The sequence below is a fragment of the Protopterus annectens genome, chromosome 13.part0 (genome assembly GCF_019279795.1).
Source record: "Protopterus annectens isolate FY-2018-M chromosome 13.part0, PAN1.0, whole genome shotgun sequence".
Lineage (NCBI taxonomy): Eukaryota > Metazoa > Chordata > Ceratodontiformes > Protopteridae > Protopterus > Protopterus annectens.
The window spans coordinates 1,102,774,700-1,103,062,199 of record NC_056747.1 but is presented as its reverse complement, the minus strand read 5'-3'; the positions used below and the strand labels follow the sequence as shown (position 1 = coordinate 1,103,062,199).

At 40.5% G+C, this 287,500-nt stretch overlaps 1 protein-coding gene across 1 annotated transcript; it reads left to right on the top strand.

Moving 5' to 3' along the window:
- Positions 1-78,153: 78,153 nt before the first annotated feature.
- On the top strand, positions 78,154-220,813 carry LOC122788132 (glycoprotein-N-acetylgalactosamine 3-beta-galactosyltransferase 1-like). Its single transcript, XM_044055074.1, has 5 exons — positions 78,154-79,086; positions 131,135-131,309; positions 143,424-144,091; positions 219,013-219,175; positions 219,920-220,813. The coding sequence occupies exons 2-4, from the start codon at positions 131,141-131,143 to the stop codon at positions 219,166-219,168; spliced, it is 993 nt and encodes a 330-aa protein (XP_043911009.1). The 5' UTR covers positions 78,154-79,086; positions 131,135-131,140; the 3' UTR covers positions 219,169-219,175; positions 219,920-220,813.
- Positions 220,814-287,500: the final 66,687 nt, after the last annotated feature.

The window sequence follows — 287,500 nt, the reverse complement described above, 5'->3', positions numbered from 1 at the left end:
TGCTGGGGGTGGAGGTGGGATATGTATATCCAGGGTGATTAGTTTGTGGTCAGATCTCACTAGTGAGGGGTATACTTCTGGTGTGGAGCATTTTGTCCCCATGTTTGTGATGATCAGGTCTAGTATATTATCTCCCCTAGTGGGAGAGGTGACTAGTTGTTCCAGTGCATTTGAATTTATGAATTCCAGGAACCTTTGGGCTAGGGTATTAGGGCTAGAATAATGTACCCAATCTATGTTTGGGTAGTTGAAGTCTCCCAGTATGATGGTATTTTGTGATACATTCATATCCTCCAATGTCTTCAGGAAGGCTGAGTGGGGTTCTTGAGATTGGGAGGGTGGTCTGTAACATGCTACCAGTTTTGCCTATGGTTAGTTGCACCTGTATGGTCTCTGATGCTTCATGTGTTGCTACTAACCTGGAGGTGTGGGTGTCCTTTATGAATATGGACACACCCCCTCCCTTTGTGGTTCGGCCCGGGTTTTGGGGACGAAAAGCATGATACGAGGTATAGCCTGGTAGTGCTGGGGTGCTCTCATGAGCCTTGAACCAGGTTTCAGTTACTGCACAGATGTCGATGTTCTCCATGCTGAGGAGAGCATCAAGTGCCTGCATCTTGAGATTTAGACTTCTGGCGTTGAGCAGCATTACCCTTAGTTTTTTTCCATTTTTGTTTTCTAAGGAGGTGGGTTTGTCTTTTGAGCCTTGCCTAAAAAAGGCACTATGGGGGTGGCAAGAGCCTTAGCCAATATCTGGAAGCCCAGTGGTGACAGGTGTAAGCCATCCCTTGCAAAGCAGCATGGCTTGTCCAACATATCATCCCAGGCAGACAGACATTGGATCCCCTTAGAATGACACCAGTACTTGAGCCAATTGTTAAAGCTGATCATCTTGTCTTTGTATTGTGGTATCATTCTTGGTGAGGGCAAGATGCTGCTCAGGGTCAGGGTCATACCAGCCTGGGCTACATAATCGGAGAGCTCCTCTATGTCTCTTTTCATGTAGTCCAGGGAGGTACGTCTCAGGTCATTCACACCAGCATGGACAATGATGGAGTCATATTTGTACTTGCTTTGGAGTGACCTGAGTGCGTGTGTTATGTGGTGGATCCTAGCTCCTGATAGACAGCTCACAGTCACCTTCTCCTTGTTCAGCCTGGTCAGTGGGACATCAGTGTGTCTGACTATGGAGTCACCTATTACTAGTGTATCAGGCAAGGTGTTTGGCCTTAAGGGCTGCGATTGGTCGACACACTGATTTATTGAAGTATGTGTTGCATGTGTTTTGTTTTGAGGTGGTGGATTTTTGGATGTCTGCTTTGGGAGCCTCTGTTGTTTTGGTAAGTTTTTTATTAGAGCCTCCGAGTATGTCTTTGTGTTTTTATGTGTTTGGTTTGCAGTTGTGGTAGGTCTATGTGGGACTGGGATTGTTGTGTGTGTGGTTGCCTTCTCCTCCTGTCTGGTCATGCCAGCCCTGAGTTGAGAGAGTTCAGCCTCCAGTTTGGCTATATAGTTGCATCTCTCACATGTATTTGTGTTTGTTGGGAGGAGGAGAGGGTTGTCTGTGTACATGAGACAATTGTAGCATTGTCTCAAGATACCCAGATTGACCAGCTGAACTGGAGACGACGCCAGTAATCTACCATTCGACATGCTAGAACAGTATAAGGGAGTGGTATACCTTTAAGGGAAGAGGATATTCACAGGGGTGGTAAGTAGATGTAGTGCTTTACTTAGTACGAGAGTGCTTACTTAGTAGAGAAGTATTGAGAACAAGTGCTAGGCTTATAATACAGTGAGTAGTCTGGTTATACTAAGAGTAGAGCTTCCTTAAGGGAAAATTTGAAGAGCAGACTTGGCGGAGCCAGAAAAAGTTTAACCTTGTTTAACCGGGCGCTTATGCACAACCCATATAAAGCTGTGCAAACGCGGATTTTAAACAGTGAACTACAAAAGAGCTAGAAATGGTCCCAAACAACCAATTACTACAGCTTCTTGTGCTGAGGTCACTTCCCCAAGGACAGGTAGGCTGCTCAAGGCTCCCCACTCCCACTGGTGAGCAAAGAAACTTCCTTCTATCCAAGTAAGGTAATGGACAACACAGGAACTACACCACAGCCCAGAATACAGCAATGCCTGTAAAGTGGTCTAAACTAGTCGAGGAAGGCAGGAAAACAAGGATTATTTTTTTTGTTTTTTTGGTAGAAACACACAGAAAATGCAGAAACAGTGATAAATTAGTTACACAGGCTAGCACACTTTAGTGGGCAGCCTCCACAGTTAAATTAAACAAACAAACAAACAAACTTTCGATCAAATTCGACTAAAATGTAACTGTAAGTGCAGATTTTAAAATAATGCAGCAATCAGTTAAAAAAACAGTTCAGGCTAGTTCAAGGTAAGCTGCAGAAGCTATTTCAAGTGAAAAAAAAGCAAAGATACTTAAATCCAGAAGGTAGTCACTTTTCTGAGTTCCCTGCTGCTAGGACCACTCTGTAAACCCACGTGGAGCTTGTCTGAGCAGTATAGCCCCAAAAAAACGCCCAGAGGTGGATTTTAAACAGTGAACTACAAAAGAGCTAGAAATGGTCCCAAACAACCAATTACTACAGCTTCTTGTGCTGAGGTCACTTGTGTGGTTTACCTCTGGGTGCTCCAGTTTTCTCCCACATTATAAAGGCATGCATCTGGAGTGTTTTTCCCTGGGCCTCTACTGAAAATTGGCTTTGTTCTAAGTCAGACTTTTCCAGTAAACAAATGTAAAAGAAAATAAACAGGTATGTATGTTAGTTTCAGCATTACTGTCTGCCTCTCCTATCAGAGACATGGGGGCCACACGTGGGATGAATATCCAGATTCCCATCCATTGGTAAAGGTTAAACTTAAATAGGTTTAGGGATAGACTCTGCTTCACATGGGTGGGGAGTCTGTTTTAGAGCATGGGGATTCTCTGAGACACATATCTGTCTTGCCAACATTTTTTATTTATGTCACAAGCAAATTTTAAATATTGGATCTAGTGGATCTGATGCTGTTCATTTTGTGGATGTGCAGAAGGTCCACCTTAGCTGGATCTGAGGATATCTTGTATGCCAGGCACAGATCACCTCTTAGTAATCTGTAGGAGACAGAGTATAAAGATGAGACTTTAAGGCAATCCATATAGGATAATGTGTTTATACCCTGGATTCTCTTGGTAAGGAAACTTTGTGGGCATTCCAACTGTTGTATATGTCTGGACAGGTACATGACGAAGGGTGCATTATATTCAATGATAGGTCTGGTATGGGCCAAATATAGTGGCTCTAAGACTTCCTTGGACCTGGAAACCATGCCCTTTCTTAAAAGTTGGGCAACATAGAATGGTTTTCTTACTACCTGTGACACATGTTGGTCAAAGACCAGATTACTTTCTGCATATTTTCCCAGATCCCTGACTACTGTGAAAACTCTAAGGGGTGACTTTTCAATGGAGTAATTAACCTGGGTGGCAATTTTCCCAAAAGGTGCTATAATGCGTTTCTTGGCACTGTGTTTTCGCCTGTGACATTGGCACCAGTCATTTGTGTTATACCCTCTTGTAAGATGTTTGTGTAATGAGGGGGAATCTGTGATGGCTCCTAGCCTGCAGTCATCTGTGAACTAGGTCACCCAAAGCTCTTGACATTAGTCTTTACCTCCTAGAAGTAGATGCCAAATAGGAGTGGCCCAGCATGGAGCCCTGAGGTACCCTGCTGGTGACTGTTCTCTTAGTGGAGGTGGTAACACTGATCCTGACTTCATGGGTGTTGTCTGTGAGGAAATCCAGCAAGTTATGTATGGGTTTATGCCCTGTTTGGTGAGTTCATCAACTATATCTGAGTGGGGTTTGGTATTGAATACCTTAGGCATGTCCAGGTGGGCAGTATGCACTATTTTCCTCTCATTCATTACCCTGTTGACCTTCTCAAAGAAGTCTCACAGGTTTAGTATTTGTGATCATCCCTTGACAAAGCCAAGTAGTGGTGGGTCCAGTGAAAGAAAGGTTGCCTATGAATTGGTGATCATTTCCATGGTAATCTGTTCCACCGCTTTGCATATTAGGCTAGTCAGACTAATAGGTCTGCAGTTTCTGGGGTCAGTTAATGGTCCACCCTTATGAAATGGGATAACTGTTGCAGCCCTCCATTTTTGTGATACAAAGCCTGATTTGAAGCTATCATTGGAAAGTGGCTCAAGTGGTTCTGATAGATTATGTTTCTACCTATTTATAAGGCATCCCAGGTTATTGTTGAGGCCCAGAAGGCTGTGTTTTTGGCCCTAGCAACTGCCTCCAGGACCCGCTCCATGTTAGCAGCTTGTGGGGGGTGTTATGCTAGTAGGTATTTCATAGAGGGAGGGAGAGGGAATGGAGGAAGTTTGACCTGAATTTGTCAGCCAGCAAATTCACTATGTCACTCTACTCAGTGAAGGTGGCACCACTCACCACCAATTCAGCAAAACTGATATCTGCTGCCTTTGATGATTCAGACATAACTGTAGAAGGCCTTGTGGTTGTCTATAACCTATGAAGCTATACTGACCTTATAATTGGTCTTGTTGGACTTGATTAGTCTTCTTAGTTTCCTGTCTAGTTTAATTATGGAGCTGCTATCCGTGTGGGAGTTGCTCTTCCTGATTTTAGCCCTGACTTTTGTCTTTTTGTTATATACCCTATTAAGGTTAGGATTCCACCAGTGTTTATGTTTTTAGTTTGATTTGGGCTTACTTCTAGTAGGCACAGCTGTTGTTATACAGCCATTTACATGGTTGTGCTGGGTCTCTGTCAACAATTCCACATAGGCTGCTGTGAACTTGGGGTTGGGAGGGGCATGGAATTTTGATAAACTATCACGTAACAGGGTGTAGTTTGCTATGAAATAATTCCCAACTGTTACAGGGTTTTCTGAGGTTACCGACTTCATTTTTATTTTGAAGGAGACAGTTTTGCGGTCTGACCTCACCAGTGAGGATGTGACACTTTCCCATATTAATGAGTACCAGGACCAGTATGTTTGAACCTCTGGTGAGTGCACACACTATCTGGTCAAGGGTATTTGTCTTAATAATGTCCAGGAATTGTTTGGCCTGTGAGTATGAGGCAATGTATGTTTTTCAGTCTATAAAGGGTATAGTTAAATTCTCCCATGATGAGGGTATTTGGTTTAAAGATGAGTGTGTCCAGTAAGTCTAGGTACAAGTTATGGGATTCTAGGTGCATAGAGGGTGACCTCTAGCTTGCTAGGATATGATATGGGACTTTGTCCATTGTGATTTGCATATAGATAAATTGCAGAGTCTCATCCTGTTGAACTAATGTGGAGTCATGTTTGTTGTCAATATAGATTGAGATTTCTCCATCTTTTGCCCATGTCTATGCAGATGATGGTCTAAATGTTTGGAAGCCTCTGAAACCTTACACTGTTAGAGTACTTTCTGTGGATTTATACCATGTCTCAGGAAAAGCACAGATGTCTATATTCTTCTGTTTGAGGAGTGCTTGTAGACTGTGGATTTTGTTGCTTAGGCTTCTAGCATGGAGCAGTAACACCTTTAGGTTTCTTTGGGTTTTGTTTGTTATGTCGGTAGGTTTGCCAATTTGGCATTGCCTAAAAAAGGCTCCAAAGGGGTGGATAAAGTTTTAGCCAACATTTGGAAGCCTAGAGGAGACAGGTGCAGACCATCCTTTGCAGTGCAACATGGTCTGTTAATCATGTCCTCCCATGCTGACAGATATTGAATCCCCACAGAAAGACACCAGAAATTAAGTCACTTATTGAATTCAATCATCTTTTTTTCATACAGTTGCATCATCCTTGGTGAAGGTAGAATGCCACTCAGTGCAAGGCCTATACCTGCCTGAGACATATTTCATAGAGATCAACAATGTCTGTTTTCATGTAGTCCAAGGAAGTATGCCTCAGGTTGTTAACACCCACATGGACTGTGAAAGAATCATACTGGTACTTGTGGTGTAGTGACGTGTGTGCATATGTAACGTGGAGGATCCTGGCTCCAGATAAACAACTAACCATTATCTTCTCCTTGTTCATTCTAATGAGTAGGACAACTATGTGTTGTACAGTGGAGTCTAATGTGAAGCAACCCCCACAAGTACGGCAGCTGCAAGGTCTCAATCCAAATGTAACAAATTCAAAAAAGCACAAGACCAGCAAACAGTGGCAGTATTATCAGATGTTTTTATTTAGTGCAAAAGCACATAAGGAGTAAAAATCAGACCAGTTTCGGCTGTACTGTTACTTAGCCTTCATCAGTGTGAATGCATTAAACATATTGTTCCTTATATATATAATTAGAAATCAAACATGTGACCAATTAAAGGTGCTCATTTAGTCCAGGTTTAAATAAGCCCCCTAACTTAATGATCCATTTTTTCTCCTTGGTATTTAGTATTTGATGCCAGCCAGATTTATGGGATCTGGACCCCCCTATTCTATCAATCACTGTAAAGCTGAATACAGCATTTTTATGCAGTATGGTGTGTTTGTATAATGCACTAGTTTGTTTATGATGTTTAATGTCACTGAAGTGTTCAGACATTCTAAATTTCAAAGGCCCCGATGTTTGCCCTATGTAAAAAGCTGAACAACTGCAGCTAGCAAGGTATATTACCCAGTTGGTATGATAGTTTGCAAAAAATGTGATGTCAAAGACCTGAGCAGTATTTTGGCTACTAAAACTTTTGGTTTTAAGAATCCTAGGACAATGGACACAATGTCCACATGGGAAACAACCGATTAAGGGGTCCCCTGAAAGTGTAACTTGGGCATACTATTTATCCTTCTTATGCTGATGTTTATAATGATTAAAGTGTGCTGCCACATTTTTTTCTTTTCCTAAATGAAAATTGACATTTGTTTCCCAAAATCTCATGTAATATATTGTCAGCCAACAGGATATTCCAGTGGTGTTGGACACTATTCATCAATACCCCTGTGTTATGACCATAAGTAGTCACAAACCTTAAGGGGAATCCCTCACCTTTGTGTTTTTTCTTTATATTGAAGGAGATCCTCCCTTTCCATATTTTCCACCCAGTTTCTAACTCATAGAACCTGTCCCATTTTGTACTCCCTGTTCCTGAATCTGGCTACCAGGTCATCTCTGAAGTGCCCATGTGTGCTCTCATCAGAACAAATGCGTTTCATCCTCATAAATTGGGATTTGGGTATGTTCTTGTAGATATGGGGGGATGAAAGCTGGTGGCATGGAGAAGGGAGTTATGTTCGGGGAATTTATGATGCAGTGGAGTCTCCCATGACAAGAATCATAGGTAATATGCTTGCTTGCCTTACAAGCTTTGATCTTGGGGTTCCAGTGGGTGTAGGAGTATGTGTAGTGTTTGGTGTTACTGTTGGTGAGTGCTTTAGTGATTGCTGAGGATGGTCAGTATTGTTTTATAGGCTTACAAGGTATTTGAGGTTTGGGAAGATTGCTTTTTAGTGCCTCAGCGTAGGTTGGTCTATGTGTGGTGGATGCACTGTGTGTGTGTTCTTGACAACTTTGTATGCAAGATTTTTGCCACTGGAATTGTATACAGTATGTGCATCACTTGCATACTGTGTTTGTTTTTTTTAAGGATTAAATGGTTGTCTGTGAACATGAAACAATCTCAGGCTGTCTCAGGATGCCTATATCTACCATGCTGGCTACATAGACTTTTGGAAATTGTATAGCCATGTTTTCCAGACCTGCATTTGGGTGGGCTATTGTAGATCATGGAATGGGTTATACAGAGGTCTCCTTGGGTGGTCTCTGGGGTTTGGGACTGCATTCGGTTAGTTTGTGCTAAGATTTGATTGTAGTGCTGTTTAATGTGCAAACAAGCAGCTCTAAGCTTGCCTCTGTGCAATAGCTTTGTCTTAGCCACACCAAATTACAGGTTTCAGTTTTAAGGAACTTTTATAGATAAAATTTACTTTCTGGGTGTTTGTGTCTGTACGCACTGTTAACCTCTTGATATAATAGCACAGAGAAAGATTGCTTGCAAGCTTAATGCTATAACAAAACTTGACAAGGCTGTTTCAGGTATTGTGGACCTTTAAAACGATTTAAAGGCAAAATTTGCAAAGCAAAGAAAAAAGCAGCAACACTTTAAACAGTTAACTGAAGTGCAAACGATAAAATAATTATCTTAAATGGCAAGGATGGAGTAGGATTAATGCAGAACCCCTTCAGAGTGTGGCTAGAGTGCCAAACAGATGGCAGTTGTGGGAAAATGAGTAGGACACAACTCAAGTGCAACCCTGGTTTGCTGTGTGGGCATTTAGTATTATGGATATATGGAAAACAATTGGTGGGAAAGTACTTAAATAGGTTACGCAGCAGACAATATCAATGTAAGAGGGGAGGGACTTTGGAAGTACAGTTACCATCAGAGGTAGAAGCCAGAAACACAGCCTCTTAAAACCACACCAATAAAAGGGTGGGAGGACCAGGGAAAAAATTCAAACCAAAGCTTAAGAATTTGAGAAACTTTTAGCTTAATGCCTCAGTGGGCAGGTGGGACAGACTCAAAGAACAGGGGAAAAACAGTAGCAAAGTCAACAGAATGGCACTGTAATGCAACTTTAAGCAGGTATATACAGCTATAAAAAGTACTGAAGTAGAACTCCTGGACCAGAATCCACAATAGTTCCACTACTGCAATCCCATAACAGATTAAGGCACCAGATTACTGGAATACAAATTTAATCATGTGTTAATTGACTCATGCCGAAGCCAAGCTTATTTGCATGGCTGACAGCAAAGTCTTCGTATAGGCATAATTATTTTCTGGGTTTTTGCCAGATTCCCTACCCATGCTTAAGAAGAAATTGCTCCAGCTTCAGAAGGCCGCGGGGAAAAAAAAAAGATGACTGGCATAATGCTGAATGCTTTTTACCATAGGAAATCATTGCCAGTGCAATTTCTAATTGTGGCCTGCAATGATTCACCTGTTTACAGAGATTTCTCCTGTCATCGAATTAATGTGACAATGGAATTGGTGTGTGTGTATGTCATATATATATATATATATATATATATATATATATATATATATATATATATATATATATATATATAATTTCAGGGGAGTGGGGGGTGCAGGGAGCTTAACCTCCCTGCAAAAAACAAGAAAAAGGAAGTTTTTTTGCCCTTTTGTATTTCTGGCATTTTTTTCATTCTTTTAGAATATCAACTTTCAGGAAGTCAGTGTTTCATAGAACAGTTTTTGCTATAAGACGTGTCAGTTCTGTAGAGCCATTCCTGATCAGTGACAGTTTTCAATGCCAACCGTCGCACAAAGAATTAGAAACAATTCAGTTGTTGACTATATGAATGATAAGCTGCTGTTTTAAATGACAGAATTATGTACTTATGGGATAGAAAATACTGAGAAAAGGGGCATACAAAGTATACCGGAGGTGATATTCTCCACAGCATATACTAATACAATGTACATTTGGGATCATTATGCCTCTGAAAGCAGTGCTCAAACATGTTTTGAAAGCTGTGGTACTGTGCTCTTCATATTTCACTCATTGCTGTCTTGTTACTTTTATTCCCTTGAGAATTCCACATGTACTTTCTATTTCACAGGATGCATACAGAAGTGTATTATTACTATAATCAGTGATGTGAACAATACAATTGACAAAGGTCACATTATTGTGTTTAGCAGACATACTACATAATTCAATAATGGCTCTCAGTTTGTAGTCACTTAGTTTTTATCTATGATTCCAGAGAGACTGATTCAAAAGTCAATCAGGTTCAGGAGACAAGATCGGCCCTATGTCATCTGGTCCCATGGATGCTGTATTCTGCTCATACAGTGCTTAGTGTAGGATTCAGCATATTTTCCAGTATATTTAGAAAGGTGTAGTGAGAAATTATATTGCAGTATTAATATTATACTTTGAATGTATAGTTTAGCTTAAAGTAAAGAATAAGATCACATGTCCACATAAGAATTAACTATCCCTTACGTGGATTCAAACCCTGCACTGCTTGTACTATTAGTCAGGATATACTTCATTAACATATTGCGCCACTTAAGAAGTTACATAAACAATCTAAATTTCTGCATTCAGTAATATCCAACATGCTGAGTAAGATGCACCTCTTCAAATCTCATTTGCATGACTGACGACTAAAACGTTTCACATGCAAAATTAAATTTTTAGTTTTTGCCATCGAAAATGAGCTATCACTCCCTACAGGGCATCGCTGATGGCAGTGACATGAGATGTGAACCATCTTGCAAAAGATAAAGCCAGAGAAACAAATAGTAGGCAATACATACGTCTTTGTAATAAGTTCTCAACTATGTGGGTTTATAAAAGTAAAAGGTGTACAGTCTGTATACCTACACTCATGTAAACAGCACCTTCACAAGATTTGAACACTGCATTTCTAGCATTGCAGTGACAGATTGAGCTGAAAATGTTGCGCCACTTGAATGCTTTAATGCCAAAAGAGAATGTGAAACACTTGTTCTTAGCATTGTACTTCTGAAATTTACAGTCTAGTCTTCACTATACCTGTGCTATCATGCTATTTTTTTTTTTCTGTTGCAGCACAATTGTGTGACTGTGATCATTACAGAAGTAAGGATAGTAAAGGATGGGAAGTTACAAACAACTGTATGCAAGGCAAGATTCTCTGATTGCAGTTGTTCTGGATTACTTCATTGTATTACCATCGTACAAGGAATTTATTACAGTTTACCAAAAGTATGAACATTTCTTTTTAAGTTCTATATGTCCAGTATGTTGCAACCACTTTGTTAGCGATCTTCATTCCGTGTCTACACAAGCAGACACAGCATCTTCTTACAAAAAAGTGTGTATCGAGGTTCACTCCTAACTCTGACTCACCCTCTGTTAGTTTACCTCTTATTAGAAGGAATGCTGAATGAGTAATTGAATGACCAGAACCACTAATGAAGCATACTTGCAAGGCATTACCTAGCCAAACCTCTTAATACCTGCTGTGTGTGCACATCATCATGTAGGAACTAACACCATGTTTACCTGCCCAGTACATCAAGCAGATTTAATGATTCAGAAATGATAATGAGCCAAAACCTAATTAACATAGTCAATATGCCCTGGGAGTTAAGCTGTACCATATAGGTTCATAGGTATGTACTAGGCTAATGGTCCTGGAGCATTTACAAGCCTAGCCCATAGAAGTGCACTGGCATTGTGTCACCCGATGTTAGTCCCCAGTGCCTGTATCAAGTTGAGGCACTGGAGTGATCCCGGGGGTGAATTTTCTATTTCCCATCCAATCATCAAGATTTCTCTTGAAGAGGGCCAGTAAGGTGCTCTCCTTGACATGTATGGGAAGTCTATTCCAGATCTTGGGCAGTCTCTGGGTTATGAACCTGTCCCTCCAGCATGTTTTGTTGATTGTGGTAATGAGGTTGGAGTCTCTGAAAAGTGTGGTGTGGAGGGATTGGGATTTCTTTAGATGTAGCATTTCTAACAGAGCTGGGTCAGACATGGCTTTGTAAGTCAAGCAGAGATCGTCTCTTAGTAGATGATATGAGACAGAGAATAGCTGGAGTTTTTTAGTCTGTCCATGTAGAACATGTGTTTTAGGCCTAGGATCCTCTTTGCGAGGTACTTTTGTGGCCTTTCCAGCTGTTGAAGGTGTCTAATGAGGTACATGCCAAATGGGGCATTATACTTGATGACTGGCCCAATGAGGGAAGAGTAGAGAGAGATGATGAGGGGATGCACAATCCTTGGTAATGAGATGTGCTACATAGAAGGACTTTCTGACCACAGTGGCAATGTGGTGGTCGAAGAAGAGGGTGCTGTTAACCTGTGTCCCCAGATCTCTTATAACACCTTCAGTGTTCAGTGGGCTCTCATCAATGTGGTAATTAGTGGGAACTGAGTTTTTCCCAAAGGGGATGACAATGCATTTTTTGGCATTAAGCTTAGGGCCATGGTTTCGACACCAGTCATTGATCTCAGTGAGGCCTTTCTGTAGGATATCTACATCACTTGGGGAGTTAATAATAGCTCCCAGCTTACAGTTGTCTGTGAACTTGGTCAACCAGAGTCCCTCCGTGTTGGCCTGGATTTATGAGAAGTATATGCCAAACAGGAAAGGACCCAGGACCGATCCCTATGGGACTCCACTCATGACTAGTCAGCAGTCTGACTTGGAATGCACTACTTTCTCACTGTGGATTCTATCTTTGAGCCAATTTGCAATCCACTTAGTGATATAGGGGAGGATGCCTAGTTTGGTGAGTTTATCAATAATTCCTGAGTGGGGAATGGTATCAAAGGCCTTGGCCAGATTGAGGTAGGCTGTATGAACTGCCTTGCCCTCATCCACAGCTCTGGTGACTGATTCAAAATAGTCAATCAGGTTAAGCAGGCATGATCTGCCTTTCACAAAACCAAATTGCATAGGATCTAGAGTTTGGAGATTCCCTATATCCTTATTAATTAGGTCCATGATGATGCGCTCCATAGCCTTACATATCAGACTCATCAGGCTAATGGGGCAATAATTCCCAGGGTCTGTAGTCTCTCCCCCTTTATGGAGAGGGATGACTGTAGCAGTGCACCATTCGGTAGGGACAAAACCTGAGGTGAGGTTGTGATTGAACAGGGCACACAGACGTGGTGCCAGTTCACTTTGTAGTTCATGTAGAACACATCCAGGAATATTGTCGGGTCCCATGGAAGCTGTATTCTTGGCCTTGGACAATGAAGCTTTAATCTGTGCTGCAGTAATGCTGGGTGCCTGACATTCCTCCGGTATTGTGATTGTTTTTTTAGGGGGGGAGGGTAAAGTTGCCACTGAATCTGTCGGCCAGTATGTTGGCAATATCTGTTGGCTCAGTATAGGAGGCTAGGTATTGCCATGGAGATTCTTGATATAACTATAGAAGGCTTTGTGGTTGTTTTTAGTGTCTGCCGCAATTCTGCCTTCATAGCTGGCTTTAGAGGTTTTGATGAGGGATCTTAACTTTTTGTTGAGGCTAATAAGGGAGTTTTTCCAGTCTTGGGACTTCACTTTTTTCTGCAACAGTTTCTTCCTTCTGTTATAGAGTTTATTAATGGCAGGGGAACCACCAGACTGACTTCCTTTTTTTGGAGGAGAGTGTCTTGGTTCTGTTGGATATGGCTAGTTCCATGCATTTATGTATGTGTTCGTACAGCGCATTGGTGTATGATTTGGCAGTCATGCATCTATTTTCCATTGACATGGGTGCCATGAAGTTTACCACCTCTGTTTTAGGAGCCCAAAGTCAGCTTTGGAGAAATTTTTCATGGTGGTTACCTTTGTGGGGTGTGAGTGAGATGTGGATTTCCATGGTGATTAGTTTGTGGTCAGATCTTGACTATTGGTGCAGAGCAACAGTTGCCCATGTTAGTAATAACCAGGTCAAGGATGTTGCTTCCTCTAGTGGGAGTAAGAATTAGCTGATCCAGGGCATTAGAACTGATGAATTCCAGGAAGCATTGGGCTAGTGTATTGGTGCATGAGTAGTTTTCCCAGTTGATAGAAGGGTAGTTGAAGTCACCTAGTATGAGAGTGGTGGGTTGGACCCTAATAGTTTCCAGGGTGCTTAGGAACATGGAGTGAAAGTCTTGGGACATGGTTGGGGACCTATAACAGGCTATGACCTAAATCCCCATCTTACCCAATGTTAGTTGTACCTGAAGTATCTCAGGTGCATTATGCTGGGCTACTAGTCTGGATGTGTGCATATCATTTATGAATATGGAGACACCACCGCCTTTGGAGCTTCGGTCCATGTTCTGGGGCCAAAAGGTGTGGAATGAGTTATAGCCTGGTAGTGCAGGGGGTGCTTTCTGCTGCTTTAAACCAGGTCTCCATTACAGCACCAATGTCGATGTTCTCCATTTTGAGGAATACTTCGGGCAAGTGCATCTTGAGATTTAGACTTCTAGTATTGAGCAGGATGACCCTCAGACTGCATTTATTTATAGCTGTTATGGTGGTAATTTGGTCTTTGGAACATCATCTAAAAAAGGCACTATAGGGGTGGCAAGAGCCTTAGCCAGTATCTGGACATCCAGGGGTGACAGATGCTGGCCATCTTTGGCAAAGCATCAAGGTCAATCATGTCCTCCCAAGCAGACAGATACTGGATCCCCTTAGAATGACACCAGCAACTGAGCCAGTTGTTAAAGTCAATCATTTTCTGCTTGTACTGCAGTATCATTCTAGGCGAAGATAGGATGCTTCTCAGGACTAGGGTCGTACCTGCCTGGGTCACATAATCCGAGAGCTCCTCCGTGTCTCTTTTCATATATTCCAGGGAGGTGCATCTCAGGTCATTCACGCCCACATGGACAGTGACAGAGTACATTTGTACTTGTTGTGGAGTGACCTGAGTGCGTGTGTTATGTGTCGGATTCTGGCACCTGATAGACAGCTGCCTGTTACCTTCTCCTTATTCAGCCTAGTGAGTGGGACATCAGTGTGCCTCACTATCGAGTCACCTATGATTAGTGTATTGGGCAAGCTGTTTTGCCTTATGGGCTTAGGTTGAGGGGCACACTGTGTAGGTGAGCTATGTGTCTTGTGGTTTGTGCTGTGTTGTGGTGGTCGAGTGCATTTCTGCCTTGGAAGTCTCTGCTGTTTGGGTAGATTTCTAGTGAGAGCATCTGCGAAGGTGGGTGTGTGGTTTGTGTTTTTATGTGAGAGCTGTGATGGTGGGTGTTCTGGAGAGCTGTGTGTTGCATGTGGTGTGGTGCAGATGTTGACCTTTCCCTCTTGACCAGCTATTCTGGTCTTGGCTTGAGACTGTATGGCTTGCAATCTGGATATATAAGTGCATCTCTCACGAGTCTGAGTGTTGGGAGGTAAGAGGAGAGGGTTGTCTGTGTACATGAGGCAGTTGCTGCACTGCCTCAGAATGCCCAAGTTCACCAGGTTAATAGGAGAAAGCACAGGAAACTGACCTGTAGTCATAGTAAAAAAACAAAATGTGAGTCAACCACCATGGTACAAGCCAAAAAAAGAAACAGTGAAATAAAATAAAACTTTTATTAAAAGAAAAGGTTAGCTCTTTCACAGGGTTGTGAAGAAAAGGAAGCACACCTTGTTAGGAATATAGCAGAAAGCAAAAACTACAAGAAAATCCTAGCCAAGCTAGAGTTTTCAGAGTGTAATACCTTAAAACTCCTGTACTAGAGGCCCATGGGATATATGCAAATGACCCCTTAAGGACATCAAGTGTTTCACTTATGGCTTTTGAATGTCCATGACTTTTTATTTTTTTTTTTAAGTCTTTATGGATACATTCAATCCAATAAAGCCAAACCCACTAGCATTGAAGTCTTTTAACTTTCAATAAATTGTTCTCCAAAATATTAAATTCACTCATAAAATCAGAGCTTCTATTTGCTTGGCTCAACCAAGGGGCTCGCCTCTCTACAACAAATGGATTGGCTGGATTAGATAAGCAGTCATTAAGTAATTTATCCATTTGTACATTACCCTTCAGTGCTTTGTTGTCAATTCCAATATTGGTTTTCTTAGGAACCACTCCTAAGCCAGACACAGTCATGGAACATGCCTCTTTTGGTGATTTATCAAGTCCGATTTTCTCTACAAAACCTCTTCCATTATCCAGCAGTGAATTATTCAGAGTATCATGTAACGTAAAACCAGAAGGTATAACCAGAAAACTGGAATTCTGTTGTGACAATATGTTAGTCTGAGACAACGAACTGCCATTAGAAAAAGCCATAAACTCCAATATAAAACTCCAAACTTATAAAAAAAACGTACATATTTTAGTGTATGCAGGTGTTGTTAGGCTCATATATTCCAGCTTACCATTTTTTGAAAGGAAATATCCTAAATACTTAATTTCCATAAACAGTACACTGTCTAATCTAGGCCTTAAAATGTCAATATCTCCAATACCTAGCACCTTCAGCTGCATTCCACATTGACAGCTCCACCGTGAAATTACAATGCGCTGTTCGTTTGTTAGGGTGGTCAGTTTTCAGTTCCCTTTAGCTGGAGCTTCCTAACAGACCCATATTAAAAGAACTCAGGGCACTGAAAGGTCTGTATGAGACCACAAGTTGTTTCAGGTAAGAGGGACCCAGATCACGTGGAGTTAAATGGACTTTTAAGATAACAGTATTGACTCAGTGTCCAGTGTAGATTTTGCAGAAATGACATGCTATATTGGTAACAATAGGTACTAGTTAGGAATCAGGATTAGAATTTTAAAAGAGCTGCAGATGGCTGAGTTCTGAATTAGGAAGTCCAGCAAAATGGAACCACAGTATACCAACCACAAGCAGAAACCAGTGCATGTACTACCACACTGAGGTCCTCGTACAGAAGAAGGAGCTTGACTCAGACTGCATTTCTAAGCGTAATACAGAAGAAGGAGTTTGACTCAGACTGCATTCCTAAGCGTAAAACAGGAATTCCTGCCCATAGCTGACATCTGGACCTGTAGTGTCAGTATATTACCATGATCTGGACCTGTAGTGTCAGTATAGCACCATGGATGATCTCACACTCATGCACCTTATCCCCTCTATAGTGCTACAGGGATTCAAGATTAGACAGGAAGAGTTCCTTAAAGCGGCATGAACTGCCATGACTACTGTCTTAGATGTCTTAACCATCAGCCAGTTAACACATAACCAGAATGGATGGCCTTTATATTGTTTGCAGGAGTGTTACTAAGGGAATGAGACATTTAAATTGAAGTCTAATATAAGCTTTTCCTTTGAATAAGATCAGCTAGAAGAAGTGGACATGTGAAGAACAACAATGGCCCCAATATGGAACCTTGTGGAGTTCGAGAAACTAGACGGACAGGAGGGGAAGTCTGTGCTGAGAGGCAAGAGAAAAACTGATAAATTATAGTACCAGAAAATATAAAGTATGTCAGAAGGCACTGCAGTGAGCTATCATGGCCAGCTGTGCCAAATGCTGAGGAGGGATCAAGTAGGTTTTACAAAGAATAGTGTTGTTAATCTCTCACCAAACGTAAGAGCATTTACTATGCAAAATGGGTCATGAATCCATACTGCCTTATAAGAGAATCAAGTTAGGCATATACACTGTCTTCTAGCGCCTTACTAGTAAATGGAAGGTTAGTGACAGGACAGTATTTATCAAAATCATCAGGAGCAAAATAAGGTTTCTTCAAGACTAGGGTCATACATGCCACCTTTAAATTGGCTGCATGACAGCTTACTTAATATCTAGATGGAAACAAAACGGTTGTGAGGCATGAAAAAATAAATAACTTTTTAAATACATTACTGGAATGCTAGTCAAAATCAAGTATAAGAAAAACAAGCAGCACTCAACTCAAACCACTTCTCCTTGTACTCCAGTTCTAATTATAATTTATATTCAGCTTTATTAAAGTACCAGGTAACATGCTGAAAGTAGCAATCTCTGTGATACCCCCACTTGTAAAAATGTTTCTTATCTAAAAAAGACCTGCTGCCTGACAACAACTATCTACTTGTTTCATGGAGAACACATGATCAAAGTAAAAAATGAAAAGCAAACAGAAAACAAGCTCAACATACATTGCTTAAAGGATTACTGCACAGGATATGGACCACACCATAGATTGGCATTCTGTTTAGTTTGCAGGTAAAGCCTGTAATGAGCTCTTAAAATAATGTAATCCTGTCCTTTATTACAAATACTGTCATATGCATTTCAATACCCAAGGCTTATATATTATCTAGTTATGTAAGTATTCTCTGCATGGCAACAACAGAAAGGCTTTCAATGTTGGTAATTCTTAACAGTATGCTTATTAAAACTTACTTGCATCTTACAATCTCAGACAAGCTTACCAGATGGTCATTAAAGCACTGCTACTTAAACACAGAGCAACAGGCACTTTTTAAATAATAATAAGCATAAATCAACAGTATAAAAATATGACAGAAACCAGAACATTCTGCAAAATCAAGGACAGATGAAAAGCCATTATAGTACTTCTGTCTACCTTGGATGGGGGGATATTCTGCACATTTACACTGCATAACTGCTCCTTGCCTTGCTTGGACACATCCAGAGTCACTACATGGGGGAGTGGGGTGCAACAGGTTTGTCACAATTTGAAATGTCTCTGGCTGACTGTGATGGCCCTGACACATTTGTCATACCTCTCAACTTCAGAAGAAGAAATCTGGACAAAGCCATACATGGAAGTGGGACAAAGGCCCAAAAATAAGGACATTTTTTAAATATTGCTCTTATAAACTTAAAAATATAATAGAATAGTAGGTCTTGCATTAGTATGAATTTTCTGAAGGGTACGGAATCTGAAACTGAAATGTCTGTCATTATTTGCTAACTTCAGTCTTTAATGATTTGCCACTAATTTGCCAAAAAAACACAATTTTATGAAAAATGAACCAAAATGCGATTCAAAAATATAAAATAGTCACACAATACAGCTGGGAACCTGTCAAAGAAGGGACACTTTTTAATATTAGTACTTCTAACTTGAGCAGCTGACAAAATAAAAGAATATACATGCATTTCTGAAATAAAAGTAATCTATAACTGATTATTGCAGTTATTTATTAATTGTAAACCCTCCATGTTTTCTTCCAAAATTGCCATTTTGCAGAGGGATTATTAGGGGAAGAGCAACATTTTGAGCCAAAATTGAGAGGTTTGGATATGCCTAATTCTATAAAGCAATTTATTTGCATGTACTTCTCAACCTGTTAATGCAGGAAATATGGACAAGGCCAAATATATGGGGGGAACATATAAACAGTACTAAAAATTGCTCTTGTATAAACTGAGACAGTTGATCGAATAACAGGTCTTGCTTTAGCATGCATTTTCCTGAAGATTGTGAAGTCTGAAACTCAGTGTCTGTCATTATTTAGTGACTTCGTTCCTAAATGATTTGACAGAAAACCACAAATTTTATGAGGAACAAATGAAAAATAAGAAGCAAAAATCTATTCATTCTGCAAAAATCTGGACAGTTGAGAGATATAGTTCAGCCGGGGCTGTCTCTGAGTTTGCTGACCTCCCCCCCCCCCTCACAAAATCATGGTCAAATGGAGCTTCCCCCCTACAGCTATTCCAATGAACCATTACTTGGCTATTTCACCCCATTTACCATAAACACTAATGTGCATACTGCTTTACTTCTGCGATGATTTGGACTTCATTTAAAAGTTTTATTTTGCATTTTACAGCGCACACACTAATATATATCATATCTGCTAAACAAAGCAATGCAGTCTCACAATAAGAAGCGACTTAGCATTAAAACTTCTCTGCCCTTGAAAACTCATAATCACTGAAACAGCATTGAAACCCACATTCAAAGAAAATATATTTTGCCAGTGGCAGATTAACTTTAGGTCTGGGCTGTTTTCAAATCACAGGCCCCTTGCACAAGAAACATACACATGCTCTTTCATACACCTTCCTGATTGTATTAAATTATATTCCTTGTACAATACAGTACAGTTTTAGAGGGTGTTTTAAATTTATTGTTTTGAATTTTTTCCAGTAAACAATGAAACAAAATGCATGCACCAGTAATGACAAAACTGCCCAATTCAGAACATTTCGATCATAAAAGTCTACTCAAACTTCTACAGTCCACCAGTATCAGTACAATCTCTGAAGAAGTAAAAGTCATCTAAATAATTCCACATTAAAGAGATCTGTAACTAATGAAGAGGTTGCTGCTAGCAAACAACTTTGTATTTCATTGTTTCATCTACAAATAAAGTGCCTGTTACCCTTGAGGAATAAATTGCCTATCTTACACTAAAAATGATAAGCTAGTAATATTGCAATAGGGAATGGATGGCAAACTGATAACAGGTTCATAGTTACTAGGTATCTTCACCAAAAAGGAGTGCAGCATCCACCCCTTTTGCAACACAGTACAGTATCAGCAACGCATCTATCTACTGTGGGAATAGAACCCACAGCCTTCTGCATCAAAAGCAAGTATATTACCTGTTGTGCTATTAACAATGCAAGCAGACTCAGCATAAGCAGCACTAAACTTTTGCTCCCCTGCAGCTCTCAGCTCCTTGTAAAATCTACTCACTCAGTTGTATCTCTGAACTTTGCAGCACAAAGCAATCTGGAAAAAGCCAAAGTTTATTGCGGGGGGACAAAATCCCAAAAACCAGGGACACATTTTAAACATTGCTTGTATAATGTTGGAAAGTTGCTAGAATAAAATGCTGTGTTACCACCATACATTTCACTGCCAAGCCTTAAACCCAGGACTCTGTGCAAAACAGTCAGAGCAACATACAACAATGCCAAATCAGCTGTTTTATGAAAGAGGAAGACAGAAACTTAAATGGCTACCATTTAGTGAATTCAGTTCACACCATAGCACAGCTGTCAACCTCTTAGCACAAATCACCTGAACAAAGCCAATAATAGGTGAACACAGCCCCCAAACATTCACTGAATTCAGTTCTCACCATAGCTCTCAACCTCTTAGCAGAAAACACCCGGACAAAGCCAGTAATGGGGGAATATAGCCCCCAAACATATTCAGTGAATTCAGTTCTTACCATAGCTCTCAACTTTAGCACAAAACCTGGATGAAGCCAATAATGGGGGAATACAGTTGCAAAAATAGGGACAAATTTCAAATATCCATCTTATACACTTAGAAAATTGCTAGAATAAAAGCTTTTGTGTTACCATGCACTTTCTGAAGAATATGAAGTCTGATATTCAAATGCGTGTCATTTTTAACATTTGTTAACCAGGAAAGTCTGACTTGGAAGAAAAGCTAATTTTTAGCAGAGGCCCAGGGAGAAACACTCCAGACAGACACATGTCTTTGTAAGATGGGGGGACACTAGAGGAAACAAAAACAGGGAGGGCATACAGAAGGTAAGGCACCCAAGCCAAGAATCAAACCAGAGAAGATGTAGCTGTCAGGCAACAATGCTACCACTGCACCAATGCACTACTGGCTTTGCAAGGACACAAAAATACAGAAACCACAGATTTTATGAGGAACAGAACAAGTATGAGGGAAACATCTGCAACATTTTTACAAATGGTGGTGGGTAGGGAATTCAGGCTCTTGCCACCGGGGCCCAAGGTACAAGGTTCAAGACTTATTCTCTACCCACCACCATGTAGCAGCTGGGGCATTTTACACACACACACAAACACACACACACCCTCCCTGGGGACAGGTCCATTCATTGCAGCACTAAATCCTTCCACAGCTTCGTTCATTGGAGCACTACAAGCCCGCAAGATGTCCTTCCCTGATGAGACTCCCAGCCTGCCGACGTTGCAGTCCGATCCCTTTCCAGTGACAGTCTATGCAGTTACAACTGCATAGACTTCTGGGATCTCTGCACTTTAATGCTTATTAATCTGGACTGCTGCTGAGACAGTCTGTGCATGCTCCAGACTGTCTCAGCAGCAGTCTGGATATCGGAAATGCTGCTAGTGCGCATGCGCGAAGGTCCGATACTTACTATCATCTTTTTATTTTCTTTCTTTGTATTTTATTTTATTTTATTTTACTTTCTTTCTTTTTTTACAGCTGGGGGGGCTGCAGTCTGGCAGTCCAATAGCACGGGCCGCCCCTGATGTCTTGGAATTAATATCATTTCCTTACATGAAATCCATAATATGCTGTAAATTGATATGAAGGCATTGATTACACGTGAGATTTTTTAACGTGGTTAATATAGTAATAGCTGATGAAAATGCATTCTAAAATCACTGTACAACCTCATTGCACAGATCTTTTAACCACCCCAAACTGTATTCTAGGTAGTCATGGAGGCTTACAGAGGAAGCTTAAAGGAAAACTCCTCCTTGGAATTTAAAAAAAAATGTGCTTAATTCTTTGTATGTTTGTTTCATGAGCTATTGTAATGCATTAAAATAACTAAGTGCTTCTCATAAAATTGTAATGTTTTTCCACAAAGTGGCTGAGAATGTGGTCTCACATATTAATGCGATCTTGTTTTAGTGCCTTCTTCACTTCTCCTCAGAATACAACTCAAGTCCCCTTTATATTAGTCATGCTAGACATATGGAAGTGATGATGTTTTCCTAGCCTGTTAAGATACAATGGCAATAGTGTGTCACAGGCATCTTATACACCTTCTGTAGCAGGAGCACTGACATTTTATTCCTGAATGACCATCATATGCATTTCGCTCAGAGCCTATTACAAGCACTTAGAGCAATTTTACTACTGTAACCAAAGAAAGCAACTAAATTCCAGGCTTTTGTAAGGAGTGGCATTATATAGTTCTGTTTTATGAGCACTAAAAGACCATTCCCCACAATCTTCCTGAAGTGTTATAGCTAGCACTCTAATCCAAGAATTGTTAAAACTTCAAAGAAGTCCTAGTTCAAAAGAATTATTTTCTTAGTTAAAACCATTTGCTCCACCAACAATTTTTACAAAGTATTCTGTAGTGAGTTTTTAAAATAATGCAATTACATATACAATACTCAAGACATAGTCTAGGCAATGGCAATGTTATGGGAAAGATTAGAGAATCTGTCTACCTTACTACAGCACAGAGCTAAGCCGTAAAGCCTGTATGCATTAAAATGAGATTATTATGTCAAAAATGGTATGTTTACCTAATGTTCACATAAACATAAACTAAACTGGTGATTATAATTAGGTTCTCAGTGCGACAGTACTCTGAAATGCAATATTTGCATTTATGACACCACTGTTAAAGGCCTGGTCAAAGACGGAGAGGAGGAGGCCTACAGGAACAAGATTGATCAACTACTGGTCTGGTGTGACAGCAACAATCTAGGACTGAATGTCAGCAAGACAAAGGAGTTGATTTCAGAAGATCTCAAGTACCACACAAACCTCTAGTGATGAAAGGGATGACAATGGAAAGGGTCAAGAGTACAAAGTCCTTGGGTCTTCATCTCACAGAGGACTTATCCTGGTTAGTCCATGTATCCATCACAGTCAAAAAAGCTCAGCAACGCTTGCACTTTGTAAGGAAACTTAGGAAGGCAAAATTACCAAGCTCCACACTTCAGACCTTTTATAGGGGGATCATTGAAAGTGTCCTGACCAACAGCATTGCAGTCTGGTATGGGAGCTATAATAATCAGGATCGTAAAGCTCTCAAGAGAGTTGTAAGGTCAGCAGAAAGAATCATTGGCACCTTCCTTACTCCTCTGGAAGATCTACACAAATGACGGTGCATAGACAGGGCCAAAAAGATTTCTAGTGATCCAGCACATCCTGCCAATGGTCTGTACACTCACCTAACCTCTGGCAGGAGATACAGAAGCCTGCATTGTAAGACCACCAGACTAAAAAACAGTTTCTTTCCACTCTCCATTAGACTGTTGAACTCTTTGGAAAAATGAACCATGACGTCTGTTACATAACTAGCCTATCAAAGGGCTTATTTTATGGATGTGCAATAACTAAGTGCAATACTAAGGTGGCTCACCTACACACTGAAGGACTGTAAAGTGCAATATACAAACTGTGCAATAATTCAGTCTAATCTTAGTTATGTTGCTATTGTTTCAGTTTTACTTTGACAATATTACCTTCATATTGTTCCTTGTCTTCCTTCTCTCCTGTTCTGGGATGGGTGTGGGTCACCGCTGTCCTACTTTACTTACAAATTGCTACTTATTAAATTTCTACTGTGATATTTTATTCATTTTTCTCTATCTATATGTGCAATTGTTTCCTGCATTGAGAATGAAGCATTGTAATTTCGTTCAGCTACACTGCTGTGTAGTTCTGAATGACAATAAAGTTTTCTTTTACTTTGACTTTATGGGGCCCTTTCCATGATAGCCAGTAAACCCCCAGTCATCTTTATTTTATCAATTTATATTTACTGGAAATCCCCATGACATACAATAATGCTGTAATACAGGCACTCCATGCCTTGGTAAGGTAAGATGGCTCTCCTGTAGGATCTTCTATCCATTTTAAAATACTGTTGTTAATGCTTGCACTGCTCATTTATAATGGTAGTATCTGTTGTTTACTATATGCTTTTAGGAGAAAGTTATGATAATGGAAATTTGATCTGCAGTCAGGGATCATCTATGTATTTATTTTAAGATTTAATTTTAAAATCACAAGACAGAACTACTTCATTTCATGGGTGTCCAGGGTCCACCATCTGGTTAAGTGTTTTACTCAGTCACACTGAAGGCAAATGAAAATTGATGGAGTCAAACCCAGGACTACAGGATGAATTTCATTAGCAGTTTGTAGCCTTAATCTTCAGTGCTAGACTGCCATACATGTAGTGTACTTAGGGTTAGTACAATAACTTCTAATTTTTGATGAACACATCCTAATATTGTTCTGCCTCTTCAGAACCTGGATAGCAGGTGATTATGCAGGCTACCTGGGAGGTCTTAGGAATTGTCAAAGTGCTCATGCACCTCCTATGAGCAGCAATGATAGTGCCAACAAGGCTGGCTTGAGGGAGCGAGAGGTTAGGGCACACTCCTCAGCAACTGTATGATACCAAAGCAGTGCCCTCAATCTCCTCACTGGCCTGGAGGGGGCTGTAGTTAGGGGACACTCCCCAGTAGCAGCACTAGTGTGATGTTGAGTAAGTGCTGTCAATCTCCTCAGTGGGCCTTGGCTTGGTTCAAGTTGTTTATTTATTTATTTGCAGTTTGATTGCCAGGATAGTCCACTGGGCCACAAGGAGCCCATTTTCAATGGAATCCTGGGGAGAAAAACTCCGGAAGAAGTACAAATATTACAATTTGCAAAATTACAGAAATTACAAGTATGTTAGAATTAGAAAAATACAAAGTAACAAAGTTACAGAAAAATTGGCATTTGCAGGAGCAAATTAATACAATGCATTTATGAAAAAATGAATTGCAGACAAATTAATTTCCAGAAAATATCTTCTTCTCTTTTGGCTGTTACTGTTAGGGGTCGCCACAGCAGATCATCTGTTTCCATTTCTTCCTGTCTTCTGCATCTTGCTCTGTCACACCAACCACCTACATGTCCTCTCTCACCACATCCATAAACCTTATCTTAGGCTTTTCTCTTTTCCTCTTACCTGGCAGCTCCATCCTTAGCATCCTTTTCCCAATATACCCAGCATCCCTCCTCAGCACATGTCCAAAACAATGCAATCCCGCCTCTCTGAATTTGTCTCAAAACCGTCCAACCTGAGCTGACCCTCTAATATACTGATTCCTAATCCTGTCCATCCTTCTCACACCCAGTGCAAATCTTAACATCTTTAACTCTGCCACTTCCAGCTCTGACTCCTGCCTTTTTGAAAATGCCACTGTCTCCAACCCATATAACATAGCTGGTCTCACTACCCTGTTGTAGACATTCCTTTTCACTCTTACTGGTACCCGTCTGTCACAAATCACTCCTGACACTCTTCTCCACCCATTCCACCCTCTCTTCTTCACCTCTCTTCCACACTCACCATTATTCTGAACTGTTGGTCCCAAGTACTTAAACTCATCCAGCTTCGCCAACTATACTCCCTGCATCCTCACCATTCCCCTATCCTCCCTCTCATTCACACACATATATTCTGTCTTAGTCCTGCTGACCTTCATTCCTCTCCTCTCTAGAGCATATCTCCACCTCTCCAGGGTCTCATCAACCTGGTCCCTAATCTCACTACAGATCACAATTAAACATATGCGGACAACAATACAGAAGTTCCAGAGAATATGCTAATGCATATAATTTGTTGCTAGACATTATAAGACTATAGGTGGTTGTTCATGGATAAGTTAGCTTATAGAGAGTGACTATAGTCAGGGAAGTTATGTAGGATGGGAGCAAGAACATTCCCATTGTATAGTTAGGTGCGAGTGAAGCAAGGTTTTAAAGGCAGAGACTATTGGTGGTCCAGATGAGAGGCGGGAGAGCATTCCAGTGGCATGCTAGCGAGAAGGATAGAAGATGTTTTCCTGCTGGCTGGGCAGGTTTATGTACTTCTATTAAATTTTGGAAGTTTGATCTTAGAGGCCTGACAGGAAGATGCATTTGGAAGGAAGTGGCAAGGGATGGGTAGAGAATGGGGCTGAAAATAAGTTTGTGTGCTTGGATAAGTTGAATATAGGTAAGGTAATTAGGGAGCTCAAGCCAGTTTAGTTGATGTAAGGAAATGCAGTGATGGGTAGAGGATCTGTGGCCTGTTGCAAATTTTAAAATTTTATAGTAACAAGAGGAGAGTTTTGATTTCAGGGAAAATTGCAGATTAGTAAGGATGCAGGTGCCATATAGGAGGGAGGGGATAAGGTAAGTGGTAGCGAGAACAAGCCTGGTGGAAGAAGAGATGTAATGGTTGTGGCAGTAAAGCATGCCAAGTTTCTTATGGGTTTTTGCAATATTTACTAAGAGATGACTATCGAATTTTAGCTGATCATCAATGAGGACTCCTAATAGTTTTGCAGAGGAGACTATTTCAAGAGGTGTATTATTTTGGTTGGTGATGGAGAAAGAGTTTAAGTCTAGAATGGTGGTTTTAGAAGGGGTAAATAACGTGAGTTTGGTCTTGGTTGCATTGAATGCTAGATGGTTATCTAGCATCCATTGTTCAGTAAAAGAGAAGGCATCCTGGGTTGACATGGAGGTGGCAGAGCAGATTATCGCTGAATCATCGGCGTATTGGATGAGGTTGGCATTAGGAATGGCATGATGGAAATTGTTCATGAAAATATTGAATAGAATGGGACATAGAATTGAACCCTGGGGCACACCAGTGGGAGTATTCAGGAAAGGTGAGGTAGCTTTTTTCCACTTAACTGCTTGTTGCCTATTTGATAGGTAACTGGTGAACCAGTTGATAGAGGAGTGGGATAGATTTAGTTTAGAGAGTTTAGTGAGGAGAAGGTTACAAGAGATGGTGTTGAAGGCCTTGAAGAGGTCTAAGAGGAGGGTAGACACAATATGACCAGAATCACGGGCCTTGTTAATGGTTTCTAAGAAGGAGAGGAGAGTGGTGGTGGTGCTATGGCCAGGGCGGAATACATGCTGGGTGGAAGTAAGAAGGTTATTATTTATGAGATACGGTAGAAGTTGTAAGTGGATACATTTTTTGAGACGTTTAGAAATAAGAGATAAGATAGCAATTGGGTGGAAGTTAAGGATATCATTGTTGTTGCCCCCTTTGTGTAGTGGAATAATGAAGGCTTTTTTCCAGAGCTGGGGAACGTGGCTTTCTGAAATTGATTGGTTTATTAGTATACACACAGTGAAGGCAACAGCTTCTGTGGCTATTTTGAGGAAGTAAGAGGGTATGTCATCGGGTGCACTGGAGCATGGTTTCAGGCTTAGAAGAAGTTTTTTATGGTAGATATAGGGATAGGTCTCATGGAGAAGGGAAGAGTTTGGGGGCTGGAGGTACTAGAGGAGAAATGGGGTATGTGGAGGTGAATCAGTGAGAGCTGAATTCTTGGTGAAGGAAGAGGTGAGCTTGGTTATGGAATCAGTGAAGAAAGAGTTGAATTGAATAGCTAAATCCAGATCAGAGGCATTTGGATTGGAGCAGGGGTTTTCTTTTTTACCAGGGTTAAGGAGAGAGGAGATTCCATCCCAGAATTTTTTAGGATTAGTATTATGGTTGGTTTAGAGAGTAGAGAAATAAGCTTTGCGGTGTGTGATATGTTTGTTTACCTTGTTGCAAAGTGTTTTGTATGCATTAAGGGTGGTGGAGGACTTACTTTTTTTGGTAGCACTTCCAAGCTTTATCTCAGAGTCGCATGATGGCTAAGGTATTCTTAGTTAACCATGGGATGGGGTTACTTTTTATCTATTTTGTTTTACAGGGGTTAAAGGAATCTAGCAAGTTTAAGAAAGGTATGTTGAAGTATGTAACAGCATTTTTTAGAGATAAAGTTTTTAGTGGGTTTCAGTTTATTCTTTTTAATACATTTATGAATGCATCTGGGCTGAAGTCTTTTAGGCACCCAGTAGCGGTATAGGTGTGGGACAGATGAAGGGAGGAGGGATGACAATGGCTGAAAGTTGGAAGGTGGTCACCTAGTGAGTCAGGAAGGGTACTGCTATCAGAGAAGTAGTGGGGATGGGAGACTAGAATCCAGTCTAGGATGCTTCCAGAGAGGAAGTCTTTGAAAGGTCTGGTTGTAGAGTTAATAAATTGAGTGAAATTGTAAAGATTTATATTTAGGGGGTTGATTGGAGATTGAATTGTGGCCCAATTAATGTTAACATCACCCAGGATTATAGTGTCATTGGTGATATTGGCAGAAAACCAGGAGAGAATATCTTCAAGGATTGGGACATTGTCTCCAGAAGGGATGTAGAGGGTGATGATGCAAATAAATTTATGTTTATTTACCTGAAGAAGGGCTGGAGTTAATTCTGCATTACCAAAAGTAGAGGAGAGCAACACCTCCCCCTTTTTTATGTGTTCTATCATTTCTAATAATACAGCAGTTGGGTGATATCGATTCTATAGTTTTTATATGGGGTTTAAGCCAAGTTTCGGAGATGGACAGAATATCAGGTTGATTGTGGAGGAGCCAGGCATGGAGGTTAGCAATTTTATCTCAAATGCTTTGAGCACTTAGAGTTGTGAAATGGAGGGATCTACCAGGTGAGTGGGGTTGATGAGATAGGGAGGTTGAATTTTGTGTGTGAGAGGGGCCTGGGTTTGAGTGTATGTCCCCAGAGAGAAGGATAGAGATAAAGTGATGAATGTGGGAGAGGAGGTATTTAAATAGCTTAATATCTAGTTTTTGGGTAGTAAGCTTTATTGCGTTGGGGCTAGTATAAATGGGAATAGTGTTTTTGGGGTTAGTTATATGTTTATAGGGGAAGCTCATAGTGTTGTTGAGGAGGTAAAGGCTGGGGGATATACAGATTGAGGAGTATGCATGCTGTATACAGGATGAGAGTGTTATGTGAAATGGGGGAGAGTGATTAGCATAGAGGGGTGTGGTGAGGTACTGTATATAGAATAATGTGATAAGAATAAATATTTGAGTTATGAGTATGGCAGGTTTGGTATGCATGGTCTTTAGTTTGGGTACTAGTTGGGTTTTGGATAGGATGAAAAGATATTGGGATAGGATATATCAAATGAGTATGAATTTAGTGGTCAAAAAGGAGTGGAGATGTCATAGGGGTTAGGCTGGAAGTGGTAGATTAGTTATGGGAGTCATTGATTAGATGCTAGGGTGTGGGAGGAGGTGGGTGTGGTTAATTAACTATAAGTGTAGATGTGTTGAGATGGGTGGTTTTTGGGGGAAGGGTAGGGGAGCGGAGTGAGCCCGCAGGACGAACGGAGCAGGTAGAGCCAAGGAGAAGGAAGAAGGCAAATCAGCAAGGAACAATCAGAGAAGTGGCTAGCAAGCACAGAGGTAAGAAAAGCAGTGGTGTGAGGCACTAGATTACTAGGGAAGAGAAGGAGGAAAGCAGAGAGGTTCACAGAGGTTTTGTGTGGACAGTGGAACAGTAATAACCTAGACAAAATGTTAGCAAAGCAATTTAGATTAGGAAGATTTTGTTAGCATTAAGTAAATGCTGCCACAAAACCAGTAACTACAGATAAGGAGCACAATACCTTTGGGCAAGGGGATGGACTGAAGAGAGCAGGATGAGTGAGGTCTACAGCAGGCTGCTAGCATTCACATGTAGGGAAATTCAATACACCTACAGAGAAGTATAAATTACTTCAAGGGTACATACACTTTTCCTTTAGGTAGAGCTTGGGGAAGCCAGTAGAGACTCAGAGAGTTCTGTAAATTCCCTTTAGGAGGCTCAGTTCACAGATGGGAAGCCAGGGTACCTCACAGAGTGGTAGAAGACACCTAGGAAGGTTTACACGTGGCAGGGCAAACTGAAAGAAAAAGGGATATATAACAGTTATAATCAAAATAGCTTATCAACAACTAAGTAAAAAAGAGGAATTAGAGTTTGATGTTTGAGTATGCTGTGAGAGTATATGCAAGAGATGGGGAGGGGGCAATTAAGTAATCATATAACTAAAGTATGACTAAAGTACAATACTAGAACATTGGCAATAGTCACAGAAACATAGGCAGTAAGTTTAGTTCATTAAAACATCATTCAGAGAACAAAATGTTATACAGTGAAAAACACATTCATTTGTTTAAGTACAAAATTGCAATTTCACATAGAGCAGCAGTAGGCTAACACCAACTCGCAATACAGCAGTAGGCTAAACCAACTCTTTTCGTTAAGTGGCCGAGTAAGATTCAGATAAAACACAATTAAGTATGCAAGCGCATTACATTGCACAGTCTCACATATGGCAGTAAGCTAGTCCAGCTCTTTCCCTAGGGGAAGTTAAGCAAGAACTGAGCAGAGGTTAAAGTCTTCATTAAAATGCTGCACTGAGAAGGGAACGTTTTAAGCTATACTGCAGTATTTCATCTTACAACAGTGCCCGTTTGCAAAATTAAAGAGAGGTAGTGGTAATAGAGGCTATAATGTACCCACGTGAGCAAACAGCAGCTACAGCACTAGAAAGAAATAATGCAACGCTAAGAAGCTAGCGTTTTACATGTGCATAAAAACATGTTGATCCTTGGAATGCTAAGGCAGGTCCAATAGATTTAGGAATGAGAAAAGGAGCTGGTGGCAGCTGATGATTAGTTGCAAGGAGTAAACAAAAAATAGTTTTACAACTAAAAGGGTGGCACAGTGATGCAGCAGTTAATGTTGTCAGCTCACAGCGAGAGGTTCTCCAGTTCAATTCTCGGCTATGGTGCCTTCTGTGCAGAGTCTGCATGTCCTTCCTGTGTTCACATGGGTTTCCTCCAGGTACTCTGGTTTCTTCCCACATTTCAAAGACATGCGTCTGGAACAATTCTCCTTGGGCCTCCGCTGAAAATAGGCTTTGTTCTAGTTGGACTTTCCTGGTCAACAAATGTTAAATAAAAAATAAATAAATAAAATCAAAAGCTTTATGTCTGTTTTGTTTTTATTGTATCTAAAAAATCTGCACCTTTATGAAGATATCTTAGGATTTAGAAATACCATGATGCAGAAGCCTTAACTTGACTCAGAAGGTTTCTACTTTATGGCAGGCCTTTCTGGTTCATTCTCCTGCTATGGTTTTCCCTTGGTGGGGGCCATAGTATGGACAGCAGTCTCACTGGGGAAGCTGCCTGCTAATGCATCAGTCCAGGTGATTGGCTAATGCTAATTAGCCATGTACTGTTCTCCAGAAATAGCCTTTGTTTTAGACTAACTCAATAGAGTGATTCAAAGAATTTCTCTGTCAATTTACTTTTTCCCATTGGAGGAAAAAGTGAATATGTTTCTTGATGGCATTCACCCATTTACTTCTATGTAAGTAGTTGCTGTGCAGTTAAATATAGCATAACTTTAGTGTGCTTGCATGTGTGTGTGCACGCACATGCAAGTGTCTCTCTGGGCAATTGCACTAGAGGAGGTAGGTAGAGGATGCTGACTCAGAATGTGTGTGTGTGTGTGTGTGTGTGTGTGTGTGTGTGTGTGTGTGTGTGTGTGTGTGTGTGTGTGTGTGTGTGTGTGTGTGTGTGTGTGTGTGTGTGTGTGTGTGTGTGTTTGTGTGTGTGTGTGTACTGGAATGTGTCTTCTGATGTGTGGATGAGTGTTTCCATGAGAGTGAGTGACAGTATGGAGTTTTGAGTGCATGTGCACGTGCACATTTGTGTGTGTGTGTGTGTGTGTGTGTGTGTGTGTGTGTGTGTGTGTGTGTGTGTGTGTGTGTGTGTGTGTGTGTGTGTGTGTGTGTGTGTGTCTTTGTCTGTGTCTATGGGTGCGTGCATACATGAAAAGAGATACCTATGCTACCGAAATGCATGGGCTGGTATGGAGAACACTATCAAAGTCAGGTCTAACAGTGCAGAGTTATTCAATTAGCCCGGGAGGAGAGAATCTGTCTGAATTCTGGCCATAGTGCCAAATAGCTATGTAGCTTGCTCTCGTGCTGTAAAAGTGTTTGTGCAGTTAATACTTTAACATCTTTAAAAGTAATTATGTAGATGATAATAAGATATAATGTAAGCAATGACAGTTTTACACGAGACATTAAAGAATTTGACTCTCCCTTACCACATTCCAGAGCAAAGCAGCAACATTCATCTAGTACTTATTATTTTGACAAAGGTTGTGTTCACCTAAATGTCCCATTAAAAGTAAACTAGAGATTAAAAAGTGCTTCAGCAAGAAAGTTGTCTTTCCCACCTGCACCATAGCTATTTTAGTAAACTGGTGATAAAAAGTATGTGTAATTCCTATTAGCCAGTAACGTATGGTTTAAGTATTAGCTTGTAAGGCACAGAGTTCACAAATTAATGGAAGCATTGATAAGGAGTCAAAATAGCCTTTTAAGTGAGTTGACATTTTTGGAAGCACCATCACTTAATATGGTGGATGGGAAGACAGAAGCTACTGGTGCAATGAAGAGGTGTATGCCACAGCCTTCATTGCAGCTGCAGTTTTGCTGAAGAGTATATTAGCTGAACTGCGAAAGTTAAATGGCAACTTTTGGAAATAGATTATCATGATAGATATGAATAGGTTCATAGGTTCATAGGTTTATACTAGGCTATCTGCCCTAAGGCATTTATAAGCCTAGCCCAAATTATTGTGGCTTACGCCACCCCTTATATGAAAAAATACTGTGCCCATTAGTTTGTTGTGCCTCTGTCCAGCAGTGACCCAGAGATGATTCCCGGGGTAAACCTACGATCTCCCATCCACAGGTCTAGATTTCTCTTGAACAGAGTCAGCGAGGTGCTCTGCCTCACATGGACCGGTATTTTATTCCACAGCATAGGGAGTCTCTGAGTGATAAATCTATCCCTCCAGCACGTCCTATTTATATCCGTGCTAAGGTTTAAGTCACTTGCTCTAGTGGTTTTGGTGGATTTGGATTGTTTGAGGTGGAGCATGTCCATTAATTCCGGGTTGGACATGGAGTTGTATGTCAGGCACATGTCACCTCTGAGCAGGCGGTATGCGACTGAATAGAGCTGGAGTTTCTTCAATCTGGCAGCATATGACAGATTTTGGAGTCCCTTTATCCTTTTGGTGAGGAACTTTTGGGGTCTCTCCAATTGCTGCAGATGTCGGGTGAGATACATCCCGAATGGGGCATTGTACTCGATCATTGGTCTGATAAGTGAAGAGTACAGGGGAACAATGACCTCACTAGATCTGGATGTGAATCCCTTCATGATCAGGTGGGCAATGTAGAAGGTCTTTCTAACCACTTTAGCAATGTGAGTGTCAAAAGAAAGGCCACTGTCAACCTGGGTCCCCAGGTCCCTGATAACCTCTTCTGTGCTTAGTGGATTGCCACCTATATGGTAGCTTGGGGTTACCTTGTTTTTCCCGAAGGGTATGACTATACATTTTTGGCGTTTAACTTCAGGCCATGGCTCTGGCACCAGCTATCTGTTTCCGTGAGTCCCTTCTGAAGGATATCCGTGTCCGATGCACTTTCCACTATGGCCCCCAGTTTGCAGTCATCTGCAAACTTTGTCAGCCAAAGTCCTCCCATGTTGGCCTGTACTTCTGAGAAGTAGATGCCAAACAATAGGGGCCAAGGACCGAGCCCTGTGGGACACCACTTGTGACCGGCTTGGAGTCTGACACAGCGCCAGCAACTCTAACCCTGTGGGTTCTGTCCTTAAGCCAGTTTGCAACCCATCTTGTGACATATGGGTTTACATTTAAGCTGGTAAGTTTTTCTACAATACCGAGTGGGGTATTGTGTCGAAAGCCTTTGCAAGGTCAAGGTAGGCTGTATGGACTGCCTTTCCCTCATCAATGGCCTTGGTGACTATTTTGAAGAAGTCGACCAAGTTCAAAAGGCATGATCTTCCCTTGACAAAGCCAAACTGGGTCGGGTCCAATGTCTGCAAGTCCCCTATATCTTTGTTTATGAGCTCCATTATGATCCTCTCCATAGCTTTGCAGACTAGACTTGTTAAGCTTATGGGGCGGTAATTACCAGGGTCCGTGAGGCGCCACCTTTGTGGAGTGGGACCACAGTTGCCGTCACGCCACTCCTTGGGCATGTATCCTGTGGTAAGGCTGAGATTAAACAGCTGCCTTATGTGCGGGTTTAATTCCTCATTTAGCTCGTGTAGCACACAGCCGGGGACACCATCCGGTCCCATTGATGCTGTGTTTTTAGCTTTAGAGAGCAGCTTTCACCTGCGCATTTGAGATGTCCGGGAGGCTACACTCGGCTGGGATAGTTATCTCTCCTTTAGGGGAGTGAAGTTTGCACTGAACCTGTCTGCCAGTATGTTGGCAATGTCTGTGGGTTCAGTGATTTTTGTATCATTTTGGACTAATTCTGAGCATATCTGTGAGTTTCCACCCAGGTTCCTAACATAGCTGAAAAAGGCCTTATGATTGTCCTTTGAATCCATGGCAATTTTTCTCTCAAAATTGGCCTTAGTTGATTTTATGAGTGCTCGTATTTTTTTACTAATAATGATCAGGGGTGACTTCCCTTTTATGGATTTTGTTCTATCATGTAATAGCTTTCTCCTCTTATTGTAAAGTTTGTTAATGGCTGGGGTCCACCAGATTGGATGTTTGCCCTTTGTGGAAAGAGTCTTGGTTTTATTTGGGATTGCCTGATCCATGCAGTCCTGGAGGTGTTCATAGAAGGCATTTGTAAGGGCTTTTCACCCTTGCAGTGTATGAGCAATTGGATGCCACATTGTCACTGTAGCAGGAGAACTAGGTGATAAAAGAACAATTTAATAATCTACAGTTAAAATTAACAGTGTTTGCTTTTAGAATGCTTGAACAAGAGGACAAAACAAGAAGGAATAATATGTGCGATTGTTGTACTTGAGAGAGCTGAAGGTTTGTATTGTGTGACTTGTATGAGGGACACTTTGGTGGACTGGTCTAGTTCCCTTCCCCATTTATTGAGCTTACATCAGGGAGGTTTTGTAATGCATTGGTGCAGTTAAAGTTGTGGTATGCAAATGAGCAGATATTGACTCAGCTCTTGCAGTTAGGCAAAGTCTGCAGTCTAGGAGAAAATAGAATTTTCTTTGAGCATGACTTCAGTGCAAATGTCTGGATAGGAGTTTGATTCTTGCAGACAATGCATGACTGTTGCCAAACGAATTTGAAGTTTAAGCTGATGTATCCACCTACATTAAAGATTTTCTTTCCCACTGCCTTGATGAACAAGTGGCAGTGGACAGAGTATCTCAATCTGTGGCTTTAATGTTACTGGTGGATGTGGAACAGGAGATTGGAGAAGAGGTAATTGAACAAAAGCCACAAAATAGCAGGAGTGCTGTGGCCAATGATTAGTGGGCAGAACAACATCAGCACTTGTTGGATGATCCATGGAATATGATCTAATTTAAGTGTAACTGTAGTAGAACTGAAGGGGTTTTATGCATTTTCTGGCAATTGTTAATCATCATCATTATCAATCTCCTTTTACCCATTTTCTACATGGGGTTGGAGTGTCGTGTCCACTGCTGCCATCTCTCTCTATTCAATGCCATTCTCCTACCTTCTTCGACACTCATGCCTGACTGTCACAGGTCTTCTGTCACACAGTCCATCTGCCTTTTTGCTGGACACCCTCATTTCCCCTTGCCTTCTTCCTGTCTGTCCCAAATTTTCTTCACCGGTTTGTCTTCTGCTTTTCTGTACATATTCTAAAACCAGTGCAATCTGTTCTCTTTGATCATTTCTGCAATTGTGGCTACTTTGGCTTTTGCTTTTATGTCCTAATTTCTTCATCTGTCCCAAAGTGTGCATCCCACCACCCATCTCAGGCACGTCATCATCATCACCTCTACCTTCCTCATCTGCTCTGCCTTTACTGCCCAGGTTTCTCTACCATACAGTAGTACTGGTCATGTCACTGTTTTGTACACCTTACTTTTCAGCTTCTTTGGCATTTTTCTGTCATACACTACCCCTGACACTATCTGCCATTTGGTTGCAGCCCCTCTAATTCTAGCTTTGATCTCCTCATTCAGACTTTCCTTCTCCTCCACCACCTCTCCTAGATACTTGAACCTCTTAACCTTTTCCACTATTTTTGCTTCTATCTCATTTCTCAGCTTCTTCTGATTTCCCCCATTTGGTGCCATTACTACTGTCTTATAAGTACTCAGTTTCATCCCATGTGCTTCAGTTTTGCATTCCATTCCCCTGTCCTTTGCTGAAGATTTAGCTCAGATTCTGTCTGTAATTTCTGCCTGTAATGCTACATTGTCTGCATACTTCTCCAACCTGTTTGCTGTTGTAGTCCATCACCATTATGATCAGCAGTGGGCTCAGAGCTGAATCCTGGTGTACACCCACTCCCACTGAGAATCTCTCTGTGAGACCGAATACAATTCGTACTTGAGTCATTGGGTCCTTGTACATAGCTTTCACTAATTCTACCAATGGGACTTCGAACCACTGCAGAACTGCTCAGCTCAGCTTCCTTGAATGGCCATCATATGCTTTCTCCAAGTCTAGGAATGCCCAGTTGGACTCTTTCGTCATCTCTAGCTTCTTCACAACTAGCTATCTAACTGCAAACATCGGGTCAGTTGTGCTGCATCCTGATCTAAATCTGAACTGCTCATCTCCCAGCTTACTTTCTACTACTCTGCGTATTCATTTATCAGTCACCGTCTCCATAACTTTCATTCAGTATGACAGAAGTTGATACCTCTGTTCATAAGTTCATAGGTTGGTACTAGGCTATCAGCCCTAGGGCCTATACAAGCCTAGCCATAACAATTCCCTGGCTATTTCTTCCCACATTATTTACTTTCCTGTACTGCCCACAGCTCTGAATGTCCCCTTTGCTAAAGAACTCTGGCACTAGTATACTTATTCTCCAGTTATGTGGGATATACCTTTCTCTCCATACTGCTATGGGTACCCTCAGGAGCCATTTCTCCACTGTCTCACCCAACATCTTGATCTTATCTGCTGTGACCTCATCTACGCCTGCTGCTTTCCCTGACTTCATTCTCCTTAGTGCTGGCCTTTTCTATGGTGGGCTCCTCCTCTTCTCCCATCATAGGCTGTGTCTGGGGAAGTATGTCTGTGGGGTTTTCTTCATTCAGAAGCTGCTAGAAGAACTCTTTCCATCTACCATTGATGTCCTGTGGACTGGTGAGTAGATTGTTTTTGGCGTCCATTATGAATGGCGTCTGACTATCTTTATCTTTCTGTCTTTGCCTTGCAACCTGATATAGTTTCTTTGTGCCATCTACTAAGTCACTTTTCAAAAGCTGGTAGAGTGTCTCTGATATCTTGTTCTTTTCTATTGCAACTCCTTGGCCTGTTTGCTAGCCAACTAGTATTCCTTCCTAGCCTGGTCTGTCTTTTCTATCTCCCACTTCTTCCTGCATTCCTTCATTCTTTTGATGACTTCCTGGACTTCTGCATTTCCACCACCGGCTTAATGTATGTATCTTATTTCTATATCTAACTCAGCCATATATGTATATCTTTTCTGTAGTCCTCACACATGCTGTTTTGAGGCGCTGCCATTTTACTTTCTGTCTAGTCAACTTCCAGGTCTTTTGGCTGAACTCTGTTGACCTTAGTGCCTTCTCTGACCACTGCTTGCATCTGATTGTGGTAATGAGTGGATTATGCTGTGGGCTAACTGTTTCACTGGGAATGATTTTGCAATCACTGATTCTACCCCAGTGCCCTTTCCTTACTAGGAGGAAATCTACTTGTGTTGCATGTTGGCCACTGCTGTATGTGATCTTGTGACTGTCTCTATTCTGAACCATGTGTTGGCTACCATCAAGCCATTTTCCAGGCAGGAGTCTGGAATGACCTCTCCTTTATTCCTGCCCCCTCACCCATGTAGACCCAGGCAGTCCTCATATCCTGTTCTTTATGTCCTAGTATGTGCATTCAGGTCACCTATTATCAACACCATTCATGTTGCCCTGTAAGTCTGTTAGCTGCTGTCTAAATGCATTCTTTTCCTCACTATCACAACCTTGCTGTGGGACATAAGCTGAGATTATAAATAATGCCCTATCATTAGGTTGGAGTCTGATAGCCATGAGTCTGTCACTAATTCTGAAGTTATCTGCCTTCTGAAGTTTCTTCCTCACTGCAGTTCCCACACAATCTAGCCTGTCCTCCTCCTCTTCCTGAGTAGTGGACTCTGTTTCCCAAGACAAGTGGCTTGCACTGCACTGCCCTTCCACCTTGTCTCTTGCATACATAGAATGTCCAGCCTCCTCCTTACCATGTCATCCACTTCCAAGCAGCATCTGCAGCAGTGAATCTACACTGAATGTAGCAAGTTTTAGTTCATGTTTGGCAGATTGATTGGTTTTACATTCTACTTTCACTCAACAGAGCTATCCCAGGTATCACAAGCTGGGCAACTGAACACTATTCAGCCAGTAGCTAATTGACCAGCGCTTCATGGAGGATACACCCTGGCCAATAGGGCACATACACATTAACATGGGTCCCTGGCATAGGCCAGGTGCTTTTGGCGACATTTGTCAACACAACTGGATTAGCTAGAGCCATATTTTTACACTGCTGAGTGTCTGACCCTGCCACGGCATGCAGTCTGTGATCTAATTTCTTCTGTCTTGAGGATACTGCACACCACAGTAGATGCCCAAAATGGTTAGTCTATACAACTCTTCCCCATATAGGGCACAATGTAGAGTCAGTGCTTCTGCTCACAGCTCCATTCTTGAGTGAGTTTGAGATGGAAATAGAGTGTTTTTCGGAGGTGGAAAGAACCCCACAGAGAGACAGGGAGAACATGCAAACTTCAAGCAGACATTGGCTGGAAGGCAGGATCAAACCTTATATCTTGGAAGCAAAGATCTTAACCATTATGGCAACTGGTCTCATCTCATGTCATTGATATAAATTTTTTTTTGTGTGTCATTATAAATGTTTGTCAGTGTTTAGCTAAAGTTTTTCTTTCTGTTAAACTGCCATGATTCCTGAAGACACACTAAGTGATAGTAACCAGAATTTGATTATGGAACTGGCATGTTCGTGTCTTGCTTCCTTGCATGATATCCTTCTCTTAGATATCCTAATGTCACAGACAAGTCAGTAACCAGTCAACAAGTGTGGGGTGGGGGTTAATCCAGTGTAAGGAAACTGTCATGATGCACACTCTGGTTACTCAGTCATGTTAAATGGCAGTTGTCAGGTTACACCAGCATTTCACTAAAAATAATAAGCTGTATTCTGTACTAAGTGGTGACGCAGTCAGAACAATGTTAACAGCTTCACTCTTCATGAATACCCAGGCAAGTGGCACTAGACTCAGTGCATTATACAGTATAGTACTTCTTAAAATGTGAATACCAGACAATATATAGAGATACTCATAGTAGCTCTATACACTTATCACATCTCCCCCCTCTAACGAGAGAGAGAGGTGTCTCTGAAATTACAAGGAACACATTCCTGCACGACCAGTGCACATATTCAACACTCCTGAATGGTCCTGTCAGTGCAATAGAAAAAGTCCGGCTCAGGACCACAGCAATAGCAGTAACAAGCTTATTAAATGTGGTAAAAACCAGAGAAAAATCCTGGCTCTGGAAAATAACAGTATCAGGTTTCTTAAATGATTTTGTCAGTGCACATAGGTTCATATGTAATGGTAATTGCCCCTCATTTTACATTTAGCTAAGTTCCCTTCAAAAGATGGGAATCAAACCCTGTACCCTCTGTCTGTCAGATAAACACCTTAACCATTATACCAACCCCCAACATCATATTTAACAGTTTTAATTGCTTTAGATTATGTAGTGCAGTTACATATGCTGTTACAATTATTTGAGATATGGCAAGCTTGAGGGAGGCAGAACATTTTCAAAACAAGGAAGATTTTGAAATAACACAATGTATCCATATAACTCAGTTACAGTTTATAATTGATTGGTATCTTGATGTCTTTTCCACCATGAGTCACTTGAACAGGTTCCCTATTAGAAGACCGAAGAAGCATTCTTTCAAATGTGTCTTGGTCCAACTCAAAAGCCTGAAACAGCAAAATATTGAAGCAGCTTTTAAGCAAATTTTTCCCTGGGAAATAATTCGCTTGGCTGCTTCATTACTTTGCCATTGTAGTGCGGTCTCGGAGTTGGTATATTTAAGTAGGGGGGTGTGGGGGCGAAGCCCCCCACTTAATTTAATGTTTAAAGTGTTTTTTTTTTGTTGGAACAGCAATTTTTTTCCCTAGGAAAAATATTGCTGTTCTGACAGTTAGAAATTGTCAGCTTTCGCTTATATAGGGTCGATTAATCACCGTTCACTTTTTTAAGCGTTTGGTAATCTAATATAGACCCCCTTGAACACTACTGAAACCAGGACTGGAATTGGAACCTATGGAAGAAAAACAGACAATTATGACAAACACTATTATGCTTAGAGTTACTCGGCAAATAAGTCTCAAAATAATCAAGAACATTCACTTAGTCTGTCATCATACATTGTAGATTTCAAACTTCTACCCTTGATCAGATACTCAGTTGAAGTAACACATTCGGAGAAACAAAAACACAGTGACTAGATGCAGACCTAGTTATTCCCAGCTAAAAGACATTAGCTTTATTTTCAGGAGCACAGCATTCAGCCATGAGGTTCACAGGAACTACCTGAATGTGCTTCAGACTGCATCTAAATATGAGACCATCCTCATTTTGCATCACATATGACCTTGGTTCAACAGTTTTTCTCACTGCATCATCTGTTGTGTCTCACTTTCTCCCCTTCTAACTTTTAGGTGTACTGGTTGGCCTGGTTGAAGGATAGGTAGTAGTTGTACAGAAGTAAGAGTTTGTTGTTAAACTTTTGTATGAAGCTTCAGTTCTTTGATAATTTTATTTTATTGACTCAAATAGAATAGTTTTTTGCCGCAAGTCTGGACGCTAACATCAGCATGTTGGTCCTTATTTCTCTTCCAAGCATTAGTGAGGTGGAATTACACTTGTGGCTTTGTGTGGAGTATGGTGATATGGCAGGAGAGCTATGTAAGGATCAGTGTCTCAAGATCTATTTGACTACTTGGACTGCCATTTCTGTGACACATTCAATTAAGAATAGTAAGGACTTGACATGGCATGAATAAAACTATAGTTATTGGAAAACTGTTGGAATACAGTAAACATTATTTGTAACCATTTCAATGGGTATTCCATATTTTGTGAACATGGCCTTGAACCTTGCTATGATTTTCTGTATAGTCATAGTTGGTATATGTAATATTTCAGTGTCATGACGTTAATAGTCTGTTACTATGAGGTAGCTTTTGCCATCAGAGATCAGAATTAATAGCTCTTTTCTTAAGATGATTTATGGATGATACAGAATTGACACTTTGACACATATTTTGCAATGTGTAGATTAATATATTGCCACCACACTGACAATTTGCCTCTTTCATGAGACCTTGGTGTCCTTTGGATATTTGTTGTGGCACTTCAGCATTTAGCAATGTGGATATTACTGTTTTATCTTGCTATAGCTGTAACACATTATGTTCTGACAGTTATGCTCTGACTATACAATATTTACACATAAGATGTCATGTCTATGTCTGGTCTAATTCCATTAGTACATATAGTGTGACTAAACACTGTGACTCAGTTTTTCCAAAGCAGTGTTTGTCTCAGCTTAACTTTAAGCCTGAATTTTTAATGGCTTGGAACACTGCCTCCAACTTCAAATAAGGTGTCTCTTTACCTGAATCAAACACCAGTATGTAACTAAGATGGGGTGAAGGGGGCAGCCGTCCTAGGTGCAAGCTGTTAGGGGGCATGATCAGTACGTGTTGATGGGGTGGAACTGCAGTACCAACATTCATTCATGAAGTTTGTATGTTGTGTGTGCTCTTGAGTGTTCAGGTGCCCTTATTCTGCACTTATTACTGCTTGTTAGTAACCTGATTGATATTCTAAGAATCTTAATTTTGGTTGTGGCACTTGTGCTTCAGGCCATTTATTTTACATTTAGGGTTTTTGCAGACAAACCCTTATCAAACCCTGTTCTCCATAAGTCTGCCAAGTATTCAGAGCACTATGTATGGACAATTCCCATCAGTTTCTCTTGCCAGCCTGGTCGACATGGGCATACTGAGACAGTGTAGCAACTACCTCATGTTCACAGACAGTCCCCTTCTCCTAGCACATGATTCTTCTACTTGCAAGAGATGCATCTACATCAGAAAGCTGGAATCCATGCTCTCTCACACCACAGTCAGTACTCCTGACAAAGAGGAGATTGCCAGTACAAGCACCACACCACCCACATCACAAAGCCACACACCCACCTATGCAGGGATCTTCAACAAAAAAATTACCTAAACAACAGAGACCCCCAAAACACACTCACAAACATTCCACACACAACACCAAACACATTAAAGACAGCAGACAACACACCAGTGTCTCACAAACGCAGCTCATTAGGCATAACAATAAACCAAACATACTAGTCATTGGCGACTCAATAGTGAGACACACTGATGCCCCCCACACCAGGCTCAACAAGGAGAAGGTCACAGTCAGCTGTTTGTCAGGCGCTAGAATCTGCCACATCATGCATGCACTTAAGTCTCTCCACAACAGGTACAGGTATGACACTGTCATTGCCACATCATGCATGCACTTAAGTCTCTCCACAACAGGTACAGGTATGACACTGTCATTGCCACATCATGCACGCACTTAAGTCTCTCCACAACAGACACAAGTATGACTCTGTCATAGTCCATGTTTGTGTGAATGACTTGAGATGTACCTCACTGGCCTATATGAAGAGAGACATGATTGAGCTGTTAGAGTATGTCCCAGGCAGGTATGACCCTAGCCCTAAGCAGCATCCTACCTTCACCAAGAATGATACCACTATACCAACAAAAAATGTTTGACTTCAACAGTTGGCTTAGTTTCTGGTGTCCTTCTAAGGGGATCCAGTATCTGTCTGCCTGGGATGACATGGTTGACAGGCCTCAATGCTTTGCCTGAGATGGCCTCGACCTGCCACCCCTGGGGTTCCAGATCTTGGCCAAAAATGAGATTGGAAAGACTAAGGGTGGTGGAGTCTCTATCTTCATTAAGGACAGGCACACCTCCAGACTAGTTTACCAGAATGACGCACTGGAATTACTCCAGGTGCAACTGACAGTTGGCAAGACACCCATCCACATTATAGCCAGCTATAGACCCCCCTCCATGTCTCAGGACACCCACACCTCCTACCTCAATCTACTTGACTCCATCAAGGTACCCCCTAACACCCTGATCCTTGGTGACTTCAACTACCCCACCATAGACTGGGTGAACTATTCCTGCACTAATGCACTCACCCAATGATTCCTTCACTTCATCAGTACTAATGCACTTGATCAGCTGGTCTCATCCCCCACAAGTGGAGATAACATACTGGACTTGGTTCTCACCAACATGGGCGACCGCTGCACCACACCCATAGCATGTTCTTCCCTGGTGAGAACAGATCATCAGTCTGTCTCATTTGAACCCCTCCCCAGCCATAACCAGGCTAAAAAACTTCTCAAAGCTGACTACAACCTCCTAAGGGAGGGTATCGGCAGCCTCACACCACCACCCTCCTCAGATGATGCAGATAAATATGCTGAACAGTACACCAGTGCAGTATACAAGCACCTGTACAACTGCATGGACTCAGCCATACCCAACAGAACTAAAATCTGCTCCTCAAGGAAACACAAACCTGTCTGGTGTACATTCTCTATCAACAGGCTTTACAACAAAAGGAAGAAACTGTTGCCCAAAGGTAAAAAGGAACAAATTCTAAATTGGAACAACTCCCTCCTCCACATAAATAAACAAATTAGACCACTAGTGAAAACCTCCAAAGCCAATTATGAGCTGAAACTAGCCTCTAAAACAAAGGGAAACCACAAGTCCTTCTTCAGTTACATTAGGAACCTCCATGGCAAAGCCCCAGTTTGTTCTGAACTAGTACTTAATGGTATCACTTACACTGATCCTGCTGACTTAGCCAACCTACTACCTGATGGGTTCAGTGCAAACGTCACCCCTTATCACCCCCCAAAGACCCAGTCAACATCCCCGATACTTGTCCCACACCTCACATCTCTGTAGATCAAGTGTTAAAGGCCCTATCCAAGGCAAAGAACACAGCATCCATGGGACCTGATAGTATCCCAGGCTGTATTCTGCACCATCACCAGCAAGAACTAGCTTCACCATTGAGCACCCTATTCAACCACAGCCTAATTATAGGCTTCATTACAGCAGAGTGGAGAACTGCCATTGTCAACATACCCTTGCACAATGGTGGTGCCACTACTGACCTGGGAAACTATCTCCCCATCAGCTTGACAAGTCTGATCTGTAAAGTCTTGGAGCGTATTATTATGGATCTCATGAACAAGGACATAGGCAATCTCCAAGCACTCAACCCCACCCCAATTCGGATTTGTTAGGGGCAGATCATGCCTATTGAACCTAGTTGACTTCTTTGAGACTGTCACCAAGGCCCTGGATGAGGAAAACTCAGTACATACAGCTGACCTTGACCTGGCCAAGGCCTTTGACACAATCCCCAACTCGGGCATCATTGAAAAGCTAACACAACTTGGTATTAATCCCTATCTAGTCAGATGGGTTGCCAACTGGCTCACAGATAGGACCCACAGAGTCAAAATAGGTGCTGCCACCTCCGACAGCAGACCTGTCACTAGTGGTGTTCCCCGGGGATCTGTCTTGGGACCCCTACAATATGGCATATATGTCTCAGAGGTCCAGGCAAAGACAAAGGGCTTGTGGCTGACCAACTTTGTGGATGACTGTAAGTTGGGTGCTGTCACTGACTCCCCAGTTGATGTTAACATACTGCAAGAGGATCTCACGGCTACAAATAACTGGTGTCAAAGTCATGGCCTTAAGTTAAATACAAAAAAATGTATTATCATACCATTCAGCAAAAACATGGCCCCTACTGATTACCACATCAACGGCACCCCCCCCCAAGCATACAACCTGTGATGAGAGACCTGGGTACTCAGGTTTACAACAATCTCACATTAGACCATCATGTGGCGACGGTGGTCAGAAAAACCTTTTACTTGGTTCATCTCCTAAGTAAAGGGATTGCATCCATAAAAAAGGAGGTTATTACCTCTCTGTACTCCTCCCTTATTAGACCTATAATTGAGTATAACACCCCATTTGGTATGTACCTCTCCAAACACCTGCACCAACTGGAAAGGCCACAAAAATACCTCACAAAGAGAATTCATGGCCTCCAACACCTATCCTATGCAGACAGGTGAAATCACTATCACTCTATTCGGTATCATGCAGATTGCTTAGGGGTGATCTGTGTCTCTCCTACAAGGCAATATCAGACCTGCCCTACTAGAGATGCCCCATTTCCGTAAGTCTAACTCCCCGTGCATTACTCACTTGAAAGGCCTAAATCTAATATGCAACACCAACAAAACCTGCTGGAGAGACAGGTTTGTCTCCCAGAGGCTGCCACGTCTCTGAAATAGACTTCCCATACATGTCAAACAGAGTACCTCACTGACCCTCTTCAAGCACAACCTTGATGAGTGGATGATATACCACAAATTTGTCCCAGGGGTCCCACCTGTGTCCCTCATTGACAGGGGTGACAGGTGCTGACTGAGGTTTCTTTTATGGGATTAAACTCTTGGCTAAGCTTGTAAGGGCCCCAGGGCCATTAGCCTACTAACTTCCTATGATCCTATGAAGTGCATTTACATGAATTATTCATGACTGAAATCAGATACTGCATTTTCATTGTATGATGAAGCTCAGTGCATGCTAGTAACTGTAGCAAGGTGCTTGTAACAGTTATAGGAAGCAGCTTGCTACAGTTACAGGATGAGAGTATTTTGTTTTGTTTTGGTCCTCAGCTTTGGAAGACCTGTTTTTGGTCCTCAACGTTGGCTTGAAGGGGTGCCAGTTTGGGTACCTGGCTAGGCTGCTAAATGAGCTAGCTACTGTACCATGTATGTATGTATGTATGTCATCTATGGCAACAACACCACCTTTGTTCCCTTTTAGTAAGTTACTCATTTTGCATTGAAAGATTTCAGGTGCTGAGGTTATTCCAGATGGCAGCCTCTTGAAAAAGAACCTTCTCATTGAAGTAAAGAGGGTTGTTAGTTTTTGGCTGTCTTCCTCTTGGGAGATTTGCCAAAACCAACTGGAAGCATCTAATGAGAAAAGTCCTTTAACACTGACTAGCTTGGGAGCTATGTTTTCTAGTGCAAAAGGTATGAGCCCTACTGCCGTATTATGCCTTTTCAGATGAATACATATTCGTACACTGCCATTTTGCTTTATAACTAGGACCACTGCTGCACACTACTCAGTCAGTTCAGTTAAAATTTATGTTACACCAAGTCCTTGCATTCTTTTCAGTTCTGCCTTGATTTTGGCAGTCCTTGCATTCTTTTCAGTTCTGCCTTGATTTTGGCAGCATAGGGAATAGCAGTCTTCTGGATGTGCTGAAGACATATGGTACAATACTTGGCTTTAATTTAACCTTTACTGATTTACAGTTAAGCAGACCAGCTCAATAAAACCATACATACTGACATCTGTTTATTCTGGCAATCATCTCCATTTTGCTTGCCACAGCTATGCTGAGCAAATTAATTATGTAATGACCGTCCATCATATATACTCAGAACACAGACTTGTGCTTCTTCTCAGACATGGCTAGAAATGTATCAATACATTAAAGTTTGCCTGCAGGGCTATGTATTTCTGTATCTACTTTATACAACTGTGTACACTTTGGCTGTGTACACTTTGAGATAAATGTGAACCAGTACATTTTCATTCCTTATACATCCTTACTCTTCCCTTCTTCACTTACTTCCTTACTGCTATCTAATCCTCTTCCCTGACTTTCTCTCTAAATATACTATAAGCCTGTTTTTCCCTCACTTCATATTGCAGTTCCCAATTGTATTAGACTAACTTACCTTTAATTTTTCTACAAACTGCCTAAAATTTTCTCTAAATATTAAATGGTTGTCATATACCTTGTATCAATTCTTAACCAATGTTTTTATATTATGTCTAATTTGTTATGATTATTTAAACTGCAGATGTTTTATTTTATTTTTGAAGATTGTAAAATTATTGTTCTTAAAATGTTTAGTAATAATTTGGAGCGTTTCTCCTCGGGCCTCTGCTGAAAATGGGCTTCTACCCATTTGGACTTCCCTGGTAATCAAATGTCAATAAATAAATAAATATCACAGTAACATCAGCCCCTGTATTAATCTTGAAACCCACTTGAGTTCCTTGAATAGGAGGTTTCACTTGCCAGTCCTGGAGTCCTGTGCCTCATTCTGAAATATAAATTGGGCTCATAACACTGTAGGACTTAAAAGTTTTACACTAACTTTGAATGCCATTGTAAAATCTCTAAGCACTGGCATGTCCCATTTAAATGAATGGGCTTTTCTGGTGTAAGGTTGCAAGCCCTGCATGTCAGTATTGATACTGCGGGCAGTATCTGGTGGAAAGGCCAGTACCATGCAGTGCCAGTACCACCACACAGATGAAACTGTATTGCAAGTTGTGAGAAGATTTGAAGGGCAACTAAAGACCACATGTATGTGCAGTAGTGTAATGTTCTAGACATTCCTTTCACTCGCATGAGACAGCAGTAAAGTTCATGAGTTTGAACTGTGCTTTGCTAGAACAGCACCAAAACATGCCCCATCCCCCGCACATAATGACAAAGTAAGTTTTTACCTTTCCTGCATGCATAGCTCCCAACCAGTCAGGGACAAATCTCAATAGAATCAGAGTGTTCTTCTTATGACTGTTTGGGGGGGGGGGGGCTTGTGTGTTTTTCCTGTTATTATTGGCTTATTTATCATTCTGTGGGTCTTGTATTGAAAATCTTTGTTAAATTGAAATGTTATAATATTGTTCTTGTTATCCTTGCTTTCTATGTACTCTCTTGTGAGTTGATAGTCGGAATTTTACTTAGACTGCACTTGTGTAGTCCTAAATGATAATAAAGTTTACTTTGACTTTGACAAATCCAGAAATAATCAGGGACAGTCAGGGACACTGTTAAAATATTAGCACTGTTAACATCAGGCATTGACAGAATAAGAGAACATGAATTAAAATACACTTTCTGAATTAAAAGCAGTCTAAAATTCCTAATTATTGTCATTATTTATTAAGTGCAATGTGACGTCCTGCCAATACCCCACCGGACTGCCAACAATAAATGTGACATCCCTTACTATCCTGCATTACTAACTAAGGAGCTTCAATCCTCACTACTGACTCCAATGTGGGAGTGTCACGTAAACAGGAGTAATATTTCACAATTTTCCCTAAGAGCACAACAGGAACACACCCAATAATCTGGGACTGGACTGTATACTTCTGACCACCCCTAATGTAACTCCTTGTCACACTTCAGAGCAATGTGCCCCAGTTTAAGATCTCTTTTACATTCACACTCAAAGTAAATTTAAATCTCACACATCCAAACACTTCTGGAAAAGCCTGACACAAATTTACAGCAGTGTCCCTTCCCCAAAATAATACGGTAATGCTGCCACCAATGAGTGTCTTCATGCCCTTCTAAAGTGGTGTCCAATTATGAAAATTAAATATCAGCATAAATGATAGCCATGACCAGAAGCGACCAGGCCTTTGAGGTGGCCTGGGGAGTATCAAACAGATACAAGCACTCTCTAATCTCTAAACAACACACTGATTTCTAGCCACAATGTAAAGTCATGAAAAACAGTTAATAATAAGTAAAATTATTACAAGAATGTAAATCAATAACTTTCAATAAACACCAGATTTCAATCACCAGAAATATAAAATTAAACTGTTTGATAGAAGTCCATCATTCTAGAAAAACTCTATCTTAATAACTAAGCTTTACTAATCTAACTAGAGAATACTCTTCCTGATCTAATCTAACACATAACAGGAAGGCAAAGGCAGGCTTACAGTTTTTGGTGAGTTGTCTTTCATGAGTATCACTGCACAGCACTGTAACTGACTGCTGCTCTTCATGAACTGCTCAGTACTTGATTAACTGCACAGCTTAACAGTCCCAACTGTCTTATGTTAACAATAACAGTCAACTGTTTGAAAAAGCTATTTTTCTTGGCAATCAGCTGTTCAGATAATCACCTAACAACCAGGAACATTCTAATGACATCACCTACTGTTCAGCTGATTCTCCACAGTATTTTATAATCTCCCTCTCAAACATGTGCAATTATAAATTTATCAAAACACTGACATCTTCTTTAAACATTCTGTTTAAACAGGGAAATACTCAACATTTTAAAATGTATTTACATTTCACAATTAGATATGCTGGCATACAATGCAAGTTAATATGAAAATATACACAAATCTCCTGCCAGATATGCTAACACAGATGACAGTGTTTTCATTTTCATCACAGTAATAAACCACCTTTTCTGCAAAAAACATTAGTTTTAGGAGGGACTAAGAGGGACAGAGGTAAAATTTGAGTCAAAATCAGAGATGGCTCTGGGATTCAGGAACAGTTAAAAGGTATGTCTGGATGGTTTCACTTTGAAATCTCAAAATACTGAAATATTGAATTTCAATATCTCAAGACCAAAGTGTCGAATCTGCAGTTGTGTGAATGTTGAGAATGTCAAATACGGAAATGTTAAGCATGTCGTAGTGATGGTGCATTTTGTAAGTGTAATGTTTTTCAAGTGTTTTGGGGAGGTTTTTGTGTGTGTGAATGTGTTGGGGAGTTTTAGATGTAGGTTAGGGTAGGTAGGTAAGAGTACGTGTATGTAAGTGTTGAGAGTGGTTGTGTTTGTATGTATGTGATGTGTGTTTGTGTAAGGAGGGTGTAGAATGTGTGGTAGTGGGTTTGCTGTCTTCCAGTTTTTAGTGCAACCTTGTAGTTAGTGTATATAAGTAGGGGGTGGATGGAGGGCCGCAGCCCCCCACATGGGGATGCAGGGGGGCTTGCCCCCATTCTTTTAGCAAGGTTGTGTGTGTGTGTGTGTGTGTGTTAGTTTTGTTGTGTTCATGTGTGTTGGTTTGGTTTGTTGTAATGTCGGAAGATAGGTGTATTTGTGTTTGTGTTGTGCAGTGTTTTGTTTATGTTGCATTCATGGTTTTAACTTTCGCAGTTTTGAAGTTTCGATATTTCAGTATTTCGAGATTGTAAAGTGAATCCGTCTGCATGCATTGCCACGTATGACAGAGAGGGAGTGATGTGGTGTGATGTGGGATTGGCTAGCTTTGGGACTGTTAGCTCCACCAGTATTTCAGAACTGGTACTGCAGACAGAATAAATGACTGCACTGCAGAATGAGCTCTCAATTACAAGTGGAGCTGTGGAGATGGCCATGTTCATGTGAACATACATAGCAGGCTTGACACTTGTTGGATTATGCATGGAATAGGTAGCAAGGTTCATTAAAGAATGCTAGTGCATCAAATTACCTGCTCTTGATGTAGTAGGTATCCCTTCCATTTATAGAATTGCTATAGTGTTGGATAATATAGGGAGTACCCCCCCCCCCGCTATGATGTCATACCAGAGCAGAGTTGAATTTAGTACCAACTGCAGGACACAGGTTGCTCCCTGCAATATTAGCCTAATTCTTTCAGAAAACCAAGGAGTGAAAAGCCATGAATATGGAGACTTGTATGATTCACTGGTAGAAGATAGAACTGTGTGTTAAGTGTGGTATGAAAATGATCAAATCAGAAGTAAGCCATTAAGAGCGACAGACCTGACACTTGTTAAGGCCTTTAATGCTTGTAGAGTGAGTGAACATTGAAGTAGTTAAGATTGCTGCACTGCTCCCCCAAAAATTTAAAGGGGCCCCCCACCCGATCAGGGAGGCATCCGTTGTCAGAGTAGCAACCGGAGGAGGTGGAACAAATGGTCTCCCCAACAGGAGCTGGGGAAGACATCCACCACATGAGATGCTTTTGCACGCTTGCGTGATCATAATGGTGTGAGACATGGGAAGTTCCTGGTATGACCATTGAGAAAAAGCATCCACTGAAGGATCCGAGATGTGGTATCTGGCCAATGGGAGGAGAGGTATGGCTGCCATGATACCCAACACCTTTAGAACTAACCTGGCTTTGGCTCTGTTGTTGTTGAGAAGAAGAGACACCAATTTCTGAATGTCTGATATCCTTTGGTTCGTTAGTGTTGCAGACATGTTTACAGTATCTAAATTTGCGCCTATGTAGGTAATAGTACGACAAGGCGACAAAATAGACTTTTCGCAATTTATTGAGATACCCAGTTCTTGACAGACGCGAAAAGTGTAATCTCTGGCCATCAAAAGGAGATGCTTGGTGGGAGCTGTGAGGAGCCAGTCGTCCAAATATGGAAACACCTGGAATCCTTGTCGCCTCAGGTGAGAAGCTACCACTGCCATGCATTTGGTAAACACCGGGGCAGTGGTGCGACCAAAGGGCTGGGCCCTGAATTGAAAATGACTGGTTCCCAGCCTGAAGCGGAGGAATCTTCTGGAGCGCCTGTTCATTTTTATGTGATAGTACGCGTCCTGAAGGTCTATAGAGCACATCCAGTTTCCTCTTCCCAACAGAGGAAGAATGGATTGCAGCGTGACCATCCGAAATCTTGTTTTCTTGACCGATCTGTTCAAGATACTGAGATCCAAAATTGGTCTCCAGTCCTGTTTTCTTTGGAACTAAAAAGAACCTTGAGTAGATTCCGGATCCTAGTTGGTCTGCTGGCACTGGCTGAACAGCTCTTTTTGCAAGCAGTTTTGAAATTTCCAAAGCTGCTATATCCCTTTGAGCGGGTGGAACATCTGGAAGGGATTTTTTTGATTGACTTGGAAAACGAAGAAAGGGAATAGAATAACCTTCGGAAATGATGGACTGTACCCATTTGTCTTGTGTCAGGGATAGCCAGGCTTCTGGGTACAGTGACAATCTTCCCCCGACTGCCCCCGAAGATGGGCAGTCGGGCAACACCTCAGGGATGCTGAAAGGGCTTATCGGAAGACATTTCGATTGCCCTGGTACTGCGGACCCCCTCTGCCTCTAGGGCGACGTCTACCATTGTTGTTCCCCCCTCTGCCTCTGGCGGGGAACCGACTCTGTGCGTCAGGCGAAGTCCCTTGAGATTGTTTACGAACTACATCTTTCCCTTCTGGCCTTTGGGGTAAGGCCTAGAAGGAGTGGAAAACGGACTCTGACGGCAGAAAGGGTCTTGCCATCCGTCTCGCACCTAGTCAGGGTTTCTTTCACTTGTGGACCAAAAGGATGATCCATCAAAAGGGGAGTTTGTGAAAGACGTCTTGAAAGGTTCCATAAAATTGCATAGCCGCATCCAGGCGTGCCACGTAAGGCTACCCCTGTTCCTGCGGCTCTGCTCGCTCCATCGGCCGCATAAGAGGAGGCGCATGGAGGAGTTGGAAATAGAATTAAGGATAGCCAGCTGCGTGTTCATTTTTCTTGAAACCCGCAGCTGTAGGGTCCTTAGCATTTCACTCGCTTCTTTGATCAAGTCCCTTTGAAGACGAGTGAAATGGCACAGGTAATTCAGCTTAACGCATAGTAAATGTCGCTGAGGAGAACATCCGCTTCCGCACCTATCCATGGACCTAGATTCCTTGTTAGGTGGATGGACAGGCACTGAAGGATCAGCCAGTTCCTTCTTTGTATGCAGCTACCACCATAGCATCCACAGAGACTCCTTTTGATAAAATTCCTTGTCTGCTGGAGCTGTGATGAATTTGGAGGGTCTCCTGGAGTGGGGTCCACTGAATCAGGAGCCGTCCATGCCTTTTGCAACCACCTGCATGAGGGGGTCGAAGGGGGGGACACCCAGGAGGTGGAAGGACGAGAGCCAAACGCCTCAAGATACACAGATTCGTCCTCCGAAGGGTTGAGGGCTGGCCAATTTCCCCTCTGTTTAAGGATCTCTAGAATGTCTGCAAAAGAGACATCTTCAGAAGGGGAACGGGGGGAACCCTCAGAATCATCCAGATCTGTGTCGGACGTGATAGACTCAGGTGAGTCAATGTGCTTCCTCTTGCACTTCCTCTTCCGAGGGGGCTCTTCTGCCAAATCAGGAGAGGCCTCGGAAGAGGATGAAATCCGCACAGGGGGCTCCTGAGGAGTTGGCTCTCTGCGGTCCGGGATGAGGGAGTGAGTCGACTTACCCTGAGGCAGTATAGAGGGAGGGGCTGACGGAGCCGACTGTGGAGTAGAGCCAGGCTCTAACACACTCCGCATGACCTCGAAAGCACCCCTGTCAGGCAGAGCCAGAGGTGCCCGCTCCGAGGAGCTAAGACCCCCTCGGCACCGACAGTGATGGCTCCGAGGTCGATGTCGGAGCCGAACTCACCAGCGCCAAGCACCGAGAGGGAGAGGGGGTCGGACAAGGGTCCGATGCCACTCACCCCTCGAGCCGACGAGGAAGTCGGCGCCGAGATTCCTCCATGGAAGAAAACGGAGCCGACGACGGAGCCGAAGACAATTGTCTCGGCTCGAGGTGACTCCCAGTCTCGGTTCCGATGATGACCCGCTCCGAGCTCAAGAGAGTCGAAGGAGGAAGGAGTTGATGGACCGGGACAGGCACCGACTGATGAGTCGGGCTCTGAAGCATCTGGGCCAGTGCCTCAGACTTAAGTAGTCAACTCACCACCCTCTGAAGGTCATGATCGGACAACCTCGATGACCTAGAGGAATGAGACCTTTGGCCCGTTCAGACAGCAGGGGAGAACCTGGGCCGAATGAACGGAGCCAAGAGAAGGTGACCTAGACCTCTTTCTGGTTGTCGGCTCAAGATCTTGCCGGAGCCGACACCGGTACCTCGATAACCTCGGCCCGGCCGGAGCGAGGGAGCCACAGAAACTGTGGACTGAGTCTTATCGGCTCCAGCCGGAGCCGATAAAGGCAAAGGTTGAACAACCTGAGGTCTCGGCTCAGAAGCCGGAGCCGAAGACCTCGATGCCTTGGAGGGCTTCCCTGTTGAGACAGACAGGGAATCCTCAGGCTTCAACAAGCCTCTCAAAATGAGCTTGTTTTCCTTTCCTGCAGGACCCTGGGGCTGAAGCCATGGCAGACAGCACAGGAGTCCTGCAGGTACAAAGGCCCCAGACAATAGACACAAGAAGTGTGAGCGTCTGTCAGAGACATTTTCTGACAGCACGCATCACACTTCTTGAATCCGGAGACCTTTGCTTCCTTAGACATAGCCTAACTGGTGAACACAAACACACACTCAAACACACCAGTTATACCCTGTCAGAAAAAATTACTTTAGTAGAAATACTAAAAATAAGTACAATAAAGTACAATAAACAGTAGCTTAAACTACACAAACACTCCTAGGGAAGGGAAGGCCCAAGGCCCAAGGGAAGAACTAAAGTTCTTTTCAAAGAAAAGAAACGGAAAATATTAGTTAGGGATAAAGTACACTGAACTACACTAATAGGACAATAATTAAACTAAAAAGGGAAACAGAGTGACTTTTAATAGAAAAAAGCTTAAACTCACCAGGAACCGGTAGAACAACCAACCTCGAAGCTGTAGCGGCAAACGAGATCTGAGGTAACTCTCGCCTAGCATTGTGGGATATAAGGGGAGCCTCGAGCCGGTGGAACCAACTCTCGAGCTTTAGAGTGGCCGAGTCGGAGCCGAGGTCGGCTCCGAACCCATCCAGCAAGAATGAAGGCGAGATAGACAACTTAACATCCCACTTTAGTTCCTTGAATAGGAGGTTTCACTTGCCAGTCCTGGAGTCCTGTGCCTCATTCTGAAATATAAATTGGGCTCATAACACTGTAGGACTTAAAAGTTTTACACTAACTTTGAATGCCATTGTAAAATCTCTAAGCACTGGCATGTCCCATTTAAATGAATGGGCTTTTCTGGTGTAAGGTTGCAAGCCCTGCATGTCAGTATTGATACTGCAGGCAGTATCTGGTGGAAAGGCCAGTACCATGCAGTGCCAGTACCACCACACAGATGAAACTGTATTGCAAGTTGTGAGAAGATTTGAAGGGCAACTAAAGACCACATGTATGTGCAGTAGTGTAATGTTCTAGACATTCCTTTCACTCGCATGAGACAGCAGTAAAGTTCATGAGTTTGAACTGTGCTTTGCTAGAACAGCACCAAAACATGCCCCATCCCCCGCACATAATGACAAAGTAAGTTTTTACCTTTCCTGCATGCATAGCTCCCAACCAGTCAGGGACAAATCTCAATAGAATCAGAGTGTTCTTCTTATGACTGTTTGGGGGGGGGGGGGCTTGTGTGTTTTTCCTGTTATTATTGGCTTATTTATCATTCTGTGGGTCTTGTATTGAAAATCTTTGTTAAATTGAAATGTTATAATATTGTTCTTGTTATCCTTGCTTTCTATGTACTCTCTTGTGAGTTGATAGTCGGAATTTTACTTAGACTGCACTTGTGTAGTCCTAAATGATAATAAAGTTTACTTTGACTTTGACAAATCCAGAAATAATCAGGGACAGTCAGGGACACTGTTAAAATATTAGCACTGTTAACATCAGGCATTGACAGAATAAGAGAACATGAATTAAAATACACTTTCTGAATTAAAAGCAGTCTAAAATTCCTAATTATTGTCATTATTTATTAAGTGCAATGTGACGTCCTGCCAATACCCCACCGGACTGCCAACAATAAATGTGACATCCCTTACTATCCTGCATTACTAACTAAGGAGCTTCAATCCTCACTACTCACTCCAATGTGGGAGTGTCACGTAAACAGGAGTAATATTTCACAATTTTCCCCTAAGAGCACAACAGGAACACACCCAATAATCTGGGACTGGACTGTATACTTCTGACCACCCCTAATGTAACTCCTTGTCACACTTCAGAGCAATGTGCCCCAGTTTAAGATCTCTTTTACATTCACACTCAAAGTAAATTTAAATCTCACACATCCAAACACTTCTGGAAAAGCCTGACACAAATTTACAGCAGTGTCCCTTCCCCAAAATAATACGGTAATGCTGCCACCAATGAGTGTCTTCATGCCCTTCTAAAGTGGTGTCCAATTATGAAAATTAAATATCAGCATAAATGATAGCCATGACCAGAAGCGACCAGGCCTTTGAGGTGGCCTGGGGAGTATCAAACAGATACAAGCACTCTCTAATCTCTAAACAACACACTGATTTCTAGCCACAATGTAAAGTCATGAAAAACAGTTAATAATAAGTAAAATTATTACAAGAATGTAAATCAATAACTTTCAATAAACACCAGATTTCAATCACCAGAAATATAAAATTAAACTGTTTGATAGAAGTCCATCATTCTAGAAAAACTCTATCTTAATAACTAAGCTTTACTAATCTAACTAGAGAATACTCTTCCTGATCTAATCTAACACATAACAGGAAGGCAAAGGCAGGCTTACAGTTTTGGTGAGTTGTCTTTCATGAGTATCACTGCACAGCACTGTAACTGACTGCTGCTCTTCATGAACTGCTCAGTACTTGATTAACTGCACAGCTTAACAGTCCCAACTGTCTTATGTTAACAATAACAGTCAACTGTTTGAAAAAGCTATTTTTCTTGGCAATCAGCTGTTCAGATAATCACCTAACAACCAGGAACATTCTAATGACATCACCTACTGTTCAGCTGATTCTCCACAGTATTTTATAATCTCCCTCTCAAACATGTGCAATTATAAATTTATCAAAACACTGACATCTTCTTTAAACATTCTGTTTAAACAGGGAAATACTCAACATTTTAAAAATGTATTTACATTTCACAATTAGATATGCTGGCATACAATGCAAGTTAATATGAAAATATACACAAATCTCCTGCCAGATATGCTAACACAGATGACAGTGTTTTCATTTTCATCACAGTAATAAACCACCTTTTCTGCAAAAAACATTAGTTTTAGGAGGGACTAAGAGGGACAGAGGTAAAATTTGAGTCAAAATCAGAGATGGCTCTGGGATTCAGGAACAGTTAAAAGGTATGTCTGGATGGTTTCACTTTGAAATCTCAAAATACTGAAATATTGAATTTCAATATCTCAAGACCAAAGTGTCGAATCTGCAGTTGTGTGAATGTTGAGAATGTCAAATACGGAAATGTTAAGCATGTCGTAGTGATGGTGCATTTTGTAAGTGTAATGTTTTTCAAGTGTTTTGGGGAGGTTTTTGTGTGTGTGAATGTGTTGGGGAGTTTTAGATGTAGGTTAGGGTAGGTAGGTAAGAGTACGTGTATGTAAGTGTTGAGAGTGGTTGTGTTTGTATGTATGTGATGTGTGTTTGTGTAAGGAGGGTGTAGAATGTGTGGTAGTGGGTTTGCTGTCTTCCAGTTTTTAGTGCAACCTTGTAGTTAGTGTATATAAGTAGGGGTGGATGGAGGGCCGCAGCCCCCACATGGGGATGCAGGGGGCTTGCCCCATTCTTTAGCAAGGTTGTGTGTGTGTGTGTGTGTGTGTTAGTTTTGTTGTGTTCATGTGTGTTGGTTTGGTTTGTTGTAATGTCGGAAGATAGGTGTATTTGTGTTTGTGTTGTGCAGTGTTTTGTTTATGTTGCATTCATGGTTTTAACTTTCGCAGTTTTGAAGTTTCGATATTTCAGTATTTCGAGATTGTAAAGTGAATCCGTCTGCATGCATTGCCACGTATGACAGAGAGGGAGTGATGTGGTGTGATGTGGGATTGGCTAGCTTTGGGACTGTTAGCTCCACCAGTATTTCAGAACTGGTACTGCAGACAGAATAAATGACTGCACTGCAGAATGAGCTCTCAATTACAAGTGGAGCTGTGGAGATGGCCATGTTCATGTGAACATACATAGCAGGCTTGACACTTGTTGGATTATGCATGGAATAGGTAGCAAGGTTCATTAAAGAATGCTAGTGCATCAAATTACCTGCTCTTGATGTAGTAGGTATCCCTTCCATTTATAGAATTGCTATAGTGTTGGATAATATAGGGAGTACCCCCCCCCCCGCTATGATGTCATACCAGAGCAGAGTTGGAATTTAGTACCAACTGCAGGACACAGGTTGCTCCCTGCAATATTAGCCTAATTCTTTCAGAAAACCAAGGAGTGAAAAGCCATGAATATGGAGACTTGTATGATTCACTGGTAGAAGATAGAACTGTGTGTTAAGTGTGGTATGAAAAATGATCAAATCAGAAGTAAGCCATTAAGAGCGACAGACCTGACACTTGTTAAGGCCTTTAATGCTTGTAGAGTGAGTGAACATTGAAGTATTCAGCTTAAAAGAATAACTGAGGAACTGGAAGTGGGCAAATTAAAGGCTGTAAATGAAAATGAGGGCAAAGCAGAGCTCAAAACTGATAAAAGAAATAAAAATAATGATAAAGTACTCATACATTTTCAGATGGTACCTAGTAAGCACCTAGTCAGACACAGCACCTAAGATAAATGGGTTTCAAAAGATGAAATGGTTGCTGTTAACAATTAACTTATTGCAGCCTGTGTTGGTGACATTGATGGATAAAGACCTGACAGTGGCTCAGATGACCAGAGTTCAATTAGCAGTTCAGATACTTGATGGCACAGGTAGGATGGATGTGTAGGCCATTACTGGGGGGGGGGATAGATGCTGGTTATGGCTGGCAAGAGCTGCTGCTCTGCTGATGCAATCTCTGTTGGAGGGCAGGGGCATGTAAGAATACAAGAAGCTGGTGCTAGGAAGATGTTGATGCAACCATCCAAGCCAGTGATGGTAGACCATGTTGGCACATGTGGAGAAGCATTCTTTATTAGGAAAAACAGCATAGGTAGCCCCATTCAATCATGCAAGCACTCAGTTCACCACCACAGAAGAGGTTGGGCCATTCACAGATTACAGTGCTCTTACAGCCAGGCCACTCCCCCACAATGGAATTTTCTTGAGTTCATCTGGGGATTTCCAAGCACTGATGGTTGAATGGGTGTCCAGTGGTGGGGGACTTGACGGCTGGCTGCTAGAAAATATAAGGTGTACTAAAGAAATGTGAACTTAAAGAAAGACCCTATTTTAATAGATTTTTTCCACCTAAAAAACATTGGTACTTGTAATAACAGTTGATCCAAAGTTATCAACTTACATTGAAACACAAGTATCATTATTCAAAGGACTCACTGCCTGTGGCGTAATGCTTTTCTTGCATGTTAAATGGTGTAACATCTTAATCACCTTCAAGTTAAGTCTTGATAATTGCATTGGTTTACATAAATTTACCACAGGGATTAGTAGTATTTCCCTTATCAAGAAGGGAGGTAAACCTACCGATGATACTTCTTAGGTTGCATTGCTAGGCTACATATGGTTGTCCAAACTACCTCTGTAGTACTAACCTATTAACCTCAAAACCCGTTTTATAAAAAGGTAAGACAAAATATTTGTAAAATAGTCCATTGCATAATAGCAGTTCATCACTGCATTCCATGGGTAAGACAGTATTTACATATCCCATTGATATTTACCCACTTGGGCTTTAGTCTTATTGACAGTCCACGCCAATCACAATTTAGACCTTCGTTACACATCTGTCTATGGCCAATTGCTACTTTATAAAAGAAATCCAGCTGGCTATGTGAATCTACATTGCTATTCATTTATCATTCCATAATACTTAACAGTCAACATATGGCTCCCACTGCATTTTATTGACCATAACATTTGGTCGGCAAACACAAGGTGTGGCAGAGAATGTTGAACATTCATATATTCAAACTTTGGACATTTCAAAGGTATGCTTCATCAGCAGAGGTAAGTGGGTTTGGAGGGGGTTGAGAGTGTTTGTGCATGCATTTGGATGTTAGGATTAGGGTCAGGGATGAGGTTGGGGGTAGATGTTATGTGCTTGCATGTGAGTGTGTGTATTTTAGGGTTAGGGTTGGGGTTACATTAGGTTATAGATGTTACGTGTTTGCATGCGAGAGTGTGTGTATTTTAGGGTTAAGGGTGGAGTTATGTAAGGGGATAATATGTTATTTTGTTTTCATGCGAGTGTGTGTATTTTACGGATAGGGTTGTGGTTAGGTAAGGAGATAGATGTAGTTTTGGTAGTGTATGCTGGTACATACTTATGTGACTGAGTATGTCTTGTGTAGTGGTAGTGCTACCAGAAGGTTTATGTTAAGGTAGGGTGTAAGGTTAGTGTTGGGGGCACGGTTAGGGTTTGTACCTTATTAGTAATACAACTATTCAGACAAATTTAGGGCTAATGTTATGGGGGGTTTTAGTGTAATGATCAGGAAAAGAAATAGTTTTCCTTTCTCAGTCTTTTGCAAATTTGGTATTTAGGGTGTCCAATGTTATGTATGTTTGAACTTCTTAATGATTCTATTTTATGCTCGACATTAAATAAATGTGACCAAACATAATTGAATCATATATATATATATATATCTGTGTGTGTGTGCATATATATATATATATATATATATATATATATATATATATATATATATATATATATATATATATATATATATATATATATATATATATATTTATATATATATATATGGTTTCACTTTATAATCTTGAAATACTAAAATACCAAATTTTTGTATTTCGAGACTATAAAGTCAAAATTGCAGTTATGCGAAACTGCATAATATCGAATGCGGAAATATATGGGTCCCCTTTCAGAGTATCAAAATTGCAGAACATCAAACCTGTTATCATCGAGGACCTGAGGATCAAACTTCTGCAATAGCAAATGCAAAAAAAAAAAAAACTAAAACATGAAAACCTCTTATTTCACGTTTTTGCAGGTGGGCCAGCCCATCTGCACCCCCACATCCCCTATTACTAAAATATATCAACTCTGAGATCACACTACATTGAAGAGAATGGCACAGAATGGGAAATTTACATTTCTCTTCACTGTAGTGCAATCACGGAGTTGGTACATTTAAGTAGCAGTGGGTGTGAGGAGTGCAGGGAGGATTTCCCTCCTGCAAAAACTTACAAGCAGAGTTTTTATCTTTTTTGATTTAGTCTACTTTCATGTTTGATGTTGTAGAACATCAATCATCTTGTCCTCGATGATGTGTGGTTCGATGTTCTGCAACTTCGAGTATTTAAATTAGAGCTATATATATATATTTATGTATGTATGCATGTATACATGTTCCATTGAGCTGCTATAAAGAAGGCAGAAGTGATCAAATATTTAAAAACTGCAGAGTTGGGAGTTTGTAGGGGTGTAAAAAGGTGTTTTTAATGATTTTTTTATTTTTCTTTTCTTTTTTTAAGTTAAGTTGTATTCGATCATTGCTGTTTTGAGCAGATTTGTTTAAGTATTTGTACTCTTATGTTTTTTCTTTCAAGGATCTATAATAGTTTCATATATTTATATCTTATTTATTTATTTATTGACATTTGAGTACTGGGAAATTCCGACTAGGTAGAAGCCTATTTTTAGTGGAGGCCCAGGCAGAAAACCACAAAATTATTACAAAACATTTTAAGAGCAATAATTTTACAGTCTTCAAAAATAAAACAAACACATCTGCCGTTTAAATAATTATAACAAATTAGACATAATATAAAAACATGGGTTAAGAATCAATACATTGTATATGACAATCATTTAATATTTAGAAAAATTTTAGACAGCTTGTAGAGAAATTAAAGAAAGGACGGATATAGACCTGTGAGGAACAGACAACACCCAAAAGATTTACTAGGGTTGTAAACAGACAGTTTTTGGTCGCTGGATTGCAATAACCAACTGGGAACATAGTTGAGTAGAATGTTTTTTAGTGCTGGGCAGGCAGATGGATGCTGGATAATTTTATATGTGGTAAGAAGTTGTGTATACGTTACTTGATGTGGCAATTCTAACCAATTTAGGCTTTTCAGTGCAGTACTCTATCTATCGTGTGTGTGTGTGTGTGTGTGTGTGTGTGTGTGTGTGTGTGTGTGTGTGTGTGTGTGTGGTTCTAGTATATCCCTCTGTTTTTTATATATATATATATATATATATATATATATATATATATATATGTGTGTGTGTGTGTGTGTGTGTATATATATATATATATATATATATATATATATAAATATATATACATAAACATATGTGTGTGTGTGTGTGTGTGTGTGTGTGTGTATATATATATATATATATATATATATATATATATATATATATATATATATATATATATATATACACACATATATGTGTGTGTGTGTGTGTGTGTGTGTGTATGTGGGAACACTTTATAATCCCAAAATTCTGAAATACCGAATTTCAGAATCCCAAGATTATAAAACCGAAAGCTCAAAAGTTCGAAACCCCAGAAGTGCGAATTTTCAAAATCCAGAAGTACGGAAATTTTGAAGTAGCGCTTCTGGTGTTGGGCTGTGTGAAGGGATAGCTGGAAGTTCAGGTAAGTATTTATATTTAAGGGTTTTTGTTAGGGGATTTAGTGTGTGTCAGTATGTTTGGTTACTGTAATCTGTGTGTGCAAGGGGAATTTAGCTTGTATGGTGGTGTTTCTGTGTGTTTGTCTGTGTAGTGCGACCATGGAGTTAGTATATTTAAATAGGTGGGTGTAGGGGGTGCAGAGTGGCTTGCCCCCCTGCTTGTATGTAGTGTAGGTTTGAGTGTTTGTGTGTTTGGGGAAGCTGTGTGTATGTGTGTGTGTGTTGTATGGTTAGTGTAGTGTTCGCAATTTTAAAATTTGTGCTTATGGGGTTTTGGGATCGTCAGGTTTCGGCTTTATGATCTCGAAATTCTGAAATTCGATATTTCAGGATTTTGGGATTATAAAGTGAATCCGTGTATGTATATATATATATATATATATATATATATATATATATATATATATATATATATATATATATATAAATATATATATATATATATATATATATATATATATATATATATACACACACACACACACATATGGCTCTATGTTATTTCAGTGAGTCTTCATTTTATTGAAACTCAAATGGTCATACCAATTTAATTGAAAATTCATTTCACTAAAAACACATTTCACAGAAAACCTCCACAAAAAATACATATCCTAAAAGCATGTTTTTGATGGGGAGACAAGCCCCCCCCCCTGCAACCCGCATGCGGGGGGCTTTGCCCACTCAACTCCCTTACTTTTATATATATATATATATATATATATATATATATATATATTAATTCCATGGTTGCACAACTGCACACACACACACACACACACACACACAAAATAAATCAGAGCTGGACAGCAAACACAGACATCTACAGATCTGGGTGTACATCATGATGGACTGCACCTGTCTCCTCTAGCATTCTGAATATTGGCTAAGACTTTATCCACCTCCTTAGAGCCTTTCTTAGGCAATGCCAAATTGGCAAACATAGCAAATAAAACTGCTCAATGCTAGGAGCCAAAGTAAGAAACTCCACAGCCTACAATCTCTCATCAATCTACAAAATAATAGACATTTGTCCTTTACCAAGAAATACCTGGCAGTGCAAGGTTTCAGTACCTTCGACACATTTAGACCATTGGTTGCATCAGGCAGGGAAAAAAGGTGTGGGAGTCTCAGTTGGTGCCATGTCTACCATATCCCAGTATCACAGGAAATGTTACTATAGCATTCCATTAGGGCATTATGGGGGTGGACTGTGTTGAGGAATGCATACTGTCAACAGCCAACACATACCTGTGTATGATACAACACTACCATCTTGTGCTCCACATATTCACCCCTGCCATGTATCTATTAATGTGTGCCATTCCAACCTCATCTTGTCCACTGTTATCCATATCTGATCCACATGTGCAGACAGAGTTTATTGCAACATAGTCCTGTCTTTTGCTGGTTGCATACCAGAAGTCATAGTGAACCTCACACAGACCCACAGCCTTTTCTTTGATGGGGTACTGCTACCTGCACTTGAGCCTTATTCTCTGTCATTCATCCTTGCAACTCTCCCTGTACTCCCTACACACCTGTCAGCAGGTGGCTAAGAAGCACCTCCCCCGTGAAAAAAAAGCCTTACAGTTATCCAGTCAAGTCTCTCTCTCTCTGTCTTTTGTCTGTGTTGCTTTACAACATCGGATGTTAAACCCTCCTGTAATTTGTTGATCACTGTGGTTACATAATGCAGGGCTACATCACATACATCCCTGTGCTCCTCACATCAGCAGGTAGATGTGGAGCAACACTCTTCCAACAAGAACAAGAACAAACAAAATTACTGCTGTCATCCAGTCAGTCTTCCACTTGCCACTCTCTTGTGTACCCTTACCACAGCAGCTGTAGAGTGGTTCTTTCCTCTGTAGAATGAATAGTTCCACTTGCTATTCTAGATAAATTTCATTGCATGATGTTCAATTCAAAGTCTGCTGCTTTTGTTATACAGTTCTGAAGCTCATAATGTGGTAATAATGCTAATGAGGTAATGTAGGGTAAATGTAAGGTGACCAACTGTCCCAGTTTTTCCAGGACAGTCCCGGTTTGGAAGTCTCTGTCTTAGAATCCCAAACATTGTCTTTGGGACACAGAAATGTCCCAGTTTAGACTGTTCAGTCTGAATGGTGACCTGACTTCCTGGGGCAGCCAGTCCCCCTGCTTTCCCATACTGAGCAGCTCTGGAGACTTTGCAATTTTTTTTGGATGCCATTGGGTATAGGGTAAGGTCAGATGCCTTCGCCCTGGCAGGAGCCTTCTAGGCCCTACCGCTGTCCATCAGTCGCTCCCTCAAGGACTTCTGTCATGGGGGGGGGGCTCTGCTTGATCACACTCACGCAGACAGAAGCTCTCCAGGCCCTGCACCCATCTGCCCAGCACTCCCTTACTGACTTCTGTCAGGGCCAACCCCTATAGGCCTCTCCTTCGACCTGGTCAACAGACCTCCCTCGGCCACGTTCCCCCCCCCATGTTGAGGGACTCCACCACTTCCATGTCTCCTGCAGGCTGCCAAATCTTGCTGGATCGCTCATGCCTTTGGACCCTCTCAGGAGAGCTTCCCTGTGAGCCTGCCCCCCCTCCAGAACTCCCCTCAACTGCTGAGGGGCAGATCTGCTCTGACGAAGGCTTCAGAGTTCCCCTGCTTTCCCATCCAGAGCAGCTCTGGGGAGTTTGAGATTTTTCAAGGATGCCGTCAGTTATGGGGTGAAGTTGGATGCCTTCTCCCCAGCAGGAGCTCTCCAGGCCCCTCTGCCGTCCACCCTGGTGCTTCCTCAAGGACTTCCACCATGGGGAGTTCTGACTGAGCCCACTCACCAAGGCAGAGGCTCTCCAGGCCCTGCCACTGTCTGGCAGTCACTCCCTTAAGGACTTCCATCATGGGGGGGTCTGACCCCACCTACTCAGACAGGAGCTTTCCAGGCCCCGCCGCTGTCCACTCCAATATTCCCCTAAGGACTTCCATTGTGGGGGGGCTCTGTCTGACTCCCTCACCCAGGCAGGAGCTCACCCAGCCCTGTCACTATCAGCCTCTCTCCACCTTCCAGACATCCATCCCAAAGGGGGCATGGTCCGTACCCCCTCAAAGGGAGACTGTCCTGTCCCAGTCACTTTCCACCTCTCCCTTTCAGACTTCCATCGGGATAGACCCCCTCTGGGCTTCTACTTCTGCCCAGGAGAGAGAGCTCTTTTCCAGGGTTACATATATCCTGACTGCTGCCAAACCATGCATTGTTACGCGCGCCCTTGGAGCCTCTCAGGGGAACTTTCCAACCTCATGGAACTCTGCTGGGCCACAAAGCCTCAGACAGTCCCTCATCCAGACTTCTGTGACACCGGTTCTCCCCTTTGCCTTGCACCTAAAGTTTCAATCATGCAGGGGAGATGGCCCTAAGTCCACCCATCTCTGCACTTTTTGTGGCACACCTCAGTCTCTCTCCCCCACAGTGCCAGGCTCTGACAAATGTACATTACTTCAAGCCTCCTGGCATGTGGCCTCTTGCCTCCTGGGTGGTGCCGTTCACAGAGTGGCATCCCAACAATGCCAGGTGAAGGACAGGAGGTCAACCTAATGGCCTCGGTGCGAGATGACATGGCGGCCCTATCTCCACTCCCATGGGGGCCAGGAGAATGAGATTGCAGATCCATCTTCCTGGGGTGGCCCTCAAGTGGCCCAGTTTAGGTACTCTAACAAAATGGTCACCTTGGGAAAATGTCTCTGAATCACACATTTAATGCACTATGTACAAGTCCTAAACAGCACATTGAGGCTCATTTCTGCTTATGCACGGTCATGGAAGACTGCAAAGTACACTGCATATGTATGGGCAGTTCTGCAACCTCTACAGGCATGTGGGTTACTTAATCAGCCTCATGGCCTCTAGGGGGCTCTGTGCCATAAACATGGATACCTGTGTAGGTTATACAAGTCTCATACCTTCAGGCCACTGCATTCCCCCACTACTTTGGCACTATGTTTGGTAATGCTATAAGGTCTATGTCAGCATGATAGCAAGGGGCTCTGTCATACTGCCCTGCTGCTAATTGAATTAATGCACATCATGTGGTACCAGAAACATGCATTGACACAAATCTGCTACCATATTGCCCTAGATTCTACCCTATACACACTGAGCAGAGTGGAGGAGAGGTGTTGACTACAACTCTGAGCTGAGGTATATAAGTATCCTGTTTTTTTGGATTATTTATACTGATTATTGTTTCTAGCAATTTATATATAGCACTTTTTATTGCCTGCTGCTTAGTTTTTTAGTGTATTTTATTGCTATTAACTAATCTGCACGGGTGACTGATTTGTTTGCAGTTAAAAGCATTCTGTAGAGTCTCATTGCTCTTTTATCTGTTTAAAAACTTTCATTGTGTGGCTTTCTGTAATGCTTACTGTCTGTAGGCTAATAGCTTTAGTATTGTCCCCACCTTCCATCCCTGTTGGTGTCTTGCTGTTATACTTGGTGGCTTTGCAGTTGCCCGCCCCTACTGTAAATCTAATCTGGGACACTCCTCCCAGTCTAGTGTCATTAGCTCATTCTACCTAATACAGAGAGAACATTTGATAAGGCCTTCTGTTTCTCCTTTTTCCCTTTCAAAAAAAAAATTGCCTGAATCTCGTGTTCTGACTGTGCTTCTCAAACATTTTGGAAATATGGAATATATTTTAGAGTATTTATTCTAACTGTAATTGCCTTAATATTTCTACAACTCATGTGCTCTAGGTTGCACTGCATCTGAATTGTTTGTGTATTTTAGCTGCTTTTCTGTATATATAGACTTCTCTGTATATGTAGACTAGCTACTTATTCTGCTGTATTACTGCCTCTTAAATCATTTTTCGGTTGTGCACTTGCCTTGCTTCATTTAAAAAGTTTTAAATTGCTAATTTTGTAGAGTTTTAATTGTATTTACTGTTAGGACTACACACTCAAGTGTGTTAACCTTTTCTGTGTTTATTTAGTGTATTATTGTATTGTTTAGCCTGTTTCAACAACAAAAAAAAAATACTATCTTGTTTGCTCATTTCCCACCTTTCCTAGACAGTCCATATCCCAGGCTTTGCTTGTCTCAGGACTTTATTTTCTGTGCTCAGAGCTATCCATACCTTGCTGTGGTAGAGAGAAGTCCTACTGTTTACCAGTGGGACTGGTGAGCATTGTACTGCCTATCTAACGCTAGAGGAGTGGTTTCCAGCTCTGAAATTGTAATTTTATTAGCCTTTTGGGCTGATTTCTATCCCTTTCAACTTTCTGGCTTAAAAACGAGTGTGTTTGCACATTTTTCACATTGTGCAGCAAGGCGAGGCTACGGTTAAACGATTCCAGGTGCCAGAAAGTCTGCTGTTCAAATTTTCCCTTAGAACTAGCTGGATTCTCAGTAGTAGCACTACAATCTGAACCCCTGTCACTAGCACTTGCTCTAGAACCTGCTGGAAAGCACTAGGAAGCCTAAAACTGATACAAGCACTCAGCTCTCCTTGTCAATAAGGGGAAATTAATCATAGGCACTAAACAGCCTGTAACTGCAAAATACCTTGCATAGGTAAGAGAAAACAGCTCTTAAACTGTACAAAAAAGCACCTAAACAGGTATGTCCAAGGGTCAGCTTCTGGTGATTTTTCCTGTCCACCTGGTGAATCTGGGCATACTGGGGCAATGCGGCAACTGCCTCATGTACACAGACAATCCTCTCCTCCTACCACCCAACACTACAACCTGCAAGAGATGCACTTACATAGCCAAACTGGAAGCAAAGCTCTCTCCAGCCAAGATTGTGCTAGATAGTCAAGAGGAGAAGGTTAACACCTGCATTACACCTCAAGCAACTCATAGCCCTTCAACACCCACACCATCAACACCCACACATAGCAACACTAAATCCACATATGTTGAGGCCCTTAACATTAACCTGCCCAAGCAACAAGGACCTCCAAAGCTGAAACGCAAACAAACACCAGTCACAACCAAAGTGACACATAGCTCACAACACCAGTGTGCCACCCAACAACAGCCCCTAAGGCAAGACAATGTACCCAACACTTTAGTCATAGGTGACTCTATAGTCAGGCACACTGATGTCCCACTCACCAGGCTGAACAAGGAGAAAATTACAGTCAGCTGCCTGTCAGGTGCCAGGATCCACCACATAACGCATGCACTCAAGTCACTCCACAACAAGTACAAATATGACTCTGTCATTGTCCATGCTGGAGTGAATAACTTGAGACATACCTCCCTGGACTACATGAAAAGAGACATGGAAGAGCTCTTGGATCATGTGACCCAGGCAGGTATGACCCTGGCCCTGAGTAGCATCCTGCCTTCGCCCAGAATGATACCACAGTATAAGGACAAAATGATTGACTTCAACAATTGGCTAAGCTTCTGGTGTCATTCAAAGGGGATCCAGTATTTGTCTGCCTGGGAAGACACGATCGACAAACCACGATGCTTTGCCAGAGATGGTCTGCACCTGTCACCCCTGGGATTCAGGTTACTGGCTAAAGCTCTTGCCACCCCTATAGTGCCTTTTTTAGGAAAGGTTCAAATGATAAAACCACCACCATAACAGATACAAGCATGCAAAATCTGAAGGTAATGCTACTCAATGCTAGAAGTCTAAACCTTAAAATGCACTCTCTCAAGGTACTCCTAAAAATGGAGAACATCGATATCTGTGCAGTAACTGAGACCTGGTTCAAGGCTCCAGAGAGCACCCCTGCAATACCAGGATACAATTCTTACCACACTTTTCGCCAACAAAACCAAGACCGAAACACTAAAGGTGGAGGAGTGTCCAGATTCACCAAGGATATTCACACCTCCAGGCTAGTTGCCCAACACAATGCATCTGAAATTCTCCAGGTGCAACTAACACTAGGTAAGACTGCAATCCAAATTGTAGCTTGCTACAGATCCCCCACCATGCCCCAAGATTCTCACTACACCTTTCTAAACATACTGGAAAATATTAAGATACATCCAAACACCCTAATACTGGGTGATTTCAACTACTCTGCCATTAACTGGGAAAACTACTCGGGTACCAACTCCTTTTCCCAACGGTTCTTGGAATTCATTAATTCCAACACCCTGGATCAACTAATCCATTGTCCCACCAGGGGCTCTAATATCCTAGACCTGGTCATTACCAACATGGGAGATAGATGCTCCACACCAGTGGTCACCCCCTCATTGGTCAGGTCTGACCATAAGCAAATCACCCTTGACATCCACATCCCACCCCCACCACCCAGTAAGGAAACCTCCTTAAAAACTTCTCCAAAGCCAACTTCATGCTACTGAAGTCAGAAGTGACAAACTTCACAACATCCACGCAGACGGGATCTGGAAGTTCGATTGCAGAATCCTACACTAAGGCACTGTACGAGCACATCCACTCATGCATGAATCGTGCCATCCCAAATAGAACCAAGATGCTCTTCTCCAAAAAAAGGAAGCCAATCTGGTGGTCCTCTGCTATAAACAAACTATACAACAGAAGGAAGAAACTGTTGCAGAAAAGAAGAAAATCCCAGGATGCAAAAAACTCCCTCACCAGCCTCAGTAAGAAGCTGAGATCCCTCATAAAATCCTCAAAAGCTAGTTACGGAAATAAAATTGCCAAAAACTCCAAAGGCAACCACAAGGCATTCTATAGTTATGTCAAGAATCTAAATGGCAATGCTCAGATCTGCTCTGAGCTACAACAGAATGGCATTAAATATACTGATCCCAAGGATATTGCTAATATCCTGGCAGATCGATTTAGTGCCAACTTCACCCCTCTCTCACCCCCTAAAGGGCCAATCTCAGTACCAAAAGATTGCCAAATTCCGGTAATCACGGCCACACAGGTAGAAACCGCACTCTCCAAAGAAAAGAATATAGTATCCATGGGACCAGATGACATCCCAGGCTGTGTACTACATGAACTATAAAATGAACTGGCACCTCACCTAAGTGTCATGTTTAATCATAGCCTCACCTCAGGCTTCATGCCCACTGAGTGGCGCACAGCTACAGTTATCCCACTCCACAAGGCAGGATCCGCCTTGGATCCCGTGAACTACCATCCCATCAGTCTGACAAGCCTGATCTGCAAGGGCATGGAACGCATTATCATGGAACTTATAAACAAAGACATTGGCAACCTTCAAACACTGGACCCCACCCAGTTTGGGTTTGTGAAGAGCCGATCTTGTCTCCTGAATCTGATTGACTTCTTCAAATCAGTCTCCAGAGCTGTGGATGAGGGTAAGGTGGTCCAGACAGTCTATCTGGACCTTACCAAGGCCTTCGACACCATCCCCACTTTGGAATCATAGATAAACTGACTTCTTCTTCTTTCGGCTTTTCCCAGTTAGGGGTTGCCACAACAGATCACCTGTCCTCTCATGATTGGCAGTGGAGTTTTACAGTGTCGAGTTGCCAGCCTGGCGCCCAACCTTCCACAGAAGGCAAACACATGCACACACTCACAACTAGGGCCAATTTAGAGTGTCCAATCCACCTACAGCATGTCTTTGGGATGTGGGAGGAAACTGGAGCACCTGGAGGAAACCCACGCGACCACAGGGAGGACATGCAGACTCCGCACAGAAGGCACCCCAGCCGAGGATCAAACCAGAGAACCTCTTGCTGTGAGGTGGCAACGCTAACCGCTGCACCACTGCAGCCGCCCTAATAGATAAACTTACTAAGCTGGGCATAAATCCCTATGTCACTCGATGGGTTGCCAACTGGCTTACTGACAGAACCCGACTGTAAAAGTAGCAGACTCCAAATCCAGCTCCAGACAAGTGACAAGTGGAGTACCTCAGGGTTCAGTCCTGGGGCCACTCTTGTTTGGCATCTATTTCTCTGAAGTACAGGCCAACACTAAAGGACTCTGACTAACAAAGTTCGCAGATGACTGCAAACTGGGAGCCATTACTGAATCCCCAAATGATGTGGATATTCTACAAAAGGGCCTTACAGAAACAGATGCCTGGTGCCAGAGCCATGGGCTCAAGCTTAATGCCAAGAAATGTATAGTTATCCCCTTTGGAAAAAAGCATGTACCCATGAATTACCACATAGGTGGCAGGACACTAAACATCAAAAGTGTGATGAGAGACTTAGGGACACAGGTGGACAGTGGTCTCACTTTCGATAACCACATCGCCACAACAGTCGGGAAATCCTTCTATGTGGCACATCTCATCACTAAGGGCTTTTCATCCAGAAAAAAGGAGGTCATTGTCCCACTGTACTCATCCCTCATTAAACATATTATAGTGTATAATGCCCTGTTTGGTATGTACCTCACAAGACATCTGCAACAGCTGGAAAGGCCACAGAAATACCTCACTTAAAGTATCACAGGCCTAAAGCAGATGCCATACGCTGACCATCTAAAAAAACTCCAGCTATACTCTGTGGCATATCATCTACTCAGAGGCGATCTCTGCTTAACATACAAGGCTGTGTCAAACCCTGAGCTGTTGGACATGCTCCACTTAAAGAAATCCCAATCCCTCAGTGCCACATGCTCCAGGGATCTAAACTTTGTCATCACAATGAACAAAACATGCTGGAGGGATGGGTTCCTGACCCAGGGACTCCCCATACCCTGGAATAGACTGCCCATACATGTCAAGCAGAGCGCCTCATTTGCTCTCTTCAAAAGGAACCTTGATGATTGGATGGGAGATAGGAAATACACCCCGGGGATCATGTCAATCACCCTGCTAGACAGGGGTCCAGAGAAGTAAATATTGTGGGAAGAAATATCTAGGGAATTGTTATGGCTAGGCTTGCATAGGCCCTAGTACCAACCTATGAACCTAACAATATGGTCACCTTGGGTAAATGTCTCTGAATCACACATTTAATTCACTATGTACAAGTCCTAGACAGCACATTGAGGCTCATTTCTGCTTATTCACGATCATGAAAGACTGCAAAGTACACTGCATATGTATGGGCAGTTCTGCAACCTCTACAGGGATGTGGGTTACTTAATCAGCAAACCTAAAACAAAGCAGGAGCCCAACAGTAGCCAGCAGGAAAGGGTGTTAATCACGAAAAGACACTTTCTTGAACGTAAAGTCAATTTAATAAAATTTTTCACGTTTTCGTCACTTTAAGTAAAGTAACTTCTTCAGACACACAGACAAACAGCAGTTACATAGTTTCTGCACCATTTAAACCATGTAGCATAAAGTCATGTGACTAGTAATAGCAGTAAATTAAAGGTGCAAAACACAGTAATTCAAACCCTATTAAAGTAAATCTTAAAACTTGCATATTACCTCGAATAAAAGATATGTATGCAATCAGTATACAGTATACTAAAATTATGTTAATGTCATAAATGAAAAGCTAAAAGTACACTATCGTGTAAGGTTTCTTAATTTAAGCAAACATAAAATGTTACAATTCTCATTCAAACCAGGCAAGCAGAAAGCATTAAGCGCTAACTGCCATTCTAGTTCTCGTACCTCTAATAGTACTGAGTATGGGCCACCTCTAATGTCAGGCATGTAGGATGTGTAAATACATAAAAACAGGTAACTCTTTCGGAGTATTGAACACAAGTAAATTTTATATCAATCATAAGTTGAACTGTGAGTCTAAGAGTGTTGTTTACTTAGCTTCCTGTACCTTATGTTCGGCTTTCTATATAGGGAAAACGGACAGGAAGCTTTGTGAGAGAATTTATGAACACTCTTATGCGATTAGCAAAAATAAAACAGAAAATGCTTTAGCAAAGCATGTTTCATTAAATGGTGGACATAGTTTCACGTTCCAAGCTATTGACCAGGTACTTCCTGACATTAGAGGTGGCCCATACTCAGTACTATTAGAGGTACGAGAGCTAGAATGGCAGTTAGCACTTAATGCTTTCTGCTTGCCTGGTTTGAATGAGAATTTTAACATTGTATGTTTGCTTAAATTAAGAAACCTTACACGATAGTGTATTTTTAGCTTTTCATTTATGACATTAACATAATTTTAGTATACTGTATACTGATTGCATACATATCTTTTATTTGAGGTAGTATGCAAGTTTTAAGATTTACTTTAATAGGGTTTGAATTACTGTGTTTTGCACCTTTAATTTACTGCTGTTACTAGTCACATGACTTTATGCTACATGGTTTAAATGGTGCAGAAACTATGAAACTGCTGTTTGTCTGTGTGTCTGAAGAAGTTACTTTACTTAAAGTGACGAAAACGTGAACAATTTTATTAAATTGACTTTACGTTCAAGAAAGTGTCTTTTCGCAATTAACATCCTTTCCTGTTGGCTACTGTTGGGTTCCTGCTTTGTTTTAGGATTGTTAGCTTTTTCAGACCCAGTTCACTTGTTGGGTTACTTAATCAGCCTCATGGCCTCTAGGGGGCTCTGTGCCATAAACATGGATACCTGTGTAGGTTATACAAGTCTCATACCTTCAGGCCACTGCATTCCCCCACTACTTTGGCACTATGTTTGGTAATGCTATAAGGTCTATGTCAGCATGATAGCAAGGGGCTCTGTCATACTGTCCTGCTGACAATTGAATTAATGCACATCATGTGGTACCAGAAACATGAATTGACACAAATCTGCTACCATGTTGCCCTAGACTCTATCCTGTGAAGTGGCCATGGCATCTGAAGGTGCTGATTGTGAGAGCTGTCCCATATGATACAGAAAGGAAACTAAAATTTCTTTGTTCTTGCTGCATAGGGACCACTGGGAGTGCCTTCTGGGGAACTCCTATGAGGTTTCCCAGTACAAAGTGGATGTCTAGCACTACCTAGCCAGTGTAGTGAGTGATGCCACTGGCATCACCTGCTCTGGTGAGCAGTGCTAGTGCTGATACAGCAACCTAAAGAAACATCACCATGGCCTCCTTAGGCAATGGGAAGAGGAGGTTAGGGACAATGAACCTGAGTTCTACAATAAGTATTAGTGACAGGTGGTTACTTGTACTTAGAGAGGCTTAAGTCTTCAGCCATATGCAGGACTTGTGGGCTTGGGCATCTTTTTCTTTCTGTTTACCTGTTTTTCAGCACCTGATGAGAGAGCGAGAATAATAGGCTGATTTACCAGAGGCACCAAGTACGAATGCTCAGGCATTGGTGTACATATATTCCATTGATGCTATAACTTGATATTTGGTAAAGACTGGCTTCATTTTCTGTTTCTTGCAATGCTGCTAATTAGTTTAACCATATATACAGCTTTGATTTGAATTATGTCATATATCGTGCCACTGTAGGGATTTCTGCTTGACTGTCCATTCTATCTACAAGAATTCTCACCCATGATATGATGATGGTGACTGGCTTGACAGTGGGTTTTCCACTAACCTTCCAAGTGTCATCATATACTTTGGATATGATTGTTTGTCTTCCCACAGTGCCACTTCCATGGGCTTTCTCCTGCCATTCATATACAAAGCCCTGCTCAGTCTATGCAGCCACACTGTTCTATTGTCCATTCAAACTCCACTGCTAGTGCCATTTACCACCTGGTACACCATTGGCATGCACCTGACAGACTGTTGGTTGACTTTTAATGGTGGCTGTCCACTGCCATGGCACATTAATCCCCATGGGGGCCTAGGGCCTATGTGTACTACATTTGGACATCTGCATCTCCATGGCATGGTCACCACATAGCTGGTAGGCACCTGATGGTAAGCTCCTGTGAGATGGACACTTCAGGCTACTACATTTGTTTATCCCAGCTTCTTTAGCCTTTGGAGTCACTCTTTGCAACTCATGCACAATTTGTATGCCATACACAGGGGGACTGGTTAGATGGCATTTACTGCTGTCCCATGTGGCACACATAGTGCTGTATTACCATTTGTCTGGCCTGTATATTGTGTTTTGTTTGCCACTGCAGTGTTAACAGCATCTTATTCCTCTTGGGACTACATTGCCTACCAATGTAGCACACATTAGTGATAACTGCTTTTGCTTTTGTGTTTCACTCACTTTATCATTGCCCTGTTTTTATTTATTTATTTATTTATTTGCCTCTTGTTGTTTTGTTTCTCAACATCTGTATTCATATTTTATGTAGTGTTTAACCCAATGGTGAATGTATATTACAGGGGTGGCCACCATATCATGCACTTGCCTTACCATTGTTTGCTGGCTCCCCAGCTGGCTCCAAGACAGCCTCTAAGCATGATGACATAGATGGTGGTGACTTGGAGGGTTTCCTGGTGTTCTCTGGGACTGTCTTCAGTGGGAAGTGGGTCTAGGCTGTCCATCTGGCGGCAGCACTGGTGGAGCTTATTATGAAACCTAGATTGCAATGGAAGGCCTACTGACAGCATTGTTGTACCTGTGGATGGATGTTTGCATTGTCAGCCCAGAAAGTGTACTTGTGCAACTAGCACAGCCACACAGTTGCCTGTTCCTGACCGGTGGGGAGACAGTGGCTGGGTCCAGACATAAGGGTGGTTATAAAAGTCACTGACCTCAGGTTAGATACAACACTGTGCAGTGTAGCAATCAGCTTACACCTTATCCGACCTTGGTCATGATGTTCTGTGTCCCTCGTTGTTTTGTTCCTCCCACCTTAGTTGTATAATCCTTCCCATCATTAGTTGTTCTTTGTCTGTCTGTCTGTCTGTCATTATGTTTCTCCTTTGTGTTCCCCTCCCCATTTGTTGCAGTTCCTCCCCTGTTGTTTTTTGTCTGTTTTTTCTGTTTGGCAGAGCCTGCTGTCATCACTATACACTCTTCCCTGTCCACACCTTCCCATCAATACCTTTCTCCTCTACCCTTCTTGGAAATAAAAAAAAATGGGCATTTGTCTCCAAAAACAAAAATGCCCTTTACTTCTCTACCCCATGCCATTCTTCTTGCATCCTTGCCTTTCTGTGTTTTCTTCTGCTTGCTCACCTATTTCCTTCCCATTTACACTGAAACAATACTAGGGGCTTTGCTGTGTAGTCCTTATCAGGGATCTCAGTTGCGCTTCTAGCAGCATGCTGTTGCTTGTATGAACACACATCATTGTGAATATACTACCTGCACAGTACTAGGCTTAGAAAGTCATGTGACTATCATTACACAGTGCCAGTTGTTACATGATCTGCTGAGTTCTTCCCTTCAAATTTCTTAATTAGTCTGACCCAGTCATGCAACGTCACCATGCCTCTCAACCTCTTAGTGCAAGAAATCTGGACAAAATCTGATATAATAGGTGGGCAAATGTACACAACTAGGGACAGACTTTAAAAATTAAAAAATAGGATTTGTCTTAGCATGCATTTTTCTGAGGGATATGACGTCTGAAACTCAAATATATATAATTATTTAGTGACTTCAACTGCACATCATCCTAGTGATTTGCCAGAAAACTACAGATTTTATGATGCACAGACCAAAAATCTGAGGCAAAAATCTGGGCAGCTGAGAAATATGAATGTCACTCCTGCTTCATAGTTAGCAAGCTTTGGGCTGCATTTCTTTTCATTGTCTGTACTATTTTGCCTTTATGCAGCTGCATAAGTAATCTTTCTGAATGTAGCCTTCTTGGGATCCACTTTCTGAGCCTTGTTACTATCTTTGTAGCACGTAATATGTTGTCATCAAGCCTGATGGTGACCAATGAGCAGCAAAGTCTGGTTTTAGAACTGAATGCCTGAAAATAGCCTTAACCTTTCTCTTTAAAAGTCCTTGTTGGAAACACTGCACGTTTGCTGTTCCCCTGCTAAAGTATTCACCAGAATGACTAGTTGCAGTAGTTTCATGGAACTATCTGTATTTTTTATTACTTTTGTAAGAATTCTGGTAGCAGATATATGTACTTCACTATATGTAATCCGCACAGCAGGTTAAATGAACAAATCAACTGTTGTTTCATTTTTCTGTCATGAAAAAAAATAATCGCCTGAGTAAAGGCCAGCTGATAAGATGCTTTTTTAAGCTACCATTTGTTTATCTTGTTTTTAAACAGTGCTTAGTCAAATGAAGCACTGCCAAGGTCAACAAATTCATACTGTTTCAAAACTGTCGTTCACCATCTGGTGCTATTGGGACACATTTATGAAATGCTAGCAGATAGCCACATATTTTACTCTTGCTGTCAGCAGTGTGCTACAGTTGATTAGAGTATTATTGACCAATCATGTCAGAGAGTACAGTATTCTTCTGAAGTACAGAAAATGTTATGCTAGATTAGTTTCAAGTAGATTTTATTTAACCATGTGGTTTGTAGATATTAAAAATGTTCCGTATGGGTTGTTTACTGAAGTGCTCCAGAAACAAAGAAAAGGTAATGTTCATTGATACAGAAATAAATAAATAAAATTCCTTAAATTTGAAAAAAAAAAACTGATAAAAGTGTCAGATAATTGCAAATAGCTCTTAAAACAAATAATACAAAATCATACAGAATCAGACTGTCTGGTGTTATTATGCTTCACTCTAGGCATGGCATTTTTTAAAGAAATTCTACCACTCTTCTTGAAATTGCAATCCTTTGGTTTCGCTACTGTTTACATTAAAAGAAATTGCACACTGTAACAATTTCTGGTCTGGAACTATGTATGGTTGTCTGGATTCCAGTTCTTTACTCTGTCCTACATCACTGGACAGAGTGGATATACTTGGCTGTTAACAATATAGGTTAGCTAAACAAGTGAGAGCCTGTCTGTCAGCTCGGCAATGAGTTTGCATAACACAGCCTAAATAAGGTACGTTATCTCAATTTCAGTTCCCTTGTTTATATTCAGGCTTGCAGTGGAATATGAGTTGGTTTTGTTGATGGAACAGCTGATTTGCTCAAATCACACAACCTGTAGAACAGCTAGGCTGTAAAAATGAAGATCACCTTGTTCCCAAACCTGTATTTTGACAATGAGAAGCGCATAGTTAACGTAACGAACTTAGCCTAAATGTATACCTTTTGAAGTCCTCATAAATGAGAGGCCTGCTGTGCAGTTTCACGTCAGAATGGAGGTGTGGTTTTCTGGATTGCAGAAAAGTAGCTGTCTTGAGTGAAAGGCAATGCCGACTTCTTGCTGATAATGAAATAGTACTACTGAGTACTTCAGAACTTCTCTGAAAAAAAAACTTCTCCTTTCAGACTTTGTCCATTTAATATAATTTCTTCATTCCCTAGGAGTCAATGGCAACAATTCGGACCTTGTATCTCTCAAGCACCTGCTTTTTCAACCAAGAGATTGCAATTTACCTAAACAGACTGCATTTGCAGTTCCATTTCAGTTAGCTGAGGGAAGTAATGCCTGATTTTTGTCAAGAACTGCTAGAAGAAGAAGGTGCTACAAGAAGAATTCTTCTGTTTTTATATTTTTTATATTTGCACTCAGATGACCATCCGAATACCTAATGGTGATATTCCTTGACTTTGACAAGCAGAACTAAGGTGGTCCATCTTTGTTTTTGGTTGACACAACTTTGCCATGTGAGCTCCATGGCCAGTAGAAAGCTGGTATTTGGCCATTTGCCCATAACAGCTCAACTAAAAGGGTTTGACGTAAATAAGTAACCAGCTAAACCACAACAGCCAATATTATACCTGTTTCCTGTTTGTGGTAAGTGATATTATCTTTTGTAATTAGCTATGTTTGGTTCTGTTTTTTTATTTATTTTTTTATATATATACTGTCTTGATAGTTCTGTATGTAAAACAACAACCTTTCAAAAGAAATTCTGTATTTAAAAATGATAACGATATGGCATAACAGTTAAACATCAAATACTCAAACTGTTGCAGTTATTTGATTAGACATGATCAGTATTCATCAGTGTGATAGTAATAATAAATGCATATTTATGAGCGATCTATAAAGTAAACCTGTCACCTGTTGAAGCAAGTGTTGCAATGTAGCAGTAATGTTTACTAGTACTAATACTAGCCTGACAGCACAGAGAATGAAGGATATGAACTAATAGGATGCTTTCTATAGTCCAATGTTTGATTCCCTCCTCCTCATACCTGTCAACCTCTTAGCACAAGAAATCTGGACAAAGCTCGAAATAATGGGGAACAAAGGCCTAAAAATAGGGACAAAATTTAAATATTGCTCCTGTGAACATAGAACTTTGCTAGAATAACAGTTATTGTATTAGTATGCATTTTCTGAAGGATATGAAGTCTGAAACTTAAATGTCTTTCATTATTTAATGACTTCAATCCTCAATGATTTGCCAAAAAAACACAAATTTTATGAGGAATAGGCCAAAAATACGAGGCGAAAATCTGGACATTTAAGAGGTATGCCTCCTCCATGTGCCTACATTTTGATTCTGAGCAATTTGCTTAACTAAACACTGCTCCTGGACAGAGTATGAAGGTCCATGTGAATCAGTGCTCCAGTCTGGTTAACAAATAGAAGTTGATAAAACACTGCAGCTGCTACTGTAGTGTGCATTAAACTGTTTCTAGTATCAGTGCATTGTATATGTGGTAGGTACTTTAGTTTATAAACAATGCTATGACACTGATAAGTGTTATTTTTGTGGTCATGAGTACACCCTTTCTAATGCATTTTGTGTAATAATGCTGTTGTCTGTAAAATTACCTTTGGTGTTTACTATATCTCTAAAGCTGAACTGAACATTATGTGCAAGCTTTGAAAGCAGTGTGTACTAAAGAAAGCATCAGGAGTTTGCAACTCCATTGCTCTTGTTGAATGTGATTTACAGAAGGTTCCCAGTATAGCACACAAGTTTTGATGGTAAATAGAACATAACTGATTACAGGGCAAGGCCAGACAAACCCAACTACTTCTTTTCAGATATGACCAGGGAGATTTGTCAGTTAAGTGACTTTTTCAGTAAAGCAGTATGAAATGGGAGAGACGTGCTCGGCGTAAAATATTCACAGACTTATACTGTGTGGCTTGTATAAAATTGTCCCCATGCACAATGTTGTCACTTACTTTTAGGTTCTATAGAAAGATCCGAGACTTAAACTAAGAAACAGTTTCCTAATATGAGTTATTACATTTTGGAGCCCTGTTCATTCCCATCCCACTTCCACTGCTTACACATTCTAACAGGCCAACAATGCCACATGGAGGACTGCAGTGTATGTCATGTGGGGGAAGCAGTGTCTAGTAGTATCAATTAAATGTGCTAGGAAGCACCAGTTAAATGCTTCAGTCACACTGGGACTCTCATTACTCTGTTCCCTGTAACACCAGATAAATTACTCCAGTCATAACTCTCCACTGACCAGATTTTTGACTCATGTTTTTGGTTTGTTCCTCATAAAATCTGTGGTTTTCTGGCAAATCATTGAGGATTGATGTCACTGAATAATACTAAATAATGACGGATATTTGAGTTTCAGAGTACATATCTTTCAAAAAATGCATAATAAGTCAAAACATGTTATTCTACTAACTTTCTAAGCTTATAAGAACAATTTTTAAAGTCTGTCCCTATTTTTGGGTCTTTGTCCTTCCATTATTTCTGACTTTCTCCAGATTTCTTGCACTGAGAGGTTGAGAGCATGACTCCCGTTACACCACAAGTTCTAGTACTCTGTAATTAAATCAAAAGGTGCTTCAACAAAGTATTAGTTTAAGTGTGTGCACACACAACAAAGTATTAGTTTAAGGGTGTGCACACTTATGCAACCAGTGTATTGTACATTTTTTATTTTTTTATATTTGTTCCCCTAACAGATTTGGTTGTTTTCCAATTGAATTGTACAGGTTATAGGTCACATTAAAGGTGGGAAAAGTTTTGAAATGATTTATTGTGGTCTCATTTTTTTATATCACAAAAACCTGCAATTTTAACAGGGGTGTGTAAACTTTTTATATCCACTGTATGTATATATATATATATATATATATATATATATATATATATATATATATATATATATATAAACTTTTGTATCTGTAACTTTGTATCTGATAAGAAAAGGTCCATCACCAGGAACCTCTAAGAAATAGTTCATAATGCATTCTTTTGATTGGCCGCTGCCATGGGAACATACCACAGATGAAAAAACAAACAAAAAAAAAAAAAAAACAAAAGAAAACCTAGACCCGGATGTCCTTCTTTAAGTGCTTTGCAAAAGTGTTCAGGATTGACAAGACTGCAGTAACACAAATATTGTCAGTAGTGGCATTACATATAACAGGCAGTAGGAAGTAACTGTAGTAACAACAGTTGTAGCAGGGCCTTCCATGTTTAATACTGCAAAGTTCAATTCATGTCAGTAGCCATATGGAAAGAATAACCCTAAAAGCTTTCCAACTTTGCTTTCATTTAGCAAAGGCTATGAATAACTGGGCATCCATCTGGAAAGATTTAAACCTGTCCATATAAAATATTTATTGCTTGTGGAGTCATATAATGGTGTTGATAGTCATCTTGGTTAGAAAATACTGGGAAAAGCTAGTACATTAGCAGACTGATTCAGGATGGATTTATTAGTGACTTCTGGCATAGGTTCATAGGTTCATAGGTTTATACTAGGCTATCTGCCCTAAGGCATTTATAAGCCTAGCCCAAAGTTTTGTGGCTTACGCCACCCCTTATGTTAAAAAATATTGTGCCCATTAGTTTGTTTTGCCTCTGTCCAGCAGTGACACAGAGATGATTCCCGGGGTAAACCTATGATCTCCCATCCACCGGTCAAGATTTCTCTTGAACAGAGCCAGCGAGGTGCTCTGCCTCACATGGACCGGGATTTTATTCCACAGCATAGGGAGTCTCTGAGTGACAAATCTATCCCTCCAGCATGTCTTATTTATATCCGTGCTAAGGTTTAAGTCGCTTGCTCTAGTGGATCTGGTAGATTTGGATTTTTTGAGGTGGAGCATGTCCATTAATTCCGGGTTGGACATGGCCTTGTATGTCAGGCACAGGTCACCTCTGAGCAGGCGGTATGCGACTGAATAGAGCTGGAGTTTCTTCAGTCTGGCAGCATATGACAGATTTTGGAAACCCTTTATCCTTTTGGTTAGGAACTTTTGGGGTCTCTCCAATTGCTGCAGGTGTCGGGTGAGATACATCCCGAATGGGGCATTGTACTCAATCATTGGTCTGATAAGTGAAGAGTACAGGGGAACAATGACCTCACTTGATCTGGATGTGAATCCCTTCATGATCAGGTGGGCAATGTAGAAGGTCTTTCTAACAACTTTAGCAATGTGAGTGTCAAAAGAAAGGCCACTGTCAACCTGGGTCCCCAGGTCCCTGATAACCTCTTCTGTGCTTAGTGGATTGCCACCTATATGGTAGCTTGGGGTTACCTTGTTTTTCCCGAAGGGTATGACTATACATTTTTTGGCATTTAACTTCAGGCCATGGCTCTGGCACCAGCTATCAGTTTCCGTGACACCCCTCTGAAGGATATCTGTGTCCGATGTACTTTCCACTATGGCGCCCAGTTTGCAGTCATCTGCAAACTTTGTCAGCCATAGTCCTCCTATGTTTGCCTGTACTTCTGAGAAGTAGATGCGAACAACAGGGGCCAAGGACTGAGCCCTGTGGGACACCACTTGTGACCGGCTTGGAGTCTGACATGGTGCCAGCAACTCTGACCCTGTGGGTTCTGTCCTTTAGCCAGTTTGCAACCCATCTTGTGACATATGGGTTTACATTTAAGCTGGTAAGTTTCTCTATAATACCTGAGTGGGGTATTGTGTCGAAAGCTTTTGCAAGGTCAAGGTAGGCTGTATGGACTGCCTTTCCCTCATCAATGGCCTTGGTGACTGTTTGAAGAAGTCGACCAAGTTCAAAAGGCATGATCTGCCCTTGACAAAGCCAAACTGGGTCGGGTCCAATGTCTGCAAGTCCCCTATGTCTTTGTTTATGAGTTCCATTATGATCCTCTCCATAGCTTTGCAGACCAGGCTTGTTAAGCTTATGGGGCGTAATTACCAGGGTCCGTAGAGGCACCGCCTTTGTGGAGTGGGACCACAGTTGCCGTACGCCACTCCTTGGGCATGTATCCTGTGGTAAGGCTAAGATTAAACAGCTGCCTTATGTGCGGGTTTAGTTCCTCATTGAGTTCATGTAGCACACAGCCGGGGACACCATCCGGTCCCATTGATGCTGTGTTTTTAGCTTTAGAGAGAGCAGCTTTTACCTGCGCATTTGAGATGTCTGGGAGGCTACACTCCACTGGGATAGTTATCTCTCCTTTTGGGGGGGAGAGGGGGGTGAAGTTTGCACTGAACCTGTCCGCCAGTATGTTGGCAATGTCTGTGGGTTCAGTGATTTTTGTATCATTTTGGACTAATTCTGAGCATATCTGGGAGATTCCACCCAGGTTTCTAACATAGCTGAAGAAGGCCTTATGATTGTCTTTTGAATCTATGGCAATTTTTCTCTCAAAGTTGGCCTTGGATGATTTTATGAGTGCTCGTATTTTTTACTAATAATGATCAAGGGTGTCTTCTCTTTTATGGATTTTGCTCTATCATGTAACAGCTTTCTCCTCTTATTGTAAAGTTTGTTTATGGCTGGGGTCCACCAGACTGGACGTTTGCCCTTGGTGGAAAGAGTCTTGGTTTTATTAGGGATTGCCTGATCCATGCAGTCCTGGAGGTGTTCGTAGAAGGCATTTGTAAGGGCTTCCGCAGCTTGGGTTGTGGTTTCCACTGGCTCGGGGGCCTTGAAGGATACCACACCAGTCTTGAGTAGTGTGAAGTTTGCTTTAGAGAAGTTCTTCACTGTGGTCTTTTTTGTTTGGGGTGGGGGCGGGATGTGAATTTCCAGTGAGATTAGTTTATGATCTGATCTCACCAATGAGGGATATACTTCTGGTGTGGAGCATTTTATCCCCATGTTTGTGATGATGAGATCTAGTATATTTTCTCCTCTTGTGGGAACGGTGACTAGTTGTTCCATGGCATTTGAATTTATGAACTCCAGGAACCTTTGGGCTAAAAAGTTGGGGCTTGAGTAATGTTCCCTGTCTATATTTGGGTAGTTAAAGTCACCCAATATAATGGTGTTTGGAGATACATTTATACCCTCCAGTGTCTTCAGGAAGGCTGTGTGGAGTTCCTGAGTTTGAGAGGGTGGCCTGTAGCATGCTACAAATTGTAGAGCAGTTTTGCCTATGGTTAATTGCACCTGGATGGTTTCCGATGCTTCGTGCGTTGCCACCAACCTGGAGGTGTGGGTATCCTTGATGAATATGGATACACCCCCTCTTTTTTTGGTGTGGTCCGGGTTTTGGGGCTGGAACGCATGATATGAGGTAAAACCTGATAGTGCCGGGGTGCTCCAGGAGCCTTGAAACAGGTTTCAGTTACAGCACAGACATCGATGTTCTCCATACTGAGAAGGGCCTCGAGTGCGTGCATTTTGAGATTTAGACTTCTGGCATTGAGCAGCATTACCCTTAGTTTCTTCCCATTTTTGTTTTCTAGGGTGGTAGGTTTAGAATTTGAGCCTTGCCTAAAAAAGGCACTATGGGGGTGGCAAGAGCCTTAGCCAATATCCGGAATCCCAGGGGTGACAGGTGCAAGCCGTCTCTTGCGAAGCAGCGTGGCTTGTCAAGCATGTCATCCCAGGCAGACAGACACTGGATCCCCTTTGAATGACACCAGAAATTAAGCCAATTGTTAAAGCTGATCATCTTGTCTCTATGTTGTGGCATCATTCTTGGTGAAGGAAGGATACTGCTCAGGGTCAGGGTCATACCTGCCTGGGCTACATAATCAGAGAGCTCCTCTATGTCTCTTTTCATATAGTCCAGGGAGGTACGTCTCAGGTCGTTCACACCAGCATGGACAATGCCTGTGTCATATTTGTACTTGCTGTGGAGTGACCTGAGTGCTTGTGTTATGTGGCGGATTCTAGCGCCTGATAGGCAGCTTACTGTGACCCTCTCCTTATTCAGCCTGGTGAGTGGGACGTCAGTGTGTCTGACTATGGAGTCACCTATGACAAGTATGTTTGGTGTTGTATTTGGCCTTAAGGGCTGTGACTGCTTTGCACACTGATTTTGTGGTTTATGTGTTGCCTGTGGTGTGTCATGAGATGGCAGTTGCTTGGGTGTCTGCTTTGGAGGCCTCTGCTGTTTAGGTAAATTTTTGCTCAGAGCCTCCGAGTATGTCTTAGTGTGTTTATGTGTTTGATTCATTGTTGTGATAGCTTTATGTGAGACTGGTTTTGTGGTGTGTGTAGTTGCCTTCTCCTCCTGTCTGGTCTTGCCAGTCCTGAGTTGAGAGAGCTCAGCCTCCAGTTTGGCCAAATAGCTGCATCTCTTGCAAGTATTTGTGTTATGTGGGAGGAGGAGAGGGTTGTCTGTGTACATGAGGCAATTGTAACATTGCCTCAATATTCCCAGATTCACCAACTGGACAGGGGAGGACGCCAGCATCTGGCCCTTCGACATGTTAGAGAAATTAAGAAGTTAGGGGTGTAACTGAATAAGAGAGGACTTAGTAAGGAAGTGGGTACTCCTGGGGGGGGGGGGGTTTCGCTAGTGAGGGACTTTGTATAATACAGAAGTGCTAAACCAGAAAAGAAGATGCTTTTAAGACAAGTGCTGAGCTTTTTTTTTTTTTTTTTTTTTTGGAGTACAGTAAATGACCCCACACAAGAGTGCTAGGCCAAAGACAGAAAATATGCAAGTTTTGAGAAAAAAACGATTTTAAATATATCATAAAAGAAGAGTCATGAGTGCCACCATTTCCTTCTTGAAAATTACATACACGGGCTTGACAGAAAGAGCCCACAACTCTGATATTCTCTTAGATAAAATAATGGTCATTAGAAAATGATCTTCCAGGGTAGAAACATAAGATCTGCCGAAGCATTTGACTCAAGGACTGGAAAAGTAAACTTTTCTAAAATAAGTGGATCTCAGACATAAAGTCTGGGGTGATAAGCATCATGTAAAATGGTTTTGCATGCTTCAAACATGACATCTGAGGAAGAGTCCAAGTCTGAGTCAAAACTGGATAGTGACCAATTGAAGCTTATTGAAAGAATAGTTGACACCAAAGTCAAAGATTTCAGACAAGTAAGAAAGGATCAAAGAGAATGGAGCAGGTACAAGATCTATGTCTTAACTGGATGCTCAGAGAGAGAAATCAGTTCAATTGTCTCATTAAGTCTTTCAAGCTGAAAGTCAGTGACAAGCAGAAATGACAGAGAGCACCCTCTTGGAAAAGTCTAGGTTATAGGTTATTAATGGAAATGGAGAAGTTTTACTGCATCCTTTTTGTTGTTGTTATTTATTTAAAAAAATAATCTTTTTTTAATGACCAGTCTAAAGGACAATTATTTGGCTGCTCCAGCAGGTTCCCATCATTAAAATGAATTGGAAATGCAATCAAAAAGTTAGAGGTCATGCTATTTATTAGCTTGTGTTCTCAATTTTACCTTACAAACATAGTAACAGGACATAATTAACCAAGCAATGTCTGAGTACTATGCAGTGAAAACATCTGTGATCAACTGTCTTTAGCAACTACTTTCAGTGCTTTACTGGTGATATCTATTCATATAACTAAATGCTGCTAGGAGAAAGATACTTCTAGTCTTTAGTGTTCGCTTTCACATGCAAGTATGTGATTTGTTTCTCATCTTACTCGTACGAAACAAAAAAACACAAGAATAACTCCACTGGTATGCACCACAAAATAAAACTGATAATGTAGAAAACAGAAAAAATGTCGACTACTCACCACAAAAGTTCAAATCACTTTTATTCAAAACATTAATCATTGGACTTCATCAGAATGTAACTCTAGAGCATTGAAAATCATTTTAAAATACATAAATCCCACCCAAAAGAAACACGTAAAATTAGAAATACTATGATTTAAAGAGACGGCATTTGTAAAGCATGGAACATTATAAAATAAAAACGTCACTGTAAATCATACATAAATAGCATAAAAATAACTATAACATTATAGATTTCCTCTTTAAAACACTAATAATACCCAAAGTTTTATTGAAACATGGAAATTAAGCTGCCATACAAACTCTGTTTGTTCTATATTTTTCCAATCACCTCTCTTTACATCCTGGCTTGTCTTTTTCAAGAACGTGAAACAGAAATTTACCCTCATTCTTACAATATATTGTGTGCTTTGCATGGACATTGTTCAAATCACCCATGGTAATGTTGTAAACATGCTGATAGATTCTACCTTTCAAGCTATTTTGAGTCTTGCCAATAAAACAGGGCAACATTTAAAGCATGCAACATAAACCACCCCTTATGTGTTGCAATTAAACCTTGCAAATAAGAGCCCTATGGCACAATCCCTTAAAAATCTCCCTTGCATATTGTGGTCAATGTATTTTTACTGATTACATCTACCACACTTGTGTGTGCCGTTGTGATAAGTATTGTTGTTCACATAAGTGCCAATGAGTCTCTCTAATAATTGTTTAAAACTGTGTCTATTTTAGTAAACAAAGACTGGTTCCTTACCTAAATTTTCTATCAACACACCAAGATGGATAAAATTACCCCAATGTTTTCTTGTAGTGCCTTTTATTGTGTGTGAATCAATACCATACTCAAGTACAAAAGCTTTGTTAAAGTTTTTTGAACCATGTCTCCCCTGGGGGTCAGTCTCAGTATCACCTCTTTTGATAATAAATGAGGGGGGTCATTAAGTGGTGCTGCCTAACATCATCAGCACAATTGTCCACCAATTGTTCCAGGCAACCCTTCATCAAAAACATCTCTTTAAGTTTTGTAACTTCTTCTTGAAATCCTAGATTGTCTGAAGTAAGTTTAGATATCCCAACTACCTGTTTTTTTAACCAGGCTTCTTTTAATGTGAAAGGGGTGACAACTTGTGTTTTGAAGCAAAGGGTCCATATCGTTTTATGATTATAACATCCAAATAATTAACAGAATAAATGCCCAGTTGTATGTAACTTTAAAAATTTGGAAGATTTATCCATCCAATCCACCAAAGCAACTAAGGAGGAGATGTCACCATCCCACACCATAAAAATATTGTAAAGAGATCTAAAATGGGCTGTACATCTCTTAAACAATTCTGATTTAAATAGCAAATTAATCTCCCAATGCCATAGAACTAAGTTCACAAAAATTGGAGCACATGCACCCCCCCATTGCTACTCAAGTCTTACGACAACAAGGTGAATATTGCTAACAGGAACATAAGCATCACCTTAGATTAATTTTTATCGAATAAATATATTGATGGTAATACTTTTAATTTTTAAAGGTAATAAAAACTCTCATTCCTATAATATTTGCTATACCCAAACTGAACATTGGGGGGGGGGGGACTGTCACTCAGCCAGTTGCATTATCTATTGATCACATTGTAAAAAAAAAACTATTTGAAGATCTTTCCACATTTGTTAAAAGACTTCAGGCGCGTTTTAGGAAAACTTTCCCAAGATGTACATTCTATAATAAATAAATAAATAAAATATGCATATTCTAGTGATTGTCACATTAGATGTAAACAATTTATTTGCATCCATCCTATATGATATTGGATTGGAGTGGTTTTGGTTAATGCTCTCTGAATGTGATAACATTGGTAATAGAGATGTGAACATAGTATGTGATTTCACTGAGACTGTACTACACAACAATTTTATACATTTTGAGGGAGCCGTTCCACCATAAACAGTGTTGCTATGGAAGTAGCATGTAGACACTGCTACGTACACCTTGTATTAACATATTGTGAATGTAGGCACATTTTACTTGTAAGAATACTTCTTGCTGGAAACTATATTTGTGTTTTTTAGACTACATTTTTATATTATGGTACAAAACTGTAGGTAAATTTTATGAATTTACTGAATACATGAATTCAGCATCCACTTTTTTAAAATTTACATATAATATATCTGTTGAATCAATTAATTATTTAGATGTTTTAGTTAGGAAGGCTAGATAGATCATAATCATGTTTCATTTCTAACATTTACAGAAAATAACTTATTCCAGCCCGCGGTGGTGGTGCTGCGGTAGCGTTGTCGCCTCACAGTAAGACGCTGTCCGGTTTGATTCTCCAGTGGAGACGTGTGAATGGACGTACCTTCGTTGAAGGTTGTGTGTCAGGGCTGGTAACTCGGCACGTAAAAATCAACTACCAATCGTTAGCGGACTGGAGTTGTGCTGTGGTGACCCCTAACCAGGAAAAGCCGAAAGACACAACAACAGAAAATAACTTATTGCAATTCTTTTTTTTACATTCCAATAATTTCTACCCCAAACATCAAAAGAAGAATATTGTTAAGGGATAGTTTGTGCAACTGGCCAGAATGGTTTTAGAAATGAGGCAATGCGATGACAAAGCAAATAAATTGAATGTCATGTTTTTGAAAGGAGCTACCTAGAAGAATTTGTAGACAATATAGAAGTTTTTGTTAAGAAAACTAGGGGAATTTATATATCTTTATTGGGCAGTGAGTTTACATCAAGAAATAATTTGTGATACACATATAAATAATGGGTTCCCATTCAGAAGCCTGAAACATCATAAGCCTGAAAATCAAAATCCTGAAACCAAAAGCCTGAAAATTCAGAATCCTGAAAACTCTAAATCCTGAAAGCCCAAAATCCTGAAAGACCAAAATCCTGAAACTCAAAATCCTGAAAACACAAATAATGCTAATATGTCACTATAAAGACATTAACCCTGACCCTAACCCTAAGTCCCATCACTATCGCACACTCACCTGACCCGCCCCTAACCCTAACTCACTTAAACCGCCTCAACCCCAATATTTTCACTATTGCATACATGCCTAACCTGCGCCCTAACCCTAACTCACTTAAAACCCAACGCATGACCTAACACCACAGGGCTAAGCCACAATGACATCAGTATGTCTATTTTGTGTTTTCAGGATTTTGAGTTTCAGGATTTTGGTCTTTCAGGATTTTGGGCTTTCAGGATTTTGAGTTTTCAGGATTCTGAATTTTCAGGCTTTTGGTTTCAGGATTTTGATTTTCAGGCTTATGATGTTTCAGGCTTCTGAATGGGAACCAAATAATGACATCAAGGAAAGGAATTATAATGATCGTGGTAATGGAATATAATATTGTTAGTGATTATTTAAGGAACTTAGTTAACAGTTATTGAGAACTGTTTTCTTATTTTGAGAATAAGTATAAAGCACTGTGGGATAACCTTGGGTTTGTTTATAAAACGTCCCATAACTTGAAAAGTATTTTAGAATATAGGAATTGGTTGCAGAACATGTATGACATAAACATGGGGACAAACAAATGTAGCATGTGTTATCGGTGTAAATACATTTATATGGGTGGAACTATTTTTATAAGTGGTGTACACAAATTGAATTTAAAAGGTCCCTACAATTGTAGCACTGTAGGTGTCATTTACGTAATGGTTTGCAGTGCAGAAAAAAATAGAACACCCATTAAGAAGAAATATATATGAGCATTCCCACATTTTAAGAAGGCTAAATTTAGTGCCCTTAGTAAGCACTCCATTGAATGGAAACATGACAAGATGTTTAAGTTCAGGATATTGGCGCATGTTAAACAAAACTCTCAGGGTGATTTATGGGAAGAATGTTTGGAGTATAATTGATTATTATGGCAGATGTACTTATGTGCAAATAAAAACAGGAATCAGTGAAAAGATCTCAATTAATAGTGCTTTGGCACTTCATGCTGTTAAGTTATAATGTGTCAATATTTTAATATTTAAGACTTTCACAATGAGTTACATAAACATATACTTCAATTATGTAATTTGTTTTATTGAGAAGTTTTTTTTAAACTGGATTTATGATAAAATATACAAAGACAACTTTTTAATTATTTTGATCATATACGTGTAGTTACATGGCTGTAATACAGGATGTAATTGGTTTACTTAGATATTTAAGATGTGGAGAAGTTTACTGGCATATATTCTGATGAAGTCTAATTGTTAGATGAAAGTGCTTAATCTTGCCATTTGTTTAATAAAAGTACTCAAAAGTTAGTAGCATGGCGGTATCGCCAGTTTGTTGCTGCAATTTTGCATGGAATCATTGTGGATTATTGGCTTGTCCATGTGTGAGAGTGTTGGAGTTACCATACCATCCAGATTACCAGTAAACAACAGGATTACAGAACCTACAGCCATAGCCAACCTTCCGTCTTCAAAATGCAGAATACTACACTATCTTGCACACTGTGGTACAGATAGCTGAAACGTTACACATTTACTAATAACTAGGAAGGAGGCTCACTAAACTGTGGTCTTTATACTTATAAAACATTTTTTGATATCCCCACTCTCTTTTTGCTTTCCAGAATAATCACTTGGTTACAATGTAAATTTTTTTACACCATTTATAAGACAAAAACATTATACAATAGTTATAATATACTTTGCTTTACCACATACCCAGCTCTTCAATAATTAGAGACTTGACAGTAACTTGTAAAAGTCCAGGACTCTCTCTTTGCTGCAGACACACACACACACACACACACACACACACACACACACACACACACACACACACACACACACACACACACACACACACAAATTAAGCAAATTATTCTCATATACTTTTATAGCATCTCTAGTTAAAAACTTCTTTGTGAAAAACTTCTACCCATCTTAATTACCATTATTTCATTCTACCCACTACATTGCTAATAATTTGATCTTTAACCCACAAGCATGTATACACGCGCGCAGACACACACACACACACACACACACACACACACACACACACACACATGTATAACTGTACTATGACATTTGCTTGAGATCAAATAAATGAATAAATTCATGAAAAATAGCCAAGAAATGTATCTCAGTCGGTCTACTTCAGTAGACCGAAATACCAAAAAGCCGACATTCAGAACAACGAGACCACATGAATGAAAGTGCATTGCAATGAACATTCACAATAGTGAATATTCATATAATCGTCACTGGCCATTTAACAGTCCCAAATTGGCAAATTGAACTTGTTTGCTCAGCTGTAAAGTATATAGTTAACAATTCCCGGCAATACAGCACTGCCAATAGTCATAGCAGTATTTTACGGCATGCTTTCTAATCTGAATGTCAGCAAATACAATAAATATAGCCCTTTACCTGTTAGTAGTTGTGCTCTGCACCGAGAACACAATGGCAGAAGTCAGTGCAGTGGCTCTAGGATTGATCGGTAACATATACCACACTGTCTCATCCCAGAAAGGCAAGCATCTGCTGGTTATTGATGGTTACTTATACCATTTAGAGAGAACCAGAAGCTGTAAACATTATTGGGGATGTAAATATAAGGTTACTCAGGGTTGTAAAGGGAGAGCCATAACCACCATCGTGCCCAACAGAGACAGTTTAAACAAATCTGTTGCACATCACCATCCAGGGGATCCTGGAGACGTGGAGACATATATATTGTGTCATGATCTAAAGGTGAGAACCACATATAGTAGAGACACACCATGTTTACTAGTGGAAGATGCACTAGCATCCACCTCATTAGATACAATACACAGTATCCCTCACATGAAGGTTCTGTTGCAACAAATAGGACGTGTAAGGAGGAAAACAGGTGTGAGGGATAGTAATGAAGAGTTAACACCGCATAATATTGATTTCGGTGACTACCGACTAAAGAGTGGTACTTTTATAAGTAAACTAATGTCCAACTCAACAACAGATACTACAGTTCTTGTATTCACTACAGTAAACAATCTCTATGATTTGAGCCATGAATCTATCTGGCTCATGGTTGGTACATTCTTTAGCAAAAGCTTGACTATTATAGCAATAACCCAAGCCTGGGTGTGGGTAATGCTGGATTTACCCACAGTTGGCGTGGTTTGGTCACGAGGGTGAAGCTCGAGGGGCCAAACAAAGCCAACCGTAGGTAAATTCAGCATTACCCACACCCAGAAGTGGGTTATTGCTATTATACAATGACATTATTTAAGAAAAAAATAATTACTTTTCTTAAATAATGACATTGTATAATGCCTCCTTGCTGCCCTTCCGCAGCTGTCTGGTATTCTGCGTCAGTTCTGAAGTACTGCGTATCGCAGTACATCAGAGCTGTGGGCAAAAGCAATGGAGAAAGCAAGATCTCCATTGCTTTTTACTGTTTCACTATGTTAAATGGGTTTAACATAGCGAGACAGCTTTAAAAAAAGCAACGGAGAATCTCCATTGCTTATTTTAAAGCTGTCTCACTATGTTAAACCCATTTAACATAGCGAGACAGGTTTAAAAAAAAAAAGCAACAGAGAAAGCAAGATCTCTGTTGCTTTTTACACACTGCCTCGCTATGTTAAAGGAGTTTAACATAGCGAGACAGTGTTTTAGAAAAGACTTATACTAATGGAAAAAGTCCGGGCGACCGGACCTTTTTCCATTAGTATAAGTGGATTTACAACGTGCACGCTGACCAATCAGCGTGCACGTTTAGGAATATTATTGAGGGGTCATGGTATAATAGACAATTATACAGTGTTCATAGGTTCATAGGTTCATACTAGGCTATCTGCCCTAGAGCATTTATAAGCCTAGCCAGAGTGTGTTTGGCTTTCGCCACCCATTTTAAATTAATTTTGCTATGCCCTTTTTCGAGGTTAGTATACTGTGCCTCTGTCTAACAGTGACACAGAATTGATACTCGGGGTAAACCTATGATCTCCCATCCACTCATCAAGATTCCTCTTGAAGAGAGTCAATGAGGGACTCTGCCTAACCTGGACTGGGATTTTATTCCAGAGTGAAGGGAGCCTCTGGGTTATGAATCTGTCCCTCCAGCATCTCCTATTTATTTCAGTGCTGAGGTTCAAGTCTCTGGAGCACGTAGCTCGATGGGATTTGGATTTTCTGAGGTGCAGCATGTCCATTAATTCGGGTTGGACATGGCTTTATCGTCAGGCACAGATCGTCTCTGAGCAGGCGGTATGCCACTGAGTAGAGCTGGAGTTTCTTTAACCGGGCAGCATATGGCATCTGTTTGAGCCCTTTGATCCTCTTGGTGAAGTACTTTTGGGGTCTTTCCAGTTGCTGCAGGTGTCTGGTAAGGTACATCCCAAAAGGGGCATTGTACTCAATTATAGGCCTGATGAGGGATGAGTAAAGAGGCACGATAACCTCCCCTGATCTAGATGTGAATCCCTTCATGATTATGTGGGCTATATAAAATGTTTTTCTAACCACTTTGGCCATGTGGTTGTCAAATGAGAGATTGCTATCAGCTTGGGTCCCCAGGTCCCTAATTACTACTTCTGTACGTAATGGATTACCACCTATGTGGTAATTTGTGGGCACTTTGTTTTTGCCAAAGGGGATGACTATACACTTTTTGGCATTTAGCTTGAGGCCATGGCTCTGGCACCAATTGTCTGCTTCTATGAGGCCCTTTTGGAGGATGCTTGTGTCGGCTGGAGAGTCGATTATGGTGCCCAGTTTGCAGTTATCTGCAAACTTGGTCAGCCACAGTCCTTCCGTGTTGGCCTGTACCTCCGAGAAATATATACCGAACAAGAGAGGTCCCAGGACTGAGCCTTGTGGGACGCCACTTGTAACTGGTTTGGAGTCTGACATGGCTCCAGCAATTCTAACCATGTGGGTTCTGTCCTTGAGCCAGTTTGCAACCCATCTAGTGGCATAGGGGTTTATATTTAAGCTGGTGAGCTTATCTATAATGCCCGAGTGGGGTATTGTATCGAAGGCTTTTGCGAGGTCCAGATAGGCTGTGTGGACCACCTTCCCCTCATCAATGGCCTTGGTGACTGTTTCAAAGAAATCAACCAGGTTTAAGAGGCAGGATGTGCCCTTAACAAAGCTGAACTGTGTAGGATCCAGTGTCTGTAGGTCCCCAATATCTTTATTTATGAGGTCCATGATGATCCTTTCCATAGCTTTGCAGACCAAGCTAGTCAGGCTTATGGGACGATAGTTTCCAGGATCTGTTGAGGCACCACCTTTGTGGAGAGGGACCACTGTTGCTGTACGCCACTCTTTGGGTACATATCCTGTAGTAAGGCTGAGATTGAAAAGTAGTTTTATGTTTGGGTTTAGCTCTTCTTGGAGTTCATGTAGGACGCAGCCCGGGACACCATCTGGTCCCATTGATGCTGTGTTTTTGCTGGAGAGGGCAGCTCTTACCTGAGCATCTGAGATTTCAGGGGGGGGCAGCACTCTGCTGGGATAGATATTTGCCCTTTTGGTGGGGAGGGGGGGAGAAGTTTGCACTGAAGCTGTCAGCTAGGATGTTGGCAATGTATGTGGGTTCAGTGTATTTTTTGTCATTGTGGACTAATTCTGAGCATATCTGGGAATTCCCACCCAGGTTCCTAACATAACTAAAGAAAGCCTTGTGATTATCCTTAGTGTCCTGTGTAATTTTTCTCTCAAAGCCGGCCTTAGACGATTTTATGAGTGCCCGTAGTTTTTTGCTAATACTGATCAGGGATGCCTTCCCTTTTTGGGATTTTGATCTATCATGTAGTAGCTTCCTCCTTCTATTGTATAGTTTGTTTATGGCTGGGGTCCACCAGACAGGACGTCTGCCTTTGGAGGATTGGGTCTTGGTTTTATTTGGAATTGCATGATCCATGCATTCCTGAAGGTGTTCATAGAATGTGTTTATAAAGGATTCTGCGGTCTGGGCTGTATTTTCCACAGGCCCGGGGGCTTTGAAGGATTCCACCTCAGTTTCGAGGATTGTGAAATTTGCTTTAGAGAAGTTTTTCACTGTGGTTTTAGGGCTGGGGGTGGAGTCGCGATGTGAATATCTAGTGAGATTAGTTTATGGTCTGATCTTACCATTGAGGGATACACTTCTGTTCTGGAGCATAGAGTCCCCATATTGGTGATGATCAAGTCCAGTATGTTTTACTACTCGCTATGTTAAAGGAGTTTAACATAGCGAGACAGTGTTTTAGAAAAGACTTATACTAATGGAAAAAGTCCGGGCGACCGGACCTTTTTCCATTAGTATAAGTGGATTTACAACGTGCACGCTGACCAATCAGCGTGCACGTTTAGGAATATTATTGAGGGGTCATGGTATAATAGACAATTATACAGTGTTCATAGGTTCATAGGTTCATACTAGGCTATCTGCCCTAGAGAATTTATAAGCCTAGCCAGAGTGTGTTTGGCTTTCGCCACCCATTTTAAATTAATTTTGCTATGCCCTTTTTCGAGGTTAGTATACTGTGCCTCTGTCTAACAGTGACACAGAATTGATACTCGGGGTAAACCTATGATCTCCCATCCACTCATCAAGATTCCTCTTGAAGAGAGTCAATGAGGGACTCTGCCTAACCTGGACTGGGATTTTATTCCAGAGTGAAGGGAGCCTCTGGGTTATGAATCTGTCCCTCCAGCATCTCCTATTTATTTCAGTGCTGAGGTTCAAGTCTCTGGAGCACGTAGCTCAATGGGATTTGGATTTTCTGAGGTGCAGCATGTCCATTAATTCCGGGTTGGACATGGCTTTATACGTCAGGCACAGATCGTCTCTGAGCAGGCGGTATGCCACTGAGTAGAGCTGGAGTTTCTTTAACCGGGCAGCATATGGCATCTGTTTGAGCCCTTTGATCCTCTTGGTGAAGTACTTTTGGGGTCTTTCCAGTTGCTGCAGGTGTCTGGTAAGGTACATCCCAAAAGGGGCATTGTACTCAATTATAGGCCTGATGAGGGATGAGTAAAGAGGCACGATAACCTCCCCTGATCTAGATGTGAATCCCTTCATGATTATGTGGGCTATATAAAATGTTTTTCTAACCACTTTGGCCATGTGGTTGTCAAATGAGAGATTGCTATCAGCTTGGGTCCCCAGGTCCCTAATTACTACTTCTGTACGTAATGGATTACCACCTATGTGGTAATTTGTGGGCACTTTGTTTTTGCCAAAGGGGATGACTATACACTTTTGGCATTTAGCTTGAGGCCATGGCTCTGGCACCAATTGTCTGCTTCTATGAGGCCCTTTTGGAGGATGCTTGTGTCGGCTGGAGAGTCGATTATGGTGCCCAGTTTGCAGTTATCTGCAAACTTGGTCAGCCACAGTCCTTCCGTGTTGGCCTGTACCTCCGAGAAATATATACCGAACAAGAGAGGTCCCAGGACTGAGCCTTGTGGGACGCCACTTGTAACTGGTTTGGAGTCTGACATGGCTCCAGCAATTCTAACCATGTGGGTTCTGTCCTTGAGCCAGTTTGCAACCCATCTAGTGGCATAGGGGTTTATATTTAAGCTGGTGAGCTTATCTATAATGCCCGAGTGGGGTATTGTATCGAAGGCTTTTGCGAGGTCCAGATAGGCTGTGTGGACCACCTTCCCCTCGTCAATGGCCTTGGTGACTGTTTCAAAGAATTCAACCAGGTTTAAGAGGCAGGATGTGCCCTTAACAAAGCTGAACTGTGTAGGATCCAGTGTCTGTAGGTCCCCAATATCTTTATTTATGAGGTCCATGATGATCCTTTCCATAGCTTTGCAGACCAAGCTAGTCAGGCTTATGGGACGATAGTTTCCAGGATCTGTTGAGGCACCACCTTTGTGGAGAGGGACCACTGTTGCTGTACGCCACTCTTTGGGTACATATCCTGTAGTAAGGCTGAGATTGAAAAGTAGTTTTATGTTTGGGTTTAGCTCTTCTTGGAGTTCATGTAGGACGCAGCCCGGGACACCATCTGGTCCCATTGATGCTGTGTTTTTTTGCTTTGGAGAGGGCAGCTCTTACCTGAGCATCTGAGATTTCAGGGGGGGCAGCACTTTGCTGGGATAGATATTTGCCCTTTTGGTGGGGAGGGGGGGGGAGTTTGCACTGAAGCTGTCAGCTAGGATGTTGGCAATGTATGTGGGTTCAGTGTATTTTTTGTCATTGTGGACTAATTCTGAGCATATCTGGGAATTCCCACCCAGGTTCCTAACATAACTAAAGAAAGCATTGTGATTATCCTTAGTGTCCTGTGTAATTTTTCTCTCAAAGCCGGCCTTAGACGATTTTATGAGTGCCCGTAGTTTTTTGCTAATACTGATCAGGGATGCCTTCCCTTTTTGGGATTTTGATCTATCATGTAGTAGCTTCCTCCTTCTATTGTATAGTTTGTTTATGGCTGGGGTCCACCAGACAGGACGTCTGCCTTTGGAGGATTGGGTCTTGGTTTTATTTGGAATTGCATGATCCATGCATTCCTGAAGGTGTTCATAGAATGTGTTTATAAAGGATTCTGCGGTCTGGGCTGTATTTTCCACAGGCCCGGGGGCTTTGAAGGATTCCACCTCAGTTTCGAGGATTGTGAAATTTGCTTTAGAGAAGTTTTTCACTGTGGTTTTAGGGCTGGGGGTGGAGTCGCGATGTGAATATCTAGTGAGATTAGTTTATGGTCTGATCTTACCATTGAGGGATACACTTCTGTTCTGGAGCATAGAGTCCCCATATTGGTGATGATCAAGTCCAGTATGTTTTCCCCTCTTGTGGGAGTGGTAACACATTGTTCCATAGCATTTGAGTTTATAAATTCTAGGAACCTTTGGGCTAGGGCATTGGAGCTAGAGTAATGCTCCCAGTCTATGTTTGGTTAGTTGAAGTCGCCCAATATAATGGTGTTTGGAGAGACCTTCATATTTTTCAGTGTTCTCAGGAAGGCCGAGTGGGGTTTCTGGGTTTGGGAGGGTGGTCTATAGCAGGCTATAAACTGGAAGGCAGTTTTACCCACTGTTAGTTGCACATGGATAGTCTCTGATGCTTCGTGCTGTGCCACCAACCTGGAGGTGTGGGTATCTTTGACGAATATTGATACTCCCTCCTTTTGTGGTTCGGTCCAAGTTTTGGGGCCGAAAAGCATGGTATGAGGTATAACCTGGTAGTGCTGGGGTGCTCTCGGGAGCCTTAAACCAGGTTTCTGTTACTGCACAGATATCGATGTTCTCCATGCTAAGGAGAGTTTTGAGTGCATGCATCTTGAGGTTTAGACTTCTGGCGTTGAGTAGCATTACTCTTAGTTTCTTATCCCTTGTGATACCTATGGAGGTGGGTTTGTCTTTTGACCCTTGCCTAAAAAAGGCACTATGGGGGTAGCAAGAGCCTTTGCCAATATCCAAAAGCCCATGGGTGACAGGTGTAAGCCATCCCTAGTGAAGCATCGTGGCTTGTTGAGCATGTCATCCCAGGCTGACAGGCATTGGATCCCCTTTGAATGACACCAATACTTAAGCCAATTGTTGAAATTGATCATCTTGTCTTCATATTGTGGCATCATTCTTGTTGAGGGTAAGATGCTACTCAAGGTCAGGGTCATACCGGCCTGGGCTACATGCTCAGAGAGCTCCTCTATGTCTCTTTTCATGTAGTCCAGGGAGGTACGTCTCAGGACATTCACACCAGCATGGACAATGACTGAGTCATATTTGTACTTGCCTTGGAGTGACCTTAGTGCTTGTGTTATGTGATGGATCCTAGCACCCGACAGGCAGCTCACCGTGACCTTCTCCTTGTTCAGCCTGGTGAGCGGGACATCAGTGTGCCTGACGATAGAGTCACCTATTACAAGTGTATCAGGTGTGTTGTTTAGCCTTAAGGGCTGTGACTGTTCGGCACACTGGCTTTGTGAGCTAAGTGTTGCACGTGTTTTGTTTTGGGGTAGCGATTGCTTGGGTGTCTGCTTTGGAGGTCTCTGCTGCTTAGGCAGATTTTTATTTAGAGCCTCCGAGTATGTTTTTGTGTGTTTATGTGTTTGGTTTGCTGTCGTGGTAGGTCTATGTGAGACTGGAATTGTAGTGAGTGTGGTTTCCTTCTCCTCCTGACTGGTTTCACCAGTACTGAGTTGAGAGAGCTTAGCCTCCAGTATTTATTTATTTATTTATTTGCAGTTGGTTTACCAGGATAGTACATTGGGCCAAAGTGAACCCATTTTCAATGGAGTTCTGGGGAGAAAAGCAGTATGGCTATATGGCTGCATCTCTCACATGTGTTGGAATTTGTTGGGAGGAGGAGAGGGTTGTCTGTGTACATGAGGCAGTTGTAACATTGCCTCAAGATTCCCAGATTCACCAGCTGGACCGGAGAGGAGATTGACAACTGACCTTTGGACATGCTAGAATAGTATTGGGAATTCCTTTATAACTGAAAAAAAGGGCCAATGGGGAACAAGGTACTCAAGGGGAGTTTGTGAGGGTGTAGTGCTTTTAATATTTTAGTGCTGATTTATATAATTGCTTTAGTGAGCAAGTGCCAGGTAACTTAAATGCAATGTGTTACAGGTAACTTAAATGCAAAAACGACAAACAGTAACTTTCTTTCAAGTGAAACAAGGAAATAAGTACAGTAAACAATGCAGATATTACTAGGGATCCACAGAAGCACTGAAAAGCCGCATTTTAGGTGGAATTAGCGTTTCAGGGAAATAAGCAAACAAACAACAAGCATACAAATAAAGCTAGATTCAGCAGGCCTGGATCTAGTCTATGCTACAGCAAACAAGGTGTACCAATTTCAGTAAGAAACAGTTCAAATATGCAGGCACTATAAGCCTTTAACCAGAAATTCCCAGCTCAGAAGGGCAGAGTCCAGCCTCTCCTCCCACAAGAGTGCAGACCACGAACCTGCTTAATGTAAAATAACTGGCCTGAAGCCCAAGTGCTTAAACTAGAACTAATACACTTTTAGAATAACAGACACTGAGCCCTCAATCAGCAGTTCACATCTTAGAAGGATGTAAGCTACCTGTCCTGCCACCACAGTGCAGGCCACAAACCTTCCTAATGTAAAACAACTGGTCTGAAGCCCAAGTGCTTAATCCATAAGACTCAGAATGATAGCTACACTTTAATCAAGTTACTACCAAGCAGTAATAGATACAATTGAATACTTTAAAGAATGCCTGGATTAGTGCTCAAGTTATACAAACAAAGCTAGATTCAGCAGGCCTGGATCTAGTCTATGCTACAGCAAACAAGGTGTACCAATTTCAGTAAGAAGCGGTTCAAATATGCAGGCACTATAAGCCTTTAACCAGAAATTCCCAGCTCAGAAGGGCAGAGTCCAGCCTCTCCTCCCACAAGAGTGCAGACCACAAACCCTTTTAATGTAAAATAACTGGCCTGAAGCCCAAGTGCTTAAACCAGAATTAATACACTTTTAGAATAACAGACACTGAGCCCTCAATCAGCAGTTCCCAACTTAGAAGGATGTAAGCTACCTGTTCTGCCACTACAGTGCAGACCACAAACCTTCTCATTCCCAACAGTACAGCTCTTTTGATTGTGCACCTTTAACTCCTAGTGGGCGTGGCTTGAGCCTTTAAAAAATAAAGTTATCACCTTACAATTCTAACAAATACTCATTGACATAGGTCAAATATCAATACAATTGTGTTTGCCATCATGTATGCTTCAAGATAAAATATTCTGATACCTTGTACAGGGCATGGTTTTGGAATTATTAATGCAAATATGAACAAGCAATATTTGATGCCTAGAGGAGCAGTAGGAGGTAACTGCAGATGCACCTGGAGGCGTCACTCGGATGTAATGAGTAAAACAACTGGCCTGAAGCCCAAGTGCTTAAACCAGAATTAATACACTTTTAGAATAACAGACACTGAGCCCTCAATCAGCAGTTCCCAACTTAGAAGGATGTAAGCTACCTGTCCTGCCACCACAGTGCAGGCCACAAACCTTCCTAATGTAAAACAACTGGTCTGAAGCCCAAGTGCTTAATCCAAAAGACTTAGAATGATAGCTACACTTTAAAGTATGGTAGTCATAGTAAGACTGTCCCTTGTTGTTTTCCCTCAAGTCAAAGAAGTCACTGAAATTGTGCAATTTCCTATGGCACTATATATTTAATTTATTAACTGAACATGGTTTTGAGGTTGAAGTGCGTTACGTGTTGTGCTATTTTGAAGTTGCCGCTCTAAAAATTGTTAGGTTAAATGTACCTGGTGCCTGTTCAAAAGGTTGTTTGTTTTATTTCAGGTAGAACTTATGGAGGAAAGTGAAATCATTAGGTTTGTCATCAGTGTACAATACTAATCAGTCCTTCCAGTTGGCTATCAAAACCCTAGATGCCCTTGCATTTCTTAAGGAGTCTGAAGTGAATTCATATTTTCAGTTACTCAAAGAATGTTTCCTGTGGAAGGTGGAGATGTTTTGAAATACTTCTCAGACTGGTATGTCTATGACAAACAACATAAATTTAACACTCTGACTTCTTCCAGTGTACGTTTCCCCCACTATTTCCAATTTCATTTTGGAACTTTAGTGACCTGAATGACTTATTCTTGCCATGAACACAAAACTTCGTAGAAGCATGGCATATGAGACTTAAATGTCTCCTAGGTGCATGCGGTACAGACTTGTCTATGTTAATAGCTGCTTTGGTGAGAGAGCAGGACCGAGTTGATGAACTATGTGTCAGAATGGCTACAGGGTGTCCTCCTTCACCAAAGAAGAGAAAGCTCATTCTCCATGATCAACAATTTGAGACAGTACTGGCAAATAAAGAAGCTTAATCTCCTCTTGAATTTGTAAAAGCAATAGCTAAATTACTTAAAATGTGACTACTGTAACTTTAAACTGTGTTGGATCACATGGGCGCTGCAAGGGTTTATGAGATGCACTGTTTCCTTGGATAATTTATGTTGTAGTGATCTGTAGCGGCTATGATTACAGAGTTGTATAGTTTGTATTACTTATTTCTATTACAGAGCAGGAATGTATGGAGTTCATTCTGCGACTACACATACGTTTTTCATTTAAATGTGTGCTACTGATGTTAGTAATATGTGTATGCAGGTGCAAAATTCAACGATGGAGACAATGAGATATCTATGTTAAGACTTCTTTGTTTCACTATATGGATGTTTTGTTTAATGTATGGGTTTATTTGCTTAAGTGTGGAGCAATAATAGGGAAATGAGTATGGAGAGGATGTGAGAATTGCATATGTATTCACAACTTTAGAAGACTAAAGTATGCTTTAACACTTTGCTCGGTGTGGGATTCGCTGTGTTATTGTCGGTGTTCTGAAAGTCGCTGTTTTAGCAGATGTTGTGAATGTTCATTGTATTGCACTTTCGTTCATGTGGTCTCGTTGTTCTGAATGTTGTTTTTTTGGTATTTCCGTCTACTGAAGTAGACCCATCTCAGCTTGCTGATAACCAGACCATACAGTTCAACTCCCCTCTGGCCTCTCAACCTCTTAGCTCAATTGCCAAAAAGAAAAAGTAAATCCTCTGCAGTAAACTGCTCGGTACTAAAAATTCAATGGAAAAACAACAAAAACTGCAGGAGAACCACAGCTAGTGGATAAAGCAAGCCAAGACTTTAATAAAAAATGATGAGCGCTTTCGCAAAACCACTTTTGCTTCTTCAGATCATACTCAACAACTAAAACACCATGAACAAAATTTAGCTTTTGAGTATGATCTGAAGAAGCAAAAGTTCTTATTTCTTAGCTCAATTGCTTAAACATAGTAAGGCCTTGCTGAGTCTAATTATGATGGCTGCCAAAAAAGCAATTACTAGAAAATGGAAATCAAAGTTTAAATCAACTTTACTAGAAGTAGTGAATATAGTAACAGAAATAAACCAACTGGAATTGGGATCTTTAGAAAAGGATAGGATAGGAAAACATGGGAAGTATGGGATCAATACATGCAGAGGAGGAATGAGGGTTAAGAGAAGGCAGGATATGAATGAGCTATGTAATGTTTGACTGACAATGACTGGATTTATTATAAATGATGTATAATTTTTTTAAACAAAAAACATCTTTATTAAATTATCATGTATGACACTGGCAACCTTACATTTATATAAACGACAATAAGCCATACTGACGCAATCTCATTTGCAAACACTATACATTACAAACCATGCTGACACAACTCTAGCTGCAAACATTTTACATCATCACCAACCCCCCCTTTTTTACCTCATCCCCATGTAGAAAATGGGAAAAAAGGGGCCTGATGATGATGTATAATGTTTGCAGCTACAGTTGTGTTTTCATGGTTTGTAATGTATAATGTTTGTAAATGAGATTGTGTCAGTATGGTTTATTTTCATTTATATAAATGTAAGATTGCCTATGTCATACATGATAATTAAATTATTTTTTTTTTAAAAAAAGAATGTACAAAAAAAGAGTCAGACGCAATGAACACAATTATGAACATATTTTAAATATCTGCCTTATATACTTAGAAAGTTGATAGAAAAACAAACTTTGCATTGTAAAGCATTTTCTGAATGACACAAAATCTGAAATTCACATGCTTGTTATTATTTAGAATCTCCACTCTGCAACAATTTGCCAGGAGCCACAGACTGTACAAGAAGCAGAAAAACATACCTTTCATTTTCTCAAAAATTGTGGAGAAAGTCAAAAAGAATGGGGGACAAAAAGGGGCAACTTTAAAATATTATTTCATGTATTTAACAAGGTAAACAACAGGCAAACAGCTGCTTACCAGAGGAGACCCAAAGAGCACTGTCTGATTAAGTGACTTGCTCAAAGTCACAAGCTATGCAAATAGAGGTGAAGAAATTCAAGCCCTGTACGTTTGGCTACATGATTCAGTTTGTTAACATAAGTTCCAGACAACTCTAAATCACTTAAAATGCCAATTTGGGACTGTTAAACAAAACAATAAGTGGTGCATGGATGTGCATTTTCTGAACAATAAAAACTATGAAACTGCAAGGACTGTCATTATTGACTGACATCAATCCTCAATGATTTACCAGAAAAAAAGTTAATAAGGGACAGGGTATAATATAAGGCAAAATCAATGATACTCTGTAAAACTGGAAAAAGATAAGAGGAAAACTACTTAAATTCACTTAAAAAGTTAACAAAACTGTTTTTTAACACTTTTATTCACTTATCCCTTAAGACATAGGCAAGCACATTAATAGAAAAGAAAAGGAACCATATTAACATTTCTTTCAATTTACATACATTATGCATCACATATATTCTTTCTTTATAACTATTGTCAGTCCAGCATTACATAAATTGCTCAATGTGTGCCTTCCTTTATACCTCAGTCCTCCTCCTGAACATTATTCTGCATGTATTGTTCCCACAGTTTCCATTTATTTATATCCAATTTGCTCTTTCCCTTTTCTAAAGACATCTCTTCCAGTTCTTGACTGTCTATAAACCTCAGTAATTTTAATCCTCAGTGATTTACCAGAAAATGAAGACACAAGTGAAGGACATGGCAGTTACTACAGAGGATTACTATGAAACATGCCTCTCTATAAAACACACTGACTCAATTCAAGAACCCATAAGGCAAACCTCCACATAGTCCAGTACCTAGTCATAGGTGACTCCATAGTGATACACACAGATGCACCATTCAACAGGCTATGCAAGGAGACGGTCATGGTCAGTTGCCTATCAGGTGTCAGAATTTCATACGTTACATTTACACTCAAGTCTTTGTACCAGAAGTATACATATGACACAGTCATAGTGCACTGGGGTATAAATGGCTTGAGACATATCTTCCCTGGCTATATGAAGAGGAAACATGATGGAGCTCTCAGAATATGTTTCTGAGCCACCTAGCCTCTAGCAGCATTCTACTTCTGCCAAGCACAGTGCCACAATACAAACAAACAATTAGTGGCTTCAACAAATAGTTTAGATTCTGGTGCCATTATAAGGTGGTACAACTTATGGTAGCCTGAAAGGAGATGGTAAACAGTCCAAACTGCTTTAACAAGGATGGTCTGCACCTATTTCATCAAGGCTTTTATATATTGGCTAAATCCTCCCCTCCTCTCCCCCATAGTGCACTTTTTAGGCAATGGCAGACTTTTAAAGCTTCTAGCATAACAAAACAGAATTTGGATAGCATACAAATATTGCTTATCAATGCTAGGATCCTTAATAAAAAGTTCAACTCCCTACAAGCATTCCTTACCCTGGAATAAATCGATATATGCATCATCAAAGAGACTTAGTTCAAGACCAATGAAAGAGCTCCATCAGTGCAGGGGTTTAGTGTGTGTCACACATTTGGACCAACTCTATTAGATGAAGGCCAACCCCTCTTATCAGCTACTATAAGGCCCTTAAAAAGGGTGTCCAATTCTATTGTGTAATGTTACTATTAATCCAAGCACCAGGCTATTAGGAGTTGCCTGTACAGTCCCACCAAATAGATATGCAAGTACTCTAAGAGCTTAAATATGTCTCCCAAATATTAACCACAAAGATAGGTTTAAATATATTCAATAATAAATAATAAAAGAACTAGACAATACTCAGTACACAAACACAGTTACTTCAAAGTTCAAAATCACAGGAAATATTTTAAAACAACATTGCAGGATAGTCTCAAATAAGTGCAGGAAACATCTAAACTAATCTTTATATTCCTATCTATATCTAAAAGAGATACTATGCCCTAAATTTTACTTACAGACAAGTGCAGATGGTGATGATGAGTGGATGTTCTTTCTAGGTCCAAGACAAAATACAAAATGCACAGTCTCTCTCTGAGAGAGTTCCTAGATTAATATCAAACATTACTGCTGGGCAAACTTGGATGACATCACTCTTTGTCACCCAACGTCAGTTCCCAGGCTAAACAGAAACTTAACAGAATTTCACATCTCTGTGTGACAAATGCATATCTCTCAGATCTTTGCATCTGCTAGGAAGTCATAAAACAATAAAACACCTCCACATCTCAAACCTAGTAATTATTTTTTCAAGCCAATAGAAAAACTTCTAGCTCTACACATTGTGTCTGCTATTGAACTGAACTTGAGAGATAACATCTTTTGTTTATGGCCCAGCTATAAAGTAACTTAATCTCAACTATTCTTAAGTTTTGCAAGTTAATCTTCTATGTTCCAGCAGGGTATGCTGTGGTTACATTCTTGAAGCTCAGTGCATAAAATATAGTTCTGTATAAATCATATCAATATTCACAAATGACACAGAATTATTTACAAAATTCCAGATAGCTAGGCTGGCAGCATGACATTTCTTTCCTCCCGAAAACTCAAGCTAGTTTTTCAAGTGATCCTTCAGAAACTTTGCTTAAGAGGGTTGAGCCTATCTGGGAATACCTTACCCCATTCCCTGTCTTGAGAGCCCATCTGTGTCGGCATTGCTAACCCCACTGCAGTGCTGCACTGTCATATTATATGCATGCAACCCTGGGCTCCAACATAGTAACTTGGCATTTTGCTGGCTGGCTCAATTTAGCCATGTTAAGAGATTGTGGTCTGTAACTACAGTGAATTTTCTTCCATACAGATAAGGCTGAAGTTTCTGCAGTGCCCACACTATGGCTAGGCATTCCTTTTCTACAGCTGCATAGCATTCCTCCCTGGGTTGGAGCCTATAACTGAGATATACCACTGGGTGTTCTTCTCCCCTTGAAGAAACCTTGCTAAGTACAACCCCCACCCCATGGCTTGAATCATCCACCTGCACAACAAATTCTTTGCTGTAATCAGGACTGGCTAACACAAGGGGTCCTCCCAAAGCTCCTTTAAGCTTCTAGAATGCCTGCTCACATGCTGGGGTCCACACTACCTTATCTGGCTTGTTTTTCATTGTCATTTCTGTGAGGAGAGTGGCTATGGTACTATAATTGGGGACAAACTTTCTGTAGTACCCTGCTGTCCCTAAGAATGCTTTTTGGTAACAGGGGCAGGCCATGCCTGAATGACTTCCACATTGGCAGGTTCTGACCTGATCTTACCACTCCCCACTCTATGTCCCATATAGGAGAGCTCTGCCCTACCCACCTGACACTTACTGGGCTTAATGGTCAACCCTGCCCTCTGTAGTCTGCCCAGCACCTCCCTGACATGCTGAAGGTGCTCTTGTCAGGAATGGTGGCAGATAGCAATATCATCTAGGTAAGCAAGGGCAAAATCTTCTGCTCCTGACAGGATATGATCTACCAGTCTCTGGAAAGTCGCCTGGGCATTTTTCATTCCAAAAGGCATCTTCGTGAACTCATATAGGCCAAAAGGAGTCACAAAGGCTGACCTCTCTCTAGCATTGGGAGTTAAGGGCAACTGCCAGTAACCCTTGGTAAGATCAGTGGTGGTAAGATACTTAGCCTCACCTAGCTGCTCTAGGGCTTCATCTGTCCTAGGCATGTGGGAAGCATCTGACTTTGTGTGACTATTTAATTTCCTGTAGTCCACACAGAATCAGGTGCTGCCATCCTTCTTTGGTACCAGCATCACTGGAGAGGCCCAGGGAATGCTTGACTCTTAGATTATACCTAGTTTCAACATTTCCTGTATCTCCTCCTTCAGAAGCTGTTTGACTCTCTCAGGCACCCTGTAAGGGGCCTGCTTAATAGGCCTTTGGGGTCCTGTATCCACATGGTGCTGCTCCAGATGGGTGCACCCTGGTTTCCCATTGAACATGCCCCCAAACTCCTGTAATGCTGCTTGAATTTCTTGAACCTGGGTAGCGGATAGCTGCTGGGACATTGCTACCCCTTCCACCTTCCACTGAGGTGTTGGTCCGAGCCTCACTGAGGAGAGCACTCACTAGATCCCCCTTCAGACTCCTCCTGCCAGCCACTGCAAATACTCAGCACAAGGGTCTCCCTATCATGGTAAGGTTTCATCATGTTAACATGGTACAATTTGTGCCCCTGCCTCCTGCCTAGCAGTTCTACCATGTAGTTAAACATCACTGACCTTCCGTACCACCTTGAAGGTTCCCTCCCATGCTGCCTGCAGCTTGTTATGTCTGACAGGAATGAGAACCATTACCTGCTGCCCTACAGTATACTTTCTCCCTCGAGCATTCCTATCATACCACACCTTTTTCTGCTGTTGGGCTTCTGCCAGGTTCTCCTGGGCCAAGCCCATGAGTTCCCTGAGCCTTGTCCTGAGGTTTAGGACATATGCCACAACAAATTGCTTGTGGGATTCACACTCACCTCAAATCAAATCTAGAGGTTCCTCACCCTGTTCCCATACAAGCAACTCAAAGGGTGAAAAACCTGTGGATTCCTGGAGAACCTCTCTGTAAGCAAACAACAGATGGGGCAAATATTTGTCCCAGTCCCACTTAAATTGGTCTGCAAATGCCCATAGCATAGACTTGAGTGTAGAGTTTAACCTCTCAACAAGACCATTAGTCTGGGGGTGGTAGGGGGTGGTCTTTAGGTGCTTTAACCCACAGTACTTCCACAGACAAGCCAGCAAGTCTGACATGAAATCGGCACCTCTGTCAGTCAGTATTTCATTTGGAAAACCTACCCTGCTGAAAATTTCTAACAAAGCATTTCTGCCTCAATGGAGGACAGGGCCTATGCCTCAGGGTATCTCGTAGCATAATCTACTACCTCAAGGATATACTTTTTCCCTGTGGAACTTGGGGTACTCAAAGGCCCCACTATATCCATAGCTACCCTCTGAAATGGCTCATCAATCACAGGCAAAGGCTTTCACCTTGTCTCTTGCCTTGCCTACCTCTCGACACTGCTCACAGGTCCTGCAGTACCCTGTTATATCTCTGGAAATCCCAGGCCAATAAAAGTTCTGCATAATATATCTCTTTGCATGCTTTATGCCCACATGATCTGCAAAGGGAATATCATGGGGTATAGCTAGAAGTGCCAGATGGTAGGCTCTGGGCACTACCAACTGCTATATTCTCTCACCCTCTAGCCCTCCCTCAGGGGTCCACTCTCTATGCAGTAACCCTTTGTCCCAGATTCCCCCTTCCCTTGAAAATCAGATGCCTCACTAGCTACCTCCCTCAGACCTTGTAATATAGGGTCTGAGAGCTGAGCCTGTCTCAACTGCCTCTTGTTAACCCTTGCCAGCTCCCCTTCCACAGGATGTCTGGCATCCTCTGACAGTAGTGCCTCACTCTCAGTCTGGATGCAACTACTCACCTCTGCCCTTGCAATCACTCTGTCCAAGAGAACATCAGTACCCACAAGCAGCTGTGGCTCACCTTCAGTCTCTTTGCTGCAGGTTAGCTACCTCCCTGAAGTAACCACCTCACCAGTCTTGGCTGTAAGTGTGCAGTCTGTCTGGGTCTCCCCCAGGCTTCCAGACCCACATGCTTGTCTCCAAGTCTGACTGCATGTAACTGTTCAGTGCTCCTCTGTAAACATTGCAGGCTTTACAATGGTTAAATCAGAGGATGTGTCTGCAGTGGCCTCTTTCCCATCCACTAAGACAGAATATAACTTTTTGTGGTAGTTTGGTACCCTTGTTGTCTCAAGACAACTTACTGATGCATTTTGTCATTCCCACTTGCTGGCATTCCCACCTTTTATTCCCACCCTTGCCTCTGTGGACATCTATATGCTGCATAGCCCCACTGGTTGCATTTAAAATATTTAAACCTTGGTCCTGGATGTATACCTGAACTTGAGGCTTCCCCTGCTACTGGTGGACTCTGTTGGGGCAGTCTGGGCTGCCCACCATTGGTTCCTTTAGACCCTTGAGCAGCACTGTGTGTTTATTTCCTTTGCAGTGATGCCCTGCTTGCTAAGTATAGGTCTCCCGTCTTTCCCAACTCATCTGCAGTACTGCATTGTCTATCAGCTAGCCAGATTCTCATATCCTCAGGCAAAGTGCTAAGGGCCTGTTCCCTCACCAAAAAGTCTGCCAGCCCTTCAGATGTGGTGACCTGACATCCACTCACCCACCTAAGAAAATAAGTGCTTAGTTTAGCAACATATTCACGCACACTTTCATTTGCCTTGTGTCTATGCTCATGAAACTTTTTTTCAGGTGTTAACTTAAAGCATTTTAACAAACACATTTTGATTGTATTATTATTTAAACAATTGATATCAGACAGTTTAGAAATAGCAGTTACAGCTTTACCATGGAGTAAGGGGGTTAGGAACTGCACCCAGAGCCCTTGGTCAACATTAAACTGTTTACATACCCAAACATATGAATGAAACTATCAAAATTATCCCCCTCTGTAAATTGTGGAAAAAATGTACTGACCTTTGTTGCTTCTGGGGTTCAGTTACTCCCTTCTCCATTACCTCCATGACTCTGGTGAAGAGTCATCATCTCATTTTCATGTTGCCTCTGACTCTCTTTCACCTCAGTTTCCAGGCATCACAGTTTCTCATTTTCCTCAGCCTTCAGACATTGCAGTTTCTCATTTTCTTCAGTCTCTATATGTCTCAGTCTCTCTGCTGCTTCTATTTCCAAATGCTTGGCCTCCAGTTCAAATCTCTTTAACTCCAGATGGATTTTAAGTCTTCTGAGAATCATACATCTCCAAGGCCAGTCTGATTGTCATCCTGGTTGTTATCCTGTGATGCAGCTGTGATTAAAGCTGCAACCATTTCTGTTTTAGTCTGGTTGGCATGCAGCAGTCCTTTAGCCGGGCACATTTCAGCCAATTGGCTCCTTGTCAACTTGCCATACCCCTCTGCTGACATGCTTGCCTTCTCTCCCTGACTAACTAAGCTAACAAAAAATAAATAAAACAGTTGTGATATTAAACTCTGAATGTTCACTGAATTTTTGATTCAGAGTACAAACACCTTCAGTGACCACAGGAATTCAATATCCATACCCCTACAAGCCAATTAATATGTGATGTGGCTATCTCACCACTGTCAAGCAATTAATATGTGATGTGAATATCCCACCACTGCCAACTAATTAATATTTTATGCCCCTGCACTGGCCCAGTAATCAAGGAGCCTCAGTCCTCACCACTGGCAACAGCTAGGGGATGTAGACATTGGGAGGATGATAAGTATACACACAATAAAGTACAATTTCCCTTAAGAGCACACAGAGATCACAGTCAGTCTGGGGCTGGTTTCTCCCTCTTTCTTCAGATCCCCAGTAAGAATCCCCACTGGTACAGCTATAGGGTTAAGATCTCAGCTGAGGGGCCAAGCCAAGACCTGCAGAACCATCTCTGTCCAACAAGTGCTTTGTGTCCCTGCCCAAGTAGCTGACACACACACTTTGAGATTTGATTTATATGCAAACACACACACACATGGGGAAGCCTGGTACAGGTTTACTAGCTATGCCTCCTTCTGGCCAGACTATAAGGTAGTTTCCACAGCCACCAACCCCTCTTATCAGCTACTATAAGGCCCTTACAAAGGGTGTCCAGTCCTGCTCTGTAATGTTACTATTAATTCAAATGGGAGTTCTGACCAAGTGCCAAGCTATTAGGAGTGGCCTGTACAGTGTCACCAAATAGATATGCAAGTACTCTAAGAGCTTAAATATGTCTCCCAAATATCAGTCAACAAAGGTAGGTTTAAATATATTTAATAATAAACAATAAAAGAGCAAGATAATACTCAGTACACAAACGCAGTTACTTTAGAGTTCAAAATCACAGGAACTATTTTAAAACAACATTGCAGGACAGTCTCAGATAAATGCAGAAAACATCTAAACTAATCTTTACTACATTCCTATCTATATCTAAAAGAGATACTATGCCCTAAATCTTACTTACAGACAAGTGCAGATGGTGATGATGAGTGGATGTTCTTGCTAGGTCCAAGACAAAATACAAAATTCACAGTCTTTCTCTGAGAGAGTTCCCAAATTAATATCAAACATTACTGCTGTGCCAGCTTGGATGACATCACTCTTTGCCACTTGACTTCAGTTTCCAGGCTAAACAGCAACTTAACAGAATTTCACATCTATGTGTGAGAAATACATATCTCTCAGAGCTTTGCATCTGCTAGGAAGTCATAAAGCAGTAAAACACCTCCACATCTCAAACCTAGTAATTATACTTCTTTCTATGTTCCAGCAGGGTATGCTGTGGTTAAATTCCTGAAGCTCAGTACATAACATATTGTTCTGTATAAATCATATCAAATATTCACAAATGACATAAAATTATTTACAAAATTCCAGATAGCTAGGCTGGCAGCATGACAGACAGCAACAGTAATCTTGCAAAAAGGTAGGTCATCAACAGATCCAGGTAATTATAGATCCATAAGCTGATGAGCTTCATTTATAAGGCTATGGAAGGGATCATTGTGAAATTAATAAATAAGGGCATAGGTAACCAATACAATTTTGATCCAAGCCAGTTCAGATTCTTCAAGGACAGATTCTGCCTGCGTACCCTGGTTGACTTCTTTGAGAAGGTTATTGAAACACTGGATGAGGACCAGTCAGTGCACAGTGCATAACTAGACCTTGCAAAGGCATTTGACATCAACCCAAACTCAGGTGTCATAGCTAAACTCCATTAGCTAAATGTAAATCCCAGTGTAACTTGCTAGATATCAAACTCACTCAGAACACAATAAATTAGGGTGGGTGGTTCTACGTCCTTCAAAAGACTTGTCACTAGTGGTATACCCCAAGGTTCAGTCCTCTCCTCTTTGGCATTTACCTCTTGGATGTCAAAGCAAATGTTAAGAATTTATGACTGACCAAGTCTACAGGCAACTGTAAATTTGATGCCATCATAAACTCCTCAGAGGAAACCAAAATCATCCAAGAAGGCCTTTCCCAAACAAAGAAGTGGTTTCAAAATCATGGACTAAAGCCAAATGCCAGGAAATATATAGTTGTATCCTTTGGCAAGCATGATGTCCCTTATAAATATCACACTGACAAAAGGCCCCCTGAAAGCTTGTCCAGTGAACAGGGATATGGGAACCTAAGTTGACAATGCAGTGATTTTTGATCACCATTTATTCACTATTGTAAGGAAGTCATTCTTCATTGCACAACGTATATCTAGAGGTATGGTGTCCAGCTCCAGGATGTAATTATTCTACTGTCCTCGGTCTCATCAGGTCGATCATTAAATGTAATACCCATTCAATATGTACCTGCCAAACACTTTGTCATAGCTGGAGTGACCACAAAAAAAAGAAAAAAAACTAAATAAGTGCCCGAGTCACGTAAGCTCCTCAGAGCCTTATCCCTCTTCTCAGTATCATACAGACTACTAGGAGGTGACCTCCACCTCATAAATAGTACCTCAGCAGACACTATCCTATCAGACCTATTACACATTTTCAAATACAATGGTTGCATGAACGCCTGCTCAAGAGATCTCAGTCACATTTGCAAAATAACAAGAACATGTTGCAGGATAGGTATGTATCACAGAGAATACCAGTTCTATGGAACTGTCTTCCACTGCACATGAAGCAAAGTACTTCTCTTACTCTATTCAAATGTAATTTGGATGAATAGGTGAGAAGCCACAAAATAATTCCTGGTGTAGCACTGTTGTCCCTCAGGGATAGGGGCAGGAAGTAAATCTCTCAATGTATCCTTTTCTCTGCTCACCTCCGGGTTATTCATATGTGAAATATAAAAGCTAAAAACTACCATGGGAATGTAAGGCTAGTATCCTTAAAATCCTCACAGATCAATAGCCTAGTAAGTACCTATGAAACTATGAACCTAAGATTAAGGCTCTAAACTCAGTGAGCTGTTGTGTGTAGTCAAGGGTACATGGTTTGATCCCTTCTGCCTCCATTTTCCTACTATAAGACAAAGTAAGTCACTAAACAAGACAGTACTCCTGGGTGGCCCCTTTACCTGGTTTAAAGATAGAAAAACAAACAAGAAGGGCATAAGTATGAGGCCAAATACTCATGTGCAGTTTCTGAAACAATAAGAGCAGGCTTGTGGTTAATGGCAGTCCTAGGCAGAATAATGTACCAAACCCTCCAGCAATACCAATATCTCATTACTTTACTGTCTCTCCCAAGTTACATTGTTGAAACCTGTCAGTCTGCATACTATTTTCTTCTTTATTTTATGATGTTCAGAGATTTGGATTTAATTTAAAACATTTATTAAAAATTTTACAGTAATAGCCATTTGATGAACAAAAGAAAACACTCTCACACTGAAAATAGATAGCATGAGCAGCTGTAAACTTCTCTTTCTTTGAAACTTACATTTATTGAAAATGCATCTGGCCATCCATTAAACTACAACATATATGTAGGATTCATAGTCAGACAGAATATAGTGAAGTACTAATTATGGGATATCTGAAAGGTGCAGGATTTCAAAGGACAAATGTGTAATGAATTTGCTAACAAGTTGGGACAGTATACTGGACACATTGTCTCTTTTCAGGGGTAGCCCATGAATACTATCTGGTGAAATGACTTAGTCAGACTCACAAGGCAGAGGAAATCAAAAGCTGCACTTCAAGAAGAGACTGATAAAGAGGTAATAGCCTTAATTCATCTGCACTAAGTACCAAACTGTTGTAGCCCAACACAGAGCATTTCACACCTTTGTACCTTAAAAAAACAAACTAAGTTAAAAATGCATCTTTAGTTAATATTCTAACATCAAACTTGTCGACTGCATGCTATACAGTTTATTCCCAGACAAATAAGCACATTGTTAATAGTCAAGAAATCAAGGAAACCAAGGATTGCACCCAAAGAATATGGCCATATGATAAAGTCGCTTTTTGCTATAAATGATTCCTTTCTTTATGCCATAACTACTCTGGGATGCAGGATACACATATAAATGGATCTAGGACTATCTACCGAACGCCCACAAAACTGAAACCAAAACGGCCGAACACACTTTAGCGAAAGTGCTTTTCACCGAAAAAGCACCTTCATTAAAGTGTACAAAAACAAATAAATAAGTTAAAAAAAAACACACACACAGCCCCCCTGCACTTCCCATGTGGGGGGGCTGCACCCCCCACACCCTCCCACCTTAATATTCTCACTCCGAGATCGCACTACAGTGTTGCACGTTTTTCTCTTTTTTTTTAGCACACTTTCGGTAAAACAGTCATTCGGTACACAGTACGGATCCCATAAATATATATACTGATGTGACCATCAATTACATCCCCTTGTACAACTGCATGCATTCAGATATTTGTGATAAGATGAAGCAATTCATAAATAGACTAAGTACAATTCAGCTCATACTGTGAGAACCATACTGTGCATCCCATTTATTTATTTATATGTATTTGTTTACCACGGTCTGTCTGTGTCTTTCGGCTTTTCCCGGTTAGGGGTTGCCACAGCGGAACTCCGGTCCGCTAATGATTGGCAGTTGATTTTTACATACCGGCTTGCCAGGCCTGACACACAACCTTCAACAAAGGTATGCCCATTCGCGCATGTCTCCACGCAGAAGATGCTCTAGCTGAGAATCGAACCAGACAGTGTCTTACTGTGAGGCGACAACACTACCACAGCACCACCACCATGGAAGTACACTGATATTGACCAATTTCAGGCTCAGCTATTGTACCCCCATGCACTCCCAACCTCTTAGCTCAAGAATCAAAGACAAAGAGCCAACAATCAAGAACAGATTTTAAACATTCCTGTTATATACTTAGTTGCATTACCAAGCATTTTCTGAAGGACACAGTCTGAAATTCACATGCCTGACATTTTTTAGTGATTGTAATCCACAACAATTTGCCAGGAAGCCACACATTTTTACAAAGAACAGAACAAAATAATTACAGATTTCATTGTTCAAGAATTCCTGACAAGAAGTTGTGGATAGCAATTAATAAAGAGCTTTAGGGCTTTATCTGGGAGGGGAAGATGGCAAGAGTCAATTGGGATAAGCTGATTCTTCCAGCAGAACAGGGCATATTGAGTTTACCCAGTTTGAAGGGGTATTTCAGAGCTACACAGTTAAGACTCCTGTACATAACACAAACACAAAACTGTATTTCAAAATGGAAAACAATGGTGATGAAACAGGCTGGAAACTCAAGAAACAAGGAGAGACTGGAATTTTGGATACAGGCCTTTAATGAGAATAACAATAATCATACAGAATATTATATCCATAAAGTACCAGAAAGTATTCTAAGAACTAAACCAACATGGGATTGGAGAAAGGAGATTCTGCCAATAAGGATGACTGCAATTAGGGATATAGACAATAGGTAAGAGAGGGCTGGAATTTATTGGAGAAAACTGGCAAGGGAACCAAGGTATTGGGAGCAAATAAACAGAGAGGGAAAAAGGATAGAATGGGAAGACACCAAGAATTTATTTGGACTGTAGGTTAGAGTTTGCCTTCCCTATCAGGGATTGATAGAGTATAGGCAAAAGAAAGAAATAGGGCGGTCCTAAATGAAAGACCAGCACTGGTAGAGTTTTTAGTAGAATCTAGAACAGAGGCTGCCATTAAAAAAAGGAATAATTAGTACAGCATATAAAATATTACATGATAACTATAAGAATCAATCAGAGGGGGTTAGAAAGGATTAGAAGAGAGACTGGATAAGCAATTCACAAAGAAACAATGGGAGGATATATGTATGTCTCTCAAATATGCAAACAAATATAGAATATTTAGGATTTATGCCTGGAAATGTTTGCATAGATATTTCTGCACCCCAAGTAGACTCCAGAGAATTTTTCCTCAGGCAGACAGCAAATGTTAGAGATGTGATGGGGAAGAAAGGGGTAATTGGGAACACATTTTCTGGGAGTGTGCTGAATTGACAGACTTTAAGGATTGCCTGCAGGATGCACTATCAGAGATGCTGATTGGGCAGATTGGTCTGATGAGGGAGACGATTGTTTTCTGAGCTATGATACAGAGTTTGGGTTGCCTAGACATCATAAGGCCATGCTGTGTCTAATAATGGTGGCTGCCAAAAAAGCAGTTGCTAGAAAATGGAAATCAAAATCTAATCGAACTATACTAGAAGTAGTGTATATAGTAACTGAGATAAAACAACTGGAAATGAGATCTTTAGAAAAAGGTAGGAGCAAACTACATAGGAAAAATGGGAATTGTGGGAACAAGACATACAATGGAAGAATGAGGTTTAAAAGGTGGCAGGACTTAAAAATGAGCTATGTAATGTTTGAAAAAGATTGGGTAGATTATAAGTGATATTTAATGTTTGCAACTGGGAGTGTGTCAGTATGGTTTGTGATGTAAAATGCTTGCAACTAGGATTGTGTCAGTGTGGTTTGTTTTCATTTGTATAAATGTATGATTGCCTGTGTAGCAAGTGATGGTTTAATAAAGATGTTTCTTTTTAAAAAAACAGCATAAATTGAATATTTTATGCAATGTTGCTTAGGTTATATGATATATAACAATATGTCAAGTAAAATGTTTGTTATGTTAATTATATGAATGTAAATTTGCCTATGTCACAAGTGATAATTCAATAAAGGTGTTTAGAAAAAAAAGAATTCTGGACAAAGCTAAAAATAATTGGGGGGGGGGGGCAAAGGTCCCAAAAGTGATACATTTTAAATACTACTCTTCTATCTATTTGTTAAACTGTAAAAACACAGTGAACGGCCAGGGCTCAGGCAAAACTCTATGTTTATTATACAGGTGAAATGCTTTTCTTTTGTGCATTCGGAAACTTCATCAGACCAAACAGTGCCATACTAAAACAATGTCTTAAATAATTATTCCACAAAGGAAATGATGCAACAATTAAAATCACCTAACAACATTTAAAGTTACATAACATACATTAAAACAATACTACTGAAGCTGTTATTTTGCTTTCATTAAGAACTATTAAAAACATGTTATTACTGGAGCTTGTACATCAAAAATCAAAAAAATTAGAAAATTAAACTGCAGAATCATCGTAAAAATAAAGATACAAAAACAAACACAGAGCTGAGTTTAGTTTTTCTACCTGACCAAGGCTTTTAGTTTTAAAATGCTATTAATTGCACAATAGTCATTAAGCCCAGGCCAGACATAAGACTATAAGGATAGCTGCCACATTAACTCAGCCTTTTGTAAATGTAACATCCATGGACATCCTCTAAGTTCTTCCTTTACTTGTTGTATACTACAAAATTCAAAATTATGATTATTATACATTTGCACATGCTTTGCAAGAACATTAGTTAAGTTGGACTTCCTTTTAGCATATCAGTGCTCATATACCCTATCTTTTAAAGCTCTAGTAGTTTTTCCTATGTAATAAGCAGGGCACTGATTACACCTAGCCACATAAACCCCTGCTTTTGAATTACAGTTCAACCTGTAATTTATTTTGTACTTATTACCATTGATTTCCACATACTGCCCTTGGTAGATAAATTTACAACTGCACATCCCACATTTTTTCATTCCTTGTGCTTGAATTTTAGGCAGCCTACCACCTTCAATTAGTGCTTTTAAATGTTTCCCTCTTCTTACTACTGTTTTAACCCTTCCTATAAATTTATCCCTTATGGATACGTCATGTTGAATAATACTCCAATTTTTTGCAATAATTGCTTGTATCTGATAAAATTGTGTATTAAATGTAGTAATAAAAGTAGCTGCATAGTCAATTATTTCATTATTACCGCCTCCTAAACAAGGAATTAAGCACTTCTTGGTGTAAAATTGGTTTAAAATGACCATTGTATCTCTTATATTTAACCTCAGTAAAAAGCTCCTGTAATATTGATTTTGGGTAACCCCTACCCATAAGTATTTCCATTAGTTACTTAAACTCCTCAATAAACTCAACATCCCTGATTACCATCCTGGCGGCGCGGACAGATTGTCCTTTAACTACCGTCTTCTTGTTGGACATAGGGTGGGAGCTTGTAAAATGTAAAAAGGAGTTAGAGTAAGTGGGTTTTCTATGTATTCTAGCAACAAATCTTCCATTCTCTCTGTCCTTACTGAGGTTAACATCCAAATAGTTAATTTCTTGCTTCCCAGTCATGTGTGTGAATTGTAAATAATGTGCTGTGTTGTTAATATAAACCAGGAATTCTTCCGCTGTTTTTTGAGTGCCATTCCATAGGATGAATAAATCATCCAAGTAAAGAAAAGTCTGGGTAGTCAGAATAGAAAGGCAGTATACAAAGGAACATCGGGAGAATATTTGTATGGCTCCCAAATATGCAGAGATGTCTAGAAATTTTATGTTTGCATGCATATTTTTGGATTCACTTCACAACACTGAAAACTCAAAACACTGAAAATGAGAAAACTTCATAATATAGAAGACTAAAACCCTGAAACTTCAAAACACTGAAACCTCAAAACGTTGAAACTCAAAACACTGAAAACGCATATCATACATATACTGAGTTTAAACAACATAAATCATAGCACTTTCCACCAAGTGTAAGCAGGGGAGCAAGCCCCCCTGCACCCCCCCAAGTGGGGGGCTGCGCTCCCCACACCTCCTGCTACTTAAATATATCAACTCCAAGATTGCACTTAGTGTAGTGAAGTGCAATTGAGTTGATATATATATATATATATATATATATATATATATATATATATATATATATATATATATGTAGCAGGGGGTGTGGGGGTTGCAGCCCAAGACTAAAAAAAAAAAAAAAAAAAAAAAAAAAAAAGGTCTTCCACGTGTTTAATGCGGAACATCAGTTTTTATTTGATTGGCCCGGGCCAATCAAAAATAAATAAACACAGACCTACTTCTGTTTAATGCAAAACATTGCAGTTCCGCATTACACAGAAGTAGCTCTGTTTTGCGATGTTTTGATTGGCCCATATACCGGCATACGGGCCAATCAAAAATTGCTAAACACGGAGCTACTTCTGTTTAATGCGGAACATTCATTAAACACAAGAAGCTCCGTGTTTAGAGATTTTTGACTGGCCCGTATGCCGGTATATGGGCCAATCAAAAAAAAAAAAAACAAAGCGGAGGCTGCCCGGGATTTAAACCGGCAGGGTGGGACTCGGGATCAGGCTGCTGATCTCAGGACAGTCCCGCCCAAATAGGTCGTCTGGCAACCCTGTTGCAGCCCCTCACATGGGGGGTGCAGGGGGGCTTGCCCTCCTGCTTACACTTGGTGGAAAGTGCTATGATTTATGTTGTTTAAACTCAGTATATGTATGATATGTGTTTTCAGTGTTTTGAGTATTCAGGATTTTGAAGTTTCAATGTTTTGGTTTCAGTGTTTTGAGCTTTTAGTGTTATTAAGTGAGTCCCATATTTTTATATCCCAAGCAGACTTCAGATATTTTTTTCCTGGGGCAGATAATAAATGTTGGAGGTGTGATGGAAAGGAGATGGGTAATTGTAAACATTTTTAATTGGAATGTAATGAGTTGGCAGGTTTTAAAAATGTCCTTTTCCATTGTTGCTGCACATTTGCCTAGTACTGCTGTGTTTTAGTAGTTTGTCGGAAATGTTGGGGGAGCAAAGTAATGTAGCTAAGGAAATGACACTTGAGCTGCGATACAGGAATGGAATTGCCTAGACATAATAAGGCCTTACCAATTTTAATGTTATTGGCTGCCAAAAAAGCAATAACTAAAAATAGGTTTCTGCTTGTTCATACTGAGCTAGATGGAGGAGGGTCACAGCCACAACTCTATGCTGAGATATCAGACAACTAGAGGCTTCTGAGCTTCCTAAAAAGTTGCCTGTTTTCTTGCGTATTTTCACTATTTATTCTTGCCATTTATTACACTTTTTTGTCTGCTGCCAAAATTTGTACTATATTTTATTACTATAAATTAATCTACGCTGTTTTACTGCAATTGTCTGCCTCTCCGGGCCTGTTAATTCATTTTAGTTACTGTTTTCACTGTTTGTAAAGCTTTTTAGCCATTTTCATTGTTTGAAAGGTATTAACTGGAAATTTTCTCCATTTGTTAAGCATCTGTTTGTTTGTTCTGATTTTCCTGCCAAGGAGCATATCATACAACTGATTTGTTTGCAGTTAAAAGCATTCTCTAGAGTCTTCTTGCTCTGTTATTTTAAACTTTTATTTAGTGTTTCACTGCTCTTTTTCTGCTGTGGTAAACATTTCTGCTGTGTTTTCTGATTAAAATAGTGTAGCTAGTAACTGTAGCATAGTCCAGACTTGGGGTTGCTGTTTCTGGGCCTGGTTGTTTGTTTGTAGTGGCTGGTTGTTCTGAGCATATTTTCCAGGCCATCTTGGATTAGAAAGGACCTTTCTGCACTCTAGTGAGAGGATTGTGCTTATTGGTCCCTGGCTGGTAAATGTTGGCTGGTCTAGGGCTTGGAGTAAGCATATCATTGGTTCTTTTGTGCTTTTTTTTAAAGTAGTTTTAGGTTTTAACATTCTGGTCTTTAACCCCCACCCTTGAGTGGGTTTCTGCTTGTTCATACTGAGCTGATTGGAGGAGGGGCACAGCCACAACTCAGTGCTGAAATATCAGATGGCTAGAGGCTTTTGAGCTTCGTAGAAACCATAAGTTGCATGTTATCTTGCTTATTTTTATTATTTATTGCTTATTCTTACCATTTATTGCACTTTTTATTGTCTGCTGTCAACTTTGCTACTGTATTTTATTACTATAAATGAATCTGCACTGTTGTACTGTAATTGTATGCCTTACTGGGCCTGTTAAATTATTTTAGTTACTGTTTTCACTGTTTCTAAATCTTTTTAGCCATTTTCATTGTTTGAAAGATATTAACTGGAAATTTTCTCCATTTGTTAGGCATCTGTCTGTTTGTTTGTTTGTTTGTTTGTTTGTTTGTTTGTTCTGATGTTCCTGCCAAGGAGTGTATCACACAACTGATGTGTTTGCAGTTAAAAGTATTCTCTAGAGTATTCTTGATTTTTTTTGTTTAAAACTTTTATTTAGTGTCTAACTGCTGTTTTTCTGCTATGGTAAACATTTCTGCGGTGTTTTCTGCCTAAAATAGTATAGTTAGTAGCTGTATCATAGTCCAGATTCAGGGTTGCTGTTTCTGGGCCTGGTTGTTTGTAGTAGCTGTTTGTTCTGTGTATATTTTCCATGCCATCTTGGATTAGAAAGGGTCCTTCTATACTCTAGTGAGAGGATTGTGCTGATCGGTCCCTGGCTGGTAAAGGTTGTCTGGTCTAGGGTTTGGAGTAAGCACATCATTGGTTCTTTTGAGCTTTTTCAAAGTTATTTTAGGTTTTAACCTGCTGGTATTTATCCCCCAACCTTGAGTAGGTTTCTGCATGTTTGCTCATTGTGCAGCACCACAGACTGCCCCACAATTGTGCACCATAGCCGGACAGATCATTTCAACAATTTTTCCCTTAGATACAGCTGTATCCCAACAGTGTAGTTCCTCATCTTTAGCCCATTTCCAGGCAAAGAAGCAGTACTAGTGAAGCTGTGTAAGCACCCCATTGTAATAATAGCCTCAAGAGTATTTTGTCAATTCATCTGACACTGAGCGGGTTGTCAGCATGCACACCTCACCACTTACTCCACCCAAACCCACATCACACATGCCTACATACGTGAAAATCCTCACCAGAAACTTACCTAAACACCAGAGACCTCCCAAACACAAACACAAGCATGCTACACATAATACTTAATCTGCAGAACACAATACATACAATAGCTCATGCACCAGTGTCTCACCTCTCAAGTCCATAAGGATAAACACTAAACCTAACATATTACTTATAGGAGACTCCATCGTGAGACACACAGATGTCCCTCTCACCAGGCTGGATAAGGAGAAGGTCACGGTCACCTGTCTGTCAGGAGCCGGGATCCACCATATCACATGTGCACTCAAATCTCTCAACAACAGGGACCGTTATTACTCTGTCATAGTCCATGTTGGTGTGAATGACTTGAGACATACCTCTCTGAACTATATGAAGAGAGACATGACTGAGCTCTCAGACTATGTGTCTCAGGTGGTATGTCCTTAGCCTTAAGCAGCATTTTACCTTCACCTAGAATGATGCCGCAATACAAACAGAAAATGATTGACTTCAATAACTGGCTTGGTTTTTGGTGTCATTCTAAGGGGACCCAGTATCTGTCAGCCTGAGATGACATGATAAACAGACTTCAATGCTTTTACAAAGATGGTCTTCATCTGTCACCCCCTGGGATTTTGGTTACTGGATAAGCCTCTTACCACCTCTATAGTGCCTTTTTTTAGGCAGTGTCACAAGGACAAAACTCCCAACGTAAAAAATACCAACCAAAAGCAACCTCAAGGTTATGTTGTAAGAGCTAGGAGCTTTAACATGAAACTGCACTTTCTGGGAGCAGTCTTCACCCTGGAAGACACAGACATTTGTGCAGTCACAGAGACCTAGTTCAAGGCTGCGGAGAGCACCCCAGCCATACTGGGTTACACCTCCTATTGGAAGATGCCACTTCAAGTCATTGCCAGCTACAGAGCCTCCTCCATGAATCAGGACACCCACTCTGCCTATTTGGATCAACTTGACTCTATCAAGATTCATTCTAACACCATAGTTTTGGGCAACTTTAACTACCCTAGCATTGACTGGATTAATTACTCATGCTCAAACTCACCTGCCCAAAGGTTCCTTGACTTTGTCAACTCCAATGCCCTGGGTAGCACCAACATCCTTGACCTGGTGCGTACAAATATGGGAGACCCCTGTAGCTCCCTCAACGTGAGTTCATCCCTGGTAAGATCTGACCACAAATCTGTCTCATTTGAGGTAACTGTCACACCTGACCCTCCCCTAGCAGTAACTAGACTAAACAATGTCTCCAAAGCAGATTATAACCTCTTACAGGTTGGTATAAATAGCTTCATTTCACCTCTACCTTCAGACGGAACTGGTAACTATGCTGAGCTCTACACCAATGCCATATACAAGCACCCATATAACTGCATTGACATAGCAGTACCAATTAGGACCAAAACAAGTTCTTCAAGGAAAAGCAAACCTGTCTGGTGGACAACCATCATTAACATGCTTTACAATAAAAGGAAGAAACTGCTGTCCAAGAGTAAGAAAGAGTGGTCTCTAAACTGAAGACAATCCCTCCTCAGCATAAATAAGCAAGGAAGACTTCTTGTGAAGTCCTGCTATGAATCCAAGTTAACTTCCTCAACCAAAGACAACCATAAGGAGTTTTTTAGTTACATCAATAACCTAAAAGGTAAGGCTGAGATATGTGTCAAACTGGTAGTTAATGGTAAGACATACACTGAGGTGGTGGACATAGCTAACCTGCTAGCCAACAGGTTTGGTGAAAACTTCACTCCCCCCTCCCTATCACAAGTACTTCATGACAGCCCTGCCACCTGTCCCCTACCTTGTATCTCTAAAGAGCAGCTCATAAACACCATCTCTAAGGCCAAAAACACAGCATCAATGGGACCTGATAAGATCCGGGCTACGTCCTACATGGGCTCAAAGAAGGATTAGCATCATCATTGGCTACTCTCTTCAATCACAATCTAAGCACCGGCTTCATCCCAGCTGAATGGAAAACAGCCATTGTTATCCCCCTGCACAAAGGTGGTGCTTCTACTGACCCCAGAAACTACAGACATGTTAGCCTGACTAGCCCTATCTGCAAGGCCATGGAGAGAATCATCATGGACCTTATCAACAGAGATATAGGTAATCTCCAAACACTAGATCCTACCCAGTTTCGATTCATCAAGGGGAGATCATGGTTGTTAAACCTGGTGGACTTCTTTGAGACAGTCACAAGGGCCCTGGGCAAGGGCAAATCTGTGCAAACAGCTGACCTAGACTTCACAAAGGCATTTGACACTATCCCTCTCTTAAGCATCATTGACGAACTCTCCCAGCTGGACATCAACCCTTATATCGTAAGGTGGGTTGCGAATTGACTCTCAGATAGAACCCATACAGTCAAAAGAGGGGAATCCACCTCCATCAGTAGACCTGTTACCAGTGGTGTTCCATAGGGATCGGGTCTGAGACCTCTACTCTTTGGAATCTATTTCTCCGAAGTACAAGCTAAAACCAAAGGATTGTGGCTGACAAAGTTTGCTGGTGACTGCAAACTGAGTGTGGACATAGAATCTCCAGGCAATGTCAACATCCTTCATGAAGGTCTTATGCAAACAAATGATTGGTGCCAAAGTCATGGCCTCAAACTCAATGCAAAACATGTATTATCATCCCTTTTGGCAAGAGTGATATTCCTGCAAATTACCGCATCAATGGCAATACCCTAAATACACACTAAGTGGTGAGAGATCTGGGCACTCAGGTTGACAGCAATCTTGCCTTTGATCACAATGTCTCCAGAGTGGTAAGAATGGCATTCTATATGGCTCACCTCATAAGTAAGGACATTGCCTCGATAAAAAGTAAAGTTATCACCTCCCTGTAGTCTTCACTCATTAGGCCAATAATGGAGTACAATACCCCTTTTGGCATGTACCTTTCAAAGCAATTGGAGAGACCACAAAGGTTCCTTACAAAGAAAAATCAAGATCTTCAGCAGCTGTCCTATGCAGCTCAGCTGTAATCATTGTCACTTTATTCTGTTTTATACAGACTACTCAGAGGCGATCTCTGTCTTGCATATAAGGTGATCTCTGACTCCACTTTCCTGGAAATGCTGCACATCTGCAAGTCAAATGGCACATGTGTTCCTCGATCTAAAGATCTTAACCTGGTATGTGACATCAATAGAACCTGCTGGAGGGAAAGATTTGTATCCCAGAGGTTACCACACCTTTGGAATAGACTCCCACTTCACATCAGACAGAGCACCTCATTGACCCTCTACAAACACAATGTGGATGATTGGATGGGTAACCATAAAGTCACCCCAGGGGTTCCACCTGTGTTCCTCTTGGGCAAGGGCAATAGGTGCTGATCATGGTAACAAGGGTAAAATTTGGCTAGGCTTGTAAGGGCCCTCAGGCCAATAGCCTAGTGACTACCTATGATTGTATAAACCAACAGTAAATGAAGTAGTGAATATTTATTTTATTTATTTATTTTTATTTTTTATTTTTATTTTACATTTGATGACCGGGAAAGTCCGACTGGATGCAAGTCCATTTTCAGTGGAGGCCCTGGGAGAAAAGCTCCACTTTAACACAACAGTACAAATACATATCATAAAATATATAAGCATACCATTAAGACATACACATAGACATATAAGAATGCATTTTACATTTCTGCATAGACATAAAAATACATTTCAGCAAAAAAAAAGTTTTGTGAACTCAATAGGACAGGTTATATGCTAGGTAAGAATAAGTATTCAAGAGGTTAGAGAGGCTAACAGGTGATCTTTAGCAGAATCCTTGCAACACCGCAATGTAGAGGGTTAGTCTGGGGAATCACATGGGCATAGCCAGTTGTTGGAATAGTGGGTTTTGAGAAGTTTTTTAAATTGTGAAGCAGAGCTTGTAGAAGTTATGTGATTTGGGAGTGAGTTCCAGATTTTGGCTATCGTACAGGCAAAGAGAGTTTTGCCAGCTTCCTTTCTATGTTTGATGACATTTATGACATTTTGATTGGTGGATCTTAAGGTTCAGGTGGTGGTGTAGGGCTGTGTTAGATCTTGTAGTACTGGAGTTTTGTCAGGGAGGTAGTACAGTTTGTGAGCTATAGAGAGTTGATTAATAAGAAGTAGTTGGGGCACCTCATGCCAGTTAGCTCTTTAAGGAAAAGACAGTCATGGGATCTATTAGAGACACCTGTACAAACTTGGCAATCTTTTTACAAGATTTCATTTTTTTTTTGTTCGCTATGGCGAAGATTAGTCAAGATTGGAGAAGCGTAAAGGAGGGTGGATAATAGGTGAGTCCTTGAAATAGTGGCTTTGGTAAAATTGGTCATGAATATTGTAATGGAGTTAAAAGAATTGGAGGTGGAATCTTTGGAAAAAGGTAGGAGAAAACTACATATAAATAAAGGGAATTTGTTGGAATAATGCATGTAGTATAATGTTCAGGAAGAGTGAAATTTCAGAGAAGGTAGGAATTGAGCAATTTATATAATGCTAGAGTGACTGATTATTAAAAAGAAAACATATTGTATGTATAATGCACGGAAATGAAAAATGTGTGTAGTGGTTTGTTGTATTTTCTGTTAATGTTTCTATATCCTTTGGAGAAAACTGACAAAGGAACCAAGGTATTGAGAGCAAATAACTAGAGACAGAAAGGTAGGAGAATGGGATGAGGCCAAGAAGACGTTTGAATGGCAGGCTAGAGACTACCTTCAGTACCAGTCATTGTTTTCAGAGTGTAGGCAAAGAGAAAGGGATATGGAAACATAAGTGAAAAACCTGCCCTAGTAGAGGTTTTAGCTGAATATAGAACAGATGCTGCTGTTACAAAAGGGATAATTAGTAGGACATATAAAATATTGCACAATAACTAAACTTTATTCTTCTGACCATGCATTCTTCACTCTGGTACCTAAACTTTGGGACTCATTCCTGTCTCAATCTGAGATGCACAAAAATGCTTGAACTTCAGATGACAGCACAAGGAACACCTCTTCACCCAAACAAAGTGCAACTGCACTTACTCAGGTCATGTTACATGAACCCTGCGGTTCTCTCATACCCCTTTATCCATATTTCATCCTTCCAGATTTCATTTTCTCATCCCCTTACTTACTTTGCCTCATTCATCCTGCTTCCCTCTCCCCATCTGCTCACACTTCTCCTTTCTACTCCTCATCCCTCTGCATTCCTCTCTCACTTCTTGCAACTATTCTCAACTTGCCTCTTCTAATGTCTTCATACCTCTCTGTATGCTGTCATCTCAGTCATTGTGACTTCATTTTATCCATAAAGCTCTGCTAAATGTTATTACATTTTTCCATCCATGTTTTGACATTGTAAACTGCTTCTTGAACTAAATGTTGCAGCATATTCTTGCATCTGTAAATATATATATATATATATATATATATATATATGTGTGTGTGTGTGTGTGTGTGTGTGTGTGTGTGTGTGTGTGTGTGTGTGTGTGTGTGTTTTAGCATGTCCTTTTATCTGTAAATATGTTTTGTTCATTTCTTATGTGATCCTATTCACTCAGGCTGTGCCTGCAAATAGTCCACTGAGATCAGCGCATTACCCTGGTAAACAAATATAAATAAATAAAATAAATAAACTATGAGAATCAATCAGAGGCAGTTATAAAATACTGGGCATATAGAATGGAAAGGCACTTTACAAGGGAACAATGGGAGGACATATGTATGGTTCTCAATTATGCAACAAAGACTAGAAGGTTTAGGATTCTCACTTAGAAGTGTTTGTATATGTATTTTTATACCCCAAGCAGACTTCAAAGGATTATTCTCCAGGTAGATAGCAAATGTTGGAGATATAATGGAAAAGAAAGAGGTAACTGGGAACATATGTTTTGGGAGTGTAATGAGCTGACAAATTATAAAAATAACCTACAAAGTAACTCTTTCAAAATAATGAGTTTGCAAATGGCTGTAATTAAGGAAATTATTCTTTCTGAGCTGAAATTTGTTTCAACAGGTTTATAAAAAAGTTGTATAAAAACAATTGCCGTAGTTTATAGACAGGGCGGATTTTATCTGTGTGTACAGTTGTGACAGTGATGATACTGACCATGTAGATTCCTGATTCCTGCCTTACAATGTTTCATTAGTGACCATGCTCTGGGCAGGCAAGAGCTGTCCCTATCTGATGGTATGAATTTCTCACTTGTATTTCACAGGTAGATGGTAACAGTTTTGAGTTCCTTCCTGATAAGTAATAGGAAGAATTTCTATTTTATATCACCAACTATCTGAAAAACAAGTTTGCTTAAAACATTTAACACTGTTTTGGTCATTTAAAAGAAAATTCCTTTTGGGTTAGTTATTTTAAGTATTTCAGCCAAGAAGGTCCAGAAGCTGTTCATTGTCCCACAGTTGCTGTCTGCTGCCAGTGAATGCTTTAAGCAAAGTTCACTGAGTGTTTACATTAGAAATATCATGTGTGTATAGAGAAGCTGTGCTTTGTATGAATTTTATTGCTACTGGGTATTGGCGATAGGGTTGTAGTGAGCGACTGTGGGGAGGAGACTGACTACAAATGTCAGGGAATGATACTGAGCCAATGTATCAAGCACACGGCCAGGTTCCTGTACACATGCTGAAGGAGAGTGGTGCATATTGCTGGTCTCTGCATTTTCTTCAGCACACTCAGTGGCTACGTGAGAGCACAAGAAATAATTAATAGCCCGAAGTAGTGCTCTGTTCCGGGTAGGTTTGTGTATTAATTCTAAGGCCAGTCAGAGTTTCCAGGATTCTAACGCCACTCACGTTATATCTAGTAATGTCCTGTGATCTGTGTGCACAGTACTGTGCAAGATAATGAATTATTGTGTTAGCCATCCATGGTTTGGCATCTTTAATTCTTTATGTTTTATTTGTTAACAGGGTAAACCCACTAAGCACAAGTGGCACTTTGAAGATCTGATTGAACAAATTCAACCAGCAATTGCAATCTAAGAACAGCGTTTGGTTAAGTAATTTATTCAGTCATAAGAGGGAGATGGAAACCGAGGGATTCAAACCCAGGAACTCAGGCTAAATCTTTTTTGAAGGTCAAAGCCTTAGCTATCTCCATTATACAACCATGCTTTGTCTTGGCACAGGCATAAGTATGGCACTATAAACCTAGAAACAGTTATAGTTCAGGAATTACTGAGAATTCACGCTAGAATTCAAATATTTTTTTTTTTTTTGCTTTAGAGCATTTCCTGCATGTACATGCCTGTGGTTCCAGTTTCCATTGTCAGTTAGTAGTGTGTAGGTCTGAATATTTTTATTCTTGCTTGTATCATTATATGATGGACTCTTTTCCTAGTGTGACACTCCTAACTACCCACATTCCTTGTTTTTCACAGCCTTATCCCTTCCAGTGGTAGAGAACACGAGAATATTCAGATGTCTTAAAACAGTGTGATAGTTATGCCATTAATTTGTGACTTCCCGTTTTAATAACTTTGTGTTTTCCTTTAAAACAGATTACAATGATGTCCAAATCCATCACATCACTGCTCCTGTATTCTTGTGGGGCGTCACTGGGAGTACTTCTGTTTCACATCCTGTTTTTAGAACTGAGGACAGAATATGCTTCAGAAACACATGACGGCACGATGCATCACTTTCTGTACCACCAGCTACTTAACATCACTAAAGGTCTGTCTGTTTCTACTTTATAATTTTTTTCATTGTATTTCATTCTCAGCAAGAAAAACAAGCCAGATACTACCTCAAAAGGGACAAAAGTACCTTAGTTTCCTGGAAGAGATAGAGGCTTAATAACTTAGTCCTGCAAACTGCAAGTCACGGCCTCCACTCCCTGCTGCAATTTTTGTCTTATATTCTGCTCCCAACTCTACTTCCTAGGATTTTATGAATATAGTCCTTTTTTCCTGTCACCTTTTCTATGTCATCTGCTATACAGACTAAGCGTATTCTGATATATCAGTCTTACCACATACTGCTTATTTTCAAGCCTCCTTATCTTCCTCATCATTGAAACCCAAGAACCATCTTAATAACCTATTTCAGATACAGCCTCTAGAAGACTCTACCCTGCTATAGAATATTTCTTATTTATTTACATCTGTTAACCAAGAAAACCAACTGAACATAGCCTATCATGCAACAGAGGACTGGGAAGAAAAGCTGCAGACGATATATTTTATCAAATAATGGAGACGTGACAATAAACAGGGGCAGAATGTAAGAATAATAACAGAAAGGTATCATATGCAAGCTTCTTACAATGAAGAATGAACAGCAGTACAGCAATGTCCAAGGAATAATAAAAAAGAAAAAAATCACGCATGGATATTGACTACAACTACACATTACAGCATTGTATAGCAATAGATTCATAGATATTCCAAGACCACAGAGTCTCATGACTGTTCTAACCTTGTCAGAACCTTCCCTCAAGGCTGCACCTTCTTTCTCCAGGAGGACCATAGTGGTCAGTCCTGGAGTAAATCTGTGGATACCCATCTAGTTTTCTAGTTTATGTTTAAAGGAAGATAGTGAGACACATTATCTAACAAGCAGGGGAAGTTTATTCAAGAGGTTTTAGGAGGTGCTGCGTTATGAACCTGTCCCTTCGCCATGTTTTATTTATCTGTTGGTGAAAATTTAGAATCTTGGTTCTAGTATTGGTAGAGATATTTGGATTTGTGGAGAAACAGGAACAGTCCCCTTCAAAGTGTATAGCACACTGAATAAAGGGATAGAGATTCTAGCCTTTCTTGGTAGGTCAGGGATATTAGGCCTGAGTCATACCTCTCAACTGTACAGATTGTTGCAAAATGTCCAGATTTTTGCCTGATATTTTTGGTCTTTTTCTCATAAAATTGTGGTTTTCTAGAAAATCATTGGGAAATCATTGAGGATTCAAGTCAGAATATAAAGAGTGGCATTTGAGTTTTCATAGGTTCATAGATTAGTACTAGGCTGACTGCTCTTGCGAGCCATTTTAAGCCTAGCCAATTATCCCTTGTGAGACTCAAACCCTGCACCTTGTTTGTAAGGCAAACACCTTAACCATTAGGCCACCCTCCCAACCTGGAGTTTTAGGCTTTATACCCTTCAGAAAATCCATGCTAATTCAAATCCTGTTATTTTATCAACTTTCTAAGTTTGTAAGAGCAGTATTTAAAAATTGTCCTTATTTTTGGGCCTTTGTCCCCTCATTATTTATGGCTTTGTCCAGATTTCTTGCTCTAAGAAGTTGAGAGGTATGCCTGTGATCTTTTTGATTAGGAACTTTTGGGAGCTTTCATATTGCTTGATATGTCAAGTGAGATACATCCCAATAGAGGCGTTATGCTTGGAAATTGACCTGATTAACGATGAGAGTGATTACCTCTTTAGACCTTCATGATATTCCTTTGGCAATCTGAATGAGTAATGAATACAATAATATCTTCACAGCGTATAATGAGGTAACAAAATTTCAAGTAAAATGTATATATAAATACACACACACACACACACACACACACACACACACACACACACACACACACACACACACACACACACATATATATAGCTGTACTTCATTATATCATTACATCGAATGGAGTACAAGGTTGACAGTAGGTTGCTTGACACCATTTGCATTTAGTCAACAAGAGGAGTTGGTCGATGTGTGCAGGAGATCGAGGATCCCCAGGTAGGGGAATATTCCCTTATGCCCTTTCCCTGGGGATTGTGTGATCTCGGTGTTGGTATATATAATTAGCAGAGGTGTGGTGGGTGCAGGGTGGCTTTCCCACTTGCAGAAACACTTTTTTTCATTTAGCCTACTCTGGAGTAATCCTCGAAGCATTTTCAGTATGTGTCAACGTTCTGAATTTCAATGTTTTGATGCTGACCAACTTGCTGTCAACATTGCACTCTATTCGATATAAATATATATATATATATATATATATATATATATATATATATATATATATATATATATATGTATATATATATATATATCATACAGCTCCCTATCAGAATTTCAAGAAACAACAAACAAAAGTATGACTTTTCATCTAAGCGAACCTATAATGTGACCAAAGCAATTTGTGACTGCATTGAGAAAATGTCCATCTCATTCCCTCCAGTACAACTCTTTTGAGTGTGTACCTTTAACTCCTAGTGGTTGTGGCCTGAGCCTTTAAAAATTAAGTTATCACCTTACAATTCTAACAGATACTCATTGACAGAGGTCAGATATTAATTCAGTTGTGTTTGCCATAACGTATGCTTCGAGATAAAATATTCTGATACTTTGTATGTAGCATGATTTTGGAATTATTAATGCAAGTATGAACAAGTAACATTTGACACCTAGAGGAGCAATAGGAGGTAACTGCAGATGCACCTGGAGGCAACACTCGGATGTAATGAGATAAACAAGTAAGTTACTGTAAACAAAATTTTCTATAGGGGAGTTGCGCCACCCTGCACTTCCAGATATTAGAGTTGCTCCCTAACTCTCCATGCTAATTATATATATATATATATATATATATATATATATATATATATATATATATATATATATACACACACACACACATATATACTAATTCTGAGGCCCTACTTTATCAGAGTGATAACAATAGTTGGTGCCATGGTGCAGTTTTGCTTACAGTGTGCAAAGCGCAAATGACCTCCACCAGCAGGCTGGACTGGAAGCAACTGATAGCCCCTGCCCACAAACAGGAATTCCAGATTGCACTGTCAAACCAGTTCACAGCATTGGCCTGAAAGGAGGATATGGGTCAGGCAGAAAAGCAGATATCAAACTCCATCGTGGAATGCACTAAATCACCATGCCCACCCATCCACCATTGAACACAGCACTGGATATCTGATGAGTGCCTGTATCTCATAGCCCAGAAGAAGCAGGCAAATCTGGTCAACTATGAATGATACTGGCAGCTCAGCTGAGAAGTTTGCCAGATGCTGAAAGCAGGAAGAGAAGCGTATTAGAGCCATGTGGCAGCCAACTTGAGGAGGCGGCATCCAGACACAAGTATCACACCCTGTACAGCACTCTCAAATGATTGAGTGTGAAGACCAAATCCACCAGCAACAACATCAAAAAAGTGGACGGGACAGTCGTACATGCACCTTGTGAATGCCTGAAATGTTGGAGGGAATTTTTACAGCCATGAGTCACCTCATGGACCGATGGTCGATCTGCCATCCATCGATTTGCCTGAGCTCACAATGACTGATACAAAGCTAACATTCAAAGAGATGAAATCAGCTATCAGAACACTGAGAAATGGCAAGGCACCAGGAGTCGATCAGGTCACTGTGGAGGCAATCAAGGCTGGAGGCAATATCCTGCTCCACCGACTCCACGCACTGATTGGGCTTCTGTGGGTTACGTAACAAGTACCGTCCACATGGAAGAAGGCCATCATTGTACCCATCCACAAGAACAGGGACAACAAGGAATGCAAGAACTACTGCAGCATCAGCCTGCTCTCCATCATCGGCAAAGTCTTTATGAAAATCTTACAATCCAGGATGCAGAAACACTGTGGGCAAACCAGCAGGGAAGAACGGGCTGGATTCAGACCAAACAGAGGATGCTGCAATCAAACCTTCACCGTCCATCAACTAATGGAGGAAAGAATCTGGTGTGAACAATGTGCAGTTATCGTCTTTATGGATTTCAAGTCTGTATTTGACTCTATCCACTGGTCTGCCCTGTGGAAGACGTTGGAGACCAAGCACGTGCTGAAGAAAATCATCAGACTCCTTCAAACATTGTACAATGGTTCATCCAGCCAGGTGCACATTCGGAATGAACTGTCTGAAGAACTTATCATCCAGACTGGGATCCATCAAGGGGATGTGGTCTCTTCACTGCTGTTTAAATAGTGGTGGACGCCATCATGAGGAGATTATTTGAGGGCAGGAGCAGAGTCCAGTATGACAAAGTCCATTCTATGACTGACCTGGTGTTCACCAATGACAGCACCATTTTCACATACAGTGATGCTAAGACCACAGATATCCTCTATGAAATTGTCCAAATTGCCCAGTTGTATGGCTTATGGATAAATGCTGACAGGACCAACATGATAGCAATAGACAGATCACAAGCCACTATCCACCTTGGGGGGGGGGGGGGTTCAGATCGAACAAATGCAATAATTGAAGTATCTGGGTTCACTGGTCCAGGAGAAGAAGGTGGCATCAACAGCTGAAGTCCATAGCAGGACTGGACAAGCCACTGCAGCATTTGCCTCGCTCAAGTGGTGTCTGTGGAAGTGGATAAACATCTCTATCACCACCAAGATTTGCCTTTTCCAGGCATTGATTATGTCAGTTCTCCTTTATGGATTGGAAACACGAATCCTCCTCAAGCCAGACCTGAATAAGCTTGAGATTTTCTGAATGCGATGCCTGCAGCAAATCTTGGGAATCTCACTTTGTGACTGCATTAGAAGTGAGAGCATCTGAACCAGATGTAATCAGCAGCCACTGATCAATGAACAGATCCAGAACAAAAGGCTGCACTGGTTTGGACACGTGTAGGATGGACACCTACTTCTTGTTATAAAGATTAGTATGGAGAGAGCACCCCATGAACTGGAGAGTTCACAAATCTGTACCAAAGAGAAGTAGACTAAAAGGTTGAAGAGGACCTGAGAAGCCAGCAACTTGACCTACAGGAGGCCAGAAACATTGCCATGGACCAAAGAGCATGGACAGGTGTCATGAAGTAAGTCAGAATCCAGCGGCTCCCACAGCACCATATGGACTATGGAGTCAACCACCTCCGTCAGCTGCCAGCTAGGGACAAAAGAAGAAATTGGTTTAACACAAAATCATGTATTTCCTTTGCTATTGCTAGGTGTAACCTCAGAGTTACTGTATTTCCTGGCATACATTATGGACAGGAAGTGCCCATATCAATAATCTTATGCAGTAAATCCTCAATGCAGAAAGAATGCTGCTGTGCATTACTTCATATATTAAAATGAAAATTCACAGTGTACTTGTACCTTCATCTGCAAATACAGCAAAATTACACACATCAAGAATGTCATATGCATATGTTTAATCAAACTAACCACAGACTTAAAATACGAGCATTCTAAAAGGCAGAGAACTACAAATAGACAAAATAACGCAAAGAATTGTAAAAATGTTATCAAAAGTGTAATTGGATATCAAAAATAGATAAAATATTAACAAAATAACAAATATAACACAGGAGTGATGCACGCTCATTCACTCACTCTATCGCTGGTAAGTTATTTTCTTAATTCAGTGATATAACTTCATCAAACTCTTATTTTCAAACCATAAAAATCAACTTACACATTATAATACATTTCGTAATGCAATGTATCTTATATTTAAAATAACCATGATATAGTTTTGCTATTGCACTGGAAGCTTTCACATAACTTTCATAACAAAGACGACACTTATACTTAACTAATTCACTTTCAACTATTACATTTGAACTTTCCAACTTGATTATTTACCAAAAAATATATTTAAATGATTTGTTAAACACAATTCAAAAGTCTAGAATTCATAAACATGGGACTTATGTGACACATACCCTTATATTAAATACAGACGTAATAAAATTCCATCTAATATTTAATCTAAACATGCACATTTACATATATAGTTTCATAGGTTTATAGGATGATACTAGGCTATTGGCCCAGAGACCCTTATAAGCCTAGCCAAGAATTTCGCCCCTGTTCCCTCAAAGTCAGAGATAGATTTGTTTATGGTGCTGTCAGCTACCATCTGTGTGACTATGACAGACAGCCTTAAAAAGTGATCCCTGTGTGGTAAACAGGATTGAAAACTGGGTCAAGAACAGAATGCATGTTGAATGGCTCAGTGATACCTCCTCATTAAAAATCTGATCCATGGTGTTCCCCGGAGTTCAGTACTAGACCCTCCTTTTTGGCTTTTATTTCTATGACCTAAACATGTAAAACAAGGATCAATGTCCGACTAAGTTCAGTGATGATTGTAAGCTGGGTGTAGTTATTAAATCAACTGATGATACTAATACCCTTCAAACAGAACTAACGTGTTTATTCATTGTGCACCAAAAAAAGGACTCAAACTAAATGCTAAGAATTGCAATATCATCTCCTTCAGAAAACAGCAAAATCCTACTATATATTGCATTAATGACACCCCAGTCTCCAATGAGTCTCTGATCAGACACTTGGGCACCTGGGTCAGTGTTTCAGTCTCCTACAATTACCATATAGCAACTGTAGTCAGGACATCCTTCTGTAACTCACAATTAAAAAGGGCATCTCATAAAAAACTATGGATATTTTAGTTCCGTTGTACCCTGATGTGGTTAGACCCACTGTAGAGTGCAATGCACCCTTTGTCATGTACCTAAACAGACACACGAAAAAAATTGAAAAAACACAGAGGTTCCTAACAAAAAGGAATTTGGGCCTCAAAAAAATTTTATAATCAGGAAAGGTTGAAGTCTCTGTCCCTGTACTCCACGTCATATAGCATCTTGAGGAGAGATCTTGGCCTTGATTTCACTCTCCTTGGGGACCCTAGTGTCTAAGTTGTCCACTTTCTTGATATATCAAGGAATCTAGCCAACACTAGAACAAGCAATCTTAATTTACATCAAATATTGAGCAAACTAAATGAAGACGCAAGTTCAATACTCAGCACCTCCCCTTGCACTGGTCTAGACTCCCTTTACACATCAAGCAGTGCTATTTCCTTATCTACCTTCAGACATATCTTAGACAAACTAATGACTACCATAAAACACATTCTGGGACTTATGGGCCTTGCCCTCCTTAAAAAATTTTGCAGAACTTGAAGGTGGTTGGTTATTGGCAAGGCAGACAAAGCCTCTGGTTAATTAGCTTAATTAGCTTTGTATTTCCAACTCATACAGTAAAAATAGGGGAATCCACCTCCAACAGCAGATCTGTAACCAGTGGTGTTCCACAGGGATCGACTTCTCCAAAGTACAAGCAAAAACTAAAGGTCTGTGGCTGACAAAGTTTGCTGATGACTGCAAACTGGGAGCAGTTATAGAATCTCCAAATGATGTCAACATCCTACAAGAGGGTCTTACACAAACAAATGACTGGTGCCAAAGTCATGGCCTTAAACTCAATGCAAAATGTATTATCATTCCTTTTGGAAAAAGCAATGTTCCTGCTAACTACCACATTGATAGCAATACCTTAAGTATGCATTCAGTGGTGACAGACCTGGGTGCACAGGTTGACAGCAACCTTACCTTTGACCTCCATGTCTCCATAGTGGTAAGAAGGACATTCTATACTGCCCATCTCATAATAAGGGCAATGCCTCCAGAAAAAAAGAAGTTATAACCTCCTTCTTCCCTCATCAGGCCAATAACTGAGTACAATGCCCCGTTTAGTATGTACTTTTCCAAGCACTTGCAGCAATTCAAGAAACCACAAAGGTTCCTCACAAGGAAAATTCAAGGTCTTCAGCATCTGTCCTATGGGGATCATCTGAAATTATTGTCACTCTATTATTCTGTTTCATGCAGACTAGTGAGAGATGATCTCTGCCTTCAATACAAGGCAATCTCTGACCCTACTTTACTGGAAATGCTGCATATCTGTAAGTCAGATGGTACACAGGTTACTTGCTCTAAAAACCATAACCTGGTATATGACATTAATAATACATACTGGAGGAACAGATTTGTCTCCCAGAAGTTACCACGTCTTTGGAACAGACTTCCACTTCATGTCAGAGTACCTCTTTGGCCCTCTTCAAATGCAATCTGGATGGTTGGATGGGTGACCGTAAATTCACCCTGGGGTCTCCACATATGTCTCTCTTGAACAGCGGCAATAGGTGCTGATCATGGAAATAAGGTCAAGAACTTGGCTAGGCTTGTAAAGGCCCCAGGGCCATTAGCCTTGTAACTTCCTATGATCCTATGGTGAGTATAAAAAGCATGCACTATATCTGAAAATATCACCTGTCTCTTGTTTCAGTAACAATGAACTGTTCAAGGTTCTTATGCAAAAGATGAAGCCCCCAGATATGTGCTGAAAATAATTCAATTGTCAGTCATTGTCCATTCACCAGCACATACATATTTTATGTATACCTGTACCTACACACACACACACACACACACACACACACACACACACACACACACACACACACACACACACACACACACTAACTGAAAAAGCATAAATGTTGCTTGAAAATCATCTCTTTCTCTCTAAATGGCTTGGGCTACACTGCCATTGTTTAGCAACAATGGGTTCTTAGAGTAGTAGAAAATATTTGTGCTGGAAGGTAAGCAAAACAAATATAAGACAGAGTGGATTCCAAGAAAAAATGTTGATCCCAAGATTGGAATCAGAGCAAAAACAACACATCCTGATCCATGATCTGATCTCTCATGCCCCAGATGCATGCTCCCAACCTCAGAGCAGTGTACAGTAAAGAAGAAAAGAAGCTAGCAGCATTCGGAAATGCATGTGAGATGACAAGACGCTCAACAACAGGGTAAGAAAATTAAAACTCCTTGCATCACCATAAGACGTACTCAAGACTACAGTTATGTGCACAACAATGCATTAATAACAGCATAAATAAATGACAACAACGCATTTTTCAGTTTTCCGCTGCTTAGAATGTTTGTCTGACTCCAGGTTAAGTTGGTGTTTATATATATATATATATATATATATATATATATATATATATATATATATATATATATATATAAGCATTTGATAAATGTTGACCCCCCCCCCAAGTATAACTAGGTTGATCTAAGGAGGTCACAGAGATTCCAACAAATCCAGATCAACAACTTAAACTTAAACCATAATATTAGCACTTTCATTTTATTCAGAGTTTATGTGTTTTGATATTATGCAAAATGGTCAACGAATTAGCTGCAGCAAACCACTAGCAAACCACTAGGAACACTGTTACAATACTCAAAAAAAAGAAGTTCAGAGTAGTAGAAACGCTCGACCTATTAAACAAGGCAAAAGCCTTTGGGATACACCTCTCCTCAGCCACCAGCAATAGGCTCCAAAACACATCTCATCCCACACCTTTTAATGCACAATAGCACATGACACAGCCAGTTTAGAACACTCAAGATATACCACATGTGAGGTGTTAAGATGTTCAGTAGGAACATCATGTTGAAACTTGAGTTTGGGGGTCATAATAGTTCACTTTTATTCCCAATAATATAGGGACTGATTCCATCAAACATCATTTAATCAGACACAGTGAGTATGGGGAGAGACATATAGATCTGATTTGTTTGTTCCTGGAGGTTGTTCCTATTTGACCAGGTCATGTACTTACAGCATGATGGCATAACAACTATGGGCACATCATGTGCCAATAGCTACGCCAACATGTTCCTGGCCCTTTGGGAGGAGGATAAATTGTTCTCGATGGATGCCTTCAGGAGACATATCCCCTTTTATCATCATTTTGTGGACAATGTTTTTTTCATATGGACTGGGAACATGGATGAATTGAGTACTTTTGTCTTGGATATGAACAGTATGACTAATTATCTAAAGTTCACTATGGCATCCTCCCACAGTAGGATAGAATACCTGGATGTATATGCTGAAAGGGTGGAGAGTGGACTCATCAATACAGGCATCTATAGGAAAAAGTGTCACAGGAACACTCTCCTACACAGGGGTAGTATGCACCCCATTATACATTTAAGAATGTAGTTAAAGGGCAAGGGATGAGGGTTTCCCATCAGAATGCATCTGATATGGGGTTCTGTTCTGAGTTGAGTGTTCTAAAAGAAAGATTCATGAAGCAAGGATACTGTAAAGAGGAGATTCATGAAGGGCTACATGAACTTGATTCACTCAGACAAGGGAGAGCTAGCTCACATTTTTCCAATAGGATGGGACATGATGCAAGGGATGTTCCTGTGACGCATTCCTCTGAGGTTAGGATACCAATGTTCTTCACCACTGACACCAGGATGGTTCATGATATAATTAGCAAGTATTGGGGGGTGTTAACTACTAACCCTGATATTAAGGATATTGTGGGTGATACACCGAAGTTTAGGTTTAAAAATAAGCCCAACTTGAAGAGGATTCTCTGCTAACATTTTGATAGCTATGATTCTGGACATAAGCAGGGTATGGGTACACTTCCCTGTGGACAATGCAGTTTCTGTACACATTTAAACAAGTGGTAGGTTTGTGCACCCTGATACAGGACAGAGCTAAAGTTTTACTGCTTTGGCAGATTGCACCACCTCACATGTGGTATATCTTGTGGTATGTGATACCTGTCAGTCTTTCTATGTTGGGAAGACTGACAGGATGCTTAGAAACAGGATAAGGGAACATTTATATGGTATTTGGGTGAGGTCTTCCACCAATGCTCTAGCTAAGCATGTAATGGCAACAGGGGAAGATCATAATTTTAGATTTATGGTAATAGATATTGTTATACCCCTTGCTAGAGAAGGAGACATAAGAAATTGTACTGAGGGGAGGGAAATGAAATGGATTTTAAGGCTTAGAGCGGATCGAGGTAGAGGCCTCAATGAGAGAGCTTCTTTGAAACCCATCCTGAAGTCTAGGAGATTACATGTTAGCTGAGTTTTCTGCCTCATGCATTCTACTATAGTGATATGAAATTCCTGATGTTTAGGAAGAATGTATGTTAGATGAGTTTATTATTTCACTCATTAATTTGAAATGTTATGAAATGTCTTTTGAATATTTTGCACAAATACACACGTATATATATATATATATATATATATATATATATATATATATATATATATTATTTTTTATAGATTTATGAAGTTGAAAGCTGCTTATCAGTACTAATATATGCGTTTTATCTATTCATTTTATGGTCGCTTCTATATACATATGCATATTTGTTTGTATTTGTATAGCATAGCTGCATTTTTAATAGTGAATGTTGAGTGCTACATTAGAGTGTTGTTGCTTTAATTTTATTAATTGGGTAATTGTTTGAACACTCTGAATGGTTGCTTTTTAGTATATTGGAGAGTGGTGTTACAATATGTGGTTTTATTGATGATCTGAGGAAGCTACAAACGAAAGCGCTTGTTAGTGTACACATTTAAGACTTTTCTTATTTTACAACTGAATTCCTGGCGTTTTTTGATGCTGCATGGTTGTCTTTGCTGCTTGGATCTATTTAGACTTTTTATTAAACTTTATACCTGCAGTGAGGCATTTACTTTGTGGAGTGTTTTGTGTTTTGTCGTTTTATTTTTTTTAAACATTTTAACGTATCTAATCCCAAAAAGAAAGAAAGAATATGATTTCATGAATATTGGTTGTGTGAATCTTAATTAATCATGACTGACTGTACATTTTACTGATTAAACAAAGTCACAGTATTCCTTTCTCTGTTATGCAGCAGACTTAGAGATGATTATATTAAAGATGGAGGAACAGGAGTGAGTCATTGTGGATGGGATGTTGTGAGAGATGTACCCCAGCAGAAAGAAATTAAAATATGTGAGATTTTGCAAGCCTGCGTCACATTGCTCTCACCACAAACAATGTGACAGGCTTGCAAATACATAGTGGTGAAGTTTGTCAGATAGCTGTTCAAATAACTTCTTCTGAAAGGTTTGCATTTCACTGTTTCAATAATGTAGATTATGTACGGACATAAATAAAAATGAATGAAAGTGGTAGCAGTCTGCAACTCTAATCTCTTTCCTTTTTCTAACAGAAGCAAATCGCACTTTAGCTGAAGACTTGTCACACAGAGTTCGAATTTTATGCTGGGTGATGACTGCACCCCAAAATTTAGAGACAAAGGCTAAGTATGTAAAGCTGACTTGGGGAAAGCGCTGCAACATCCTGCTATTCATGAGTTCAGAAAACAACACAGAATTCCCAGCTATAGGTATGAATACTGGTGAAGGCAGAAAGCAGCTGTATAAGAAAACAATGCTGGCCTTTCAGTACGTCCATGCCCACTACTTGGACCAGGCAGACTGGTTCTTCAAAGCAGATGATGATACTTATGTCATTGTTGAGAATTTAAGGCTGTTACTTTCTAAGTATGATCCACAGCAGCCTGTGTACCTTGGTAAACGGTTTCGAATGTACATGAAGCATGGTTATATGAGTGGAGGTGCAGGTTATGTTTTGAGCAAAAAGGCACTACAGATGTATGTGGCAGCTATGAGGAACAATAGGTGCAATCATACAACTTCAACAGAAGATGTGGCACTAGGAAAGTGTATGGATAAACTGGGAATCATTCCAGGAGACTCCCGGGATATTTACAAGCAGGAGACATTCTTTCCTTTTTATCCAGATCACCATCTTATGCCTGGATTCCTGCAGAAGACCTCCTGGTTCTGGCGATTTAACTACTACAAAAATGTGAATGTAAGTCTTTTATACAACAAGAAACTTGTAAGTATGTAGTCAAACGTGATTTTTGAGTTTTTGTATAAAACATTCAAGTAATTCTTCATTAATAAATAACCATGTAGTTTTGTCCCATCTCCCTGTACTCACCTTATGTTCAATTGATCGACACCATATTCAGCATATCTGCTTCACCCCTGCTTCAGATCTTAAAAAGCTTCGAACATCTCAGACAAAAGCACAGAAAAAGCATAATTATGCATCATTCAAAATGCATTCCATATATAGTCTATATACTGTTTGCAGCTTAATATTTGGTAAAACTGAACAAGTATACTGATTTTTTTCATTAGAAGTCCTTTTAACTTTATGTACATTATTTGTTTGTTTATAAGATTTGTTAGATAAATTCAGTGTGCTTATCTTTTTTATTCTATATTTTAATCATGATGCATCAGTCACCATTTTAATTTATATACTGCCAACTGAATTAAAGTAACAACAGCAAATGCTATTAGGATTTCAGGATATGGTAGCTCTTCACATAGCTAATACTTTCTCAGCAATACCTCAGAGCTCCCAATGGGTGGGTATCAGGGGTTCAGGTCTTACTAGCGGGGCAAACCCTACTCTGGTTAAAATAGAAAAACTAATTTCCTCAGGATGGCTCTGACTACTGAAGAAAACAATTTTAAGTACTAAATGATGTAGTATATTTATTGTTTCACCTGAGCAGTCCAAGTAGTGTGTAAATGAGAACAGTAGTCAAACAAATTTCAAGGTTTGAAGACAGGTGACGTTCTGAATAAATGTGTTATTAGAGGCCTGTGTTTGCCAGTTCAGGGTAGTATTTAATCTAGGATTTGTACCAAGTAGCCTAACCTTTTTTTTATGATAAAGTAAATAGCTAGTGTTTGGACCGCAGTCATTGCCTGACAAAGGTTAAACATTGCAAAGTAGGTTACTAACAATTATTGTATCTTCACTACGTCTAAGCAGAAAAAGGAAATGTGCAAAAGTGAATGTTTCACTGAAAGATCTAGAATTACAAGGTTAAGGAAAAGAATAAAGTGAAGGGGACCTGTGACAGCTGTTATTTATATAATTGCAACATTATTACTATACATTTTTTCAACATTCCAAGTGTCACTATGTATAAATTTAGTAAATGAAAATGTGATAGTGGGCAGCAATAATCTACTCTTTAACACCAGGACTTCCTATGAAGAGTGGTCCACTGGCATTCAACTGATGAGATAATTGCTAGAAAAAGAAAGTTATGCACACTTACCATGATGATAGATTTTAAGAAGAAGGTTGTTTTCTGGTTTCTTCTAGGATTTATTCCACCAGTTTTAAGACTGCTCAGGAAAGAAAACTTCCCCAGACTGCCTTCTGTTCCTCTCCTTCCCATCATACAGCATGATGATATCACCTCCCTCCCGTCATATAGCATGATGATATCACCTCCTTCCCATCATACAGCATGATGATATCACCTCCTTCCCGTCATACATCATGAAGATATCACCTCCCTCCCGTCATACAGCATGATGATATCACCTCCTTCCCATCATACAGCATGATGATATCACCTCCCTCCAGTCATACACCATGATGATATCACCTCCTTCCCATCATACAGCATGATGATATCACCTCCTTCCTGTCATACAGCATGATGATATCACCTCCTTCCCATCATACAGCATGATGATAGCACCTCCTTCCCATCATACACCATGATGATAGCACCTTCTTCCCATCATACAGCATGATGATATCACCTCCTTCCCGTCATACAGCATGATGATATCACTTCCTTCCCATCATACAGCATGATGATATCACCTTCTTCCTGTCATACAGCATGATGATATAGGTATATATTAAAACGACGAAAGCTGAAATCCATGAATGTAATTACATCGACACATAAATGTTGATCTACTAAAGCAGTGAAATACGGAAACGTCGAAAATCAGAATGCTGAACGAATTTCCTGAAGCAACAGCGCCATACAGGTAAGTTAAACTTAACTAAACAAACCTAATGTAAAACACTTTTCCAAACGTTTTTGCAGGGGGGCAAGCCCCCCTGCACCCCCCACACCCCCCCTACTTATATATACCAACTCCGTGACTGCACTACAGTGGGAAAAGGATATATTTCCTCATCCCCACGACCACCCTGCTGGCCAAGGAAATTTGTTCGGTGTTCTGACTTTCGACGTTTCAGTAGTTTGCTGTTTTCGTAGATCACCATTTATGTGTCGAAGTAATTGCATTCACAGATTTCAGCTTTCGTGATTTTAATATAGACCCAATGATATCACCTCCTTTCCATCATACAGCATGATGATATCACCTCCTTCCCGTCATACAACATAATGATATCACCTCCTTCCTGTCATACAGCATGATATCACCTCCTTCCCGTCATACAGCATGATGATATCACCTCCTTCCCATCATGCAGCATGATGATATCACCTCCTTCCCATCATACAGCATGATGATATCACCTCCTTCCCGTCATACAGCATGATGATATCACCTCCTTCCCATCATATAGCATGATGATATCACCTCCTTCCCGTCATACAGCATGATGATATCACCTCCTTCCCGTCATACAGCATGATGATATCACCTCCTTTCCGTCATACAGCATGATGATATCACCTCCTTCCCATCATACAGCATGATGATAGCACCTCCTTCCCATCATACAGCATGATGATATCACCTCCTTCCCGTCATACAGCATAATGATATCACCTCCTTCCCATCATACAGCATGATGATATCACCTCCTTCCCATCATACAGCATGATGGTATCACCTCCTTCCCATCATACAGCATGATGATATCACCTCCTTCCCATCATACAGCATGATGATATCACCTCCTTCTGGTTCTCTGCCTAGTAGAAAACTGAGGCCAAATATCCATTTCTGCAGCATAGAGGGATAAAAGCCTGACTAAGACACTGTTGCCCTGCTTTTATATAACATACCAGGCACTGGGGGAGCTGGTGAGGGTGGGGGATGAAAGGCTCACCAATTGCAAGTAGAAGGAGGTGGACAGATCTGCTGCTGCAGTGGCCTCTAGCAAAGGCTGAGGCTAGCTGCAATAGTGTGAAAGTTCATGGTGCACATCAAGCAGTGTACAGTGCTGTAGCTGGAATTCAGTGCATGTGTGGCTGCACAGATGTATCACGGGGCAGTTCTTTTCATCTCCACAATAGCAGCACACATGCCAGACCCATGGAATTGGTTTAAGGCTAAGTAAAAGTAAAAATTCTTCCCTTTCCTCAATGTGACATGAGCATTAGGTAGCTCCCTATCCTCAAGACAATTAGGATTAAGCCTTATATGGAGGTGACCTGGTATGGAGGGCTGAACCTAGACCCCTGCACCACTGGACGAGATTGGTCCTGGTTGTGGGATAGTATGAAATGTGACCTAATTCCCTTCATGGCTGACCAACTGAGCACCTCTCTGTTTGTGACTAGTATGTGCTCAAGACCTATAGGAGAGGACTGATGATTAATATGTGAGGGTAGGAACATATCCAGAATTAAACTGAAACCAGACATCAGAGAAAGAGAAAAGGAAAGAAAAGTGGGGGATGAAGGAAGGGTATGTTACTGAAGAAGGACCTTCTTCTCACAAATCTATTCTTATGATACGTGCCCATAAATTTGATATATGATAAGAAGATGTCCATCTTAGGTGGCATTTAGTACAGAGATTCTGGTTAATTCTTGCAGTTTAATGTCTCCAAGTCTTTTGAGTTTCTAATAACATGATAGGACCCCATTCCTAAGTCAGGGTACAATTATAGTTTATAAAATCAGTATTATTTCAGTCTTTGATATTAGTCAAGAATACTCTTCTCAGCACCTACAATGTGCCCAGAATTACCTCCTTCTACAATTCATACAGGGTTAAGCATATCGGTAGCATATCTGGGTATGACTGTAAATTCTTTTTATTAGACATATTGTTCCTATTACTATTGGAACAATCTGAGTATCTTTCTTCTACAATGCTCTTGTTTCTGCCTGCATATCCTGAGAATTTATGATTTTGTGTCTCTCCATATGTAAGACACTGTAATCACTAAGTGTAGCATTTCCAATGATCAATGTTACTTTTGCCTTTTTTCATGGACTACTATGTCTGGTTTTCTTGTGTCCATTTTTTTGAAATGTTAGTAATACGTGATCTCAAGTGATATAAACATCATTATTTCCTATAATGCTTTTGCTTCATGTTTCCAATGCTTCTGAACTACTTCTATATTGTAATGTTTGCACAATTCCCAGTGCAACAGTCTTGCCACATTACCAACATGCATGGTAGTCCACTATCCTGGGCCACCATTATTAAATTTTTATCTATCTTTTGGTTTCAGTTTAGATCTTCTTAACAATTCCAGCATCAAATCATGGGCAACATGAGGTTTTTCCAGGATATCTCTGTACTTGTCACTATATTTATGACTTTTCCACATTTTCTTTCTTCTCAACTGTTGTCTCCTTATATTCTTTAATTTTTAGCACATTCAACTGCTGTGTGATTTTTGTCTACTTCTGATTTGACTGCCATTCGCACTTAACACCAAAAGTTTTCTGCTAAACTAAGCAAAGATGTCATAAGTTCATAGGTCTATAGGAAGTTACTAGGCTAATGGCCCTAGGGCCTTTACAAGCCTAGCTGTGTAAAAACCCAAGTGCCCTTATTGACCATATTTAAATGGTCATTGTTAGCAGAGTGGTTTTGTGATTAGCATCAACTGCCTCTGTCCATAAAGGACATAAGTGGCACCCCCAGATGAATTTATGGTCACCCATCCAGTTGTCAAGGTTGCACTTGAACAGGGTCATTGAGAAGCTCTGTTCACATGGAATGGGAGCTTATTCCAAAGGAGCGGTAATCTCTGGAAGAGATATCTGTCTCTCCAGCATGTTCTGTTAATGTCACAGGCTAGGTTGAGATCCCTGGATCACATTATGTCTCAGTTGATTTGTAGATGTGCAGCAATTCCATTAGGGCAGGGTCCGAGACTGCTCTGTAGGCCAGGAGTAGGTCGCCTCTCAGCAGCCTGTATGATACAGAGTACAGTGACAGAACTTTCAGTCTTTCCATGTAAGTCATGTTTTGGAAGCTGTGGATTCTCTTGGTAAGAAACCTCTGTGGTCTGTCCAGTTGCTGCAGGTGTCTTGTGAGGTACATAGAGAAGGGAACATTGTACTCAATTAGTGGTCTGATAGGTTTCCAGTACTGTGGAGCTATAACCTCACTGGTCTTGGATACAGTGCCCTTATTTATGAGATACACAATGTAGAATGCTTTTCTATACATGGACACATGGTGATCGAAGTTTAGATTGCTATCAACCTGTATTTCCAAGTCTTGCACCACTGGCTTAGATGAGTGCTTCCTATATCATAAGTAGCAGGGGCTACTTCCTTGCCAAAGGGAATAATGAGGCATTTTTTGCATTAAATTTTAGTTTGTGAGATTGGCACCAATCATTTGTCTGTGTCAGCTCTTTCTGTAATATGTTAACATCATTGGGGAACTCTATGATTGCACCCAGTTTACAGTCATCTCCAAACTTGGTAAGCCACAGGCCATCTACCTTCACCTCCACTTTAGAGAAATAGATTCCAGACAGTAGAGAGATCAGCAGAGATCCTTGCAGTACCCCACTGGTAACTGGTCTACTGGTGGAGGTGGACTCCCCAACTTTGACAGTGTGTGTTATGTCGGTGAACCAGTTGGCTACCCATCTATTAATGTATGGGTTAATCCCCATCTGGGAGAGTTTCTCTATCACATCTGAATGGGGGATTGTGTCAAAAGCCTTGGCTAAATCTAGATAGATGGTATATACTGTTTTGCTCTCATCCAGAGCTTTGGTGACATTTTCAGCTTTATTAAGCAAGCTCTACCCTTGACGAAGCCACACTGGGTCAGATCAAGAGTTTGGAGGTCATCTATGTCCTTGTGGATAAGCTCCATTATGATTCTTTCCATGGTCTTGCAGATAAGGCTGGTTATGCTTATGGGTCAATAGTTCCCAGGGTCAGTTGATGGACCCCTTTTATACAAGGGGATTACTGTGGCTGTTCTCCACTCTGCTGGGACAAAGCCAGTTCTCAGGCTTTGGTTAGAGTGCTGAGTGGTTCTGCTAGGTCTTGTTTTAGATTTTTTAGTAAGCCACCTGGGATGTTATCTGGTCCTATAGAGGCTATGTTTTTGGTCTTGTAGAGTGCTTGTGTGATCTGTATTTTGGAGATACTCAGTAGAGAACTGGTGTTGGAAATGCTTTGGGGGTATGTCAGGTGGGGACAGGAAGGTGAAGTTATTGCCAAATCTGTTGGTTAGCTGGTTGGCAGTTTCCACAGGTTCAGTGTGAGTGGCACCGGCCACTATAAGGTCTGCACACAGCAGGGCATTCCATCTTGGGTTTCGGATGTAGCTAAAGAATGCCTTATGAATGACTTTAGCTACAGATGTTAACTTGGACTTATAGCTAGCCTTAGAGGACTTAACAAGATATCTCATTTGTTTGTTCAAGCTATGGAGGGTATTCTTCCTCTGTTGAGTTAGTTCCCTACTGCTCTTAGATATCAGTTTATTTATTTTGTTGTATGACTTATTTATACTTACAGTCCATCAGAGTGGCTTGTTTTTTCAGGAGGACCTGGTTTTGTTCTTGTTAGGTATAGCTGAGTCAATGCATTTGTTTAAGTGGCTATATAGGACAGTTGTGTATTCCTCTGCATAGAAGACATTGTTGTCTATGTTGTCAGGGGCTTTAAAACTTTTTATACTATTGCTCAGTAGGCAATACTTTGCTTTGGAAAAATTTTTCATTTTTTTTTACTACTGTAGGTGTGTCAGTGTTGATCTTTACTTCATATGAGACAAATTTATGGTCTGACCTTACCAGGGAGGGCAACACACGGGGTAGTGCAGTGACCCCCCCACACACACATTGGTGAGTACTAGGTCCAGGACATTTGAGCCCCTTGTAGCGATGCAAACCAACTGTTCCAGGGCATTTAAATTAACAAAGTCCATGAGTTTTTGTAGTGCAGGGGTTCTAATTGGTTGTGTTACAATTGTGTGAGTTAGAGAGACTTGGTTGTAAAGAATAATGTTGGGAAGCTCAAGCCAGTCTAGTATCCTTAAAGCTGTACAATGATGTGTTCTATATGGGCAGTCAGATGCAAACTTAGCAATTTTATTATAACATGCTTCTAGCTTAGATAAGTCAGTTTTCCTTAGATTAGTTAAAATTGGAGAGGCATACAGTAGAGTGGGAGCAGATGGGTTTGTGCTAATGTAATTTTGGACATTGTGGTCAGGAACCTTTTGTGCCTATATAGACTTCCAAGTTTCTTATGGACTTTTTTATCTGTATTGTGGCATCATCCTCAGTGAAGGTAGAATGCTGCTTAGAGCTAGGGACATACCTGCCTGGGACATAATGAATTATTTTAAGTTTTTGTTGTAATTTATAGAAAAGTAAGGTTTTGTTTGGTTTGGTTTGTTAAGTCTTATGTATTATCAGTATCAAATATTGTTCTTGAGTGAACTCTAGTGACAAGTCTTTTTATGGGCTGATGTTAGTCCGGGTTTAAATGAAACCATTTCAGTAAAACGTTTGTTAAAATACACGTCTTTAAATATAGTTGATATTTGATACTGTCTATTTTTATTTGTATCATGTTGTCTATGAATGTATAATTAATTTTAAAATGATGAATGAATAATTTAGAGTCAATAGTTTCCCATTTACATGATTTTGATTGGTAGAGTGATTAATGACATCACATTTTAATTGGTATAAATTGATGTAAAGTATATGATGATTTATTCTGAGGAAGTTCTAAAAGTAAAAGAATGAAAGCGCTTAAGTATGTCTTTGTGAGGTTTCTGGTTTCCAACTGGTGGTTTTGGGCTGCATTTTTTGTGATTAATAATATCTTCAGTAATTAGCTGAGGGTTACAAGATCCAGCAATGGTAGTTTGGTATATTGCAGAACGGTAGCACTGGCAAAGCAAAAACAGACAATGAGTAACACTCGGCTCAGTACATCATGGCAAGAAATTACATAAGATATAGGCAAAGGCGCCACACCACCTAGACAGTATTTATATAGCAGTAATGACTGAGGTTACAGGCACCTGTGCCACAAAACCTAGTGTGGCATTTTGACAGCATTCTGGTAGTGCTACCTCTGAACTCTATGTTCAACAGAAACACTGTGGACAGCAGTCCAGCATTACATTACATCTCTGTCACAGCAAGCACAACTTTGATGAAAGGAAAAACTACAGTAAGCCTTTATTAAACTATACAAAGGTGCTTTGTGTAAAACAAACATTATGGCAAACGAATGTGTATGTCTTGTCATATGGTATTAATGCATCTAGAGGTTGAAGTGGTTCAAGACCAGAGCTGAAATTTTTGTATGCCTTTCGGACAAGCTGACTCTTTATTTTTGGCTTTAGCATTTATAGTATTTGTCAAGTCAGCCCATTGCTTCTGTATTCGATTGGTGCTTTGAAATAGGACTTTGTTTACTATTAATTCTGTCTGTGGGGAAAAATCAAATTCTAATATAGAGAAAGCCCTAGGTATTTCTGAGATGTTGTAATTGGCAGAGGTGAACCGCAAGGCTCAGTAATGATGATATTGGCTGTTTTACTAAGGTGTTCTACACACAGGCACCTGTGTACAACCACATTCAGTGTAGCCCTTAACTCAATAATGGTGCACATCTCTTATAAAGGAGAGCTAAGTCAGAACAAGATCCCAGTATTAAAACATATACAAACCACAAATGCTCTGCAGTCATGACTAATGAGGCAGATGTGTCTAAGAAACACCCCTGGCAATGACTGAGGAACAGTGTGGAAACCATTGTGTCACTAATTCCAGCATGTACAACATGAAGAAACTGATGTCATTGTATAGACAGCCAGTATTTAAAAGTAGTTACTCTCCTACTGGTATAGACTGAAGGTTGTTTTAATGCCAATGTGCTTGCACTGGATGATATATGATGTATACATGAGAAGGCTATTAACATGTTAGGATGTTTATATGATAATTTGGAACTTTACAATCAAAATCTGACAGGTCTTGAAATACTGCAACCACAAGATGTATTAATACCATATAACAAGATTTTTTCTTTTGAACAAGAAACATCTTTATTGAATTTTGACCTATGACATAGGCAATCATGCATTTACATAAACAAACCATATTGACCTATTTTCAGTTGCAAACATTATACATCACATATAATCTACTATAAAGTCATTGTCATTCGAACATTACATAGCTCATCCAATTCATGCCTTCCCTTAAACCTCATTCATCCTCCAAAATGTCATTCTGTATATGTTGTTTCTACAATTCCCATTTTTACTATTTAATTTGCTTCTACCCTTTTCTAAAGATCCCACTTCCAGTTGTTTTATCTCTGTTACTATATTCACTACTTCTAGTACAGCTGGTTTAGACTTTGATTTCCATTTTCTAGCAATTGCTTTTTCTGTCAGCCACTAGATTTAAACTCAGCAAGGCCTTAGTAGGTCTAGGCAATTCCGACTACATATCACAGCTCAAAAAAATAATTTCCTTAGTTACACCTATTTGCTCACCTAGTATTTCTGATAGAGTAGTCTGCAGAAAATTTTTAAAGTCTGCCAACTCATTGCACTCCCAAAAATATGTTCCCAGTTATCTCTTTATTTCCCATCATGCCTCCAACATTTGCAATCTACATGAGGAAAAACTCTTAGGAGTCTGCTTGGGGTATAAAACTACATATTTAAACACTTCCAAGCAAAAATCCTAAATCTTTTAGACTTTGTTGCATATTTGTGAGCCATACATATATCCTCCCATTCTGAGCATCTTGTCTCAGGCTGATACTTACTGGACCAGGGTCTATATTAGCATGTCAACAGGGCAGAACAATGAACACCCTTATGTCGACACATATTGAATGAAATGCCTAAATCTCGAATGGCCAGAGCAGCGATTTTTTTTTTCCCAGGGAAAAAAATCACTGGGCCAACAACAAAAAAAAAAAATAAACAAACCGATAGACAAAATAAAGTGGAGGGCTTCGTCCCCCACACCCCCTCTGCTTAAATATACAGACTCCAAGATCGCACTGCAGTGGAGGAAATGGCAAACTCCCGACAATGACCCAGCAATTTTTTTCCCTGAGGAAAAAAAAAATCACTGTTCTGGCTGTTCCAGATTTAGGCATTTAGTTTAATATGTGTCAACATAAGGGCATTCACTGTTCTGCCCTGTCGGCATGCTAATATAGACCCACTGGACCCCCTTGGAAGGACACTAACTATTTAGCCAGTCGTTAATGCCAGTTTGTCTTTTTTTTTTGTATCTAGGCATCATTCTTGGTAAAGGAAGAATTATGCTGAGGACCAGTGTCTTGCCTGCATTTGTGATATGCATGGAATAATATGACATGTCTCTCAGCGGGTTTTCTTCAGAAGCTCAAAATACTGAAATGTCGAATTTCAGTATTTTGAGCCCAAGAAGCCGAATGTACATAATAGCAAAAGTTTAGAAGTGCAAAATTCAAACCCTCGAATACCGGAGGCTTTGAATTTTGCGCTTCTAAAGTTCCGCTATGGTCATGTATTCAGGTAAGTGTGTATGTGTGTGTTAAGGGATTTGGGTAGGGGCTGTGGTGTGTGTCAGTGTGTTTTGTTGCTGTGTTGTGTGTGTGCGAAGAAAAAGCTTGAGTGGTGGTGTTTTGTGTGTGTTTGTATGTAGTGCGAACTCGGACTGAGAATATTTAAGTAGGGGGGTGTGGGGGGTGCCGGGGGGCTTGCCCCCCTGCTTTCATGTAGTACAGTGATTGTGTGTGTTTGTGTGGTGGATGGTGTGTGTGTGTGTTTGTGTGTTTGTGTGTGTGTGTGTGTGTGTGTGTGTGCGTGTGTGTGTGTGTGTGTGTGTGTGTGTGTGTGTGTGTGTGTGTGTGTGTTTGTGTGTGTGTGTGTGTGTGTGTGTGTGTGTGTGTGTGTGTGTGTGTGTGTGTGTGTGTGTGTGTGTGTGTGTGTGTGTGTGTATAGTAAAACCGTGAAATTCAAAACTTCCGGTATTTGAGGTTTTGAATTTCGCGGCTTTTACTTTTCATTGTTTTGTGGATTTGACTTCTTGGGCTCAAGATACTGAAATTCGAGATTTCAGTATTTCGAGCTTCTGAAGTGAATCCCTCTCAGCATATCCCTCAGGGTTTTGCATCCTACGTCATTCATCCCCATGTGGACTACTACTTTGTTGTAGTCATATATTTTGGGTTATAGGATCTTAAGGGCCCATGGGGTAGCAGAGATCTTGACACCAGAAAGACAGTTCACCATCACATTTTCTTTATCCAGCACAGCAAGTGAAGAATTGTTGTAACTTACTTTTTACATAGTAGTCTGGCGTAATGGAATTTAAAATTATTTGACAACTCCTTGTTGATGGTGTACCTGAAGCTGATGTAGTGCATGTAGCTACTTGTAGAGTTATATTTTCACTAAGACCTTGTCTTCATGGGTCTAGGAGGCTTTGGCAAGAATTTTTAAATCCTCAGTTTAAGATATTTTAGTGTAGCATGGTGTAGAATGTGGTAGGGTTGGTGGTGTTGCTCAAAGTCCATGTTTTTTGTGAGAGTGAGGCCTCCATATTGGTTAAATATTTATCTCCCTCAAAATTAAAATTCTTAGTGTTGAGTAAGAGGTCATTTCTGTGGACATAAGTCAGTAACTACACTGCCTGATATGAGGCTGGCCCTATAAGGGAACAAACAGGTTGACCTTCCATTTTAGTTCAAAGATTTGGAAAACACAATTAAAATTTTATAGGATGCTATTTGTAGGTAAAAAAGATATATTATCAAGGAATGTAATTATGCAGGTTTTCTTATGAAGAGGTGTTCTGCTTACAGAGAGTAAGTATATGTTATTAAATGGGGTACTTAAGGTTAGTTGGCAGGGGTGCACTCCCTAAAGCAGATCAACTATATGTAACAAATTAGGTAGTTAAGGTTAAGTATGCACTGTAATTAATGGGCAGTGTAGAGCAACTGCTGGGTAGTAACTGCAACTGTGAGCAATATAGAGCACCCATGGGCTGCTTAAAGCAATGTATAGCAGAAAAGGGCTGTTAGAGGCCACTAGGTGGACAGGTAATGCACAGCGCAGCACTGTTGGGGGTGTCAGAGCAACAGCCACGTACTGATGTGTTTTATGTTTGTTTTCCACATTTTCCCTCTTCCCTGCATCTTACACAGCACAACAGCTATGACTCTGCAGTTTCTAACATTCGGAAATGTCAGGCTACTGGGACCTACTGATCTTCTAGTAGCAGCATTCAGACACTCAAATAGTGAGTGACACACAGTGTTTTCCCAAACATTTCACTTATAATGGCCAAGTCTCTGAACAACTAAAAAGAACACTGTTTTCACAAAATTATCTCACTTTTTTCCTTGGATTGATTTATGCCAAACTATATCTTCGAAAATCTATCCAAGTTGTACACGTGCATTGTTGCTATGCTTTCCTTTTCCATTGTACATCCTCTGTTTTTAAGCACTATTTGCTTCAGGTCATGTTTATTGAAAAGAGTCCTTGGACCACTCTACCTATCTAGTCAACAAATGACTAAGCAAGTGAATAAATAAATGCAATATTACACAAAATGACAACACGTTGTCAGTTTGCATGCTGTGATCAGGTTTCTTTTTTTCAAACTACACATAGAAGCTTTCTTCAGAAATAAATCCTGTCTGTAACATGGACATATTGTCAGTGTGTATCAGAGGAGTACAATGAGGAAGGGAAACTCTACTGCTAAGGTTGTGGGCCAGACACGTTGGGAATTGGCTGGCAAATATCACTCATCCCTACAAGTCTGTGCTGGGGTGTCATGTAGCATAGTGCCCCCAAGTGACTTCTGTGGGATCTGTGGAGCTGCAGTTTGGGGACAGTCTTGGGGGAGGATCTTCTCCTGTCTGGATTGGAGAAGGAAATGCTACCTTCTTATAAAAAGAGAGGGCCAAAGAAAGGAAGCCACATATTTTGGCTTTTCTTGCAGATCAATGGAGAATCATGGATAGACACACAAAGCCTGTGGCCTGAAGAGAGAAACAGAGAGTAAGAGAGAGAGAAAGGTAGACTGAGCAGCACAGATATTTGCCTATCAGGAAAAGGGAGTTGTGTAACCAGAATCTGAAACTCTTACAGAATCTTGGCAAGAAAACTTGACTGGAAGAAAACGTACAGTATCTAGAACTTGCTTGAGGGTTACTAAACAGGGATAAAAGGAACTTGCCTGTGAAATAACACATAACACACATACAATCATGTAGCTGTACACAGGGAAACACAGAGCCTCATTGGTGGATGAAGCTGACCAGCTAGACTTAAGCTGGAGACTTAAACTAGAGAACAAAGACTGAGAACTGTAAGCTGTTGTTGTCTTTCTGAGAAACTTTTGACCAGACATAACCTAAAGCAGAACCATGTTTGCTTTTCTTTTCAAAGCTGACTTAATGTTGACAATCCAACTGTAAAGTGCTGTTTAATTAAAGAATATACTTCAGCTCCAGTGTTTGTTAAACATATATTAAACACTACATATATATATATATATATATATATATATATATATATATGTGTGTGTGTGTGTGTGTGTATGTGTGTGTGTGTGTGTGTGTGTGTGTGTGTGTGTGTGTGTGTGTGTGTGTGTGTGTGTGCGCACGCGATATATATGTAATATATAGGTATAGATACATAGTTACATAAACAGGGGATGTGTGTATATATATGTGTTCATGTATATATATATATATATATATATATATATATATATATATATATGTTGTTATTGATATATTGTGACATCTTGTCCATGGAAATATATTGGTATGCATAAATATACATGTATACACATTGTGACATCTTGATATTTTTTTCTTTTTTGACATATTGATATTCTGTATATGAAAAATGTGGAGTATATCTAGAAATGTGTGCAAATTATAACTTGTTTCTTTAAAATTCTCAGAAACAATTAGTGGTTAATTGAGTATATCAGCTAGAGTAATGGAAAACTAACTGCTTGCCAGTGCTGTTTAAAAGGCTATAGCCTGAACACAGGAAAATGTTAGTTCCGCAAGTGAGGCGATCATTGTGGGTTAGAGCAGGGACTCTGCCTGAAGGTTCTTGTTGCTTTGAAGTTGAATGATCCATATGAGGTCTGTGTTAGATGTGTCTGAAGCAAGATCTGTTGAAGAGTTTGTGTAGTGCTGGAATGAATGTCTAGCCAAAGCCTGCAGCTGTAAACTGCAGTTTATACACAGGTCAGGGTGGGGCAGTCTACAGATGGAATACAACTGGTAAAGTTATCTCTTGTTGTTTTTCTTTCTGCTTTTCCCGGTTAGTGGTCGCCACAGCAAAACTCTGGTCCGCTAATGATTGGCAGTAGATTTTTACGGTGCCGAGGTGCCAGCTCGACACCCAACCTTCAACGAAGGCACGCCCATTCACGCATGTCTTTCGAACGCTACTTGACCGCGGGGAGGACATGCAGACTCCACACAGAAGGCGCTCCAGCCGAGAATCGAACGGGAGAACCAGTTGGTAAAGTTATCTCTAAAGACTAAAAACTGGATTCAGAGTACTGTATAAATAATGCAAATATGTCCAGGAGTAAGACAGACTTGGCTATTTTCAATTATTCTGTAAAACTAAACCTGCATTTTTATGTACTTAATTCCAGTGTGTTAAAACAGATGTGGTGTGTGTGTCTGTGTGTATGTGTGTCTATATATAGATTCATTTCATATTAACGCTGACTCTGTACTGAGTATGTCATGAGCTTTTACATCAAAATAAAATCTTTTGCAAACATTTTAATACATTAAATCTCTCAGTCCTTAGAATAGATATATATCTAATATATATATATATATATGGGTCTACTTCATAACATTGAGACCAAAACATCTAAATCCCAAAACACTGAAAACCCAAAACATTGAAAACTCAAAACATTGAATGTGTGCTTCACATCATTGAAAACTACAATGCATATTTAAATAACATCATGTACAACACCTAACTAACAAACGCACTTTCTACTATGTTTCTGCAAGCCCCCTTGCACCCCCCATGTAGGGGGGCTCTGCCTCCCAGCCCCGTAAATTAAATATACCAACTCCAAGATTGCACTACAGTGGAAAAAAGTTAATTTCCTAAAGTACAGAGAAAGATTAGTAGTTTCATGTTCCACAGGATTTTACAGAATGGTATTGCTGATATCTAACATAAACATATCTAACATGAATTTGGGATGGCTTGTGTGGTAGGTGAAACCATAAGGGAGAGAATGCCAAAGTTTTGGGCCAAGAACAGAGAACTGATGATCTACACAATGCAGTTTTGTGGCAAAGATTTTGAGTGAATGCCCACCAGCAGACTGGCTTCTCATTCTGTCGGCTGGGCTAGCTGCAGTAAATTTCATTGGAAGAGGAGACTGGGTGTCTTGATGGAGTAGTTTGAAAAGTTGGGAACCATGTAGGAGGCTGGCTCTAGCTTGTATATAGAGCCATTTTACTTTGGTTAAACTGGAGAATAGTAGTTGAGCAAGAATAGAACTTTGAGTATGTTCAGGTAAAATCAGAAAGGGAGGTGCCTTTCTTTACATTGAAAAATATGCTGGCCAGGAAGTCCTTGAACCACAGAGTGGAGTCGGGACTAATACCAATGTCATTTAGGTGTGTGAGTAATATAGAATGATTAACCAAGTCAAAGTCTTAGGCAAGATCAAGCAACACACACCACTAAGGTTCCCTTAGTCCATGTTGCTGAGTATATTGTCAGTTTGGTCCATAGTGCAGTCAGAGTACTTGTAATTGCCCAAAAGCCATGTGGCTTGTTAAAGAGTAAATAGTATTTTTGCTGGTATGTAGTAAGTTGAATACAAAGTAGCTACTACAGTATTTTGTCCATTGTAGAGAGTATTGAGGTAGTTCTGAAGTTGCTGATAAAAGTAGGTTTAGGATCCTTGGGCATAGGTTTCACACAACTAGTCTTCCATATTGAGGGAAAAGTTTTAGTTGTGAGGCTGAGGCTACAGATACTATTCAACTTTCCATCTTCCCTATGAACCACATAGCTGTTTCAGCTTCAGTTCCCAGACTATCCAGTGGCCTTACTGTGGCTCCAATCTGTAAATCAGTTAGTCTGCATTTTAATGTAGCAGTATCTCTGCCTCTGTTGATTTATTTCCAGTATTTCCTTTATTTTGTGTCAAAGTAGCTTTTGCACTTATTGCCTTTGTCAGTTTGATGATTTTGAGTCTGGCAGTTAGTGCAGATGTTTAAGGCTCTCTACTGTTATGTTGTGCTTCATCTTCCGGTATTGCAGTTATTGTTTCTTTCAGGTTTCATTCGCATACTGTGTTACTCTTTGCAAGCCACTTAACCAGCCATATGGCTGAAATAGGTCTATGCAGAACCTTTTTACTATCCTGGTTAACAAATATATTTTTGCAAAGAACTTGTGATAATAATCTGGGTTTCGGTTGTAATTCTGAACCATGCAGTTGTGAACTGTCACAACTGTGAAACATGGACTATTTATAACTGTGCTTTCATCCTTACCATGAAGCTGAGTGAGCCTTTAAATAGCATAAGTACAATCAGGGCTGTAGAAACCTGAGGTGCAGTTACCTTGCAAAACATATAGGTAAAAGGTTTGACTTTTATTAATTTTTGAGTACTCACAATTTTGTTGTTCAAAATTTTGAATTTTGAAAGTTAGACTAAATAATCCACACAGGTGAGATGCATGACTTCTCTGAAAGGGAGTAAATCAGTGCCTCCTTGACTTAATGGATGATTTGTATTGGGTATGATAGCATGTCTTCTTCTGGATTGTTATTAAGGAGTGCACTGCAGATGGTTCAATTCTGTACTACTTGTTCTATTTAACTTGACATTAATGGCAAATACTTTATATATATATTTTTTTGCATTTTATTATTCCCAGATGTGATTTGGGTATCCTATCAAGCATCACTTCTTGGCCTTTTGGCTAAGATCAAGCGTAGTGCTTTGGTTGAGTTATATTCAAAAATCTACCTGTGTAGAAACCTCTGGACTAAACTTCCCCTGCATGTTAAACAATACAAGTCACCATCTTCCTTTAAATATAATCTAGATGACTGTTGAGGCATCCAAAAATTTACTGCAGGATTGATCTGTATGGCCCTCCTGGAGAAAAGTGGTGCTGACTGAAGAAGGGTACAGGCAAGGTGAGAATGGTCATAAGACTCATCTGCCTCAGAATATCTATGAATCTATGGATCTACCTGCCTTTCATTGACACATAGATCATAGGTTCATAGGTTGGTACGAGGCTATCAGCTCTAGGGCCTGTACAAGCCTAGCCATAACAATTCCATGGCTATTTCTTCCTACAATATTTACTTCCCTGGACCCCTGTCTAGCAGGGTGACTGATGTGACCCCCGGGGTAAATTGTCTATCTCCCATCCAGTCATCAAGGTTCCTTTTGAAGAGGGCAAAGGAGGCGCTCTGCTTGACATGTATGGGCAGTCTATTCCAGAGTATGGGGAGTCTCTGGGTCAGGAACTTATCCCTCCAGCATGTTTTGTTCATTGTGATGACAAGGTTTATGTCCCTGGAGCATGTGGCTCTGATGGATTGGGATTTCTTTAAGTGTAGCATGTCCAACAGCTCTGGGTTTGACATGGCCTTGTATGTTAAGCAGAGATCGCCTCTGAGTAGATGATATGTGACACAGTATAGCTGGAGTTTTTTTAGTCAGTCAGCATAAGGCATCTACTTTAGGCCTGTGATTCTTTTAGTGAGGTGTTTCTGCGGCCTTTCCAGTTGTTGCAGATGTCTTGTGAGGTACATACCAAATAGGGCGTTATACTCTATGATGGGTCTAATGAGGGATGAGTACAGTGGGACAATGACCTCCTTTTTTCTGGATGAAATGCCCTTAGTGATGAGGTGTGCCACATAGATGGATTTCCTGACTGTTGTGGCAATGTGGTTATCGAAGGTGAGACCACTGTCCACCTGTGTACCTAAGTCTTTTATCACACTTTCAGTGTTTAGTGTAATGCCACCTATGTGGTAATTCATGGGTACATGGTTTTTCCTAAAGGGGATAACTATACACTTCTTGGCATTGAGCTTGAGCCCGTGGCTCTGGCACCAGGCATTTGTTTCTGTAAGGCCCTTTTGTAGAATATCCACATCATTTGGGGATTCAATAATGGCTACCAGTTTGCAGTTATCTGTGAACTTTGTTAGCCAGAGTCCATTAGTGTTGGCCTGTACTTCAGAGAAGTAGATGCCAAACAAGAGCAGTCCCAGGACTGAACCCTGAGGTACTCCACTTGTCACTTGTCCGGAGCTGGATTTGGAGTCGGCTACTTTTATAGTGTTGCTTCTGTCAGTAAGCCAGTTGGCAACCCATCCAGTGATGTAGGGATTTATGCCAAGCTTAGTAAGTTTATCTATGATTCCAGAGTGGGGGATGGTGTCGAAGGACTTGGTGAGGTCCAGATAGGCTGTGTGGATGGCCTTACCCTCGTCCACAGCTCTGGAGACTGATTTAAAGAAGTCAGGTTCAGAAGACACAATCGGCCCTTCATGAACCCAAACTGGGTGGGGGTCCAGTGTTTGAAGGTAGCCAATGTCTTTGTTTATAAGTTCCATGATAATACGTTCCATAGCCTTGCAGATCAGGCTCGTCAGACTAATGGGACGGTAGTTCCCGGGATCCAAGGTGGATCCCCCTTGTGGAGTGGGATAACTGTAGCTGTGCGCCACTCAGTGAGCATGAAGCCTGAGGTGAGGCTATGATTAAACATGACACTTAGGTGAGGTGCCAGTTCATTTTGTAGTTCATGTAGTACACAGCCTGGGATGTCATCTGGTCCCATGGATGCTGTATTCTTAGCTTTGGAGAGTGCATTTTTTACTTGTGTGGCTGTGATTACCGGAATTTGGCAATCTTTCGGTATTGAGATGGGCCCTTTAGGGGGTGAGAGGGTGGGTGAAGTTGGCACTGAATAGAACTGACTCAAATTTACCAAATCCCACCTCAGTCAAACCCAGAAACAAGATTTACCACAAGTGTAAATTCACCATTATCCTATACATTCTATGTAATTCCAAAATAAACTTTACTATGGGTCTAGCAGGAGTGCATTTTGACCTTTCCGCAATTCAGAAGTTTCACAAAGACGTGATTCACTAACTTTCAGTTGATGATCGGTGGTTTGACCAAAGACATCTTGACAGCATTCAGTGCTTGCATTTGTTCTCACTTTTACTGTAAACTATTATTTCATCAGTTTTCAACTTTAAACCCTGGACACAACTTATTTCTTCACTGAAAGAAAATTAGATTGAATATTTTTCATTATAAATTATTTTTGCTCATGGCAGCCTTTTAGTGTGATGTCTTTCAGTAATTGTATTTCTACTTCAGTATCACAGAATTTCCCCAAAAGTCTCTAGCTCACTTCTTACAGCTTTTCATGCTTCTCTGACAAATATGCTGTAGTCAACATGTTTGCTAGATGTGGTTCCTTGTCTGGACTATAGTTCACTTTTAAATCATACTTTATGTGGATTAAGTAACATCCACTGCAATATCAGAGTTGTGTTGTACAAAGACTTTCTAAATATGCTTTGTAATGGTTTGTGGTCTGTTTTAACTTGTTGTCTGTACCATAGATATATTCATGAAATTTGTCATATCCATAAACTACTGCTAAAAGTTCTTTTGCTATCTGAGCTTCTCTTTTTTTGCATCTGTAAATGCTGTTGACCAATAGACAACTGGTCATTTTCATTTTGGATCACAGCTCCTATACCATTCTGACTTGCATCTACTTTCAACACAACTGGCTTCTTTATCTCATAGTATCTTATGTTGGAATAAGAAGCCACGGTGGTGCAGCGGTAGCATTGTCTGGTCACAGCAAGAGGTTCTCCCGTTCGATTCTCGGCTGGAGCACCTTCTGTGTGGAGTCTGCATGTCCTCCCCGCGGTCGAGTGGCATTCAAAAGACATGTGTGAATGGGTGTGCCTTCATTGAAGGTTGGACATTGGGCTGGCACCTTGGCACCATAAAAACCGACTGCCAATCATTAGCGGACCGGAGTTCTGCTGTGGCAACCCCTAACCGGGAAAAGCCGAAAGAAAAACATCTAATGTTGGGATAAATGTAACTAGCTGCTTAAGCAATTCAAGCTCTTTTCTTTTTTAAAGTTCCATTCCCAGGCTATATCATGTTTTAACATCTTTCTTAGAGGCATAGTTATCTCAGAAGTATTAGGTACAGACCATAATTCCTAGATACCTCTGTAATGCTCGCTTATGTTCATGTTTTGACATTTATATAGCCGATCTGTCACCCTTATTTTAGATTTCTTCTTATTTAACTTGAAATTATGCTGTCTTCATCTATTCAGAGGTAATATCAATATATTTTCATGCTCTTCTTGTGTCTGACCCCATACCAATAGATCATCAATGATATTTTCAACATCTTCCAGCCTTCAGTTACTTGTGCAACAGCTCTTTGGAATATTTCTGGTGCTAATGAAATACGAAGGGGAAGTCTAAGAAATCTGTTAATTTCTAATGTTGCATTAAATGCAAGTAGTTTGAAGCTTGCTTCATCTAAATTTATCTGCCAGAAACCCCAAAAATAACATGACAACTGGCATTGCTGTGACCACTTCTTTAGATGTAGCAATGTGTAATCCTCTTTTGAATTACATTATTCAGACCTTATAGAGTAATACAACTCTGAATCATAAAGCTTCACAACAGTGCCAAACTATACATCAATTCTTTTAATTCTAATTGCTCCTCAGTGTCACCTAAGTCTTTCATTCAGTTTACTTCCTGTTGCACTATATTTCTGAGAGACGGTGGTGAGAGTTAGTGATGCTTTCTTAGAGTATGTATCACTGGCATAGAATTTTCCTTTATTTATATATGGTATTCTCCTGCCAAACTTCTTAAGATTACAAATAACTGCACAGTCATTATATCATTGATATAACATTGCATAGTATTCAAGATATCAATTTTTCTGTTTGAGTGATTCTTTGCATATGCAGTTTATACTATAAATTTATCATTTCTATCCTACCATAAGCCAAACAACAAAAACACTAGAAGAATTAACTGTCTGAAAAAGAATTTTGCACATTTTATCCAGTTTACTCTTACCTAGTGGCCATAATATATTAACAATGTGCACAGAGCTCTATTTTCAAAGTTAAAAAAAATCTTTAAAGGTATCTTCAGCCAAAAATATTACATTATGCATTCTCCTTTGTTTCATTGACTGTCAGTTCCCTGAATCTTCAACCACACAAAACAATCTGATCAAGGCTTCAGTTCAATAAACACTGAAAAAAGTGCTTTTTAGAAGTGGCAAGACCCACTCTGCCCCACCCCGTTTTTCATTACTCCACAGTTGCACAACCACAGAGAAATGTCACAGTCACAAAGAAGAGAAATCATAGCCAGTAGGCAAACAAGCAGCACTAATAATGCTTTCCCATGGAGATCAGGAATCAGAGTGTTTAGCATCAGGTAGAAGAACAGTATTAGTTTGAACCTCTTCTACTTTATATTTGACAGAGTAGGGCATGACTTTCTTTGCCAATGTCACATTTAAATATAACCATTCGTTGTTAATTCTCAGCATTCTTTCCAACAGTCTAATCTGTACTCATCTTACTGTTTCTGATGTGTTTTCATACTGTACTGTATTAAGTCTCCTCACTTCAAAAGCACCACAAACAACTCTTGTTCTTATTTTTCTTCAAAAGCATAGAAATTATTTTGAACATACTTGCTTGACCAGCGGCACATCTTAGAGCATGTTCTTTCTAGCACAGATTTTACAAGATTGATTAAACATAGGATATATCTTCCATTCTTGCTTATAGCTACACCTAGTGCAATGAGACTTGAATTAAAATAGCATGAGTATTTCTCTGCCCTTTACAACTGTTACAGTTCACTCTTACATAGTTCTCTTTTTTCTTACTTATTTTTAATTTGTACAAGTAATTTAACTTGCTCTGAAACTATACATTGCTTTTGATAAGGCCATTACATTTGTTTACCATGGTAGTAATCTGTAGCTCTCAAAATCCACAGCCTTTAGTTCTATCTTTCAAGTTCAGTAACATAAACATATGTAATTATTGTGAAGATCAAATGGTGAATAAACTGCAAATTCTTTCGAGGCTCACAATATTTCCAGACATTTATAACATTTATGTGATGCTATCCTCTCTTTGGCCTGTTCAAGAAAAATAAAAGAGTTAAATATTTTAAGGGTTCTTCCCCACTGAGATGCTGAAATGTAACATACTGTATATTTGTAGTTTCTTGATTATGCCACTTACAGGGAAAAATAAATTACATTTCTTGGTTCAAATCTTATAATTTTCTGATAAATATCCAATGAGAGAATTTGATGGTACTGTATTTGGAGCACATTTTCTGCTAAATATTATACTGCTATACGTACTGACACATAAAGTGTTTAAAAAAAGAATATTTCTTCAGTTTGCGGAGATATTTTCCTCATTCAGCAAGTATTTCTTTCATTTTGATGCCATGTAATGCTTAGAGGGCTAAAAGTAAGACAGACGAAGTAAGAACAGCATAGCCTCACTAAAATGGTTATTCAAAAATAACACTTCTAGAAGAACTGTGCATGATGTAGCATGCAAATCCCTGTATCTATTTCATTGGTATTAAAGCTGTATATCCCACATACTTTACATATATCTATCAGCAATTTGGAGGTTCATCAGATCTTTTCTGTATTTGCCCAGATGTGGATGGAATCAAAAGTACCTAGTAAAAACCTAAATAACAACAAGGAGATATGTAAACTCGACACAAAACTCACCCACCTAAAAACTGAAATGGAGAACCAGACACTGTGGGGATGCAAAGCTAACCAGTGTGTTATTCTTACTTAAACTAGAAACTTCTAATCTGCTTTTCCTAGTCAAAGACTGATAGAATTCCAGAGCTACTGTACATATTTAAATCCAGTGATGGCTGTGACAATCATTTGCCAAAATAAACAGCTACCTTAAGTGTATACTTGGGGTTTCTAGCTAAGTTTCTGAGTTCCCCAGATCCTTCTGTGTTAGAGGGAAGCCTTCCAGCTTATCAGTGGGAGTGGTAAGCACTAGGTAGCCGATCTACCACAAGAGGAGTGATTTCTGGCTCTGAAATTATAGTGTTTTTGGCTATTTGGGCAGTTTTTTTCTATCCCTTTCAACTTTCTCTTCTCTCTTGCACTATAATTAGCTTATTTGCCAGTACATCATTGGACTTTTTGTAGCAATTATCGTACAACACATAAGTGCTATCAGCACTAGACGTCTATAAGGAAACAGGGTGGCAAGAGCCTTTGCCAGTATCCGGAAGCCCAGGGGTGACAGATGCAGGCCATCTCTAGCAAAGCATCAAGGTCTGCCAATCATGTCATCCCAGGCAGACAGATACTGGATCCCCTTAGAATGACACCAGAAACTTAGCCAATTGTTGAAATCACTCATTTTCTGCTTGTACTGTGGTATCATTCTGGGTGATGGTAGGATGCTGCTCAGGGCTAGGGTCATATCCACCTGGGATATATAATCCAAGAGCTCCTCCATTTCTCTTTTCATGTAGTCCAGGGAGGTATGTCTCAGGTCATTCACACCCACATGTACAATGACAGAGTCATATTTGTACCTGTTGTTAAGGAACCTGAGTGCATGGATTATGTGGCAGATCCTGGCACCTGACAGGCAGCTGACTGTTACTTTCTCCTTATTCAACCTAGTGAGTAGGACATCAGTGTGCCTCACTATCGAGTCACCTATGACTAGTGTGTTGGGCATGCTGTTTTGGCTTAGGGGCTTTGGTTGAGTGACACACTGTTTAGGAGAGTTATGTGTCTCGTGATTAGTGTTGTGTTGTGGTGGTCAAGTGCGTTTCTGCCTTGGAGGTCTCTGCTGTTTGGGTAGATTTTTATTGAAAGCCTCTGTGAAGTTGGGTGTGTGGTTTGTGTTTTTATGTGAAGGCATATGTGTTCCATGTGGTGTGGTGCAAGTGTTGACCTTCTCCTCCTGACCAACTATTCCGGTCTTGGCTGGAGAGTGCGTGGCTTCCAATTTGGATATAAAAGTGCATCTCTCGCAAGTCTGAGTGATGGGTGGTAAGAGGAGAGGGTTGTCAGTGTACATGAGGCAGTTGCTACATTGCCTCAGGATGCAAAAGTTCACCAGGTTAATAGGAGAAAGCACAGGGAACTGACCTTTAGACATGCCTGGAGGGGTGGGCATTAATAATAAGTACTGGAGCTGTTTCCTTGTAGAACGTTTAGTGCTGGTAGCACTTTTGTGTGCTACAATAATTGCTACAAGATGTCTGGTAAAATGCTAGAGTAATAAGCTAGTAAAAGTGCAGGAAAGGAGAGAACTAGCAGAGCTAAGGAAAAAATTGAATAGCAGACTTTGGCACTGCTCAGAAGCTTGCAAACAGTCCTGGATACAGCAAATCTGTATCTGGACTAGACTAGTTACAGGAAAGGCGGGAAACAAGCGCAAACACAGGCTTTTAAACCAGAAAGTTGAAAGAGATGGAAAAACTGCCCAAATTGCCAATAAACTACAATTTCTGGACCAGAAACCACTCCTGTTGTGGTAGATAGGCTACCTAGTGCTTTAACAAAGATAGGAGGGTTACAGGTTCTGTATTATACCTTCAGTAGAATTTATGTACAGGGAGTCCATAGTGGTATTCGTGAATGTTAATCATCCATTCTCCTTTTCTCTTGTTTTATTTGAAGACCATCCACTAGAAAACCATGTGTTTGCTTTTTGAACTCAGTCTGGAAATTATTTGGAGTTCTTTAAGGGGGTGAAGTTCTCCATGCTGCAGGTGCAGGCATTTTGTAATTTTACCTGCAGTTTCAGTAGGTACATTTTTTTAAGACTTTCAGTTGTCCAGAACACATAGTAGATCCCATAACCCATTTTAGATCTGAGTGGATCTCCTCACCCACATGAGATCTGTTGCACGCATATGAGAATGGTGTTTCACAGATTGAGTCATTGGAAGGAGTATAGAAGCCAAGCCTTCAATAAACTCAGATCCACAATTCCTACAGTTCTTGGAAATTTTCTGTTCCCTGTAAAACAAAATCTCTCACAAATGGAACTTGGGACAGTATTTCCTCTCTTCTGTATCTCTTGCTAGTGCAACAGTCCTTTTGGCATTAGAAACAGGCTGAGTTACCCATATAGATAATGTAGTAATCCTGAGGGCACCTAGAACCACAGATTAATACCCATAATACCTCCACTAGGTAAACATACTAAAAACTCTTATATAGAACAGCTAATAGCTAATGGAATTCCTAAACAAATGCATAACTCACCCCAAAGCAGCATGGTTTTAGACAAAGGGTGAGCATTATGCCAGCTCTTTTATTGTTCACTAGCACCATATATATATAGATATAGATATAGATATATGTCTATGTGTGTATGTATATCTGTCTATATCTATATATCTATCTATCTATATATATATATATATATATATATATATATATATATATATATATACTGATATTGACAACAGAAAACCAACTGGTTCCCTCATTATTAGTCTAAGAAAGTCATTTGATGCAGTCTGTCATATTTTGTTAATACCTTAATGAAATGAGATATTACAAATGTTAAAAAAAATCCTTCTCGATGCCTATTAAGAGTCTGTCTTGGACTGACTTCTAATTTTCTATATTTATAAAACTGCTCTCGCTAGATTTCCCAAGCAAACATATTCCATTACTTGCTCAGTATGTGATACTGCAGTAGCCATGGAGACACATGTTAGTGTGTCCAACAACATTGGCTTGGATCTGCAAGAATGTAAAATGGCTCTTTGCTCCCCCCCAGCCTGTAAAAACTGGTGTTCCTCAAGGTTCTAGTCTCGGTCCATTACTTTTCAATTACTTCACTAACTTACTCTATACATCTTCCTCTCAGTCATCACTTGTCCAATATGCTGATGACTCTACAGTTGTCTCTATTGCTGACACCCCCACTGAACTTATCTCACTTACTCAATCTTCATTTAACTCAGTGGAAACCTGGCTCTCCAATAACCAGCGTAAACTGAATCCTAATAAAACCAAACTCTTACTTTTCCTTCCCAAAAATATTAACAACCTTAAATCCACTTTCTCTGTACTCTTTCTCAACAATAGACCTATCACTGTCGAATCTTCCACTAAACTTTTAGGTGTCATAATCGATGACCAATTAAAATTTGATCTACATGTTAACAACTGTATCAGTGAAACACACCAAAAACTGGGGCTCTTATATAGAAATAAAAAGTTCCCCACCAACAAAGCAAGGATATCCCTCGCACATGCTTATCTACTACCAAGTGTAATGTACAGCATACCTCACAAATCTTAACTCATCACTCCTTACTAAGTTAGAATCTACCTATAACAAAGTCGCCAGATTCGCAGCAAACCTAAATTATAAATCTCATCACTGTCTCTTACTAAAAATATTACACTGGCTAACATTTCCTCATCAGCTTCTTCTCTCCTGGCTTCTGGTTATTCATTCCATTTTATATCAACCTTCATTCTGTCCCAACCTATACTCCCTTATCTCCTACTACACTCCTTCTAGGATGCTTCAAAGCTCAAACCAAGACCTACTACAAATTCATCAACCAATGAATAAAACTGGCTGCAACCTTTACTGCTATAATCCAGCTAAATCATGGAACAAACTCCCATGAGAAATAAGGACTCTCAACAATGTTAAAGAATTTAAATTGGCCACAAAAGAATATCTGAACAGTCACTGGTCCTGCCACTGTACTCAGTCTCCTTAACTTATTCTCTTTCCTGTTTCCTAGTGCAACATACTTGCCTGCCTTAATCCACTACTTACGTTCTGCCCTACCTACACATTCTCACTTTCCTACTCAAGCTAACCATCTCATACTCTCATATCACTTCTGTTTACTATTATTTTACTGCAACTCCTTTAATCAAAACATCCCGATTATGCAGCATAACTTCCGCAAGCCTATCTCTATATCAGTGTTGATACTTGTTTGTTATTGAAAACTCAATTTTAAATTTGCCTGTATTTAATATAAATGCTATTTGAACATTATAAATATGTTGTAACTAACTGATTCCTGCAGCTTTTCTCCAAATGTTGTTTTTTGGTACCTTAAGTACTCTATTTACTTATATAAATAAATGTGAAGCTTTTCTCCCCAGGCCTCCGCTAAAAAAGGGCTATCAGCTCAGTCAGATAAACCTGATCAACAAATGTTGTTGTTGTGTCTTTCGGCTTTTCCCGGTTAGGGGTCGCAACAGCGGAACTCCTGTCCGCTAATGATTGGCAGTAGATTTTTACGTGCTGAATTGCCAGCTCTGACGCACAACCTTCAATGAAGGTATGCCCATTCACGCATGTCTCCACACATAAGATGCTTTAGCTGAGAATCGACCAGGGCAGCGTCTTACTGTGAGGCGACAATGCTACCGCAGCACCACCACCGCAGTGTAATAAATAAAATTTATGTCATCTTTCAAAGTAGTATCTAGTAAAGAATCTCCAAATTAACTCCAAATTAACTCCAAATCAGTGTTGTTTGGCACTATACCTATATTGCAAACTGTTATATCCATTGGAAGCAATATTGCTAATATTGGAAATGAAAAAAATGAACAGTCTAACCAAATTCAAGCACTTCTGAATGGGTACACTGTTTCTTCAAAATGTATGTGCTAATAGCACAATATCTTGTATATTTCTGCATGAAACCTATTGTCTCAATTATATATTACCTCAAAACACAGGTACATGTGGAAACCATCACATTTGTATAAATATGTCAAACTTAAAAATAAGATGTTTTATTCCCCTGTATCACCCTCCTAAGTTATATAATTCTACTCTGTAAGTGTTCCATCTCTGAGAATTTAAAGAATGATCATTTTTATTGCATGAAAAAAATGACTGCTGTTTCTCCACTACTCATCAGCTTTAGAATAGCATTCTTCTTTGTATCATAGGTTCATAGGTTCAAAGGTGTGTACTAGGCTAATGGCCCTGGAGCCTTTACAAGCCTAACCCATTGGATTACCCTGGCATAGTGCCACCCAACCTTAGTTCCCAGTGTCTCTGTTGAGTAAAGCCACTGGAGTGATCCCTGGGGTGAATTTTCTATTTCCCATCCACTCATCAAGATTTGTCTTGAAGAGGGCCAGTAAGGTGCTCTGCTTGACATGTATAGGAAGCCTATTCCATAGCATGGGCAGTCTCTGGGTTAGGAACCTGTCACCCCAGCATGTTCTGTTGATTGTGGTAATGAGGTTGAGGTCTCTGGAGCATGTGGTGCAGAGGGATTGGGATTTCTTTAGATGTAGCATTTCTAACAGAGCTGGGTCAGACATGACTTTGTCAGTCAAGCAGAGATCGCCTCTAAGTAGGCGATATGAGACAGAGAATAGCTGGAGTTTTTTTAGTCTGTCCATATAGGACAAATGTTTAAGGCCTAGGATCCTCTTTGTGAGGTACTTTTGTGGCCTTTCCAGTTGTTGCAGGTGTTTAATGAGGCACATGCCAAATCATGAGCCTTTATGTATCCCTACAATAAGTAGAGAGCAAACACTTGGTGATTAAATACAAATCAAGCAAACAATGCTCAGGTAGGTACAAAACAATCAGCTGCACTTTAAGTAAACCCATCTAAATACTCATTGACCTGGTACCATCTTTCAGGGAATATATACAAGGCTTCAAATCAAAAATAACAAGTAACTAGAAAACATAGTATCCCAAAATTCCTATAGTCTTAGTTAGGAGAGTTATAGCTCAAAAAATGCTCAGCTCACAATTTGAATATGTCCCAGCAGTTATAACATTAGCCACTGGAAAAAATATCAAGATGCTATATGTATTGCAAAGCAAATAATTTAAATTCATACTGCTTGCTGCCCTTTAATAACATCACAGTGTAATGCTTAAAATAGCAAAATATCTCAATAAAGAATAGAGCCACTTTACTTACTAAGATCCTTAATATGCAAGATATTCTGCAAGTTATTTGCCCCTCATTAGCAAATATCCTTACCTGGAATAACATAACTAGAAACTGAAGATCATCTCAAAATAAACAAAGCCAATTTAAGAATACCAGATTATAAACTTAGTACCAGTCAGCACTCTCAGATTCTGCAACTTCCTTTTAACCTAAGAATATTCCCCTTTATACTACACTTTCATAGAACATTCAAGTCACGTTTGTGCTTTAGGCAACTGATAGCTATTACCTAAAACAATTTGAATACATGTTAATAAGGTTGGTTATTTCAACCTTTTATTGACTGGTTAGCTGAATCCAGATCAAATGTATTTTTACCACTTGAAAATCTACATTTATTCTGTAAGTAAAATTTCACTGTTTTATCTTATTCTAGCTTTATACCCCAAGATACTTAGCATATAAATCCTCAATATTCTACATTTTTGCATAGCACAATGTTCCTGTGGTATAACTCCCATTTATACTTTGTTTATTCCTTACAATTTCCATTCGTATGCTTTAAAAACTGCTGTTAGTATATTCTTACACCACAAACTGCCTTTTCTTGTACTGCATAGAGCTTACATACTGAATAGCAAATTCTGATCTAAGTAATATTTCTTTTTTAATATACCTATATGCAGGCCTCTTTAAAATACTTAAAAGTACTTCAACTTGCCTGTGTTAAGTCTTGTGCTTTATGCTTGGACAATGGATGAAAAATATCCGTTTAGACCAATCCACTCATCTGGTTAAGAAAAAAATGAATAATAAATGAATAATAAATAAAGACAAGAAAACTAACTCCTTCAGCCCTTTCAAGAGAACACTGACCTTGCTGAAACAGTCTACTGTATGGATATTTCTTAAATTAATCTGTTCTTCCCCAGCCCTGTATTAGTCAGGCACTCCAGAGTTTAGCTTACTCTTCAGACAAGGTGCCAATTTCAGATACGTGGATGACTGAGAAAGAGATGGCACCTTACTGCCCCTGCATTAGGGAACTACACAGTTTGGCCTCAGCACTGGCATCATCCTTACCCTAACTCCCATTGTTCCATGGTATCCTGGGTAAATGGGACTACAGCAATATAGGCACATGATCCATGCTCACATCTGTGCATGTGCCAGCATCAGCAACAGCGCATGAGCTCACTGCTTGATGGGTGCTTCCTCCTAGCCCTTCATACTGCCTTGCAGCAAAACTCAGTTTCTGCTAGCTATTATTGCTGCAGTGGACTTGCTCGCTTCACCCAGGGTAGGCAACCTGGCAGTGACTGCCCACTCTCACCCTTCCCTTCTGGCTTTTCTATCTCCAGGGCTAGTATTTAAACCCAGGTCATGTAGATCATAGTAATGTCTTTATCCATCTAACTCCAGGGAGTGAGCAACTGTCTAACTAAAATGTTTATAGATGCTCTCAGCTCTCATCCAGTCTTCACATATCACTGTTGTCTTATGTCAGGATTTCAGGGTCTATATTGAAAACTCGAACGTTGACTTACCCGAACACCTAAACGCCAATACATATTCCACGAACCGCAAATACACTGAACGCCCTAACCCGCGAAATTCAAAAACTCAAAATATCATAGTTGTCCCATCCCACCACCCGCTACATACTACCTAACTAAATAAACCACATAAATACACTAAACAAAACCCTACTTCTAACCCTAAAGTAAACCCTACTTCTAACCCTACACTAAATCTTTATATACCACCAAGTATGCACTTAACTTAACCCGTACCCTAACCCTAAGGTCCGTAACTATCGCACACTTACCTTACGGAGCTATACCACAGAAGGGGCAACCATGAAGAATCGACATTTTGGATTTCGCGCTTCAGGACGATCTATGTTTTTGCAGTTTGATGAAGACGTGTCGGCATTTAGGTGTTCGGGTAAGTCAACGTTCGTGTTTTCAATACCCGGATTTCAGTATCCTTTCTCAGCTGACTTACTCTAGCCAGAAAATGTTTGGGTTGGCAAGCGATTCCTTTTCTATGCCTTTGAAAGAGTTTGCACCACATCATCGAACAGACTTCTTACAATCCTTATACAGATTTCTAAGTCACATGCAGGGCAGCCAGGACTTATTTTTTTAACCATCTATTTGTAGGTTGGTCTGTCATTCTTTCTAGCTATCTAAATGTATTTATTTCACTTTGTTGCTTTGTTGACCACTATTTATTTATATATATATATATATATATATATATATATATATATATATATATATATATATATATATATATATATATATATGTATATAGGATCCGTGCAGATGTTTGAAGTTTCACTTCTTCGAACCCACTTCACTGAGTCGACTTGTTCGAAGTAGTGAAACTTCGAACACTGACTTCGACAGTCACACTACAGTGCAGAATGGGAATATTCCCTTTTCCCCACTGTAATGCAATCTTGGAGTTGGTATATTTAAGTGGGGTGGGGTGGGGTGCACAGCCCCCCACATGGAGGGTGCAGGGGGAATTGCCCCCCTGAAAAAAACTTGTTTTAGTGGGGATTTTTTTGGGGTCACCCAGGGAACTAGACTTCAGCGAAAGTGCACTTTCATTGAAGTGAACATTTGCTGAAGTGTGGCTCTCCTGCTCTATTTCATATATATATATATATATATATACATATATATATATATATATATATATATATATATATATATATGTATATATACATATATGGATCTACTTTACAAACTCAAGTTTTAAAACTTCAAACTACAAATGGTCAAGACCATAAGATCGAAGTTTTGAAACTTCGAAAGCGGTAGCAACATTCTTGACCTGGTCATTACTAACATGAGCAACTGTTGCTCTACACCAATAGTCAACTTCTCCCTGGTTAGATCCGACCACAAACTAATCACCTTGGAAATTAACATCCCTCTGACACCCCCCCCCCCCCTGCAAAGGTAACCACCATGAAAAACTTCTCCAAAGCTAACTTTGGTCTCCTAAAAACAGAGGTGGCTAACTTCATGGCACCCATGCAAATGGAGAATAGTTGCATGGCCGCCGAATCATACACCAATGCACTGTACGAACACGTACACAAATGCATGGATCTCACCATACCCAATAGAACCAAGATGCTCTCCTCCAAAAAAGGAAGCCAATCTGATGGTCCCCTGCCATAAACAAACTCTACAACAGAAGTAGGAAACTGATGCAGAATAAGGTAAAGTCCCAAGACGTGAAAAACTCCTTTATCAGCCTCAACAAAAAGTTGAGATTCCTCATCAAATCCTCTAATGCTAGCTATGAAAACAGAATTGCAGCAGATAGTAAAAACAACCACAGGGCCTTCTACAGTTATGTAAAGAATCTCCATGGCAATACCCAGAATTGCTCTGAGCTACTGCAGAATGGTACCTCCTATACCGAGCCAACAGATATTGCCAATATACTGGCCGACAGATTCTGTGTCACCTTCACCCCCCCCCCCCCAAAGGACCAATCACAATGCCAGCAGATTGCCAGGCACCCAGTATTACTGCTGCACAGGTTAAAACAGCACTGTCCAAGGCCAAGAATACAGCTTCTATGGGACCTGACAATATCCCTGGCTGTGTTCTACATGAACTACAGAGTGAACTGGCACCTCACCTGTGTGCCCTGTTCAATCACAGCCTCACCTCAGGCTTTGTCCCTACCAAATGACACACTGCTACAGTCATTCTTCTCCACAAAGGAGGAGTGACTACAGACCCTGTGAACTATCGTGCCATTAGCCTGACAAGTCTGATATGCAAAGCTATGGAACGCATCATCATGGACCTAATAAACAAGGATATAGGGAAGCTCCAAACTCTGGATATATATATATATATATATATATATAATATATGTGTGTGTGTGTGTTGTGTGTGCGTGTGTGTGTGTGTGTGTGTGTGTGTGTGTGTGTGTGTGTGTGTGTGTGTGTGTGTGTGTGTGAGGTCAAATACTACAAAAGCAATTTCTTCTACATAAATCAAAGCTGCAGAATAAAATGTAACAAAAATTTAGAATGCAAAATAATAAATATAAAATTTTAACTAGTAAAAAATATCAGAAATCAGCATTAATGGCAAACTGGGTTAGAGCCAGAAAACTAAACCATATGGCATAAAACTAACTAAAGCATACAGTTAACCAAAACAGAAAACCACAACAAACAGTGTTCTGTTTTACTAAATATAAACTACCACATTAGTAGCACATGCTAGCACAGATTTGTGCTTATAGAGACAGAATTGGCATTACTTATATCAAACCAAGAATGTAATTTTGTTGCGTTTAAACATTTGGCTAAGAATGTCCTGAATGATGCCTAGCTTGTCAGTGTCAGCTGACATTTTGATCCATTGCTTATTTTTTATTATTTATTTATTTTTTTTTGCTGTTGTTGTGTTACTTTCACTAGTTAGTATATTTCTGAACATTTCTGATTAGTTAACATTCTTATCTATCCAGCTTACCTTTCCAGATATTTTGGTTCACTTAAGTGGCTTTAGCCCCCTGAGAGACGGATATGACATTATGTGGTAATTTGTTTTATTTTGCAGTAGTATATGGAGAGGTTTTATTTCAATGGAGTAGGTCTTGTATGGTCCATAACATCTTTTATTTCACAATGATGTAAACTAATAAGAAACCAAGGTTATATTATTTGTCATTTTATTTCATACAACATAGACTTGAAAAACACCGTAAACAAGTGATCAAAGATGTTTCACCCTGTCTTTTCCTTTTGTTGACTGTTGTATCTGAGTGTTAGAACATCATGTTGCTGAAAGTCATTTTACTCTACCCTTGAAGAATGGAGTTAGCATGGAAATGAAATGCTACAAATGTTATGTGTTTTTGGATCTTTGTTTTAACGTTTCATGCTGTACACTTGCAAACTTTAGCCCACGTGCTGTGCGATACATATAGGTTCATAGGTTCATAAGTGTTTACTAGGCTAACGACTACAAGGGCCTTTTTAAGCTAGCCATGCATCCCAAATCTCTGACAAGTTCTGGTATCCTTGATAAGTGTAAGCAGGGCCTTGGGAGATGAAACTTTTACAAGCAGGGGGCTGTGTCCATTAGAGACATAGGTGCCACACCAGGGATGAATTTCCTGTTCCCCATCCAAATGTCCAAGTTACACTTGAAATGGGTTAGGGAGTAACTCTGCTTCACATGGATGGGGAACCTGTTCCAGAGATGGGGTAGTCTCTGGGATACATACTTGTATTTCCAGCAGGTCCTATTTATATCAAAGTTAAGGTTTAAGTCTTTAGAACAGGTAATTCTGGTGCTGTTCATTTTGCGGATATGCAGGAGGTCCATCAGAGGGAGGGTCCTACAATGCCCATTATGCCAGGCATAGATCTCCCCACAACAGCCTGTAGGAGACAGAATACAGGGATAGGGCCTTAAGGGGGTCTGCAGAGGACATGTTACTTATACTCTGTGTTTGTTTAGTGAGGAACCTCTGTGGATGTTCCAATTGTTGGATATGCATAGTTAGGTACATACCAAAGGGGCATTGTACTCAATGATAGGTCTGATGAATGCCAAATACAGTGAAACAATGACTTCCTTGGACCTAGATGCCATAACTTTGTTTATAATTTGCACAGCATAGAATGATTTTCTGACTACTGTAGACATGTGATCGTCAAAGGATAGATTGCTGTCTATGTGTGCTCCCAAGTCCCTGACTACCGGGTCAACTCTTGGGGTTTGTTATCAATATGTTAGCTACCAGGGGTAGATGACTTCCCAAAGGATATTATTTTGCATTTCTTGGCATTTAGTTTTAGTCCATGACTCTGACACCAGTTATTTATCTGTGTCAGCCCTTTCTGGAGAACATTTGTGTCAGTGGGGAATTCTATGACCACTCCTAATTTGCAGTCATCTGCAAATTTAGTCAGACAGAGGCCATTTGTATTGGCCTTGACTTCAGAAAAGTAAATTCCAAAAAGGAGTAGCCCCAGGACCGATCCATGAAGGACTCTACTCGTGACTGGCTTCTTTGTAGAGGTAGACTCCCCAGTTCTAACTTCCTGGGTCCTGCCTGTGAGCCAGTTGGCTACCCACCGGATGACATAAGGGTTTGTACCTAACCTCACAAGTTTATCAACAATGCCCAAGTGGAGTGTTGTGTCAAATGCCTTGGCCATGTCAAGGTAGGCAGTGTGAACCATTTTGCCCTCATCTATTGCTTTCATGACCTTCTCAAAGAAATCCAACAGGTTGAGTATGCATGACCTACCGTAGACGAAACCAAATTGGGTTGGTTCCAGTGACTGGAGGTTTACTATATCATTATTGATCATTTCCATGATAATTCTTTCTATGACTTTGCATATGAGACTAGAGAGACATATGGGGCTGTAGTTTCCAGCTTCTGTATATGGCCCACCGTTGTGCAGAGGGACGACTGTTGCTGTTCTCCATTCATGAGGCATGAAACCTGTTTGGAGGCTACAGTTAAATGCAATTCCAGAGGGCCTGATAGGTCATGTTTCATGCTATTTAAAAGGCATCCTGAGATATTGTCTGGGCCCATTGATGCAGTGTTCTTGGCCTTAGAGAAAGCATTAAGGACCTCTTTCCCTGGAGATAGCAGGGGGAGTTATATTTGATGGTATTTCCTGAGGGAAGGTTGAGGGGAGAGAGGGGTAAAGTTGGAGCTGAATTTGTCGGCCAGTAGGTTTGCAATATTTTCTGGAAATAGATTAGGTTCATAGGTGTGTACTAGGCTAATGGCCTTGGGGCCTTTACAAGTCTAGCCCATAGAAGTGCCCTAGCATCATGCTGCCCAATTTTAGCTCCCAGTGCCTCTATCAAGTAGAGACATTGGAGTGATCCCCAGGGTGAATTTTCTATTTCCCATCCACTCATCATGATTTCTTTTGAAGAGGGCCAGTGAGGTGCTCTGCTTGACATGTATGGGAAGTCTATTCTAGAGCATGGGCAGTCTCTGGTTATGAACCTGTCCCTCCAACATGTTCTGTTGATTGTGGTAATGAGGATGAGGTCTCTGGAGCATGTGGTGTGGAGGGATTGGGATTTCTTTAGATGTAGTATTTCTAACAGAGCTGGGTCAGACATGGCTTTGTAAGTCAAGCAGAGATCGCCTCTAAGTAGGCGATATGAGACAGAGAATAGTTGGAGTTTTTTGAGTCTGTCCATGTAGGACAAGGGTTTAAGGCCTAGGATCCTCTTCATGAGGTACTTTTGTGTCCTTTCCAGCTGTTACATGTGTCTAGTGAGGTACACGCCAAATGGGGCATTATACTCAATGATTGGCCTAATGAGGGAAGACTAGAGAGAGATGATGACCTCTTTCTTCCTGGATGCAAAACCCTTGATAATGAGATGTGCCACATAGAAGGACTTTCTGACCACAGTGGCAATGTGGTGGCCGAAGGAGAGGATGCTGTCAACCTGTGTCCCCAGATCTTTTATAATGATTTCAGTGTTCAGTGGGCTCCCATCAATATGGTAATTAGTGGAAACTGAGTTTTTCCCAAAGGGAATGATGACACATTTTTTGACATTAAGCTTAAGGCCATGGTTTTGACACAAGTCATTGGTCTCAGTGAGGCCTTTCTGTAGGATGTCTACATCACTTGGGGAGATAATAATGGCTCCCAGCTGGCAGTCATCTGCAAACTTGGTCAGCCAGAGTCCCTCTGTGTTGGCCTAGACTTTTGAGAAGGAGATGCTAAACAGGAGAAGAACCAGGACCAATCCCTGTGGGACTCCACTCGTGACTGGCCGGCAATCTGACTTGGAGTCTGCTACTTTCACACTGTGGGTTCCATCTGTGAGCCAGTTTGAAACCCAGCTAGTAATATAGGGGTTAATGCCTAGTTTGGTGAGTTTATCAATAATTCCTGAGTGGGGAATGTAATCAAACTTCTTGGCCAGATCGAGGTAGGCTGTATGAACTGCCTTGCCCTCATGCACAGCTCTGGTGACTAACTCAAAGAAGTCAACCAGGTTGAGCAGGCAAGATCTGCCTTTCACAAAACCAAATTGTGTGGGATCTAGAGTTTGGAGATTCCCTATATCCTTGTTAATTAGGTCCATGATGATGCTCTCCATAGCCTTACATATCAGACTCATCAGGCTAATGGGGCGATAATTCCCAGGGTCTGTAGTCATTCCCCTTTATGGAGAGTGATGACTGTAGCAGTGTGCTGTTTGGTAGGGACAAATGCTGAGGTGAGTCTGTGATTGAACAGGGCACACAGATGTGGTGCCAGTTCACTTTGTAGTTCATGTAGAACACATCCAGGGATATTGTCTGGTCCCTTGGAAGCTGTATTCTTGGCCTTGGACAATGCAGCTTTAACCTGTGCTGCAGTAAATGCTGGGTGTCTGGCATTCCTCCAGTATTGTGATTGGTCCTTTAGGGGGGAGAGAGGGGTAAAGCTGGCACTGAATCTGTCGGCCAGTATGTTGGCAATATCTATTGGTTCAGTATAGGAAGTACCATTGTGCAGTAACTCAGAGCAAACCTGGGTATTGCTGTGAAGATTCTTGATATAACTATAGAAGGCTTTGTGGTCGTTTTTAGTGTCTGCTGCAATTCTGCCTTCATAGCTGGCTTTAGAGGTTTGGTGAGGGATCTCAACTTTTTGTTGAGGCTAATAAGGGAGTTTTTCCAGTCTTGAGACTTCACCTTTTTCTGCAACAGTTTCTTCCTTCTGTTGAAGAGTTTATTAATGGCAGGGGACCACCAGATTGGCTTCCTTTTTTTGGAGGAGAACATCTTGGGTCTGTTGGGTATGGCTACCTCCATGCATCTATGTACGTGCTTGTACAGTGTATTGGTGTATGATGCTGCAGCCATGCATCTATTTTCCATTGACATGGGTGCCGTGAAGTTAGCCACCTCTGTCTTTAGGAGCCCAAAGTCAGCTTTGGAGAAGTTTTTCATGGTGGTTACTTTTGCGAGGGGTGTGGGTGAGATGTGGATTTCCATGTTAATTAGTTTGTGGTCAGATCTAACCAGGGAGGAATTGACTATTGGTGTAGAGCAATGGTTGCCCAAGTTAGTAATAACCAGGTCAAGGATGTTGCTTCCTCTAGTGGGGGTAAGAATGAGCTGGTCCAGGGCATTGGAACTGATGAATTCCAGGAAGCATTGGGCCAGTGCATTGGTGCATGAGTATTTTTCCCATTTGATGGAGGGGTAGTTGAGTCACCTAGTATGAGAGTATTGGGTTGGACCCTAATAGTTTCCAGTGTGTTTGGGAGCATGGAGTGAGAGTCTTGGGGCATGGTTGAGGACCTATAGCAGGCTGCAACCTGAATCACCGTCTTATCCAATGTTAGTTGTACCTGAAGTATCTCAGATGCGTTATGCTGGGCTACTAGTCTGGAGGTGTGCATATCCTTTATGAATATGGAGATACCACCACCTTTGGAGCTTTGTTCCATGTTCTGGGTCCAAAAAGTGTGGAATGAGTTATAGCCTGGTAGTGCAGGGGTGCTTTCTGCTGCTTTAAACCAGGTCTCCGTTACAGCACAAATGCCAATGTTCTCCATTTTGAGGAGTGCTTCAAGGAAGTGCATCTTGACATTTAGACTTCTAGCATTGAGCAGCATGACCCTCAGATTGCATTTATTCTTAGCTGTAGAACATCGCCTAAAAAAGGCACTATAGGGGTGGCAAGAGCCTTAGCCAGTATCCGGAAACCCAGGGGTGAAAGATGCAGGCCATCTCTAACAAAGCATTGAGATCTGTCAGTCATGTCATCCCAAGCAGACAGATACTGGATCCCCTTAGAATGACACCAGAAACTTAGCCAATTGTTGAAGTCAATCATTTTCTGCTTGTACTGCAGTATCATTCTGGGCGATGGTAGGATGCTTCTCATGGCTAGGGTCATACCTGCCTGGGCCACATAATCCGAGAGCTCTTCCATGTCTCTTTTCATGTAGTCCAGGGAGGTGTGTCTCAGGTCATTCACACCCACATGGACAGTGACAGAGTCATACTTGTACTTGGAGTGACCTAAGTGTGTGTGTTATGTTTCGGATTCTGGCACCTGATAGACAGCTAGTGAGTGGAACATCAGTGTGCCTCACTATTGAGTTACCTATGATTAGTGTATTGGGCAAGCTGTTTTGCCTTAGGGGCTTAGGTTGAGGAGCACACTGTGTAGGTGAGCTATGTGTCTTGTGCTTCGTGCTGTGTTGTGGTGGTCGAGTGCATTTCTGCCTTGGAGGTCTCTGCTGTTTGGGTAAATTTCTATTGAGAGCCTCCGCGAAGGTGGGTGTGAAGTTTGTGTTTTTATGTGAGAGCTGTGATAATGGGTGTTCTGGAGGGATATGTGTTGCGTGTGGTGTGGTTCAGGTGCAGACCTTCTCCTCTTGACCAGCTATTCTGGTCTTGGCTTGAGAGTGCATGGCTTCCAATTTAGATATATAAGTGCATCTCTCACAAGTCTGAGTTTTGGAGGTAAGAGGAGAGGGTTGTCTGTGTACATGAGGCAGTTGCTACACTGCCTCAGAATGCCCACGTTCACTAGGTTAATTGGAGAAAGCACAGGGAACTGACCTTTAGACATGCCAGGAGGGATGGCCATTATTACTAAGTACTGGAGCTGTTTCCTTATATATTCCTTTTACCAGAAAGTGTGAGGAATCAATGCACTCTGCTCCTACTCTCACCAGGATCAAGATTCCAAGCTGTCATCCATAAAGCAATTATATATATATATATATATATATATATATATATATATATATATATATATATAAAGATAGGTATATATATATATATATATATATATATATATATATATATATATATATATATATATATAGATAGATAGATAGGTGAGTAGTAAGCTAACTCCTTTGTGGGTCATTTTAAGCTTAGTCAAATACCCCATGTGAGAATCTTGCACCTTGTGTCTGTAAGGTAAACACCTTAACTATTCTGCCAACCTCCCTCCCATATGTAACATCAGCTTTGCTTTGCTGCCAGTTTGTCTTCATTATATACAACTCGTACCTTTATGGTTTACAACCTGGCCTGCCAGTGTGGTTTTGATGTAACTGCCTTGGCTGAGATCGAACCAGTGAACATTAGCACAAACAGTAAAGTTGTCACTTTTCATTCATGATGAGTTTAGTCCTTTTACATTGTCTAAAGCTGATTGGCAAATTAAACCTGTCTTAGGTAAACTCCTCACTCATACGCAGGCAGTTCTTTGGTCAGTTTTTATTGTGTGAAATGTTAATTTCATTGTTAGGTGTTCCCTTTACGTGCCTTGATATCCATCTGTTTATGTGATGAATCATCCATGTAATTGCATTCCTGTCTTTTCTACAGTCTACTTTCTGATATGGAAAATCTACCCTGATAGTCTGAAGGTCATCCAGTTCTTCCTCTTCCCCTGCTAGTGACTGAATAGAAACAGATGATGCTAGATAAAATTCTGCAATGCGTATACACACACACACACACACACACACACACACACACACACACACACACACACACTTAGACACACACACACACACACACACACAAACACACCTCTCTTTCTGTCTCTGCTTCTTAGCAGCAAATCAGTCCTCCAGTGTAAATAAGTTGGGATGGGGAACTACATAATGATTGCTATTAAATGGTAAGCTTCTGCAGCAGGATTCCTCTGGCTTCATTTTTATGTACATGCATTTGCAACACATTATGCTGTGCAGACTGCTTGTGTTGTATGGTTTTCTTGTTCAGTTTTAATTTTCTAAAAAAAAAATTGCAGTATTTATAAATAATCGGGCCATGTTTAATTTTTCTCTAGGTATTTTGTTAACTGGCACAAGTCTGTATTAATGTGTTCTGCTGAGAAGACATCCTTGGCCATTAAGTGATACTTTTTACAGTTTCTTTGCACTTTGCTGTCCCTAGATAAGAGTCATGTATCCTCTCACTTACTATTGTTTGTATTCTCAATTTATTGGAAGCCACTGCATGAAATTTCTTGCTATTTATTTATTTATTTATTTATTTTCCACTTACTGTTTCCAGCTTTGAACATTAACCTTGGACTCAGCTTACTTCTTCCTTAAAAGAAAAAGAAAACGGACTGAATTTCCTTCCTTAATCATAATTTTTATTCGGGCCATCAGTGAATCTAAAGGTTGGAAAGATTCCTCTAAAATGCACCAAAGTAGATTCTTGGTTACACCCGCTCTGACGTCATATGTTCCCCCATGTGTCCCACTCTGGTCATCTGAAAGGTTAACTAGAAAATCTTGAGTAATGCAGCAACGTTGCCAGTGTTTTAAAGTTAAACATTTAATAAATTTATTGTACAAGCCTCAAACTCAGAACCATAGCTAAGACATCTGGTACCCAGTGCAGTTTACAAGCTGCCCAACCCAGAATTAAGGAGCCAAAAAAACTCCTTCTCCTCTTAAGCTATAAAAACTGCTTGATTACAAAAGTAACAAAGCCACAGGCTACATGTCACTAGTAAATCACTAAGTGCTTCAGCAGTTCAGCCATGACTGCAAATGCCGCATGTGGCACTCATTTCTGAAAATCAGTATTGCAGACTCATAAAACAATGGTAATACTGCACTGACACACTATTACTACATGCAGATCTTACCCCTTGACAGTTTATCCCAGGTTGCAACTCCTTTTGCCCACCCTGATGGATAAGCAGTGCACTTAAATAAATTGTTGAAGTCTATGTTAAAAAAGGCTATAAAGTAACATTATAAGAACTGGGATCAATTACTTCCCAACTTGTGTTCCCTATAAGAGAGGGACCCCAAGCTTCATCAGGATTTTCCCCCGTTTGAGTTACTATATGGCAAACTCCTTGAGGTTTGCTGAACACAGATATGAAGAAAGAGAAAAACCCGTTTAAAAGTGTAGTAATACGCTTCACAAACTTGCAAGCTGCCCTAAAAAATCCAGCAGTTAAGGAGTATATGCAAAAGTCAAAAGAAATGCAACAGAGGGAGTATAAGATGAATACTTGTTTTATAGTCTTTTTTAACATAGATTTCTGGGAGTTTAAACAGAGGACAAGGTGTTGTCATTAGTCTGCTCTACTAAGAATCAATTGCAAGATGAAAAGAGCCATTTTAGATGAAAAAGAAAATTAATAAAATGAACTACAAAATGCAGCAAACTAGAAAGAGAAGCCCAGAAAAGATACGTTAAAACCATTAAGGATGCTGAAGCTTCTGTAGTCAGCTTGGGAGTTGAGACAGGTATCAATAGTGTTACCATGAAATTCTATCTCAGCTGTTGTAATAGATTAAATGTGTTCTACGTCATAGGGACAAGAAGTCAGAGTCCTTACTTTTAAATAAAGAAGTTAATTTTTCTGAACTAGTTGGTTGAACAAATTTAATTCAACATTATGGAGACATTGTGGGGAGAAGATAAGCCTAAAAACATACAGGATACCAGAGTTCCAAATGAAATCAATAAGTGAAGAAATTATAAAAATGCTGAAAGTGGGAGTTGTTGAGAAGTCTCCAAGTGAATAGAAATTCTGATTGTCCTGATGTCTGAACTAGATGGCTCCTTGTGATTTTGTAATGATTTCCAGAAACTAAATGAGATATCCAAGTTTGACACTTATAAAATGTCCAGAGTCAATATGTTCAAAGAGAAGCTGGTCAAAGCATGGTATATAATCACCCCAGATTTGACCAAGAAATTGATTTGCTTGAAGAACCCCCTTATTCCTGAAGGTTAAGACAAAGCAGCATTCTCTAACCCAATAGCCTTTTTCATTATCTTACCTTAACCTATTGGCTTCACAGAGCTCCTGCCATTTTTCAATGGCTCACAGACAAATTCTGAAAGCTCACGTCACAACCTCAGCTACATATATTGATGATGTAGTCATTTATTTAGAAGAATGGGAGTTACATTTAGCTAAAGCACAAGTTGGACTGGAATCATTAAGACCAGCAGTGAATACTGTTAGTGCTGCTGCCAAAAGTAAACATTATTGAACAGAAGCCAGATATTTAGGATATGTAATTGGTAGAAGGGATTTTAACCCCAAGTAGACAAAAACAAAGTTATTAAAAACCGTTCAATACACTGTAGCAAACATCAAGCAAAAGCATTCCTAGGGCTAGCAGGCTACTATAGAAAGTTTGTACTCAACTTTGTTACCCTAGCTTGTCCTCTGACAGATTGTACAAAAGGTAAGGTCCCTGTCCAGGTAAGGTGGACTGTAGTTGCACATTTTGTGTTCAGGACCAGTATCAGGACCAGTATTAGTTGTTCCTGACTTTAATAAGCCTTTTAGCTTTTGGCACTTTCTCAAGAAGTAGGTAGTGAAGAGCACCTTGTCTGCCATGTTAGGAGAAAGTTAAGCAGGGCTGACACAAGGTACTCCACCATCGAGAGAGTTCCTTGCCATTAAATGAGCACTAACCCCTTTGGAATGCTACTTATCAAGTCAGTGTTTTACAGTAATCAATGACTGCATATCCACTCAATTCACAAACAGAAAGATGTCAACAAGTTAGCCAGTTAGGCTTTGTCCCCGCAACCCTTTAAGTTTACGGTCAAACACAGGTCAGGTCCTGAGAATGCCAATATTCATGGATTATCCAGGTCTCATATCCCATCGTGAGTGAGATAAAACTATGAGTGTACATATTAGGGGGTCATTGTGGCTTAGTGAATGTGAAATGGTTGTGGAGGTGTTATCTGTGTTGAAAAACTGTTGTTTTTTTTTGTATAAATGCTGTGTTGTTGTTAAAGTGGTGTTTAATTTGAGCTGCTATGTATGCACTGTATAGTACAATAGAACATGCAGCAATGAAAACTGATTTGAGACAACCTAAAAAGCTTCAGTTAAAAGAAAGGGCACAAACACAGCAGAGCAGAAATATTTGTCTCTCAGTGGAGAGGCACCGAGAAACAGTATTTGACCAAAAGATGATTGCCTGTCAGGGGGCATTTGTCTCTCTCAGTGTAGTGGGACTAATTTTGACCAAGAGTAAGGACTCTTTCTAGTTACCATACAGAAAGTATAATGGAAGAGATATGTACCACTTGATGGACAGCTGGAGGTTGTCAGATGAAGGAATTATTGGAAGAGTCTGAGGGGCAAAGGAAGATGCCTGAGGATTTTATTGAAGGATTACTTGGACTTTGCTAAGACTATGAGAAAGATGCCACCTTCCATTCTGGTGGTGCAGGGGGCTAAAACCCTGGCTACTGTCCAGCTGACCCAGGTGTGATTAACAGCTCAGATGACTGATGGACAGGCAGGAAGGAATGAGTGTATCCATCCTGAATGAGAGGGCATGCATCAATGATATTCCCTAGAGGAGGTGTGGTCCAAAGAGGGGAGTTCCCCTCAGATGTGGTCAAAGAGTGAGGGGCAGGGAAACAAAAGTGGGAGGACATATAAAAGACCCTCCAGATGGCTGAGCCCTGGGAACACCCTTGCAAGTCACAGCTGGCTCCAGCAATTCCAGAGTAAGTCCATGGGGGGGGGGGGGGGGGGGAGACTAGCTTGTCAACTGGGTGTGGACATGGGGTACTTGGGGCCAGGCTGATAAGAATGATGTGTAAAGAGGGGAACAAAAAATAACAGGGTGCCATGAAATACTGATGGACCCATTTAAATTACATTTTTTGTCTCCCTCACCTGTTACACATCTTTAGCCCACTTTCACATCTTGGACATTGAGCATGATATTACTGCAAGGAACTGTTATGAGGGGTCATAGGTATCAAGCAGGACTTAGTTAAAATCGAGAGATCAGCAATTGAGAGCCACAGGAAATGAGGGATGCTTGCCAAATAACTGCAATTGAAAAAGGTAGGCAGGGTTGTTTGTGGAGGAGTGTCACTGGAGGCTATTTTTTAATTCATATTTCCAACATGGAGATGCTGGAAAGGAAATCCTATGTTTCTGCTGTCTATAATTTTGCAGGACATTCTTGATTTTTACCTTAGTTTTGGAAAGAAAAAGATAAGAGTATAAAATAGTGCAACGACAAAAGTGGCACAAATCAATCAAAAGCAATAACAGTAGAACTAGGTATGAAATGAGTGTTAAAACAGAATTAAACAGCGTTATCTTCCCACATATCTTTGTTTCAAACTGAATTACTTTTCAAATAATACTCTGCATGGGTCCATGGTGATGTTATAACTTACTGTGTACAACAGAATTGTTCTATAATATGCTTTTCTGATGTTTTGCTTTAACTTGCCTGTTTGATTTTATTATTTCTGTATAGCAATGGGAAAAAAACATGATAAATAATGATTGTACTTCCTCTTCTCTGATGAGGTTTGGTAACTGGGGTAGAGCACTGATCCAAATGGACTTATTTCAGTCTCATTACGGACAAATATAAATGACAGTGGACAAGCAAGCTAACAAGAAGTATTAGAAATGTAAACAAAATGTTGTATGAAGATAGCAATGAATGAATACGTAACAGTAATCATAATAAAGTACACAATAGGAAGGGGTGGTTAGAGTAAGGCGGGAAGAATATGAGAGTGGGATAGTGAAGGGATAAAGCACATAGTATAAACGATAGCAGAAGTAAGGCAAGGGCATGCAGAAATTAGCTGTATACAATTTATACAATATGGAAGAGATCTCACATAGTAGTATAAACTCCAGCCAAGCTAAAACTTCCAATGAGTGACCTCCCAAACCTCCTGTAACAGAGGCACATGGGATATATGCAAATGACCCTTATGAACATCAGGTGTTTCAGCTACATGGCGATTCTGATTGCCCATGACTTTTACGTTTGAAGTCATTTTAATGGACAATTTCAGGCCAATAAAGCCTGAGATCATAACAAGGCCAAAATATGTATATCCATAGCTAGTGGGGTTTGGCTTTATTGACCTGAAATTGTTCATTAAAATGACTTCAAGTGTAAAAGTCATGGGCAATCAGAATCGCCATATAGCTAAAACACCTGATGTTCATAAGGGTCATTTGCATATATCCCATGTGCCTCTGTTACAGGAGGTTTGGGAGGTTACTCATTGAAAGTTCTAACTTGGCTGGAGTTTTCATTTAACTTTTACTGATTGGTTTTTCAGTGTGACCTTCTCACTTTTTGTTTTAATCACATATTAGTGTAGGGAAATAATGTGACTTAGACAGAGATGCCTGACTGGTGAAGGGCAGAGTGGGGGATGAGGTGATCTGTTCAGAGAGAAATCATATGTAAATTGACCCAGACTTGAGATGATCTTTAAGCTAAGCACAAAATGATGGGTATGATGTGAAGTCTTTATAAGATTAGTAAGGAGGGATTTCCAGAGTTTAGGGTCTAGGTTGGATAAGGCACAGTTAGTGCAATGAAGTCTTGTTCTGCGGCATTGAAGAAGTGGACCAGAGTGGTTAAGACTTCTTAGATTGTACATGGAGGTGGGGTCATCTGAAGATTATGGAGGTAAGGGAGGGATGGGAGTGTTCTTTGAGGAGCTTGTAGAGTTGGGATCCAATAAGCAGGTTGGCACATCATTGGAAAGGTAGCCAAATTACTTTATTAAGTGTGACACAATGATACTCATTCCTAGGGGAGAGGGTAATCACACGGCAGATAGATTTGGTTATAGTTTGGATGGTGGTGCTGCTGCAGCCAGTGGAGGCCATATTCAAGCTGTGTTATAGAATGTCAAATTTTATAGGAGGAGAAATAAGAGAGAATATATTTTCTTCTGTACTTACTCTAGGTGAATGTAAAACTTCTCTGCAAAATCAAGCTACATACCAAAGTATTTGAAGGGGATGACTTGATTAATGGGGTTGTCAAAATGGCCATGGACAGAAGTGAATGATAGTTTTTTTTCCTGCCACTTAAGGAGGTACCAAACAGCATTGTTTTAGTTTTGGAAATGTTCAGCATTATTATTTTGTTATTAAGCCATTTGATAAAAGAAAGGAACCTGTCTGACTGCCAACAATCCGTTGTATGGCAGAATGACATATCTCCCCAACTACCTGTCTCCATAGGGGTTCCCCAAGGATCCATCCTTGGACCCCTACTTTTCTCTGTTTTCACCAATAATCTAGCATCTGCCACCAAACATGGCACACTCATACAATACGCAGATGACTCAACCATCATCTGCTCAGCCCAGTTCCTACCCAAACTGCAAAAAGTCACACAGGAAGCCTTTTCCTCTGTTGAAACTTGGTTATCCGATGCCCAATTAATACTCAACCCAAACAAAACTAAACTACTCATCTTCCAACCCACCAAACATACTCAAATCAACTCTCTCTTTAACATCTCAGCAAAAGACAACACCACTATATACCCAACTGAACACACCAAATTGTTAGGAGTGGAAATAGACAATAAACTAAAATTTGACATTCACATATCCATGACCATAAAAAAAGTCCACAAAAAACTAGGAGCGTTATACAGAAATAAGCAACTTCCCACCAAAGCAGCAAAGATTTCAATAGCAAATTCCCACCTTATCTCCACCCTACTTTATGCCTCTCCAATATATACCAAGCTAAGGCAATGCGATCTAAACAAGCTAGAAACCTGCTACAACAATATCGCTAAATTCACCACAGGGGCATCCTACCGTAGTCACCACTGTCTCTCACTTGCTGAACTGGGCTGGCTTGACCTCCTTCACTTCCTTCAGTGGTATCAACTCTCACTCGCCCACAAACTAGTAAACCATCCACTAAATGTCCCATCCCTCCAGAATCTACTCCAACCCTATCGCACCACCAGACCACTAAGATCCAGCAACAAAAATCACTTGCAGATCACTAAAGCCAATAACTCTGCTGGTGAAGCACTATTATCTTGCTCCATAGCCAAATTATGGAACTCCCTCCCACCCACAATTACCTTCATACCATCATGCACCCACTTCAAAACTTTACTAAAAGTGCACCTAAAAGCATGCTAGCTATGCCCTTACAACTCCCACTCTAATATCACCCACCCCATCCAACCACTACCTTTCTTTCCACTCCACTAACTACCTTGATTATAGGAAGTTCAGATGCTCATAAGCCTAGTACTTATTATACAGCAGGAACTTCTTATTGTAACATTTGTTAATGTCTGTTATGTACTTCACAGGTAAAGATTCTAGGTGTCTACTGATGTACTATGTTCTTCATCTGTAAATATGTTGTAAGTAATTGCTATGTAAATTGTTAATCGCTATGTAATCCAATGTAACTACTGTCTGTTTATTTTAACTGTGGAGATTTTCTCCCCAGGCCTCCACTGAAAATGGACCTACGTCCAGTCGGACATTCCTGGTCAACAAATATAAATAAATAAATAAATAAATAAATAAATAAATAAATAAATAAAAGTCTGCTTGTATTTGTTGCTGTATGGCTGAGGAGGTCAGGTTTGAGTGAAATGAGACCATGTCGTCAGCATAAAGAAAGGGAGGGAGATGAGGGAGGTCAAGTGGTTGTTTATTAATGAGAATTGAAAAAAGAAGGGGAGCCAGAATGGAGCCCTGAAGGTCTCCTTTAAGAAGGTGGTTGGAAGCAGAGAGGGTGTTTTGAATCTGCACAGAGAAATACCAATTGGAAAGATAATTTTTAAACAAGGGAGCTGTATTTGGGCTAATTCCAGTTTCACTTGTGTGATCTAACAGAGTGTTATGGTCAACCAGATTGAAGGCTCTGGTGAGGTCAATAAAGATGAGGGGACGTTTGTCAATAGCCAGCAGGATGTTGTCAGTAAATGCAGAGTGATGTAGAAGTGCTCCTACCAGCCCAAATGCCATGTTTTGGGTATAGCAGATGATATTGGTAGATGTAATAGGTGAGATGATTGTAGACTAATTTTTCAAGGATTTTACCAAATATAGGAAGAATAGAGATGGGGCAGAAGTCACTGGTATGGGATGAGTTATTTTTTAGGGGAAAGGTCTAACAAAGGCTGTTTTCCAGATATCAGGCATTATGTTTTGAATTAGGCAGAGATTATAAATGTCAATAACAGACAGGAACGTGAAGTCCTTATATAGGAATAAGAACTATGGGAGACAATTGTCAGGACCAGCAGTTGAATAAGTTTTTAGTTCTTCAAGTAGTGGTACTACATACTGCTGGAATGAAGTGATAACTATAGAGATACTTATTAGATAACATTTGCATGAGGAGGATAGAATAATGGGGCAGGGGGGGTTTGGGGCATGGACGTCATGGAGTGTGTGAAGTCTGAAACTCAGATGTGTGCACATACTATCCCTGCCTGCAAACACAGGAATCGGTGGCCACAAACCTGCTCATAAACCACAATGTGAAGGGTAATGGCCAGAAATGTGAGACCTGCCTCTGGGTAACCTGTGTAAATCTGTACAGCTGTGAAGTATGGCCACAGCAGGATACGGTTATACTGTCATGTTGTATGAGCCCTGCCTCTGGGTAACCTGTGTAAATCTGTACAGCTGTGAGGTATGGCCTCAGCAGGATATGGCTGTACTGTAACGTCGATGGATGTACAAGCATGGGTTCCTCAGCCACCACAGTACCAAGGTGCTGAACCATTTACACAGACCCATCAGCAAGTGTCTGCAGCTCACCCTCCAGATTGACAGGATTGTGCAAGAATATGTAGGCTGCAGACCACAATACTGAACACAGCTTCATTCATCTTGTGTTCACCAGGAAAAGAAATTACTGCAAGCAAATATGTATACCTGTCAGTAGTTGATGACATAAAACATCACAGTGTAAAACAGTACATATGTCTGAATATCTCTGCTAACACCAAAACCATGTAGCAGAAGCAGCACAAACACAATTAGTTACAGTATCCCACTATCCTTTGCCCATTGTGACCTCATATTGTCAACCAATCTACAAATATCCTGCAGAAACAGGTTGCTAGCTGTAGGTGTAGAACACAAATGCCTGCACTGGAGTACAACCTACCTGGAATGGATTCACACATCCAATACATAAGGTCATACTGGGCATGCTCCCACACTTAGAGAAACAAAGCCCATGTCTGACAACAAAATACTTAAAGGTCATACCGGACATGCTCCTACACTTACAGAAATAAAGCCCATGTCTGGCAACAACAGTGGACTATACATATCTGTCAGTGGCATATGTCTGTGCACAGTTCCCTTCATATGATTGAATTTCTCTAAACTCGAAAGTCATAAACTCGAAACCAGAATCTCAAATTTAGAGAAACTCGAACATATGAAAGGGACAAAAAAAATTAACACCTTTCAAATGTTTTCGCAGGGGGGGGCAAAGCCCCCCTGCACCCCCACATGTGGGGCTGTGCCCCCTCACACTCCCTACTTAAATATACCTACTCCGAGATTGCACTATAGTGAAGGAAAGGGAAATCTCCCATTTGGTGCTATATGCGTAAGCACAAAATGGAACATTTTTCCATTCCTCCACTATAGTGTGGTCATGGAACATTCACATTTAAATTGCTAGGTTACAGGGGGACTTGGCCCCCTGCAATAAGGCAAGTTAACTTTTTATTTTTTTAAACCTAAGGCTCTCATTCACAATTTCGGTGAATGGAAGTTCGAGATTCTGGTCTCGAGATTATGAATTTTGAGCTTCCATCCATTCAATCTTGTGAAGAGGAACCCTGTGCACACACTCCACATTGCACACCAGTCATGCTTTTTACACACATCGGATAGGAACACACACACATATATCCAAGGAAAACACACTATAATAGGCCAAACATACACATACATAGATGTGTGGAAGAGAGTGACAGACAGTGGCAAAGAGCTTCCCATCATGAGGCCTATCCCACCCAGCACACATCCAATTGGCCAATACCAGATGATGTGCAAATGTCTATCACTGTAGCCATTTGCTTCTGGTATTCCTCAGCACTATAGTGTCTGTGGTGCTTGTGATAACTGTGTAACATGACTGTGCAAGTCATTATTCATCTAGCAGTTGTATACACATACCTGTCAAATGTAAACCTGTGTGTGACTGAGTGCTGTGTGTGTACTTCCAGATGAATGATTTATGGCCCATTCACACACACTGCACTCCTCATTGCCCTACTATGGCAAGACTGCTGATGTCATTCACCTTGAAATACACCTTTGGGGAAGGAGTAGCCCTATAAGCTCTGTGGTGTGTGCTATAACTGCTTAATGCTATAATGTGATGTACTAGTTAGGTAGGAGTTCTAATCCCAGACATGGCAACTGTGAAACTCTATGTGTGTGTTTGTGTAGGGATCAATGCTTTTGAAGCCATTCACAGTCAATGCACTTTCCATTGCCCTACTTTGGCAAGCCTGCTGATGTCATTCTCCTTGAAATACACCTTTGTGGAAGGAGTAGCCCTATAAACTCTGTGGTGCATGTTATAACTGCATAAAGCTAACGTGTGATGTACTAGTTAGGTAGGAGTTCTAATCCCAGACATGGCAACTGTGAAACTCTGTGTGTGTTTATTTGTCCATGTAGGGATCAATGCTTTTGAAGCCATTCACAGTCAATGCACTTTCCATTGCCCTACTTTGGCAAGCCTGCTGATGTCATTCACCTTGAAATACACTTTGAGGAAGGATTAGCCCTATAAGCTCTGGCACCTGCTATAACTGTGTAATGCTATAGTGTGATGTACTTGTTAGGTAGGACTTCTAATCCCAGATATGGCAACTGTGAAACTCTGTGTGTGTTTGTCTGTGTAGGGATCAATGGTTTTGAAGCCATTCGCAGTCAATGCACTTTCCATTGCCCTACTTTGGCAAGCCTACTGATGTCATTCACCTTGAAATACACTATTGGGGAAGGAGTAGCCCTATAACCTCCATGGCACGTGCTCTAACTGTGTAATGCTATAGTGTGATGTACTAGTTAGGTAGGAGTTCTAATTCCAGACATGACAACTGTGAGACTGTGTGTGTGTGTGTGTGTGTGTGTGTGTGTGTGTGTGTGTGTGTGTGTGTGTGTGTGTGCATGCATGTGTGTGCGTGCATGTGTGTGCGTGTGTGTGCATGTGCATGTGTGTGTGTGTGTGTGTGTGTGTGTGTGTGTGTGTGTGTGTGTGTGTGTGTGTGTGTGCGCATATGTAGGGTAAGCTCCTTGGCACGTGCTATAACTGCATAATGCTATAGTGTGATGCAGGAGTTCTAATCCCAGACATGGCAACTGTGAAACTCTGTGTGTGTTTGTCTGTGTGTGTAGGGATTAATGCTTATGAGGCCATTCACAGTCAACACACTTTCCATTGCCCTACTTTGGCAAGCCTGCTGATGTCATTCACCTTTAAATACACCTTTGGGGAAGGAGTAGCCCTATCAGCTCCATGGCACATGATATAACTGTGTAATGCTATAGTGTGATGTACTAGTTAGCTAGGCGTTCTTATCCCAGACATGGCAACTGTAAGACTCTGTGTGCGGGTAGGGTCAATGCTTTTGAGGCCATTCACAGACACTACACTTTCCGTTGCCATACTTTGGCAAGCCTGCTGATGTCATTCACCTTGAAATACACCTTTGGGGAAAGAGTAGCCCTATAATCTCCATGGCATGTGCTATAACTGAGTAATGTTATACTATGAAATATCAGTTAAGTAGGAGTTCTAATCCCAGACATGGTAACTGGGAAACTCTGTGTGTGTGTTTGTTTGTCTGTGTAGGGATCAATGCTTTTGAGGCCATTCACAGTCAATACACTTTCCATTGCCCTACTTTGGCAAGCCTGCTGATGTCATTCACCTTGAAATACACCTTTGAGGAAAAACTAGCCCTATAAGCTTTGTGGCATGTGTGATGCATGCTGTACACTGTAGTAGCAATACATAGCTAGGTAGGGGTTTGAATCTCAGCACTGTCAAGTGTGTGTGTGTGTGTGTGTGTGTGTGTGTGTGTGTGTGTGTGTGTGTGTGTGTGTGTGTGTGTGTGTGTGTGTGTTTGTCATCAGTATCCTGTGTGGAGGTAGCTGTGACTGTGTAATAACAGGACACCACTGTGGGGTGGGTTTTGTAAATTTCTTATATTGAGGACCTATTATATGTCACAATGTCCACGTTACAAGGACAACAGATGTTAAACAGCAGAGAGGCTGATGTAGACAATCCATATGCCTACATGTGATATTATGGATTGGGGAACAATATAGGCAACCCTTGTATTACCCAGAGAACACTCTCCACCCATGTGTCATACACAAACACACTTGGCTAAGCAACAACCACTAGGTTGGTAATTCCCTGCATATTGCCCACAGATAGTAACCACGGTGTGATTGTAGTGGACTGCAGAGGATATGGCATCTTGTTCCATCCCTACAATAGGCAACTAATTGCTTACAGTGATCCATTGCTATGTTCCCCACTGGATGCCTGCAACAACTGTAGAGTCAGCAAATGTAATCCACAAAGGAAATACCATGCCTTATACACATGCCCGGTATGGACAGATGCCACTAACACCAGTGAATACCTGTATCATGCTGTCAAAGTAGGAACAGGATCAACCTCAATTCCATAGCCAGTTATCACCACATGAGGTCAGGAAATGGCACATCAGATGATAATCTGTCTACACAACATGCCCCAGATACCCCAGGTACACTTCCACATGTCACAAAACATGCATGTGGGACATGTGCACATCCCAGACACCATCCATGTTATGGAATATACAACACATACATGGCAAGCATTGCATAGCACTGACCACCTACAACAGTAACCCAGATGAGTGGATGGTGAATACAATACCTACCTGTGTGGGCCATTTCAGGGACTACACCCCTGAGCCACACTGCAGACCATTGTCATATGGCCTGATGCCAAGGTATACCCTTTGCTTAGCCTTGTACAGCCTTCTGACACAGTCAACCACTACACATCTGTGTAACAAATAACCCATGCATGTCAGTTCTGGCAAATCTGTGTCTGTGTATGTGTGGAGATTAATGATTTAGAAGCCATTCACACTCACTACACCTCCCATTGCCCTACCGAAGCATGCCTTCTGATGTCAGTCACCTTGACATACCCTTTGCCCATATATCAGCCTGATAACCTCTGTGGTGCATGTGATACCTGTGTAATACTGTAGTGTAGCAAACTAGTTAGTTAGGAATTCTAATCCTGACCCTGCAAACTGTGATAATGTGTGTGAGTCCCTGAGAGAGTGTGGTTGTGTCCTCCTTGACACCTGCTTTTGTGGACAGACACATGTACTAAACTTACCTTATCCCTCCTTTATCACTGTTGCTGATGTCACTCACCTTCAACGGTACCTTTGGAGAGCTCTTCAACATGTAGGCTCTATGGTGCATGCAATAACTGCATAAAAATGTAATGCAATACATAGTCAGGCAGGGGGTTGAAACCCCTTACTGGTAAGTGTGTGACACAAACATGCTTAGCTCTTACTCTCCTACCCCCTTCCTTTCTTACTTTATCTCTGTCTGTCTCTCTCACTCCCTCTCTGGTGGATGTGGAAAAGTACACCTGCTTTGCTTAGGCAGCAGCTTGTGTTTTGTAAGTGATGCTCATGATCAGCTGATGGCCTGTGCATGGAGGAATTACAGATCCCCATTAGCTGATTGCATGTGGAACTGCTGTGGTATCATTCTTATAGCCAGTTGCATGGAAACACTCCTATAACTAAGAACATCATGTGGGTGTTGGCCCTTTTCATTCACTGTGAGCAGGACTTCATGTCGGTGTTTGACAAACAGCATCACAGAGGGTAGTGGGATATAGCTCTTACAACATACACTGTGGAGACAGGCCAATAAACAGGAGGGGGTGTTCCAGACATGAGGAGAGAATGTAAGTCTTGCTTTTCTACATTTTAAGTAATGTTGGTTTAACAGGGTTTGTGTGGATATGGCTGGTCTACATGATTTCATACCTGTCATGACAGTGTTATGTGGTTGAGGAAACTCTCACCTGTAGGGCTATCTGCAGACTGGCCAGTGTTTGGAGTCTTACATTTGTTGTGTTACTCACAGATGTCCTATATTCAGAAATGCAGTAGCATACTCTGAGGATTGCAGTCAGTACATGGTGACAGCCATGTGAGTTACTGACTTCATATTCCTCAGAAGACATATGTCACAACAAACCCTGTTACATCAGTAAATGTATGAGTTTATCACAGCAACATGTCAATATTGGCCCTGTGCTTGTGCCTCCAGCCACAACTCTGTCAATCTTTGCAGTAAGAGGTGCATATGTTCAGTACATCATTATTTACTAACATCATACCTGATAACAAGCCAGTGAGATACCAGAATGTCAGACATGTTATTTATAGTAGGCCTTATATTTGAGGGCAAAACCTAGACATTCTGTTGTAGTCTGTACAGTAGTGATGTCTGTGTACCTATGGTGATTGTGGACAGAGTGTATATTGTGAATATGTACCTTGGCCTGCGTACAGACTGTGGTAGATGTCATTGTTCTTGGTCCTGTTCTATCTGATGTTGCATGCTGCTCCAGTGTATGGTATGTTATCGGCGTACATGTTTGTAGGGCCAAACCCACACATGTCCCATACCACAGTTAGGCATCAGAATACACTGTGTATTGGCCCAGTATATGTAGGGTTAGTGTGTGTTTGTGGCACATATGAGGATGGTGTTGATCACACAGTCCATATACTGTAATATTAAGCATGCTTACCATATGTGGCTGTGGCTCTGTTCAGATTGGTTGTGGGTATGTGTTTTCACACAGGTTTCTGTTACTCCGTGCTGTTACATGCCTGTAGAGCCTGCTATATTAGCAGGTACATGTGTATTCCCCCAAAAGAAATGTAGGCCAGTGTTGTGGCGGTCTGCCTCTAGTTTGCACAGTGCTTTGTGACATGCCTAGCAGCTCAGTGTACTTACCCAGTGTGATGTTATGTCCAGATATTTGTCAGACATACTGCTGCCGGGCCACCATAACTGTTGTGTATTTCTGACAAAGCAGTGGGATGCTGTACAAATGTATGTCACTAACTAGTGGGTACTATGTGGGCTTGTGACCTCTGCTCCTCCAGTTATTATGTGTCAGGACAGACAGGAGTGTGTGAATGCATAAACAGTGTGAGCATATCTATTCCTGTATTTACGTGATGTCCCCATTTACATGGCTGAAAACATCCACTTTGTCAGCCTTGGTCCACACATCCAGCACTAAGGGGTTCTGTGTATACCTCTGGACTGACCAGTGTGTCAGACTGTCCATATTTATTGGTCATATCTCTGCTGTATTCCACAGGACCATTACTGTGATATCTGTGGTACTGCACTATGATGATCTTATGATGTCTGTCAGAAAATGATGGCGTACATGTCAATATCAGATGTGACTTCCCACACACAACATTTCTGTTAAGACAACCCCTGTTATAGTAGCAGCAGTCTACATTTAGTTCAGTAAATAAAAGCAGAGTTGGTTTTCATATTGGTGTCAGACTGGCGTTTTTCACCAGTTTGTTTTTTCGTTTTGCAATCTGTTAAGTAAATAAAAGCGGAGTAGGTTTTCATATTGGTGTCAGCCTGCCATTTTTCACCAGTTTGTTTTTTCGTTTTGCAATCTGTCAGTAAATAAAAGCAGAGTTGGTTTTCATATTGGTGTCAGCCTGGCGTTTTTCACCAGTTTGCTTTTTCGTTTTGCAATCTGTCAGTAAATAAAAGCGGAGTTGGTTTTCATATTGGTGTCAGCCTGGCGTTTTTCACCAGTTTGTTTTTTCGTTTTGCAATCTGTTAGTAAATAAAAGCGGAGTTGGTTTTCATATTTGTGTCAGCCTGGCATTTTTCACCAGTTTGTTTTTTCGTTTTGCAATCTGTTAACAGTCTACATTTATACCTGCAATACTTACATGACAACCCCTTGCACTAAGAGGTTGCGACTATTGGTGCTGAGTTATGACTCCACTACATGTTCTGGACATATGTTAAATATATATATATATATATATATATATATATATATATATATATATATATATATATATATATATATATATATATATATATATATATATATATATATATATATATACATACATATATGATATACATATATATATATATATATATATATATATATATATATATATATATATACATTTATTTTTTTTGTACAGATTTTTTTAGCTGGTATATATCTCCTCCTTTACATTCTTTGAAAATTGCTATATATATATATATACAGATAGATCTAAATATGACTATATATATATAACGCAATATACAGACGTATATAAATACATATATATGAATATATATGTGTATGTACATGTACACACACACACACACACATATATATATATATATATATATATATATATATATATATATATATATATATATATATATATATATATATATATATCCATATCATTGTTATGTGTAAACATGACTGTTGTATATACCTTCATAGATGTATTACACCATATTTATCTGATATGTGTATATGGAAATATAACAACATATGCAATTCCACAGTAATATACCTAACAAGTACTACACAATTGTAGAAGTCATAGCAGTTGTTCGATACTATTCAGTATGTGTACTGACAGATATATTGGAAAAAACAACAAATGTCTTCATAGCTGTGATGGCTTAATGGTTAACTGCTCTGACTATGGTGTACAGGGTCCTGGGTTTAAGGGCTGTTTATTCTGTTGCTGGGCAGAACAAGGGCTGTTGGATACAGAGTGGTTAAGGCAGCTTTAAGCGGGTTTGCGCAATGGTAAGTGGTGCTAACATATGGTTAAACATATAGATGTTTAAACCGTGTAGGCTTCGCTTACCAGTGAGCAAATGTGCTTATCATTCATTTTGTAGCAATGCTGAAACCTGCTAAGCATGGCTCATCCCTGGTAACCAGTGCTCACATTCTGGACTAATAAAATAGTAGGGTAATGACATCTTTAATAAGCGTATTTAATTCCATATACATTCTTCTTCTTCTTTCAGCTTTCCCATGTTAGGGGTCGCCACAGCGGATCATCTGTCCACTCATGATTGGCAGTGGAGTTTTTTATGGTGTTGAGTTGCCAGCCCGGCACCCAACCTTCCACAGAAGGCACACACATGCACGCACTCATACCTAGGGCCAATTTAGAGTGTCTAATTTACCCACTGCATGTCTTTGGGATGTGGGAGGAAACCGGAGCACCCGGAGGAAGCCCACTCGACTACAGGGAGGACATGCAGACTCCGCACAGAAGGCACCCTAGCCGAGAATCAAACCGGAGAACCTCTTGCTGTGAGGTGGTAACACTAACCGCTGCATCACATTGGCCTCCCATTTAATTCCATATACATAACATGCGTCTATGTGCTGTCATTACAGTAGCAAGGGGTGTGAGTCTACTGTCTGGGACACTTGAGTATATATGGCTTGTACAACACTGATTTCCATTTGAATATGTTACATACATGGGTAGTATCTCAGGTTATATGCATTCACACTGGCATGTAGTGTTTCATTACATTACTACTGTTGACAGTGCTTTCCCAAGTAAGAGTAGATTGCAGATTGTTGTACTGGAACCAAACATCTCTGCATACAAAGATGGACTCTGAGTCCTCACAGCCATGTTCTTGGTGTGTGAGCTGTGTCTCATTAAATATTTCCTGCTGGATATTGATCTGACATGTGGATATTAACTGTAGACTACTGTGTGTATAGGACATGTCATTGAGGGCTGCTGTCATGTAGTAATGGCATACCTATCGGTGTCAGATGTCTATCTATCAACACATTCATCCTAATGCATAGCCAGTTGGCTAGCTGATGTTTGTCTGTCCTCTGTACAGATGTGCAGATGTCAGGTATCCATCTTGGCTGCTTACAGGCTTTCTATGCATGACTGACACTGACATGTCTGCCCAGCTGTGTTATGAATGCCACAGCTAGGAATCCACACCCTGTATGCAACACATGCCAGGGATACCTCAACTACACTATCACAGTCAACAGAACATACTTGGGTACAGGTCTCCGAGACAGACAATGACCATGTTATGTAATACATGTTGCATACATGTCAGTTTGAGCACCTCACTGGCCCTCTGCAAGAGGCAACCAGATGATTGAATGTTGCATGTAACTCTCACCCTGAGGATCACCCCTGTGGTATCTGTTGATAAATGGCCTGCTGGCACATGACAGGTGGCATGATACCACTGTACACACATCCACTACACTTCCCATCTCTCCATGGACAATAGCCTGGTACACACCTATGAACACCTGCACCAATGTACCCCAGTACTGACAAATGTGTACATGTGCATTACTGAGAATAACAGTGTCTGTGTGTTTGTAGACCTGTAGTTGATAATACCCTGAGGCCCTTCACACCTATCGCACCCCTCATTGCCATAGTTAAATGTGGCTGCTGCTGTACCGGACATTACATGTACCTTGTTACACTCTTCTCCCTAAGGGCTACCTGGAGCTTGCAGTACTAGCACAACACTGTTGTACAAATAGGTTGATAGGCATGGGATGCCCTCTGAGTTCTGGCAAGTGTGTGTATGTGTGCATGTGTGTATATTTGTAGGATACAGCATTCTGAGGCCACATTATCCTAATACAATATGCCTTGCACACAGTATTAGGGATAGTGATGTTGCTGCCCATAGGAGAGCCATGACAATGCATCACCCTACTATCCCTGTGGCATCTGCATTATATGCATATCCCTGTAGTAGCACTCTTGGGATAGACAAGGGGTTGTATTGCAGTCCTGGTCAATGTGTGATGGTGGGTATGTCAGAGTGTTATCATGGGTCTCAGTGCATACAATATCCACTGTGGGAAGTGGGTGCTGGGTATACTGTCTGTACACCATGATACCCCCAGTACATGTCCCATGTTCCACTGTATGGGGACCACTGTCACCATCAACCATACAGGTAACATAACACTATCCAGCCCAATTATGCATGTGCTGTGTGCAACTTATCTGTAACAGAATGGAAACATTGACAAGGTAGTTAGCACTGATAAGCTCAGGTCTCTCAGATGTATGTTTGACTGTTATGTGCTTGTCAGTGTGTATATGACAGTATGTCACACTATTTATTGTCCATAAACAACCATTACATCCTCCATTACCATACTGTACCGGCCTGGGATGTTCTTCACTTAACATGTAACCTGGAACACACCTCATCCTAAAAGCTGTGTGGTGTGTGCAATTAAGGCCACATACATTAGTAGCACTACATGCCTAGGTAGGGGTTCTAGTCCCGGTGGTGCCAAGTAAGAGTGTGTGTGTATGTGAAGGAATCTACTTCCATTTGCAGAATATACATGTCCCAGGAGGTCATCTGTCCAAGAACTGCCTGGCCAATGCTAACATTTCACAGGTATCATCCTATACATTCCATCACAATTAGTGGTAGATGTGTAAATGCCCTCTTCCCCACTGTATAGGTGTACAGCGATACTGGGGTTGGTATATATAGCTGGTTATGGCTCTTGTGGACACAGCCACAATCATTGCAGTTACTGTTGAGTGTATCATCCCCTCCCCCACTTAGCTGGTCGTAATACTGTACAGTTCATGTTAACAGGTTAAGTAGTTGTCTATCACACTATCTGCGGTTCTACAGCACCTCTCACCCTCCAAAGGGTAGGGCTGTGCCACCCACACCAGCACACCTATGTTTACCGAGTTGATGATTGCACTACATTGGAAAAGGGGACATATACCCTGCCAGTACCATCATCAATGACATTAAACTAGCAGACTGTTTATTTCCCAGTGTGTTGTTGTGCCTATTCTGTTTTGGTGGAATTACTTAGCCTAAAATGGGTTTCTTGCACATGTAAATACATCCATGTGTACAGTATTCTCTGTGTATTGCATCAACACCAAAGCCTCTGAGTGTGTTATATACAAGCATGTGGTGTGTACCACCCAGTACACTTACCATTGTCCACTGTAGAAGGGCTGCTGACATCAGCCACCATGCACTCACCTGTATACACCACCCCAGACCTATCAGCCATGTGGCACATGCAGTAACTGTTATACAAACCTGTGACATGTGTTCACCTGTACCAAGGATATGGCACAGCCAAGATGTCACCACAGTGCCATACCCCTTGTAGGATACAACAGCAGACCATCATCCTGCTGACACGTGGGCACCTACAACACAAATGGAATACTTTATGGTGACCACAATCACTCAGTGTTAATAACAGCTATAATGCATCATGGCTGGACAGCTACACTTCCTGACATGTAAGCATTAAACTTTACTGCTGACAACATGTTACACAGCATTACATTGGTACACCATAGTACAGTCACCTTATACATCAGAACCATATTAGCCTGTCCCTGCATTGATGTTATGGATGACAGGGATGTGGCACAGGTATCATCATATGCACAGGGTATGTTGTTGGTTTGCCAGAGACATAGGCTGAGCCATACATTTGACACCATGTGTGTGAGTGAGGGGGTTTAATTATTACTTGGTCTGTTGTGATGTAGTGTGTGTAGGTATGGGGTTGCCCTAGCTGTGTTGGTATTGTGTGTGTGTATGCATGCACACAGTTCTGCCATGTGGCTGCCCTCTACAGGGGTTTGTTGGACAGCTGCAGGCCATACCTGGCAGGGTGTGCAGTTCACTGTCTCTGACCACAGACATGAGAACTGTGCCTGCCAGCGGTTCCACAGGCACTATCAGGTACAAGCCATGATATGGTACTCTCCCCTGATGATGACATATGTCCACTGGATCTGGGTCCCTCTTTGGACTGGCCAGGGCCACGTACACGTGGCCTGCTGTGGTGTGGTGTGGACAGCACCCCATGCTGGTACTGCCATTATGGGAGCGGATCTGTCTTCTGGCTCGTACACTTCGACCACCAGCTGTTCATGTTGCTGGTCTACATCCATGTGGGCATCGCACCACTCCCACCATATGCTCGAGCACAGACATTTCATGGCTGAGGATTCCCACCATCTCACCCAACCATCTATCCATGACCTCTGAAAAATAACAGAGGGCACCTGCAAGATCATGGATGTTGTCAGTAACAGCTGAATGAGTAGCCCTCTGCAGCCACAGAGCCTGTCTGGTGTACGGTTCCATACATGGCTCTGCCTCCATGACTGCCTGAAACATGCATCTGATGGCACCAGATGTGGCACTTTTGCCAGGGGCATAATGACCAGCAGCCCTCCAATGAGCACCCCTGTACCTCTGCCTATGTGGTATCTCGCCGGACATCCAGCTATGGCTGCTGTGACCAGACACATGTGCCATAGATACCACACTGTCCTGTTCCATGCCACCAACCACCAACTGTCCGTCAGCTATGGCCACTGATGATGGGATATGTATAGGCACTGTGACTGTGTGCGGGGATGGGGTGGATAACAGTGGGATGTCAAACGATGGTGCAGCTTCAGCCCCTGACAACCCCGCCTGTGCCTCAACACACCTATTATCATTTTCAGTGTCTGTATGGACACCAACATCAGATTGCATGCAGGATGAACCCCGACCCACCTCGCCACCTGTGAGGGGAAAACAAGAAATGCACTTTAAGACCTTTACGTCATTGCTCAACAGTAGACACATACACACACACACACACACACACACACACACACACACACACACACACACACACACACACACACACACCCTGACATTCCACCATACTATTTACCTCTCCCTGGGGTTACAGAATGTCCCTATTTTTTTCTCTTATTTTCCCCATCCTGCATCAGTCTTGAATAATTGCAGTCAATAATACCAATCATTAATGTATCATTCTTCTTCTTACAGGTGAGGTTGCACAAAGATATTACACACAGACCTCTCATTACCCATCTGTCAAAATGCATGACATATGGCACTCAACAGCATGCAGTCCATCTGTAGTCAATCCCTGTTACCAACATTATATATCTCTGTGATGCATGGGTTGTGTTAGTAGGTGATGCCCCTTCCCCTGGAACACACTGCACCTATGTACACCATATTGCTGTGCACCTGTTCGGCACCCTAGCATGTACTGTGCACCATACCTCACAGGTGTACACACCATTGCTGAATGTGCATATGTGTGTCAGTTATGTTTGCTCTGCTGCTCAGCCCCTATGTGTTTGTCTGACACATACCTGGGATGATATGTGGATAGATGTCATTTGTGAATGCCTAATGTCTGATTTACAGATCTCATTATCAGCGGTGCATGTATAGCCAATAAAATACAATTACACTGACAACCTTCAAACCTTACCACAGCTATGGGGGAGTGTACACACCCTTATTGATATGGCACCCTCTTCCCTGATATGCCATGGGGCCACATTACTGCATATGTTAACATTACATTAGCCTGATATGTGACATATGACCTGTGCAATCAAATTCAGTGTCACACAAGTGTGTTAGTTGTGCAGATGCTGATTGAGATGTATACAATTTGTGGGTGCATATGTGTGTGCTTTGTTGCACCAACTGTTATGTGTTCTACAGCAGTCACTATTTCTGGCAGGGGTATACTAGCATGGGCCATCTGCATTTGCCAGTATTTGGTCACTCTGCCCGACAAATGTCCCCCAACTCTGCATGATTGCAAGGTCAACTCATGTGCACATCCCTTGGACATGACACAGTGCCATCACTATTGTTGTGGAGTCAGGGTTATGTCTGCTGCAATTCATGACCTTGACTGTGTGCAGATACAGCCATTCTTAGCAAGCTTTGGATCTCTGCTTCAGTGCACTGTTGTGTTTCAGGATGACACCCCCTCCCCATCCTCAGCCTTTTTGCAGATGCTTGACAACTATGGCCTACATATGTGTGTCATTTTGCAGTGTCCCAAACTCTGAACACCATGTGTACCGGCCTAGTCCCTGCTAATGAATGGCAAACATACAGGTGTACATTGACACCAGCAAGGTACAGATGGGCATGGTGGGCCTGAGGTGGGGCGACGTGTTGGTCATGCAGCACATGTATCTTAATTGATACTGTCTGTAGGTTTCCAACTTGGTCTTGGTACACCAGTACACATTGCAACACATGCCTTTGGGGGACTTTTGCTGCTATGCATACGCTACCGGTAGAGAGCCCTGGCTGATGTTTCCTGTGGTACAACTGTCCCATCTGATTACCCTAACCCATGGGCCACACTTTTGCAGAGTCCAGGCAATTGCCGACACAGGTACGGCACAGCCAATACTTGCTAGACATTTCTGCAACTCCTTCAGTGTTGTGGCATGTTACTAGGCAGCCTGCATGATCAGTTTGCAACATGTGTCATCATCTGTCTTGGATGACCATCTATTTATTTCCTACATTAATCCTGTCCCATACATCCTTGCCACATACATGACTGTATGCACTGTTTGCCATTGTATATGCAGTGGTGAGGTAAGGCTACATGTCCAACTCCTGAGTGCTACCTTTTGGGTATGGTATCCATTCCATGGCTTGTAAGATGTGTGCAAGCCACGGCTGCCTCTGTTGCAGGTAAGTGGGCACATTTGAAGCCAAACGTCTTGGACAGCAAACCATTTCTTGGTGTGACATTGAGGACCTGTACTTGCTGGAAGGTCCATACTCATGAACAGTGCATGCTGTCAGTACCTCAAAAGCTGCATCCACTATATGTTATCTGGATTGTATGCACACATATGCTTCCAGTGTTTGTGAAGGTATGTATTCCCCATATTTGCTGTCCTAACATATGATTCCATATTACACATTCATTGCTCATGTTAGGACCACAATGCAGGTTGTTAGGGTTGTAGAATGCAGTATTGTAATATGCTGTAGTGTAGATCTGTAACAGTTGCCATTGTAATAGTGGTATATACACTGTTGTAGCACTGTATAACGGTGATGTTTCAGACATGAACCTACTGTAGGCCATTATGTTCATCTGTGTGCACACATCTTGCAATGACAGGTCGTTAGTTATCTTGCAGGAATCTTACATACCCTTCAGATACACCACTATGGTGACCACTGTGATGCAGTGCAGTTAACAGCAACAATAAGTGAGCATGTACAGCATACATTATGGGTAGGTGTGTTAAATGTGTGCATGGAATATACCATGGCCATAACATGACTTGTGTATTGGCAAACCTGAACAAACACCATACTCACCAGCTACAGGCTGCTGCCCCGGAGGTATACCAGAGGGACCTACATAGTCATGTGAGAGATGTGATGTCAGTAGCCACACCTGTGGCATTGGTACAGGGTGGGAGCAGCATTACAGTACATCAACAGTACAAACCCACAATACTACAGAATATGCACATCTGTTTATTACTACAACGCAGCAAAAGACTATATATATATATATATATATATATATATATATATATATATATATATATATATGTCATCTCACATGTGCATGATTAAACTCTACAGATGTAGATGGATACACGACAGTGGTCTAGTGATGTGCCCTGTGGCCTTACCTGCACGCTCCTCAGCCATTGTGTGGGTAGCACCTACCACCACTATGTTCTCCGTTGGGTCTTGTGTTTGCGGGTGGGCAGGTGCCCCAAGGATGGTGAGGAGTTCCTCAACATGTGTCCGGGGAGCTGGATGGCATGACCGCCCCCATGGCAAGCTGATCCCTCCTAACCACAGCAGCATGCCGACGGACATGGCGGAGTAGATCAGTGCACCAATGTTGGACCTGCTCATAACTGTGGTTATGCAGGCCGACATCGTTTACCCTGTGGACAAGATCATTCCACAGGGTTGTCCTCTCCTGCAGATCATGGGATGTATGCCCAAACAGGGTGTGGTAGTGCTGCACCAGGTATGTGATGATGGCATCATTCTCCTGGGGTGTCTAAATCGGAAGTCTCTCCCGGAACATTGTGCCTGAAAGACATAAAGAGGGAAACAGGTCTGAGGACCTCATACTTCAAGGATATAATAGTTGTTAATACACATCTCTGTCTCCCCCCACCATATCTGCAACAACAATCTGATCACACAACTCAACGGGTATGTCTACAGAATACCTACCACTGGGACATATATCTTATTGTACAACAATTTGTGCAATGTGTTTGTAGTCATGTTCCATGTTGAAACACTACCATCGGTGGCCTGTTATGAACAATGTCACCTGCATGCTATTGTAAGGGCCACTTTGGTTCCATATATGCATGTGTTCTGTTTGCTATGTGACTGCTGCACATCTGTTGTTTTGTGTTAATGGGGATATCTATGCATGCTGTTAGACATAATCCTGGAATGTGTGGACTATTACTACCCACATATGTTCTATAACAGTGACACAGTAGCAATCTTGGGAAGACAGTTGCCAGCAGAACCACCTCTCCCACCTCATCTGGCCATGTTACCAGGCCACATCACATCTGGGACACACCCTGGGACCTCATCATCTACTGGTCCTGCACTACCTTCAGGTGGAACCACCTCAGGGGGATGGTGTTCGCCCCCCACGGAGCACACACCCAAAGTCAGGTCCAGGGTCTGGTGCAGAGGGAGCTCTACAGAGACTTGGGGGATGTGCTACACCACCTTGAGGCCCTCAGTACACAATCACAGGGTACACATGCTCCTCCTGCTCAGCCCCCAGTCCAGGCACCTTCAGGGTCATGAAGATGCTGTTGTGACTGCCTATGGGTGGGGACCTTGGCCCCACTGTTTTTATATGGGGGCTCATGGGCTTCCACATTCCAAACAACACTCCCCATCCAAGGTGTTTACCCACCACGTGTCATTTACTGCCCCTATATGCTGTCTTGTCTGTCTTCCAACCCAACCTACCTCCCCAAATAAACTTACTATCCTTCCCCAAAATACCAATCCCACCTTCACAAACAAGGCAATGTGTTCCCAACATGGAGTTTACACCAGACATAACTGTCCATTTTACACCCACTTACTGTCATATATACATATAAGGAAGAAACTGTTGCAAAAGAGAGTAAAATCCCATGAGTGGAGGAGCTCCCTGGTCAGCCTCAGTAAGAAGCTGAGATCCCTTATAAGATCCTCCAAAGCTAGCTACGAAAACAAAATCACCACTAATTCCAAGGACAACCACAAAGCATTCTATAGCTATGTCAAGAATCTCGATGGCACCACCCAGATCTGCTCTGAGTTACAGCACAAAGGCACGAAAATTACAGATCCAACTGATATTGCTAACATCCTGGCAGATAGGTTCAGTGCTAACTTTACCCCCCTCTCACCCCCTAAAGGGCCCATATCTATACAGGAAGAATGCAGAGTCCCTGTAATCACAACTACACAGGTAAAAGCTGCACTCTCTAAAGCCAAAAACACAGCAACCATGGGACCGGACAACATCCCAGGCTGCATTTTACATGAACTTCAGCACGAACTAGCTCCCCACTTAAGCACTATGTTCAATAATAGCCTCGCATCAGGCTTTGTGCCCACTGAATGGTGCATAGCAACAGTTATTCCACTCCACAAAGGGGGAGCCACCACTGATCCTGGGAACTATCAACCTATTAGCCTGACAAGCCTGGTCTGCAAGGCCATGGAGTGTATCATCATGGAACTCATAAACAAAGACATTGGTAATCTCCAAACTCTGGATCCCACCCAGTTCGGGTTTGTGAAAGGCAGATCATGCCTCCTGAACCTGATTGACTTCTTTGAGGCAGTCACCAAAGCTGTAGATGAGGATAAGGTGGTTCACACAGCCTATGTTGACCTCACCAAGGCTTTCTATACCATCCCCCATTCTGGAATTATAGCTAAACTCACTAAGCTAGGTATAAATCCCTACATCACAAGATGGGTTGCCAACTAGCTCACTGACAGAATGCAAACCCACACTGTAAAAGTTGCAGACTCCAAATCTGACCTCAAAGCAGTGACAAGTGCAGTACCACAGGGTTCCGTCCTGGGAACGCTTCTGTTTGGTATCTACTTCTCTGAAGTACAGGCTAACACAGAAGGCCTCTGGCTAATGAAGTTCACAGATGACTGCAAACTAGAAGCCATAGTCAAGTCCCCAAATGATGTGGACATCCTACAGAAGGGCCTCGCTGAGAAAGATGCCTGGTTGTCAGAGCCATGGCCTCAAGCTCAATGCCAAAAAGTGCAGTGTCATCCCCTTTGGTAAAAGCTCTGTACCCATGAACTATCACATAGGCAGCAATCTACTTAACACTGAATGCGTGATAAGAGACCTTGGGACCCAGGTGGCAGTAGTCTCTTCTTTGATAGTCACATTGCCACAGTAGTCAGGAAGTCCTTCTACATGGCACACCTCATCATAAAAGGGTTCTCATCCTGGAAAAAAGAGGTCATTGTTCCCCTCTACTCGACTCTCATTAGACCCATTATAGAGTACACCGCCCCTTTTGGAATGTACCTCACAAGACATCTGCAGCAGCTGGAAAGGCCACAGAAGTACCTCACAAAGAGGATTACTGGCCTCAAACAAATGCCCTACACTTAAAAAACTCCAGCTTTACTCCATAGCATATCGCCTACTCCGAGGTGATCTCTGCTTAACATATAAAGCTATGTAAAACCCAGAGCTGTTGGACACGCTACACCTAAAGAAATCCCAATCCCTCCAAGCTACACGCTCTAGGGACCTAAACCTTGTCACCACAATAAACAGAACATGCTGGAGGGATAGATTCCTGTCCCAGAGACTTCCCATACTCTGGAACAGGCTACCCATCTATGTCAAGCAAAGTTCTTCATTAGCACTCTTCAAGAAAAATCTTGATGAGTGGATGGGAAATAGGAAATATACCCCGGGGATCACTTCTGTGTCTCTGCTCGACAGTGGCACAGGAAAATAACTTTCTTGGGTGGCATAAGCCAGGGAACCTTGTTGGCTAGGCTTACGTAGGCCCTTGGGCTGATAGCCTAGTACCTACCTATGAACCTTCACGGCCCCAAAGGTGGCTGTGTTGGGGGCTGGGTAGGAGGGGCAGGATAACCCTTTAAATGTGCCACGCACCCCTCGAGCTGGCATAGCTGATCTACAAACTCAATGCGGAGCTCGATATGCAACAGACCCCAGAACTGACAACGGGTGACATTATTTTGTCCGTGCCTGCTCCTGGGGGGGGGGGGGCAAGCACCATCCCCTGAGGTGGTCCTGCCCAAAGGTGGTGCAGGCCCAGTGGACAAGGAGGCCCCAGGGTGGGCCCCAGACGTGCTGTTGCCCAGTGCCATGGCCTAATGAGGTGGGAGAGGTGGGTCCACTGGGACCGGCCTTCCCAAATGTGCTATGGAGTTGCAATTTTAAAACATATGTAGGTTAGTAATAGTCAACACATTCCAGGATTAGGTATAACAGCATGCATAGATATTCCCATTAACCCAAAACACCAGATATGGAAAAGTTGCATAGCAAACAGAACACATGCATATATAGAGCCACAGTGGCCATTACAACAGCATGCAGGTTACATTGATGGCAGCATGCCACCAATGTGGGACTATTTCAACATGGCACATGCATAGAAACACATTTCAATATTTATCAAATGATAGGACATATGTCCCAACAGTAGATTTAATTGTACACATACCCATTGAGTTGTGTATTTATATTATTGTTGCAGATATGGTGGTGGTGGGGGGGGGGGTGTCAATTAACAACTTGTATATCCCTGTAGTTCTCACTACTTTCTTAGTCACTGCTGTAATCTGTACCTTACAGGTATTATTACACTACCCTATGGCCGTAGTTTGGACAGTGGTATGTTTGTAGACAACTATGTACTTGCACTGTGTTTTACCTGCAGTATACACCTCTTACCTGGTATACCTGTGGAGGTATTGTTTGTTAACACTACCTAAATGTAAATGAACACATATTCCCAGATTCCAGGTTGATGTTATGCACATACCTCTCAATCTCTTATTGCACACACTCTGGTCAAGGCTTGACAACATGGAGGTGGAAATAGGACATATTTTGACAATTGCCCTCATAAACCTTTGGTGAGTTGGTACAATGACAGGTTTGTTATCATATATGCATTTTCTGAATATTTACAGGTCTGACAGTCAATTACATGTCCTTAAAAGCTGCCTAAATGTCAGAGATCATCACACTGATTTGCCAGGGGGACAGGGTAACAGGCAGTGGATATGAGCCAATTATCTGGACATTTTGAACAAATCTGTACACTTGGGGGGTATGATTCTGCAAACAGCTTACTACCACTCCCAGGACTCGAACCATGGCTGTGTCTGCTAAAAATAAAATAGTGTACATCACAGTTGAGTGCGCTATTTAGATATTGCTGTGTATGTCTTCACTGATTTCTGTCTATAAGTCTTCTGTGGTTTTACATTCTGACCTTGTAATCACAAAAGTCTTATACAGGGATTCCTAGACAGTTTTATTATGTAGCACAGTGTGGGTGACAGTGATGAGTAATACATTATTATTCAGAGAAACTGCAATACTGACAATGCCATATAATACCAGACTAAACAGTACCAGTCCAGGATTTCAATCTTTTATTTCCAGACACAGTTTTTTTATCTGACAGACCTGTGGAGGGAATGTTTGTTAACATTACCTGACTATTGCCACACATATTACCAGATTCCACGTTATTATTAAGCACATACGTCTCACTCTGTTACTGCACACACTCTGGCTATAGCTTCACAACATGGGGGTAGAGCTGGGGCATACTTTGCATATTACTCTCATAACATTTTGGTGAGTTCCTAGAATGACAGGTTTGTTCTTATAGATATATTTCTGATGGTTATGATGTCTGACAATCTGTTATATGTCATTATTTGCTGCCTAAACTTCTGGGATCATCCCACTGATTTGCTAGGGAAACAGGGTGACAAGCAGGAAATTTAAGCCAATTAACTTTCTGAAAAAATCTGTACAGTTGAGGGGTGTGATTCTGCATACAGCTTACTACCACTGCCAGGATTCGAATAATGGATGTGTGTGCTAAAAATACAACAGTTTAAGTCTCAGTTGAGTGTGCTATTTGGATTTTGTTCTGTATCTTTTCACTGTTTTCTGTCTAAGTCTCCCTCAGTTGTACAATATGACCTTGAGATTACAACAGTCGTATACAGACAGTCCTAAACATTTTATTTATGTAGCACAGTGTGGGTAACAGTGCTTAATACAACAATACTATTAAGAGAATGTGACACTAAATTACCATATGATACCAGAGTAAACACGAGCAGTCCAGGAGTTAGACCTTTATTGCCAGGCTGTTACCTTTTTATTTACATACAACCTATATGGGACTTTTCCTGCCATATTGTCTGGTTTAATCAGTACATCCCATACACAATACAGGTTTTATACTGGCAATTAACTTTCTACTACTTTTAGATTTATTTCTTATGACAGTACATGCAAGATTATTACTAACCTGCCTCACAATGCAGCCTTTGCAGCCTACATGCATGGGCTTCCTGATTCACAGCCCACTCTGCTGCCGCTGTCAGGGACATAAGAGGAATATTTAGCCATCCATAATATACATGAGCTAGCAATTATTAAACAGTTAGCAGAATGAGTGCTTACACATTGCTGGGACATCAACCTGCCTAGCTTCTTGGATACACTGATCCAAGATCTCCCTCTTCCTTCGTTTCAGGTCGGCATAGTGGTACCTGACCTACTCACCAGTTTGAGGGATGCCAGTGACACTGATGAGGTCACGGGCGAGATGGTCCCAGGCTTCTGCTTTATATTGGGAACCCTGGTACTGGCCCTGCAGCAGTCTCTCTTCATGGTCTTTTACCAGGAGTCCTGCCATGACCTTGGACTCCTGGATGCCCCAGCATTGCACTTGGAAGCGCAATCCTTCCCCAACAATGGCCATTGTGCCTACAGGAGGAAGCTGCAACCAATTATGAGATGTATTCCTGCCTGTGGGGTTTAAAAAGGGCTGGTTTCCCACACTTTGCCATGATTGGATGGTTTTGAAAATGCTAAGCTATGGGCACACCTGCTTACCTAAGGCTGGCATTTCTTAAAGGGGCATACCAATGGGCAAATCGATTTAGCTGGGCTACGCATTGCTTACACCTGGTAAGCAGAGGTGTGCAATGCTTAGCATTGCTTATTTTTAACTTTGCACACTATTTGCTGCTTGACATTGATTTATCATTCATTACATGTTATATATTTGTTTATTATCCATGATTCATGTGTACATACACTGTATGGGGTACTTGTGTTTATCGGGGGATTTCACCACTTTGTTACAATGACACCTCACATCTGGACTTAATGCAGTACTCCCGTTCACATATATATGTTATTTAGTTGGTTATACAACAGAAAACTGTTTACAGATTCCTTTCACATGTAAATTGTAATTTTGCTATAGTGAGGATCTGTTTGGGTATATCTCACTTTTTATGTACAGCTGTGATGGCTTACTGGTTACCTGCTGTAACTATAGTGTACAGGGTCCTGGGTTCAAGACCTGCACAGGATGTTTATTTTGTTGCTGGGCAGAACAGGGGCTGTTGGATACAGAGTGATTAATGCACATTTAAGGAGTTGTAAGCGGGTTTGCGCAATGGTAAGCAATGCTAACTTCCGGTTACATTTTCTTATAGTCATTTAGCCTCTAAAATTGCTTATCCTGTGTAGGCATTGCTTACCTCTGCAAAAACAGGCTTAAACCCGCTTACTACTGCTTAAAAGTGCTTACTCCTGCTTATCCTCGCACTAATTTAGAAATAAATGAAACATGGGTGTTGGGAAAGTGGTAGATTTGGACACTTTATACATTTTTTACACTATTTGCTTTATGGCATGGATTTATCATTCATTACACATTATAACTTTGTTTAGTATTCCTGATTCATGTGTACGTATACTGTATGGGGCACTTGTGTTCATCTGCAGATTTTACCATATTATTACAATGACACCTCACATCTGCACTTAATGCAGTACTCCAGTTCAAAAATATATGTTATTTAGAAGGTTATACAGCAAAAAAAATGTTCATAAATTGCTTTCACATGGAAAATGGAATTTATTACTGTGAGGATTGAACCAGGAATGACTACTCGCAAAGCAAACACACTGACCACTACACTATTGCAATACTGCTTCTACTGCATGTATCTTGCTGTTTACCTTCTTGTGCCATTTAAGCTTCAGTGTGTGTAGCTAAGCAATGGGCACACCCACGCAGCTACGGTTAAATTTAATCTGTTTGATAAAAAAAAAAAATTCTAGTGTTATTTTTCTCTAGGAAGGAACAGGTTTCACTTATTGCTGTGGATTTCTGCATGCATATGCACATTTGACAGACATCCCAGCATGTTTCAGTTGCTATTAGCATAGGGTTTTCCTGGGAAGTGGGGCTTTGACCTTTGCAATGACTGTAGGTGTGTTTTGTCCTGCAACATGTCATGTTTGTTCACTAACAGTTCCACTTTGGGCATTTGAAGAGGTGGCAAACCCCCTGTGAGCATTCTTGCTCATTGTAATTGCTGAACGGCAATTCTTGAGTGCAGGGGCATGTATATTGTGAGAGCTCTGCTCTCAGATACACCCCCTGCACTCGTCCATGCTCTGTGTCTGTTTAGGAGCAGAGGCAGCGCACCTTCATAACTATGCATGGCACTCTGCCATGCTGCTCTTAAACAGTCATTTCCGTGCAGGAATAAGCTATTTCTGCATGGAAGCTTCCTGAATCCCGGGGAAAGGGACAAAAGATGAACATAAGAGTGAGGTTTTAGTAAAGATGAAAACCAAAATGGCAGGAAAGTTAACTGTGAAATGAAGCAGTTGTAATCTCTTGTGTGTGAACATTTGACTGTAAAACTATGTGTGCTATAAATTCTTTAAACATTTAAATATTTAAGAAAGCTTTGCTAACTGAAACTGCTTATGCGAACCTGAAACCAAAGTAACATTATGTTTCCAATTAATTCCTCTTTTTACACGGCCAACACTCATTCCACACAGTTTCATGCTTTATTTTTTATCTATGTGTGGAAAGATGGAACATTTCATGTAGAAGACAGAGTTCAAACTATGTTATTTCTCTCTGTCAGAGAAGAGTAATTGTAAGCTGCAAATAATAAAGTTGTGCTTACATCCAAACAGTGAACACAGACATTGATTCATTAAGCAAACAGAGCCAAAAGGATTTTAATATCAAGTGAACAAAAAAAAACAAAAAAAAAAGTCAGTGAATAAAGCAGCTACATATGCTTCACTTAATCTAAGTGCATGAGAACAGTATATTTCATCAATTTTAGTCCATAATTTAGTGGAAGTGAGTCAGTGAGAAAACAGGGGTGGGATTGGCATAATGATTTAGGTGTTTCCCTTACAAACACAAGGTACTATATTAGATTGTCATCTTTGAAAGAACTTGATTAGGCTTAAAATGGCCCGCAAGAGCAAATTAGCCTATTACTTATCTACAAACCTAAGCTTACAGCCCCATATTTGGTCAGGTCCTTAAGAAGGAAGCTTGATTTACTGATAATGCAAAATGACTATTAACAAACTCAATTGTGGTGTAATTACAGTCTTTAGAATTAAAAATAACCTGTTTGTTCATTTAATTCTGCCTTTTAAATTGTTTAACTTATTATGACTTGTAGCTCTGGATCATGCAGATGATTTTAATCACTGTCTTATTTTTTCCCAGGGTCCCAAATGCTGCTCTGACCTGGCTATTTCTTTTCATTATATGAACTCAACTTACATGTACATGATGGAGTTTTATACATACCATCTCCGAGCTGTGGGATACCAGTACCAAAAAGAAACTGATTTCCCAGTTCCAGCTGCCACACATAACTGACTTTCAGGTATTTAGTGCAAATGTTGTTGTTTTAATCTCTGTAGGTAATGTGAAAGTCATCTCCAGTACACGGTTTAACCAAAATGTTTCATTTTGTATGTTTTTGTAAATAACATATTGTTCCTTTTATGCCCCCTTTCCAGGATGTTTAAAATATCGTGGTAACCTACCTAAAATGTGTTCTTTCTTTTGGATGGCACAGTAGTGGACTGGCAAATGTTTCTGCTTCACAGGGCTTGGCTGTCTGATTTTGCTCCCAGTTGTTCAGGTGCTTTTGCTATACAATGTAACTTTTGCAAATGTAATTTGTTTGTTCTGTGAAGAGCCCACATGTCCTTACTGTGTCTGTGTTTTCCCCCCGTGGGCTCCATTTTCCTCCCACATCCCAAAGAGGTGTAGGTAAGTGAAACAGCAGCCTGTAGGGGTGTGTGTGTGTGTGTGTGTGTGTGTGTGTGTGTGTGTGTGTGTGTGTGTGTGTGTGTGTGTGTGTGTGTGTGTATATATATATATATATATATATATATATATATATATATATATATATATATATATCTTGTGTGCATGTGTGATATATAATTGGTTAAGTCTACCAGCAACAGGGAAATATTAAAAAAAGAAAAACAGTAATACTGTACAATCATGTAGCTACAACTGAAGAGGTGATTTTTAAATATTAATTGTGAAATACTGGAATTCATTGGTTTATAAAAATAAAAATGCAGTTATATTTCTCATTCTTTAATTACTGCAGATATGAGAGTCGTTTAATAAGATGTGGATACTGAATATCACTGTCGAAAGTGCTCCTTTCTCTAGTTGTAGAAATAATCTACTGGCAACATGTTCATGACTGTCTCCTTCTCAGGACATGGATGAGAAAGTCTGATTTGGGATGAGAAGTTATTATGTGATTTTTTTTCACTCATGTGCCAATTAAAACTGGTTTTGTATGCAGCTCACTGTGTGGTTCATATTTCTCATTTTTATTTGAGAGGTACGCCACAGCATATTCGGCTTTTTATACTCAGCCTCCATTACTTACAGGGAAGTGAGAAACAACTGTGCAGGTACAGACAAGTGCCTTCTGTGCTCCGTGATGAAGGGGGCTACTTCTCTGTTGCCATGATGGATATTACAAAGTCCAAAGAACAGTTAAATTGGATTATACCTATGACCCTCTAAAGGAACTATTCAGGCTATGGTAAATTTCATTTGTGTAGCCATTCTTTCAGTTTTATGAATAGCTTTATGATGTAACTTTTTTAAGTGTTTTGTGTCTTTTCATTGTTTTTTCAGGGAATAATTGATTGTTTTGGGAGTTTACTTGTATGATTTATGCTAAATGTACAAACTAACCACTCTGATAAATTGAGTTGTGTATGCATTAACTTATTTACAAGGAATGTTTGTACATAACTGTAATCTATTTCTGTCCTGTTAAAAAATACATTTAGGAATTTAAACAGTGATTCCTCTAGGATCATAGAAAGCTTAAAGCATGTTATTTTTCATCAGACTATCACAGTAGCGGTTATCTATTTCTGTTTTTTAAGTAAATCCTGCTCTGAGTGGTATTCTGTACTGTATAATTTTGCCACTTTCTCATACATAGAGAACACAAATATTAAAGCATTCCTTCATTCGACTGTATGCACTCACTGCATGGCTACCATCAAGTACATGAGCACAATTCTGTAATTTTCTGTATCCTGGCCAGACACGTTTGTGACATAATGACTTGTCAGAATCTGTTCTTACTTATTCATTTTTATTAAGATCTGGGTATATGACTTGGTGGTCTCATTTTAATTTGTGGCAATGCTTTAGACCTGAAGCTTCCAAGAGTTGTTACCTGAATATCAGGTTATACATTATATGGTATGAGGTACTGTATGCAGACCACCATTGCAGTGTATATTGTCACATATGGAGAGGCCTGCAGATAAGGAAACCATAACTGTTGAGGTTGTTTTCTTTATATATAAATCCTTAGGTGACTCTCACTCTGTCTTCTTCAAAGACCTCTTGACTTGCTACGCTCATAAACCAGTTTGTTTAAAGGAAGTGTTGCTGTCTGTTCTCATATCACAACTGAAATAATTTAATAATAGTTTTTACAGCTAATTCTACCTTTCTTCTGTTAATCTCCAGTTAACATTTTCCTCTTCCTCTTTCTCATGCCTCCTTTTTACTGCAAGATTTGTTAAAACTGGAAAATATGTTCTCCTTTTATCAGTACAGTTCAGTTGTTTACAGCGAAATTGAGTAAGTCTTATGTTTTCTGCTTTATTTTCCACTGTTGCAACTCATTCTGTATTACCCTGATGTGTACCTTTTGTTCAATGAGCAATATACACATGCGTGTAAGTCTGCTGCTTTGTTAGTGAATGTAAAACTGCTGGGGCTTTTCTCCCCAGGGTTCCACTGAAAAAGGGTTTCAGTAACCCAGCTGGACTTTCCTGGTAAATAAATGGAAATAAATAAATAACACACCTTTCTTAATGGTAACCCTGTAACTTCTCATGCAAATGCTGCATTCTGGCTGGTGGGGTGGGGGGAGGCTACAGCTAATGTAAATTACTTGTGCGCTCTTCTCCAAAGGTGTACACAGGAATTGAAAGAGCATGATAGAGTGATTCAAACAAAATCTATCAAGCTATTTTAAAGTAGAGACATTGAAAGTTAAATGTGGTAGTCTGGTGGGGGTGGACACCCATTGATGCCTTTGGGAGCAGTTGTTCTGTACAGCTGCAGTACTCTGTGTGTGTGTGTGTGTGTGTGTGTATGTGTGTGTGTGTGTGTGTGTGTGTGCGTGTGTGTGTGTGTGTGTGTGTGCGTGTGTGTGTGTGTGTGTGTGTGTGTGTGTGTGTGTGTGTGTGTGTGTGTGTGTGTGTGTGTGTGTGCGTCTGTGTGTGTGTGTGTTTGAGTGACTGTCTTTGTGCTTATATGACTATGTATGTGTCAGTGTGCACACTTGTGTGTGTGTGTGTGTGTGTGTTTGAGTGACTTGTCTTTGTGTTTGTATGACTATGTATGTGTGTCAGTGTGGACACTTGTGTATGTGTGTGTGTGTGTGTGTGTGTGTGTGTGTGTGTGTGTGTGTGCACGTGCGCACGCACATTTGAGTGACTGTCTAGGTGTTTGTACAACTGTGTGTGTGTGTGGGGGGGCCTAATGTGCTAAGAGTTTCATTCAGAGACATGAAAATTAGTTGCTTAGTGAGTCATGACTTTAAATCATAAGTTACTACTACTAAAGCACAACAGCAAAGCACTATTAGTGCTACAGAACTTGACCACCTTAGTCTGGAGAGGTAAGTCTTTTTTGCTGATTTGTTCATGAGTAGTACAGACTGCAACTGCAAACTTGATAAATTACAGGACATTAAGGAAACTGACTAAGCTTGTGAAAGTGGTTAGTGGAACAATTTGATTTTACTGATTTATAGATAAATATCAGTCAATCAGTCTACAGACTGCATGCCTAGCCATTAACCAAAGTTGAGAACCAAATCCTGTGCCTTGTGCCTGCGTAGTAAACAGCTCCAAACCTTATAACCAATGGCTGGAAATTGAAGGAAATAACTAGTATTACCACAAAAGAAAATGCAATTCTGAGCAAATAACAAAGGATTAAAGTCATAGAACATGTAACAAATGCTCAGAATGGGCGTCGAGCTGTAATATCCAAACTTCTTCAAGCCAAATGGATTAACACAGAAATGGGTATTCAAATGAACAGCTGATAGTCTATTCAGACCGCAAATGTAGCAAAAGACTAAAAATTAGACACAAAAATCTTTTCAGACTAAATAGATATCCAGAAGCGATAAAACAGTTTTCTTAGAATTCCTTTTGGTAAAAACAGGTTTATTTGCAAACAGGTGAGCGCTTTCGCTAAAATAGCTTTGTCAAACCATAACAAGCACATTAAATATAAAGCTCCTTATATACAAATTCACAGCTTCATTAGAGATGACATCATAGTCAATTAAGGAGTCACAATGACTTTAAAGCAATAGAAAGAAATAAAAAATCAAAATCAAAAGCGTAGTAAATAATGCTATATTCATCTTAGTAACAGATGTATCTGAATAATGTATATATTAAAACGAAAAATCATTTATAATGAAATCTCCTATTTCTAAGTGCTGGGTTGAGGATACTTAAGATGCCCACTACAGGTAACACTTACCCTGACTTACTCTATCGCTGTGAACAGCTTAATATTGATGACTTTAATCCTTTGTTATTTGCTCAGAATTGCATTTTCTTTTGTGGTAATACTAGTTATTTTGTTCATTTTATTAATATATTTTAATTACCACAAGATTATTATGGCGGACCGAGCCGATAACTCTATTGAACTGCCTTATGATCCCAGTAAAGTTGAAAGAGTTAAATCTTCACAATCCAGGTTCCTGGTGTGCGTAAAAGGTGACGTCAACCCGTTGCTCTATTTTGAATCTGCAACCACACATGAAGACGAACCTTTAAAAAATGATGAATATGAAGCACTTAATTCTGCATTTTCAACTATGGAAGCGAATTTATTAAAACTAAAATGCTTGCAAATGCAACGCTTCCGTTTCGAAGCTTGCATTATAAAATGGATTATTCCACGAGGGTTGAGGATACTTAAGATGCCCACTACAGGTAACATTTACCCTGACTTACTCTATTGCTGGCAACAGCTTAATATTGATTTAAGCATCAAATATATGACTTTATTAAATGAATGCTTTGAACCTGAAGAGCATAACTTACAGAAATTAGTACGAGACCAACAGAATGAACTTTCTTCCAGATTTAGAGACATTATTATTGAACCTTTGCTTGAACCCTTAATAGATAGTATTTGTTTATATGAAAAATGCCTACTTGAACAGAAAAAAAGCAAATTACAACGGGATCTATATGATTTTACGCACGGCCAAGTTTTTACTTGGCCTAAACATGGTGTTGCTAATAATGGTTTTAATATTATACATAGTAAAAGAAATGTATCAGTTCCAAATACTGTTGATGTTGCTAATACACAAGATGTCACTGTAGCTGCTGATATATCTACTAATAGTAGTCATAGGAATGTTAACCTTGGTAATGATACCAAAGCCAAGGTTATATTGTCTGATAATTCAAATATAGATCTTCTTACTGATAATTCTGAAAGTCATCCTTTGAAAAATTTTGAAATTATTGGTATAGGTTCAAGTCCTCTGATAGAGAATACCAAAATTATTGATGTATCTACTACTTGTACACAGTTAAATACTGATCCAGTTGTATGTAGAAACATATTTCCATTACCCCCTACTTCTTCTATAGCTAACTCTCCTACTCCTTTCCCTATTTCCACCTTCAACAAAAGGGGAAAAAGTCGCTCTATGAGCAGGGGAAGGCAAAAGAGAAAAGCTCCAGTCAGAGATATGAAAGAACCCACATTAAAGAAAATGTGGGAGAAAGTAACAACTTAGTCTGGAATTTGTCCCATAGGCCTTTAGATCGGTATGAAATAGAAGTTTTGAATAAAGGGCTGTCTTTTATTCCAACTTCAAGTAGTAACATGATAGATACTATCCTTGATGTTAAATTATTTGCACATAATTTACAGCTTAAAATGATGTTTAATTGTGAATCTTTTAACACACATCAGCAGGAACTTCGTAAACATAGCCTGTTTGTACCTAATTTACATCCACTTGTAGATGCTTTTTGTAAGATGGTGGAAGATGATGTTTATTCTTCTACCCTACCTCCTTCATCCCATATTAAAGGAAATTTAACTTTAAAACAGAAGAAGGCCTTAAATAATCTTAAGAGTGACCATAATATCTCAATTAGACCAGCAGATAAAGGTGGCCCCGCTGTTGTGTTAAATAGGGCAAATTATACTCACCTTATGCAAGAGATGTTAAGTGATAGTACTTTTTATACACCTGTTAACATGCAAGTAGTCCAACAACATATTTATAGTGTCTATAGGACCTTAGAAGATCTGAAATGTTGTGGTGCAATTACAAATGAGATGTATGAATTTTTATGGGTAGAATACCCTTTATTACCGACCATTCAGGGACTACCAAAAGTCCACAAGAATCCATTAAACCCACCTATGAGACCTATCGTAGCAGGAAGAGGGTGGGTTACAGAACATATTTCAGTCTATGTTGAAAAGTTATTAAGACCAGTGGTAGACACCAATCCTCTGATTCTTAGAGATTCTAAACAATTCTTATTGGATCTATATAAAGAAACCAAGGATTTACCAAATAATCTTACATATTTATTGGTTACAATGGACGTTAAGTCCCTATTTACCAACATTCCAAATAGTTTAGGGATAGAATACGTCCAACAATATTTAATACAGAATACAGATTTCCTACCTTCTAAAGTAGATCTAATAGGTCTCCTATTAGAAACCATATTAGAAAATAATATTTTCATTTTTGATGATAGAATATATCTTCATAAAGATGGCGTAGCTGTGGGCACTTCCTGTGCCAATAGCTACGCCAACTTAGTGATGGCGTGGTGGGAGAAACATAAGTTAATACCATCACCATGTTTTGATAAGTCCATTTTATTCTACAGATGATTTGTAGATGATTTGTTTTTCATTTGGACTGGTACTAAACAAGAACTGGATATGTTTTTTGAACAAATGAATTCATTTACACATTTCTTAAAATTTACTGTAATTTCTTCATCTTCTAGTATAGCTTTTTTAGACGTCTATATAGAACGTCTTAGTAGTGGATACCTTAATACAGGAGTTTATAGGAAATCATGTTTTAAAAATTCACTGTTACATAGAGAGAGTATGCACCCTAAGCATATTTTTAATAATATTATTAAGGGTCAAGCAATTTGGGCCTCTAGATTAAACCCTATACAATCTAATTTTAAATCAGAATTAGCAAGTTTACAAGATAGGCTAACATCAAGGAATTATAAAGCAGAAAAAATTAACCTGGGTTTCCAATGTACTGCGAATTTGAGAAAGAACAGAGCATGTCCCTGCTTTTCTGATGAATGGAAATTTATAATACTGCCATTAACAGGACATCAGCAAATACACCATTACAAAAAATGTCATTGTATTATACAAATGATTTTTATCAAATTATGAATATATTAAGTAAACATTGGAATGTCCTTACAGCTGACCCTAACATTAAGAAAATAGTAGGTGAAAAACAAAATTTGTCTTTAAAAATAAAAAGAATCTACATAGACTCTTATGTTATAATAATACAAGACAATATAGTGTTGATTAAGTTTTTCTTGGTAATGTCCCTTGCCATAGTTGTAATTATTGTTCATATATAGTTTCTTCCAACATGTTTATACACCCAAATACGTTCAGAATGTTTACATTTAACATCAATGCTAATTGCAATTCTGAACACGTTGTATATCTAGCTCTCTGTTCTTCCTGTCCCTCCTTTTATGTGGGCAAAACTGACTGAAGGCTTAGGGACAGGATTCGAGAGCACCTCTATCAGATCCGTGTTCATTTAACAGTTAATGCCCTTTCTAAACATATATTAGAAACGGATGTCACACACACTTTTCATTTTATGGTTATTCATGTCAACACCCCTACTCTTAGAGAAGGAAATATTATGAACTATACAGAAAGCACTGAAGTTAATTGGATTATCAGATTGCAAGCCCATATTCCACCAGGGCTAAATGACTAAGTACCTTTAAAACCAGCACTTAGAAATAGGAGATTTCATTATAAATAATTTTTTGTTTAAATATATACATTATTCAGATACATCTGCTACTAAGAAGTATATAACTTTTAATATAATCATGTTTTATATGTATTTATAAATGAATATAGCATTATTTATTATGCTTTTGATTTTTTTTTATTTCTTTCTATTGCTTTAAAGTCATTGTGACTCCTTAATTGACTATGATGTCATCTTTAATGAAGCTGTGAATTTGTATATAAGGAGCTTTACATTTAATGTGCTTGTTATGGTTTGACAAAGCTATTTTAGCGAAAGCACTCACCTGTTTGCAAATAAACCTGTTTTTACCAAAAGGAATTCTAAGAAAACTGTTTTATCGCTTTTGGATATCTATTTGGTCTGAAAAGATTTTTGTGACTAATTTTTAGTCTTTTTCTACATTTGTGGTCTGAATAGACTATCAACTGTTCATTTAAATACCCATTTCTGTGTTAATCCATTTGGCTTGAAGAAGTTTGGATATTACAGCTCGATGCCCGTTCTGAGCATTTGTTACATGTTCAATGGCTGGAAATTGTTGGCTTTAAAATTTTTGAAGGCTTTTTAAAATCGTCAAAGGTGTCAGTAAAAATTATTAGTTTATGCATTTCTATCAGTAAAAATTTTGGAGAGTTGTCAACATGATGTGGGGTGGAAATGTTTTACTAAGAAATATAAAGTGCAAGTCCTAGTTGCAAAGATAAGGTCAGACAAAGCTGGAAAACTAATGAGGTCTGACTCTTTAAAAAGTACAAAATGTGCTAGTTTGTAAAGTGTCAGAGAAAACCTTCTTTTTCCCTTCAGAACTTATTGTGGTGCTACATCACTTGATGTGAGAAGGCCAGACTAGATAGACTGAGGACTTAGACATTTCCTGGTGCTTTTTAAGTCAAACAAGATAAGAAGGGCAGTTTGGAAGTGCTTCTTGTTTTACAAAATAAATATCACACCTTCCGCCAAAAGATTTTTGTAAAGCAGGAATTTATAAACTATTGTCAGTGTAAACAAGAGTTAATTTGACACACGAGTAAAAAACACTTTAATCTACCATGTTTCTGTCTTCTTTCTGTTTAAAACAGCTCAGTAGCTATTAAATGCCATGATTTAATTTTTTACAGCTGTGAATGTTGGAACATATATAATTTTATATATATATATATATATATATATATATATATATATATATATATATATACACACGAAAATTACTTCTTAACTTTCAAAAAAATAAAAAAGACAAACGATACTGAGGCAAAACTGTTGTTAAGTGCTTTCATTCTGTAACGTTGTCAAAACTTCATCATAAGTATCATATAAAGTCTTTTCTTCATAATTAATAGTCTGTTTTTATACAATTTTATATATATATATATATATATATATATATATATATATATATATATATATATATATATATATATATATATATATATACACATATATGGGAAACCAAATATGGTTGAATCTAGTTTTAACTGCTGTTTTGTAGACACAATTTGGGCAACGATGGTCAACAGGTTTGCAGGACTTCACAATTCTCAGGATTGGGGAAATGAACTTCTTCCTAATCTTGGAGTTAGTGTATGTGTGTATATGTATATGTGTATATATATATATATATATATATATATATATATATATATATATATATATATATATATACACACACACACACACACACACACACACACACACACACACACACACACACATATATTTGCATGTGGATTTGCACTGTGGTGCAGCAGCATGTGCCTCACCTTTTTATTGCTGTCATCTGTCCATATAAAATATGCTAAGACAAATTCAAAATCTGAACAACCACAAACCAACTGCGAACAAAGACCACTGAGAGGCAAATGACTAAACTCCACACTTTTAATATGAAAAGAATAAAAATATATAAAACAAACAATACACGTGAAGCACTTTTCATCCAGCTTAGTAGCCAGACTTCATCAAACAAACCACAGATAAAATTCATGCCTTATATAGTGAATGACACACCCTCCCTTCTGAAAAAAGTTGGTTTGGTGTGACCTTTGAGTTGATCAATTAAGTAGTTAACTTGTAATTAAACAGAAGGGAGTGTGTGATGTGTGTTTGGATTTGTCTTCACAATTTATGGCTGTTGGAGGAACGCTGAATTTTTCCATGAATCTCTTGTCACAGCCTTCCCAATTATCACAACCGTTGTCAACAGAAGTAGGTAATTTAACTACTCTGTTAGGAGTGATGGCTCAAAGGTTGGAAGAACTATCAGCGCGAGTGGACAGCTTGTCTCAGCCAAACCACTCACAGGTAGCGAGCACAATAAATGTGCCTAACTGTGCGGCTCCAATTTTAAGAAATAATGCTACTGCTGTGACTCCAACAGAATGCAGCAGATGAGGGCGAATATCCCTAACAATGAGCAAAGGACAACATCTGACCATTGTGCTTTACCAGGCAAAGGTTAAACGGCTGGAGCGACTTTCTTGGGGCTCATTGGTCTCCCTGACCTCACTGGATGGCTTAGTGATCAACTGTTACTTAAACCAAGCAAGGAGGAGATAACTACAGGACGACCATCTGGGGGAAGTATTCCAATAAGTGTTAACCTTAAAAAACTAGACTATAAGCTACTAAAACTTAAAAAATTACAATTAGAAGTGAACTACTTTACTGAGTGCAGTAAAGAAGGGGTTGTACCGAAGGGTCTCCAGTCCTGGCAATATCCAACAGGACTGGAGGCAGGAACGGAGTTTCATATGGAATTAATCCATCTCTTTAATTAACATGGTCTTGAACTTATAAATTTAATGTGCAAACATTATTTGCTTGCAATAGAGAACTTAGTATCTGAAACTACTGACATGGACAGGGAGATTAGGTCAGATAACGATTTTTTCATATACCAGTTCGACTACAAAATAATTTTTGTATCTATTGACCAACAAATTGTGAAATGTGCTGGGAATACGATTAAAAAGTTGAACAGGGACATAAAGGACTACAAAAATGGTGCCACTTATGCAGTACCACCTCCATCTCAAACCCGCAATTTCATTGGCCAAGAGGAAACTCATTACCATCCACTTAATGGAAATAGAGTAAACCAGAATGAGGAAGTGACGTCACCCAACACAGGGCCAAGTAATAGTGAAGGAAACAGACACTCAACACTGGTAAACAGCACGCCTAATTGAAACATAAACCATAATGTTAATAATTTTAATAATTTTAGAGAACAAGAAGATGTAAACCAACAACAACAAGACAACGTGCAGGGATTTCGGAACATCAGAGGACAGAACCACCAGCGAGAAGGGCTACAAAGTTTTACAACAACAGAAAGAGAAGGTAGCTGGTGGGGTTTTACACAGTAGTGACTGTAAGGGATGCAGGGTAGTTACGAATAAGAATGGAGCCTTTAAAATCTATAACTTATCTAGTTATGACATAGACCCTGACTTAATTGAACTGTTTGAAAAAGGATTGGCATTTGTGCCATCAGCTGAGTTTAACTTGTCATCTACTTTAGTGGATTTAAAACTGTATACCCGCAAACTGAATTTGAACATTATGTTTGGTAATAAGTCAGTAGACCAACACTCGAATACACAAGTGTTGAGTACATATAACCCACCCTTGCACCCTTTGTTACTACTATCTGAGCACTTGTGTGAACTGGACTTAAGAGCTTTATTTAACTGCCCTGTGAAAACTAATGACTGGAACGTTTCGAAAAAGGGAAAGGAAGTATTGCAACTATTTACCTCTTTGCTCATTAAAACTTTAAAACCAGACAAAGGAGGGGGATTGGTGTTGATGGACATTGAGGATTATAACAAAAGGATGAAGATAGTATTGGAAAGTGAAACATATGTAAAAGCAAGTGTGAACGAACTGCATATAGCATACAATCGTATAAAAATGTTTTTAAATGATTTGTTTATTGATGGTATGATAGATGTTCAAACACTTAACTACATTTCTTCACTATCTCCCAAAATTCCCTCATTGTTTGGTATACCCAAGATACATAAGAACATCCAGAATCCCCCCATGAGGGCAGTAGTTGATGCTAGAACTTCCATTACCTATGCGATAGCAAAGTTGATAGATTTTACATTAAAGAAAAATGTCGACAAAGAAGAACAAATTTGTAGAGACTCATGGGTGTTTTTAGCTGCTATAAACAAATGTGAATTTCATGAGGAAGTAATTTTTTTTAACAATTGATGTTACTGAGTTGAATTTTTCCATACCTTGGACAACTAGTATAGAATGGGTGCTTCAGAGAATGAGATGGCATGGTGCCCCCATTCTGAATTGAGACTGATGGAGGACCTACTGGATATAGTACTGGCGAACAATTTTGTCTTGTTTAACACAGATATTTTTTTACAGAAGGTAGGGGTAGCGATGGGCTCACCATGCGGAGCTAGCTTTGCTAATTTGGTGATGGCTCATTGGGAATATCAGTTTATTTTAAGTTGTGAAGACATGGTTGCCAGCATTGGTCTATACACTAGATTCCTGGATGACATTTTTTTTAATGTTTAAAGGGAACCGTACTGATGCTGAACAATTCTTAAGAACACTCAATGATACTACTAGCTTTTTAAATTCATTAGTAACTTTCAAGAAGACAAGATTGCCTATTTAGATGTGGAATTGGGGAAAGACAGAGTGGGGAAACAGTATGTTGCTAAATTCTATCGTAAGGAAAGTTACTGAAATTCCTTACTATATTTTACTAGCTCACACCCAATCCACCAGAAAAGATCTGTTGTAAAAGGCCAGTTAGTGCGAGCAGCAAGAACTGTGTCTGAGGAGGGTGAATTTCTAATACAATGTGAATTCTTGAAAAACATGTTTCTCCACAGAGTATATCCTGAAACTTTAATTTTGGAACTGTAGCATTGTCGCCTCACAGTAAGACGTTGCCCTGTTCGATTCTCAGCTAGAGCGTCTTCTGTGTGGAGACATGCGTGAATGGGCGTACCTTCGTTGAAGGTTGTGCATCAGGGTTGGCAACTCGGCACGTAAAAATCTACTGCCAATCATTAGCAGACCGGAGTTCCGCTGTGGCGACCCCTAACCGGGAAAAGCCAAAAGACACAAACAAACATGAAGTTCAGTATAAAAGATGAAAAGGGTTATATAAACCCATTTTGTGTACACATCAGGTGGGGGACATGGGAGTGACATGTTTAGATTCCTCCTACGACAACACTTCAGACACCATGGGAATGGGCTATGATGCTATTACAAAGAATACAGAACAAAGAGATTACTCAGTGAGTTTTATTACCCCTTTTAGTATAGATGCTTATGGAATTAAGAACATTTTGTGTAGGAATTGGAACCTCATACGAACTGACAAGGCAGTTGAAGAAAAAATTGGTGTTAAACCAACCTTGATATTCAAGAGGGGTAGGAACATGAAAGCTATATTGGAGGGGCACATTCACGAAACATACAAAACTCCAGGTATGTTTAAATGTGACTCATGCAATTTTTGTAAATTTATGGCCCTTGGGACCACTTTTTTGGTGAGGGATAAGTCCTACAGGATTGACGGAAGGTTTAACTGTAACTCAAAATCCATAGTGTACTTAGCGCAGTGCCAAACTTGTCCAGCATTCTACGTCGGAAAAACTGACAAAAAACTCAGAGAAAGGATGTATGAGCACATATACAACATTAATAAAGGGAAAGTGGAGAATGTCTTAGCTAGGCATTGTGCTAGATATCCTGATAATACCCTTCTCTTTAGAATTATCGGACAAGTTGTACCTGACACTAGAGGGGGTCCCTACCAGTTAGTATTGGAAAAACATGAACTGTTATGGCAGCTCCATTTAGATGGACGTAGACCACCAGGTCTAAATGAAGTAACATCTATAATTTGTATTTTAAAACTAATTAGTTTGTCTAGATGAGACAGCCGCTTTGAGCTACATTTAGTAATAAAGGAAATTGACATGAGCTGATTTTATGTATATTACGAAGGATGTATACATACACTTGTGTAGATAACATTTTATAAAATATTTTTTTAACAAACATAATTTTTAGAATTTATTTTATACTGCAGACATTATGTTTATTGTTGGATATAAAGGTTTTAATTATATGTAGCTGCTTATGCATGAATTGGTAGGATGTTTCTGTATGAAGAAAAACAAAAGAAAAAAGAAAAAAAGTTCCTTTGGTGTGACCTTTGAGTTGAGCAATTAAGTAATTAACTTGTAATTAAACAGAAGGGAGGGTGTGTCATTCACTATATAAGGCATGAATTTTATCTGTGGTTTGTCTGATGAAGTCTGGCTACTAAGCCAGATGAAAAGCACTTCACGTGTATTGGTTGTTTTATATATTTTTATTCTTTTCATATTAAAAGTGTGGAGTTCAGTCATTTGCTTCTCAGTGGTCTTTGTTCTCAGCATATAAAATATGCTGCTTCATTTCCATTCACAAGATTTTTCTGTCCTTCTGAGTAACTGGTTTTGAGGTGTCTGTTTATGTGTCACCACACATGATCTAGCCGACCAATGAACAAGCCAAAAAGAACAGAAGTCCCATGAATTTTTATTTTTATTCATTTTATTTTGCTTTTGTTTGCCATGTTTGTCCAACTGGATTTAGACAAAAAATCCTTTCCATTGAAGGCCTAGGGAATGTTAAACAGACATTCAATGATATATATGAACAAACCTTAAGTAATATATATTAATAATTACACATATATTTGCTAATCAGATTATAGTCATGTAATAAAGGAAAACCATTTCCTCTATTAGTAGATGCTAAACACTGAGCATGTGAAGAGTTTTATTAGTGGGTTTGTCAAATAGATAATAGATAACAGATAATAAATAATAGATCATGTGATTAGTGTTTAGAAATTCAAAGGAATGGAGGTAAGAGAAGGAACTAGTTAGGGGAGAAAATGAGGATGGAGTCTGTTGGGTTGAAGAAAGAAGCTGGTTATCTATTAGATAGTTGAGAAGTTCCAATGAGTACATTTTTTTCTAATATTTTTGATAATGGAGCTATAATGGTAATTGGCCTTTACTTTCAAAGATCTGTACTGATTCAGCCCTTCTACAGTGGAATAATGAATGATTTTTTTTCCACAGTGAGCACAGGGACTTTATTTTCATGTACAAATCAATTTATTCAGAATTAAAACTGTTTAAGCAATAACCTCAGCTGCTATTTTAAGATATTAATCGGGGGAAATGTTGGGGGGGGTTCATAGGTTCATAGGTTCATAGGTTGGTACTAGGCTATCAGCCCTAGGGCCTATACAAGCCTAGCCATAACAATTCCCTGGCTATTTCTTCCCACATTATTTACTTTCCTGGACCCCTGTCTAGCAGGGCGACTGACGTGATCCCTGGGGTGAATTTGCTCTCTCCCATCCAATCGTCAAGGTTCCTCTTGAAGAGGTCCAAAGAGGCACTCTGCTTGACATGTATGGGCAATCTATTCCAGAGTCTGGGGAGTCTCTGGGTCAGGAACCTATCCCTCCAGCATGTTTTGTTTATTGTGATGACAAGGTTTAGATCCCTGGAGCGTGTAGCTCTGAGGGATTGGGATTTCTTTAAGTGTAGCATGTCCAACAGCTCTGGGTTTGACATGGCCTTGTATGTTAAGCAGAGATCGCCTCTGAGTAGACGAAGCAATCTCTGCTTAACATACAAGGCCATGTCAAACCCAGAGCTGTTGGACATGCTACACTTAAAGAAATGCGTAGGGCATCTGCTTTAGGCCTGTGATTCTTTTAGTGAGGTATTTCTGAGGCCTTTCCAGTTGTTGCAGATGTCTTGAGAGGTACATACCAAATGGGGCGTTGTATTCTATAATGGGTCTAATGAGGGATGAGTACAGTGGGACAATGACCTCCTTTTTTCTGGATGAAAAGCCCTTCGTGATGAGGTGTGCCACATAGAAGGATTTCCTGACTGTTGTGGCGATGTGGTTATTGAAGGTGAGACCACTGTCCACCTGTGTCCCTAAGTCTCTTATCACACTTTCTGTGTTTAGTATACTGCCACCTATATGGTAATTCATGGATACATGTTTTTCCCAAAGGGGATAACAATACATTTCTTGGCATTGAGCTTGAGCCCATGGCTCTGGCACCAAGCATCTGTTTCTGTAAGGCCCTTTTGTAGAGTATCCACATCATTTGGGGATTCAATAATGGCTCCCAGTTTGCAGTCATCTGCAAACTTTGTTAGCCAGAGTCCCTTAGTGTTGACCTGTACTTCAGAGAAGTAGATGCCAAACAAGAGCAGCCCCAGGACTGAACCCTGAGGTACTCCACTTGTCACTTGTCTGGAGCTGGATTTGGAGTCGGCTACTTTTACAGTGTGGGTTCTATCAGTAAGCCATTTAGCAACCCATTGGGTGACATAGGGATTAATGCCCAATTTAGTAAGTTTATCTATGATTCCAGAGTAGGGGATGATGTCAAAGGTCTTGGCAAGGTCTAGATAGGCTGTGTGAACCACCTTACCCTTGTCCATGGCTCTGGAGACTGATTCAAAGAAGTCAATCAGGTTCAGGAGACAAGATCGGCCCTTCACAAACCCAAACTGGGTGGGGTCCAGTGTTTGAAGGTTGCCAATGTCTTTGTTTATAAGTTCCATGATAATACACTCCATGGCCTTGCAGATAAGGCTTGTCAGACTGATGGGATGGTAGTTTCCAGGATCCAAGGTGGATCCCCCCTTGTGGATTGGGATAACTGTAGCTCTGCGCCACTCAGTGGGCACGAAACCTGAGGTGAGGCTATGATTAAACATGACACTAAGGTGAGGTGCCAGTTCATATTGTAGTTCATGTAGTACACAGCCCGGGATGTCATCTGGTCCCATGGATGCTGTATTCTTGGCTTTAGAGAGTCTGTTTTGTACCTGTGTGGCCGTTATTACTGGAATTTGGCAATCTTCCGGTATTGAGATGGGCCATTTAGGGGGTGAGAGGGGGGTGAAGTTGGCACTGAATCGATCTGCCAGGATATTGGCAATATCCTTCGGATCAGTATATTTAATGCCATTCTGTTTTAGCTCAGAGCAGATCTGAGCATTGCCATTTAGAGTCTTGACATAGTTATAGAATGCTTTGTGGTTGTCTTTGGAATCTTTGGCAATTTTATTTTCGTAACTAGCTTTGGAGGATTTTATGAGGCATCTCAGTTTCTTACTGAGGCTAGTAAGGGAGTTTTTTGCATCCTGGGATTTTCCTCTTTTCTGCAAAAGTTTCTTCCTTTTGTTGTAAAGTTTGTTTATGGCAGGGGACCACCAGATTGGCTTCCCTTTTTTGGATGAGAGCATTTTGGTTCTATTTCTATTTCATGCATGAGTGGATGTGCTCGTACAGTCCCTTAGTGTAGGATTCAGCAGTTGAACTTTCAGTTCCCGTCTGCATGGGTATCATGAAGTTTGTCACTTCTGACTTGAGTAGCATGAAGTTGGCTTTGGAGAAGTTTTTTATGGTGGTTTCTTTACTGGGGGTGGGGGTGGGATGTGGATGTTAAGGGTGATTAGCTTATGGTCAAACCTGACTAATGAGAGGGTGACCATAGGTATGGAGCATTGATTTCCCATGTTGGTAATGACCAGGTCTAGGATATTGGAGCCCCTGGTGGGACTATGGATTAGTTGATCCAGGGCGTTGGAATTTATGAATTCCAAGAACCGTTGCGCAAAGGTGTTGGGACATGAGTAGTTTTCCCAGTTAATGGCAGGGTAGTTAAAATCACCCAGTATTAGGGTGTTTGGTTCTATCTTAATATTTTCCAGTATGTTTAGAAAGGTGTAGTGAGAATCTTGGGGTATGGTGGGGGATCTGTAGCAAGCTACAATTTGGATTGCAGTTTTACCTAGTGTTAGTTGCACTTATTTATTTATTATTTTATTTATTTTATTTTACATTTGTTAACCGGGAAATTCCGACTGGACCAGGTCCATTTTCAGCGGAGGCCCGGGGAGAAAAGCTCCAACATCAAGTTATACAAATACAGTACATCCAGCATAATACACAAAACAGGTTACATCATGTATGCTGAGCATAGTAATATAACAAGAATTAATAAAAACACTCCAGGTAAAAGATATAGAACATGGGTAAAAAGACAATGTCAGTCATACTTTGGTAAGAAAAGAAAATATGAACTTGAAGAATTTCAGACACATTGTGTTGGCCAACTAGCCTGGTGGTGTGAATATCCTTGGTGAATATTGACACTCCTCCACCTTTAGTGTTTCGGTCCTGGTTTGGTGGCCGAAAAGTGTGGTAAGAGTTGTAGCCTGGTATTGCAGGGGTGCTCTCTGGAGCCTTGAACCAGGTCTCAGTTACTGCACAGATATCTATGTTCTCCATTTTTAGGATTGCCTCGAGAGAGTGCATTTTGAGGTTTAGACTTCTAGCATTAAGTAGCATTACCTTCAGATTTTGCATGCTTTTACCTGTTACGGTGGTGGTTTTGTCCTTTCAAGTTTGCCTAAAAAAGGCACTATAGGGGTGGCAAGAGCCTTAGCCAGTAACCTGAATCCCAGGGGCGACAGGTGCAGACCTTCTCTGGAAAAGCATCGTGGTCTGTCATTCATGTCATCCCAGGCAGACAGATACTGGATCCCCTTTGAATGACACCATAAGCTTAGCCAATTGTTGAAGTCAATCATTTTATCCTTATATTGTGGTATCATTCTGGGCGAAGGCAGGATGCTACTCAGGGCTAGGGTCATACCTGCCTGGGCCACATGATCCGAGAGCTCTTCCATGTCTCTTTTCATGTAGTCCAGGGAGATACGTCTCAAGTCATTCACTCCAACATGGACAATGACAGAGTCATAGTTGTACTTGTTGTGGAGTGACTTGAGTGCATGCGTTATGTGGCGGATCCTGGCACCCGACAGGCAGCTGTCTGTAATTTTCTCCTTATTCAACCTGGTGAGAGGGACATCAGTGTGCCGGACTATAGAGTCACCTATGACTAAAGTGTTAGGTACATTGTCTTGCCTTAGGGGCTGTTGCTGGGTGGCACACTGGTGTTGTGAACTATGTGACACATTGGTTGTGATTGGTGTTTGTTTGCGTTTCAGCTTCAGAGGTCTTTGTTGCTTGGGCAGGTTACAGTTAAGGGCCTCTGCATATGTGGATTTAGTGTTGCTATATGTGGGTGTTGGTGGTGCGGGTTTAGAAGGGCTATGTGTTACTTGAGGTGTAGTGTGGGTGTTAACCTTCTCCTCTTGACTGTTTAGCACAATCTTGGGTGGAGAGAGCTTTGCTTCCATTTTGGCTATGTAAGTGCATCTCTCACAGGTTGTAGTGTTGGGTGCTAGGAGGAGAGGGTTGTCTGTGTACATGAGGCAATTGCTGCATTGCCCCAGTATGCCCAGATTCACCAGGTGGACAGGAGAAATCACCGGAAGCTGAACCTTGGACATGCCTGGTTTGGGGCTTTTTTTTTTTCTTTGTAAAGTATAGGAGCTGTTTCCTTAGCAAGGTACTTTGCAATTATAGGCTGCTTAGTGCCTACTATTAATTTCTCCTTGTTAACAAGGAGAGTTCAGTGTTTGTATGAGTTTAAGGCTTCCTAGTGCTTTCCAGCAGGTATTAGAGAAAGTGCTAGTCACAGGGATGCTTAAAGGTAAGATTGAAAAGAATGCACTCTGCAGTGTGCACTAGAGAAGTTAGATGTGAAAGTAGGTAACTTGAGTTTTACCTGTTTAAAAAGTTAAGGTTTAATGGACAGTTACTATTTTTAAAACAGCAAGATGGATTGAAAGGGGTGGTCACTTTTGTATTTTGGTACTATGAAATACTGTAGGATGGCCAATAAATTTAAATAACTGAAGGGGTGGGATTTCAAAAATGATGATTTTGTGATTACTCACATAAGCCAGTGAAAGTAGAGAGAAATGAGATATATGGTCAGATTAACATAAGAGGCGGGCAACTAGAAAGACAGTGGTATTTAACAAGACAACTTAAATGAGTGGGAGGGCGGGAAAAAATTCTGCCTGACTCAGAACAGAGAGAGCTGTGGTCTCTTTTGAAGTTTTAATATGCTGTTAAAACAGAATGCAAGCAAAACACAAGGTAAAGAAAACAAACTACAGTATTCAAAATATAGAAAGGCAATACAGTAATACAAAAAATAAAAGCAAACTAACCTTTCCTTCACAGCAAAGTGTAGCAGAGTCTGGATGAGCCTTTCTGGTAAAGCTCTGAAATGTTTTAGTTTACTCCTTAAATAGAAATTTTAGTTCCTAGCTCCTAGTTGTTGTAGGCTTTGATTTTTTTGAGGTATTTTGGTACTATCTGTTTGGAGAGCTATGGGGCATGGTTGGCTTTGACTCTTTTTTATCTTGAGAGGAGCCTAGTGTACTTAGAACACCTAGCAAAATGTTATTGAACTCTGATACAGCTTCATGTATGAGAAGACTCTTTAGTGACTCCCAGTTAAATGACATGTAGTATATTAATAAAAGTGTATTCCTGAAAATTTGTATGGTTTTTCATCATGCTGTAATGTATTTTGGGGCTGTTGCTTTGGTACTTTATAGTGCAGATTGGTAAGTGATAACTTAGGCTGTCTGACAGAGCTCCATGGGATGATATTTTATTTGGAGATGACATTGGGATCCAAACAAGGTCTCTTTGTCTAGCTGTGGCTTTGTTATATCTAGCTGGTGTCGTTATAAGTTGGGTGAACTTGTACAGATGTGTTTTATTGGTTGGATTTTCAAACTATATGGTTTTCCAATCTATATTAACATCACCCAATATTATGGTTTCATAAGGAATTTTTAAGGAGGGCCAGTAGAGAATATCTTCCAATATTTCATCATTGTTAACTGAGGGTATGTACATGTCTGTGATTGTAATTTTCTTGTAGATGTTTAGTTTTAGCAAGGTTAGTAGGATTATTGAGTCAGAGAAAGTTGGCAGGATGTGGGGAAAAAGGAGATGTCTACCTTAAAGAAACAAACACAATATGTGAGAGATACACATAGACAATTTCACTGGAGGCAAAAATCTTGCATACAAAAAAGATTGTGAAGAACACGCACACTAAATCCACCACACATAGTGTCTATCATGCACATAGACCATGTTTTGCTGAGACACTGTTAAGCAATCTTCCTAAACCTCAAAGACTTCCTAAGCCCATAGACAGCAATGCCTATCCTCAGCAATCTCTAAATCACTCATCAAAAGCAACACTGAAGATAACACATACGCCTACACCCAGTGAAGCCCCAACAGCAAAGCCATGAGGCAAGCAAACACATTACCCAGGACTCTAGTCATATTGGACCCCATTGACCCCAGACTGAGCAATGAAAAGATAACTGTTAGTTGCTTATCTGGAATTAGGATCCACCAGGTTATGAACACACTCAAATCACTGCACCACAGGTACCAGTATGATTCTGTCATACTCCATGTCGGTCTTAATGACCTGAGACTCACTTCCCTGGACTATATGAAGACATACATTGTTGAATTCTCTGAATATGTGTCTCAGACAGGTGTGTACCTTGCATTGAGCAGCGTTTACCTTCACCAACAATGATGCCACACCACAAACAAAAGATGATGGACTTCAATAATTAGCTTAATTTGTGTTATCTTTCTAGAGGGATTCAATATCTGTCAGCATGAGAGGGCATGGTTAACAAATGATGCTGTTTTGCAAAGTATGGTATACACCTAACTCCCCTGACCTTCCAAATATTAGGTAATACTTTACCGACCCCCTTGGAGCCTTTTTTAGGCAATGCCAAATTAACAGTCTGACAAACATGGCCAATAAAACTAAAAAAAAAACTAAAGCTGTTAATGCTTAATGCTAGGGGCCTAAACAGTTAGCTCTACACCCTACAAGTTCTCCTCACTCTGGAAAATATAGAAATCTGTGCCATTACCATGACATGGTTTAAGTCTGCATAGGTTCATAGGTGTTTACTAGGCTAATGACCACAAGGGTCTTTTTAAACCTAGCCATGCATCCCAAATCTCTGACAAGTTCAGATACCCTTGATAAGTGTAAGCAGGGCCTTGGGAGATGAAACATTTACAAGCTAGGGCCTGGGAGATGAACCACTTACAGGTTGTCTGTGTCCATTAGAGACATAGGTGCCAAACCAGGGATGAATTTCCTTTTCCCCATCCAATTATCTAGGTTGCACTTGAATTGGGTTAGGGAGGAACTCTGCTTCGCATGGCTGGGGAGCTTGTTCCAGAGACAGTGTAATCTCTGGGATACATACCTGTCTCTCCAGCAGGTCCTATTTATTTCACAGGCAAGGTTTAAGTCTTTAGAATGGGTAATTCTAGTGCTGTTTGTTTTGTGGATATGCAGGAGGTCCATCAGAGTAGGGTCTGACACTGCCCAGTATGTCAGTCATAGATCTCCCCTCAAAAGTCTGTAGAATACAGAATACAGGGATAGAGCCTTGAGGTAGTCTACATAGGATATGTTACTTAAGCCCTGTATTCTTTTAGTGAGGAACCTCTGTGGACATTCCAGTTGTTGGATATACCTGGTTAGGTACATACAAAAGGGGGCATTGTACTCAATGATAGGTCTGATGAATGCCGAATACAGTGAAACAATGATTTTCTTGGACTTAGATGCCATACCTTTATTTATAAGTTGCGCAACATCGAAGGATTTCTTCACTACTGTAGACATGTGATGGTCAAGGGCTGGATTACTATTTATGTGTGTCCCTAAGTCCCTGACTACTGGGTCAACTGTAAGGGGTGTATTATCAGTATGATAGTTGCCAGGAGTGGATGACTTCCCAAAGGATACTATTGTGCATTTCTTGGCATTTAGTTTTAGTCCGTGGCTCTGACACCAGTTGTTTGTCTGTGTCAGCCCCCCCTGGAGAACATTTGTGTCAGTGTGGGATTCAATGACAGCTCCTAATTTGCAATCATCTGCACATTTATTCAGCCAGAGACCACTGACACTGGCCTTGACTTCAGAGAAGTGAATGCCAAAAAGGAGCAGTCCCAGGACTGATCCCTGAGGGACTCCACTTGGGACTGGCCTCTTTGTAGAGGTGGACTCCCCAGTTCTAACTTGCTACTTAGAAGGCATCCTGGGCCCACTGATGCAGTGTTCTTGGCCTTAGAGACAGCATTAGGGACCTGTTCCTTACTGACAGCAGGGGAGTTATATTAGATGGTATTTCCTGAGGGAAGGTTGAGGGGGAAAGAGGGGGAAAGTTGGAGCTGAATTTATCAGCCAGTAGGTTTGCTATATCTTCTAGCTTAGTATAGGTGGCTCCATTTACAATGAGTTCTGCACACAATTGTGTATTGTCTTTGAGGTTGTGGACATAGCTAGAAAATGCCTTGTGGTTGTCCTTGGCCTGGGAAGCCAGATTTACCTCAAATGTGGCTTTGGTAGACTTTATTTATCCTCTGAGATGTTTGTTTAATTTGATGAGAGTGCTTTTATCCTGTTGGGTGCTGCACCTCTTAATTTTTGCCATGATTTTCTTCCTTCTGTTATACAGACTATTGATTTTGTGATTCCACCAGGGTGGCTTGTTTTTGAGTTAGTTCTGTACTTCTTCCTGGTGGGTACAGCTGCCTCTATGCAGCTATTAACATGCCTGTACAGGGTTTCTGCAAAAAGTTCTGCATATGCAACAGTGTTCTCAGGGTTTATGGAGGCTTGAAATTTTGCCAGGTTATCACTTAATAGCAGGAGGTTAACCTTAGAGTAGTTCCTGAATATTTCAGGTTTAGCTGGGGATCCAGGTTTTATTTTACTTCAGAGGAGACCATTTTCTGGTCTGACCTTACCAGGGAAGACATTACAGAAGGGGGTGTGCAACACTCTCCCATATCAGTGAGGATTAGCTCCCGTATGGTTGCACCCCTGGTTGTGTATTGACTAACTGGTCAAGGGAGTTTGTGTTTACAAAATCCAGGAATCATACGTTTGGTGTTGTATAGGATTCCCAGGTAATAGTGGAGTAATTAAAGTCACCCATGAATACGGTATTGGGTTGGATGGTTAGTGTTTCTAATAAGTTTAAATACATGGCATGAGTTTCCTGGGTCATAGAGGGGGACCTATAGCTTGCAAAGAAGTGATATTGGATTTTGTCTGTGGTGATTTGAACATGGAGCAGCTCAAGTGCATTGTCCTGTTTGACCAGCCTTGAGGTATATTTATTTTTAATCTAAATAGAGACACCTCCACCTTTAGCCCTGTCTGTGTAGTAGCTGGTCTAAATGTGTGGAAGGCTTTATAACCTTGCACTGTTGGTGTGCTCTGCATGCCTTTAAACCATGTCTCAGTGACCGCACAGACATCAGCATTTTCTAGGGTGAAGAGAGCTTCTAGGAAGTGGAGTTTTTTGTTTAGACTTCTAGCATTGAGCAGTAATACCTTTAGATTTTCTAGGTTTTGATTTGCTATGTCGGATGTCTGAAGTACTTTCAGTTTGACATTGCCTAGAAAAAGGCACCATGGGGGAAGACAATGTTTTAGCTAATATTCAAAAGCCTAGAGGGGACAGGTGCAGACCATCCTTGGCAAAGCAGCTTGGTCTGTTGACCATCTCCTTCCAAGCTGACAAATATTGCACCCCCCCTTAGAATAACACCAGAAACTAAGCCAATTATTAAAGTAAATCATATTTTGTTCGTATTGTGGTATCATCATTGGAGAAGGTAAAATGCTGCTCACTGCTTGGCTCATACCAGTCTGAGACAGATATTCTGAGAGCTCTATGACGTCTCTCTTCATATAGTCTAGGGAAGTATGTCTCAGATCATTTACTCCTACATGGGCTATGACTGGCACTTATGGTCTAATGACCTGAGTGTGTGCATAATGTGGTGGATCCCAGCCCCTAATAAGCAACTGACTGTGACTTTCTCCTTACTCAGCCTGGTGAGAGGGGCATCTGTGTGTCTTATGATGGAGTCACCAGTGACCAGAATGTTGGACTGTGTGCTGGCTTGCCTTATGGACTTAAAGGTAAAGGCTCCATGAGACGTGGCTCTATGTGTTGATGTGGATGTTGTTTTAACAGAGCGCATTTGGGGCTGCTAAGTGTATTTGTTACATGTACTTTGTCTAAGAGGTTTTTGTGGTTTAGGAATATTACATTTAAGTCCCTCAGCATATGTGGGTCTATATGTCTGCTTTGAACTGTGTGTGATGGGTGCAGCGTATGTACTACTGACAACCTTATTGACATTAGGAGTACTTTTATGTGAGAGCTTTGCCTTCAGTGACATTTTGCAAATACATCTCTGACATACCATATCAGTTTTTTTGAAAATCAACTGGTCGTCAGTAAACATGAGGCACTTTCTACATTGCCTCAGGATGTCCATATCCACTAAGCTGGTAACGGAGATAGCGGGAAAGTTCATATCCATGGCAACAGACCCTTTCTTACTGATTAGATAGCTGGAGTGAGAATATAAAGCAATGTCATCAGTATTCGGTTTGCAACTCTGGGAACATTGCTTGTCACTACAAACTAGTTGTCCTGTGTGCAACTAGATATTGGAGAAATTTCAGTCATGCCTTTACAGGAAAAATGTCACTCAATACGTCTGAGTCTGTACATGGCATGGCCAAATACTTGAGGGGAAACTAATACGTAGACCCTGAAGATTTAAGGATGAAGTATTTAGGCAGATATTCTGAAGTTAGAAACAAATCAAGCAGTGCTTACTGAAAACAAAGAGCTTGTCAAGAATGATGAGAAAAGGGGAGTTGCATGAATGGCTACTGCCTGGCTGCTACTAATGCTGGTCTCACCACAGCTTCACCCTGCTGGGATACAATGCTCCTTTGCTTCTTCTCTCACCAGAAGCAAAATATTAGCACCAATCCAAGATGAGAAGCAGGCCACAGCTTGTTTGGTGATCCACTGTATTGTCCCAGATGATGCAAGGGTCTGTAGACAAGTTATAGCCTTTTCCTGGTAGATGCCTTTAATAGCAACCAGACCAACCAGGACCATTAAGCACAGACACTCACTGTCCAACCAGAAACAGTCAGGAATCAATGCACTCTGTTCCTTCTCTGACCAGGAGCAGAATATAAGCACAAATGCCAAGCTGTCACCTATGAAGCAGTTATTAGGTTTTCTGTTGATCTGCATTCTCCATAAAATAAAGTCCCTGCGCTCCTTCTCACCAGGAGAAAAGAGAAGCACTAATCCCAAGATGACTGCTGAGAGGCAGAATGCGGGCTCTCCAATAATTCTGGCAGTGCAAGGTTTCAGTGGCTTCCACACATTCCCAGATTTTATTAGCACAAATACACTTGACCATACCCACCAGAGGTTCAAACATACTGGACCTCGTACTCACCAATATGGTGGGAGAGTACTGCACCCCCCACCCCACCCCCAGTGTCACATCCCCACTGGTGAGGTCAGGCCACAAAGCTGCCCCCTTCAAAATAAAAATCCTCTTGGTAACCACAACAAATCTTGCAACAGCTAGGAACTATTTCAAAGTAAACTACATCCTATTAATTAATACTTTGTCAAAATTTAATGCCCCTGCCAAACCAGAGTTCATAGCAACCTACGCGGAATTGTTCACAGAGACTCTGTGCAACCAAGTAAATGGCTGTATAGAGGCTGTTGTACCTACTAGAAGTAAGTCTAAAATAAACTCTAAAAACAAACCTCACTAGTGGAATCTGAACCTTAATAGAGTATATAAAAAAAGGAAAAAAAATGTCATGACTATAATCAGGAAAAGCAACTTCCATAATGATAGGAGCTCTCTAATTAAACTAAACTGGAAGCTAAGAAGACTAATTGAGAAAAAACAAGTCAAATTACATGGTCAAGATAGCCTTACAGACTAAATACAATCACAAGGCTTTCTTCAGCTATGTCTGAAACCTCAAAGGCAGCACACTTCAGTGTGCCAAACTGGTGGTCAGTGGTGCCACCTTCACTGAGTAGAGATGACAAATTCAGCTCAAACTTCACACCCCACTCCCTCCTCATGAAATACCTACTAGCATAACCCCCCCCCCATCTATTAACAAGGAACAGGAACTGGTGGCACTCACTAAGGCCAAAAATGCAACCTCAGTGGGCCCTGAATATCCTAGGATGCCTCCTAAATAGCTTGAAACATGACCTGTCAGGAGCACTTGCATCACTTTTCAACTATAGTCCCAAAACAGTTCCCTATCAGTCTTACTAGTGTAATATGCAAACCAATAGGACAGATTATCATGGAAATGATCAACAAAGACATTGGCAACCTTCGGACACAGGACCCCACCCAATTTGCTTTGTCATGGGAAGGTCATGCCTACTAAACATGGTGGACTACTTTGAGATGTTCACCAAGGCAATTGATGAGGGGAAAACAGTGCATGCCACCTACCCTGACATGGCTAAGGTGTTCGATGCAATACTCCACTTGGGTAGACTTGACAAACTCACTAAACTTTGCATAAATCTCTATATAACTCAATGGATTGTCAGCTGGCTGACAGACAGGACTCAGGAAGTCAGGATTGGTGAGACTACCTCCACCAAGAGATCGGTCACCAGTGGGGTACCTCAGGGCTCCTTGCTGGGACTGCTTCTATTTGGCATCTACTTCTCAGATGTAAAGGCTAATGTCAAGGGCCTTTGGCTGGCCAAGTTTACAGATAATTACAAATTGGGTGCTATCACAGGTCTCCCCATGACACAAACATCCTTCAAGAGGGTCTAACACAGACAAATGACTGGTGCCAAAGTCACAGATTAAAACTCAATGTCAAGAAATGCATCACAATATCTTTTGGGAAAACTGCCACCTAGACTAATTACTTCATCAATACAACACCCTTAAGAGCTGACACAGTAGTCAGGGATCTGAGAACATATGTAAACAGTAATCTGGTCTTTGACCAACATGTATCCAAGGTAGTAAGAAAATCATTCTATGCCACCAAACTTATAAGTAAGGGCATGGCATTCAGGTCCAAGGAAGTCATAGTGCCACTTTATTTGGCCCTTATCAGACATATCAATGAGTATAATGCCCCCTTCAGCATGTACCTGATCAGGCATATGCAACAGCTGGAAGACCCACAAAGGTTCCTTACCAGGAAAATCCAAGGTGTAAATACATCATCCAAGTAAACTCCACAGCACAGACAAAACTGTAAAACCACACACACAAGGTCTGCAGGAACTCTAACAGGCTATAAGTTCCCACAAGATAAGTAAACTCTAAAAAATAGCAACACTGTGTTTAAATAATGTAGAATAAGTGCTTTCATTTTATTTCATACATAAAACGTCATAAGATCAAGTCTCTCCAAGCTATTCACTAAATCACGTGAGAGCCGAGCTCCCCATGCAGTCAGCTGAAATTTGAAGCCATATAAGCCGTAAAAAAATAAAAAACAAAAAGTCTTTATAAAATAATAAGTTTAAAAACAATCCACACTATTTTAAGATGAATATAAATAAAAATACATATAAAAAAATCACTGTCTTTCAAAGGTCTTGAGCTTTAATAAACAGCTAATAGAAATTTGGTCATTTAATCTGGGCCACACATCAGCATTTAAAGAGAGCTGCCAATACAGTTCACATTTCTCCAAATGTAATGTCCATGGCCCCCCATGTTCATTTTTAGGCAGTTTCTTAGCAATAACAAATTTAAATGAATGTTCAGGTTTATCCACAACATGTCTTGCTAAGGTGTTACCTAACTTATGACTTTATGTCATTGATGTGTTCACTGACACAGTTCCTAAGCCTGTGTTCTGTTTTACCTGTACAGTATGCAGGACATTGTTGACAAATAGCCATGTACACAACCGCTACAGTGCAGCAATCAAATATACCTTGCATTCTCAAATTCATATTTTTAATTTTAAAATTTTCACATACTAAGATCCAGTGACAAATAGAGCAACTCCCACATTTTGACGTGTAGTTCATACCAAGTTTTTTTGTCATACATATACTGAATTTTGTACCAAACGTCTCAGTTATAGATTTCAAATTGTCTCCCCTGTTATATATAACCAGTGGTCTCTCACCTACCCTGTCTACAACTAATTTGTCTTCCTTAAAAATAACCCAGTTTTTTCAACAATTTTTCTTATGATGTGACTATCAGCATTGAATTGAGTGATAAGTGAGCTACTGTAAGAAGCTGATTGCATGACACATAGGGACACAGTTGGGTTAGGTTGCATGGCTAGGCTTATAAAGGCCTTGTTGGTTGTTAGCCTAGTATATGCCAATGAACCTAGTGTGTTTTTGTAGAAAACAGTGAACATCGCCAGGTCTTTTGTTGACTAATCTGATAATGTTATAGCCTAGCAGGGCAGTTTCTTCATTTTTTTTTTGTTGCCTGGCAGAACCAGGTTTCTGTGGCAACCAAGATGTCTGGAGTTCATAGTGCTACCACGCATGTACTTCAGAGAGTTTGTTGTAAATACTTGATAAGTTTGCATGGTATACATGAAGGCCAGGGTGAGACTGTGGGTGAGGTGGTGATAAAAAAGGAGTTGGTTAAGATATGCCTTTGGGTACCTGAATATGCTGAGTTGAGCCTGGGTATGGGTTGATGTCACTGCTAAGTGTTATGGTTATGGAGGTGTAATCATACAGGTACAGGCATTTTTGCTTGGTTTTATGTTTAGCACCCAATTCTTCTACAATTTAGTACATTTTAGTGTACTATATAACTTGTTGTTTGAGGAGCTGACATTATCTGATGACATTCTGTGTCAGGTTGTGAAAGAAAGCACTTATATTTTATTAAACTGTGCACATTCATTGGGCCATGTTTCATTCCTTATTTTAAGCCTCTTAACATGGTTGGATTGAGTGTTGTAGTGCCCAGTTTGTGAGTAAATGGCTGTTGATCTAGGCAATTGTACTTGAATAGTAGGATATATGAGTGCTGATATAGATAGGGTGTGACTGGAAGATGAGGTTCACAAGTATTTTGCTTCGTGAGCACAATATAAAAGTTTTGTTGGAATTGTGAAGGTAATGGATGTGAAGTGTGCATGTAGAAGAGGTACTAGTATGAGGAGCTGTAAGAGAAAATGATTCTGAAATATAAGAGAGAGATTTAAAGGATAGAAGATGAGGAGGGAGTTATAATAGAAAGTAAGGTGCATTTATTTGGGAAAATTAGGAGTTGAAATGTAGAATAATAGATTGTGTTTAATCTGTAGACTTATATGTGATTCTGAGATTTGTGGGTGTTTAAGAGTATAGGTGTGGGGAAAACTGATATGAATGAGGATGAATTTATATGGTGGGGGGTCTGTTAACAGTGTAGAATAGGTATTTGTAAGGAAGGACAGTAAAAGATGAAGAACTGATTTAATTGTTTATGAATGTAGAGAGATTGACGGTAGAGGCTTGAAAGCAGTATAGTGAGATTAAGGGAAAGCTGAGCGATGTTACAGAAGAAGGGATGCAGGGATGAATGGAAAAGGGAGTTTTGCTCATAAATGACTTAAAGGCACTGTTGGGGAGGGGTCTGAGTAGAAGTTGATATAGTGCAATGCAGTATATGTGAGAGAAAAGCTGCAGGGAGTGATACTAAATGTTAGATGGAAGTAGCAAATAAGTGAATAGAAATTGTATAAATAAATGGAGTGGCATGTGTCATTATAAACAAAATATATCTATGCCATTAATGATCTGTATCAGCGATGAGTGATGTTGTACCTGGAGATGGCAGTGGTCTGCAGTCTTTCTTAGTTGCAGCTACAGCAGCAGGGATTAGGGCTTGTGAAAAGACTGCTTGGTTATTATTGTAGGAGAAGAAATATAGAAAGCAGTAGCAGCAACTGCAGGACTTGACCTACATCAGTGGCACTATGATGAAGTGCAGTTGGGAAATATGTGGTCAGGTTGTAACTCTGGGACACAATCTGTAGTTTTTGCGGTTATGTTTTCTATCCTGGCAGATTGATAGGTTCATAGGTTCATAATAGGTTACTAGGCTAGTGGCCCTAGAGACTTTACAAGCCTAGCCATGTTAATTCCAAGTATCCCCATTTGTTCTTTTTTGGATAGTTCACATAATGAATTTAAGAACAGAGCGGGTCTGTGATCAGCACTGGTTACCCCTGTCCATGAGGGACATGGGTGTCACCCCGGGGCAAATTTGCAGTCTCCCATCCAATTATCTAGATTGTGTTTGAATAGGGTCAGTGAGGAGCTCTGTTTTACATGAATAAGGAGTTAGTCTCTGGGAGAGATCCCTAGAGTGAGTGACTCTTGAGCCATTTGACTTGTGGATGTGTAGCATTTCCATTAGGGCAGGGTTGGAGATTGCCCTATACACCAGGCACAAGTCACCTCTCAGTAGCCTATATGATACAGAGTGAAGTGACAGAGCTTTCAGCCTGTCCACATAGGTCATGGTTTGGAGTACCTGTATTTTCTTAGTGAGAAACCTCTGAGGTCTCTCCAGCTGCTGCAGGTGTCTGGTGAGATACATGCAAAAGTTTGCATTATACTCTTATTAGTGGTCTGATGAGGGTCAAATAAAGTGGAGTTATAACATCCCTTGACCTGGATGCTATGCTCTTGCTTATAAGGTGCACTACGTAGAAGGCTTTCCTTATCACTGTGGAAACTTAGTGGTCAAAGTTCAGATTGCTATCAACCTGTGTTCCCAAGTCTCACACCACTGGGTTGGAACTCAGGGGGGTCTGTCAATACTGTAATTTGTGTGGAGTTCCATTTTGCCAAAGAGAATAATAACGCATTTTTTGTTTGCATTTACGAAGAAACACAGGTACTCCACAGTGGTTAAACAGTAATACAGTCAAAGAGTTAGTCAGTACAAGTAGGAAACACCTTCAGGACCAAACGCAGCAGAAGAGCAGAAGGGCTTCAGTTCTTTAATAGGTTAGCACTTTCTTGCCATAAAAGGTGCTCCATCAGATCGTATACAAACTAAAACAATAACAATTTTTAAATAGTCAGCTAGTTACAAGAAACACTAATAAAAAGCATTAATCCACATTTAACCAATCACAAATAAATGATGTCACAGGCAAACTTCCATTCATAAAAGCTCATTCGTAAAACTCATTCATAAAAACTAGATGATCACATTCACTTAAACAAATGTAGTGATTTCAAGATTGGTATTAAAGGGACCTTCGCATTTAGCCTTGGAACCTTATCAGCCTGTAACTTAACAATCTAACAGGTTTCATGCTGCTCAGTCTTGTTCCTGATATCTCCTAAGCATAAATCCTCCTTTAGAGACTCTAAAAGTAAAAACTTGAAACCATGTCTATAACCATACTCCAACATGTGCTTGGCAATTGTGTTGTTTTCAACCGGCCTTCGTACAGCTGCCATATGTTCTCTAATCCGCTCTCTTAAAGTTCTGTTCATCTTTCCAATATAGAAAGACAAACATACAGTACAGTGTGCTAAATACACTAAATTTTAGTGGAGCAGTCCGCCTTTCCCCTAAAAAAGAAATCCTTTCATAAAATAGGATTTCTAAAAAAAGTTTGTTTTATCTATATATATATATATATATATGGGTCTATCTGAGTTCATATATATATATATATATATAGTAACCCACACGAGAATGAAAAGAAGTCCCACACACGCGCCAGAAGATCGGCGAGGCAGAAGACCGAAGAAGACACCGGCTGAGAAGCTGCGATGGGGAAAGGATATGTAAGTCTCTGGTGTTTAGTAGGGGGTGGGGGTGGGATAAGTGAGTTAGGGTTAGAGCGGGTTAGGGGAGAGTGTGCGGTAAGGTAAGTGTCGCGATGTTGGTGTTTTGAGTTAGGTTAGAGTTAGTTAGGTGTGTAGTGAGAGTAAGGTAAGTAGTGCGATGTTGGTTCAGGGTTGTGTTAGTGTTTGTTTGTAAGGATTTTGGTGTGCTTGTGTTGTGTGTGTGAGTGTTGGATAGGGGATGTGTTTTGTTTGTTGGTATGTTGTGTCGTGTTTGTGAACTCGGTTATATGAGTTTCGGTATTTTAAAATGTCGATGAACTCAGATAGATCCATATATATATATATATATATATATACACACAGAAATTACAACCACAATAGGGGATCGTGCCTATGTTCACTGTCATACATCTATTACCTCCATAACATAACATTCTTTTTAAGGATTTCTTATTCTTGAACTGAAAGTATAGATTTCTTCCTAATAAACCCCTAATCTTGTCATGTGAAGTGAGGATAGGCCAATTCTTCTTCTCTATCTGACAAACCAGATCAATGTTACTGGAATATTGTAAAACTAGATGTGTATCTTGTCTGTCTTTCCTAGGTAGCAAATTATCTTGTAAAACCACATTGTCTGAAAACTAAGGGCAACCATGATCATTCCTCATCTGTCTAATGTCTACACCCCATCCTATCAACTTCTCTCTTATTATAACACCTATCAACAAATTCACTCTGAAGCATCTCAAGATCTGAGTTAAAATCACTATCTTTATTGGCAAGTCTTGTAACTCGCATCCCTTGCCCTCTAAGTACATTCTTAAAAACATGAGCTGGATGCATATTATTCCTCCTCAATATATTATTCTTGTGACAACTCCTCCTAAAGAGTCTTGTACTGAATATTCCAGTGGTACTCCTCATTACTCTAGCATCTAAAAAATCCATAGTACATAGAGAGTATTCAAATGTAAACCTTAAAAACATGGTAGTACTGTGTAGATATGCCACAAACTCCTCAAACATATGGATTGGCCCTGTCCATAGCATAAAAATGTCATCAATAAATTTCCTAAAAACTTGACAAATGAAGAAAACCTTGTTATTATTGAAAAGCTAAGTATTATCCCATTGAGCCATTACTAAACTGGAGTTGCTATTCACACATGCCATGCCTATAGCTACACCTTGCTTCTGCCAATAGTATCGTCCCTCAAACAAAACACATTCTTCTCCAATATCATCTCTAACAATAAACAAATAAGGTCAATCTTGGTAATATCAAACTGACTGTTTTGTACTAAAAAAGAGCTAACCATTTCCAAACCCATTAGGGATCACCATAAAAAAAGATTTCACATCCAAGGTGACCAACACACACTGCTCAGAAAAGAGACTTCATTCACACATAAAAAACAGATCCTCTAAAAAGAGTTTTGAATCCTTAAGCACTGTGGGGAATGAAGTAACAATCGGCCTTAATTGCCTTTCAACAAAAATAGACAATGGCACAGTCAGCCATCCTCTCCCAGGGACAATCAGTGTCATAGGTGGCTTAAAAGAATCTGTATGTATTTTGGGGAGTCTTTGTGTAATAATGGAACAACAGGAGATTCCAAAATAAAATAATTAAATGAATCAACTGAAATCACCCTACTCAATAAACAGTCATTCAAAGTAGAAAACACAGAGTGAGTCATGCCATCTATATCCTCCTTATTAAGAACTATATACACATTGCTATCTGACAGCATATGAAATATTGCTTCTATGTAAAAAAATTTATCCATTATCACTGTGGCTCCTCCCTTGTCCACTGGGCATGTAGAAATATCCTGATCACCCTATAACTCACTCAAGGCATCATATTCATCTTTACTTAAATTACAAAAACTCTTCCCTTTCCATTCATTGTTAAAAGCAACAAATAAATCTCTCACACAAGTTCTACAATAACATCCAAAAGTGGATCCAGAGTGGGAATAAACATACTCTGTTTCTTAAACACACCGAGAAACATGCTCTTCAACATTACATTGCATGCAAACATTTTTAAATCTACAACAGTATGTGTGAAATCAGCTGTAGAGGCTGGAATGTCTTCACTTCTGATGACAAGATTAGGGGTTTAGTAGGGGGAATGCCACATCTTCAGTTCAAGAATAAGAAATCCTTAAAAAGAATGTTATGTTATGGAGGTAATAGATGTATGACAGTGAGTGTAGGCATAATCCCCTGTTATGGTTATAATTTCTGTGTATATATAGATAAAAAATCTTTAGATATCCAGTTTTATGCAGGGATTTTTTTAGGGGTAAGGCTAACTGCTCCACTAAGAATTTAGTCTATTTAGTGCACTGTACTGCATGTTTGTCTTTCTATATTGGAAAGACAAACAGAACTTTAAGAGAGTGGATTAGAGAACATATGGCTTAGGAGATGTCAGGAACAACACTGAGCAGTGAGAAACCTGTTGGATTATTAAGTTAAAGATAGATAAGGTTCCAGGGCTGAATAGGAAGGACTCTTTAAGACCATTCTTGAAATTGCGGCATTTGTTTAAGTGAAAGTGATCATCTAGTTTTTGAATAAGTTTTATGAATGAGCTTTTATGAATGGAAGTTTGCCTGTGACATCATTTATTTGTGATTGGTTAGATGTGGATTACTACTTTTTATTGATGTTTATAGTAACAAACTGACTATTTGAAAGTTGTTACTGTTTTAGTTTCTATATGGTCTGATGAAGCATTTATGGTGCAAAAGTGTTAACCTATTAAAGAATTAAAGCCCTTCTACACTTCTGCTGTGTTTGGTCCTGAAGGTTTTTCCTACCTGTATTTTTTTACATTTAGTTTTAGACCATGGCTTTGGCACCAATCATTTGTGTTAGCTCTTCTTGTAATATGTTGACATTGTTGTGGGTCTCAATGATTCCTCCCAGTTGCAATCATCAGTGAATGTGATGAACCCAAAGCCATCTATTTGGCCTGGACTTCTGAGAAATAGATGTCAAACAGAAGGGGCCCAGCACAGACCCCTGGGGAACTCCACTGGTGACAGGTCTTCTGGTGGAGATGAAGTCACCAATTTTGGCAGAGCATGTTCGATCAGTGAACCAATTGGCTACCCATCTAGTAACATAAGGGTTAATCCCTATATGGGAGAGTTTCTCAATGATGCCACAGTGGGGAACTGTCTCAAAAGCCTTGAGAAGGTTAAGATAGGATGTGAGCACTGCCTTACGTTCATCCATGGCTTTGGTGAAATTATCAAAGAAATCTACCAGGTTTAATAAGCATGCTCTACCCTTAACAAAGCCAAACTGGGTTGGGTTCAGTGCTTGGAGGTCGCCTATGTCCTTGTTGATAAGATCCATGATAATTCTTCCCATGGCCTTGCAGATGAGGCTGGTCAGACTTATGAGTCTATAGTTGCCAAGGTCAGTTAATGGCCCCCCCTTTGTGCAGCAGTATTACTGCAGCTGTTCTCCATTCTGCAGGAATATAGCCAGCTCTCAAGCTATGATTAAAGGAAATGCCAAGTGGGTCCACTAGGTCTTATTTTAGATTGTTTAGTAAACAACCTGGGATATTACCTGGTTCCATTGAGGCCAAGTGTTTGGCCTTGGCAAGAGCAGAGATGACCTGTTCTCTAGAGATACTAAGAAGAGGGCTATTGTCTGATAGGCTTTGGGATATGGTAGGTGGGGATAGGGGGTGAAGTTTGCACTGAATCTGTCGGCTAACAGGTTGGCGATATCATCCATTGTAGTATGAGTGATCCCATCTGTGACAAAGGGAGATACTGCCAGAACAGCTAGCTGGAATTTTGTATATAATTATGTCATTTGTGAATATCAACATGATTCATATAAGATGCTTGTGTTACAAATATATTACAATTGTATGTCATTTATACATTAAACTAGGTTTGTACAGATGTGTTGAAAAAGGTTTTAGCAAAGTGTTTGAAATGTATCCACAGTATAATCTACTGGAATATAACAGAAATGTACAGGCACTATTGTAGCTGTTTAAATGTATATATTTTAACAGTGGAAGCTGGAACACAGGAAATTAACTTCATTCCGGCAAAACTTCAGAAAATAGCTGAAATTAAATTACTTTGTGGCAGCTAGAGACAGAATGTCTATACTGGAGAACTTTATGTATGTCTTGGAAGTGTTTTATTCTTTTATGACTTCCAGCATCTGCAAAATATCTGAAGAAAACCCCTTGTCTATGTATTTTTACAAATAGATGCTAAATGCTACCAGCTGCCATCAGTGGTTGTTTTGGGCCTGGGGACTAGAAGTCAGTTGACAAGAAATTATGTCATTCTGCAAGATAGCCCAGCAGTAATATTTAAGATATTAATTTGAGAGGTCTCTGAGAGAGACACAACATTCTGTATTCTGTCTTTGACCTAACAATTAGAAGATCCATTTACCACATCTGCCTTGCTCTGTAAGTAAGTTTCTATAGAGCAATATAATTCTCTTAGATACACTCAGGAATATAGGGAAGGTTAGTCTAGATATTTTTCTTTATTTGAGACTGCCCTGCAATGTTGTTTTAAATATTTCCTGTGATTTTGAACTCTGCTATCACTGTGCATATATATCAGTATTGTCTTGTTCTTTTATTATTTATTATTAAATATATTTAAACCTTTCATTGTGGCTGATCTGTGTAGAGATATTTAAGTTCTGAGAGTACTTGCATTTTTATTTGGTGACACTGTGTAGGCCACTCCTAATAGCCTTGCTCTTGGTCAAACTACCATTTCTATTAATAGTAACATTACACAGTAAGATTGGACACCCTTTGTTAAGGGCCTTCAAGTATTTGATAAGGAGTTGGCTGGTGGCAGTAATAACTACCTTATAGTTTGGGCTAAAGGGGGCATAACTAGTAAACCTGTGCCAGCCTTTCCCAGGTGAGTGTGTGTGTATAAATCAAACCTCAATGAGTGTGTGTGCCAGCTACTTGGGCAGGGACACAAAGCACTGGTTGGACAGAGAGGGTGCTGGAGGTCTTGGCTTGGCCACTCAGCTAAGATCTCAACTCTATAGCTGTGCCAATGGGGAATTTTATTGGGGATCTGGAGGAAGAGGGAGAAACCAGCCCCAGACTGTGGTCTCTGTGTGCTATTAAGGGAATTGCACTTGATGCAGAGAGCTGCATCTGGAAATACTGTGTGTGTACCTGTCATCCTCCCAGTGTACCTCCCCCACTGATGAGGATTGAGGCTCCCTGATTACTGGTCCAGTGGTGGGTTGCAACATTCATTAGTGGAATTGGTGGGAAATCCACATGTTGGGATTTAGTGTTGTGGATATTGAACTCCTGTAGCCTGTAAACAGTGGTCACTAAAGAAGGTGTTTGTAGTCTCAAGCAGCCACACAGTAGACATTCAAAGTTTCATATCACAATAGTTTTAATTATTTTGTGTTAGCTTAGTTAGTCAGGTACAGAAGGCAAGGATGTCAGCAGAGGTGTATGGTAAGCTGACAAGGAGCCAGTTGGCTAAGATGTGCCAAAAGATGTGCTAAAGTAGAAATGATTGCAGCCTTAGTCACAGCTGCATCACAGACCAGCAACCAGGAGGATTACCACACTGGCCTTGGGGATGTATAACTTTCAGAAAATGGACAGTTCAGCCTTTCCACAGATAACTTAAAAATCCATCTGGAGTTAAAGAGATTTGAACTAGAGGCCAAACAGTTGGAAATAGAATCAGCAGATACTGCAGCATTTAGAGGCTGAATAAAATGAGAAACTGTGGCAGGAGAAACAAATAGAATTAGAAGCAGCAGAGAGACAGAGACATCTGGAAGCTGAAGAAAATATGAGGCACAGGCAACATGAAAAGGAGATGTTGACTCTTTGTCAGGGTCATGGAGGTAATGGGAAAGTGAATAACTAAACCCCAGAAGCAATAAAGGTCAGTACATTGATTCCACAATTTACAGAGGGTGATAATTTTGATAGTTTTACTCATATGTTTGAAAGGGTATGTAAACAGCATAATGTTTACCAAGGGCTCTGGGTATGGCTCCTGACCCCCTTACTACATGGTAAAGCTGTGACTGCTGTTTCTAAATTGTCTGATACTGATTGCTTAAATTATAATGCAGTTAAAGATTGTTTATTAGAGTATTTTAAGTTAACACCTGAAGCTTACAGAAAACAATTTCATGAGCACAGACCCAAGACATATGAAAGTGTGTGTGAATATATTACTGAGTTAAGCACTTATTTTCATAGATGGGTGAGTAGGTGTCAGGTCACCACTTTTGAAGGGCTGGCAGACCTTTTGGAGAGGGAACAAGCCCTTAGCACTTTGCCTGAGGACACGAGAATCTGTTTAGCAGATAGAGAATGCAATACTGCAGATGAGCTGGGGAAAAAGGGAGATCTATACCTAGCAAGCAGGGCATCTCTGCACAGGAAATGGATACCAAGTGCTGCACATGGGTTTAAGGGAACCCATGGTGGGCAGCCTGAACTGCCCCAACAGAGTCTGGCAGTAACAGGGGAAGCCACTAGTTCAGGTACACAACCAGGATCAAGTGTTAAATGTTTTAAATGTAACCAGTGGGGCCATGTAGCATATAGATGTTCATGGAGGCAAGGTGGAGAACAAAAGATAGAGGGAGCCAGTAAGTGGGAATGACAGAATGCCGGTAGTAACTTGTCTGGAAACAACAAGGGTACCAAACTACCACAAGATGTTATATCCTATCTTAGTAGATAGGAAATAGGCCACTGCTAAGAGAGACACAGCCTCTGACCTAACCATTGTGAAGCCTGCAGTGGATAAAGAGGAGCACTACTTATTTGGGCAGTCTACTCCAGTCAGAGCTATAGGAGGGACTGCATTCCAAATACCTTTGGCTAGGATTCACCTTGACTGGGAGGGTGGAAAAGGAAGCAAGCAAGTAGGTGTGTATGAGGATATCCCTGCAGACGTCATGATAGGGAATGCTTTTGATAATACAGTACCTTGTGTGCTGCAGTTACACTCAGTCAGGCTTGGAGACAAGCATGTGGGTCTGGTAGCCTGGGGGGAGTCAGACAGATCACAAATATGAAGCCAGGACTGGTGAGGTGCCTACTTCAGGGAGGGAGCTACACTTTAGTAGTGAGACTGAAGATGAGCCACAGCTGCTTGTGGGTACTGATGCTCCCTTGGACAGAGTGGCTGCAAGGACAGAGGTGAGTAGTAGTACCCATGCTGACAGTGAGGGACCACTGTCAGAGAATACCAGACTTCCTATGGAAAGGGAGCTGGGAAAGGCTACAAAGAGAGAGTTGAGACAGGCTCAGCTCTCAGACCCTACATTAGAAGGCTTGAGGGAGATAGCCAGCGAGGCACCTGATTCTCAAGGAAAGGGGGAATCTGTATACGGACACAAAGGGTTACTGTACAGAGAGTGAACCCCTGAGGGAGGACTAGAGGGTGAGAGAACAGAGCAGTTGGTAGTGCCCAGAGCCTACCATCTGGCACTTCTAGCCATAGCCCATGACATTCCCTTTGCAGGTCATATGGGCATAAAACGTACAAAGAAACATATTATGCAGAACTTTTATGGGTCAGGGATTTCCAGAGATGTAACATGGTACTGCAGGACATGTGATCAGTGCCAAAAGTTAGGCAAGGCAGGAGACAAGGTCAAAGCTCCTTTAGTGCCTTTGCCTGTCATTGAGGAGCTGTTTCAGAGTGTAGCTATGGATATTGTGGGGCCTCCGAGTACCCCAAGTTCTAAAGGAAAGAAGTATATCATATTGGTAGTAGATTATGCTACCAGGTACCCTGAAGCAGTGGCCTTGTCCTCCACTGAGGCAGAAAAGGTGGCAAATGCTTTGTTAGAGATTTTTAGCAGGGTAGGTTTCCCAAAAGAAATACTGACTGACAGTGGTGCCAATTTCATGTCAGATTTGCTGGCTTGTCTGTGGAAGCACTGTGGGTGAAGCACCTTAAGACCATCCCCTACCATCCCCAGACTAATGGTCTTGTGTAGAGGTTAAATTTTACACTAAAGGCCATGTTACAGACCAGTTTAAGAGGGAGTGGGACAAATATTTGCCCCATCTGTTGTTTTCTTGCAGAGAGGTACCCCAGGAATTCAAAGGTTTTTCACCCTTTGAGTTGCTGTATGGGCATAGGGTGAGGGACCTCTAGATTTGATTCATGATGAGTGGGACGGTGAGTGTGAATCCCATAAGGAGTCTGTTGTGGCATATGTCCTAAACCTCATGACAAGGCTCAGGGACTCATGGTCTTGGCCCAGGTGAGCCTGGCAGAAGCCCAACAGCAGAAAAAGGTCTGGTATGACAGGAATGCTCAAGCTACAGAGTATGCTGTGGGGCAGCAGGTTATAGTTCTCATTCCTGTCAGACACAACAAGCTGCAGACAGTGTAGGAGGGACCCTTCAAAGTGGTAAGGAAGGTCAGTGATGTTAACTGCATGGTAGAACTGCTAGGCAGGAGGCAGGGGCACAAACTGTAGCATGTTAACATAATGAAACCTTACTATGATAGAGAGGACCTGGTGCTAAGTATTTGCAATAGAAGGCAGGTGTCTGAGAGGGATCTATGGGCACAGGGAGCCAGCCAGCAAAATCCCAAGTTACTGTGGTGGAGCCTAGGGTTACAGGCACATGATATGACAGTGCAACACTGTAATGGGGTCAGCAATCCAAAGGCAGCTGGGATCTCAAGACAGGGTATGGGGTAATGTATTTCTAGAAAGGCTCATCCCTTTCAAGCAAGGTTTCTCAAGGGTCACTTAAAAAACTAGCGTGTGTCTTCGAGGGGGGTAAGAAGTGTGACAAATGGAGATACTGCCAGCACAGATAGCTGGAATTTTTCAAATAATTATATGTCATTTGCGAAAATCAACATGATTCATATAAGATGCTTATGTTACAAATGTGTTAGAACTGTATATCATGTATATATCAAACTAGGTTTGTACAGACGTGTGTTGAAAAAGGTTTTTGCAAAGTGCTTGAAATGTATCCACTGGAATAGAACAGAAATGTGCAGGGACTATTGTAGTTGTTTAAATGTATACATTTTAGCAGTGGAAGCTGGAATACAGGAGGTTAACTTCATTCCAGCAAAACTTCAGAAAAATAGCTGAAATTAAATGACTTTATGGTAACTAGAGAAAAACGGCCTGATTCAGCAAGCTCTGTGCGGAGTGCAGGAATAGTGCAAGAGTTGATGCATGCAATATGGCTGCCAAGCGATCCAGGATCGAGCCGCCGAGACGTGCACGAGTGCGCCTACACTATTCCTGCAAGGATACCACTGCTATATGCTAATTACCTCATTTGCTGGTGAAAACCATGCAAATGAGGTGAATTAGCGATCCAGGAAGCAGGCAGGTGTCTTTGCAGGAATAGTGTAACCTGCAGAAATGTATTCGGTTATTAATCGAATACATTTTTGCAGATTACAAAACGGAGACATGACAGCTCAAAAGAAAGCGTGTATTCAATGTAGTAGGCATGCCAATGGGCAAATATATGGCCATTGGCATGAGAAATAGTTGCAAAATTATAAAAAACATTTTTTTGGACGATCTCGGCCGTTTAAACTTAGGGCAGCGGTGCACAAATAGGACTGGGATGAAAATAAGAAAAAAAGGTGGAAATAAGCTTTTAAACACAAATCAGCATTAGCATAAATAAGACAACAATACCAGGGAATAGTGGTTGCTAAGGGGGAAGGCTCAGTGTGAGTATGGTAACTAGGAATTAGCATTCTGTTTTATGCAAATGAGGGGATTGATACTGAATCACAGATTTCCTTTCAGTGTTAACTTGCACCCGACCATGTACGTGCAGCAACACCATCATATAAGTCTAAGAGGTGGATGACCTCATAAGGGGGAGTGTCATGCATGCTGTAAGCTTATTGGAGCTCTGTGGCCCGTGTTTGCCCTTAACTAAGCACAGCTAAGGAAGGGTGTGTGTCTGAGGCTGCCTAGCAGTGTTTATATTACCTAAACAGGTGTGTGTGACGTGCACTGAGTTTAAAAAAAAAAAAAAGAAAATAGCAGCTCTGTTCACATCTGAGCACTGGGTATGCGCACTGCTCCTCGGAGCTTAAACGGGAAGGCAATGGGAAGGGAAAACAGCAGTAAGAAGGCAATCAAGGAGAACTAGCATAGCTGGCAGGTGAAATGTATCCAGATCAGCCAATTACACATGGAACAGCCTAGCACACTACAATAAACTATGCAAACACCTTCCAGTCTGTTTTTTCCCACAAACTCCACACCACCGGTGTACACAGATGGGGAAATTATACCTGAAAAAACTAACAAAATGTTAGGGTCTGCTGTCACTCTCCTACATCAATATGTGCAAGAGGCTGAGGATGTTGAGGATGTGAATGCTGACGACCAACCCACAGTGAGGAGAAGGAGAAGAGTGTACAGACCCAGGGTAACCTACCAAGGTCACATGAGCTGGAGATAATGGAGTGCTATAGGGTGGACAGGGATATTCTACAGCAAATTGTTCAGCTGTGCCAGCTATGCTTCACACACAGACCAACAGAGGGGAACCCGTCCCAGTGGATACTAAGGTATGTGCAGGCTTAATAATACTAGCCATAGGTACCTTCCAATGAGTAACTATGGATATCATGGTGATCTCACAGGCATCAGCATCCAGGGTACTTCACCAGTTCCTGGATGCCATGTCAGCACATGCCAGGGAGCACATATATTTCCTCAACACCTGTGTGGCATTGACCAGTGATATGCATCTCTTCCACCAAATAGCAGAATACCCTGAGATAGTGGGTGCTATAGACGGCACGCACATACGCATCAAAGCACCACCTGGCTAGCGGGGTAGGGTGTACATAGACTGCAAGGGCTTCCCCTCCATCAACTGCCAGGTCATGTGCGATGGTCAGGGCATTATCTTGAATGTGTGTGCTGGCAGCCCTGGAAGCTATCATAACTCCCACATCTGGCATATGACACAGCTGTACCAGTCATTTGCCAGTGGGGTCATCCCATATGGCCACCTAGTGGGGGATGCTGGCTACCCACTGGAGCAGTGGCTGATGACAACCCTCAGAAATGTACACACACCTGAACAAGAACTCCATAATGAGGCACACGCACAACCAGAATCATAATAGAGTGTGTGTTTGGGATGCTCAAGTCACGGTTCCGCTGCCTGGACATATCCAGTGGAGCCTTGCAGTACTCTCCAGCTACATGTACACAAATGTTCATAGTATATGCCATGCTACACTATATGATCCTGCAGAAACAGCTGCAGCAGGAACAGCACAGGGCAAGGCCACACAGTCCCCCACCATTGCCAGGGCCAGCACAGGCACTGAGGGACTCGGAGGAGGAACTACCTGAGCCTGCCCATGTAGGCAGAAGGAGGCATGCCCAGTATGCCCAGGCCTTGGCAAAGCGGCAACGCATAGCACATATGCTGACATGGTAGGGACCCAGAGAATGACACCTCTCTCTGACTCACACATACAGTAAAAGGGTTGCCAAACATGACATTACCTGTGCTTTACCATGTATAGGGAGTGTACTATGTGCATCCAACATAGTCTGCCCTCCAGCACTGTCCTCAGTACTAGCACATCCACAAGGTAAGTCACTCTTTCTATCAATTTCTGAATGGAGTAGTATGTTCTGATAGTTGTATCTATGGTATGGACATGAGCATGCAAGGGAATTGGGTGGCTGAATGGGATGGCAGCAGATTCTGGATACCTATATGGGCAGCATGAAATCCATAACAAATACTGGTGTCAACATACTAGGCAGTACTAGACAAGGTGACATATCCCACTGCAGTACATGTGCTGGCCCAAATGTGTGTCCATAGGACACACACATGCATGTCAGTGAGGCTCACATACCCACCAACCTCAGCCAGCAGGACAGGTGTAGATGACCATAAAGAAAGGCTGGACTAAGGCCTCCAATTGATGGCAATGGTGAACATCACCCTTCCAGATGTACACAGACAGACTACAACAGGTCTGGCAGTTGTATGTTAGTTCTGAAGGGTAAGAAGTCTGAAACTGAAATGTAGGTCAATAAAACCTAAGATCTGTACTCTACTGATATGCCTCCAGTCTGCATGATAGGTCAGAATACAAAATGAAATGGAAGCAAACAGAGTACCTAAAATACCAGTACAGTCATAGCAAATGTTTAAAGTTGTCAGGTGTGCCCCCTCCACAATCCTATGTAGAAATGCAGTAACATGTAAGTGTGAGGTGTAATAACAGTGGAGTACAGATTACCCGAGCTAGCCCAATCTACAGGATTGATTGTTGCATGTGTACAATATGCAGGGGTCTGTGTGTTAGGTTGTTGTGTGTTCAATATTGTCTGGAAGTGGTCAGCATGTAGGCATGGAAGGTTGCATCTCTATGGCCTATGGGCAGTACTGTGGATGACAGGGCCATGTTCTGACAACTGCAGTGCCAACCACAATGCTTATCAGGAATAGCCATGTCAACAGTTGTCCATACTCATTGTCCAGATGTCAATATCTGTCACCATCTGAAAGATGAACATGCCATGAATGTGGGCCCATACATACACATAATACACAGGTGGAAGTATCCTAGAGAGAGTACATAAAATGTAACTGTCAACTGCACACACCTTTGGAATTTTACATACAGGTTAGCAGCACATTAGTTGTCTGTGTAGTATGGAATACTGATATAATCTGGCCAATTACTGGCAGACCACAAAAGGCACAGTTATGAAGTAATGAGAGACTGCCTATGTCCTCGCACAAGGCAGCATAAGGGGAATGTCCCATGCATATCTGTAAGTCAGCTGCAAGTAGCTTGTATATCACACATGCACTCAACTCACCCCACCATCAGCCACAGGTTTATCACAGGTCATATGCTTGCTGTTGGGAATGAGTACAGTATGGCCCCACTTCTGTATGGGAATACCCACAGAATGAAGCATGCTGAAGAGGTGTCCCATGCAGGTGTGTCACTAGCTGTAAGCAGCACCCTGCCTGCATCCAGACCAATGGATTAATATGGACAGGAACTATTGCCATTCACACCTCACACATTTACCCTGTCACCCCAGGGAAATCTACTGGCTCACAGCCTGGGAACATAGGAGTGACAGAATGCACTGGCCTGCTACAGATGGCCTGCATCACTATCAAATGGCCTACAGTCCTCTGTCAAAGGCCTGTGCCTCACCTGTAGTGTCAATGTATGGTATCTCATGGGCTCCCAACTAACATAACACAGTCAACAGAACACAAATGCAAGGCCATGTTGACAAATCACAGTAGCATGTCCACCATGTCCTACTGCATGAACTGTGGACCAACCCCTAAATACCGCTGGGATGAAGGGCCAAATATAGGGATACATCTCGGATATCGCTCACATAATGTTAGAAAGAGGATAGAATAACAGAGTGGGAGAGTGTTGAAGCATAGACATCATGGAGTGTGTGAAGTCTGAAACTCTGATGTGTGTCCATACTACCCCTGCCTGCAAATCCAGTAATTGGTGGCTACAAACCTGCTTGTAAACCACAATGTGAAGGGGAACTGACCAGATATATGAGCCCTGCCTCTGGGTAACCTGGGTGAATCTGTATAACTCAGAGGTATGGACACAGCAGGATATAGTCATTATTTTACGTTGATAGATGTACAAGCATGGGATCCTCAGCCACCATAGTACAAAGGTGCTGGACCATTTACACAGACCCATCAGCAAGTGTCTGCAGCTACCCCTCCAGAATGGCATGAGTGTGCAAGAATTTGTAGGCTGTGGACCACAATACTGGACACAGCTTCCCAGGACATAACTGTGAGCAAATAAGTATATCTGTCAGTAGTTGATGACATAATACATCACAGTTTAAAGCAGTACATATGTCTGAATATCTCTGCTAACACCAGCCATGTAAGACAAGCAGCACAGACAGCAGTAGTTACAGTATCCCACTGTCTGTCACCCATTGTGACTCCATATTGTCAACCTATCTACAGATATCCTGCAGAAACTGGTTGCTAGCTGTAGGTGTAGAACACCGAACCATGGACTGGAGTACAACCCTCTCTGGAATGGATTCACACACTCAATACAGACGGTCATACTGGGCATGCTCCTACACTTAGAGAAATGAAGCCCGTGTCTGACAACACAATGGACTATACATATTTGTCATTCGCAGATGTCTGTATGCACACACCAAATTGTACACCATTCATGTTTTACACACACATTGGATAGGAATACTCACACATATCCAAGGCCAACACACTATAATATGTCAAATAAACACACACACACAGATGTGGAGAAAAGAGAGCCAGACAGTGACAGAGAGAATTCCATTATGAGGCCTGTCCCACCCACCACACATCCAATTGGCTGATATCACATGATGTTCTGATGTCAATCACTGTATACATTCCTTTTGGTAGCCCTTAGCCCTATAGTGTCTGTGGTGCTTGTGATAACTGGGTAACACGATAATACAAATCAGTATTCATCTAGCATTTCTATACCCAGTCCTGTCAAATGTAAAGTTGTGTGTGACTGAGTGTGTGTGTGTGTGTTTCCAGAGGAATTATTTATGACCCATTCACCCACACACTGCACTTCCATTTCCCATGTTAGCACACCTGTTGATGTCAGTCACCTTGAAATAACCCTCTGGCCAAGTCTCAGCCCTATAAACTGCATGGCACTTGCGATACATGTGTAATACTGTAGTGTAGAAAACTAGTTAGGTAGGAGTTCTAATCCCAGACATGGCAACTGTGAAACTGTGCATGTGTGCTTGTGTGCGTGTGTGTGTGTGTGTGTGTGTGTGTGTGTGTGTGTGTGTGTGTGTGTGTGTGTGTGTGTGTGTGTGTGTGTGTGCATGTGGAGATGAATGATTTTGTGGCCATTCACACTCACTACACCTCTCATTGCCCTACTTTAGCATGCTTGCTGATGTCAGTCACCTTGAAATAACCCTTTGGCCAAGTCCCAGCCCTATAAGCTCCATGGCGCTTGCAATAACTGCATAATACTATAGTATAGCATACTAGTAAGGTAGGAGCTCTAATCCCAGACATGGCAACTATGTGTGTTTGTGTGAGAGAGTGTGTGTGTCTCTTTGATGACACCTGATTTTATGGACATTCACACTTACTACTCCCCCCTTACCTCACCTTTAGCACTGCTGCTGATGTTACCTCACCTTCAAAGATACCTTTGGACAGCTCTCTAATTTATAAGCTCCATGGCACTTGCGATAACTGATCCTGGTAAATGTGAGTGTTTGTGTGTGAGAGAGTGTGTATCCTTGTAGAGACCTGATTTGTGGTCATTCACACTTTCAACACTTCCCTTACCCCTCCTTTAGCACTGCTGCTGTTGTCACTCATCTTCAAAGATACCTTGGCACAGCTCTCCAACATGTAAGCTCCATGGCGTGTGCCATAAATGCAGAGCAATGTAGTAGTAATAACTACATAGGTATGGGTTTGATTCTCATCTGTGGCAAGTGTTTGTGTGTGTACATATGTATGTCTGTACATCAAAGATTCTGGCCCCATTTACACCCAGTACACATCTCAGTACCTGAATTTAACACCCCTGCAGATATCATCCACCTTAGATGTACCTGTTGCCAACCCTAAACTATGTAAGGTCAGTGGTGCATGTGGTAAATGTGTAACCATAATGCTCTGAAAAGACTGTTAGATAGAGGTTTGAACCTCACCCCTGGCAAATGTAAATGTGTGTGTAGGGTAAAATCATTTTTGGGATCTCTCACCCACTACATCACCCAATGCCAGTATTTACAAGGGCTGGTGATGTTCCTCACCTTAGAAGTACCTTGGGACAACATCCATCCTATAAGCTCTGTAGCTCATGTGATAAATGTGGTAAGCTGTAGTAGCAATACATAGCTAAATAGGGGTTTGAATCTCAATACTGGCAAGTGTGTGTGTGTGTGTGTGTGTGTGTGTGTGTGTGTGTGTGTGTGTGTGTGTGTGTGTGTGTGTGTGTGTGTGTGTGTGTGTGTGTGTGTGTGTGCGTGTGTGTGTGTGTGTGTCTGTGTGTCATTGGTATCCTGTGTGGGGGTTGCTGTGATTGTGTAATAACAGGATCCATTGTGGGGTGGATTTTGCTAAATTATTATGTTGAGGACCTAGTATATGTCACAATGTCCACATTACAAGGCCAACAGATGTCAAACACTGGAGAGGTTGCTGTAGACAATCCACAGCCCTACATGTCACAGTATGGATTAGTGAATAATATAGGCAACCCTTCTATTACTCAGAGAATACAGTCCACCCATGCATCACACACAAACACACTTGGCTAGGCAACAACCACTATATTGGTAGTTCCCTTGCATATTGCCTCCCAGATAGTAACCATGGTGTGATAGCAGTGGACTACATGCCTGTTGACCACAACAGTGCCACTGACATCAGAAAGTACTTTGATGTGTTACATTTTCTGACTGTGTGTTATCCAACAAGTAAAAGGACATGGCACCCTGTTCCATCCCCTCAGTAGCCAAATAAATGTGTATTGTGACCCTTTTACCATGTTCCCCACCGGATGCCTGCCAACAACTGTAGAGTCTGCAAACATACCCCACAAAGGGAATACCATGCCTTATACACATGCCCTGTATGGGCAGACGCCACTAACTCCACTGAATACCATATCATACTGTCAATGTAGGTGCAGTCATGACCTCAGTTACATAGCCAGGTCTCATCAAATGAGGCCAGGAATGCTACATCAGAAGATACCAATCTGTCCACACAACATGACCCAGAGACCTCAAGTACACCTCCACACATCAAAGAACATGCATGTGAGACATGTGCACAACCCAGACACTGTCCATGTTATGGAATATAGATCACATACATGGGAAGCAGTGCACATCACTTGCCACCCACAATAGAAGCCTAGATGAGTGGATGGTGAATACAATACCCACCTCCGGGGACCACTCCAGGGACTACACCCCTGAGCCACAATGGGGACTATTGTCATGTAGCCTGATGCCAAGGTATTCCTTTGGCCTAGCCTTGCAGATCCTTCAGCCCATTCACCTAACTACACACCTGTGAAGCAATGAACCTATGGATCTCAGTACTGGCAAATGTTTGTGTGTGTGTGTGTGTGTGTGTGTGTGTGTGTGTGTGTGTGTGTGTGTGTGTGTGTGTGTGTGTGTGTGTGTGTGTGTGTGTGTGTGTGTGTGTGTGTGTCTGTGTGTGTGTGTGTGTGTGTGTGTGTGTGACAGAGAGTGTGTGTATGTGTGGAGATGAATGATTTTGAGGACATTCACACTTGCTACACCTCCCATTGCCCTACTTTAGCACACCCGCTGATGTCAGTCTCCTTGAAATAACCCTTTGGCCAAGTTTCAACCCTATAAGCTCTGTGGCACTTGCAATAACTGTGTAATAATATAGTATAGCAATCTAGTTAGGTAGGAGTTCTAATCCTGGTCCTTGCAACAGTGATAATGTGTCTGTGTGAGAGACTGTGTGTGTTTGTCTTTACTGATACCTGATTTTGTGGATATTCACACGTAATACACTTCCCCTTACCCCCCTAAAGCACTACTGCTGATGTCACTCACCTTCAAAGATACCTTTGGACAGGTCTCTAACATATAAGCTCAGTGGCGCGATAAATGTATAACACTGTAATGGCAATACATAACTCGGTAGGGGTTTGAAACTCAGTACTGGCAATTGTTTGCGTGTGTGTCATCAGTATCCTGTGTGGGTGTTGGGGTGATTGTGTAATAACAGGATCCACTGCAATGTGGATTTTGCTACATTATTATATTGATGACCTATATGTCCCAATGTCCACATTACAAGGCAAACAGTTGTCAAACACTGTAGAGGTTGTTGCAGACAAGCCCCAGCCATAAATGTCTACTGCCATATGCAATGACTATGTGTCAGTATGGATTAGTGAACAATATAGGCAACCATTATAATACCCAGAGATCCCACTCCACCCACATATCTTACACAAACATGCTAGTGTCTTCTCTCTTCCTTTCTTTCTTTCTCTCTGTCACTCTCTCTCTCTCCCTCTCTGGTAGATGTGGAAAAAGGTTTACTATCATAATTACGAAAATAAAAAAAAAATGTGTACTTATTAGCAAAGTGTTTCGACGAAAGTACACAATTCTGAATGTTCCCAATGTCAGAAAACAGCTGTTAATGTTGAAAATGTCATTCACAACATTTTCGACACTTAACACCAATCCCACCCTTCCCTTAACTCCGTAACTAGCTAGCCTAAAATCACATTTATGCAGGGGGGCAAGTCACCCTGCACCCCCCAACTTAATATTCCAACTCCAAGAGATCACACTACAGTGAGGAAAGGGATGTATTTCTCTAACCACACTGTACCGCAATCCCTTTACATGAGCGGACGTTATAATTGCGAATGCACAGTCCATTCGCAATTATACCGTTCGCTCATGTAACCTGCCGAAATATGAAATATTCGAACATCTGTTGTTCAAATACTTCATAGCCGAGCAATTGCACGGTGAAACTGTAATGGTAAACTGTGGAATAATACATCTGTTTTGCATAGGCAGCAGCTTGACTTTTGTAGGTAATGCTCATGATCAGCTGATGGCCTCTGCACAAATTGGAGTCCCCCACTTGCTAATTGCATGTGGAACAGCCATGGTATCATTCCTATAGCCAATTGCATGGAAATACACTCCTATAATCTAAGCCCTTCATGTGGGTGTTGGCCATTTTCCTTCACTGTGAGCAGGACTTCATGTGGGTGTCTGACAAACAGAATCACAGAGGGTAGTTGGAAATACCTCTTACAACAAACACTGTGGAGACAGGCCAACAAACTGGAGGGGGATGTTCCAGACATGGGGACAGAATGTAAGTCTTGCTGTTCTACATTTGAAGTAATGTTGGTTTAACAGGGTTTGTGTGGATATGGCTGTTCTGCATGATTTAAAGTGTGGCATGACAGTGTTATGTGCTTGAGAAGACTCTCACCTGTAGGGCTATCTGTAGACTGGCCAGAGTTTGGAGTCTTACATGTGGTGTGTTACTCACACATTTTCTGTCTTTATAAATGCAGTAGCATACTCTGATGATTGCAATCAGTAAATGGTAACATCCATGTGTGTTACTGACTTCATATCCCTCAGAAGAGATATGTCACAACAAACCCTGTTACACCAGCAATTTTCTCAGTTTATCACAGCAATATGTCAATATTGGCCCTATGTTTGTGCCTCTGTCCTCCGGGTCTGTCTCCCTTTGTCCATATGTCATACAGTAAGAGGTGGATATGTACAGTATATCATTATTTACTGACATCATTCCTGATATCAAGCCAGTGATATATCAGACTGCCAGACATGTTATGTAGAGGAGGCCTTATATTTGAGGACAAAACCTGGACATTCTGTTGTAGTATGTACAGTAGTGAGGTCTGTATACTTATGGTGATTGTTGACAGAGTGTCTGTATTGTGTAGCAGTGTATTGTGAATATGTTATCTGGCCTGTGTAAAGACTAGGGCAGATGTCAGTGTTCTTGGTCCTGTTCTATCTGATGTTGCATGCTGCTCCAGTTTCTGGTACCCTGTCAGCTTATATGTTTGTAGGGCCAGACTGAGACATGTCCCATACCACAGTCAGGCATTAGACTACACTGTGAATTGGGCCAGTTTATGTAGGGTTAGTGTGTGACTGGCAAATATGATGATGGGTTTTGTTCACACAGTCCATATACTGTACTATTACTTAGGCTTACCATAATGTGACTGCAACTGTGCTGAGATTGGTTGTGGGTATGCACTTTCACACTGGAGTTTGTTACTGCATGCTGTTACATGCCTATAGTGCCTGCTATATTTGCAATTACATGTGTATTCTCCCATATGTAAATTGGGTTAGTGCTGTGGCAGTCTGCCTGTAGTTTAGACAGTGCTTGGTGACATGCCTAGAAGCTCAGTGTATTCACCCTAGTGTGATGTTATGTCCATATATTTTGTCAGATGTACTGTTGCCTGGCCACCATACGTATTGTGCATTTCTGACAAAGCAGTGGGATGCTGTGAAGATGTATGTCACTAAGTAGTGGGAAGTATGTGGGCTTGGGACTTCTGCTCCTCCAGTTATCTCATTACATCCGAGTGACGCTTCCAGGTGCATCTGCAGTTAACTCCTACTGACGCCTCTAGGCGTCAAATATTACTTGTTCATATTTGCATCAACAATTTCAAAACATGCTACATACAAGGTTTAAAAACATTTCATTTTAAAGCTTACACAACAGCAAACTCAACTGTGCTAATATCTGATCTCTGTCTAGTGCAGGTAAATAGATATTAACTGCTGATTTTATGATATTAATTTATATAGATATAATGTTTACACTTTTCTAAATATCTCAACAACCAGATAAAACAGATAGAACTCCTTAGTCTTGAATGAAAGCTTGTAGCTAGATGAATAAAATGATGCTAAAGGTATGTGTGTAACTTGAGTGGTTGCTGAGATATTGTAAGTTATTTACAAAATATTACAAATGCAATAGTTACTGTGTTTACTGTGACTTATAAAATTTGGTTTATGACCTAGAACCTAAAGAATACTACCACTATAAAAATAGTTTGTGCTGAAGAGTTTGCCGTTAATCTTTCTTTCATAATCCTTATAGTTCCAGAGATATGAACATTTGTTTGAAATGTGAGGACATAATTTGATTCTGTCAAAAGGTTTAGGCTCCACCCATTGGAAGTTACAGTGCAAACTTCCTGAGCACCATTGGAGTGAATGAGTCTTTATGTGTTAGGACAAACAGCAGGGTGTGAATGCATCAACTGTGTGAGCTTATCTACTTCAGTATTTGTGATATATCCCCATTTTCGTGGCTTTAAACATCCCCTTTCTCAGGCTTGGTCCACATTTCTTGCACTAAGGAGTTCTGTGTATACCTCTCGACTGACCATATTGTTTCAGACTGTCCATGTTTCTTGCTCATATTTCTGCTGTATTCCACAGGATCATTACTGTGATTTGTGTGGTACTTCACTATGATGATTTTATGATGTGTGTCAGTAACTGATGGTGTACATGTCAGTTTCAGAAGAGCCTTCCTTCACAACATTTATGCTGACACAACCCCTGTTACTGTAGCAACATTCTACATTTATAACTGCAATACTTACATTACGTTCCCTTGCACTAAGAGATTGAGAGTTATGGTGCTGAGGTATGACTCCACTACATGTTATGGGCATATGTTTTATGGATCCCTATCATATGATAGAAACCTCATTTAACTGAAAAGCATTTGACTGAAACCATAAGACTGAAATTTCAAAAGACTGAAAAGTCACTTGACTGAAACCCATGTTTCTTCACAACATGTATGTTGACACAACCCCTGTTACTGTAGCAACATTCTACATTTATAACTGCAATATTTACATTATGTTCCCTTGCACTAAGAGATTGAGAGTTATGGTGCTGAGGTATGACTCCACTACATGTTATGGGGATATGTTTTATGGATCCCTATCATATGATAGAGACCTCATTTGACTGAAATGCATTTGACTGAAACCATAACAGTGAAATTTCAAAACACTGAAAAGTCACTTGACTGAAACCCATAATACTGAATTCCCACATACTAAATTGTAAACTGGACCATATAAAACCAGATTAGGTGGGGGGCTATGCCTCCCCACATCCTCAATGAGAGGGGGCTGCACCCCCATACCCCCCTAACTATATATATATATATATATATATATATATATATATATATACTAACTCCAGAATTGCACTACAGTGGGGAAAAGGGCATATACCTTTCATGTACCTTACAGTCGTCTACATGCTGCCACTACTATGCCCTTTTCCCTGATGTAGTGTGATCCTGGAGTTAGTATATTTAGTTGGGGGGTGTGGGCACAGCCCCCCACATTGGGAGGTGTGAGGGGTGTAGCCCCCCACCTAGTCTGGTTTTATATGGTCGAATGTTGAAATTAAGTATTATGGGTTTCAGTCTTATAGGTTTCAGTCAAGTGACTTTTCAGTCTTTTGACATTTTTTTAAATTTCAGTCTTATGGTCATAATCAAATGAGTTTCAGTCAAATGAGGTTTCTACCATATGATAGGGATCCATGTTTTATAAATATATATATATATATATATATATATATATATATATATATGTGTGTGTGTGTGTGTGTGTGTATGTACATATATATATATATATATATATATATATATATATATATATATATATATATATATCCATATCCTTGTTATGTGTAAACATTAGTTTGTATATACCTTCTCAGATGTATCCCACCATATTTATCTGATATGTGTATATTTAGATATAAAAACATGACTGATCAGCACTATTTTCACTAACAAGTAGGAAACAATTGTAGTAGTCAAAGCAGTTGTTCACTACTATTCAGTATGTTTACTGAATGATATATTTGAAAAAGCAACAGATGTTTTTACAGCTCAGATGGCTTAGTGGTTAAGTCCTGCGACTATAATCTAGGGGGTCCTGAGTTCAAGACCTGACAGGATTGTTTATTTTGTTGCTAGGCAGAACAAGAACTCTTGGATACAGAGTAGTTAAGGCAGTTTTGAGCAGCTTTATGCGTGTTTGTGCGGGTTTGCTCAATGGTAAGTGCTGCTAACATACAGTTAAACGAATACACGCTTACACCGTGTAGGCTTCACTTACAAGTGCACAAATCTGCTTAGCATTCACATTTAAGCAATGCTTACACCTCTTAAGCATAGCTCATCCCTGGTAACCAGTGAACACATTCCAGTCTGATAACATAGGGTAATGACATCTTTAATAAGTGTATTTAATTCCATTTACATTACATGCTTCTATGTGCTGTCATTACAGTAGCATGGGGTGTGAGTATACTGTATGGGGCACCTGAGTATACATGGCTAGTACCACAATCCTTTCTCTTTGTATGTGTTTCATACTTGGGCAGTATCCCAGGTTATATGCAGTCACACTTGCATGTATCGTATCATAACATTACTAATTTTAACAGTGCTTTTCCAAGTAAAAGTAGATTGCAGATTGTAGTACTGGAAGCATACACCCCTGCATGAAAAGCTGGACACGGAGTACTGACTATCGTGTTCTTGGGGTTTGAGCTGTATTTTTTAAGTATCTCCTATTGGATATTGATCTTATATGTTGATATTAACTGTAGACTATTATGTTTTTAGGATATGTCATTGAAGACCGTTGTCATGTAGTAATGGCATACCTATCAGTGTCAGACGTCTATCTGTCAAAACATTCATCCTCGTATAACCTGTTGGCTAGCTAATTTCTGTCTGTCCTTTGTACAGATGTGCAGATGCCAGGTATCCATTTTGTCTGCCTACAGGCAATCTCTGACTGACTGACACTGACATGTCTGCCCAACTGTGTTATGAATGCCTCAGCTAGGAAACCCCACTCTGTATGCACCACATGCCATGGATACCTCAACCAGACTACCACAGTCAACATAACATGCTTGGGTACAGGTCCCTAAGCCAGACACTGGCCATGTTATGCAATATATGTTGCATACATGTCAACTAGAGCACCTCACTGTCCCTCTTCAAGAGAAAGCCAGATGATTGGATGTTGAATTTAACTGTCACCCTGGGGATCACTCAAGTGGCATCAGATGATAGATGGCCTGCTGACAAATGTCAGGTGGCATGATACCAGTGTACCCACATGCCCTACTCTTCTCATCTCTCCATGGACATTAGCCTGGTACACACCTAGCAACACCTGCACCTATGGACCTCAGTACTGACAAATGTGTCAGTGTGCATTACTGAGAATAAGAGTGTCTGTTTGTTTGTAAACTTGTAGTTGAAAATACTCTGAGGGCCTTCTCACCTAATACACCCCCCATTGCTATACTTAGAAACATCTGCTGCTGTAATTTACATTAAATGTACCTTGTAACACTCTTCACCCTATGAGCTACCTAGAGCTGTCAGCACCAGCATAATGCTGTTCTACAAATGTGTAGATAGGTGTGGGTTACCCTCTGAGTCCTGGCAAATATGAGTATGTGTGCATGCAACTGTGTGTGAGTGTGCATATTTGTAGGAGACAGCATTCTGAGGCCACATTCTCCAAATATATTAAACCTTGCCATACATTGTAAGGGATGGTGATGTTGCTGACATTAGTTGAGCCATGACAAACCCTCACCCTACTATCCCTGTGGCATGTGCAATAAATGCATATCCCTGTAGTAGCACTGATTAGATAGACAAGGGTTTGTATTGCAGTCCTGGTCAATGTGTGATTGTGGGTATGTCAGAGCATTATCATGGGTTTCAATGAGTACAATATCCAATGTGGGGTGTGGGTGCTGGGTATACTGTCTTTACACCATGGTACCCCCAGTACATGTCCCATAGTCCACTGTATGAGGACCATTGTCGCCATCAACCATACAGATAACTGATGACACTATCCAGCCCAGTGATGCATGTGCTGTGTGCAAAAACTCTGTAACAGTATGGACTCACTGACAAAGTAGTTAGCACTGCTAAACCTAGCTCTGTCAAATCTGTCTATGACTGTATGTGTTTGTCATTTTGTATATGACAGCATGTCATACTATGTATTGTTCATTAACACCCAGTACATCCCCCATTGCCATACTGTACAAGGCCTGGTGATGTTCTTCACTTAACAGGAAGTGCTCAGGACACACCTCACCCTACAAGCACTATGGTGTGTGCAATTAAGGCCAAACACATTAGTAGCAATAAGTACCTAGGTAGGGGTTCTACTCTCAGTGTTTCCAAGTAAGTGTGTGTGTATGTGAAGGGATCTACTTCAGCTTGCAGAAAATATATTTCCCAGGAGATCATTTGTCCAAGAACTAACTGACAAAAGGTAACATTTCAAAGCAATCATCTTGTGGAAATTCATTCCATCAAAACTAGTAGCGGATGTGTAAATGGTCTCTTCCCCACTGTACAGCTGAACAGCGATACTGGAGTTGGTATATATATAGTTGGGTGTGGTTGTTGTGGGCACAGCCACCCACATTGGGGTCATTGTTATGCATATTTCCCCACTTAGTGTGCTGTTATACTGTACAGTTTATGTTAAGAGGTTAAGTAGTTGTTAATCACACAATGTGTGGCTATATTCCACCATACACCCTCCAATGTGGGGGACTGTGCTCCCACACCAGCCCATCTATGTTTACCAACTCCAGGATTGCACTACATTGGGGAAGAGGACATATATCCTGCCAGTACCAGTGTCAATGACATTAAATTGGCAGACTAATTATTTACTGATGCAATGTTTTGGCAATTTGGTCTTGGTGGAATTACATAGGCCAGCATTTGTTCACTGCAAAATGAAGTACATCCATGTGAACAGTATTCTCTGTGTATTGCATCAACACAAAAGCCACTGTGTGTGTGTTACTCACAAACATTTGGTGTGTGCCACCCAGTACACTTACCATTGTCCACTGTAGAAGAGCTGCTTACATCAGCCACCATGCACTCACCTGTATACACCCCTCAGACCTATCAGCCATGTGGCACATGCAGTAACTGTTATACAAACCTGTTACTTGTAGGAAAGGACAGCAGACCAACATCCTGCTGACACATAGATACCTACAACACAAACAGAATACATTATGGAGACCACAATCAGTCAGTGTTAATAACAGCTATAATGCATCATAGCTGGACAGCTACATACCCTGACGTGTAAGCATTCATCATTCCAGCTGACAACATGTTAAACAGCATTACATTGCTAAACCTTAGTACATTCACTCTGTGCATTAGAATCATATTAGCATGTCCCTGCATCGATGGTATGGATGACAGGGTTGTGGAACAGGTATCATCATATGCACAGGGTGTGTTGTGGGTTTTGCCAGAGGCCTAGACTGAGCTGTTTGGTTGACATCATGTGTGTGGATTAGGGGGATCTTTATTAAATGGGCTGTACAGACGTGGTGTGTGTGTAGGTATGGATGTGCCCTAGCTGTGTTGGTGATGTGTGGGTGTATGTATGCACACATTTCTGCCATGTGGTTGCCCTATACAGGAGTACAGTGACAGAGTGACAGGATGACAGTGACCATCTTCCATGTGGATGGTGGGTGGATGGTGGCATGTGTGCGTTTGACTGTAGAGTGTGATGGAACTGTGAGCACATGCCTGTGTTCATGTAAGAGGCAGACTGTGATGTTCTCATGCCCCATGGAGACTTGCTGTTGTTGCCATCAGTCAGCATTATGTCCATGTTCATCATTGATGTGGGCAGGAGTGTGGTTGATGTGCATATCCCCCTGTACTAATGTTGTGGACAGGGTGACACTGTTCCCACCTATCCTGTCTGATGCAGGTTGCCTGTATCCATGGCATGTGTGTATGAGGTGTGCTTTATCCCCAGTGCAGGTTGACTTGTGTTACTGGCTCTGAGACTGTGTACATATGTGGAAACATGGTTGCACTTGGCCTTGGTGGTTTGGATATGTCTGATTTCTAGTCATAGTCAGTCTTACAGAAAGTCACCTGTGAACTTACATGCTTGCTCAGATAGAAGTGCACTTGCATCCAAGTTGTGGTCTGCACCTATGTGTCCCTGTACAGCCACTATAGCAATCTATTATGTGAATTGTGTCTTGGTGCTGTCCACCAAGGGGGATTACTCTATTGTTGGTGGAGGATGGTTGTACAGGTAAGGTACTGCTGATCTCAGCTGCACATGCAACACATATCCACAGCCTCCTTAATCTAGAAAAGCTGTTTCACATAGCAAATATACGTGTGTATATGTCATACTGTTATACCATATGAGTTATACCTAATCTTTAGTATCCTAGTCCACACATCTATACAACTATCTTAATACATTTTCTCTTCTCTGTCACTTTCTACTTTTAATACTACCATTAAATATATGCCACCTATAATCTACTTATTCCCACTACCTAGCTATAAGATTCTAACTATATCTGTCTTACCTTTAAGTTTAACTCTCTAATTCTATATTTCCCTTTTCCTACTCCCCCCCCAAAAAATTGAGCTGTATTGTTAAATATTTCTAACATGTATCATTTTCCTACATGCTAATGTTCCATTGTTACTGTATTGTACCATTTTACAACATATTTGCTGTTTAGATAGTTTTCTGTATTATTTCACTTGCTTTATAATTATAATTTTGTTTCCTTACAAATTCATGTAATGATTTTCATGTAATATGGAGCTTTTCTCCCCAGGCCTCCACTGAAAATGGGTCTCAAGCCCACTGGACTTTCCCGGTCAATAAATAAATAAATAATATAGCTACAGTGGCTATGAAGTGTACACACCCCTGTTACAATGCATGATACCTATGCAATTGGAACATGACCCCACAAAAGCACATGTCAACACAATTCCCATCTGTGATGTGTCCTATAGCCTGCTCGGTTCAGTAGGGAACATAACCTGTCCTGTGGAATTATATGGGGATTAATTCTCAGCGCAGTAAGCCAGTTGAATGTGTGTGCACACCCTTACACTGATATGCTGTGTAAACACCTGCTGAGATGATTACAGCATCCATTTGTCTTGGTTTGTACTCTAACATCATATCACATCTTCACGCCTTCCATGAAACAGCTTTGTTTCTTTTTCAATAGAATTGTACAGGTTATGTGTCACATTTGAGGTGAGAAACATTTTGACGTGACTTTCTGTGATCTCATTGGCATACAGCACACAGACCTGGCATTCCAACAGGGGTGTGTACACTTTGATATCCAGTGTATATGGGTGTTGATATAGCTGTTAGTGGTAGGCATGGACAGTGGGTCATAACACAATTGTACACTTCTCTGACTACTACGTGATAAGCATGTCTACTGTAGTACCTATATCAGTGTCATGGCAATGCAACAATCAGTAGCAGTATACATTTTATTTTGTTGTATGCAGTGACAGTGATATCACACACGTGCAACATGCACATCCTATTTTCTGGACTGCTTGTGACCCATGTTATTACTTCTGTGCCATTCAGCTGAACATACGCATACATACACATGCTCAGGGGATATCTGGTATACATTTGTGTTCTATGTCATTATGGCACACTGTATTTACAGTCTTGCAGCTCAATCATATGTCTCAACCTGTTATACCAGGACTTCTGGTCATTGCTCCAAATCACTGGGTGACAAAACAGAGAAGTCAGTTTTGATAAGGTATTAATATAGCTGCCAGAACACAAGTATATGTGTAAGTGACTACAGATATCTGTCACAACTGTGAACATTGTCCAGAAGAACACTTTTTAGTTGAATTTTATTAGTTCAATATATCACATGCAGTTTAACACACACATCTGCAACAGTGCTTTACTATGCTCATGCCCTATATAGCTATCCTACATTTACAATACAAACATGTAAAATACTCATATTCACAGGTAATATATGGATATGAGCAACATCCCATTAACTGGCCTAGCAGTGGCACAGACACGACTGTTTGACAGACACTCTAGTGGTTGTCATATGTGAGCTGTCCTTTCCCAGGGTGTGTCAGGCTCCTCAGCTGTGACCTAACCTATCCACCTCTTACAGCATCACATGTGGACAAATTCTAACATTAGGGGGGATATATAGGGACAGATCGTAGATATGTCTATTACAAACCTATGATGTTTGTAGCATGAAACATTTCACATTATCATGACTGTTCTGAAGATGGTGGGGTCTGAAACTCATGTGTTTGTCATGACTTCATTACTTCCATCTCCAGCTATTTGCCAGACTAATATAGATATTTGGAGGAACAGAACAAACACTATGATGGTTAATTCTTGACATTCTGTGAAGATCTGCACAATTGACAGGTATGGCCCTTTGCTGACAGAGCCAGATCCTATGTCCATAGTATTTGTTCAGCAGAACATCATTATAGCAAGTATTGATGGCACATATACATCTTTCATAATCATCTATCCCATTATTACAGACCAAGTACTATATTCAATTACATGCTTACATGTTTCACATACCTGGTTTATCTTCAGGTTCCTTCTGTGTACATGATGTCTTCTTGTTGCTTATTTCTTATTTTGAGGTTTTATGTGTTTTTTTTCTTATTTTTGGTGTCTTTCTCTCTCCACTACTGGGATCAAGCTTGTTTGAATAGGTTGAAGCATGGCTTTTGCAGGTGATGCTCATGTTCAGGTGATGGCCTCTGCACCAACTGCTGTTCCCACTTGCTAATTGCATGCAGGGAGCTGTGCAGTTCTTCCAATAGCTAATGTCATAGCAACCCACTACTATAAATAACTAAATCATGTGAGCATTGTCCCTTTACCTTTCCTGTATGGAAGACATCCTTCATGTGTGAGGGCAGCAGTGTTACAGACAACAGGTAGGAATACCTCTTACAACAATACTTGTGGGCACAGGCCGACTACATGTTTGTATAACGTTCCAGACCTAGGGATAGTGTGTGAGTATTGCTGTTATATGCATTGAATACTGCTAGTTTTACAGGGTTTGTGTGTACATGCTAATTTTTCATGGAATACAGTCTGTCTGCATAGCTCTCAACTATGGGCCTACCCACATAATGGCCAGAGGATTGGCTATGTTTTGTCTGTTACCCACACAGGTCTTGTCCCTGACATATCAGTGGCATTCTCTCTGTTGATTGTTATCAGTATATGGCAACATCCATTTGTGTTTCTTACTTCATATTCCTGAGTAAGGGTATGTTGCAACCAGTCCTGTAACACCAGCAACGTTCACAGTGTATAACAGCAATATTTCAAATATGGCCCTGTGTTTCAGCCTCTGTCCTTCACCTATATACCAGGCTTTGTCCAGATGTCATGCAGTAAGAGGTTGATAGGTAATGGCCTATCATTATTTAGTGCTGACATTCCTGCTATCATTCCAGTGATGATGTAGACTCCCACACATGTTGTGGGGTAGGGGCCATATATATGAGGGCTACAGCTGGACAAAACATGCATGACCCTGTACAGTTTGGAAGTCAGTGTATAGAGAACACTGTCATATGCCCTTGTAAGACATTTTATGGGGAAGGGATATTAAATGTTTTTAACCTAGGCTGGTATAACATGTGAGGAATATCTGTAATAAGAAACATAAAGGTATATGGCTGTACATTTTCATACATTTCACAATGGGAACAGTGGTGGGCTAGACCTTACTGTCTTGCACACAGTTGTGTTTGTCAGTGTGATAGTGACATTTTAAGTTAAGCATTGTTATGTAATGGATACATTTACATTGTGACAATTGATACTTTCCCCCCTAGGGGGTTGACTAGAGAGTGTAATTGGAGGCTGTTGAACTACATCTGTAATTAAATGTTGACTGATTTTTGTCTTCAAGGCAAGTGTGTTTTCTGCTGTTGTACTACTTGAAGGCTTTAGCCTAGACAGCAAAGTATGTTATGTTTTGCAGATTACTGTATCATATGTTTTCTTTGAGAGTTGCATTAATCAGTTATTATGTATTTAAAACACCTAAATGCTATAAGAAATGGTATAAACAACAAATAAACATTCATATGTATGCAAACTGTGTGTGTCGGTATATGTTTCATGCAATAATTCTCATTTGTAGAAAAGAATCAGACACTGTCCATTTGAAAAGGTGGCAACTGTAGGAATAATGGCTGTTTGATATTCTGTGCACCCTCTATATATACTCTCTTTATATATATCTATAAGTATTTATATATTTATATATGTATATATATATATATATATATATATATATATATATATATATATATATATATATATATGTGTGTGTGTGTGTGTGTGTGTGTGTGTGTGTCTGTGTGTGTATATGTATCATTAGAATGTTTAGTGCTTCCACATTGTACATTCCCTATGGCAGATTGACTGTTTTGCATGATATGTTAGAGAAATCATCCCAACATTTTACAGGTCAGCTGGCTTAGTGGTAACTTGATGTGACTATGTTGGGCAGGATCCTGGGTTTAAGGGTTACATGGCTGGTTATTTAGTTGTAAGATAGAAGAGTTCAGCTGTGGAGGAAGGGATATTCGCAATAAGTGGAAGAGGTCTCTATTTTGGACCCCTTCACCCCCATTTACAGTGCCTTTGGTCAGATGTTTTGCAGTGAGAGGTTCAGAGTGTGTATCCCATGTCCGAATGCACTATATACATATATATATATATATATATATATATATATGTATATATATATATATATATATATATATATATATATATATATATATATATATATATATATATAAAACAAACACAAAAATCCAGATAGGAGCGTGCTGTAAAATAGTATCCAAAAACCAACCAACAGCATGTAAAATGCAGCCAGACGGGATAAAAACTCCAAAGACCAACGATCAAAGGATGCACTTCATCTCCAGCCAATGCGAAAAAACTTTTTCAGTAGTATAAAGTGCCTAGCATTAATTTCATATAAAATCAATCCACCGGAGATCATCCAATGTTGTTAAAAAACTTTTTTCTCATTTATTCAGGCAGAGACTTGAATTAAAACAACTACATAACAAACAAACATAACAGATAAGTGCTTTCAGGTTAGTACATCAACCCTTCATCAGATCCATAAAATAAAAAGGTGCCAAAAACTTTTTAAAAGTCTCTGTGCCAATCGCACAACAGCTAGTACAATCACGCCCATCTACATCATATCAAACCCACCTTCTCAGCCTCCTTTTCCTTAATGCTGGCTGTATGGGAAAAGTAGTATTCAGCCCAGGTTTCAGATGTACTTGTAGTTTACCAATCCAATACATTTCTTCCTGTTCAAGTCTGCCATTAATATCACCCCCCTTTTGGACATATAAATCACTTTCAAAGCCATAAAAACAAAACTGTGGTTAGGATTAGCTTAGATGTGTTTTGATAATGGATTTTTGAGATCCTTTAGTCTAACATCATGAATATGCTTGGAAAGTCTCTCCTTCATTTGTCTTTTTGTCTTCCCTACATAAAACTGTTCACATTCGGAGCATGTTGCTAGGTAGACCATGTTTCTCGTCGTACAATCTGCATAAAAATTGGATACATATTTCTTCCTAATAGTAGGGTGCATGAAGCAATTGTCCGTGCAGATGAATTTGCACATTGTACATCTCCTACATGGAAAAGTACCTTTCCTTGTTGATTCAATACTTGGCATCAAATAGTTCTCTTTACATAAAATATTTTTCAAGTTTCTAGCATTTCTATAGCTAAAACTTGGTTCTTCACCCACTATTTCTCTGCATTCAACATTGGATAACAAAATCTTCCAATTCCTCTTGATTATTTTACTAACTTCATCTGTATCTGTGGTATGTGTTAGAATGATTCTCGGTCTCTTTAGACAATTATTGACTTGTCCTTGTATTGCATTCTCCTATTTACCTCATAGGAATGGTCTAGCTTTACTCTCTCTTTCACTCATTACTTGTGTTTTATTCAATGTTATTTCCTTTTCTTTATATCCTCTCCTTTTTAGATGCTCAGACATCTCATCCATACTATTCTTGATCGTAGCATCATTCGAATGTATACGCGACATCCTTAAGAGCTGACTTCTCATAATACTCTTATAGGTATGTCTTGGATGCATACTATTCCTTGACAAAATATTATTTTTCCAGCATTCTTTCCTGAATAGACTGGTTTCTATATCACCACCTTCATTTTGCTGCATCCTTACATCCAAAAAGTCCATTTGTCTCTCACTATAATTCATTGTGAACTTTAGAAAAATTGTACTACATTCCAAGAATGAGTGGAATTTTTTTAATTCCATAATACTACCTTCCAATAAAATTGCATATATCATCGACAAATCTCTGATACAGTCTAAGGTGCTTTTTCCATGGATTCTCTTGGTAAATCACTCGTTCCTCCCATCGAGCCAACACTAAGTTTGCATAGCTGTTGGCGCATGGGGTACCCATGGCCACTCCACAAACTTGAATATATAATCCATCATTGAATAGAAAAACATTATTGCTGAGAATCATCTCCATTAATTCACATATTACAGTGACTTGTCTCTCAGTACAAGAAGCTTTGTTTAGTAAAAATTATTTCATATATCTTATTCCAAGTTCATTAGGAATACTTGTAAATAAGTTTTTGATCTCCATGCAAACCATCATTAAGGTCTTCTTTTCTTTTAGTGTGCTTATGAAATCACCAAGTTTTTCTATGAAGGCCTGTGTATCTTTAAGAACTGCTGGCGCATGCTCCAATTCTTTTTAAATATAGTTCTCTACATATATGGAGGCTGGTTCCATTATCCACCCCGCTCCTGCCACAATAGGTCTCATAGGTGGTTTTAAAGGGTCTTTGTGTACCTTGGGGAGGCATTTGAACACCGGAATAACAGGATGTTCAACTATTAGATATTCAAACACTTCTCCAGTTATTAAATTGCTTTCTTTAAGATCTTCTAAGCACCTATTCACTCTCCTTATTATCACATCAACTTCTTTTCTTTCCATCTTCCTATAAGATTGGTCATCTCTTAATGTATTCATCACTTCTTCAACATATCTCTTTGTGTCCATCAACACTACTCCTCCTCCTTTGTCTGTGGGTCTGATTGTTAATTCCTTATTCTTCTCCAATTCATCTAGAGCCATCCTTTCTTCTCTGGTAACATTATGGAATTTTTTCTTATTGTCACTTTGAACATACTCTATTATCTCTCTCTCACAAACATTAATAAATGTTTCTATGAGTCCATTATTCTGAGGCACAAAGGTACTGGGTTTCCTAAATACTTCATTCTTCAGTTCATTGTTCTTATATATATTCTTCAGCATCACATCTCTGCCAAAGTTCCTCAAGCTCAGTATAATTTCATTTTCCTCCATTCCTCTAGTGGGTATGAACTTCAGTCCCTTATTCAAAATATTTAGGTGTACATCACTTAGTATGAAGGATGATAAATTAACAACCAATGAGTCAGTTTCTTTGTTGTCTATCTGTCCTCCATATATGACCTTCTTCTTTTTCTCCCTCTGCTCAAAGACATTGCTTCTTTTCTGCTTCTTATTTCTCTTATCTTCAGTGGAAGTAATGGAAAACCCATACTTCTTGCGCCATCTTTCGGTATAGCTCCCATATGATTGCCATCCTTTGCCAGTGAATTATTAGCAACAGATGTAGAACTCGACCCAGTTTCTATATTCACTATGTCCCTTGTTGATTCCATTTGTGGGTGTATAGGATCAGTTCTCTCTCCTTCATTTTGTGTGGATACTTGCTTATTACGTGTTCTATCATCCTTCACAGATTCAAGAACAGTTCTGGTTCTGGTCCATTGCATATATTTATTGCCCTGTTCTTCCTTAGCAGATATACATTGCTCCTTATTAAATTCCCTGGACCAAGTGAAGACATCTCCTTTTTTGAAATCCAAAAATCTCATTTAATTTTTCTGGCTTTCGTTTGTTCCAACTTACTATCGTATAATGTTATTTTGTAATATAGTTCTTCAACTTTGGAAAAACAGTCTTCATTCTCAGAATATTGTTCCAAGGATAATTGTAGTTCTTTGACTTGCTTAATTAAGTTGGTTTCTCATGGTGAAAAATGCTCTATTAAAAGCCTCATATAGTTACAGCTATGTTCTAGATTCATACTTTGCCACTTTTTGAAAAGTTCAGGTTGTGAATTACCATATGTTGGCATTAAAAGGACTCTAAGGCCCCTCGGTACTATATGAAAATGCAAACAGGCTTCTAACTGCTGCCGCTATCACTGCAGCCTCTTCAGTTCGTATAAACTGTCTTCTAACTTTCTTAGTTCCATATAGAACCTTTTCATATCTATCGGTTGCATAATATCAGAATCTGTTAGTTCTTCTTGCAACCCATTATTAATTAAGTCTAGTTTCAACAAAGGATTGTTGTTCACATTAAGGGACAGTCTATTCAACTTACTGTGTGCAGTAACTTGTCCCCGGTTAACACAACCAGTTGTCGAAACATCATTCATATTTCTCTGTTCCTCTGTGGCTTTCTCTTTTCTCCCTTCCGCCATGGCTCCTACTTTCTGGTAACAAAACTGTATAAAACCAAACACAAAAATCCAGACTCGAAATAGGAGCATGCTGTAAAATAGTATCCAAAAACCAACCAACAGCACGTGAAATGCAGCCAGACTGGATAAAAACTCCAAAGACCAACGATCAAAGGATGCACTTCATCTCCAGCCAATGCGAAAAAACTTTTTCAGTAGTATAAAGTGCCGAGCATTAATTTCATATAAAATCAATCCACCGGAGATCATCCAATGTTGTTAAAAAACTTTTTTCTCATTTATTCAAGCAGAGACTCGAATTAAAACAACTACATAACAAACAAACATAACGGATAAGCGCTTTCAGGTTAGTACATCAACCCTTCATCAGATCCATAAAATAAAAAGGCACCAAAAACTTTTTAAAAGGCTCTGTGCAAATCGCACAACAGCTAGTATAATCACGCCCATCTACATCATATCAAACCCGCCTTCTCAGCCTCCTTTTTCTTAATGCTGGCTGTATGGGAAAAGTAGTATTCAGCCCAGGTTTCATATGTGCTTGTAGTTTACCAATCCAATACATTTCTTCCTGTTCAAGTCTGCCATTAATATCACCCCCCCTTTTGGACATATAAATCACTTTCAAAGCCCTAAAAACAAAACTGTGG

Bases quoted from the DNA above. Each gene is read 5' to 3' on its own strand.
- LOC122788132 (XM_044055074.1), top strand. From the start codon at position 131,141: ATGATGTCCAAATCCATCACATCACTGCTCCTGTATTCTTGTGGGGCG. The intron at 131,310-143,423 runs GTCTGTCTGTTT...TTTTTCTAACAG, and splicing joins GCTACTTAACATCACTAAAG to AAGCAAATCGCACTTTAGCT. The intron at 144,092-219,012 runs GTAAGTCTTTTA...ATTTTTTCCCAG, and splicing joins ACTACTACAAAAATGTGAAT to GGTCCCAAATGCTGCTCTGA.